The sequence below is a fragment of the Anolis sagrei genome, chromosome 3 (genome assembly GCF_037176765.1).
Source record: "Anolis sagrei isolate rAnoSag1 chromosome 3, rAnoSag1.mat, whole genome shotgun sequence".
In the NCBI taxonomy this organism is placed as follows: Eukaryota; Metazoa; Chordata; class Lepidosauria; order Squamata; family Dactyloidae; genus Anolis; species Anolis sagrei.
Genome location: NC_090023.1, coordinates 101,586,669 through 101,875,026, shown reverse-complemented (window position 1 = coordinate 101,875,026; position 288,358 = coordinate 101,586,669). Strand labels below are relative to the sequence as shown.

The following is a 288,358-nucleotide window of genomic DNA, read 5'->3' as shown; positions in this document are numbered from 1 at the left end:
GTTATTCAGATGCACAGAGTGAGAAATAAACTGCAGTTTGTGTCTTGCTACTGGGCAGTATAACTCAATAACTTGCAGTAAACTGTTTCCACATAAAAGAGAGGCAGTAATTTGCATTCAAGATAATTGTATTCATGTCTCAGGGAATGTAATTAATACGTGGTCTGTCCCAAAAGTAATGAAATTATTGAACCTACATACATGTACAGTTCATCCTCTTCAAAATAAACTCCTTGTGATCAAATACAGAAACTCAAAAACTCCAGGATTGCTGTCAGTCTTCACAGCAGTGGAGGAAGTCTTCATTTGAGATGTTCAAAGATCTTGTTGAAACTGCCTGGATGTTTCAGCTGTCCCCAAAATGATGTCCTTTGAAGTGGGTTTTGAGCTTGGGGAAAGAAACTGTATGGAGCCAAGTCAGAGCTATACAGTGGGTGAGGAAGCATCCAAAACAGCCTTCACATGATAAGCCACATTGTTCCCAGTTCTTGAGGTTGAAGGACACTGTACCTCCACACACTTTGCTAATGTACTAAGTGCTACAAAAGTGAAGGCAAATGAGGTAAAACTCCTCCACCACCTGCCTCAATCCCCACTTTTCTTTCCTGACCCTTCCGTACTGTGGAAAACAAACAAACAAACAAACAAAACAAAACAAACATACAAAAAAATTCTCATTATTTTTGGGACAGACCACCTATGCTACCCTAGTTTGATTTGGATGGTTCAAATAATATGAAACAATCATGCTAACATGACCTAGGGATATGATGGAGAGATTTGGAGAACTTAATTTTAAAATGTTCTATCATCATCATCATCATCATCATCATCATCATCATCATCATGCTGGTTGCTTCTGGATCTGGAGACGTCTCCAGCTCATCCCCTGTTTGAGTATCAGCCAGCACATCGACTTAAATCCAGACATAGTTTTCTATGATTTACAGAGACACTCGCTGGAACACCTCAGCAAGCGAGAGTCCAAAAGTGGCAGGCTCAAACCCAGAACCTCAACCAATGACTGATACCAAATGAAAAACTCCCCCCTGGGCACACAGAGGACTGGGCAACTTGGAAGGTGCAGAACAGACTGCGCTCTGGCACCACAAGATGCAGAGCCAACCTTCAGAAATGGGGCTACAAAGTGGAATCCTCGACATGCGAGTGTGGAGATGAGCAAACCACTGACCACCTGCTGCAATGCAACCTGAGCCCAGCCACATGCACAATGGAGGACCTTCTTGCAGCAACTCCAGAAGCACTCCAAGTGGCCAGATACTGGTCAAAGGACATTTAATCAACTACCAAACTCACACATTTTGTATTTTCTCTGTTTGTTTGCTTTGTTCTGTTAGAAATGTAATATAATTGACTGGCTGCCCTGACACGAGAAATAAAATCATCATCATCACCATCATCATTTTTGTCTTTCCTTTTTCCAGTTCAATTCTAAAAGGACTTACAACAATTACACAATGGTTAAAACTTCACAAAATATATCAAATTAAACAATAAAACATTAAGAATTATGTTATTAAACACACATGCACATATTCTAGCACAACAGGTAGCAAGATCCAGCACTTCATATTGATATGACTGCCCTTTTATAGGACCTCATCCAATGAGGAGGGAAAATGAGGGGAATTGTCTTCTTAACATAGCCCTTCATATACGGGGGGATCTGTTTCCAGCTCACATTAAAATAAGTGCCATATAGCTATTTCTCCAAATCTAAATCAACAATTTCTACACACTTTAAAAACAGTTTAAAGATGGAGTTCCACAGGGAACCATTGGAAGGAGTTTTGCATCATATAATGGACTCCATGGGTTTCCATCTTCCAACTATTTTTAAGGTGTGTAAAAATGGAGGGGGGGGGGTTACGACAATGACCACGAGACCAACACTGTGGCAGATGAGGTCCACAGTCATCATTGTCTAAACAAAAAGGTTTTCCTTTTGGTACATCCATGCTATAGAATTCATACAGTTTGGCACACTTTGAGTGCCATGGCTCTATGCTATGGAATGCTGGGAGTGGGAGTTTGGGAAGGCACCAGCACTCTTTCTCAGAGAAGGCTAAAGACCTTGTAAAACTACAAATCCCTTGATTCCATAGCATTAAGTCATGGCAGATAATGTAGTGTCAAAGTGGATTAATTCTACAGTGTAGATGCACCCTGGGACGGGAAGAGGAAACAGAAGGTTTGTGAAAAGTAGAGAGGGTGCAGGTCTAGCATCTCTGGCAAAGAGTGTCAGAGTTGGGGACAGCTATGGAGAAAGTCCCCTCACATGTTCCCACCAGATATCCCCGTGGAGGTGGTGGGACAGAGGGAAAGTCCACCCCATCAAATCTCAAAGTAAAGGTAGGTTTGTATAATTTCTATGTGGGAAAAAATGTAGCACCAGAACATGTGTCCAGAGAACAGAGCAAGTCAGGCTGGTTCTCCCTTTTGATTAAAAAAACCCTTCGATCTGTTTATCATCCCAAATACTCAATAACACAGAACTTGGAAAGTTAATTTTTGGACTACTACTTTCAAAATTAAGAAATCTGTCTCTCTCATGAGAACTGAATGTGACATAGCTTTCTTAGTCTGTATCTACATTGCCATATAATCCATTTTCTGAATCCAGATTTTCTGCTTTGAACAGGATTATCTGAGTCTACAACTAATATCATCCAGTTCAAAGCAGATAATCTAGATTCAGAAACTGGATTATATGAAAGCATAGATGGGGCCTCAGCGATTGTCATACAGATGTTCCATGTGCACATTTCTAAATATATTTTTCTTGAGCGCTATATGAGGAGAGAATGAGTCTGAGAGAATACCTTTTCCACCCACACATTCTTGTCAAAGCATGGCATTCCTTCTCCTGGGACATTGTGTTATATTCTTTTCACTTGGTCTGCTCATGTTTGTAACTAAGGTAATGCTGGTGTCAGGTTTGAGTAGGCACAGTGAAGATATCCACCCCTTTGCTCCCAAGGAAATGACTTTGTGTACATCTACAATGAAGACTTGGTGCAGCTTGATACCATTTTAACTGCCATGGAATAATGGGTGTTGTAGTGGGTTGAGGTCCCAGCCTTCTTTGACTGAGAATGCTAAAGACCAGCTGCCATAATTGCATAGCATTGAGCCATCACAGTTAAAGTAGTGTCGAATTGCATTAATTCTATTGTATAAACGCACACTTAGTTGCTCCACCATAGTCTCTTGGTAGAAATGCCAGTACCTATTATTGTTCCCTGTGTCTGCTACTAGTCATTCTTGGCTCCCAGGTCAGTTTCCATGGTAGAGTCACTCTTGAGAATCAATTGCTCATTGTAGTCCGATTGCCAATGGGCAGTTTGCATGGTATACTTCCCATAATGTAATGTCTTCCTGGCCAGTACCAGGGTGATGAAGATGGAGGCTGCCCTATGCTAAATGGAGCTGAGAGGGATCCCAGTTTCCCAAGTATGCACCATGCTAGGTCAACTTCTTCAATGTGAACAGGTACTAGTGCTTTTAGATAAGGAATGGAAACTATGTGGTCCTTTTGTCTACAGTTCCTATCTGCCTATACCATTGGATATGCTGTTTATGAATGTTAGGAGTTGTAGTCCAATGTCTAGAGGTCTGCCGTCTCTTCCTCATCTTTAGGTGCATCAGGCCATTAAATGCCCAATTAGTGTTCAAAATGATGAGAACCATGCAAAATCTGATGGACCATGTTGGGTCATAGGGGCCACTGCAGATACTTGGAAATAAAACTAGCTCAAAAAATCATTTCAAGAGTTTGAAGGGAAAAGATGGAATCCTATCACCTATAAAACACCCACCTCTCAGCTGACATGCCCATTAGCCATATTTGCTGGATAGTTCTGGAAATTGTAGTCTAATAAAATTAATTTTCTTAAGCTCTTCTGATGTCACAAAAATATTATGTCTTCTTGTATATAATAGAAGCTGCTCCCCTGCCCCTGAATATGGCTTTTATAAATTAGAGATTTCTTTATGTTTCAGTGGCAGAATGTAAGCACTTGAATCAAGGGACTTGGCCAAGATTTGCTTGAAGTATGGCCTTGGCAGAAATCACTAAGAGGAGGCTCTTAAAAGGTAAAACAGGATTTTATTCATCCTTGGAGACACTAGTCAGTCCTGGCTTATATCACTTTCTATTTTTAACACAGCTTCATTAGAGTATACTGCACTATGTTGGATTAATGTTGTTGCATATTCTAATTCTGGCTGCAGAAGGCAGAGTGGAATCGTATAAATAAAAAAGTGAAACAGTGGTAGGCTCAAGACTAATTCAGATGTTAATTATACATATAATTCTAATGTTGAGTGCCTGAATATGCATTTTGGTATGCTAAATTCTCAAGGGCTGTTTGCAGATGTTTTCTCAAAACATGCAATTTTCATTGCTGAACAAAAGAATGTGAACTTCAAAAGAAGATAACATTAAATGCAGAGATGTCAATTCCCTGTATATTTTATTTGCTACATCTATTTCCATGCTGCAATATTATGAAATTGCTAAATATGTTTCAGTTCATTCCATTAGTGCCTTATTTTGAATTCTAGCTTGATCCAACCAATTTAAATAATGTTCCCTTGATACGAATGGGAAGAGTTAGCATTCTGTCAAATCAATGAACCTGAAATATGCCACAATTAGCCTGGAAAGTATCCTTATTTTTACTTATCTGTTTCATTTACAGATTGTATATTTGATTATATGAGCTCAAGAACAAAGTCTCAAGGCAGCTAATATCCTTTAAAAAACCAAACACAACCAAGAAGAATAAATACTACTTCCCCCATCTTTCTATTATGGGAAAAGCTTTTGCGAACTGGACAAATTTTGCCAGCTGCCCCACCAAGGGCAATGAATGTGTATGGCCAATATTTTTCTGGATGGAATTCTGTAGCCTTGATTCCACTACTGAGAAGGGATTTTCTTTTTGGTGGTCCAACTCCTTGGCAAATGGCATAGGCACCTAAAGGAGGACATTAAAATTGATCTTGAGCAGATAAATTTACAATATATACCACCCAACATTTCACAGATGAAACCAGGACACATATAGCCAAGTAATATCAGAGTGTGTATGTGCTTTGATTAGAGCTGCCCTTTTTATCCACGTTGGATCATATAATTTTCTCTGCATGCGCATAAATAGGCAATGTTGTTTGCATTTCTGCTGGGTTTTTTTTATAGTCACTCATTTTGTCAAATCTATGAGTAACATTAGCACAAAAGTCATTTCTAAGGATTCAATTTAACACCTCACCACACTAGGGGTTTTGGGGTCTTTGCTCCTCTTTGGGGATGGGACCTGCAAAGTGCCATCATATGATGCTGGCTGTGGCCCTGCTCCATTGATTGCCAACAACAAAAGATAAGGTGTCTTTTGGTTCTTTCCCCCTGTCTGATGGGGAAAGGGCAACATAGCAAAGCCCATCTGATGGGGGCAGGGACATGGTGCCAATGTGCCTTGTCCCGATGCCTTCATGTAACAATGCCCCCATGTGCACTGTTCTGCCACCAGGCTATCTTAACTTCTTGGAATGTGAACTGACTGTGCAGGGAACAGATTGGAGACTATATAGTTGATTCAAACAAGAATTGATTTACTGACAAAAAAATTAGACTTTCTCTCCTCCTGAGTCTTACTACAAAGTCTTTTTGAGGAGAGGTAAAGTCTTTGAGAGATAGAGACAGTTCTAGCCAAACTGAGGCTCTTGAATCTTTATTTCTTCTTATTGTCTCTTTCTTGTATAGTGTTCAACTATCTCTAAGATGGTCCCAAAATTTAACTCCGACTGGACTTGAATGCAGCTCCAACTGTACACGAATACAGCTTCAACTGGACATGCTATTTTGTAGGGCTCTTGGCCTTCCTCTCTCTTCACCTTCCAGTTACTAAAAGTGTGACTCTTCCAAAAACCAGAAGTGCCTAGCTTGAGGCTCCACCCCTAAGGGGAGTCTTAAAGGGGCAGGACAAGGGAAGCTTCAAATGCAAAGAGGCTTTCTAAACTGACCCCCCTCAGAAACTGTACATAAAATATTAATCCCTCTAACTAAAAAGGGCTTAACTAAGGGTAAATAGTGGGGTTCATGGGGCATGACATGCTCCTTCCATTTTGCTAGCAATTGCTGGTGAAACAGAACTAAATGGAGTGGGGGGGGGGGTCTCCTTCAGGAGGAAGTCCATGGGAATGATACTATGAATTACTGTACTGGGTGATACTAACCCTAGTAGTACTACAAGTTTGGGGACTCGGGTGAACAATTTTCATTATGTTCAGAATGATAGTGGGCCATCTCTTTAAACAGGAGGGGTAGGGAATAGTTTCAATGTTAATGTTAAGAACTGTCCTGAAGAGGCATAAATGGCCATAGCTTGGATTTTCTTTGTGAAATAGCATCTAACTCAACATCAAGGTGCACTGTTTCCTGGTAACACGTTGTATTGAATGACAGTAGAAAGCCCAAAAATGCAAGAGCCTTTGTAGAGCAGTTAGTTTCTTGTCAAAATCTAAAAGGGCATGTTGATTTCTTCATATTATATAAAGACAGATCCTGTCAGTTTGGGACCTAGGCAACAGTTAGGGATGGACCAAGGCATTTTGCTCCCTGAAGGAAAGGACAAGATGCCTCTCCTAAAGCCAGTGTAGTCTAATGGTTAGAGTATTGCATTAGGACCTCAGAGATCTGGTCACAATTAGTCAATAGTGAAAAGTGATGGCTGATCTTGGCCCAATGCGATTAAACTCATTGTTTAATAACAGAGTTTTTGTGAGAATAAAATATAATGACAGTCATGTATGCCACCTTTAACTTCATTGAATAAAAGGTGGGCTATAAATGTAACCAGTCATTAAGTAAACATACTGTATCGAAGCACACAAGACTGCATATCCTCTAATATTATAGAGTTTAAAAAGGGGGCACATGTGACCAAAGGTTCTCAAAGTGCGGCCAAGATGGCAAAAGTTATTACAGATTGAGTTTCCCTTATCTGAAATGCTTAGGACCCTAACAATTTTGGATATATATATTTTTTGGAATATCCCTATTTGTATCTACATAAAAATTAGATATATTGGAAATGGGACCCATGTATAATACAACATTCATTTATGCTTAGGACCCAACATTTCGCATTGTGCCTTATCCCCACTGAAATCCTGACCCAGGTGTAGATCTTTATCTAGAATACATTGGCACTACTTTCTGATGGTCTGATACAGGTGTCACTGAATTTTACGAATCGGTTTATTAATATTGATGTGTGATTTATTCAAGCAGGCTCCTTACTCAACTAAATCTAAATCCCCAGAGTCAAATGAATATGTTTCATGTGTAAATGGTGTAAGATGTAGGTGTACATTGAAGGCAATTAAAAGTAACTTTGCAGCTTACTCAGATCATCTACAATCTTGGAAACATAATTTATAGGAAGTCAAAACATTTTGCTTCTTAGAATCTTTTAGGCCATGCAGATAAAATTGTTGCTATTTCTGTCTTCCACAGACAGATATCCTTCCAACGCTTTTAAAAGACACCTCTCCCCAATGCCAATTAATTTCCTTGTGATTTAGCTGGCAGAAGAAGAGCAGGCTTTGCAGCTGAAAATTACACATCTTCTGCCCTGGATTTATGGAAATGGAAAAAGATCCGTTAATAGTAGATGTGGTAATGTCTCTGCCTGGCTCATGCAGTGCATTCAGAAATAAGGCATATTGTTAAGCCTGGTGTGTTTTTCTATGCCAACAATTATGAGCTGCTGATACATTTGCTTTATGAGGTTTGCCTGGATGAGAGAATGAAACCAAAAGCACTGAATGCTACAAATCATCAAAGGCAACAGTTCAAAAGTAGTGCTCGGTATAGCTTCAGATTTAATGTTACTCCAGCCCAATGTGTCATCCAATTATAGATTAGGTTGCTGTCTCTGAATCAGCCTGGATCCTTGTATCTGAAGATTTCCAAGGAAGATGGAACAATTTGGTTGATTATTTTCTTGCATTTCTTTTGGCTGCCCTAGGCTAAATCCATACCGCACAACTGGAGTACCTTGATGCCATGTTAATTGCCATGACTCCTTCCTAGGGAAGCCTGGAATTTGTAGTTAGTATTATCGATCCTGGAGCATGCTGCCTGATAATTTTAACCAACATGTTGAGGCCTGATGTTGGGACTTTCTTCATGCAAAGCATGGGGAAACTGTATATCTTGATTAGCTTAAAAACTAAGATAAACATTTAATTGTTGCACTCAAAATAAAAATGAAAATTGCTAGAACAAGAACAAACTAGCTGCTAAGGGGAATGTATATTTCCTTTGATTAATGTATTACCCATTCCACAATGGGATTTCCTCAAAAATCTATGGCTCAGCAATTGGATTTGCAAATTCAGCTCTTTGTATTCCATCGGCCAATTAACAAAGCATTCATAATGAAAGATAATATTTATTTTTATTTAATTAGAACATTTATACCCCGTCCTTAACCTCTGAAGAGGGACTCAGGACAGCTTCCAACAGGCAACAGGCAACTATTCGATGCTGACACAATATAATAACATAACATAAAATACAATTAGCATATATTAAAACAGTTTTAAATATACATTAAAACAGTTTGCCAGTTCAAATCGTCATGCAAATCAATCCATTGCAGTCCACTAAAACCTTATCTTCACCAGTAAATCGGTCTATTTTGCAAATGCTTGATCCCACAGCCAGGATTTGAGTTACTTCTGGAAGGTCAGGAGGGATGGGGTAAGCCTAATCTCATTAGGAAGGGAGTTCCACAGCCGAGGGGCCACCACAGAGAAGGCCCTGTCTCTCGTCCCCACCAACGAGACTGCGGTTTAATTGATAATAGGTGAGACAAAAGCACATGCTATGTCAAACAGATCTCATTTGCCACTTGAGGGAGCACATCTTCTACATATGTACTAAACTGTTGTCTACTTTGACCTTCAATGTGCAGAAGAGACCCTCTCTATCTATTACTGTGTAAATCTAAAAGACCAAGTATGAATGTATGAGACATGCATTTGTAAAGATAGTTTCTATAGAGGTACTAATACCAAAAGACTGGGATTGAAAGCGACTTTTTGCCAAGTAGACAATGTGAAATATTGTTTGCATGGTGTGTGAAATGTTTTTTGGGATACAAGTGCTGGTTTGACCCAGTGACCCTGATGTTTTCAGATAGGGACAGATGGATCAGGCTGGATCAGATCCTCCTCTATATCACCATCTAGAAGAAGCTCATTGGCAATCCTTGTTGCCTCCTTGCTGATGGCATTGCTTCTTTTGATCACATGGCTGAACACTTGGTGGGATCACACCAGAAGCAATGTCACTAGCAAGGCTCTGCTAAGGAGCTGCTTGTAGCCAGTGAAACAGCACTGGCAATGGACCCAATGTGCTATTGGCCCATCCATCTGTCTGGACTTGAAAATAGTTCTGCGGCCCAGTCATCTAGATTCTTTTGATAGGTACAGATGCAGCCTAAATCTACTTTTTCAAATGCATACAAATATTCCAGGCTATCCAGTTTTCAACAGTCAGTGGTAACAATGCAGCCCCTGTAATTTTGTTTTACAATGTTTGTTTCTGTCATTGAAGACTTGGAAAGTTGACTACCCCTGATTTGTGCGAGAAAACAACACATACCTGTCATGGCTGACCTGATACTAATGATTTATTTATCCCCATTATTGTTCCCTAACTGTACATTGGGAGTGCTTTTTAAAACTTTTGATTAAGACTGTTTTATTGGTCAGCTTTACAGTTTTGTGTGAAAAGTTTGGATGCCTGGTAATCACACAGAAAGTTGGATTCCTGTGTGAGCTTTATAGAGTGCAGTAGATAATGGATTTAGCTTGTGGAACAACCATTTTGTGACCAACTTTCATTGCTAGACATGTTTATTCTAGGAAAAAAATAAAAGAGATCCCACTAGCTTAAAGTCTACCCTGAGACCAAATTACTAATCTTGCTTCATTCACCACATAGATATTCTCCCTGTAAAGGTATTATTAAAACCGATGAGTATTTCACCAAATACTCTTACGTAACCTCTTTATTCTAGTTATTAATGATCATTTCATTTTAATATTGTAATTACTTCCATGGCAACCAATTATACTGTGTCTCATGGGTAGAAGATTATGAACACTAGTGGGAAATAAGCAGGAAGAGCAGTGAATTTTTAAAAGAAAAGATATCCAATTTTCATTAAAATGGCTAGAGTAATAGAATAGAAGATAGGGATGTAAGTGAGCAGGGAAGTGAACTGTTTCCAATGAGATTATTTTTTCAGAGATTTTCTTAGAAACTTGAAGTTCATATGTTTGTTTATGATGAACCAAATGTGATAGGTTTGCCATCGATTGGTTCTCTACTAGTAGCTTGGTTTCTGTGGTTGCAAATTGCTCAGGAGGCTAAGTTGCAGTGATCTGTGTTTGGTTTAGTGTGCTCAATGGTTTCAAAAGATAACTGCAATTATCAAATTAAATGCTTTGTGAAGTCACCTTAGGAGCACCACTTTGAAGTTTAATTACACATTTAAATTCTGTGATTAAATAAGGGTGCAACATGAGCAGCCAGGCTAGTGGTGTCTCTGGACAAAATGGTTAGGGAAGATGCGATGCTCTGAATGTGCACAGAAAACATTATTCAATTTATTAGATTAAAGTAAGGCAAAGTATAGTTATATATGCAATGTGTTGGTTCTCAGAAGCTGTGAGATTTCAGGACTTCTGTAGATACCAAAATTTGTGGTTGGTCATAGCCCTTATTGTAAAATGGTGGCAACATGAACACAGATACTTCAGCTTCTTCTGGAAATCCCCATGTGCATGAACTTACATGAGCTTCTGGTCATGTTATTTGTTTCTCTCGCAAGCACACAGCCATCCACAATTGCAGATTCCCTGGCTGCAGCAAGATTATTTTCCCAAATATTTTCCATTTTTCCCCAATCTGCAGGTAGTTGAATCCATAGATCCACAGTCCATGAATATATTTTAAGGTAAGGATCTGTTGTGAGGGGAGTGAATGGTGATTGGCTGAATGGCTGAGAAAAGGCTGTAGTTTGGAAAGTGAGGGTTGAATCTGCCAAAATTATGAATTAGTGGGATGGAGGAGTTTGAGAGGTTATTAACATGAGTCAAGGCCAGAGATAGAGATTCGTTAGAGTCAAAGTTAGCTAGAATATGAGTGAAAAAAGAAAGTGAGAGATGTGGATTAGGGTTAGTGATGCTCAACATTGATATGCATTACATTCATAATTTGAATGCTATGTTCAATTTATTTTTAATAAATTACAGCTTTTTGCCTTTGAAAGTGTTACAGAAGGGTTACTGGAAAGCTTAAGTTCAGACCCATAATGCATGGTGGCAACAGTTAATCAAGGGTGATAGTATCTCTAATAGGAATATAAGATGAACAAAATCTAACACAGGAACCATGAGGGCATCTAAGGGCCCTTTCGGGTAGGCTAAATTCCAAAAGCCATTTCAAATCCCAGTTTCTCTTGGGATTTAGACCAAACAGCAGCCTCAAACACCAGAATTTTGGTGGAGTGTTGTCCAGATATCTGCCTGTCCTGATCTGAGATCAGCATGGGTAGGCAGGGGCACTGCCAGCCTCCCCCTCCCTGCCCTCCATTTCCCCCTCCACTTACCAGAGTAATGCTCCAATTGGGACCTGAAGTCTTTATCCACCCCTCTCATAAGAGCTGACAGAGGGCTCTGGGGAGGGGAGGGGGATTCCTTCTTCAAGGCTTTCTGTTGGCTATTCCAAGGAGAAGAGAGGGGGGAAAGGCTCCAGGTTTCAGTCGGAGCCTTCCTCGTGTATGTTGAGGGGGAAATGGCAGGGAGTGGGAAGCTGGCAGTGCCACACCACTTCTCCAGGCAGCCTGAGAAGGAGGGATTGTTGTGGTAATGGACACTGGGATCACGGAAGGTAATTCCAGGAGTCGGTTTCTACAGACCCCATACCTCAAAAAATCCAGACCTTCATGTAAGGTAGAGATCTTTAGGGCCCGTCACACAGGCCAAAAAACCATGATAGGTAACGAGTATACCTGAGATGTCCAAACGATGCCTAAGGTAAACTCAGTTTAATCCAAACTAAACTGGTTTTTCTCAGTTTACTTCAGATTAATTGAACACCTCAACAGATCTGTGCCTTACTAAAAGGTCTGGGTCTGTTTCTCTTTCAATAAAAAAGCCCTTGGGGTGTAAATGGTAGTGTTTCTTCTTTACCACTCCAAAAAAGCAGGCGGAAGAATCTCAAGGTCACAGTGCTGTCTTGGAAAATGTATGCATTTTATTTCCTGTTTATATTTAAATTTCAGTGGCATTTTATATTCAACTATGCTTAATGTAGCATGCTCCGTGACAATAGCAGAGATTGTCCCTTGTAACATCACCAGGAAATCCTGTGATGTTACAGAATCTTGGCCTCTGGGTTTGGCCCTAAAATCTCAGGGCCTGAAGCAGTCCTCAGTTTTACAGAAAATGTGCCTATCTGGGTGGGAGTAACAATTGGGTAAGGTGTGTGTGTGGGGGGGGGGGGGGAGGTTCTACTATTTATAGGTAGCCACATAACCAATGGCTGATCTGCAACAGAGCTAATCTGTATTTTTCTCTACTCTTTGCTCTTAAATCAAGAATGCACAAAGTGTGGTCTTGGGTCACAACCAGACCTCCAAGATATCTGGATCCTTTTCTTCACCAAAGAAGAGGTGAGAAGAATGGCTTGCCCTGGAAGAGTCAAGGGATCCATTCCTACTACACAAATCTAGTACTATATTTTGACTACCATGGCAACATTCCAAGGAACCACGGGCTTTGTAGTTTAGTGATTTACTAGAATTCTATGAGAGAGTCAGTGTGTCATAGTGGTTAAGCAATAGACTAGAACACTGGAGACAAGGGCTGAAATCTGTTCTTGGCCACAGAAACTTACTAGGTTACCTGAGACAAGCCTAGTGATGGGAAGGCCTAGGAAAAATTGGGGGGAAAGCAAGTCACACTCTTTCATAGAATCACAGAATCCTAGAGTTAGCAGGGGCCACAAGGGCCATCCAGCCCAACCTCCTGCCATGAAGGAAGGCCAATATCTAACTTCAGCTTAAAAACCTCCAAAGTAGGAGACCACCATGCTCTATGGCAGCATGTTCCACTGCCAAACAGCTGTTACCATCAGAAATGTCTTCCTCGTGTTCAAATTGAGTCTTTGTCCCTGAAATTTGAATCCATTGCTCCATATTCTAGTCTCCAAAGCAGCAGAAAACAAACTTGCCTCCCCATCAATGTGACATCCTTTCAAATATTTAAACATGGACATCATGTCCCCTCTCAGCTTCCTTTTCTCCAAGCTAAACATACCCAGTTCCCTAAGCCATTTCTCAAAGGGAATGGCTTCCAAAGATTTGATCATTTTGGCTGCCCTTCTCTGGACACATTCTGGCTTGTCAATATCCTTCCAGAATTGTGGTGCCCAGAACTGGACACAGTATTCAAAGTTAGGTATTACCAAAGTTGGCTTGAAAACAGTCTCAAAAGTAATTAAAGCCAAATCCAAGAAAATAGGTTTTCTCATTAATTATTTCTTTATTTTAAAAACACAACACAAGAAGTTTTCAGTGGGTGTTGGTTTGTACATGCATGCAGTATTTTATATTCATCCAACTCTTTCTCCAATGAACTTAAGTTGGAATACAGAGGCTTAATTCTCATTTTCTTTATGAAAACTCTGTGAGTTAGGTTGAATTGAGAGACAGTGGTTGCCCTGTGAAATGAATAGTTGGAATTTGAGTCTCTGGACAGCATTGCTGTTACAGACTAGGCTGATTTGGTTGCCAACCTTGAGGCTTAGAAATAACCTATAGAGTATGAAATGTGAGGGTCAAGACACAATGGAGAAAGCTACACAGATACATATATTAGAATGTAAGCAGTTTTGAAAGTCCAGAGACAGAGTCATTCCGGGCAGCGTATCAGTCAAGTGTTTTAAAAAAATGAGTGTCTGCCAGACATGACTGAGAATAAAAACATGGCAGGTACCATGATGGGTGATGCAATTGACTAGCTGGTGTAATCAGACTAGATGACAGCAAAACTCAAGATTTAACTAGGGACAGTTCGTTTATATTAATCTAATTGGGAAGAGAGGATTGCTGACAGAAATGTCCACTTACCTCATTGAATCAGATAGAACAGCTAATAGGCTGGGTGGAAGCTACAGAGAGAATAAAAAGAGTGAATCGGAGATTAGACTGGTTCTGCCAGACACTACCATATGAAGAGAAGGTCACTACATTGCCTTCAAGCTGTTACTGTTCATGATAAACTGCTAAATGATCCAGATATGCTGATGTTGGTAACAAAATACATTTTCCACCACAGTGAAAGGGACAAGTGATTATGATATATGGGCTAAGATGAATATCTAACAGCTGACTTGTATAATGAATGTCTTACCTGTAATACAGTGCAATGGAATGTAAGTGCCCAAACAGTCATTTGTCTGTGTTTCTCCCTAAAGGGAATGTGCAAGTTTGTGTGTGGGCGGGATTGTATCTAATAAATAGCTAAAGAGCCTCCTCATAAATATTGTTCAAATAAGAATGCTTAAATAAAACGCTGATTTTAAATCTGCACATCTGGTTTTAACCACCATCATGAATCGGAGGCCCAGGAGGTGAGAAGGCAACACAGATAACCTCCCACCAGGCCCGTAGGCAGGAGGATTTTATTTCGGGGGTGGGGGGGGGGGGCGAGTTTTGTTTTGGGGGGGGGGCTGAGTCTGAATGAAAGAGGGTCTACCCTAGCAAACCTTTTGTATCGTTACCCCAATACCCCCATGCATATGGGATATATTAAGTATAGTGATCAGATCATGATATGAATAAACATAGCAGTTTAAATAATGCACCAGTAAGGCCTTCTCACGGACCACCATCAGAATTTCGGGGGGGGGGGGGGGCTGAAGCCCCCCAAGCCCCCCCCCCCAGCTACATGCCTGCCTCCCACGGAAGCAGAATAGCTGACTAATGACAAAAGACTCTCAATCCCTTATAGATGCCTGTTTCACTGCTATGCCATGCTACCCTCCAACATTTCACATGTGAAAACTCAGACATGTGTATGTAAGGGGCATCAGAATGGCCAAAGGCATTGATGAAGAACAGACAGCTAGAAGAGGCTGCAGCAAATTGCTTTTGGCCAAGTCTATAGGGAAGAGCAAGATTTCATCTTCCTATTGGTCTTTCCTCCCTGAATGACTTGACTGCAAACTAATTTTACACTTTGAATTTAATTTGCAGCAGTTGAAGTAAGCTGATGACAAAGGGAGAAAGTGGGAAGAGAAGAGAAGAGAGAGTGAGATATTTTAAAATAACAAAAGGTTAATTGGGGCCGTCCCTGTCTAATTGGCGCTATGTTGAACCTCTGATACTGTCTTGTTATTGCCTTAGTATTTTAGTTCTGTCATATTTTAGAATCTGTTTCAAGGCAAAATACATTGTCTGGTTACTGGCCCAAAGTTGCCTTTGTTGCTTCTAATACTTACTTTTGTTTGTTATTATTTTTTAAAACACATCTGGGGTTCTTTTGGATAGGAAAATAATATCCAATTGTTCCTCCAGGGGACCAAGGTCAATAAGAATTTCAGCAACCATGAAAAAGAATTGTGATGTAAGATGTGATACAGTGATCCCCAGGTACAGAGGCCAAGGCACACATCACCAGTTTCTGTCCCAGACTGGAAGCAGAAAGGGTTGTAAAAATGGAAAACCCAGTTAGTTGGATCACCTTCTGAGATATTTACTTCCAGGCTATTGTATTTTGACAAGAATTGTTTTAGGTGATATGAACAACACAGAGAAATGTCTTGGGAAGCCTTGGCTTCCTTGAATCATTAACTCTCATCTAGAGTGGTCAGCATTTTATTTATTTATTTATTTATTTATTTATTTATTTATTTATACTGTATACTCATAGCCCAGAGCATCAAAGGCAACCTGTGAACCTTAACAATGGCAATCCTTTAAAATTCAATCAAAGCTACTTAAACTTCAGGGCTTGGATACAGGCTTAGAAGTACTTTATAGCAGAACTGGGTGGACACCATTGTGCCCTTTCACACCTCTTAATCATAGTGTTTTGATTCTATTTTGAAAGCTGTGATAAAATTGTAGGATTGGCAGCTTAGGGAGGGACATTTACAATTCTCAGCCTGATTGCTTCAGTGCAAATCTCAGGATCCCACGGGATAAACGGGATACACTAATTGGGTAGTATGAAAGGGGCCATGGTCCTAGTGGAGAAGTGAGCTGTAGAAGCGTGTTACCTACAGAGCCAGAATCCTCAGAGGTAACAGGATTTGAAACCCTAGAATGAGGAATCATGATACTTAAGTAAGTAGAAAAGCCACTTTCCAGTCCATGAAAATAATACATGAAAAAAGTGCCACACACTTGGTTTGAGGCTACTAGGTGAAGAGTTTGGCTACAAGAAAGGATGTCTTGGGAATAGTGGGCCTTCCTCTTAGGGACACTGGCTGTAGAAGTGCCTATTGCTGAAATCTGAGCCAATTGCAGGGTACTAGGCAATAGATACGTCAGCCCTAAAAGAGCAACATTTCTGGAAACAACACCATCCTGGCCAGTTTATATAGGTTAATAGATAGCAGTTAATTTCAGTTATTTGGTATACCAGAGGAAACTTATCTGGGATGGATTCAGATTCAGTCATTCTCAAATTAAGCCCATGGAAATAACTTAGGTTAAATATTGGGTCTTATTGATTTTTCTAATATTGGATCTACACAGCCTTAAATTCCAGGATTTGATCCCAGATTATCTGCTTTGTATTGTATGAGTCTCCACTGCCAGATAATCTGGGATCAGATCCTGGGATATAGGGCCATGTAGATCCAGCCTAAGAGCACATCTACTATGTTGGAATTCATGCAGTTTGACGCCACTTTAAGTAGAATCATGGAAGTTGTAGTTTGGAGAAGGATCCACACCACTTGACAGAAAAGGCCAAAGGCCTTGTAAAACTACAACTCTCATGATTACATAGCATTGATCCATAACAATCAAAATGGTGCCAAACTGCCTTAATTTTATAATGTAGATGCATCCTAAGTCAACTGTATGATATGCCCATAGATGGGGTGATACATCTGTTGGCTTTCTGTAGATCTATGGCTGTGTTTTTATCCTCCTACCCATGATTTATTAGTGTCATAACAATCCATATGCTTTTAATCTCGCCAGTGCATAGCAGCAGCTGCAGAGCCATTTCATACTAATCAGTTTATTCCTCACAATTAAGGAAGCATCCCACTCTGAGTGCCAAGTTCATTGACCTGGTGCTGCTAAATGTATTTTCCCACCAGGCCATGTATAGTCCTTTGAAACTCCTTTAAACCTGGCCCTGTATTTAATCCCAGGCTTAAAGACCAATTAGTGTGTGTGTGGGTGTATGAACATGCAGGTATGGTCTGGTTACAGCAACTAGATGGGAAACTGCATAAAATTCATCGGCACTCATTCTACTTTGGATCATGACCAAAGTTTATAATATCTCTGTAGCCTTGCTTTGTTTACATGTAGGTGAACTGGCCTCTTGGATATCCAATAAGTAGTTTGGTGGCTTCATTCCAGGCCACTAGCTTTCTTTTCTGCAGTTCCAGGTTGGTTCAGGAAGCAATTAGAGTTAATCCTATTAGACATGCTACATGGAAGATTTGGGAATGAACAAGGAGATTTCTTGATGTCCTGTTCCAAATTATCTGTTTCCCTTGCAGCTTAGAATATTACTTATCTACTTTTAAACCTTAATACAATTTCCATGTATTTATTGAGACATATTTTTCAAGGCAATTCAACTTTTATTGACACAGATTTTCAATTTAAAAAGAAAGAATGTTGAAATAAAAACAGCAGTCATATTATGGTGAACTTGCCAAAGGAGAAGTAGCATGTATTGTATTTTCAAAAGGACTGTGTTTTGTAACATCCCTTTTCCTTTGAATATTCTCTCCACCACTCACATATATTAATCATAAGGTGACCTAGTGCAGTAAAGGGCAGAGCTCCTCTCCTTGAATTAGGAGGAAGAGAGAGTCTCTAGAGGTATCGTTTTTGTTACGTCTGTAGGTTCATAATTGCACACAGCACATTATGACCAAATTCCACTATGTAAGCTCATTACTTTTAGGTCACTGCTAAATACATGCTTTATGGCCACATTTAGACTAATAAATGCTCTATGTTCTTCCTGTCATTTAATATTCATGTTAGTTGAGTGTGTTTTAATCAGATATATGGATAAATTTGAAACCAAATGTGAAAATGCTGTATATACTCAAGCATAAGCCGACCCGACTATAAGCCAAGGCACCTAATTTTACCACAAAAAAACCTGGAAAAATATATTGAATTGAGTATAAGCTGAGGGTAGGAAATGCAGCAGCAACTGGTAAATTCCAAAATGAAAATAGATACTAGGCTTGGTTGATCCAAAAAAAAAAAAAAAAAGAGAGAGAGAGAGAGAGAGAGAGGCTCAAAACTTGTTTCGGATGTAGAGGGTGCTGGTGGTTCAATTCTAAAGTCACTTCCAGATTTTTTTTAAAAAATCAAAACTTTCCAATACTTCTGAAGCTTCTGAATTGATTTGTTAATGCGGACAAGCATGCACAGTAGGAAAAAGACAGCACTGGCACTGGGGAAATGTCAGGGGATTCTTCCTTCCTCATTTTTAGACCAATCCTGATGAAACTTGCTACAGTGGTAGAACACATGTACCACTGTTGGCTCACGATATTTCATAACTGTGGACTTCTCCATGGATTTTTGGTGAATTTTCAAAGTTTTTATAAAAAACATTTTTAATAATAAAAATCAGGTCCTGGTTTGAAAGTGTTATTTCCTGTTTCATTGGGTGGTCTTTACTATGAAAGTAGTTGTCGTTTGTGTGGCACAAACTATGTTAAATTGGTGGAGAACAGTAATAATAGTACAGACCCCATCAAGGGACATCTAGACTGACCCCCTTCTTCTGGGCAGAAAGGCACCACCCAAACTCTCCTGACATCCATTTTCTTCCTCTACTGAGTTGGAGGGGACCCTCAAGACATGTCCATTCATTTATTCCTTTTTCCAGATGCAAACAATCATTTATTTTATTTTATTAGTTTATTTTATATTTAGATGAAGACTGCTACAGACAGCTATTTTTGGGCCCTTCAACCATTTTGGCTAATGAGCAGGGGAGCATTGTGGGAAATGTAGTTTAACAGCAGGGCCTTTTGCAATCTCTACCATTGGGAGCCTGTCCTTCACAAACTACTATAGTTAAAGATGGCTGTGATTACCCATGCCCACCACTTCCCTCCTTGCATCACCCGTGGCATGGAAGGCATGACATTTTAAAAATTCCCTTGCCTTTACCAAAGTTGTTTAATAGTTGTGAAAATTAAAATAACCTTGGGAGACATCCGAACATTATAGGAAATTTCCAGAAAAAATGTAAGTGGTTCAAATTTGCATTCCCTCACCCCCACCTTTCTTGCATAGTTCAAACTGCATCAGATGTCCAAATTTGTATGTTTTATTCTAAATTTCAGTCTCTTCCAAACGAACCTATCCAACCCTAAAATTACATTAATTGAAGCATCAGTAAGTTAAATGTTTTTGAATATTTGCATAAAACTGTAATTTAAGATAAGACTGCGCAACTCTGATTAAACCATTATTCTAAATATGCTTATGTATCCTTCCAATAAGATTAATAATAATAATAATAATAATAATAATAATAATAATATAGTAAAATAATACATTTAATAAAAATAATAATATCGTAAAATAATAAATCTAATAACAACAACAACAACAACAACAACAACAACAGAGTAAAATAATAAATAACTTTGACTTGAGTATAAGCCGAGGGGGACTTTTTCAGTCTTAGAAAGGGCTGAAAAACTCAGCTTATACTCGAGTATATATAGTATCCATATATTGTGACTGGATAAGTTTGACATAAATACAGAATTACTTGATTTTGAGTACAATCATATGCACAGTTTCCTGGGAATTGATGCTAATGAATCCAATGGATCTTCTGAACAGACCTGCTGGATTTACATTGTTGTTTTATTAAGTTTGCAATATTACTCACTAAGCATAATCAGCCAGTAACCCATGGCCTCTTTTAATATCTGTTAAAGGAATAGCTGAGCCTATCTGGCTCAATCATGGCCCAAGGAAATGCTGTGAAGGTGGGCTGTGAGGGAAGCGAATAAAGCAGAAACAGAGGATTGCGTTTTTTAGAGTGAGATAGAGTTTGAAATTGACAGAGACAGAGAACAGCTGGAACAGAGACAGGAGACAGTGAGAGGAATGAATGACTATAGTTTTACAGCGCTGCGATCAATTGATTCGTTTTTTGTCTGTTTTTACCACTGTCTCAATCTCTCCTTATTGTGACGGAGGCTGGTCACGCTGACCAAATCTTTGTGCTATATTTTCAAAACAAAGAACTGCATCCGATATTGGCTTCTGTGGCCTTAATTCGCTTGGATAATGCTTTTCTTACAAGTAAGACCCCTCCAGCAGCTGAATTTTATGATATAAAGAAAAGGGAACTGAATAATGTGGTGATGTTCATGTTCTGCTTTTGGTCTTTCTAAAGGCAATTGTGTGATCAGAATTAATCCAGCTAGATTTTTTTTACATTCTTGTGTCATTTCGTTGAACAGGGAAGCTGAAATGACAGATGTGAATGATGCTGCATTCCATGTCCTCTCACAGGTGTAATGGATGTCACAACTTCTCAAGGATTTTTTTCAAGGACTTTTGCCACCTTCCATGGTTTTGTGAGGGGCTTTGTCTACTGGGGCCGAGAGAAAAGGAAAAGTTCTAGTACAAGCTTCTCAGTACAAGTTATTAGGTAGATACGTCATGACAAGTGATTGGGTGTAAGTAGTAATTTTCTTCTAGGGAAGTGGAATGTTTTCTGATATAGATTCTATGTAAAATATTGGTTCAATTTGAAGTGTTTGCCATTAGGATGAGGAAAAACTTACAGATTTGTGACATTTATCTGCAAGCCATTATGGGGGAAGTTGGCTCTATCATGAGGCAGAGTGAAGCGATTGCCTCAGGCTAATAACCTACATTGCAGCTTTTTAGGGCCCATCCAGACAGTGCCTTTATTCTTCCACAGCAAGCAGGAAGGCGGCTAGACACTGTTCCTTGTAAATGTGAAAGCAATTGCTACAAAAGGCAAAAACCGTGAGATTTCCAGGTGCGGGAATATCGTGGTTTTGAGCTGAATATCCGCATCTTTGAATTTCGGAATGTCCCTGCAATTGGAAATCATGGGATTTTTAAAAATCTAGGACCTCATCACACTAGAGAATGAATAACCTTTAAATCTGGTTTCTGTCTCCTGTAAAATTCTGGGCTTTGTAGTTTAAGGAGGAGCCTTTAACAGTCTTACTAAACTACAAACTCCAGAATTCTGCAGCAGGCAGAAACTGGATTTCAAGTGGATTCATTCTCTAGTGTGATGAGGTCCCCAGGTCTGTTCCCCCTCGATGGACTGTCACCTTGTCGTGGTGAGGGGGCTTGCACATCCTGATGAACCTGTAGGCACAACAACTGGAGTCGTGCACTCCCAGGAGTGGCCGCGGGGGAGGTTCCAGACCAAGCACAGTCCGAAGACCCAAAGACCTCAACGGCAGAGCAGGCGGAGGATAACATGGCACATGTTACAACGACTGTGAAGGCGGAAGAAGGCTGCAACAGACTGAGAAGCCGTGGTCATTGTGTTAAACTACATCACCAGTGGAACCTCGCTCTGTGAAGACTGTGTGTTGATCAGTTGTGCACTGACCTCCACACATTAAAAAAACTCACGCACAGGCGTCTTCCAAAGAAAATAAAAACCAACCAGGTCTGTTCCTGGGTTTTAGATGTTTGTTGCTGATTGGTTCGTTTCTAAAAAGAAGGTGACAGTTGAGTAGAATGCAAAAACCTTGTTTGTGTGTCAGAAACTTTATGAAACGTCTGCAGGGCACAGTTTTTCTGGCTAGACAATGAATGGAACTTTTGCAGTGACCACATCTTGAGGTTTTTAAAAGAACCACTAAAGTTTATGGTGGAAGCCCTGTGCTGGCCATCTTGGGAGCCTGTAAATCTCACAACAAAGCATCAAATCTGGACAATGGAGGCAGGAATCTCAGGACCAACAGGTCCCTGTGTGGACCTCTTCTGAAGTCCTGGGATTTTTTTGCTCCTGTTTCAAACCCATTATTTAGTGCTGTCTGGAAGCATCCATAAAGTAAACCTAAGTCCATGGAATTAGCTGAGCAGGGTTGCAATGCTATCCTTATTATGAATGAGAGCATGGCATAATTGCTTATGTGTATGTGTATTGTTTCATTGCACAATGAGCACTGTGTAGTCTCCATCAAATGATGATGAAGCTACATTTCTGCAATCTGAGTGGTAAACTGAAGGCTATGACAAATAGTTATGTACTGTTAAGAAAGGGCTTGTCAACAATGAATAAAAATGTACTTATCTTATAGGCACTCTGATCCTGACACACAACATCCACAATGAGTTGTTTGCAATGTGTTTCTTTGGGCCTAATCCACTAAAAAAACCCTCTTCTACCATGAGGTTTTAGAAAATATCCAGACTTTTACATGATTGGCTGGCCCTTTAGTGGCATCACTTTGCTGTGGAGGTAGAGGCAGAACTAGTTGGTGGGAGGTGCACATTGCCACCAAGACGTGGTCATTTCCTAGATTTTAAAACATCACATATCCGTCTATTAGAATTGATCACCTACACTTACTAGAAAATACATTAATTCACATGCACAACACAGCTGAAAATAACATAAAGGACTAGAAATGTGAACTACCCCCTAAGATGCTCTGTGTGTCTGGTTATGGTAATTTCACCACAACATATATGACATTATGGAGTCCCTGGTGGCGTGGTGGGTTAACCCACTGAGCTACTGAATTTGCTGATTGAAAGGTCGCCGGTTCGAATCTGGAGAGCGGCGTGAGCTCCCACTGTTAGCCCTGCTTCTGCCAACCTAGCAGTTCAAAAACATGCAAATTTGAGATCAATAGGTACTGCTCTGGCAGGAAGGTAACAGCGCTCCATGCAGTCATGCCGGCCACATGACCTTGAAGGTGTCTACAGACAACACTGGCTCTTTGGTTTAGAAATAGAGATGAGCACCAACCCCTAGAGTCAGGCACAACTGGACTTAATGTCAGGGGAAAACCTTTACCTTTATGTATATACGACATTAACAGGGCCACTGCCATGAGGCCTTCCCTGCTTCACTCTAAGCAAGCTTTCTGGCTCTGGGTAAAGTGGAAGTATTGAAGTAAGAAGGCATTCTGATATTGTGTACTTCACTTCAGGCAGCCAAATAGTTTGGGCTGGCTCAGAGTACTCTCCTACCTAGATTATGTCAAAGCAATAAAAATCCAGTAGGGAGGGATCTCTATTTCCTGACTAACTAGCATCTTCTAGAGTATGTCCTGCAGCGGTGCTAGCAAAGCCCATCTGGAGTTCAGCTTAGATCTTTGGAATAAGTCAGTACCATGGTCAGCTCATGGTAAACAGTTGTCAAAGTATAGGGTACTAGACATTTTGCTTTAGGATGTGCTCTCCTGCATTCTGTTCCTAGTGTTAGCTACCAATTTTGTTTCATATTGCTGTATGGCTTTTCTTAACAGTAACAGCTTAGTCTTTGAGTGATCAGATGATGAAGTGACAGATACTCTCATTGCCTCTGTTGATTATAAACTCCTGCCACACCAACCTTGTGACCCCAGTTCCATTATTCCTCTGTACTTCCAATACTATCCTCAGACACTACTTGCCTGCTCAGTACTTGCCTTATATTCAGATCACCTGTCATGAGATTATTGCTTTATGTGGTTATTTTGCAGCTAAACTCTGAATCCTGCTCAGTTATAGTGTGGTTTTAGCAGAACTCCCAGGTAGGGAGGAGACCTCAGATGAGAGAGTGCCAGTCTCCATGAAAGGGTGATTCTAGTCACATATTCCATCCAGGTCATAAAGCCCTAAAATAAAGAGAACATCTTTTCTATGGTTTTATTTGGCTTCCAAATACTAACGACTGATTTGCCCCCTTGCTTCATCTGCTTTCAGTTGTATGTTTTTTTATTTCAAGTAAATCACCAATCACAAAACAAGGGAAGAGAGGGAAAGGAGAATGAATGTAAAAAAGAAGAAGTATAGTGAAGTAAAATTGTTATTGATTGATTTCTATAGTATGCTGAGCTGCACCAATGATCATGAATAAATGCCTTGATTTCACAGATAGCTGAAGAAAGCAGTGTTAAATTGCTTGGGAAGTTTTCTCTTTTTGTAAATGAAAATGAGGTCTCTATTCACAAGCAGCCAATATTAGAGAATCTCAAATTCAAGTATTGATACTAGCCATTGTTTTTGGATTTGCCATTTGACCAGATTCTTTACTTTTAACCTCTCAATTGAGTAAGTAAAGGCTTCATCTCTTCTTCCACACACATTTGTCTCTGTTGTATCCCCCTCCTCTTTCTCCCCCAGCTGACTCCAGAGGTGCAACACAGCTGGAAGAGAAAGCCAGTGAAGGGGCTGAGAGTGTTGCCCAGGGGATGCCTGTGGGAGGCTTCACTCATGTCCCCACATGGGAAGCTGGGGCTGACAGATGGGAGCTCACCCATCTCGTGGATTCGAACCACCGACCTTCAGATCCTCAGATCAGCAGTTCAGCTGGGACAAGGCTTTGACCCATTGCGCCACTGTGGTTCCTCTGCAACTGTTAAGCAACTTATACACAGATACAAAGAGAACTACTATATGTTTAACCTGTAGATGGAACATAGCATATCTCACATAGGATTAGACTTGGAGGGTGAAGACTGCAGTCATGAAATCAGAAAACTAGGACTTGGAAGAGCAGCTTTTTTCTGTCAGGAGCAACTTGAGAACCTGCAAGTCACTTCTGGTGTGATAGAATTGGCCATCTGCAAGGACATTGTTCAGGGGATGCCCAGATGTTTTGATGTTTTACCATCCTTGTGGGAGGTTTCTCTCGTGTCCCTGCATGAAATGACAGAGGGAACTAATCCACGCTCTTCCTGGATTCGAACACAAACAAAGTTTAAAAACGTGGCATTATACTAAATGTCCTTTGACCAGTAGCTGGCCACTTTGTCTCTGGTGTTGCTTTAAAAAGGTTGTGCAGGTGGCAGAGCTCAGGCTGCATTGTAATTGGTGGTCTACGGTTTGCTCTTCTCCACACACATGTTGTGGATTCCACTTTGTGGTCCCATTTCTTAAGGTTGGCTCTGCATCTCGTGGTGCCAACAACAAAGAGGTAATAATATAATAGGAAGACCACATTACAAATGAATAGACTTAATTAAGGAAGCTATGGCCCCGAGTCTGCAAAACCTGAGCAGGGCTATGTATTGTCGAAGGCTTTCATGGCTGGAATCACTGGGTTGTTGTAGGTTTTTTCAGGCTGTATGGCCATGGTCTAGAGGCATTCTCTCCTGACGTTTCACCTGCATCTATGGCAAGTATTCTCAGAGGTAGTGAGGGCTGTTGATGATAGATTGACTTGGAGGTCTCCCACCATAACTCAAAGTTGACTTGACAGCCATTAACAGAAATAACATAAATAATAATATATCAGTTTCAGGAAGATGAGATGGAGGGAGCACCTGGAGTCATGTTATCAGGATAGTCACTGTGCAGGCCAAATGTTGATCTAGAGAACTCTCTCATCTGAATCAGTAGATCAAAACATGTGGTGTTCTAACTCTGGCAAAGGGAAATTTGTCCCACTTACAGGATTATAATTGTGCAAGGAGGAATGCTTCAAAAGGGTTAATGAGAAACAGAAATGAGGTTGACATTAGAATGAACTTCTTATTGGACAATAAAGACAGCTTCACCTTTCTGCAGGGCAAAATAAATGAATCTGAGGAAATGTCAGTCAAATGCAGTTTACAATACAGTCAGAAATGGTAATATTTCATTTTACCGGTAGATGGCAGGAGCTGTCTCTAGTTTAAGTAGATCTCACACACAATGACGGTTCATTATCATTAAAGTAACAGCAAAGTGTTCTTCACAGTTGTCACTCTGATATTATGCGTGTATGATAGAAGTGGCAGGATCTAACTGAAAGTTCAGAGGAACCAGAGCAGTAAACATTGATTGAAACCAAGCCTGTTAGTCTGATAGTAAGACTGCCACATCAGCAGATATGTGCTGAGAAAGGCTCATAACAAGTGCTACACTAGTGCCATATCATAAAATAGGGATTTCTAGCGATGTGTGAGAATTTAACTCCATTGAGGATGTTTTTTTAATTTAAAAAAGAGGGATTTATCTAAAATACTTCTTGGACCTAGCATGGATATGGACACAGTGTTCAGCTACAAATCCATTTATTTGCAAAAGAAACAAACAAAAATGACCCGTAATGCATTCACAACATGTAGTCTACATTTCTGAAATGTTCAGAAACATGCTTAGTTAATAAAATCTCTTCCATTAAAACACCAAAATATGTCGGTTTGTATGGGTTTCTTGACTATAAACAGTCCTGCATGGAATTTGTATAAAATGGACTTGGTGGAGTGCAAAGGAAGATGTTCCCAGAAGCAGACTGGACTGATGTCCTAAGGATGGCCAGCTGCTGATCTACCTGGCAGTGAAATTTGATTCATCAGGCAACTTTGCTGTCTCAAAACAGCAAGTCCACAACAAGACTCTAACTTCAACTTGTAAGGATGGTGTTATTCTTTGCACAGACAATGATAGCTCGAGTATCCCTCAGTACTGCCTCCTTCTTTGAGGTGGAAACATCATCATCTGTCTTACCTGTCATACTAGTACAAGTACAAAACTTTATTATGATCACTGACCAGTAATAACGGGGCACAAGCACACTGGGAAGGGAAGGACAACTCCCCAGTGAAGGAGTTATTTAAAAGTAGATTAGAAGACAGTTTAAAATCATATTTTAAAACACAGGTTATTGTAACAGGTATGGAATCGAAGGGGGGGGGGAGAGTTTGATAGGAGGGGTCAAAAACAGTGGGGGGGGGAGGCACTAAAGGGGAAGGGAGGGGCACATTGCAAGTCTAGTAGCATTTCAGTCAGTAGCGTCTTGCTTATCTAACCTTTACTTATCCAATATTCTGTATTATCCATTTCAGTCTGCCTCCTGCCTGGATCCACAGCTATTTCAATACATTGCAATGTTTTGGTGCTAAATTCATAAATACAGTAATTACTACATAACGTTACCATGTATTCAACTGCTTTTTCAGTCAATTTGTTATCAAACATGATGTTTTGTTGCTTAATTTGTAAAATCATAATGTAATTTGACATTTAATAGGCTTTTCCTTAATCCTTCCTTATTATACAACATTTTTGCTTACCCAATATTCTGCTGGCCCATTTATTTTGGATAAGCAAGACTCTACTATATTACCGCATTTGAAGGTGTTCTTGTGCAAAATGCTTTGCAGGATCATGTTGTCTTACTACACTATAGTCGGACCCTTCCATCTTATTCCTTGCATTCATCAACATTCACTCCAACCAGGCAAAATCGAGCAAAGAAACAAGCCTCTTGTTTATTTTTCCATTTCAGTTTTCACACCCCCCCTCCCCCCGCAAAGGTTTTGGTGCTAAGCATACTTGGCACCAACCTCTTTTTGAAAAAAACCTGGAAAAATATTTTAAAAGTGATATAAAATATACAAAAGTCTATTTTTCCATTTTTAAGTCGGTCTCTACTCTCATGGAGAGCATTCCAAGTACCTGGAAATAAAAATGTTGAGCATTTTCATTTATTATATCCTGTACCATATACAACTATTTCAGGATGAGGATGTAGGCAATAAAAAAAGCATTAGGCAACTGAAAACCATTAAAACATCGATTTACAACAGTTTACAACAAGTCATAGCAGTTTAAAACATTTTTAAAGAGTGTGTACAGTATATTTGAAACCAAACTTCCATAGCTAATCAGGCTACAATTCCTGGGTCATAACAGAATTGGAACACTTTAAAACAATTTAACAAACAAAAGAAAAGCCACAAATGCCTAACACAGCACTAAACCCAGACTCTCTTTACTGGCCACATTTCCTGAAATTCCCATGCAAGGCTGCCATGATGCAATAGCCACCCACAGGCATTCTGAGAAATATGGGAAGTCATGAAGAATTGGCGATGAACAAATCAGAAACAAGGGAGCAAAATGAAAGGTTACAGGAATAGCAAACTCATTTTCTTGGGAAGTGATTTCTTTCTATTCTGCCTCCTTTCTTACAAAATTGGAGGGAGATGGATGACTAAACACACTGGTAGAGCTTTATCTGAAGTATTCCCCTGAGCACAAAAAATCAAAACAACAAAAAACTATGCTAGATGATCCATTATGGATCCAGTAAAAACCAAAGGATACGACTCCCCCACCCAACCTAAAATAAAGTTTATCTGGAACTTGATTTAGCTGGCATCAAACTCACCTTCTGCTCCTAAAAGCCCAGAGAGTTTATTGGACTGTATAGGAAACTACGCACAGGCAAAATGGTGTCGTTTTCCCATATCAGACCGATCAGTGAATCCATGTAAAATCAAACGAACATTTTTTATTCAGATTCATCAGACTTTCAGAACAGCTTATCCTTACAACTGCAGCACCTTGGAGAGCAATAGTCAAATTTGTGCCCATCTCTCCACCTTCAATTTCCTTGTGAAATAATAAAAAGAGAGAATGTCCTGCCTTTAAAAAAATACATAAAAGTAGGTCTGTTCCTTAGAAACTTGCAAGTAACTTTCAAGTGCAAAAATAGAAATGGCCTTATCTTCTTGGTGGGCTTTTACAAAGGCCCCTTTCCTGATAGAATAGCATATTCTGAGCAATTGACTGACGCTTAATGATAGCTCTGGGAGCCAGTCCTCGTAACACCAGCCTTGTAACTTGTTCCAGGGAGCTAGCCCCTTGGAAATCACAAATTCCCAAATCTTATGGTTTTGGCCCCAAAATCATGAGGCCTAGCATAGTCCTGACTTAGTATCCCAAGAATGAGAAGAATTGGAAGAGTCAAATCCGATCTGTCTTTCAGGACTAATTCTGAATTATGATTAGGTGTGGGGTTTGTCTTAGGGGAACCCACTCTACCTGATTTTTCAGACACTCCGAAGCTCATTTTGAGTGACTAGAAGTGGCATAACTGAGGGTGATTACAGTCACATTTTGGGGCTATTTGGGAGAGCAGTGTTTCAAGAGAGGATATAGTATTTTGAGGCATCCCAGGTCTGTTCCCCCCAGCAAGAACCTTATTTCAGGAGTGTGTGAAGGAGCCTAGGAGAGCCAGAGAAGGTCCCAAGGATCTTACTGGAAACTTATGTGGCCCATGATTGTCACTTGTTCTCAAGGTGAATAATATCCCCAAGGACAATTGACATTGCTTTTGCTAAAACTTTCTCAAGCACTTTCCCCTTAAAGTGGATGTTTGCAAGTTATAAGCAGGACCCAGAATACCTTTTTTTCCAAGAGGCCAACATCTGTAGAATAAATGGGTCTTTATTTCCCATTCAGGATAAGGTTATCATATTAATTTGCCTAATAGGAGGAATGCAAATTTTGAGAAAATGTTGCTGTTATATCGGGGGTCACTCCAATGTGATCAATAAGAAACCAGCATTCCAGAGCTGATGCTGTTTCTTACAAGCATGCATGCCATTCAACCTCTCATACCTTGACTTCCAGCTAAATGTATCAACTGACAAATATTGCCATGGAAGACACTTGAGGGGATATGGCCATTCTGACTGTGGGGACTGATAGCTGTTTAATATACACCAGCCATGGTTGCATGCTGTGCTTATGGCAATTGTGAACTCCGGCATGCTCGTCACTTCTCTAACAGCAGTGTTAATACTGAAGACTAAGGACTTGGAAGCACAGGAACCATGCATGCTGTGCTTTCAACTTTGCTTCAAGGGCACTTAAATGTGGAAGAGAAACAAGTACTTACTGTAAAGGTTGTTACTAACATGTATAGGTTACGTAGGAGGTAGCTCTGTGTGCATCTCCTGGTGGGGAGTGGATGCCAACTGACTGAGAGGTGATCCAGATACTGTTCTCAGAAAGCAGTTCTTGCAGGTGGTAAATCCATTGATCTATTCAGAGCCAAGGAAAATGCAGCCCCATGCTGTCCCTCAAGATGTTGCTTGCAGCCCTCAATCCATGGACCATTCCTTTTCTGGCCAAAACCAGGATGCATTACTTTTCTTAGTGTAGACATATTGGATATTTATATTAGGTTGAATGCAGCAAGGTTAGTGTTTGTGACAGAGAAATCAAAATTACTGTGGATGCTCTTATAAGTAAAATCAAACAAGAACATATATTTTTATCATCTCTGGAAATGCATTTTATGATAGGAAAAAAGATACAGAAAAAATATCATGACATATACTTGGTTAGAAGAACTACTTTGAACTAGCTTTCATGTGTAGGTGTATGTTAATAGGCATTACTAGGTTTGAATCCCCGTGGATGCTTCTTCCCAGGCAAAGGGAACAACAAGACTAACTAATCCCTTAAAGAAGAGGGAAGAGACCTCCACAGTTGAGCAGGGAAGAAAAAGCTTAAGCAGATAGACCAAAGGTACAGAAAGGTGAAATAAAGGGCAGGTATGCTCTAGATTTCCCTCTCTCACTAATCATTTTATACAAGTGTTGATGCCTCTTTGCTTCCAACATTTGGAACGCTCGCTCCGGGAGCAGCAATTAGTCTCTGAAACAGATTCCAGGTCTCCCCTCACACTGTTTTACATCAAAACTAACCACTTTCCAAAAACCAGAAATGTACTTCAGTCACCTTGAGGTTTGTTTTATCCCCCCCCCCCCCTGGTTTTGTCATAGCTGAGTATTCTGCACCTTTATTTCATTTGCCTTTTTTTTGAAGATCACGTTGATAGTGCACCTCATTGTTTCTCACACACACACTTCATAAATCACATTGCAAATATTTGGAATGAATTAGAAGGGCAGAAAATGTGTTGAAGCAAAATGTTGCCACAATGAAAGTCACAGTATTTCAAAAATACCATTGGTTATTGTGGTTATGTGCCTGATAGTGATTTTTGAGTTATGGTGACTCTAAAGAAGGCTTGGGCAAACTTGGGTCCTTCAGGTGTTTTGGACTTCCAACTCCCACAATTCCTTGCAACCTCAGGCCCCTTTATTTTCCCCCTAAGTCGCTTGACCAAAAATCCACTTCCGATTTTGTAAAACACCTTGCTTAAACATTCATAGAGAGATCCTGCCAATATGAGTATTACACTAGTATGTCCTTCACAGAAAGTTGGATTGAGAGGATTGCAGTCCTAAAGTCATCCTAAGTCATTCAGCAACCTGCAATTTTTCAATATTTTCGAGGTCATAGTTGAAAACTGCCTCATTCAGCTATTCAGGTTTCTGCTTCTGAGGGTTTCGTTGATTTTTGCTGTTATCAGCTGCATGTATATGTCAGAAAGAGGGAGGAATAGATCCCCTCCCCACCATGGTCATTTTGCTTACTTGGACAGTTTTACAGAGACACTTATGAAATTGTCCCTGAAAAAAAATCTAGTAACCTTGCTCTATTAATGCAGTTAAAGGATTACAAATGTACACCGATATGAGCAAGCTGCAGAATTCATTTTTCAAAATGCATTTTCAGATGGTGCAGATAACAGCTCTTTCCTACTTTCGAAACATTGAGATTTTATGAGTATATACTTACTCCCAGAACGTGTAAAAGCCACCTTTTTTGGGGCCACACCTTCCAGAACTCCCAACCAGCTTAGGATGTACTGACTGGGGAATTCTGGGAGTTGTAATCCATTGGAGAACATGTGGGTAGATGCTCCAATATCAACTCTCTGGTGCAGTGTTTCTCAACCTGCCTAATGCCACGACCCCTTAATACAGTTCCTCATGTCGTGGTGACCCACAACCATAATTTTTGTTGCTACTTCATAACTGTAATTTTATTACTGTTATGAATTGTAATGTAAATATTTGATATGCAGGATGTATTTTCATTCATTGGACCAAATTCGGCAGAAACACACAATATGCCCAAATTTGAATACTGGTGGGGTTGGGGGGGGGATTGATTTTGTCATTTTGGAGTTGTAGTTGCTGGGCTTTATAATTAACCTATAATCAAAGAGCATTCTGAACTCCACCAATGATGGAATTGAACCAGCCTTGGCACACACGATCAACAGAAAATACTGGAAGGGTTTGGTGGTCATTGACCTTGTGTTTTGGAGCTGTAGTTCAACTACATCCAGAAATCACTGTGGACTAAAACAATGATAGATCTGGACCAAACTTGGCATGAATACTCAATATGCCCAAATGTGAACACTGGTGGAGTTTGGGGAAAATAGACCTTGTCATTTGGGAGTTGTCAATGCTGAGATTTGTAGTTCATCTGCAATCAAAGAGCATCCTGAACCCCACCAAGGATAGAACTGGGCCAAACCTTCTATGCTGAACCACCATGTCTTGAAGGGACTTGCTGGCATGAATCTCCCTCCGTCCTCCCATGCTCTCCCTTGCCCACACATGCTGCCATGATCTGAGCACGCCTGCTCTCCTCTCCTCTCCCCTCCCCACTTAGAGTATAGCCTTCCCCTTGGCTGAGAGGCCAGCTGAGAAGCTGGCCAATCACAGAGGAAGAGGGCTTTTGATGGGAGGATTTGCAGTCTGTTTCCAAAAAGGAAGAGAAGGACAGGCCTTCTCTGACAAAGGGGTTCCTAATATATGTTTTCTGATGGTCTTTGGTGACCCTTCTGAAACCACTCTGAAATGCTGCACTAGTGGCTTCTTCAAAGCCCATTGTTTGGGATAACAATTGGCATTGTAAATATATATATATATCTACAAAGTGAGGTGGGTTCATGATCATGATGCTAAAATATGTGGTGGTGAGAGAGACCTTGTGCAAGTTATTAAGAGCTAACCTATCAAGTGGTCCATTTAGATAACTGGCAGGAATTCTCCAAGGTCTTCTGTGGCTTTTTTAAAAACAGGTAATGTCTCAGACTGAACCAAAGACAGTACGCTTGCAAAGCTGTGTCCTATTAATATGTGACTGCTTTTCTATAGAGACTGCTCAATGAAACAAGTGCTTTCTGGATTGCAGTCTCTGGAGTCACCAGGTTCTTCACAGATACGCCTGGGACTACTGAATGTTTCAGAGACTTTTAAAAGGCAAAGACATGGAGGGAGGGAAGGTCTCTGCAAGGAGATATGCGTGTCTTAAGAAATGCAGCGAAGCCTTATTATATTATCCGGCTAATAGAAGTACCAACACCACTGGGATTAGAACCCCCTTAGCTCCCCATATATTAATCTCTCTTTCCCTGTTATTTCTCTTCTCCTTCCACCACTCCTTTTCTCCTTTGTTTTTTTCCCCTTGCCATTCCCAGTGCATTTGCACTCTCTTGTATTCTCTTTCTCTCTCTTTCCCCAGTCCTGGGCCCTGCGGAGGAGAGCAGCACAAAGCTGTCAAGAGGCCCTGGAGAGAACAGAATAATTCAATCCTGCTTCTTCTCTCTAGGGGCAATTAGAAATGACTAATATCTAAATATGATAATGCAGGTTACAAACAGATTGTAAATGGTTGACTAAACTCTTTTTTTAACTAAGGATACTAAAGTTTCCTTAGTCTCCATGCCTAACTAGCTATGTTTAACAATTTGGTATCTGTGCTTTGGGTTCAACCACTGAGCTGCTGAACTTGCTGACCAAAAGGTTGGTGGTTCAAATCCGGGAGTGGGGTGAGCTCCTGCTGTTAGCCCCAGCTTCTGCCAAACTCACAGTTTGAAAACATGCAAATGTGAGTAAATCAAAAGGTACTGCTTCTGTGGGACGGTAATGGTGCTCCATGCAGTCATGCTACACACAATGGCAGCTCTTTGGATGAGCACCAGCCCCGGACATGACTAGAATTAATGTCAGGGGAAACCTTTACCTTTTTATCTGTGCTTTAGGCAGACCCACATATCTTTTTATTATCATTAAAAAAACTTGTGTACCAGTGGAATACATTCAGGAAACGTCAGACAGCTCTGGATTTAAAAATGACTACTAAGAAAGTCAATTATCAGTTAGAAGATGAGATGGTTCTGATAGCAAAACTGTTTTTTTCTCCTGACAGTTGCTGAAAAAAGCTTTTATTTGGTGTGAATAACATTCCTTGAGGGGTTTGTATTGTATTTCCTGAACAGCAATCGAGAGCTGTTCGTTCAAAGAGTCCTGGCATGTGTGTGAGTGTATGAAACACTTTAATAAAATGAGAAGAGGGACAATAAAATGTGAGATGTTAAGGCAGGATATGTCAAGCAACAAATAGAATTTTTTAATAAAATTCTTCTCCAAATGAGATGATGCTGTTTGTACTAGTAACCTTTCGCTTTTCCCAAAGCATTTTTTATTACAAAACCTCCCAGTCCCCAGCTTTCTTGCTGCAACATTAAATGGTATGAAGCATTTGGCTGCCCTGGGCTTTGGCCAAGAAAATCCGTGACGACAGAAGCAGGCAGCCTCTTGAGGACACAGCGAACGCTGGCATCCAATTGCCTGCCTGCCAGCCGTATCAAGAGCTGCCACCGAGATCACATTCCCTTTTTAATTATGAGCATCAGTGTGAAAACTCTTTGGGGACTTCTTCTGAATCTGATTACATCTCGAAATGAACCATAGCACCGAGGGGATCGTAGCGCTGGCTTCTGCATTCCTTTCACTTGTCTCCTAGATTCTCGCCATTATTACAAAAACGATGAGCTAATATCGAATAAAATGGTTTCCCCCAAAGCTTAAGTGGGTAGCTAAACATCCCCCTGGGCAGCAATAGAGTTGGATAATACCAACAGAGCCAGAAGTCAAAAGCTCCAAAAGTATAGCAAAATGATCCTTATTTTAAAAAATACTAGCAGTGAACTAAGCAAATACCTCAGGGGTGGAAAGGCAGTCTGTCACCATGATATAGAGGACAGAGTTCAGCAGAGTTGGCTGTTCCTTCTGATATATGAGGAAGCATACTGGTGTTTTATGAGTTAATAATTCTTTCCCAAGTGGGTAAATAATGAGGTTGAAGCATTAATCCACCCTGCACACACAACACAACAGAACTGAGTTAATGTTACATTATAATAAGCCAAAACACATATTAGGCATGCTTCTTCCTATGTTACTTGGTGTACTGCATGTGTTTCCAGACTTCTCCCAAGCATTATTAAATATATTACAAAAATGACACACATCACTCTTGAGGTAAGGTGCTGCTATATATTACAAGTTATTATTGCTTTTGGCCTAAATCTTATTGTATATTCAGACTAGAATAGAGCTATTGAATCAATTGGGTTTACCTATAAGTGGAGTCCTCATCCAACAATTGAGGGGCTGCTCTATCTATCTATCTATCTATCTATCTATCTATTTAACATATTTATACCCCACCCGTCTCAACCCCATAGGGTACTCAAGGCGGCTTATGTATAAAGGCAGCAATTCGATGCCATAAAAACACATAATAAAAGCATATATATTAAAACAATCATTAAAACATATAAAACCTTAAAATAACTTATTTAAAATCATGCAATCCAATATCATAGTCTGTGGCCATTCCAATTTGTCATTGCACTATTCCATATTTTCTTCTTCTGCTGATAGATTACTCGCTGAATGCTTGGTCACACATCCACATCTTTAGCTTTTCCCTAAAGGTCAGGAGGGAGGGGGATGATCTAATTTCATTCGGGAGGAAGTTCCATAGCCAAGGGGCCACCACTGAAAAGGCCCTGTCTCTTGTCCCCGCCAACCACACTGCGAAGGAGGCAGAACTGAGAGCAGAGCCTTAACCTCCTAGCTGGCTCATAGAGGGAGATATGTTCGGACAGGTAAATGGGATCGGAACCATTTAGGGCTTTTAGGCTAAAGCCAGCATTTTGAATGTGCTTGGTAGCAGACAGGCAGCCAGTACTAGTTAGGACTGAACAGCAGGGCACCAACCTTTGTATTAAACATGGCTATATCTGTATTTTTAAAGAAAAAGACACTTGGATTGTGTAACAAATAACAACAACACTTTCTGTTCCTGTGAGAATCGGATTTTGAAAAATGTGGGCTGTTGTGGAAACAAGGACTGGTGAGAAAGCTTCAATGGAGACACCTTTTCCCCATTCTCACTCTTCCAAGAGTGAATTTCCCTTCCAAGGGGCAGATTCTCCTTACTTCCTGTTGTCTCAACCCCTTAAATCCTTGTGCTGGCAGGACAGGTTGGAGGTTCTAATTTGGAGAGAGCCTAGATGTCAGCTCCAGCTTACCATGCAGGGACATGAGAGAAGCCTCTCACAAGGATGGTAAAACATCAAAACATCCGGGCGTCCCCTGGACAATGTCCTTGCAGACGGTCAATTCCCTCACACCAGAAGCGACTTGCAGTTTCTGAAGTCACTCCTGACATGAAAAAAAATGCCATTTGTAACTGTGAGCCAGTTGTAACTTGAATGTTTGTAACTTGGGCACTGCCTGTATTAGTTTTAACTGCTTGTAGTTTTATGGGACATGAGTGCTGCAAACCCCAGGATATCAGAGGATTGAATTCTGGCAATTAAAGTGGGAAAACTGTGCAGCGTTTAGGATTTATGAGAATGAAACTCCTGAAATAAACTCTTGTCTAATTCAGTGAAAATCTATATACAGTATATTGTGGTGTGAGGTGGGAATCTCTTTCCATCCATGTAGATGTGTGGAGACCTTGGATTTATCCTTCTCCTTAGTTCACATTCAGCACTGGGGTACTGGATAAACATCTGACACCGCAAAAATGCCATCCCTTTGCTTTCCTGGCACCACAACATGGATGTCACAATTTCCCCCTCTTTCTCTCAGTCAGAAATATGTAACATTAGTATTGGGAGGACTCAACAATATGAGAAGGTTTGGGAGACAAATCTTTTTTTTTTTTTAGTGGGTTGCTGTAAGTTTTCCGGGCTGTATGGCTATGTTCCAGAAGCATTCTCTCGTGACATTTTGCCTTCATCTATGGTAGGCATCCTCAGAGGCTGTGAGTTTTAAAAATATTCTACTAGCTATGACCAAAAAGAGGTCGCATAAGAATATTTCCAGGATGATTCACTTTTTCTTTGTCTTCAAAACAAACACTAGCTTAATGCTAAACCCAAACTGCCTTTGCTTGCAAGTCTTTCCTCTCTATTTTCAGGCCCATCTTTAATTATTTTCAACCAGCAAGAGACAATGTCCCCAATTTATCTATTTGCAGCTGTTAAAAAAAGGGAAAAGGCAAGAAAAAAACCCTCTGAATTATTCCTACAAACAGAACAAGCCACAAAAGATGCTCCTGCTGGGGCTTTAAATGAAAGCTCTCTCCTCGTTGCTGGAGGCAGTCATCTCTCCCGCCACTTTGCAAGGCTTGTGTAACCTCAAAGCTCTGACTCACTGCGTTTGTCCTCAGAGGAGTTGATTACGAACTGCCAGCAGGCTGCCTGTTAAGGTTTGTAACAAGGAGGCCAGGACCTCGCAAAGACATCCTCCTCCACAGCTGGGGAGTGAGCTCCCTTCTCTGTTTGCTTCACTTTCGCTGTCCCTCTCTGCCTCTGTTTTTCCAGTACTACTAAATGAGTATCTGGTTATCACAAGAGCACTGCACTCTTGAGTTAAGCACTTGAGCACTGGCTGCATGTTGACATAACAATGACTCTCTTAGGTGAGAGAGAGAGAAATAAACTCTTGATTCTTATCTGCAGGGAAGGTGTAGAATTTCACAGCTCCCAAACAAATAATAGAATCATGGACAAGACCACTGAGGCCATCTGGTCCAACCCCTTGCCTTGCGGGAACACACAATCAAAGCACTCCTGACAGATGGCCATCCAGCCTTTGCTTAAAATTTGCAAAGGAAATTCCACCACACTTGGAGGTTTGTCTTCCAGCTATCTCAGACCCTTTCTACACTGCCCTATATCTCAGGATCTGATCCTAGATTATCTCCTTTGAACTGAATTATATGAATCTATACTGCCAGTCTGAGTCTATACATACTCAGTCTGTACTGAGCCCCCAGTACTGCAGTGGGTTAAGCCACTGAGCTGCTGAACTTGCTGACTGAAAGGTCGCAGGTTCAAATCCGGAGAGTGGCGTGAGCTCCCGCTGTTAGCCCCAGTTTCTGGCAACCTAACAGTTCAAAAATATTCAAATATGAGTAGATCATAGGTACTGCTCTGGTGGAAAGGTAACAGCGCTCCATGCAGTCATGCTGGCCACATGACCTAGGAGGTGTCTATGGACAACGCCGGCTCTTCAGCTTAGAAATGGAGATGAGCACCAACCCCCAGAGTCGGACACAACTGGACTTAATGTCAGGGGAAAATCTTTGCCTACCTGTACCTATACTGCCAGATAATCTGGAATATAGGATAGTGTAGATCCAATGTCAGGTCCCTTCTACACTGCCATATAATCCAGAATATCAAAGCAGATAATCCACATTATCTGTTTTGAGCTGGATTGTAAGAGGGCCCTTTCACACAGCGATATAACCCAGGATATCAAGGCAGATAATCAACTTATCTGCTTTGACCTGAGCTATCTGTGTCCACACTGCCATATATTCCAGTTTACCAACCTCCCATAAAGATCTTACTTTCTCTCCAACTCCTTATGTAACTGTTGCAGCCTTCCAGACACTGACATTTGCTTGTAGGTACAGAGTGGAGATGATGGTGTAGGAAAAGAGCTAGATACACAGCAATGAAGTTATCCAGTGTACCATTTTTGGACCCCCAAAGGATGCTTTTACTGGACATCCTGCTGTGACTACATAACTGGGCAGAGGTTTACAATACATCTTGGTCAAAGTTTCTGAACATGTACAAACTGGGACAGGGCCTAGGGCAAAACCTAACTGAACGTCTTTCCCATGGGAAAGTTCATGGTGGTGGTAGGGGTGGGTGGAATGCCTTCTAGAAAATCAGAAGAAGATAACATTTGGGAGGTTGGGATGGCAACAGAGTGAAGTTCAGCTGTGACAAGGTTTCATTAGTGTCTGTTGCAATGTGGCCTGCTGCCTCAACTCTGCTTGCCCATGTTTCATTTTGGGGGGACATTTTGAATTAAAATTGCCAATACCAAAACCATAGTGTTGCAAATTTGGAAAACAGATGGCCTAATATGCTTGGGACATTACTGCAGAAAGATGTGGCATCATTACAAGGACACTGAATGTACACAGAATGGAAATAGCTTCCCATAGTCATTGGAAGCCTCATTTTGAAAGCATAAAGTAGTTTTGCTGCTGGTGGGTACTTTGCTTGGAAAACCAAACAAAGGAAATGAAAGAGGTCCCTGATACTTGGCATATCTGTAGCAATTTCATTGTGTAATTTAAATGTCTTGAGTAGTTTTTCTACTGCAATAACATTCACAACACAGGATGTTATTGGGGCAGTGAAATCATATGAGTGTTATGCAGTTTCTGTGGATAGAATCATAGAATCCTCGAGTTGGAAGAGACTCGTGGGCAATCCAGCCCAATCCCCTTGTCAAGAAGCAGGAAAATCGCATTCAAAGGATGTCCCTGAAGTTACACTTACCCCATATAAAATAAGGATTTCTCCTTAACCTTTCATTTGGAAGAAGCTTTTGACAAGTGTGTGTGTGTTTGAAGGAGGGAGAAAGTTTGGTTAGCATCTAGTACAGGTTGACTCAGAAATTATATCCATGGTTTCCCCCCCTAATTTCTTCTGACAATATATGTTTTCTAGGTCACCCAGGTGATTTTGCCAGATGTTACCACAGAGTTGCCCAGGAGAACTTAGCAAATCCTAGAAAGGATAGCTCTTAAGGAATTTTCTAGGTTCTGAAGGGCGGCTCATTGGTAATTTCTGACTTGTCTGGGCTCAGAGAGGAAGGTCAAGGTTTGTGTGCTCCATCTGTGAGCACATCCTTGTTTTCTCTCCCCTCTGAGCTTGGATCAGCCTCATTTTCATTATCTGAGTTGCCACCTTAAGGCCCTTCCACACAGCCCTATATCCCAGAATATCAAGGCAGAAAAACCCACAATATCTGCTTTGAACTGGGTTATCTGAGTCCACACTCAGATAATATGGGATTTTCTGTCTTGATATTCTGAGATATAGGGCTGTGTGGAAGGGCCCTTTGTTACTGGTAAGGAAAAGCAACAGTCCCTCCTGAGACTTGACAGCTTCCACTGGAGTAAAAAAGATGGGAGAATTGTGTGGGGAGACTTACCCTCAGATGTTGGATCTTGGTCATTGAATGTAAAATGACCAAATGTAAGAAAATCACTTGCTGGTACCTTTTGACTTCATTTACTGCCACTCCATCCCAGCAAGTGCAGAGATATCAGCAGTTACATTTCATGCATTTCACAAAGGGCCTTCCCACACAAATAATCTTGCTTTGAACTGGGTTATCTGAGTTCACACTGCCATATAACCCAGTTCAAAGCAGATAATGTGGGGTTTTATTTACCTATGTGGAAGGGGCCAAGAGGAGCTAGAGTTCACAAAAGTTTATGCCAAGTTAAACTTGTTAAGTCTTTTCAGGTGCCACAAGACTCTTGTTATTTTTGCTGCACAGAAGATTGTAGGATGATGTTGTTTCCTCAGATTAAGGATCCACAATTAGAAATAGGAAGCATGGTGTGGAAATGCTTATTGTAAGGTCAGTGTTTATGTGGCAGTAGAAAAATGCACTGTGAACAAGGAACATAACTTTATGAAGCTTGTTAGCAGTTATGTTGCTTGTATGTCAAAAATATTTAAATTAAGTTAATTGTCAAGACACATATGGCTGAATTTTAAAGCTGGCTTGAATGTGACAAAATTGGGTAGCAGAGAATTCTTACAGCTGCTTATTTCTGCTCTTCTTAAAAGCACAATGACCCAGAAAGGAAGGAAGGAAGGAAGGAAGGAAGGAAGGAAGGAAGGAAGGAAGGAAGGAGGGAGGGAGGGAAGGAAGGAAGGAAGGAAGGAAGGAAGGAAGGAAGGAAGGAAGGAAGGAAGGAAGGAAGGAAGGAGGGACCCACTTAAAATTACTTCTCTAAAGAAAGAAATAAGTTTATATAATTTTGGAGATTTATTATAATGGAACATTTCTTGCATTTTTTTTTTTTGGTCCTTTAGTGGCTGAGTTCCAGGGCTTTACAGCACTTTTTAATCTCTAGAATTCCTACAAGAGAATCTCCATTAACTCAAATAAAACTTGCAATCAAGCACAATGTACATGAGGCAACCCTCTTTTGTGCCTTTGTTGCAGTGATTACTGGTGAACTTTTACATCAAAGAAGCACAGCCCAAAATCAAAGATGAATTCCTGTTTCTTCCACTGTTGTTCTGCAGGATTTCATTTAATGAATGCAAAAGGTTACATCTACAATAGAAAATATCTTCCTGTCATCCTTTCTATAGAAAATTGTGAGGGTGCAGTTGGAGAATCTTCAGTTGTGATGTGTACTTGAAAGTAAAATTATTTTAAATCTGTAATTGGATAGAAACATAGAATAATAAAATGACTTGGAAAGGGCAGAAAGGGCTTTTCTAATCCTACCACGGACCATGCAGGAATAGACCATTACAGCAATCCTGGAAGATGACCACCACGCTTCTGTTGCAAGACCTCCAAAGAAGGAAAATCCATTGCCCTCTGAGATAGTCTATTCCTCTGCTGAATAAAGGTGGGCAACTGTTTATCATAGTCACTCACTATGACCATCATGTAACCAATTGGTTTGTGAAATCATGTCTACTTTCCTATCAATTGACAGAGATTTTTTTCTTTTAATTCATCACTCTCAGCTACAATGAACACATGGAATCAATTCATCCATGGTTAGTCAATACTTATATAAGACCTATTGATTCAATGGGTCTACTGTGGTTGGGGCTAACAGTAGGATTTAAGATAATTTCAGATACAGATTTGAGACAAAAGGGTTATCTGACTTTTACTCCCAAGAAATGAAAGTTTGAACAAGAGTGGTGATTCCCTCATTTGGGTGCTGATTCAGAAAATTGTATTGGATCATCCACATCAGCTCTAGATGACTAAATATGGTTTTCTGTTGGCAAGCAGATGGTGACTACTGGATGGCATATGTTCTATGTCAGAAACTAGAACTGATGTGGTCTATCCAATGCAGTTTTCCATATCAGCACCCCAAATAACCAAACCAAATCTAAAATTGACCAAAAATGATTTGTAACCCTTTAGGTACTAATGTTGGAGAGTGGTCCCTGGTCAAAGTGCTCCCTGGTCAATTGGTCCCTGGTTAAAAAAAGATTGTGAACTACTGTGATAATGGGTGGTTCACTGGCATGTAGATGACCACTGTGAGAAAAGAATGTCTCACTGGTTGTCCACAAGGGGTTTTCTTTTGTTCTCTCGATTGTTGTTCCCAGAGATTGTTAGTTTTGAGAGTAAGTAATTGCCAGTTGGCATGCATTTCACCTAAAAATACATCTCTTGGTGATATAGACCTAAATGTGAGATGTGTTTCCATGGAGGAGAGTATTTTTCCTTCCTATCCAGATAATGGAACAAATCAAAATAACATTATATATCTTAATAATTAAAGGAAGAGCATGGTGTTGCAGTTTAAGCATTGGATTGCAGTTCTGGTGACCAGGGATTGAATCATTGCTTGGGCATAGAAACCCATCTAGTCATCTTGGGCCAATCACACTTTCTCAGTCTCAGAAGAAGGCAAGCACAAACCCCCTCTGAACAAATCTTTAAAAAAATTCATGATAAGTTTGCCTCAGGATTGTCATAAGTTGTAAATCATTTGAAGGCACAATGCCACAACCGTAACAATTTCTTGCTCCATTTGACATGATCTAGCCAAAGCTTAGTTCATGTCCAAATGCTTTCATGAAAAGCAGTGAGCTTGGCTCTGTCATAAACTGGTTGAACAAAGCTGCGCTATTTTTGTGTGTGTGCTGCTTTGGTTTTTTGTCTAGATGGGCAGAATTTTTCAAAAGTTTATGACAAGGAAGAAGAGAGAGCAGGAAGAAGAGAGCCAGCAATGATGCCCTTGTTCTGCAAATGAAAACTTTAGAGAGAACCTTGCAGAACATGAACTGCTGAGTAATATTTTACCTAAGAAAATTGTCTTTGTGGAAGCCAGATCTGAGATCTTTCAAGACAGGACATGACATTTCTGTATTCGATACATCCCAGAGATATTACACTTGATTGCTATTTCTGAGCCTGGTTAAACTGGATGGGAAATTCTTGTATTCCTCAGCATGAATAAGTGGCAGATGAAAAAGATCTATTGGATCTGACAGCTCCTGCTGTGCTCAGTTTTGGCTACTGGCATTGACCCTGAGACATCTCAGCTGAAATATCTCTGTTGAAGTAAATGAATTAGGAACCTATGCAATTTTTCTTTTCTTTTCTTGTCATGAATATAAACAATAGGGAAATGACACAAATGTCTATGAACCAGGCAAACCAATATCATAAGCTGGCTGCCCTTTAGAACATTATCAATTAATTATGACACTAATCTGTAATGTCTAGTTCTCATTCTTCAAAATGCTGCCATTTCTGAAACAATGTCCTAATAGGTCTAGGCCACTGAGAAACAACAGCCTCATGCTCTTTCTGTTGGGACGGGGAGACTAGAAAATGATTGGAAACAAAGACCTTATCTTCCATTGTATAAATTATTTGATATTGTTTTAAATTATTTGATGCTTTAATACAATGGTTTGTTTGACATTCAAAAATGTTTTCTTATTAGGTTTTAGTCTGCATACTTGTTTTAATTTATGTCAGGTGCCACTTTGGGTTCTATTCAGGAGAGCATTGGGATATGCATTAAATTAAATATACTTGTATATAATTAACCTCATGTATATGTTGATGTTAGATTTATGGATTTTGATATGACTCAGCTCCATCTCAAAATCCATATCAGGTCCAGGGTCATTCCACAGATGGGGAAAGCACCAGTCCTTTGAGAAGAAGCATTGAAGAGCTATCATGGTCTATTTTCCTGCCCAGGTATTGAAAAAGGCCAGAAGCATCATTGTGGTGGAGAGAAGAGAGGGCTCTACTTCTTTTAGATTCTCCAAAGACAGACTAAGCTCTTGTATTTCACCACTCTACTCAGAGAGAATAAATGGCCCCCTTTCTTGATAAGAGTTAATGAACAGTATTTAATTGACCTATGGATAAGATGACCCATTTTTGGCTGATTTTTCAACTAATATTTCTACATTTATACATGAGTATAAAAATTAAATAAAATTAAATCCGAAAGCAGATGAAAGACCCTCCCTCCATCCCAGCTGCCATTGTCCTGGCCTTGGACTTAATCCCCTTCCGCACTGTCATCCCTTTTTTCCTTTTGTATCATATCTTAGTTACATTGCAAACTGAGGGTAGAGAACTATTTTGTTGTTCTTTTACTTGCAAAGCAAGGGACCATGTACAGTGATTACACTATATACATTGATGATAATGTTGATTGTAAATACATTAAAAGGGATAAATGTTTATATAATATAAGCTCAAATCCTTATCTCAACTTCTTTGAGAATGTCAGCCTGTTTGACCTGTTTCTGTTCATGGCATCTTGTTAGTTAGTTCTTGGGCATCCTGGACTATTGCTTATTCTTCTCCTACCTCCCCTTTGAGCCTTAGGACATTAAATTTAGTCTCGGATCTTGTTACTTAGAGTCTCTTTCTTTGTGGCCTTCTCAGAAGCCTTGCTCTTATATTGAGGTAAGAAAATGCATTTTGTGGTTAGTGCCAAATGTCTCTCCAGAGAGATGACAAAAATGTGTATGACACAAACGGTTTGTGGGGCCGAGAGTCAAAGCAGTTTGTGCTGCAGATGAACTATTTGCATTCTCAATATACCAAGAAAGAAGAGAGTACTTTGTGAATCCTGCTGGTTTGTCCACACAGCTGAATAAAGTCCTACATTTTCTGGTTTGATCTGGAATGTATGGCAGTGCGAACTCAGATCATAGAATCACAAAGTTGAAAGAGATCTCATGGGCCATCCAGTCCAACCCCAGGGCCCTTCCACACAGCCCTATATCCTAGAATATCAAGGCAAGAAATCCTACATTATCTGAGTGTGGACTCAGATAACCCAGTTCAAAGCAGATATTGTGGGATTGTTGTCGACCATTTTAGAATGGCTGTGGATTAGGCCCAAGCCATTGTGGGTAGCCTGATGAGAAAAGAGAAGCCAATATTCCAGAATAAATCTCACCAAATTGAAGAGAAAACCACCGAGATGTTTATTTCATTCCAGTTGGAAAGGATGACGATTGCAGTAATTCTGCCAAACAAATCGACATGTCTGCTAGGCAGGTAAATACAGAATATATAGATTTCAGATTCAAAAGTTTCCATGCCCACCCCCTGAGCCAGCTTCGTTGTGATTGTCTGTGATGTCGGCAAGCCAGCAGGAGAACCAATGGTGGCCTGAGCCCTGCTTTGGCCTCTCAGCCAATGGGGTAGAAGGGAGGCAGGCATCAAGAAAACAATGAAGAAATGTCCAGTTGACTGGTTTAAATGACTAATGTTTGCAAAATGGCTCCGTGATTGCATAAGCCCTCAAGCTGACCAGGGTTTATTGTTAAGACCCTTAGAATCATCATCTGTAGTCTGGCCCAAATGGTCAGGTCCTTTGTTTTATCATCCGGAGATATGGGGTGCGTTGATGAACTTTGGAAGTGGTTTCGGCCAGCAGGGCTGACATAATGGAAGAAGCTGTAGTGAAGTCCTAATTCCTCGCAGACAGGAAAACATGTTTTGTGTTGGTGGATTAAGATGCCCAGAGGTCTTATCTCCAGATGGAGTAGCCTTGTGTCCTCCGAGATCTGGCTGATAAGAACCATTTGTTTTATTGTCCATGCAAATGGGTGTGGTGAAACCTTTTTTTAGGGGATTAGTAGCTCAGGAAGCATGAGGGACTTCCTGAGCCAGGTGAGTTGCTGGATTTTGAAAACAGTGGCTTTTCCTTCATATTTCATAAATACAGACATACACACATATAATGGGAAAAGGGAACATACAAGGAAATCATAAGGGATAAACCATGCAAGGTCAAGGGAGCCCTGTCAGCCCTCCCTCCCTCCACAGGCCACCAAAGGTTCATATAGATCAGTGAAATATCATAAAAGTTCATAAGGGTTTGGTATAGAGTCCATAAGAGTTCCAAAGTCCATGAAAAGTTGATTAAAGTTTTCTAAAAGTTCATAGAAAAGTCCATAAAGTGTGGATTACAGGGGCATTGCCATGTTGGGGTCACCTCCGCTATCAGGATTTTCTGCCTTGATCTTCTGGGATATAGGGCTGTGTGGGTACATGAGTCCCTTCTACGTTGTCCTATATCCCAGGATCTGATCCCAAATTAACTGCCTCGAACTGGTTTATATGAGTCTCCACTGCCAGATAATCTGGGATAAGCAGACAATCTAGGCTGCAGAAGGGGCCTAAGTGTGAACCCTATATTTGTGCTGGGGGCGTGGATATATTGCTGAATTTACCTTGGAAATATGGAACCTTGAACAATAGCAAACTCTGTTGAAATGAACAACAAATATATTATCTAGGAATTTGCTCTTCTATTTGCTTTTATACTGTAGAATTAATGAAGTTCAACATCTCTTTGTCATGGCTCAATGCTATGGAATCTACACTGTAGAGTCAACTGCATTGATTTTGCAGTGTAGATGTACCTTGAATGTGTCCTCAGGAGGGAAGACTGTGACTGTTTTTAATTGCTTAATCCATGAGAGGCAAAATGTTCATTTACCATAATCCAGTTATATTGCTTTGAATGAGACTTTCTGAGTAAACAAACTTACACTCACAATTCTACACATAATCCTTTATTTTATGGGTTATATTGGGGGGACTTAAAAATTTCAGTATGGGCATTACTGTAGTTAGGATTGATGAGACTTTAATTGGAATTCTCACTCAACCTAACCTGCCTCAAAGGGTTGTTGTGAATAAAATAGAAGGGAAAACTATATGTGAAGCCTTGAGGCTTCCTGAAGAGATAAAACGTAACACATTTAGCAGTGATTTTGAAGGACTGTTGTTGCTAAATGCTCTCCAAATACTTTCTGCAGTTGTGCTGGATACTCCTACACACACTGTTTTTCCAAAGATAGATTGAGTTGCTGATTGATTTTGATTTTTCTGGTTTGTTGGTGGAAAGAACTGGTGTGCTTGAAATTTCTTGGCTCATGTGTGGACATCTCAAAAAAGTACAGCAGGGGGAGCCAGTTGACCGTTCTGAAAGATTGTTTTGAGCCAAAATACAGCAAGTGGTTGTTTCATTCCTGCTTTTGATTTTGATGCATGTGCATTACTTGAATCTCTCTGTCTCACCATCCCTCCCATAATGGGCACTCTTGAGTGTTGTTCAAGTTTATTGAAATGTAGAGTCTACCCCCTGTGCTAAGTTGAAAAGCTGCAAAGAGACTTGTCACTCATGTTGGTGTTAACAGTGTATCACCAACTCTGAACCTCAGGGTTTTGCACAGCCGGATTTAATAAGCTCTGTGCACAATATGTCCGCAATCTTTCTTTAGAAGCAAAAAAGTTGTAACAAACACTGTCACCCATCTACTTGAGGTCATGATTGTTGGAGTGCATCCTGCAAAGGCAGATGGCTGGAATTTAGTACATTGTTGGCCCCAAACTGATGACTAGCAAAGTTTCCTTCACCATCTGCTTGGAGGCTTCCAGATGGAGGGATGATCAAGATAGCAGATAAAAGGCCCCTCTTCCGCTGGATTTCTGCAATAAGAAAAAAAGATTAAAGAAGCAATGGGTGGGATATAAGAGATTACCAAATAAAAGACTGCAAGTAGTGATTGTGATTAGTTGAACTGCAACATCAATGAATGATGTGACTGACGTGGGTGGCCTCACCCATTGGGAATTGTTCTTCATTCCTTGTGATCTTAAGATGCCTCTGTGGGCATCCTGTCTAGTCTCCAGAAGTACTTGTCCAGTCTCCAGCAGTACTATCATTGTTCATCTACATTCAGATAAATGAACTGAAGGAAATCTGAGGCCATTTCTCAAACCTTTTAAAGCTGAGAGCTGAATTCAGTTTCAGAAAAGTCTTGGAAAGGACTAAAAGCAAAAGAGTGAGGCCAAAAATATAAGTAAGTGAGTCTGTAGAGAGATTTTTCAACTTTTTAGAATGGAGTAGAACCCACACTGAAATTAAGAAATCCAAAGGGCTGTAGATATGAGGAGAAACCCAGAGAAAAAGTTTGACCATAAAACCTGAGGTTTCAAATGGTTCAGAGTCAGCAGGCCTGCCTGATTTTACTCTTCCTTTCTCTGCACCCTTCTCCCAAATATTCATCCTCTGCTGAATTATACAGACTGTTGGAGAAAGAGTTTCAGATGGTTACAGGGCAAAACAAGAAAAGTGGAAGCTTTCCTTTCAGCTGTTCCTTGTGCTGGCTGGACTGAAGACCAACAGATCAGAGGTTCGTATCTGGGGAGAGTGTGGCTGAGCTTCCTCTGTCAGCTCCAGCTCCCCATGCAGGGACATGAGAGAAGCCTTCCACAAAACACATGGGCATCCCATGAGCAATGTCCTTACAGACGGCCAATTCTCTCATACCAGAAGTGACTTGTAGTTTCCCAAGTTGCTCCTGACACGCCAAAAAAAAAAATCTGTTCTTTTCCTTCTTACCCTAGAATCCACATCTCCAGATCCTTAGCTTAAAATAGTGGGTTTTCATTCCCCACCCTACCCTATATGAGTGCAAGTGTTTTCTGTTTCAGATATATTGTTGATGTTGCTGCCATTGTCTGGAAGAAAACTATCACTGCAACAGGAGTCTATCTAATATCGGCAAAATATTGTTAAGGTATCGGAGATCTGCAAAAAATGACGCTTTTGCAGATCAGCAGGTTTTATTATTATATTGCTAATTTGTAATTTCCCCTTGAAAAGTGTTTCACTTTTTTTTCCATTTTTTGGGGCAGGGAAAGGCACAGGGAGTATTTTAAGATTGATTTCTTATATTCCTTTTTTGTTTTCTGGAATTCTGGTATTTACAGTACATGGACAGAGAAAAGAAAACCCAGAAATATATGCAAGAAGCCATCACCAGCAAACAAAACAAAACAAATAAATGATATTAATATATTGAGTGGAGGGGAAAATATATTTATTAATGAAAAGGTGCCTATAACATCTCCTAACGATGTTACTCAAAGTGGAGGATTGTGAGCCATTGGTTGCTGAACTGTGGTGAATTTCCTGAAAACAAAGTGAACACAGAAAAAAAATGACAGAACAAATATAGTGCCAGTCAATGGTACATTGGGCTAAAAATGCCAGCCTGCCGTATCAGGTAGCTTGAGAACATATTCTCAAAAATGAATGTATGAACTCATATTCACTGCTGTTGTTCCCTTACCCTTTGTTTATAGGGCGGTTTTTCTGGTCTTTCTAATAAAAACTGACCTTACACATACCCATAGTTTATTTCATGCAAGAAATCATCCAAGCAAATGACCTTAGGCCTCCTTAGAAAGACTAAGAACTTCAGTTGAATGTAGAAGTGAGTGCACCACATTGGACACAATTTTTTTTAATGAAGTGTCTGAGATTACATGCAACGTTGAACTCAGTTGCAGAGATCATGCATCAGTCAGGTGGAATGTAATCCAGAATGCAATGTAGAATGGCAGCTGTCAAGCCTTGAGAGGGTTACTGGTGGGGGAGGGAAGAGGAGAAGGAATTTATATGAAGCAGCAGCAACTAGTCTCAGCTTGGAGGCAAGAAGAAAAAAAGTGGGCTCACATATGGACTACACCCTTCTTTTCCACCCTCGTTTGAGTCTACACCAGTTTAGGTTCTTTTCCCGAATTGCTCCCCGTCTCACCTTAGGGCTTGATCTCTAATGATCGAGGGAGAACGTTTTGGATCAAGAAGAGTGGGTTAGAGAAGAAGCCTCTGGAGCCCAGCTAAAAAGAGACACATGTGCATGTAAGCCCGAGTTATGTGCATATATGTCATTAACATGATGCTCAATGGGACTTCTGAGAAAATGTGAACAAGAATGTACTATAGATTTCAGCAAGAAAGTAGACCAGTCATTAAAGTTATCCTCTTATAATGTGGGGTGTTTGAAAATGCCTTTAATGTCCCTGCTGCTAGCAAAAGACTTAAATAAAAATGTGGAGGCTGGGGATAGGATCTTGGATTCCATGCTTTCAGAATACATGGATGTCAATAAAGTGTTCCATGGTTGGGGTGGGGGAAGGGGCTGGGATTAGGTGTTGGAACAACATTTAGTCCTCCCTGGGCTGAATTTGGCTTCTGACTTCCACCAATGGCCATATAACTTTTCTCTTGACAAAACAATTTGGTTTGCCAGGACATCACCCCATTCTACAAGGTTGAGATATCACTCTTGAGACTGAATTGCTGGAAGTAAGAAATTCAAGCTAAATTATATTGCTTGTCTTGATTCTGTCCTTTGATTCAGCCCACAACTCAAAAGCATAGCACAGGAACGGCTCCTTGGGCAGAAAGTATCCACCATTGCATCATGATGTCATTACACTTTGGTTGCCATCAAAGATATGAGAAATTAGCTTCTTAACAGACTATTTTGATGTTTACAGTATCACCTTATTCACCCATTAAGTATCAATTTTTTCACTTATACATATACCAGAAGTGTTTATGGGCCCCTCTAGTCATTTCCAGTACAATTTTATGGTATGTGTCCAGCCCAATTGTAGTCAAAATATAGGGTTTGCTGTCATCCACAGTTTCAAGAATTCATGGGGAGATTTTGAACATATCCTCAATGGATATACAAGTTGTACGATTCTGATTATTGATTTTAGTGGTTTAATGGTTTAATTTTTTTAAAGTGATAAAATTGCATAGTTTTATTGGGTTATTGTAGATTTTTCCGACTGTATGGCCATGTTCTAGAAGCATTCTCTCCTGATGTTTCACCTGCATTTATGGCAGGCATCCTCAGAGGTTGTGAGGTTTGAGGATGCTTGCCACAGATGCAGGCAAAACATCAGGAGAGAATGCGTCTAGAACATGGCCATACAGCCCAAAAAACCTACAACAACCCAGTGATTCCGGCCATGAAAGCTTTCAACGACACACAGTTTTATTAACTTTTCTTTATGGACATGGTTTGACATTCTGAACACTACTTTTTAAATCAAAGGTTCAAGTAAAAATTCAATACAATGCCATGTAATAAAATAACTTTTGTAAAAGCCATATTTACCAATCAAACTCAAACGGACAGGTCTTGAGTTGTTTCTCTCCCACATGGAATAACTAGATTGAGCATCCTGCTGTGAAGAGATTACATATGTTTTGTAAATTCTACCTGGAATTTAATGTTACTGGAATATGAGGACCTGAATGGGATAGGCTGAACATTGCTGGTTGGAGGGCAGAACCGAGGGCAGCCAACTGAATCCATGCAACATGAAGAAACAAACAACACACTGGAGCTTGAGCCAAATGCATTAAAAAGCTACACCATCTTCCACCTCAAAAGCTGGCAATTTTTCATTTACATTGCTAAATAAGTAATGAGCTTCAGTCTCCACTGTCTTGTTGCTGGTGTACACCAATGTAATGTAGGCTTAAAGTCCTGCCAAGTGAAAATAACACAATTTGTCAACCATTTTACAGAGGTGTAAACAAGTATATGAGACAGAGGCCAGCAGGGAAACCTACTGGGAACCCATGTGGAGGAGAGAAAAAAGTCTACAGCAGGTATCAGTATTTCTATTTCTCCATGGATGTTATACATTGCTTTTCTTTTCTTAAAGGAAAATGCACCAGAGATTAAAGTGAGTATATATCAACAAATAGCATTTATAATCTTACAGAGAGTTGAGTGCTAATAATGACCATGAAGATGATAATAATGATAGACAGCTTTGAATTGTAGTAACCTGGTTAATAAAACTAAGATCATATCTGTAGCATTAGTAGATAATGACTTAACTATCATGACTCCATCATGGGCTTTGTAGTTCACTAAAGCGCTTAGAATTGTCACATGAAGGTTTTTGTCTTCTTTTGAGTGTGCTGCCACATTGGAACTTTCTAGCAGAGAATTCTTTAGGATATAGCAGGCATGGACAAACTTATTCACATTGGGGCCACACTGCATTTTAAAATTAGACAGATGGGCTGGGCTGGGAGGGAGGTGGCACGTGTTGGGCTGGGGGAGTTGAATAGTGGCGGTTGATGGGGGGATTCATGTGTTTGACCCAATTTGAATGGCTCAAGGCTATTGAATCCTGGGAGTTGTAGTTTTTCAAGGTCTTTAGCCTTCCCTACCAAAGAGTACCGGTGTCTGACATGCTGCTGTCCAGATTTCATTGAAGAGTTCTAGGCAGCCATGTGTGACTGGAAGGACCCTCCTCTCAGCAGACAGATGTGGCAGCTCACCGTGTCCTCTTGCCAAGAGGCGGGTGTGACATGGAGCTGCCTAGAGCTCTGGGTCCAGAGGAAGGAGCCCATGTCTGAGATACAGTAGAAATTACAATTACATTTTTTTTTTCAAGTCAGGAACCACTTGAGAAACTGCAAGATAATTGCCAGGGGATGCCCAGATGTTTTTGATGTTTTACCATCCTTGTGGGAGGCCTTTCTCATGTCCTCGTATGGGGAGCTGGAGCTGATAGAGGGAGCTCATCCTCGCTCTCCCCGGATTCGAATTTCTGACTTGTCAGTCCTCAGTTACAATTCAATTGTAATCGTCATCCAATTACAATTAGATGAAATTATTGAAAATGTTTTAGACCCTTTTAGAGACATATGCACATATATGTTCGCCTTATAGATTCATTGAATTACAGCCTTGAAGTCGAACATGGATTTGGGAGGCCCTGGCAAAGCAGAGACCGGCCAGACCCAAAAAGAGGATCTAGGATACCTGGTGAGACAGCAAGCACACAAAAGAATTTTCCTTATTTTTTTCCCAAAAAAAGTCTCACCAAGTTGAAGGAAAGCCACCGAGATGTTTATTTCATTCAAGCTGGAACGGATGACGACAGCAATCATTTGCCCAGGAGGAGCCGACATAACTCGCTAGGCAAAATAACACAATATTTATAGGAATACAGAGCTGTCAAATTCAAATTTCCTGTGACCCACCCCCCGAGCCGGCTCCATTCTGATTGGCTAGAGTTTCAGTTGGCCAGGAGGCACAGTCCAGGGAGGCTGCACTCTGTCCAATCAGAAAGCCAGCCCCCTTCAGTCGCTCAACCAATGAGGAAGCAGGAGGCGGGCAGGGTGGGAAACAATGAATGAAATGGGTATATGATGGGATAGCTTTAGGCTCTCAAGCTGGGTCAGAGTTATTGCTCTGTCCATTGAAATAACATCTTTATATAGCCTTGAGAAGCCGGATCCTTTTGTTCTTCCTTGCTGCAATATAGAGTTCTTTGTTGGAGCAGATATTTGGTTTCGGATCAGGATGTGACACAGTGGGGAGGCAGTGACAAAATCCTGGTTCCTTGCAGATAGGGAAATGCCCTTTATGTTGGGTGATCCAGTATGTCCATAGACTCTATTGTTCTGGATGGCCTGGCTATCAGCCCTCCGAGGTCCAGATAGATAGAGTCATTTATCTATTGTCCATGCAAATGGATCTGGTGGAGTCTTTTGTTAGGGAATTACTGGCTCAGGAAGTTTGGAAACTCCTAGAGCCTTGAATTGCTAGTTCATGAAAAGGTTGCTTTCCTTCATATTTTCTTAGGGAATGGGGAATGGTGCAGGGGAACACACATGGAATTCATAGGAAGGAAAGGGGAATCATGCAGGGTCAGGGGGTCTTATATTAGCCCTTCCCAAAGTCCATTGATGTTCATAAAAGTTTGTAAAGTTCATGAAAAAGTCATCAAAAAGTTCATGGGAGGTTGTGGGAGTTTTGTAAACAGTCCATGGAAGTTCCTAAAAGTTTTTAAAGTTAATGAAAGCTTATAAAAGTTCTCAAAAAAGTTCATAAAAGTTGAAGAAAGTTCATAAAAGTTCATAAGAATTCCCAAAAGTTCATGGAAAGCATATGGGAATTCATGAAAGCACTGGGTGGTTGGGGTGCATTCCTAAAAGAAGAGGAAAACTGTAGATCCAATTCATGAAGGGCTGGAGTGTCCTGCCAGAGGTTGGGGTCCCCCGTGGTCACCCCGGGGGACCCCAACCTCTGGCAGGCCACTCCAGCCCTTACAGTGGGGGGGGGGGAGTGCTCTTCTGATCCAGGGATGCTCTTACAGAGTCCTGCTTCCATGGTGGGGTGATGTCCATAATGTGAGGACACAACCGTTGCTGTTGCATGGGGGCCATGGAAAGAGACATTCTGGTCCCCACATGAGGTTCTACCTGATGAGGTGGGTTTCTGGGGCGCAGGGGTCGGTTTAGCAGAAAGTGAGATAGCAGTTAGTTTTAAATTAGTCCCAGGAAAAGATTGCCACTGGTTTGGAGTCGATCGGTTGACCTACGGATACGGGAGCCCGATGGGTTTCCATATCCACGGTTCAAAGGAACGCAGTTTTGGCCTCCCCAGGACTCTGTAAGAGCATCCTGGAAAAGCCAGCAGTGATCTACGGCTTGAAAAAGGAAAGGTTCATTTGAGTCAGTAAAGGGACACAATGTATCACTATGAAGAGGAAAAGTTAGAAGAAAAGGCACTTTTTTATTAGGGGTTGTTACATTGAAGCAGGGAGGTTTTGCAGGGAGGGAAGAAAAGTCTCTGTATTGGAGCTGCTGCTGGAGCCACAGTCCCTTCATGCCTTTTAAAGATCCATGCTCTCAGGAACTGCGGAACTCCCTACTGTGTGGTCAGATCAGCTTGAAGGCAGGGGCCTGCGAGTTTGCCCTCAGCCTTGGAAATGATTGCAAGGGCCATCCAGTCCAGCCTCATTCTACTATGCAGGGACAGACAATCAAAGCAACTCTAAAGGATGTCCATCCAGCTTCTTTTAAAACCCCACAGAAAAGGAGACTCCACCACACTTCCGTTTCCATGCTTTATGTCTGTGGTGTCCTTTTCTAGGTGCTGCAACTATTGGTATGCCCTTTCCCTGTTTGTAGAAGCCTCCAACCCATTGAACAGCCTCTGAATCCCCTTGCACAACTATTTCCTGGGTCATGAGGAGTGGGCAGGATCACAGAAATGTCTTCCTGTAAACAGATGCAAAATGATGACATCCACTCTGAGATGTGCCAGCAGTTTCAGCATTTCTGTAATCATTTTGTCTGACTATTGTTAAATTGTGTTCAGAATATTTAAAGTCCTTTTGAAACTATGACTTGAAATTAGAACTTCCTAGAATTGAGCAATGGCTAAAACAAGTGAAAAATATTCAGAACCAAACAGTTGGAGACTGTTGATGTCTGTACGTTACACTGGCTGAATATTATAGAATGCTGAGGAGAGGGATTTTGGCATCAATATGCTGCCTGTGAGCTTTCCACAAGGGTGACTTGTCCCACTTGGAACACTTCATATGTGTTGGGCAAGAACATATCCATCTCAACATGACTCACTATGGCATGGCATGAAAATGACAGGGAATTTTGGGTTCAGGGCAGAATCCCGAGGCACTACACTAGTCACTTCTCACTAGAATGAAGAGAGACCATTGGAAAAAATCTGTGAGTGTGTCAATCAGTTCGCGGTCAGGCCCTTAATTGGTTCAATTCATTCCTCCGGAATATATGGACCAAGTCTCCGAAAGTTCCCCCCTCCTATGGTTTTGCACCTCAAGGTGCAATTCTCCCCCCTCTTCTTTTCAACATCTACATTAGACCCCTTACCAGTTTGGCTCGGAGATTTGGCCTGGACTGATATCAATATGCGGACGACACCCAACTCCTGTTGCGCTTGGAGCCTGGACTAACATCAATACCTGACAATTTCACCTTATGCCTGGAGGCTTTGTCAAACTGGCTACGTGCTAGCAGACTGAAGGTAAATCCAGCGAAGATTGAGATCCTGTGGCATGGCCGCCCAATAGGTCTGACTCATCCGTTACCTACCTTTGATGGTGCTGTTCTATCTCCATTGCCTACCGTTAAGAGCCTAGGTGTCGTTTTAGATTTGCAGCTGACGATGGAGGCTCAGGTCACTGCTGCCAGCAAATAGGCCTTTTCCATCTACGACAAGTGAGGCAACTGGCACCTTACCTGTCGGATGAGGCTCTGGCAACAGTCATCCATGCCACAGTCACATCTAGGCTGGACTATTGTAACGCCTTGTATGTCGGCCTTCCTATTTCTACAACCCAAAAGCTCCGTATTGTCCAGAATGCTGCAGCCAGGTTACTCACAAAAACGCCCATGAAATGCCATATAACACCAGTGCTGCGGCATCTACACTGGCTCCCAATTGAGTATTGTGGTTTGTATAAGATGCTGGTCCTGACCTTTAAAACTTTATATGGCCAGGGTCCATTGTATCTTAGAGACCGTCTCTCCTTCTACCATCATCGGAGGTCGCCACGACCATCCCAACGCAATTTGCTCTATATGCCGGGTCCTAGGGAAGTGCACTTGGAAAGCACCAGATGCCGGGCCTTTTCTATTTCTGCCCCTGCCTTATGGAATTCCTTGCCTCCCTATTTGAGAGCCATGCGTGACTTAAGGCATTTTATCCTAGCACTTAAGACCTGGCTTTTTACTAGAGCATTTGACCCATGTTAATTTTAATATTTGTATGTATGTGTTTTATCCTGTATAATTTCTGCTATGTAAATCGCCTGGAGCATCTCGGATGGAGGGCGATTAACAAGTAATTAAAGATGATGATGATGATGATGATGATGATGATGATGATGATGATGAAAGTTAACAGACTTCCTGATGGATGATTGACCTTTCCTTTTTTGTGTGTATATATGTCAAGCATCCTCAAACTGCACCATCCAGCTGTTTGGGCCTTCAACTCCCAGAATTCCTGACAATTGAACAAGCTTGTTAGAGCTTCTGGCAATTGGAGACCTAAACAGCTGAAGGGCTGCAATCTGAGGATGCCTGATATATGTTTTTAAATCATCAATTGACCTATGGCAACCCCATTAATTTCATTGAATTTTCTCAGGCAAGGAATACCCAGAGGTGGTTTTGCTAGTTCATCCCTCCCTCTTAGGAGATCTTGTAGCCACTTCCACCTCCTTGGGCCTTCAACATTGACAATATATGCAGTTCATAGCTGACTCAAGGCCATAGTGATGACAAAATACACACTGTCAATGCACGCTGCATTTAAAGCACACATTTAAAGGTATATCGCACATTTAAGAAGTACCAAAGAAGTCGAAGTTCTGTCAAAAAATGTGCTGCGGCAGATGCCAGTATATCCTAGAACACATTGTAGACACCGCCCTCAAATAGATAGTAGGAATTAGCTTTGGGAGCAGCTATGAACAAGATAGTGATTTATTGGTTTATTGCTTTACTCCTAGGGCAGTTCCATACAGCCCTTTAACCCGGGAGCAATCGTATTTTAAAAATGCACATCATTTTTGGCACATCATTGCTTCAAGCCAGAAGAACTTGGGAGAAGGGGATGGGGGCTGCCTTACGTTATATTTGCTGTATAACCAATCCCAAGAGGGTGTGATCACTTCTATTCTATTGACAAGATTTTTCCCTGTTGGCTAGGATCAGATCTAAGACAGTAAATCTTTTCTTTGTTTCCACTATGGTGAATGAGGAATTCATTGAACTTTAGCAAATTTTTACTTCCAACAACGGTGGTTGATATTACTGCTGTATCACTTTTTGAAGATTTGGCCATTTATTCTAAGAAGGCATCATCAAAGTTTTCAGTATATAGTTGTAGACTCAACAAAGGTCTTTGGTATGTAGTAGACTCTAAACTGATGTCACTGTTGTTTCCATCAACTTTCAGCAATTCCTACTAAACGATGTTACCTTCCTATGTTTAAGAGCTCAGTTCATCTTATTTGCTTCCAATGCTCTTTGCCTCCATTTAGAGACATCTAAGATAAGTGGTCATTTTTTCAGCTAATTCTTTGTCTTTTTTCTGCCCATTGATGGTTCTTTTATTATCTTCCCAATTCCTTTTGTATAATTTAGGATATTTTCTGTAGGGGCAAATGTCTTCATGCCCTCTAGAGTACTCTTCTTCCTCAACTTAACTTAAATCCACGATCTGTGGAGCCAGTTGCTTACTTCCACTATCCTTTCCTCTCTTCCTGGATCATGTCCTTCAACAGGAAGAAGTATTGAAAGAACAGACTATGCCCCAGTCCTTCAGCTTTTTAGTGAGAACTTCATAGCCCTTTGCAATACACTTTCCATGATTTAGTCAACATTCTCTGTTTTTTCACTCCCTGATAACCACAGCATTAACACATCAGGTGATCTCTTCATCTTTCACGTGTAATCTAAAGTGTATCATCATGTGCCTATTTCTAATGTCACCATCACATAGATTTAATATTAATTTCCTGTCAGTTTTTGCAGTTGGAGCATATATTTCTTGCTAATGGCATAACCATAAAGAGACAAAATGAAAACTCAGCACCATTGAAGTCAGTGGGAGTTTTGCTACTGATTTTGTTTAAGCCCGGGCTTTACAATCAAGCAGTCTATCATGCTGTCTAAAGGAGATGTACCACATGGGAGGACAAAAATATCAGGAATTCTGAAGTCATTGGTGATGATGGGGAAGCTCTTGCAGTCATAAAATGATTAATATAATTGGATAATAAGAATTTTCTTAATAAGAATGAGATGACAGGCTTGATTTTCAGCCATCAGCAGAAATTGATGTTCAGGTTGTCATGATTTCTTTGAATCTGTGTATATCTTGAATAGAATGTTAACTCGTTTGTATCATTGCAGGGTGGACCTTGGAAAGGTATTTAATAAGATAATAATTCCCCGTTACTCCACATAATATTTACAAAAGCATTTCTTGCCAATTTCCTTTTGCTTACATTACCTAATCAGTTCTTGATCAGCTTATCAACATAAACACAATGCCAGAAATCCTGATCAAAAGTACATGCATCCACATTGGACAACACCTTTATTAGGAAAAACTGTGAAAGACTGGCAAAGTTTCAAGTTATTCAGGATTCATAGTTAAGCTGGGTTGTACAACAAGCAATATCTGGAAGAAGATATAGAAAAACCCAGAGGCATTAGATTAGTGTTTGTGGGTTTGTTTTTTTGTCATATCAGGAGCGACTTGAGAAACTGCAAGTCGCTTCTGGTGTGAGAGAATTGGCCGTCTGCAAGGACGTTGCCCAGGGGACGCCCGGATGATTTGATGCTTTTATTATCCTTGTGGGAGGCTTCTCTGTAGGTCTTCAGTCCTGCCGGCACAGGGGTTTAATCCACTGCATCACCGGGGGCTCCAGGAACAATAGTAAATAGCCATTTGTGAAAATAGGCTGCAACTGAGATCTATTTCTTGCCTTGGGTGAAGCGCCTCAATTTTAAGACTGGATCTAAACTAAAGCATATTAATCGTGCTGGCCTCATAGGTTAGGACCGCCCTGAAGCATCAGACATATCCTTTAACTGAAATGGATAGCGACATTGGCATTCTTCTAAGGAATGTGGTTGCAAGATAACAGGGATGTAAAATAAGGCAAAGCAGGCTGGAGACACAGCTCATTTCTAATTTAATGATTTATCTTCATAGCAGCATGTTGTTAAAAAGGGAAACAACCAGAGTTCTGGAGCCTAGCTTTACAGCTTACTGCAGTGGAAGAGTCATAGGAGTCCTTGGCGCTTAACCAAGCCCTTGAGCATCTGGGCCCACATGGCTTGTCAGAGCACATTCTGCAACTGTTCTGTTGAATGTAGCATCCTTCAAGACATCAGTAGGAATTTTGCCATCACTTTTCATAGCACTAAGATCTCACCCAAGGGGATGTAGTAAAAGTTGCTTCCTTACTAAACAAAGCCATCTTAAATGAAACAGAAGCACTGAGAATAGTTTTATTCCACAAGAGCTGCTCTTTTCAGATCTCACTATCAAATGAATGCAGCTTTACTTCCTAGACATTCACCTACAACTGTAACCTCCTCTGTGTCTAGAAAACACTGAACTGGGCTGCTTTGAATTTTCTGGGCTGAAAATGGCTAAACTGTCTTCAGATCCTGACTGACAGCATTATACAGTCTAGGTACAGGTTGAGTTTTCCTTTTTTGTAATTCTTGTGATTGGAACTTTTTTGGATTTGGGTGTGGGTTTTTTTGGATTTTGAAATATCTGCATTTCTACATGCATATATAATGAGATATCTTGGATATGAGACCCAAACACAAAATGTGTGTTTTATATACACTTTCTACACATAGTTAGAAGGTAATTTGTTCCTGAGTTTGTGTGCATTGAAACACCAGAAAGCAAGGGTGTTACTGTCTCAGCTAGTCCATGTGGACAATTTTGCATTTTGGAGAACTTCCCATTTCAGAATTCCTGATAAGTGGTGATAATTCCCTCACTTGTCGAACTCTCTACCCAGTGACATTAGATTGGCCCCCCTCCCTCTTATCCTTTAAAATGAAACTCAAAACCTGGTTATGGGTCCAAGCATTCGAACAGTAGAGGCAGCAATTTAGAATAAGACCCAGTTTGTGTGAATGACAATGGACTGATCTGGACTATGATTTCAAACCTGCATGATTTAAACAATGCTTTAGTAATTTTAAAGCATTAATGAATTGTTTTAATTGTTTTTATCATTGATTACTGTTGTTGGCATTGAATGAATGCCTGCTGTGAATCTGCCCCGAGTCCCCCTCTGGGAGTGAGAAGAACAGGATGCAAATATGCGGAATACATAAATAAATAAATAAGGGATGCTCAACCTGTAGCAGCATTTCTGAATCACAAATCCTGAAGCTCTTGAAGTTTCTTTGAAATCAAAATAATGCACCACTCAGTTTTTGTACTAAACCAGCTACTATTTATTAGACAATCCACTTTAATACCTCTTCTCATAGGAGCTCCCAGTGGCACAGTGGGTTAAACCCCTGTGCCAGCAGGACTGAAGACCGACAGGTCACAGGTTTGAATCCGGGGAGAGGCGGATGAGCTCCCTCTATCAACTCCAGCTCCTCATGCAAGAAACAAGTAAGCATCCTTTCATGAGAGTGCCTGCATTATTGGAATATGGCTGGTACAATTTTTCTCAGTTGAGTTCACTTGATTTCCTGGTGCATCACCTGCCCATATTGCCTAGCAGTGTATTCTATGGGCTCCCTCAGGAATCTGTCTACTCTCCTGTGTTATTTAACATCTATATGAAGTCTGCTGAGTGAGGACATTGGGGAATTTGGAGCGAGGTGCCATCAGTATGCCACTGACATTCAATTCTGTTTCTAATTTACATCTCAATTAGATGAAGCAATGGAAGTGCTAAGCTGGTGTCAAAGAACAGCAATTGACTGGGAAAGTGCCAATCAACTGAATCTCAGTCACAAAAAGATAAGAGTTGGTATTGGAAGTGGCAACATTGTATCTTTCTGTTGATAAAATGGCCCCATTGTCTCTTGGTTCACATCTAAAATGAGCTCAATTTCTTATCCATCGTGATTCTGTCAACTGTAGCATGCAAAAAAAAAATCCCTAGTTTCTGTGGGCTGCACTAGACTGCCCAACAACCAAGATAACCTTTGGTGAATCTCCTCCAGTTACTTCTGAGTCTTACTAGATTATTTGGGAAGGGGGAGGGGGCGAGGAGCTGAGTGCAACAATTTCCTCTGTTTCTTTCTTGGAATATGGAAAATGTTCAGTGACTTAAAAATAGGCAAATGCTCCTTCAATAGTCCCAAACAACATAACACATTTGCAGTATAGATCTTCATTTATTTATTGTTTTCTCTTGATATATAAGCTGCTATGGTTGTAATTAAAATATGAGGTCGCATCTGGAAAATATCTGCATGATTTCCATTGCAGTGTAACATACGTAGTTTTACAAAATGAAGGTTTGATTCTGTAGGGTTCCTTAATTACTTTTTGCCACACGTATATTCCTTTCCCCCGCACTAAAAATCTAAGGAGGACTGCACATATTTTTAAAGTTAATATGGTGGGCCCCAACTCATACGAACTGTGAACCAATGGTTATCACATCAAGCTTTGGGTTGAAATACAACCTCTGTGACCTGGTAATTGAATAAAGAACTCCAAAGAGGCAAATAAAAATAAAGATAAAGATTTTGTATAAAATGAGATGAAAAATAAAATAAATATAGATATGTATCTTTTATCTGTATATAAAGCTCTTGTTTTCAACATATTGTGCTTAAAGTTTCTTTTAAAATAAAACTATGTACCTTGAGTTCCATCTTCTGGAATGCAAAAGCCTATACTCCTGTGCAAACAAAACATACAAGCTCGGATACCCTCATCATAAAAAAGTTGACTCAAGAGATTCATTTGTTAAGCAGCATTCCGCAGACTTTTTCCTTTGCTCCTGAAAGCAGGCTAGGTTCTGCTCTGAGTCTCTGAAGGTGTGAGAACTGCAGGTATATGGAGTTGTACTGTCTTGTTTTACATTCTGTAAACTGCTGGGTAACCATGGCTGATCATTTCCAGTGTCATTAAACAATGGTGTCGACGTGATCCAGGTCAACAAGCTGAAGTCTGATTGGCCCAATCTTGAGCTCCACTGGATTGTTTCATCTACTAAAGTTGGTTCAAGCTCTGAAGTGTCTTTGGAAAAACCCATTGTTGTTTTCTCTTGCTTATCAGCCACTGAAAGATCCCCATTCTCCTCATATAAGTGAGCACCAAGAGGAGGGGCAGGAATATTTAAATCTATTTTAGGTTCTGACTTTGGCAGTGGTGGAGATAGTTCATTTCCATGTTGAGATACATCTGTAAGAGAGTTTTGGTTGCAGGCTTTTTGAGAGTTGTTAGCAATGCAACATGAGCTTTGTGGAGAATAATGAGCAGAAGGGTATTTATGAGGATCAGTCTCCTTTTTGGTGTTCCATCTGTGTACAAGCTGATTGAGAGTGTCTGGGGGCATCCTTGACAACTGGCGCCCAAGCTGAAGCTGGGTTGGGAATAGTGTCCCTTGAAGAGTTCTGTATAGAAATCTGATAAGGAAAGGAATAAAGGATAGATAAGGCAATGTACTGTAATAATAATGGTGCCAATTTCTTTTAAAACATGAATAGTATATTAGGGTTAATTTGTTAGACTACCATCGGAGGAAATGTTGCATGTTTCTGGGATGTGGAGACAATGGCTGAAATCTACTGATAGTGCTGGTTACAACACCAGCACTGGGTATACTCTAGTTGCACCGAAACTATTGAATTAAACCTCCGGACCTACCTCCCCTTCCCTGAAGCATCCACAGTATCTCTTAATAACAACAAACACCACTGCTACCCCACCAAGAAAGAATAGTGCAGATTCAATGTATTTTTAAAATGGTTAACTGAGCAGAAAATTGGATTGTTCTTCTATTATAAATATTAAATAGAACATCAATATTGTTGATTAATGAATTTCAAATTTTCACAGATCAGATTTAGGAAGCTTATGTCTAACTGTTTGCATTTACATCCCAATTCATCAGGATCTTGACTGTATGGAGATTGGATGTACAGACATGACCTCTAACCCTCCCTAGTTTCCATACTACATGAGTGGCTGCCTAGGGCTATGAAAATATATATGTAGAATTTTTATTGTTACCTAAGTTCATAGCTTTTCAGTTTTTCAAAGAAAATCTGCCAACAAATGTGTTTTCTTCTGATTTGATACTCATTTCATATATTTGTTATGGCCAATAGCTAAAGAATAAAACCATTGATACATTTGAGACTGTCCGCTTGATGATATCGCTTGATTATCACAGCATATGTATACGCCTACAGTTTAACTAAATATTTCCAAGAACTATTAGAAAGGAATGAAAGTTGTAAAGTCTATAATACTTTACCTGGGAAGCAAAGCCACAGGGGGTGTTATGAGACAAGTCAGGTAAAACATAGGCTCTCCCATCAGCTTTTCCATGATCCAGTATGGATTGGATGGAGGATAACATATTGGGCACGATGCATTGTAAAGGAGAGCCACAATGAAGAATAAAACAATACTGAAGACACATGATGACAAATGAAGCCACGTCTGAAAGAAACATACTTAGCATGAATGTAGAATACTGATATCTACAAAGAATGCAAGAAACATGGACTAGGTTTTTATCAGAGTTTGGAAAAGGTCACTGTTGAGATTATAATCCGGCAAAGTGCTATATTCATCTTTCCACCAATGTGAGGAAGTGTTTGCTGTACAGATGGGAGAAATGTAAGGATACAAAATCTAGATTAGATGTAAAGGGCTTTTCTAGCTCCCGCTGAAGGGATTCTTCAGTCAGACCAAAACCCACTGAATGAATAAAATACCAAATCCATCAAACATTCCCCAGGTGAGGAAACTCCTGCTAACACATTACTAAAGCAAGTGTGGGAAATAAAATATTATTATCTGAACAAATAGTTATTCAGGTCTGTTATGAGTATGCCACTTGGGCTAGTGCCACCAGCACCTATTAGATAGCATCTGTGTAATCAACTGCAGAAAGATTTGCCAATATTGTTCAGCTCAATTCTAAATGGGTTTAATAATTATGGATATCTTTGGAGAACGGTTGGAAAATAAATATTCCTCCCCCTGAGTTCTAAACTGATGACACCATTATTATTTTAAACTTTAATCTACTGCAATGTGCATTAAATAACAACGAAGTTTCTGGGTTGAAAGTTGTATCCTCCCCATACACTGAAAATATAATATAGGCCAGGAGGATAGCAAGCTGAGGAAGTATCAAAAACCTTTTCAAAGACTACAGTCTGATTAGGTTGGGGATTTCACTAGTGCTTGGTCAGACAAGATCAGCATTATTATTTCCTCAATATTTATCTTAAAAATCCCCTCTAGGTATATATGTTTTCCTCTGTCTGAGCATTTTTTAGGACTTGAACAGACTCACATTACAGACACACAGAATGCATGGGAAGAACACTGTTTTACATTGTGAACTGTATAACCCCTAATCCACCAGATGCTAAGAGCTAGATTAATTTGTGTTCTGTGCTGGTTAATTATGAAGTTTGACAGGATCTCTACATAAATCTTTCATTCATTTGCTAGCATGATTTTGAATTCTGACCTCTACTTCTTTTGTCCTTTCCTTTCCTTTTTCCCTTGGACTAAAATGTCTCTGATGGCTCTGCAATCAACTTGTCCAGCATCAGTGCATTTCCACAAACCATACATTGAAATAGGCTGTCCTGAGCAGCAAAACTGATCACATCCCCTAACATTATGTGGTTTACTTAATCTATGGCTAAATAAAGGAATAGCAAAGACAAGTAACACCCCATGAGAAAAGGAGCTTACACGTGGAAAGGCTGCAATTTTCCATTAAATTCAGTTGTTGTATTGTCGAAATTCAGTTGTTCATCTCATTTATAGGAAAAACCACTAAAATGGGATTTATGATATTGAGGGGATGTTGGAGATGTAGTGAAAGTTTCTTTCTCGTCACCTCTTGTCTTGGGGAAGAAGCAATTTGCATAAAAAAGCTCCAAAAGTGAGATAATATTTTATAGGTATTGGTGGATAATCCACATGAGCCATTAATCTGTTTTAAGTTATCTTCTTAGCCCTGAGGTGAGCAGCATCACAGACAGAGGCTCTGGTCATCATTTTACCCCCTATATGAAAGTGGCCTCTGCTATAAACTGAAGAACTCCAGATTAAATGCCCTTCCATGAATTATAAATCACCTTTAGTGAAGTGCAAATATTGGGAATCTCCTTAAATTAAGGAAAGTTGTGTCCTTCTCGCCTATATTTATTAGCATTTGATTGGACAATTTAAGAGCCAGCTGGTTAGCTGGAGAAGAGTGCCTCCCTCCTCCTTTTTCTTTGATGTTGAAAGAGCAACTCATCTCATTTGAGTATCAGAGAAGGGCAAGGCCAGTTAGCTTCGAGTTAAAAAGGAGATAAATTAGTTGCAACAAGTGAATAATTTAAAACATCTGCTGCCAGAAAGTAAAACTTTATTATCTATGTAAGAACAAGCAATATTAACAGCAACTAATTTATGTTCATTTTTTAAGAAAGGATGTAAATAACTCCTTGTAGTATTGCTTCTGCTGCCCCAAAATGTTACAGCTACAGGTCCTGGAAATGGTATTAAAATTTAAAAAACAACTTTTTCAAAAAGTAGAATCAAGCAGGATCTTAAAAATATAATATCTGAAGCAAAAACCCCTTTGACAGCTGTAAAACAAACTACAGAAAACAAGAACAAGATTTAGCAAACCAGATTGATTAAGGACAGGCTGTGTCCTATACAACATCACAGGGAAGATGTTGAAGCTCTTCAGTTTATCAAAAGAAATAGACAAACCCTGTAAAAGAAGGAAATTTGCATAGAGGAAGCCTGTGTGGATCATTTGATACTACATTTTAATGGGAGAAGCATGTTAAAATTAAATGAACATATAAAGTGTTTATCTTAAAGCTGGCTTGACTTATAAGAAAAACACTAAAACCGGACTGGGATAAACAACTGAAGAATTCTGGAACAATTAAAGTAAACCAATGACTTTTTTTGTGGAGGGAGGTGGCTTGATGAAATAAGTAGAAAAAAAATGTTTGAATACAATACGATCAAGCTAGATTAAAAGTCAAAATGGCAGAATAATTTCAGATAGATATGATTAATTTAAATTAAGGAGTAAAAGTGGTGAGATATTAAGGTAATAATCTAAAGATGAATGATCTGAATTCCAGTCAAATGGACAAATTGTTAATACGCATGTTACTTATAGTTGTGTATTAATTTTAAATATAGAGGTTTATATTTAGCAGATGCTGAAATGCAATTAATGAGAACAAGAGGTATATTCAATAGTTTCATAGTTGCCTTTGCTTGAGGAAGGGAAAAGTCTGTTGTGTTTTGAACTTTTTCATCTTCTTCCTTTCGTGATTTTATTCTATGTTGGTAGAGATTGTAGAGATGGAAGAATGAGGGGTTAGGACATTGGGGGGTGGTGGTCTTGTTTTACTTTTTTCTGTTAGTTGAAAAGTGGAGAAGTGGACTGATCTGCATATTTTTGTTGCAGTGTGGGTGCCATCTCATATGATCTGGTCTAGTTGCCTAGTACAGTAATTTGTATAGTAATATTGGATGGAAGTTTCCAGGATCCATAATCTAGACCCTACCCAGCCATAAAAATGAATTTCCTTCAGCCTGACCTACCATACAGGATAGTTGTGATGATAAGTTAGGAAGACGACGGCCTCATTATCTCTGAGGATGCTTGCCATATATGCAGGCGAAACGTCAGGAGAGAATGCCTCTAGAACATGGCCATATAGCCCGAAAAAACCTACAACAACCCAGACACACATGTCTCAATCCTACTTTTAGTCGCATTCAAGAGTTGATTTAATGCGACTAGTCTTGTTGAAACTCATCAACAGGATTTTAGCAGCATTCCACCTTTAACTCACTACATGACCATAAGTTAAAAATAATGTTTACACACAGAAATCTCTCAGAAACTAAAATTTTAATTTTGTCTGGTGGCACAGGGGTAAATCAAGTAAGGGAAGGGACGAAATAAAATGAGTGCACATGCATGAAGAAAACACTCCATCCCATGGGATTAAAGAAAGTTATTTTTGCAAAGTCAGTATTTTTAGTTAACTATTTTGGAAGTAAAGTTGAGTAAGAAATAGGTTATGTGATATATTTCTCAAAGCTGGCACACCTGATGGAACCATCTCATACAGCTGAACAGACAGAACTTATAGGTATAATGATGGGAACAGAAACTATATGTAATGAAACTGGGAGGGCAAAAGTGAATCCTGGAATGCAAGCCAACTGGTGGATAAGCCAGCCTAGTGGGGCTTAAAATGAAGTCAACTTCTTATGTGTTATTTCTGAGTTTCACAGAAATACGTTCAAGGTCATGATGAAATCCACAGCTGCATCAGGAAGCTGATATCTTCTTTTTCTGATAAGTGCTGAAAGTATTTGCAAATTGTGTGTTTGACTAAACAGAATGATTGCAATTCAAAGATACTGGGCCAACTTCTACACCATGTTTATGTAAGCAACTTACCCATGTTTTGGTTTCAATGGCCAAATGCAGTATAATGGTGAAGAGAGCTATGGTGGTGATAGGGGTTCCCCATGAAAATATATCCACATCTGAATCATAATATATCTGAAAACAGTAAATGAAAATTAAGAAAATTAGTCTTTTGGAACATCAAACTCTCAAATTTATTATTAATATTATATTTATTTATACCCCTCTTTATCTCCCCAAAGGGGAGTCAAAGCAGCTTGACATAAAGCATTAGTATACAGTTTAAAATATACAAATATGCAATTAGTATACAGTTTAAAATATACAAATATGCAATCAAATATGCAACAGAATTAAAAATAATCAGCACTAAAAAAATCATAGTTAAGAACCATCAAAACATATTCAAAGTTAAATTTATGAGATTATCCAATACACTACCTATGTTTTTTAAATAAAATACCCTGGTGGATGAGAACATAATTTTGGTGCCACAGTACAATTTAGAAAAGTTACATTTGGGGCTATAGTTCCTACAACCTCCTAACCAACAAGGCTTGTGGTCAAATTGGCTAGTTTATTCTTGTAGTTTCCAAATTCTATGCAACAATATTCTCCACCAGTATAAGTCTGACAGGGACTGAGATTTCAGTCCCTATTTGTTCCAAAAGTTTCCCAGAATGATGTTCCTGACCACCTGCAGCCATACTGTTGCCACTTTTAAACTTTGTACTAGCTTCAGAGACCCATGTGGTATCTGGTGGTTTGACCAGGACTCTGGAAAACTGGAACATCTGAATGCATGTCCTAACATCAATATTTCTGCTTGGATACCCTTCCAGATATACATTAAACTAAATTGTTAGTCCACTGCCATTTGACCCTCGTTAATGTGACATTGATCAGCTCTGTTCTTTGTCTTTTCTTTTTTGTTTTAGTACCATAAAACCAAGAAACATATCTACAAAAGTATAGTCTTGCCTATGCAATATTTACCAGGTCTGGTAAACCCTTTCTTCCTGATTAGAGAACAAAAGAAGAGTGTGTTAATTCTGAACCTAAAACTTACAAAGTAAGGGATGAAGAAGCAAGCCAGGCTTTGGTATAGAGCATCAATCATGTTCATCCAAAACATATGTGGTTGGTATTCCTGCAATAGAGAACCAGATATCAAGAATGTAGGTTTTGATGAACCATTTCAGAATACAATTCTATAAAAAGATGCAGAGTAACTTGTGGGGATTTTAGATTCAATGGTCTCTGAGCACAGGGTAAAATATGGGGGCTTGAGGCTTGTAAAGCTGATCTAACAAGTAAGCTTTGATAATGATCAAATTCTTCCCTAGTTCATGAAGTTGAATCCCAGTCTGGAAAAAAAAACAACTCTTATTTTACTCCACTGTATCAAATCATTCCAATGTGGTCCACCACTGTCCTCCAACCCCCTCTTTCCTAATTCACCAAAATGTATCTACACATATACTCATAAGCACTTCACAGACCCAGACCCTTCTCTTTTATATCTCCACAAAGAGCAAACGGGTCCAATGTATTTTTCAACTCTCCCCCTCTCTTCCAGCTAGGGTCATTCCTTTTGACACAAGTAAAGATATGGAGTTCTGGGAGAGCTCAAAGTAAGGTAACATGAGTAGGGAGGCATTTGGGAAGACTAGAGGAGTGGGTAGATGGTCGGGAGTGGGTGTCAGAGGGGTCACCAAAGATCATCAGAAAACACAGTATTTTCTGTTGGTTCTGTGTGGGAAGTTTGGCCTAATTCTATCCTTGGTGGGGTTCAGAATGCTCTTTGTAGGTGAATTATAAATCCCAGCAACTACAACTCCCAACTGTCAAGGGCTATTTTCCCCAAACTCCATCAGTGTTCACATTTGGGCATATTGAGCATTCATGCTAAGTTTGGTCTAGATCCATCATTATTTGAGCCCACAGTGCTCTCTGGATGTAGGTGAACTACAACTCCAAAACATAAGGTCAATGCTCACCAAACCCTACCAGCATTTTCTGTTGGACATAGGAGATCTGTGTGCTAAGTTTCATTCAATTCCATCATTGGTGGAGTTTAGAATGCTCTTTGATTGTAGGTTAACTATAAATCCCAGCAACAAAAACTCCCAAATCACAAAATCAATTCCCTCCCAACCTTAGCAGTATTCACATTTGGGCATATCGGATATTTGTGCCAAATTCAGTCCAGTGAATGAAAATATATACTGCATATCAGATACTTACATTACAATTCATAACAGTAGCAAAATTACAGTTATGAAGTAGCAACAAAAATAATTTTGTGGTTGGCGGTCACCACAACACGAGAAACTGTATTAAGGGGTTGTGGTATTAGGAAGGTTGAGAAACACTGTGCTAGTCAATCAGTTTCAAACCTACATGCAGGACGAGAAAAGACACAGTAAAGCTGATTTTTTACCTCCATGTTCTGGCCACTTGTGTAGAGCTGGGGCACAGCAATTAATACACTAGCAGGTACATCTTTATCGAGCACTCCAACAACCAGTTGGGGAAGAGAGGAGAATAGCAAATTAAAGAAGATTAGGTACCATTGATCAATCATGGATGACCCAGAAAATCCGCAGTAAAACTGGTACCAGAAAAGAAGGGCGACAAACATCTTTGAAAAAGAAATAAAAGAGCAACATGTTAACAACAGGCAGCAGTAAGATCTACAAGCACCACTTTATTCTGTAAGACATCTCCCTTTTCAGACACATTATTACTTTTTTGCTGTGCTTGAAAAGTTACTTTTAAGAAGAATGAATACCACGACATGCTGAAACCATCTATAACTGAACAGAATGGGGTCCCAAAATATCAATTCCCCATTGCTCCATTATGGATGGCTCTGCTTCATGACATTCATTCTTCTTAAAAGTAACTGGTTTCCAGAAAATAGGCACAAATTCAGTTCTGTGGCTTTCTCTGAACAAAAGGATTCAATTGTACAAGGTGTTACTTATACAAAGGGAGAGAAAGGAAACTATATGCCTTCCCCAGCCCATTTGTAACATGATTTATCTGCAGGTGGGTGCCTCAGGGATTTAAATGGAGAAGGGCACAGCAGCAAGGCAGAAAATGATATATATTGATGAGTACAGAATGGCTGCATTTGTAGCAAAATACCAGAAGCTGAAACATTTCCCATTTCCATCCTGACCAGCCACATATGAGCATTGAGCAATAGAAGTTAATTCACAGGTAAGGAACTATATAGCAACACTCTCTGAAAAAGGAGGTCTTAAGCTGACACCCACTCCACACCGAACTGACCTGGCAAAATTGGATCACCAAGTCATAAAGTCACCTCAGGCACTGGAAATCAAAATTGTAAATTCAGAAAAATTGAGACAACATTTCCTATTGAACCTTTGTAGCAATAACAAAGGCTGCTTGCAATCTATCCCATGCACATATATTAAGGAATAAACGACAGTGAACACCCACAGGACCTTCCTAAATACAGATTGGGATTACCTTCTTCATAAATACAGTAAGTGCCATTTTAGTCTCCTTCAAAAAGGAGTTCCAGAATCTAAGGTCAGCCACCAAGAAGGCCTCCTCTTATGTTCTCATCAAGAGTGCCTATGATTGTACTGGGAAAATACTCTCTCCTAATGATTGCAGAGCCTGGGCAGGGAGATATTATCCTCCAGATAGAAGCCTGGAAATGTGCTGTGTGATTCTACCTCTGTAGTATGAGGAACGTCCAAAAAGTAAGTTTCCCTGTGCTAGGATAAACCAAACCATGGATCGTACTGAGTGCTATCACATGACACAGGTCATGGCCCCATCCCACTGATGGCTGAAGTGGTGAAGAAGTGTCACAAGATGCTTCTTCACCAACCACAGTAATTGAATTGAGTTTTTGAACAGCTGTTTTGGCCTTTTCCCCCAACTGTGCACGTTGCTACAGTTTCCCCTATCTCATGGAGACAGGGTGTCAACACACCTTGCCCCAATGTACCATTTGATGGGAGAAGGAGGGAGGGGGCACGGGTCACCACGAGGCACCCCACATACCTTCCATTTCGATTACCAGTGAAACTGACCAAAAGAGAAGGGAGGGGAATCAATATGATGAGATCCCTTGTCATCAGTGCAAAAGCTGCAGACACCTAGGTGAGTTTTGAGGTTTGGGAAGAACTGGAAGTCACTAGGGGCTAGGTTGGGAGAGTACAGAGGATGCCCAAATATTTTTCATCTAAACTTCTGCAGGAGGTCCTGCGTCTGATGTGAAGTGTGAGGTCTTACATTCTCATGCAACAACAGAACCTTTCGAGTCAACATCCCTTCCTTTTGTTATTTATCACCATACAAAGCTTTCCCAAGAACTCATAATATCTGGTTGCATTGATCGTGGTCCCATGTTCAAGGTAACTGACAAGGATAACATCCTAGGCCTCCCAGAAAACAGTGACCATCAGTTTTGCTGTGACTTTCGCTTTCTTTGGTGCACCCTCCCCCTTTTGGTTACCAAACCATACTCTGACATTTGGTTTTTGGATTGCTATGGTGAAATGGCAAAGTGGTATACACAAGGTATACAAAAATTGTTACCACATTTTCAGGAATGCCTGGAGAAACTTGGAGACTTTGTTGAGAAATGAAGGAACATTGTAGAGTGAAAATAAATGTTGTTTGTAATTTTTCAATCATTGTTGAAAATGTTTTGTAGCATAGGGAAACATACTTTTTGGATACCCCTTGTATATATTGTCTTGTATGCCACGTCTCACAACATATGATTTCAACATGTTTGCTAAATCATTGGTAATTACTGGACACTTCTGCAAAAACAATTCAGTGAGTACATCTACTAGAAAGTCCTATGTTTCCATTTTCGCGATGTTGCTCACATGCACACAAGCAATATTTAGACTTGTTTTGTCATATTATAGTACCACACTCATCTAACTGTTCTCCCTAGAGTAATTCTATTCGCTCCTGAAACACTACTGCAGTGGAAGTGGTCTGAACATTTCTGCCCCAGGAATTCTTAAGAAAGAAAATCTGCAATTCAAACTAGAATGCCTCTTTGAAAGATCAACGAGGGTCTTCAGAACAAATCAATTTATAAGGCTTTATGTTTAATTTAAAGATAGCCTCTGAGCAAAATAAATCAGAAATAGCTGAATGGGACAGAGGTGTGTTCTTCCAGTCCAAATTTATCCAGACTAAAATAGTGTATGCTTCCTGGCAATTCAATTGTATTGTTTTTATTCAGCTGAAGAGCAGACTAATATGGTGCTCACAGTATTTTGGCAGTCAAAATGGAAGAGTATCAGCACTTTTTAATCACCTCGGATATTGTTACAGACATTTTCCTGCAAAAGTATGTCCTATCACGCATTTATGAGAATACAGAAGTGAGTGAAAAAATCTTGTATTTGGATTGATTCATGGATTATTTTCTTCATAAAATTTAATCAAAATTTACATACATATTCCTCATTACATCCCTCATTTTGCCTCCTGGATGGCTCTTGGGATCTCTCATCCTCCTCCCCTCTCCTGGTTCAATTCCATGCAGTTCCAAACTGGCCTCATTTACAAGTTGGGAATTGTGCAAGGCTGGCAGGTTCACCAGCTTTAGCCTGACAGAAGGGTGTGGTTTCCAAATGGCCTTATTCATGTTGACTGCCTCTCTGAAGTACTACACCTGTGCTGTTGTTGAGCATATTACATTTGAGGCAAATCCATTTTTTGTAATGGATTTTGTAAAATTGTAATGGATTTTGTAAAATTGATGTGTGTATTACATTTGCTGGTGCATTACACTAGAGTAAATATGGGTAATTAATAACCAACCAAATTTAAATGCTAGAAAATAATAAGCTTCAGAAATATACAGTCATATCAATAATAAGGAAAAAGTGAAAACAATTAAATAAAACCCATATTTAAGACCAATATACTTTTTTAAAAATGCTGTCTGCCTGATCATGTGGCTGTCCTGATGCATTTTTAGGCTTTGGTATCTAAACCTGGAATATATAATAACTTATCCCAGGTTGATCTCCCTCGTGTATGTCACAGGATTGACTCTATTCTATGCCATCATTTTGTTTTGTTTTTTAATATAATAATTGAACTGACAGTATTAAAATTACAATAAGAACTACAAATATTAGAAAGAAAAAAAAAGATAAAAACTAAAACACTTTAAAATAAAATTTAAAGAATACAATAGAAAAAGGACAAAAGAGAAAAGAAAAAGAGAAAAATGTGACTTTTCATGTCTCTCTTACCCAAGATTCTACATAAATGCCTCATTTGATAACTTATCGAATTTACACATACTGATTCTTCAGCACATGATTCCTGACACAGAGCAGGGTCTACATTTTCATTAATACCATATGCATTTCCACAAGTGCTGCATTTTTTAAAAAAGCTGTTAAAATAAGCAATGTGAAAGTACAGCAGATTGGTATAAAACTGAACTTCTGAAATGAGGGGTTCTGAAATGTAGAATGATTCATTATCAAAATCAAAGTGAAAATCACTTCTGGGCAGAATAAATAAGTAAAAGGGATTCATCAATACAATTTAAATACAACAACAACATACTAACCGCATTTTTGTAGAAGAAATACAGGACCATGTTGGCAAGCCGAGAGTAGCACCAATGACCATGTACAAGCAAAAGTTTCTCCAAATGCCGGAACTTTGGTATTGCAAAGTCACTTGCCATCACAGCCTTCAAACCAATAAAATTAGCAATTATTTCTTGCTCAAAATTTATTTTAATTACAGAAATTGCACACATTTTAATGGAATCACATATATTACATAGATATATAATACTGGATAGGTCCCATTGAGTTTATAAAGAGAAAGAATACCACTAACACTGCCTACCAATACGATTCACAAAGTAAAGTTTTATTCTTCCCTGTCATTACCTGGTACCTCATCATTAGATGATATCAATTGGTGACTTGTGTCTGTCTGCACTGCAAAATACTACAGCTGATGTCAAAAGTTAAAGATATCAAATGATGAGCAATCCTGGACAATTATTTTCAGATGCTTTCCGTCTATTTCAGTAGAAACTCTGGGTGAATAGGAAGAGATGATACCCAGGTTTTAAAAGCAGTTTAGTGTAAGTTCTTTGTGATCTGCACTATAGTGTTTTGATTTATACATGAGTGTTTAATGATCTCTGGGGACATGTGTGCACTTACCTGAGTAATCCAGTTTAAACCATGGCCAACTGAGCTGAGGGTGCATCAATTGCTGCATCATCACTAAACAGGCCCCTGCCAGAGGTTTCCTATCAGTCACGTTGGTCACATAACTAGGTGACCAGGTGTGACACAATGGGTTAAACCCATTGTATCCAAAATGCAGCACTTTTCAGGATTTTATAATGCTGTTCAAAACCCAAAAGCGAAAGTGTTGGAAATATACATTTTTTTGGAGGGCACTATGCAAAACTGCATTCTATTATAAAAAAATAACTCACTTGCAAAAACTGGGTACAAAATGCCTCTACTGGGGAAAAGCTGTACAAAAATGCCAATACATTTTTATGCAGGCTTTAACTGTATCCACAAATTTCTTGTTTCCATGTTTTGCTTGCCAATGCTAGCAAAAATGAACTCAGAGTTGCGAAGCTACAAAGTGGGGAAGGAGAAAAAAAAATGACTCTCTTGACGATGGCATCTGACATTCCAGCAATGATCTCTGTACACCTCTGACCATTGTCTCCCACTAAAGAAGCAACAGTCACTGAGCAATTAGCCAGCAATCTTTCTCACCAAAAGAAGGCACGGACGAGTGGCTAGCCAAAACAATGCATTTAATTTCCTGTATATAAACATTAGTAGGCTGCCCATCACAATTTCTGTTTCTCTAGCCCAAGCAATTTTTCTATAATGGGATGGAAAGGAAACAGGTTTACTTCTGCATTTCCACAAAATTACTTGAGTGCATTTTCCCCCAATGGGTCTATTTTTGATCAGAGTGAAAGGAGGAGAAAACTATTTGAATGCAAACTGACAGATTCAATTTTCTTCCTCATTTTATGGAAGCAACAGTGTGTAGCATGAACCACTCCTTAATTCCCATTCATAAAGGAATCCTTATAAAAGGCAAGATGCTTTTTGGTGGTGAAGTCAATATTTAGTGGGACATTGAAAAGGATAACTTCCATTCATCATTTATAGGATTCTGTCATTTGCAGCATCGAGGCATGAAGAAGTTCTCTCGTGATAGTTGAAGGAGAGGGTCATCCAAGATAAATTGTCCATGAGCTCTTGCTTCCAAGTGTGAATAATTAATGGATGGACAATAATAATGTAAAATAAATTAACCAAGTGTATTTAAGAGCAGACAGATGAATCCATGTTTACATGACCAAAATAAACTGGACTGACTGCTAAGGTGCCATGGGGACTCCTCATGATGCACAGCTGGATTCATAGCAGAACCATAGCAGACCTCAATCCATGTCTACAGAACAGAGACTTTTTTGGAACCTCCAGAAGTGATCTCAGATTTTTGAAGGTGTGGACAACTAAACTGGGCTGGATCCAGACCGATCCACTGTCCACATATCCAACAGCCCCACTTGCCAACAACGAGCCGTTTTTGAAAGGCCTGCTGGTGATGCTGCAGTTCTGATGATATCATTTCTGGTGCTGAGCCATTTCACCAGAAAAGCAATGTCATAAGCAAGTCTCTGGGAATGAGCTGCTTGTTGGTAGTGATGCAGTGGTGGCAGCCCCAACGTACTCTCATTGGAGCAGCTCCAGAGCCTTTACACCGTATTTATCCAGTAGCGTAGATGTGCCCTGAGTGCACAGTATTTTTTGTGTATACATCAGAAAGTAAATTATGAATATGACAAACACTTTTGCAAGTGTACCAATTAAATTAAGGAAACCAGGTTTTTTTAGGAAGCTGAAATCATTCATTGTTCTTAGAAGTATGTATGCTCTTAATATAGTTTGGTTTGTCACAATAGAATAGGGCACTAAGGTCAAGGTTCTCACTTTTGACACTTTTGTTTTATTGTTCTATGCCATTTTATGACCTTGAGACTGAACCAGGGAAAGGTTACTACTTATACACAACAGCATTCTCAAACCTTCTTAAAAATCATTTCCAAAAGCCTTTCTGGAAATGAAGCCTTAACCTGCTGCTTAAATTGTATCAGAGAAAGAGCCATCTGAGCTTTCCTAAGAAGGGAGGAGATCCAAAGTACATGAACAGCCACAGAGAAGTCCTTCTCCTGGATTTCCATCAGCTATGCCTGTGAAGGCAGTGGGATAGAAAGCAGTCTCTTCCTTGAAGTCCTTAGAGCTCAGGCAGATGTTCATGGGAAGATAAGGTCCTTCAAATATTACTCCACACTGGTAATTTTAGTATGCCTGTAAACCATCACAGGCTGGAGCACATCTGAACTTGGGCGTTAAGACACAGTAGAAAGATGCTACTAGTAATCTTTCAAATTATAGCTGCTTGGATATACTCTTATTAGCACACTCAGAAAAAAATATTCCAAGCTCAGAAACAATACTTTTTGTCCTTTGTTAGACAAGATCAGCAGCTTGGAAGAAGAAGTCAGACATAGCAAAACACCTGATGAACCAACCTGGACACAGCATATTATCTGAGAACACAGAAATCTCTCCTTTGCTGTGGACCGACCACCATCTGATCAGGTTTAGACTCGTTGCAACTTCTAACCTATCCCCAGGTTTCAGCGGTGACCAGGGGAGCATTTGCACAGCTTAGGCTCGTGCGCCAGCTGCGCCCGTACCTTGGGAAGTCTGACTTGGCCACGGTGGTACACGCTCTGGTCACATCCCGCCTTGACTACTGCAACGCTCTCTACGTGGGGCTGCCCTTGAAGACGGCCCGGAAGCTTCAGCTAGTCCAGTGCGCGGCAGCCATGTTGCTAACAGGAGCAGGACGCAGGGAGCATACAACGCCCTTGTTGTTCCAGCTCCACTGGCTGCCGATTTGCTACCGGGCCCAATTTAAGGTGCTGGTGCTATCCTACAAAGCCCTAAACGGTTCCGGCCCAAAGTACCTTGCGGACCGCATCTCGGCCTATGAGCCCACGAGGACCTTGAGATCATCTGGGGAGGCCCTTCTCTCGATCCCGCCTGCCTCACAGGCACGTCTGGCGGGGACGAGAGATAGGGCCTTCTCGGTGGTGGCCCCCCGGCTATGGAACTCCCTCCCTGCTGACATCAGACAGGCGCCCTCCCTTATGGCCTTTCGTAAGGGCCTGAAGACATGGCTTTTCGAGATGGCATTCAACTGAGTGCTATGTTACTGGAAATGACAACTGGAATGGATTACGACTACGAGATTGATTATGATTCCACGATAAGACGGAGCAGATTATTTTAGTGTAATTAGATGTTGTGTATTAGTGATATGTTAGTTTTGTTGTCTTGGCTCATTGTAAATTGTCTTTTATGTGTTGTACACCGCCACGAGTCGCCCTAGGGCTGAGAGCGGCGGTTAATAAATGCAGAAAATAAATAAATAAATGCAGAAATAACCTCCGCAGGGGTGGTGGACCCATTAAGATGGTCCGCCCCAGGAGGCTTATGGATCCAGAAGGACTCCTGATGGCTCTTGGGGATGTTTCCGCTGCCTTGGATGGTGATTCTGTCGATGCCCTGGTCGCTCACTGGAATAGGGAGCTGACTAGGGCAATAGACACGATTGCTCCGGAGCGGCCTCTCTTAAGTCGCCAAGCGAAACCTGCCCCTTGGTTCAACGAGGAGTTGGTGGAACTAAAGCGAACCAAGAGATGGCTAGAGAGCGTGTGGAGGAAAAAGCCCAGCGAGCCAAACTGAACACGTCTACGCCTTTACCTAAGGGCATATGGCGCGGCAATAGAGGCCGCACAAAATGCTTTCTACTCGGCCAATATTGTGTCCGCAAGGAACCGTCCGGCAGAGCTGTTCCGAGTAGTCAGAGGGTTGTTGAATCCCACCTCGAGTGGGTCCCCTGACGACTCGGCAGCGCACTGTGAAGCATTTGCTCAGTTCTTTGCGGACAAAGTCACTTTGATCCGCGCGGGCTTTGACACCACATTAACTGCAGTCTCTGAGGATGTAACTCAAGCATCTGCTTGTCCAGTTTTGTTGGATTCGTTTCAATCTGTTCAACTCGACAAGGTCATCAGGGTTCTGGGAGAGGCAAGACCTACCACATGCATCCTAGACCCCTGCCCTTCCTGGCTGGTAAAAGAAGCCAGAGGGGGTTTGGCAGAGTGGGTAAAGGTGGTGGTTAATGCCTCCCTTTGGGAAGGCAAGATTCCAGCCAGCTTAAAACAAGCTGTCATCAAACCGCTGTTGAAAAAACCATCACTAGACCCCACTCAATTCGTCAACTTTTGGCCAGTCTCCAATCTCCCCTACTTGGGCAAAGTCGTGCAACGTGTGGTGGCCTCGCAACTCCAGGAATTCCTGGTGGACACGGACTATCTAGATCTGTCACTGTCTGGCTTTAGGCCGGGACATGGTACTGAGACAGCCTTGGTCGCCTTAGTAGATCTGCGCCGGGAACTGTTGGTTCTGCTGGACCTCTCTTCGGCCTTCAATACCGTCGACCACGGTATCCTTCTGGGACGCCTTGCGGGAATGGGTTTTGGGGGTACTGCCTTGCAGTGGCTCCGGTCCTTTCTCGAGGGTCGCTCCCAGAAGGTGTCACTAGGGGACTCCTGCTCGACTCCTCGGCCATTGCACTGTGGAGTCCCGCAGGGCTCAATACTGTCCCCTATGTTGTTTAACATATACATGAAGCTGTTGGGAGAGATCATCCGGAGTTTTGGGGTGCGATGTCATCTGTACGCAGATGATGTCCAACTCTATCACTCATTTCCACCTACCACTAAGGAGGCTGTTCAGGTCATGAACCAGTGCTTGGCCGCTGTCTCGGACTGGATGAGGGACAACAGATTGAAACTAAATCCAGACAAGACAGAGGTACTCTTGGTCAGTCGTAAGACCGAACAGGGTACAGGGTTACAGCCTGTGCTGGACGGGGTCACACTCCACCTGAAAGCTCAGGTACGCAGTCTGGGAGTTCTCCTGGATTCATCGCTGAGCCTGGAACCCCAGGTCTCAGTGGTGGCCAGGGGAGCATTCGCACAATTAAAACTTGTGCGCCAGCTGCGTCCGTACCTTGGGAGGGCTGACTTGGCCACGGTAGTACACGCTTTGGTTACATCCCACTTAGACTACTGCAACGCTCTCTACGTGGGGTTGCCTTTGAAGACTGCCCGGAAGCTGCAGCAAGTCCAACGCACGGCAGCCAGATTATTAATGGGGGCTGGGTACAGGGAGCACACCATTACGCTGTTACGCCAGCTCCACTGGCTGCCAATTAGCTTCCGAGCACAATTCAAAGTGCTGGTGTTGACCTATAAAGCCCTAAACGACTCCGACCCTGTTTACCTCTCCGAACGTATTCTCCCCTATGAACCGTCAAGATTATTAAGATCATCTGGAGAGGCCCTGCTCTCGGTCCCACCGGCCTCGCAAGCGCGCCTGGTGGGGACGAGGGACAGGGTCTTCTCGGTGGTGGCCCCGTGACTCTGGAACTCTCTCCCTCTGGAGGCCAGAAACGCCCCATCCATCCTAACATTTAGGAAACGGGTGAAGAAGTGGCTGTGGAGTCAGGCCTTCGATGAATGAGACAACACGATAGGATCCTGGATGGAAGTTGATGATATGATATTTTAATGAGTGTATATGTTTTTTATGGCTGGAAACCGGGCTGAGTCCCTCAATGAGGTTGAGAAGCTTAGTATAGAAAACTGTGAAATAAATAAATAATAAATAAATAAATGCTGGGCTACTCTAACAACTGCCATGTCAGACTAAACAGAGAAGCCTTTGAAATCCACAAGCATGTTATTTTTCTATATTTAGTGCAGGTTAAACTTCACTTATCTGGAATTTTGAAATCCAAAATAGGAAATTGTCCATCTGAGTGGCTAAGATAACTTTGTTTTTTGATGGTTTTGATTTGTTCATATATAAAATTATTTAAAAAATAATTCATAAAATTATCTTCAGATTATTCACATAAGATGTAAATAAAATATAATTTTGTATTTTGACGCAGGTCCCATATATTAACTATTCATTGTATATGTGTATATGAATACAAGTATTCCAAATCCCCCCCTCCCCAAATCCGAAACCAAAACACATGTGATCCCAAGCATTTGGATAGGGATCTCCAAACCTTTTAATAACTGGGTATATTGCTTTACTTTTATTTATTTATTTATTTATTTATTTGATGCACTTATTAACCGCCATTCTCAGCCCTTATGGGCGACTCATGGCGGTGTACAGTACACATAAAAAGACAGTTACAAGGCCAGTATCAACAACATATAACTATACGACAAATACAAACTACATAAAAATCCGCTTCGTCTCTTAGTAGAATCATAGCCAGTCTCATCTTCCTTATACCATTCCAGTTCTCATTACCGTAATGTTGTTGCTTAGCACTTAATTAAATGCCCTCTCGAACAGCCAGGTCTTAAGGCTTTTTCGAAAGGACATGAGGGAGGGCGCCTGTCTGATGTGTGCTGGGAGAGTGTTCCACAGCCGGGTGGCCACCACCGAGAAGGCCCTATCTCTCGTCCCCGCCAGGCGTGCCTGTGAGGCAGGCGGGATCGAGAGAAGGGCCTCCCCAGATGATCTCAAGGTCCTCGTGGGCTCGTAGGCCAAGATGCGGTCAGAAAGGTATTTTGGGCCGGAACCGTTTAGGGCTTTGTAGGCCAAGACCAGCACCTTGAATTGGGTCCGGTAGCAAATCGGCAGCCAGTGGAGCTGGGACAACAAGGGCGTTGTGTGCTCCCTGCTACCCGCTCCAGTTAGTAACATGGCTGCCGCCCGCTGAACCAGCTGAAGCTTCCGGGCCGTCTTCAAGGGCAGCCCCACGTAGAGAGCGTTGCAGTAATCCAGGCGGGATGTGACAAGAGTGTGTACCACCGTGGCCAAGTCAGACTTCCCGAGATACGGGCGCAGCTGGCGCACGAGCCTAAGCTGTGCAAATGCTCCCCTGGTCACCGCTGAAACCTGGGGATCCAGGCTCAATGATGAGTCCAGGGTCACACCCAAGCTGCGAACCTGCGCCTTCAAGGGGAGTGCGACCCCATCCAGCACAGGCTGTAACCCTATATCCCGTTCGGCCTTGCGACTGACCAGGAGTACCTCTGTCTTGTCTGGATTTAGTTTCAGTTTGTTCGCCCTCATCCAGACCATAACAGCGGCCAGGCACCGGTTCAGGACCTCGACAGCCTCCTTAGTAGCAGGTGGGAAGGAGTGACAGAGTTGGACATCATCTGCGTACAGATGACACCGCACCCCGAAACTCCGGATGATCTCACCCAGCGGCATCATGTAGATGTTAAACAGCATGGGGGACAGTATGGAACCCTGTGGCACCCCACAAGTCAATGGTTGTGGTGCGGAACAGGAGTCCCCCAATGACACCTTCTGGGTGCGACCCTCCAGAAATGACCGGAGCCACTGCAAAGCAATGCCCCCAAGACCCATTTCCGCAAGGCGCCCCAGAAGGATACCGTGGTCGACGGTATCGAAGGCCGCTGAGAGGTCCAGGAGCACCAACAGGGACACACTCCCCCTGTCTAGCTCCCGGCGCAGATCATCCACTAAGGCGACCAAGACCGTCTCGGTACCATGCCCCGGTCTGAAACCAGACTGTGCCGGATCCAGATAATCCGTGTCTCTCAAGAATACCTGGAGTTGTGAGGCCACCACGCTTTCCATGACTTTGCCCAAGAAGGGGAGATTGGAAACAGGCCGAAAGTTGTCCAATTTAGTGGGGTCCAGTGATGGCTTCTTCAACAGCGGCTTTATAATAGCCTGTTTTAGGCTCGCTGGAATCTTGCCTTCCCGAAGGGAGGCGTTCACCACCACTGTTACCCACTCGGCCAATCCCCCTCTGGCCTCTCTCAGAAGCCAGGATGGGCAGGGGTCTAGGATGGACGTGGTGGGCCTCATTCCTCCAAGTATCTTGTCCACATCCTCGGGTTTCACAAACTGAAAAGAATCCAACAAAGTAGGACAAGCAGGTGCTCTCGTTAAATCCACAGAGTCTGCATCTAACGCGGCGTCCAGCCCAGAACGGATCAAGGCGACTTTGTCTGCGAAGAACCGAGCAAATGCTTCACAGCACGCGACCGAATTGTCAGGGCTCCCACCTGCAGAGGCGGGAGTTAAAAGACCTCTGACAATCCGAAACAGCTCCGCCGGACGGTTCTTTGCAGACGCAATAGTGGCCGCAAAGAAGGTTTTCTTTGCGGTCTTTATTGCCACGGCATATGCCCTAAGAAAGGACACAAACCGTGCTCGGTTTGACTCGCTCGGTTCCGAACGCCACACGCTCTCTAGTTCCCTCTTCCTTCGCTTCATAGCTGCCAGCTCCTCAGTAAACCAAGGGGCTGGTTTAGCTCGGCTACTTGAGAGGGGACGTTCCGGAGCAATCATGTCAATAGCCCTGGTCATCTCCCCATTCCAGAGAGCCACCAAAGCTTCGACATGGTCACCTACCGAGGTGGCGGGGAAATCCCCAAGAGCCGTCAGGAAGCCATTCGGATCCATCAGTCTCCTGGGGCGGACCATCTTAATGGGTCCTCCACCTTTGCAGAGGTTAGGGGGCGCAGTGAGCCTAAATCTGATCAGGAAGTGGTCGGTCCATGGCAACGGAGAGATGGACAACTCCTCCACACCGCCACCCTGTTCTCATCCCTGGCAGAAAACCAAATCCAATGTGTGTCCAGCACAGTGGGTGGGGCCAGATATTTGTTGGGACAGCCCCATGGTTTCCATGGCAGACATGAAGTCCTGAGCCGCGCCTGTGAGGGTCGTCTCGGCATGGACGTTGAAGTCTCCCAGCACAAGAAGCCGTTGAGACTTCAATGCCAGGCTCGAGACCACCCCCGCTAGCTCAGGTAGGGAGACTGTAGTGCAGCGAGGTGGACGGTACACTACTAGGATCCCTATACTGTCCCGGTCACCCACCCTCAGGTAGACGCTTTCAAAATTTGCGGTCTGCGGGATGGGGCACCTGGTCAGATGGATGGAATCCCTGTAGACCACTGCGACCCCGCCTCCCCGCCCTCCGGATCTAGGTTGGTGCTGCACGGAGAAACCTGGAGGACAAAGCTGGGTCAGATTTACTCCTCCAGCTTCATCCAACCAGGTCTCCGTGATGCACGCCAGATCTGCCCTTTCGTCCAGGATTAAGTCCTGGATCCAGGTCGTTTTTCCGTTGACAGATCTGGCGTTCAACAGCACCACCTTCAGACCGGAGGGTCCGCTCACCTGGTTACACCAATTTACCTTAGGAGACCGATTTGGAATTTTGATTATAGATAAATGTTCCGAATTTGGCCGAATTTGAGGTCTCCTTTTCCCGCATCTCCTCCTTCCCACCACGACCTCTATGGGGGCCCCTCGGCTAGTGGAACACCTCTCCTCCTCCATGCCGCTATTCCTGGCTAGGGTCTTAATCACACTTTCACCAGCTGTTTGGGGTGTTGGCCAATTGTGCTGGCCTTCTTCATCCCCCCTCCTCCCCTCATTGTTTCCCACAGGCTCCAGCCCACTACCTCCCCTGCCCCTTCCACCAGTTAATAGTAACAGAGACAGTAAGCATAGGAGGGTGGAGGACCACATGGATAGAAATAACACTTCGGTAGATGAAGGATACCGGAGGCAAGCGTTTGCCGCGAAATAGGATGGTCCTTGAATACTAGAGTCTTAAAGTGCAGAGTGCAAAGAAAATTCCGCGGCTACCGAGTAGTTCTTAAGGTGCAAGGTTTTTAAAGTGCAACAAGATATTAAAGTGCAACAGCCTCAACAGAAAAATATTTAGCCCTCTATACTACTGAAGTGCGGCAGGAGGAGTTGGGAGGGATAAAGTGCAACAGTTGTTAAAGTGCAACAGTTGGCTACGCAACAGGCGCCACTAAGCGCTATATTATGGTCTTATTACGACATTAGCAGCAGAGGTAGGACGGACTATACCGTGCAGTGTTCGCAAAATGTACACAATGGTCAAGAGACTGGCAGTTAGTAAAGTGCTATGACTCAGATGTAAATAGATGACGTTGATGTAAATAAGCGGATGGACCTCCGGAGGTAATAAATAGGTGGCGACTCAGTGATGGCGGCTGATGACAATCCTGTAGCAGCAGTTGTGTCAAAAGTTCCAGCCAGTCAGGAGATGGACTAGTAGCCCTGTCGATGTTCTTTGATGACAGATCGCAGCTGGAATGGAAGATGTTCAGGCTCTGCCGGTTCTCTCAGGTAGCCAGTTCTCTCAGGCAGCAAAAACTCCAGTTAGGCCGCTTCTAGGGCCTCAGACAGATGTAAAAATATGGAGGTGGTGTTACTTAGAGGCACAGAGGTGACGTCATCCAAAGGTGTCGTCGTCCAGGATGTGCTGCGGAGCCCAGCTGGTCACTTCCAGGACCTCCGCCGAGGATGGAAGCGCGGAGGTAGCGCCCCTTAGAGGCGTGGAGGGGAAGTCGCCCCGCCGGGTGTGCGTGGAGACCAACCAGGCCGCCCCTAGAGCCCCCAGCGGGAGCGGGAAAGGAGTGGAAGAGCCGGGCGCACAGGCAGCCCCAGCCGAGCGCGGAAGGATCGCGACTGAGGCCGCGCGGATGAATCCCACGTGGCCACCGCAGCGCCGCCGGGGAGCATGCCGGGCAGAAGATGGAGCTGTTATATAGATGTCACACCTGTCTTGCTTGCCTCACACAAGGTGTCTCAACAGATGCAGTCAGAGCTGAAAGGAGGTTAGGCCTCTTTCAATTTTTGTAGCAGTATATTTTATTAAAAGAAAAATAATGTTTGGCAGTGGTTGGACTGGATGGCCCTTGTCTCTTCCAAACCTATGTATCTACTCAATTCTATTTTAAAAATAAAAACTATCTCTTATTTAAATGTGTATATAGAACATGTCAAATCTGACCATAGCTGTGAGAAATCCAGAAAAGCTCCACTAAACAATTTTTACAGAGCCTGCCTGGTCAACCTTAAGGCAGCTTGCAAGAACATTTGAAATTTTCAGCAGCTGTCAAGGAGCAATTTCTTGCAGCAAACAGGGAAAGAAAAATGCAAACAGACGTATGGAAAACATACAAACCCAGCTCTATCCTGGGGTTGCTTTTCAGCAAGCATATGTTACCTGCATGCCTTCTGGACCTGAGATCCCCACACCGACATCAGCAACTTGGATCATACTGACATCATTTGCTCCGTCACCTAGTAACAACCAGAGAAGATGTTGTTTACTAACAGTTGAGGAAGAGATTACTAATGACAAAGGGAATGTAGAAGAAGAGACAAAGGGATGGAGATATTAAGCTTTGTCAAACAATCGCGTCAAAGCCTAATGTTTACTTAGATGAGATTATATTCCACTCTATTATTATTTGAGGACAATTTTGGTTAGCATACATCTATCCATCAAAATAAGTATAAAACACACATTCTTCGCAGCAAATTTGACATCCATGAGTGTGAATTCTTGGAAACACCTCTCTTGTTAGTATTAATATTTCACTAGGAATATTAAAAAGGGACTAAAACCAGGAAAGTGTTTTTATCTAAATATATACCATGTGATAAGAAATGTGGCACTGCATATGAAATCCTGAAATCGCAGCTTGTATTTTAAAGAGAGAACAGATTTCTAGGCCTCTTTACTTTCTTCAGTTTTACATGAGCTAGTTTAATACCTTGATCCTGCTGCACTGCAAAACAACCTATTTTGTTACTATTGAGTTACTATTAAAGAGAAAGATAGGTGTCTCCTTCCAGCCAATAATGGTTTACTCTTTGCAGTCGGAAGATATGAATCTAATTGTTAAGACAGAGCAATCTGCAACAACTAAAGTAGTACTGCAATTTATCTTTTAATAAACTGTCAAATCATCCGATTTGTCTTTTTCCCATTGTTCTAAAACACTGCAGATAACCTTATAACATTATGTTTCAAAATAATACAGGTTTGCTACAAATCTTTGCTTCTTTATCTATTTACAATAGTCGTATACCTAAGAGTATTTTTCCACAGATAGAAATGCTGAAGGGAAACACATGGAGAAACCACTTCCCTTGTCTGTTTCCTCTTTAAAATCAAAGCAATTAGGTGTGAGAGAAAGACTAACATGGATTTCTCACACAATTCTTATTCTCACTAGATTAGACTAAAGAGTTGGAAAAGCTGTGGGTGTTATGAGACTCTTAATTCCCACCAGCCCCTAATTTTACCAACACTTTTCTGAGATACTTTCAGCATTGCTTTACTGTGGAAAAGTGGCATACAAACAGAATGGATGATGGTTGACATTCAGGGCCTCAAAATATGAGGGGTTTTTTTTTCCTGTCCTCCAAAACTTTCTACTATTTATAAAATTCAAGCACTTGAATTCAAGAGTGTGCCTAAGGCTTCCTTGAATTAGACCAATTCATCTAACAGAAGTGTGATTGATGTAAACAAGCATTTCTGTTGAAACTAAATAAATAAAAATTGGAACAAGTCTTCCACAGCATCACATTAAAAGGTCCATGGCATGTGGGTGCGTGCATGTGTATCAAACTCTGCAACCTCTGCATAATTCAAATTTAATCCCTTTTCAATAGTAAATACTTTGTTTCACAAAAATATATTTCAATTTTACTTTTCTATTTTACTTATTTTTCTCATTTCTTTCGTCAACCCTATTTTTTTTCATATCCACCCTATTTTAAAATTGTTTAAGCATGTGACCATGTTGCAAACAACATTCCTTTTAAAAAAGCTTTTAAAGGAAAAAAACAAAATGGAAGAATAGCTCTATACACACATATACATACATGCACACACAAGTAATGCTGAAAAGAACTTGCAGACTTAAATGGAAGAGCAATGATTCTGTCTGAACAAAAGAAGACACTTTGCTTTTGTACTCATGCAAATCCATTTTGTTAATGGAAAGTACTTGCCTATTGCCAAGGTCATTGTTTTGAGTTTTCCCCTGACCAGTTTCACAACCATTCCTTTTTGAATTGGGGTAGATCGGCAGCACAGTACAGAACGACACCTCCTGGCCAACAAAAGGAATTTGTCTTCTAGGCCTTTATCAAGAGCATAAGCTAGCGTTCTTCCATCAATGACTAAGCCCAGCCTTGGATGTGCCAAAGACGATGTTAGGTAGACTGGAGTCAACTTTGTGGTCTGTTTCTCTGAAGATTTTTCTGAGGTTTCATTCAAAAATTTAGATTCTAAGCAGTGCAGGTGCTGTTCCAATAATGTGGCACACATTTCCTAGAACAGAACACAATAATAATTAGGAAAGAAAGGTATGCCATACCAGGAGCAAGACTATCTAGTGAATTGCATCTCCTTGTTTAAGCGTGCCCGGGCTCTTCGGTTAGCTGAGGAGGTGTTTGATATGGGCATTGAATGTTTGCCTTTGTTTGTTGGTAACTCTGAGTCCCCAAGGAGAGATAGGGTGGGATATAAATAAAGTTGTTGCTGTTGCTGTTGTTGTTGTAAATCCAACTTCAAAAGCTTACTCTGTTCAGATGACATATCGCCCCATTAAAATTGGCAAAAGTTCACAAAAATTGTGGTAATAATTTCAGGAAATGCAAAAAGTAGAAAGGCACATTTTCCCATACATGGTGGACATGCAAAGATCTAAAGCTGTCTGGCTTGCAGTGAAAGAAGTACTGCAAACTGTATTAAAAAACTTAAATCAGAGATATTTTTCTAGGTTTAGCTAATGGAAGTATAGGCTAAAAGATACATTCCCCCGTCCCCCAAATGCAGTAATAGCTGCTTGCATTATTTATGCACAAAACTGAAAATTAGAAAAGATTCCTTTAGTGGATGTTTGGCTAGGTTGATTCAATTGACAGAGATTGATAAACTCTCTTGTATATCTAAAGGCACATCTACACAGAACTTTCAGAACAATTGGATACTATTTTTATTGTATCGGAAAAATCAAAGAAGTATCGAGTCTTAATGGGTTTTGACAATTAAAATAAACTCCTTTTTATATTTCTGCTTTATTTTGGAAAGTTAATAACAGAAACCAAAGTAAATAGTAAAAGATGGTTTCTAGTCTGTATTGCATTTTAGTCTATCTTTGGCACAATAGCAACAAATAAATAAAAACTATTTCAAACAGTAATCAAATGAAGGCAAGTGGAATGTTTTTTAATTCCAAATCAGTTCAAAAATCTGGACCTTTTTCAAAAAAATAAAATAAAAGGCACCAGTTGGGTCCATAAAGTGAACCACACTTGGTGGCACAGGCTTGGGGAAACACCACCAGTCTCAACTGCCTAATGTTTGAAAGAAGAGGCAGCCAAAGAAAAGCATTTGATGAACATGTTATTTGATCCAGAAACTAGAGTTTATGGACTCCTTTATTTTAACAATGCATTAAGATATGGATGTCTGTAAAAGTGGAAAAATTCCATACTCTTCATCTGTGAAGTAAAATATGTTTTTATCCTTAAATCACAGGTCTTTCACAGCTGCCCCTGCTGTCAATTATTTTGTACTTGAGAAGGGAAGGGATCCTTTTTAGTGACAATGTTGCAAGGCTTCCAAGGGTTCAATTCACACAGTGAATTTCCCTTTAACGTGGTGAGAGCTGAACCTTCAAGAATGTTTTTGAGGCAAGGGAACTGTGAACAACTCAATATGTCATGAGCTTCACACTACTGTGACATAGAAAAGTCAACTTTTTGGACCACAGAAACTTTTCCAGGTTTAGCTTTTAACATTTGTCAAAATTGCAAGAATCAATTCCTACTTGTCTTTCTTTGCACCAGTGTGTATTGAATCACAGATCAAGATTGCCATGATATGAAGGTTGAAAAAATAAGTATTGCATATATACAGTTGTTCTGGTGAAGATGTAACCCATGAAAATATAGACTACAAGAAATCTGCTAGTCCTTAATGTGTCACCAGATTCTCCAGCATTTTGCAACAACTAAACATAATTGTTCCTTTACTGACTTTCTTTTATACTTTATTACACCTACGGCAGTTAAACGAAACATTTTATGTGCTTCCTGTGACAACTGAATGGCAATCATGCTTAGCTAGTCATAATATTCAGGGCCCATGGAAGTATCCACACAGAAAAAAAGATGAGCTTTAAAAAAGAAATAAATTAATAAAAAGACAATGGTATTCAATTTTCAGCAGAACTTCAATAAGCAAGATTATCCATTTTATAGCAGGAAATATATTATCCAAACAACCCTATTTAACCTGAGCTGCAAATCAGATACATCATATGACTTAACACAGAGTTCAAACCCTTCTAGACTTTATCTTCCATTAGTCCTAGCCAGCATCATCAATGGTAAGAGATGATATGAGGTGAGATCCAATATGAATTGGAAGACCACACATGCTCCATCTTGGTCTGACATGTGTAAGACCATGCCTTCTCATTTCCTTGTTAATCCTATAGTATTAACAAGAAGTAAGGGTTTTTATTAAAACACCGCAGTTTCCACAAATGTATTATAGACTGTGCTTGGTTTAATAGTTCACAGAGATTGCAGGCATGTTCCAGACTGCAACAGGACTTTGTAGCTTGCTAACTCTCAAGAACCTTGCAAGCAGCAATACATAGTAGGCAAGCTGTGTATAGTTTGAGATCTACCAGTTTTACAAGCCTCATACTGTGTGACAATGTAATCATACCGATGAATCAGCATTCAAGGTAATGATTTCTTCATCATGATCCAGCAGCTTGCAAGCATAAGCAATGTTAATAGCTGTTTCTTGCTTATCTCCAGTTAGAACCCAGATCTGCAGCCCAGCCCGGCGAAGATTTGCAATGGTTTCTGGGACCCCATCCTGTAAACGGTCTTCAATGCCAGTTGCACCTATCACATAAGAAAAGAAGATGGAACCAGGATTCAAAGGAGTGAATCATAAGTTGTAGTTAAGAGAAAGAAATAACCAAACTGACATCTTAGATTTAGGGCAAGTTTACTCTGTTGACCAATAACATTCCAGTGAATCATGGGATTTTCGGTTTCTTTCTTAGTTTCAAATGCCTGCATTTCACATCATGCAGCTGTGACAGTTAAATTAGAATAGCTGTGCAGTATAAACAGGCCCCAAGTTAAAAAGTTGAGGAAACAAGGAAAAATAGAAATCAGCAAAGTTTGGCTGCTTTAAGCTTGGAGTGTACACCTGAATTGTTGTGAATCATATCTTATCTGACTACCTCTGGATAAAGAAAAGGACTTCTTGGGGGCAATGCTGATATTACCTTTGCCTATATACCTAAAACTTAGTAACTTGTAATATATGAATATTATTCACCTTTGTGCCTAAGCTGAGTGTACAAACCATAGCTGGTGACTCTGATGTCAGTGAAGTGGTGAAGTTGCTCTAGTTTTTAGTTCAAATTTTAAAAGCATCATTCAAAGTACTGAATCTATTTTGGGATAGGTTTCAGAAACACGGATAGCTCGTTTCTAGTTTGTATCAAACTCTGGAGCACACTCATTGTCTCTTGTATATTAGAACCGCCAGCTGTCACTGTGTCTGAAATTACCAGAGCTTGGAAGATATATTTTTGGGGCTGCAATTCTTACAACTATCCATGTTGTAGTATAAAACATTCCAAGCTCTGGGAAAGACCAGCTTTAATGCAATTGTCAGATAAACATTCCAGAATCCAAAGTGACCATTCCTACATTTGTACAAATGTGCATCACAGTCATCTCCCTCCCTCTTTTCCCCTGCCCTCTCAATTTCTTTCTCTTCACAGCATGCAATCAAAACAAAAAAGTCCGGTGGAAATGTACTTTTGGAAGCAGACGCTTTGTGTCAGTTTTGTTGCTGCTGATGGAAGTTGGCAGCGGAAACCCTTTTTTCTCAGTGGTTTCTTTTCTTCCGCTCTGCAGTTTGTGAGCATTGATTGGTCTATGAGCTTACATTTTCCCATTTCTGAGAAGGCTTCTCAGGGCTTAATTGGCAGAGCAGATGGTTTAGTTTTGACAGGGCGCCTGCTTTCATTTATCCAGTAGGATTTAATTCATTAAGGTTTACACCTACATCCAAAGTCATTAGTGATATAACAGAACAAAACTATCTTTTAAATTGATACAAAGACTTCAGTGATAGAAGAACTTCATGAAGTCCAAGTACTAGAGTTAATGACCAAGCACTCAAATCATGCAACATGGGAATATAGACACATATTATATTATATTCTTATCATTACTTGTGAATTTTGTGAATTTTAGTACATTCTTCCAAAAGGAGCTTATCAATTTTGCATTTATCCGCACTGCTCAAAGGCAAAAGATCCAGCTCTTCCCAACATGGGTTGGGACATGCTACACTCACTGGTTATATGGATATTAAAAATGAGGAGCCCCTCTCTTTCAGAAAAACCTCAATTCAGCACAAACACAATGAATGAAAAAAAAAAGAATCCAGACTTTGAATAATTTAGCACTAAAAGCTCTAGGATCTTGAACAAGGGTCCTCAAATGTTTTAAGCAGAGGGCCAGTTCGTGATCCTCCAGACTGTTGGGGAGCCAGACTATAGTTTGGAAAAAAAACTGAATTCCTATGCACATGGCATATATCTTATTTGTAGTGCAAAACAAAATATAGAACAACAACATATTTAAAATAAAGAACAATTTTAACCGACATAACCTTACTAGTATTTCATGGGAAGTGTGGGCCCGTTTTTGGTTGATGAGATCATCTAGTTAATTAGGATTGTTGTTTTTGTGTGCCTTCAAGTCATTTCAGACTTAGGGAGGGGGGGCAGATAAATGACATTGGAAGGCCACATCCGGCCCATGGGCCTTAGTTTGGGGACCCCTGATCTAGAAGTATACTAAATCAGTTTTTTATTCAGTTTCCTTACTTCCTCCAATCAAATTATGAAGAAGTTTGAAAATAAAATTGAAAAATGAATTCATGTCCCCATTTCTATTCCTATTTTCAAGTCACATTCTCAATTGTTATGCATAGCATTTTCACCTATTTATGTTCTAACCTAGCAGTTTGAAAACATACAAATGTGAGTAGATCAATAGGCACCACTCTGGTGGTAAGGTTACGGCGCTCCATGCAGTCATGCCAGCCACATGACCTTGGAGGTGTCTACAAACAATACTGGCTCATTGGCTTAGAAATGGAGATGAGCACCCCCCCCCCCAGAGTCGGACACAACTGGACTCAATGTCAAGGGGAAACCTTTACCTTTACTTATGTTCTGAGTTTACCTAATAGATGTAGATCTGTCTCTATACGAGTGGCTGACTGAAACAGCAGCTCCTCTCGGTTGTCAATGGAAGATTCTGCTTCAATGTGACTTTTTAACCAGCAAGAATATTGCTCCTTGCTCAGCACCTGTTGGAAAAAGAATGTAAGAATAAGAAGACAGAAAATATATGCTACAGGCCAGCACAGAGTTTCTCAATAACAAAATGGTAGAGTTTACTATTGATTGCTGGAAATATAAATATACCCAGGTTGTGGCCAAAGGATTTTATTATTTAAAAGCCTGCAAAACCCAAAAGATGACCCTTGAAAATAATTTATCAGGAGATTGTAAGTGCTTACTTTTTTTGCAATGCACAAAGTCCTCAGTCCATCAGCAGCATAAAGATTAAGAAAATGTTGAGTTTTGCTTTGGATTTTCTTTTGATGCTTGCCCCTGGGTTCATCTGGATTTCATAAAAGAAACATGAGACTCTTAAAATGAAAAATACCAGTAATTTGGCGGCCTTAAAACAAACAATCCTTTCCCCTCATTATTACAGTTGGAAAATAAACCTTAAGAACACTGATTTTGAGCAATGCTAGCAGAATCCTGTACAGAAGGCAATTATTGGGTGTAATCCGCTGCATTTCATTTCCCTTTTAAATGTTCTGCAAACTGTAACATTTACAATTGTTTACTATTCAGTTGCTTGCCTGGATGTACTTGGGAGTTCCAGCTTTACATAATAAAAGGGACATGTTGAATATCTCAGTGTATTTGGCATATTTTGGGCTGCTCAAATGCAGTTTGCTATAGAAAGCTGAAATGGATAACTTAATTTGTGTCTGTCATCCAGTAGCAACCATTGCTAGTGTTTAATGACTGTTTTCATGGAATCTTACTATTTATGATGAATAGAATCTTCTTATTTTTCTATGTATTGTATTTCACAGATTTATTAGATTTAATTTAATTATCTACTTGGAACTTCTGTAAAAAACATAGAGATAAAACATTTTATTTAAAATGAGGGCTAATGACTTAGTTTTAGTACATAAAAAGGAGATCTGTTTCCTAGAATATCCATGTTTAGGGAAGAAACCATACTCAGTTCTGAAATGGTGAATGCAAAATATATCTCTCCTATCTATCTTCATAATTACCTTCAATTATAAACATCTTGCCATAATGCACTTCCTTGTAATAATAACCTAGAATGCAACATGCATTCAAATATCGTTTTTAACTTACGCTGTACAGACCGCATTATCAGAACAATAAAGTTCACTTTTTGCTGTAGAAAGGCATCTGAGTCTTAATTCTGCGGCTCTCTTCTGGCTTATGCTTATGAAGATTTAATTTTAAAAGTTCAAGCCTTGCATTTTTCTACATTCATTAAACTAATATTGCACAATCAGATTCTGTTTTTCTCCAGCTTTTCCCAATAATATTGAAGTAATTATGATAATATATTTATGCTGAAACCAACATTAACCATAAATTGGAAGACTACATTTCATGGATCTGCAAGTCGTAAGTATGTCAAAGAAAACAATCCAATTTGACTAGAAAACCTGAAATGCAGTACTTGTTTCAGCTCTGCATTTTATTAGCAAGGCAATATAAAAGAAAAATCTATAAAGTACCACATTTTTATTGATTTAACAGATCTTTCCTTCTTAAGTGCTTGCCAAGAATCTCTGCAAATGGGAGGGAGAAGCTCTAGGTATGAGCAGCTCATCAAATCGCACAAAGGTGGCCTTCAAAGCCAACTGATTGAAATAAGCAGTTTTAAACATTTCTCTTCTGATTCACAGCATGATCATGTATCTTTGAGAAGCTCCTCCATTAAAAATATGAACTTCCTGCTCACAGTTGGACATGTATCGCCATTCATTACCCCTTCCTCTGAAATCTCCACTAACTTTAATTGCCTGATTTCTATCTCACATTTTTCAAAGCCAGATTGATTTGGCTTCATATTTTAAGACCATCCAAAAGTCTTTTTGAGTTTTAGCAAAGTTATGACCTATAACTGTCATTAGAGACAAGGACTTGGAATCAAGAGCAACAAATCTGATGGTCACATTATTTCTCATATATTTATTAGTTTCCTTTATAATCCACATTTCTTCCCATGAGCTCAAAGTGGTACACATAGCTTTCCCCCTCTATGCTTTATCCCAGGCATGGGCAAACTTTGTGAGAGCTGAAGTCCAAAACACCGGGAGGGCTGAAGTTTGCCCATGCCCACTTTATCCTCAGAACAGTCTTGTGGTGCAAATCAGTGTGAGAAAGGCACACAAAGTGACTGATCCAAGATTATGCAAGGAATCATACCTCACTGCCCAGCATGGCTGAGTGGGGACTTGAACCTTCAACTCAAAAATAACAATTCAACATTGCAACAATGAGCAGCGGGCAGTTGTGTGATGGCTCTTTTCATCTTTCTTATTCCAGTGTGAGTGTTATGGAAAGCCTTGTACAAAATGCAGATATGGCCAGGAATTAGAGAGGAATTTCCTGCTTTTTTGTCAGTTTCACTCCCAACATCCCCATTCATTCCTCCTTCATATTTCCATGCCAGGCAGTGAAACATGGAGTAAGATTCTAAGCATGTTCTCCTGCTATAGGGATTTTTTTTTGTGATCAACATGGAAATTTCAGGAGTAGAAAATGGGGTGACATCAGGGTCAGGAGAATCATGGGAATCTTCATTCCCTTTCTGTGCTTAACTTCCACACTCATTAGCAGTCAACACAGCAATTAGTATGTCCAGAAACTGAACTTTTGCAACCTGAGGTCCTTTCACACTCAGGGGCGGCTCAACCCATTACGCAAAGTAAGCATTTGCAGTATAGTTGATTTTGCCCAGGGGCGCTCTTGAGGCGCTCTTGGAGGGAAATAGACCTTGACATATGCGAGTTGTAGTTACTGGGATGTATAGTTCACCTACAATCAAAGAGCATTCTGAACTCCGCCAATGATGGAATTGAACCGAATATGGCACACAGAATTCCCACGTCGAACTGAAAAAATATATCAGTGACTAGCTGTGCCCTGCCACGCTTTTCTGTGGCCTATAGTAAGAATTTTCGAAGTAGAGGTAGATATCTGGACTACCTATTCCTTCCCCCTTTTTCTTCCCCTTCCCTTCTCTCTCCTTTCTTCCTTCCCTATCTGTGGAAGGGTTGACTTTGGGTGCATCTACACTGTAGTTTTAATAAAGGAGGATGAAGCTGGTGCGGGGAGGAGAAAAAGGAAGGAAAGAAAGGAAGGGGAGGGAGGGAAGGAGAAAAAGGGAGGGGGAGGAAGGAAGGAGGGTAGGAGGGGGTTGGACCGGATGGCCTTTAGGGCTCCCTTTCAACTGGTTGGCCATCCGTTATGAGGGCTTTGATCGTGTCTTCCTTTACTGCCAAATGAAGTTGGGCTGGATGGTCTTTAGGGCTCCTTTCCAAGCAGTGTAAGTTTCGTGTGTCCCTATTACCCCCATCATGGCACCTTCCTCCTTCCCTTGTGCTGTGGGAGTGTGTGTGTGTGGGAGATAATCAGAGTGTGTGCACAGAGTGTGTCCCACCTCCCTCTTTTTTCCTTCCCCCCCTCTCTCCTCCCCCTCCTCCTTCTCCTCAGCCTTTGCCCTTTGAGCCCTTGCCTTAGTGTTCCTTAAGGGCCGCAGCAGCTTTGGAACTTTCATTCTGTGTCCTCAGCATGTGGGTGAGGGGAGGGGGCAGGGGAGGTGTGTTGTCGTCTTCCTTTTTTGAATTTAAAGGTGTTTTTGTGGGGTTTTTTCAGTGATGGTCACTCCTTGGATTGTGAGGACTTTTATTGCCAAATTTGGGGTCATTTGGCCCTGTAGTTTTTTTTGTTTTTAAGCCACTCATTGTGTACAGAGCGTTTTTATATATATAGATTGGTTGGGGGGGGAGGTGCCAAAATACTGTTTGCTTACCGTTGAAAATTACCTAGATCCGCCTCTGTTCACACTACACAAATATAGCACTATAATCCCACTTTAATTGCAATGTCTGAATCCTATAGCATTCTGGGGTTTGTCATCTGTTGAGTTTTCTTGTTGGCTATTCTAAACATCCTTATCTGAACTCAAAACAAGAAAGGTTTATAGGCTGTATCAGGTTGATCCAACCACAAGGGACGAGTAAAAAAAATCCCACCAAATCACAACTCACAGCTAGGTTTCATTCAAAGTAATAGGGCATGATAGTTCAAGCGAACTCTTATAGCATTCAGAGGAAGTCAATATTCATTGGTATCACTATACAGAAGGGATCCAGGGATTTCTGTATTTACTCTAAGACCAAGCAAATAGCCACCGATTTAGACAATAAAAAGGAGATGCAGCAAAACGTGCTTATTTTGCCACATTATGAAAAAACACATTGATAACATGTAATTCTGGAAGTGAACACCTAGAAATTAACACCTGGAGAGATGTAAGGACTCACAGCAATGAGACCTTACTTAGATTTGCCCAAGTTTTTTAAAAAACTAGAATAAGATTACTGGTCTTGCATGGATCAAAAGAAGAAGACACAACTTCTCATTCTTTTCAGTTTACAGATCAGTAGTGTAGCTGAGATATCCAGCCACAGTTTCCAATACACTTTATCATGGGAAATAAATTGAGTGCATGTTATACCTGAAGAACAGGGCAGAAGAAGATCCATGATTGCTGAATCGGCTCCTTTAGTATAAACATTTATTTCGTCAGTGAGGGGATGCCTGACAACCACAGACATTCTCTTCCGGACTGAGTCAAAGCCCAGGATGTGTAAGAGTTCAAAGTTTAATCTCCCCAGGTGAGGTAGCTCTATTGATACCTGGTCAGGCAGTCGGCCGACCAGAGCGCAATCGTATGCCCTGGCAGCATAAACAAGGGCAGCTTCATCTGGACTTTCTGCCTCATAACGCAGTTCACTTTCTCCCGGCCCACTCCCATTCCCCAGGGTCTCTTTAGATTGCTGACAACTGTAACTATTGTTATTCATCCTGGAAGAGTTTGCAAACTTTTCTTCTAGTTTCAAGAAAGTGCTGTCTGTAGAGGCTGATGAAATTACACTGGATGCAGCACGCTGTGTTGATTTGCTGGTTGCCAGGCTTGAGGAGCTGCTGTTGTTAGATCCAGAGGTCAGGCGACTGGGAGTGAGTCTCCGAATGAAGTCCTCAATGGTCTTTACTGGAGACTTCAGTTCAAATCTGTATCTAATCTTGAAAAATAAAGACCAGCAACAACAAAGAAATGAAGTAGCTGAGATACTGGATATACTGTATATCTTATTGAAAGCACAAATTAATAAAATTAGGAGCAAAGAAAGGCGCCCTGCACCTGCCCAATTGCTCACTCCTGTTTAGAGGATAAAACACCAGCATCTGCAGGCTCATATATTGATATAAGATTAGTCAGCACTTTAAAAGATGGCTGTTATAGTACCCTTTCAGATTTTCCTTCTCCATCTGTGTGGCCTTCATATGTGCTGGCTGACAATTCCCAAGTATAATCTCTAGTTTGGCCTATGTTTACATTGGCTTGGAACCAAAATGCTCTTTTCTTAGCAAAAGGCCACTCCTGTAATGGCCTTAAAAGGTGTGCTTTCTACTTATTAGTGGAACATTAAATTAGACAAGTGATCTCAACTCTGAAGACAAACTTACAGTTCCATTACATCTTTTTCAAGAATTGGTATAAACTATTTTCAAGAATTTTTAATGCGCTAGTGGTGTATATAATATGCCTGGTGCCTTATTCACCATGTTTCTCATACAGTATGACCCTCATATGCACAGGACCAGTACCCTAGGTTTCACCTACCTGCAACTGACAAGGTTGTCCAAGAAATCTATGGTATGATTGTGCTGAACATTACCATCAAATTTATTTATTCATTTATTTACACCCCTGGGGTAGCTCAAAGCGGTTTACACATAACAAAGTATAAAATCAATGGGATAATTCATCATAAGATACAACAAAAAGACATTTAAAACATGAAATATAAACATTAAAACAATTAATAAAAACATTTCAATGTTTTTAAAGCTATTTGTAAGCTGCCTTCAGCCCCCCGCTTTTCTGGGTAGAGAAAAGTGGGGTATAAATAAGGCAAACAAACAAATAAATAATAAAATCACAAATAAAATCTTGTGATCCAAGTATGTAGACCAGGCCATTCCAAATGTCCTAGCTAATTCATAGGTCTTCCAAGATAACACTATGGTAAGTTCTGCCAGATGTTGGTCATTTCACTAGAATTCACTATTATCTATGTTTTGTTTTTACAGCAAATTCACAAACATATCCCTCCATGGACATGGAAGTTATACTACAATGTAATGCAATCTCTGTTATGCTTTGGTATTGCCTTTGAAAAACAGCTACACAAGAGTTCTTGGAAGAACTTCAATATATTTTTCCTTCCATTCTATTTGTGTGTTTTTAAAACCTTGCAGTGAGTGAAGTAGAGATGACCAGGTCTTAAATATATTTCTTAAAACATAAGGCAGATCTCAAGAGGAAAAAGATACAAATGAGAAAAAAATAACCCAACCCTCTGTTTTACGTTTTAATTGATGGTGACAATTTTCTGTGAGAGAGCTATGTCACCTCGTGAATACCTTTGAACTGGCCTTCAGCGATAGAACAATAAAAATGAGACAGACTCCTTATTGGTATTAGGCATGTGTGTGGTAGGTAGCAAACAGGAAATAAGGTTTCAATTCTGTTGAGATTATATCTAAAAAAAGCACCATTATTAGATTTGTTAGTGGTCACTCCCAATCTGAGGAACTTCCTGCCATGAAAGGCTGCTTCTGTTCCCCGCTTTTCATTCTGGTGGTTCTTAGCCTCATACTGAGTTTCGTTTCTAATCCACTACTATTAATAATTTTTGAACTGATTTGTCTTTTAACTGTTTATAAAGTTGCTATTTCTCATCAGTATATGCTCTATTTATTTCATTATTTAGCCAGTTTGAGTTCCAGTATGAGAGACAAAAGTGTGATGGAAATCAAACAAATAAGCATTTCATATTTATTTGCACCACTGAATGTAATGCACACCTCAGTTTTGAAGGTATGCATTATCAAAATAAATAAATAAAGGATTTACTATCAATTTACTGTCCTTATGAACCATCCAGGAATTTAAATTCTTCTGGAGAGGCCCTGCACTCAGTCCCGACTTTTTCACAGGTTCAGTTGGCAGGGACGAGAGATAGGGCCTTTTCAGTGGTAGCCCCTCGGTTGTGGAACACCTTCCCCAGATATTAGATCTGCTCCCACTCTCCTAACATTCCAAAAAAAGTCAAAACCTGGTTTTGTGAGCAGGCTTTCTCAAATGCAATATAGTAAATAATTACTTGACCTCGGAACGGCTGGACAATTGCAATTGGATAAAGATTCTGGAAATTAGAAACGGAGGATTTTTTTTATGTTTTATTGATTTTATTGTTTATGGAATTTTATGGATGTTTATGTGATTTTAACTGTTTATATTATTGTGGCATCTAATTGTGCCGGTTTTGTAAACCGCCCTGAGTCGCCCTCGGGCTGAGAAGGGCAGTATAGAAATATAGTAAATAAATAAATAGTAATGTGAAGCAGTGGTGCCTACAAAAAGGCTGGTGGGAAGCACAATCCCTCTATCTGGCCTTCCCACCACCCTTTTTGTGGCCACCATCAGCTTCACGCCAGCCTTTTTATGGTCACCACTGCCTCTCTCTGCTTTGTCCCCAGCTGGGATCTCTTGCCCAACAGTGCAGACAGGTTTAGGAGTGCAATGCCAACATGCTATCAAATCTAATGCATGCCTCACTTTTAGCTATGTAATTTAGCAAAAAAAGGTGAGCATTAAACTAATGTAAATAAGGTAGATACTTTTCATATTTGGGAAGGGAAGGATCCTAACCAAGGAAAAACAATGATTTAGATTAAATTTGGCGAAGAATATTTTAATGATACAGTCTGTTCAGGAAACAGATTGCCTTGGAATTTAATGGAGCTGATTCATTAGCAGTTTTAAAACAGCTATTGGATAGTCACCTATCAATCATATGGTGTATTGCCTGAATCAATTACAGATTAGAATAGATGACCAACTGAATGATTGCATTATTCTAAACAAGCAGGTTTTCATTAAATATAATGAGATCAATACTAATTGGAAAGAAGCTCCAGAGAGCGTGTAGGCCAAACACAATAAAATGCTTGGGAAAACATGCATACTCAGAATTAGAATTAAACTACTAAACTCATTGTTTTGAATACTTAAGCAAAACAGATACAAATCATACTGCAGTAAACTATTACCAAAACAACTCAAATACAAGATTAACTTTTTTTAAGTCAGTATTTTACCTAACCTACCTTCTGACGTGGCTGATTTGGAGATGTCACTACCACTGTATTACAGATAGTTAAAGCTATGAAAAAGTCAAAGATGTCTGAAAGTTCAGGGGAGAGCTGGGATAATGGCTGGTCATAGCTCTTCATAATCTCGAGGTAGCTGGCACATTCATTTACTTTTTGCAGCAAATTTGGATCAGGTGTGATATCTTTTTCCTAGAATTGAAAGACAGGCAAAGTGAATCATGTGCAGGTTGGTGCATTCCTACAGTCCCTTTCACACTCTCCTTCTTTAGCTTATTCTGCAGATGTGCTCTATCAAGCATATATTTAATAATCCCATCTGCGTTTTCGAGTTTATTCGCTTTGTTTCACTACAGAGAACATGACAACCCAAGTCTTGTGCTTGCACATAACATTTTGTAGTAGGCAGGAGAAGTGAGATTATCCCTCACTGCCTGGCAAACACTTTTAAGCAAGGTAATGATGACCACTCCTACACATCTTGGGATGATTAATGCTGAAACAAACACACTCAACAACATTGGAACATGTCAAGTGCTATGCTTAGAGAAGTATTTGGCCACATACATATATAGATTGTACATTCAAATTCTCCAAAACAAGCTGCAGTACTCATGCATTCAGAAACTTGTTTAGGTGGAGTTGCTCTTTAGAGACTCTTGACTGAAAAAATAGTATTCGTATTGTATCATGGCTCTGTATTTGATGGTAATGATTGTGTAGCTGTAAGGTAGCAAGCAATAATAAGACATATTCTATCCGTCTTGCTTGTATTATGTTTATTTCACTTTTAATCCTTTCAATCTTTCTAAATATGTTTGAAGGCCCACACAGCTGGGGGGGGGGGGGCAGAGTTTGAGGATGTCTTCTGTATTATATCCAGCATTATAATTTGTAATTGAGCTCTGAGAAATTTAACACTTAGTGACCTAGAGAAGCAAAACATATGTTGTGCATACACATATTTTCCCCCAAATTAGAGAAGCAAATAGAAAAGCACAAACTGAGAAAAATATTGACTGCAGAACCTCAGCTGTTTTGAGGGAAAAAGCAGGTATAAATAAACATCATCATCATCCTCTGTTGGTTCCCCCCCCCCTCTTCATTCATCTACAGTACTCTAATACTGCATTATGACGGGCACTGTCCATCTCTGTACCAGTCTTCACCCATCAGAGCTTCTGTTGAATTTTTCTTCCTGTCCTTCCTATGTCTAGCTGAAACCCTTGCACAAGAATCCCTCTCATTTTACCTGCAGATCCCCCACTGCCCAGAAAAAACAAACATTTGAAGTATACATAGCTAGCTGTTCCCCAACATACTATGGTATTGGCTACTCACATGGCTGATAGCATCCTCTTTTGCACTAACCCAAAGGTAAGAAAACAAGGAAGATTATTTGAGCTCCAAGTGGGCTACTGTACATGACTCATGGACTATATCAGAGGTTATGTTCTCAGAACTCTAGAATTATAAGCATGATCAGATCTGGCTAAATTACAACATAGATTCAACGGAAAGATAACAGTGTTAAAGGGCAGTACTTCAAATACTTACCATCGGGCTGCTGAAAGCTGTGTGCTTTGAGAGAATGCTTGCCCTTTTGGCCTCCACTCTGCTCCCTGTACGCCTATGAGATTTTGTGCTCTGGTTCCTATGGATGACTTTAATGCTCTGATGACTGCTAACACTGCCCCGCTGGGACAAAGTCCCTGCCTTAGGTGCCATTTCTTCATCTTCAGAATCAGCTTCTTGGTACATAGCTATACGTTTTGCTGTTGATAAAAAGGGGTTGTAAATATGTGTGAGAAAAGCAAAAAGTGGCTCTTTTTGCTCTGAATGCTGAAAATGTTAGAAGTAATTAGATAAAATTGCTACAAACTTTTTTTGGAGACCCAGAATACTAATTTAGATATGTTGCTGGAAATTGTGGAATTATTTGATATTATTGTCTGTAACGTTATCTGTTCTTGCTTGTCATCTCTTTCTTACTATATTTTGTGCATTTTGTACATTTTGTACAGGTATTTGTCATGGTCCTTGGCAAGTACAGTAAGCATATACACTGCAACTGTAACTGAGAAATGAAAACTAGAATGTAAAAACAGGAGACTGAGAGTACTGAACTGTTTAAAGTAGGCTGGATAACACTGCTAACACAAGTAACAGCTTGATTCTCAGCATCATTTCAGAGTCCCAGGAGGTTGTATATAAACCTTTGTGATGTGTCTAACTATATTTTGTCATCACCCAGCAGCAGAACATGATGGGATATATAGTACAACAGACTTGGAAGGGAGAGGATACAGGGGATGGGGCAGGTTTTTAGTGGGAGTTAGGAGATGGAGAATTAGGATATTATTTTTATATTGTTTTCTTTATTTTATTCTAATGTCTATGTTTTTAAATGTTTTATAAGTTGGATTTAAGTTGCATTTTAAATTTTTAACTAAAAATCAAGCTCAAAAAAAAAGGAAAGGAAAAGGGAAGGCACAACATCAGAGAGGATTCCTTTTTACCTCTTTTGTGAAATGGGCTCACATCCCTCTAACTTGCCAAGGCAACAGCACTGGCATTTGATTAAGTTGGAACAGGAAAGTAATTTGACTGAGACGCCTGTCTGTTATCTCTAGATTACTTACTCCACAGTCATTTAACTGCCAGCAAAGGAAATATGCAGATTAAGTTATTTGATCATCACAGTTCATAGCTTTCAGGCAACTGCTCTGTTTCACTAAGCATCCAATGCAAAAAAAAGCACATAATAATGCATAAATTGGCATCAGCCAAAAGGGTAAAGTATTGAAACTTTAAACTCAAACAGTTCATATTGTGATTCTTAGAATAAATGCAGAGTACATGGAAGGTGAATTAATTGTGTGAGCTGAACTTAATATACTGAAGCCATTATTATAATCACTATTCCTATTCATACTTAGGGAAGAAGATTTTTTGGACTGTAGCCCCCAGAATCCTTCACAACAGTTTGGCGATTGGGAGACTTTGGGACTTATCATTCACAAAAAGTAATTTCCCAAAGCTCTATTCTCACTACAGATTTTACCCTTTTGAAAATAGAATGTAAGGCTAGGAGAAGATGGTTCCCCTGGTAATTCATAATGAAGAGAGGAACATAATATAGGAGCAGAGCATATGCTTTACTCCATACGGCCTTTGATTTAATCTCCAGTTAAAAAGCTATGAAGCTGCAAGACAGACCATTGAAAGACCCCAGAAAATGGATGAGTTAGCAGCCAGCATATTGGGCTCTATGGACCAATGACTTCGTGCTGAGTTAATAAAGTGCTCAGTAAAAAGCAGCTTCTTTAATGCATTATAATCCAGTAATATTCCACATTAACCTGTGGACTTTGGCTCTGACAATCAAGCTGGTGCTGAGCCATCATTTGTCACTGGCCACCTTGAAAACACACAAAGCCACCATGACTTTGGTTCAAGATACAGTTGAACCATTCAAGATCCAAACTCACCAATGCTGAATGACCACTGTACCACCAGCAGGGAACTGTTGGGAAATCAATCACATCAGCCAAAGAGGTCTGACTATATTAATAGTAGTGTAAGGGTAGGTTGTCTAAGAGCTTGGTGTGGTTTTCTTAAGGTCACAATCCAAGCCTTAGGAGTTGATGCAGATTCTGTTCCCCTCCGCAACAAATACCTTGACAGCTGTAAGTGAACATACACTGGCATATTTGATCCAACACTTCTGCCTGTGGTCCTACCTACCATTGGGATGTTACTTCTCCAAAATGTAATTCAGACCTTGGGTTTGAAAATTTGCCATAACAGATCTGATACTAGTTCCTAACCCACACAATGTTTTCCAGGTTAGATGTTCTTGGTGACTTGAGAACAAAAACACTATCAAAACACTATCAACAGCCAATTATAGATCATTCTCCACCAGACAGTAACCAGATCTGACCAGTCTCCTCTAAATCCCTATCCCTGAATTATTTCCCATGACATTTTTTTTATATAGTACTAACTGGAGTTTGAGCATTAGCCCATAACACAGATGAGTCTTAATTGAACATCAACTTTTAATGACTAATACAGCCAAAATAATTAGTTATTTAATTCAGGACATGGCTTTCCTCATTTTCTGGCTCAATGTGACAAGGCTATTACATTCTGAAATTGCTCATAAAATCCACTGGAGCCCATTAGAAAATTCCCTTTGCAGTTCAACCACTCCCTAAAGTGAGCTATATTATCTGCAACACAGTCTAGAAAAGACCATGAAAAGAAAAGACTAAAGAAGTCTGAAAAGATGATTAAAAATAAACAAACAAAAGACAAAAAACCCCACAAAGAATGGCTTGAAACTTTGCCAAGCTTTTTCTACTCAGGATATTAAATTAAGATTAGCAATGAAAGAGGAAAGGGTAGGTCAGAGTGCAATAAATACTACATTCCAAATAGCTGTGGATAATTTTTTTAAGCCATACCCCACAAAGGCTCATAGAAAAGCTCATTAAAGATGAAAATAGCTTACGTCTGGTAGTTATCTATTTATGGATGATCATACTAAGTGGCTGGAGCAATAAAAGGAACCTTCTTAGCAAGGCATTTGGGTCGTCAATTCTATAAGCAACCATGTAACTGCAAGGGATTCCACACAGCATTTGTACTGGTTTCATTTTGAGTCTATCAGAGGCTTATATTTGTCAGCTAAAAGGATGTTAGTGTCTTTGTTTGTAATATGATGTGATTCATGTTGTTTGTGGAAATGCTATGACAACTACACATTTTCTTCATTGATAAGGGGATATCAAAACACATCAGGTGGACATGCTGTGTTGGAGGTGGTTCAATACTATGGAAACATGAGACTTTAGTTTTTTTTGTTTTTGTTTTTATTAAGATTTTCATCTTGTAACAAAGGTGTGCATAGAAAGGAAATAAAATATTGGTGTGGGTAGGGTTGATGGGAATGGATATGGAGTGGGGCTGGGGGGTGGGAGGAGGAATGGGGCTAGGAGGGGGAAGAGGTCGTGGAAAAAAGGGGGTAAGAAAAGATAAAGTAAAGATAGAAAAAGATAATTAAATAAAGAAAAGGGGTTTGGAGACAGATGGTCAATGTCTCACTCGTTGACTTCCTTCGTGTCTTCCAGATGGGAGTTCCTTTTCCTTCTCTCATTCTCCTCTTCTTTGTCATTCTCTCTTCTGCTTATTTGTCTGTATTATTATTCATATGTTTAGTGTAATTTATCACTTTAGTCCAATCAGTTTCTTTTATCGGGGTTCCTTTACTTTTAGTAATCAGATATGTCAGTCTATCCATATTTTTGATATCTAACACTTTCTCAATCCAATCTTTTATTTCAGGAATTTCTTCTTTCTTCCATAATTTCGCGTAGCAAATTCTTGCCGCTGTAGTCAGTAAGAAGAGCAATTTATCTGAGTTTCTTTCTATTTTTGGATCCAGTATTCCTAGCAGGAATGTTTCCGGTTTAAATTGTATTTTCACATTTAATATTTCCTGTATTATCTTGTGGATTTTTTTCCAGTATCTTCTTGCCTTTGGGCATTCCCACCACATATGAAAGTAGGAGCCCTCCACTCGCCCACACTTCCAACATTTAGGATTTACATTTTTATGTGAATTGTTTATTTTTTTTGGGGTCAAATACCATCTATGAGCTACTTTTAACCAATTTTCTTTTAAATCAATTGCGTAAGTATATTTAATTTTTATTCTCCAAATCTTTTCCCAGTCTTCTTTTTTAATTGATCTGCCGAGGTTTTCATTCCATCTTTTCATGTATTTTTTCTCCCCATCCTTTTCTAATTTCCATTCAAGTAATTTCTTGTACAGCTTTGTTATTATCTTTCTGTTCGAATTTAATATCTTGTCCCAAAAGGTATCTAGTTCTTGAAACCCATGTCTTTGATCCTTCTTATAGCATTCCGTTATTTGCTTATATTGGAACCACGATATATTTTTGTTTATCTGGTTCATTTCTTGTTGAGTCTTCATCACTCTTTCTCCAGCCTCTTTTTTTAAAAGGTCTTTATACTTCGGCCAATTATTCCATCCCATTTCTCTTCTTTGGGTCGCCTCTAGAGGAGAGAGCCATAATGGAGTTTTTTCACATATTTTGTTTCTATATTTTTGCCAGGTTTTCATGATTGTTGATCTGACCAGATGGTTTCCGAATTTTCTTTCTTTTTTGGGATCCCCATACCATAAGTAATGGTGCCAACCTGTTCTCAACTCAATTCCTTCCAGTGTGAGTAATTTTTTCTTCTTCAGTTCCACCCAATCCTTGGTCCACATCAGTGCGCTGGCTTCGAAATAGGATATTAAATCCGGGACTGCGAAGCCACCTCTTTTTGTATCTTCAATCATATTTTTAAAGTTTATTCTTGCTTTTTTTCCTTGCCAAATAAATTTCATTATCTGTTTATTCCATTCTTTTAGTAAGCTTTGGTTCCTAATTATTGGCAAATTCTGGAAGAGGAAAATAATTTTGGGCAGTATTTTCATTTTAATACAGGCAATTCTCCCTAATAGGGATAAATTTAGATTTTTCCAGCTCTCCATTTCTTTTTTCATTTTCTTCCATCCTTCTATATAATTATTCTGTAATAATTGTATATTTTTGGCCGTTATTATTATTCCTAGATATTTCAATTTGGTCACGATCTGGATATTCCAATTCTTGCCTAGTCTCTCCTTTTCCTTCTGTGTGATGTTCTTCGTTAAAGCTTTTGTTTTTTCCAGATTTAATTTAAAGCCTGCTACCTCACCAAAATCATTTATTGTTTGTATCCATTTTCCCAGATTTTTTTCAGGTTCTTCTATTACGCAGACAACATCATCGGCATACGCCCTTACTTTGAATTCCAGACCTTGAATTTTTGCACCCTCTAATTCTTTATCATCTCTAATTTTTTCGAGTAGGATTTCTATGGTCAGGATGAATATCAGGGGGGAAAGGGGACAGCCTTGTCTCGTCCCTTTCTCTATTTCAATTTTTTCGGTTTCTTGTCCATTGATCCAAATTTTGGCCTCCTGTTTCTCATAAATTGCGTTTATCATATTTTGAAAATAATATCCGATGTCCATTTCTCTCATTAGCGCTTTGAAAAATTCCCAATTTACCCTATCAAAAGCTTTTTCAGCGTCTAGTGCTAATAGCATTACTTTTCTTTGGCTATTAATGTCGTAGTATTCAATTAGATCTATTAGCGTCCTAACATTTTCCTTTTGCTGTCTATTTGGGAGAAAACCCGATTGTTCTTCCTTGATTCGTTTTGATAGTAATTTTTTTAATCTCTCTGCAATTATAGAACTGAATATTTTATAGTCTAGGTTTAGAAGTGATATAGGTCTGTAATTTTTTAAGTTTTCGGGATCTGAGTTTTCTTTGTGTATGACCGTTATGTTTGCCTGTCTCCACGAATTCGGAATAGTTTTAGTTTCTCTAATTGTGTTCATAATTTTTTTTAAATATGGTATTAGTTCTTCTTGGAAGGTCTTATAATAAATCGCGGAGAAGCCATCCGGACCCGGGGCCTTATCTGTTTTCAGGTTTTTGATTGCTCCTTTTATTTCTGCATCTGAGAACTCTTTATTCAGCTCTTCCCTCTCCTCTTCTGAGATTCTTCCAATATTTCTATTTCCTAGATATTCTGTGATTTTTTCGTTGTCTATCTCCTCTTTCTTATATAGATTTTTATAATATTCCATGAATTGCCTTTTTATATCCTCTTCATTTGTATATGTTTTTTCTTTATCTTTCAATTTTGTCACAAATGTGGCTTCTCTTTTCCATCTTAGCTTCTTCGCAAGCCACTTCCCCGGCTTGTTTGCGTTCATAAAATGGTTTTGCTTTAGATACTTTAACTCCTTTGCTCTCTCCTCTAATTCTAGATTCTCTCTTTGTTTGTGTAATATTTTTAATTTATCAATGCTCCTGTTTGATTGGGGGTCTTTTTTTAGGTTTTCCTCTTCTTGTTTAATTTCTTCCAGAATTGCATCCCATTTTTGTCTTCTTATTTTGTTCTTTCTCGCTTTTTGTTGAATGAAATTGCCTCGCATTACGGCTTTGCTAGTCTCCCAAATTGTATAAAGGTGCACGTCTTCCTTGTCATTTATCTCAAAGAATTCTTTTAATTTTTTCCTATTGTTTTCTATATCATCTTCTTTTTTCAATAAGTTTTCGTCTAGTCTCCATCTTCTAGATGTTTCGGATAGTTGTAATTTCATCACTAATGGGCAATGGTCCGAATCATTTCTTGGTAGTATATTTATCTCTTTGACGTTCATTGTTAGGGAGTTTGTTACCCATATCATGTCTATTCTTGACCAACTTTTGTAGCGGTCCGAATAGCATGTGTAGTCTATTTCCTTTTCATGTTTTAATCTCCAGATGTCTTTTAATCTATATTCAATGATCCAATTTAGCATAGATTTTGGTAGATTCCCACTATTTGATATTCTTTTTCCTTTCTGATTTAGTTTTTTGCTTCTATCCAATTTACTATTTACTACCCCATTAAAATCTCCTAGGATTATTAATTGATCAAATGGTTGGGAATCTATTTGTCTTTTTATTCTATCTGAGAAGATTGTTTTAGAGCTGTTTGGGGCGTAAATATTGCATATTAGTATTTTTTTTCCTTGAGCTGTGATGGTGACCCCTACAAATCTTCCCTCCTCATCCTTAAATGCCAGGGTTGCCGGTATGTTTGTGTCTATATAGGTCACGACCCCTCTTTTTTTTTCGCTTGCTGATGCATAGAAGGCTCTTCCTAATCTTTTATTGTTGAGATGCGCTACGTGTTTTTGTGTTATGTGAGTTTCTTGTAGGGCAATAACATGATACTTTTGTTTTATTAGTCTGTTAAATATTTTATTTCTCTTATTCGGCGAATCAATCGCATTAATATTATTTGTATAAATTTTCAGTTCTCCATACATTCTTCTTTTTGCGTCTCCTCCTCTTGCTCTTCTTCCTCCTCCTCTGATTCTCTGTATCCTTCGTTCTCCTCTTCCGATCTCTCTCCTTCTTCTCCGTTTGTCTCCTCCGTCTTTCTTGATCTTTCGTCTCTTATAATTTCGTTCGCTGGTATCCTTATTGATCTGTCTGGTGACTCTTTTTGTCTTACTTGTCCATCTTGCCTTTCAGGGGTGTATCTGCCAGTCTGTTTTTTCCTTTCTTTCTCTCTTTCATATTTATCTCTTCTTTTTCCTCCCTCTCTTTTTATTTTGTCATAGAAGTCCTTTGCACATTCTTCATTTAATATCCAATAGCGTTGTTCTCTGTAGGTTACCATGAGGCCGTCTCCTTTCTCCCAACGGAATCTTAAACCTTGCTTCTTTAACTCTTCAGTAAGAAAGTTATATTTCCTTCTTTTGTTCAGTGTTGCTTTCGGGTATTCCCTTAAAATCGCCACTTTCTTTCCTTTGTAGAACACATTCTTGTTGCTATTTATTTTTAGTACTTCGTCTCGAACCGTTTTTTTCGTAAAATTCACAATTACATCTCTGGCCGTTTTATTTTTTTTTGCATATATAGTATTTACCCGGTATATTCTGTCTGTATGGTTTATTACTTCTTGATCCGTCCAGTTGAGCATTTCTCATAGAATTTCCGTTACTTTTTCTTGTATATTCTCTTTGGCCTCTTCTGCTATATTTCGTAGTCTGAGTTGATATTCTAAGGTCCTTGCTTCTATAGCTTCCTGTCTTTCTTCCATTCGATGACTTTTTAAGTCAAAGGTTTTTATTTTCACTGATATTTCCTCTTGTTCTTTCTTTAACTCTTGCTTTTCCTTCTTAAGATCCTTTAGTTCTCTTTGTATAGAGGCAATGTTGCCTTTCATCGCCCCCAGTTCTTCCTTCAGACTCGCCATTTGTTCTTGTGCTATACTTTGATATGCGTCCTGTTTTTCCTGCATTTTATCTTGTTTTTCTTGTATTGTTTGCATTTCTGCCAGTATTTTTTTCATCATCTCTTTCATACTCATCTCTTTTTGGGGTGCTTCTTCGGTCAGTGAGTTTTTCCTAGGTATTCCTTTCATTTCCTTCTGAGTTTCTCCTTTTCCCTTTGGTGTGGTCATCTCGCCTTTCGTTACTAGTCTTGTTTGTCTTCCTTTGTGTTGATCTTTCCTTTATTTATTTGTTGGTCTCTGTGGAGGCAACTGAGAGCATATAAGTAGGTAATTGATAAGGGGGGTAAGAGCACTTTGAGTTTTTGAGTTGCTACTGTCTGCTGTCCCAGTTGGTCTTTTCTTTCACTCTGCCACTCTTCCCCTTTGTCTCTCTATCACTCTCTCACCCTGAGTTTTATAAATATATCTATATTTTCTAGAGATGTTTATGCATTCCAACTCAGGAAGGGTTGATTATCAGTTATTTCTATTTATAGTTATTAGTTATTTCTTACCCTTTCTCCTCTGCTCTCCTGTTCCGTCCTTTCTGGCTCTCTCCGTTTGCTGTTATTTATCTTCTTATCGTTATCAGAGTACTCCTTTTCTCTCCTTTTCTCCGTTGGGATGCTCACCGTAGCGACAATTCAGTTCTTAGTTCACCCTCTGTCTTGTTTTGTCCTTAGCCTCTTCTTCTCTCGCGTTATTTCCCAGCTTTCAGTGGCTTTCCGGCTTTATTTCTTTTTGTTTTCCCTTCTTCCGTTAAGCTTCCGCCACACCTCCTTCCCTTCTCGTTGTTTTTATCTCGCGTTATCTCCTCTTTCTCGACGCCTCCTGTTTCAGTCTTCTCGCGAGCCTTCCCCCGGGATTTGCGTGGTGGCGTTGCATGTTACGTCGTGACGTCCTTTCTTTCCGTTTCTTGGCGCACCGCCCGCGTGCTTTGCCTCTGCTTGCCTCTATTTATCTTCCTCAGCCTTATCAGTCCTTGTGCAGGAGAGCGTTCTCAAGGTCAGTTTGCACTCTTATCTTAACCCTTGCTTGTCCTGGTGCAAGAAGGCAGTGTGGTTTCTCCCCTCCACTTCCTTAATTTTTTATCTTCTTTCGTTCTCTTTTCTCTTCTATATTGAATAGTCTTTTCTTATACCCGTCCCTTTAATTTCTCTGACTCTAACTGGTTCCTTTTCGTATTATTTCGTGCCTGCTCTCCTTTTCTTCTGCCTCCCATCCACCGCTCTCGTGGCTTCTTTCTCCTCTCCTCTCCTCTCCAGGCTCTCCAGGCTCTTCACTGCTATCCGTAGTAAATTCCTTACTATCCTTTAATATCCCTTAATGTATTCTCAGTTCCCTTGGTATTCAATATTATCTTCTTTTTCTCTTTCTTTTCTTCCGGTGTGCCGCAATGGCGAGGAGAAGGACTCTTTAGGCTCGGAAGAGAAGAGTCAGCTCTGTAAGCGGCTGGGTAGAGCAATAGCTCCCTTTTCCCCACGGAACGAAGTGGGGGAAACTGCGTAACCGCAAGGGGATCGGCCGACGACCCCAAAGAGGCTCTCCCCTCAAGGGGGAGCTTCCAAAGGGTCCGGCAAACAGATCCCCGAGGTAAGGCGGGCTGCTACAGTAGCGCACAGGGCATGGCGTCCCTGTATATCCTCAGGCGTGCACATTTCTTTTGAAGAAAAAGAAAAGAAAAGAAAGAAAGAAAACAGCGACTGATGCTGTAAGAATCGATCGGAAAGTGGGGAAAGAAATCTCTTCCAGAACAGATGAAAGAACGACAGAAGAGTGACAGAAGGTAAGAACTAAGGAGAAAATCGGAGAGAAAGTAAGGGGGAAAAGAAACATGAGACTTTAGTTTGGTGGGGCACCACTACTCTTTAGCAGAGAAAGGTAAAGATCTTGTAAAACTACAACTCTAGTGATTTCACAGCATTGGCCCATAGCAGATAAAGTAGGATCGACTCGCATTAATTCTACAGTGTAAATTTCCAGTAGCATTACCAAAATTAAAATAGTGCTTCCATACTGTATGGCAGAAGGTTGACATTAAGAGTGTGATTTGTTGACAGCTTTGGTACTTCGGTTGTACATTTGTTTCTGAATAGAATGGGTACAATCTGCTTTTAGCCAATGTAAGCCTTTCCCCAGAGTGTGTTTAAAAGGATAATAACCATGTTATAGGATTTGACTGTGTGTCATTTAGGTCAGACAGGAGTGGACAGACTTCAAACTTAGGGAAATCTATCCACCAGATGCAAAAGATTTCCACTGACACAGCTAAAGAATTTTGAGTCTGCAGATATAGTTTCAATGCCACAAATGAACTCTTTTCACACAAAAGTCTAAAATGGGTAACACTATTTTTTTTACTTCAGTGAAACAAATTGAGGTAAGGTGCTTGTCTGTTGGTATGACTTTGTAGTTACTTTTGAAAAGAATGTGGGACTCATTAATCCTTGTCAGACCATTCAGTAGAACTGAATATATAACCTGTCCATCCCTGGCTCAAGAAGCTTCAGGAAAGACTGAACTAGAATCTTTAATAGATTTTAACAAGTGCACACTTAATCTACATAGGCTTAGTCAAAATTTATAATCACATCAACTTTGGGAATTGGGTTACAATGAGAAACAGGTGATTGGCTCAAAATTGCCCAGTTAGATTTGTGTCTGACGGGGAATTCACCCAGTTCCACTCAATCCTACTAGTCCTTTATTCCAACCCCTATGCCATATTGGTCTCTAAAGTATGGTTCCTGCTTCTATGGGGTCATTCACTTCTACTCATAACTACATCTTCTATCAACACCAGACCTATTCAGGACCTTTTCTCAGGCAAAGATGGGCACAGCAAACATGCCACAGCTAACTCCATCCCTTTTGTCATGCCACTGTTACTGGTTCCTATAAATTCTATACACTGGATTACAATAATCCACCACCAGGAAACTGCTGTATTCAAGTAGGATCCCTGCACAATTTAGAAACTCAATTTTGCAGATCATGACAGGAATATGTACAGGCTCCCTGATATGGAAGTCTTCCTCTCAATGGTGGGGGATCAAGGTTATCTGACATCCTTACTATTAAATAGGGTATGATTGAGACATGTTACCACAGGAAGATTACAAGTAGGATGGGCGAAACTGGGCTGATAGTTATCATGTCACCATAGATAATGTGTCCATCCTGTTGCAATCTAGTTTTTCTTTTAGCAGTTCATATTATCCACAGAATTCTTTTCCAGCACAACATTTGAAATGAGTTGATTTTCTTCTTGTCCAGCTTTTAAAAGCATACAAACTTGGAAATATGATATGATGGACAACTCTAGTATTCAATTATATCTCTCAACACATGAGGATCTTGTCTAATTCCTTCAGTGCCGTCCTTCCAAATCATAGTCTACTACTGATTTACTGACTGAAATCTTCACTCTAGTAAATAATTGAACCAAGATATGGGAAATCTTGAATAATTTTAATGTCTTTATTGTCTACTTTAAAGTTATGGATATAGAACCATGGCTATAAAGATCTTTTTTTTTTTAAACCCAAACAACCTTGCACATAAACTTGGTCAGGACCACCAAGCAACTTGTTTTCATCTAATATTACCTTCCATGAGATTTTTTATTTAAAAAACCCCTCTGTTGATACCAATAATACTTTAGTTTTTCTCAACACTTATCAATGGCAATAAATGAAACAAACTTTAAACAAAGGTTTGAAACCTTATAAACACTGTATAATTTAACTAATCCAAAACTAGTGTAATTAATGTTATTGGAAGTGATTTCTCATATGTTTGAAACAGCCCATTGGTATGCAAAGTATGTAAATTCAATTCCACAATAAGAAATGAATCATGTGTATTTAAAAACTGAATTTTGTCTTCAGCTGAAAAGAATTCACTTGGCCCAAAATCCATTTTATTTATTTGCAAGAAGAGAATGCAAAGCAGGGATCATCATAAAGAATGATGGCTGTGCCTTCTATGCAGTTCATTTTCTGGCAAAAACAAAATCCAGACTTCTTCTTAAGAAAAGTATTCAATATTTAATATTTTTTGGATGTGGCAAAACTGACAATATTCTTTTAATAGTTTTCTTTTAAAAAACAACATGTGAACTTTGTGTGGAACCAGTTGTCCCCCAGAAGTATTAGGGGACTATTAGGGGATTCCCTGGAACGCTTAATTCAAAGATGATAATCTGAAATGACCTTAAGAAATCAAACAGCCAGGCCAGGAACAATGAAATTAATTTTGACTGGGAGAAATGTAAAGTATGTGGCAAATTGGCAGTGGGATGCACATGTGACCCACCACCTTCGGCTGCAATGTCCATAAAGCTCTATGGTTCTAACAACTTCTGCTGTCTAACCTATTTATGTTTGGATCACCTAGTCCTAGGAACTTAAATGGTAGATATAGACTTATCACAAATAAGAACAAAGTGAGAGAGGTCTTTGAATTCACCCTTTGTTTGCTTGAGACATAAAATCTCCTTGAACCTTAGACAAATACTGAAGAACATTTAGAAAGTTAATAGGTCACCCAATCTGTACTATACCTTTATTCACCACTGTACTGCACTGGGGACATTATGTTCTTTCCACCTATTCCTCTAAACTCCCAAAAAAGTTTTTCTATGAACCTTAAATTCCACAAGATGCTATGGTGGGATGGTTGCCAGTGTCAACACTTCTGCTCCTCGACTTTTGATGTTTTTGGACTTTCCCCAAACAGAAGTCTCTTTCTTAAGAGAAATAAATGTGCTTGTAGGAACTACTGGTGAACTCCTCTCCATAGAAAGCTATTGCATAAATAGCATATAAATGTATATGTCTGCATAGACTGGTATGTGTGTTTCGAAATTCAGTACCTTAGATCCTAAAATAAGTCAGTTTTGGAAGTTCTCAGAAAGAAAGCGTCCTGTGCTTTCTTCATGCAGCAGCTATGTACCCAAATCTTTTCAGGCCATGGAGGGGGTATAAGGTATGAAGAGCTGTTGGGGTAAATTGAATTCTGATTCCACACATAAGGGCATTCGTGGCAGGAGAATTTCTTATCCTTCTTGTTGCAGCCCCTATGATTCATCCCATGTTTTTTTCAGAGAAGTTGCAAGTGAGAGAGATGGCATTCAGATTGTGGGTGCAGGGGAAAAATGGGTAAGAGGGATTATTTTTGTTAATTCATTTAGTTTAGGACCCTAGCCAATGAGTGTCCCGTGAAACAGGAATCTCACTTCAGTCTGCCTGATTAGCATGCAATGAAGCCTGAGAGGACTGGGATCACCTGTACCAAGATGTTTTTAACAGGGCATTAAGATTGTTCATTATGAATTCCAGTTACTTAACCATTTTGCTTCATTTAAAATTTGGCTGCTTATCTGCCAACATGTTGAAACATACTCTACACTGATATTTCCAAATGCCCTGAATCACTGGCCCCTCACACAGCCAGCTGCTAAGAGTCGTTGCCAGTTCTCTCACACCACAGGACTCGTGCTTGCATGCTTTGTTTAAAAGGGATTAAAATGTACTTTGAACATCTGTGAAACATATAGAATATTATTAATATTATGCTGATTATTTCCTTCTAGTGTTGGTCTAGCCACAACTCTGGAAATCCTGGCAAATTAGGCCCCTTCTGGTGATAGTGGGGGAAGCAGTTAGGGAAAGGGGGATGCATGGTTCACAAAGGAACTATAAATGGAACTATAAACGGATGAGCCCAACGTCAATAAGTGGGCTGGGTAAATAATAAGTGAACAATAGCAAGTGGGCCCTACAGTTGGATTGCAGCTCTATTAGACATGTCCAATGGTTAAAGAAGATGGGAGTTGCTGCAGTACAGAGATTTAGCTTGGATCAACTATGGTTATCCAGACAGATATGCCAATATCAGCCTATTATTTATTTCTGCCCATCATTGTCCAGGACATGGTTTCCAAGATCTCAGCCCTTCTACAGCCCTGCCACAGAGATCCTACAGCCTACAGAACTTGCTACTTTTTACATGCAGGATGTGCTCTACCACTGAACCATGGTACATAAATCATTATAAGCCAACCAGTGATCGCTGTTAGTCCTTCTAGCTGATTTTGTGGAAGTGACTTCAGACTAGAGTCTGAACTTTGTTGTCGGAATGTTCTTTATTATTAGAATGCCCTAGTGCCACTAGAGTCATAAAGCAATAGATAACATTTCTCACAATCATACTACATGGATGAGTAATTTCAAGTTGTTCATGTATCCCAAACCATAAACTTAGCTTTCAAAGTGAGATTCATGTTATATCCATTAAATTAAATAGAGAAATATTATACCTACCATTAGCATCATGGGAATATTCTATGCCAGAAACAGTGCATCTCCGGAAAACCATTTTATTTTCAGTAAGAGTCCCAGTCTTGTCTGAAAATATGTACTGAATCTGTCCTAAATCTTCAGTGATATTGAGAGCTCGGCACTGTAGCTGAAGGTCTGTTTCTTCATCATATAAATCCTTATCTTGATGAATAAAGAATACTTGGCATATTTTAACAATTTCAATGGAGACATACAAAGAAATGGGAATGAGAACCTGAAATGCACAAAGACACAAGTTTCATTAAAAGAGAAACACACAAGGTGTCATGAAAATCTGTATGACTGAATCAACTTAGGAGGAAAATTGCAATGTTGTACTGTACCTTTTTAGAATTTTAGACAGTCTGATTTAAGGCCAACACTGTAAAATCATAAGAATGCCAGCAAAAGTTTACTGAGACAGATTAGGAAAGCCTATGGAGTTGTAGAGTTGATATCCGTAATTAGACCATATGGTAGTATTATCAAAGCTTGGAAAGAAGAAAACGTTTTCAGGATAATAAGATGAGCTTGAAAGCAACTAGGAAAAGAAGAAGGAAAGGGGAGTGGAAGGGGGAACAGAAAGCACAGTCAGAACGGTGCCAGCATAGAAGATTTTGCAAGGGGAAAAATAGTATTTTATCTTTATGTACTACAATATTCCAAAGTAGCTCCCTGTCAAAAGTTGAGGCAAAAGAAGACTGTGCAGAAAACATGTTTTCTCAACAGAAGTTTTAGTATAAATGAACTATTTTTTTTGCATGTGTTTTTTAAATCTATTTTCATGGATTTTCTAAATCTATGTTGAAAACATTACCTGCAGTGGAGTATTTCCCCCCCCCCCCTTCAGAATGCATTTTATTTCCCACTGCAGATAATTAGCAGTCATATACTGCTTGTGGAGGGGGATCAAACCTGCAAGTGAGCTACAAAGCACATTCCAATTACATGAAGGGAGACTGCTGCTGCGGAATGTATTAATCATTCTTTCATGGGTGAGAGTTTCTCCAACTCGGGACAAGGAGAAGGAGGAAAGTAATAGTTGGTAAAACATCTAGACTCCCTCCCATCTTTTCTATCATCATAGAGTCATAAATCCTGACCAATTCTGTTGGCAAAAAGAACTTGCATCCTCCTCAGATGTTACTTTGCTTTCTGAATATTCAGAAGAAAGAAGTCCAGGGATTTGTGGAGCCTCTCCGCTTCTGGCAGTCAATACAATTGACCACGCCAACTGAAAGTCTGTGGGAGTTGTTGTGTCATAGGTAGCATAGTTTGATTGCCAAAGGGCTGTTACATATTTAGCTGCAAATAAAAGTAAATGCCAAGTGTATGAGTAAAGTTCTTTTAGAAAGGACAACAGGAGGAATCTGGGTGTGGTGTGGCTTGACCAGGGAGCTAGCCAGGCAGCTAGCTAGCCATGCACCTGATCTTGGGATGATCTGGATCTGTCTGTACATACAGCAGTGGTTCCCAACCTTTTTTTGACCAAGGACCACTTGACCAGGGACCACTTGACCAGGGATCACTTGATCATGGACTACTTTACAGCATTAGTACCAAAAGGGTTACAAATCAGTTTTTGGTCAACTTTAGATTCGGTTTGGTTATTTGGGGTGCTGATTCAGAAAATTGCATTGGATAGATCACATCAGCTCTAGTTTCTGATACAGAACACATGTCATCCAGTAGTCACCATCTGCTTACCCACAGAAAACCATATTTAATAAGCCTCAGCACTATAAGAGGGTTTTGCGAGACTAGTTGCTCTCATTGCAATGGTGTAGTAATGATGAGGCCATGGACTATATTGTAGTTCTTGAGGACCACTGGTCTTCCACAGACCACTGGTTGGGAACCGCTAATCTACAGTATCACTGTAGTGTTAGGACTCTAAAGGGAGTGAAGAAGTGCTATCTTAAATATTTTTGCCTGTAATCCATACTTCATGGGCAAGGGGTCATCAGGAGCAGATTTTCTTGAATGAAAACACAGTCTTTAAAATGGAAATTGCATCATATGCAAGTATTTTTCAGTATATCATTAAGTTTTAAAATAAAACACCAACGTATTTTATGTGATATGGGGACTCTGACAAGCTAAACTGTTCTGTTCAGGTCCACCAAGGCTAGGGAAAGGGAACACTCAGTTTTTGACTATACTTTTTTTGACTTAAGGAACATAAAAGATACACAACCCAGATATGTTCCTAGGTTTTAAAAAATACTGCTCCCCAGAGCATCTGGCTGTAGTATCCAAGATCATGTATTTATTGCCACTGCAAGGGATCTTTCTCATGGATGTTGAGTGACTACTGAGATTTTTGGTACTGCTTTAGATTTTGTTGTTCTTATTGCCTATTGTTTAGGAGACTCTCAACGGGAACTGTGCTTTGATGTGACTTTTGTTGTCAACTGTTTTAAGCGTTGTAGAATTAAATGTTTTAAGATCAACTATATTTATATACTTGTGATATCTAAGATCCCTTTGGAAACTTAGAGGGCCCAAAATGTTGTGGCCAGATTGCTAACTGCAGCAGATTACAGGAAACATACAGCTCCATTATGGAAACAACTTCAGTGGTTATCATTTTTTTCCAATTGAAAGTGATGTTTATGTCTGATGAACAGGATATATCTTGGGCCCAACCTATCTAAAATTCCTTATTTTTCTATAATGAGACATCCCAAATGTTAAGATTAAGAGCTTTCTCTCCGTACTGTCATCATCACAGTCCTGACTTGTAAAAACATGGAAGAAAAAGACTTCTCAATGGCTGCTCCCAGATTGCGGAATTACCTCCTACAAGATATTAATTTGGCACCCTCTCTGCTCCCTTTCTGGCAGCAGGCAAAATCTTTTTATTTATGTGATCTTTTGATTCTTAAAACATAAGGCAGAAGGATGCTTTGTATGCAGGGTAGCTTGCTTTTATCTTTGATCATTTAAGTTATGTTTCAAACGTGCTTACACTGTTTTTAACAATGTGCTTTCTAACAAAATTCTTTATTTAATTGCTTTTTGAACTTTTGTAAAATAAGATTATAGCATGAATTTGTTTTAAATTATTGTAAGTTAGTATGAGTTCCATGTTAGGAGAAAGAAGGAGAATTAAGTAATTCAATAAGAAAAGTGGTTGACCCTCAGGCAATATCTTTTTTTATAGTGGAATTCTATGCAGATCTCTTGAAAATAAAGTCCTCAAATGCAATGGGACTGACTTCTAAGTGAGAGTACATTTAATTGCAGCCTTCTCTGGTCAGATGGACTAAAAAAATATTTTTTAGCACAGGGTAAATGTAAATGTGTTTGTAAAGGCAACTGTAAGCTATCTCAGTAACATGCTGCCGAGTTACCTGAAAAACTATAATCATTGTCAAAAATAAATACACTGCAGCTTCAACTGGAGACCAGTATTTTCCATTGCGACCTGGGACATCAAAGACAGGCTTTCGTTTGTCATCATATTGCCAGACCCAGATTCCGTGACCTGCAAAACAGGTGGGAGCAGGTGGGAGAAATAGAAATACAAATTAAACATCAAGTGGTAAAGTCAACATGATTCACTTACATGCTTTTCCCCTCAGAGATAATATTATGGTGCCCTTTCTTGGACTTTTGTGCTATTACTGAGAAGCATTTCTGTTTTTTAAAAAAGGTTTTCTGAACATGAGAAATAAAAGCATACTGCTTTAAAGATGATCAGAAATGAGGAAATTGGGTGCAACACATGTATTTGTTTTAAACTTTACAGGTTGTTTTCCTCTCTCCAAACTGGTAAAGTCTGCAAATTCAGGGCAGTTGCTGTGATGGTAAGAAAAATGGACTTGGACCAATGTGATGTGTTTTCCAGTCCCTATGGAGCTAATGAAACTCAATGGTTGACTTTGAGTTAATTACATTATTTATGCCTGATCTACCTCACAACATTGTTGTGAGGGTAAAGATGAGAGGAGAAAAGCCATGCATACCTCCTTTGTAACATTGATTAAAACCTTGGGAAGTCTGACTTGGCCACGGTGGTCCACGCTTTGGTTACATCCTGTTTAGATTACTGAAAACGCTCTCTATGTGGGGCTGCCTCTGAAGACTGCCCGGAAGCTGCAGCTAGTCCAACGCTCGGCAGCCAGATTTCTAACAGGTGCTGGGTACAGGGAGCATACAACCCCTCTGTTACGCCAGCTCCACTGGCTGCCGATTAGCTTCCGAGCACAATTCAAAGTGCTGGTTTTGACCTACAAAGCCCTAAACGACTCTGGCCCTGTTTACCTGTCCGAACGGATTCTCCCCTACGAACCATCAAGGTCTTTAAGATCTTCCGGGGGTGCCCTGCTCTCGATCCCACCACTGTCACAATCGCGGTTGGTGGGGATGAGAGACAGGGCCTTCTCGATGGTGGCTCCCTGGCTTTGGAACTCCCTCCCACAGGAGATTAGAACTGCTCCCTCCCTCCTGACGTTCAGGAAGCTAACAAAGACTTGGCCATGGAATGCGGCCTTTGATAACTGAGTCAACTTTGGTCCACATGGAAGGAGAATGAATAACTGTGAATTATGACCAAGAATGCTTTGACGATGTGGCTATATAAGTGTGATAATGACGATGTTGTATTGTGTTTAACAGCTGCTACTTATGTCATCATCCACTCCCTGGCATTTGTTAATCTGGTTGCTAATTACATATGTGGGTCAGAGGGAATGGAATAGCTCAGGGGGACCCGAATATAACATAATAGGAACGGGAAATGATTGGAAGGCAAAGCCATGGCAAATTGGAGCTGTAATATGTCAAACAGTCTACAATGATCCTTGGGTTGTTATTATGGATGTTGAATGCGTCATGGAGGAGGGAGAGGCTTCCGTTAACCGAGGAGCCCCCATAGAAGTCGTGGTGGGGAAGGGGAGATACGGGAAACGGAGACCTTTAATCCGGCCTAGGGAACGTAGAACAACATTAGTAATCCCAAATCGGTCTCCTGATACGGTAAGTTGGTGTAACCGGGTTGGCGGTCCCTCGGGATTGAAAGTGGTGCTGTTGAACGCCAGATCTGTCAATGGTAAAACAACTTTCATCCAAGATTTAATCCTGGATGAACGGGCAGATCTGGCGTGCATCACAGAGACCTGGCTGGACGAAGCGGGAGGTGTAAATTTGACCCAGCTTTGTCCACCCGGGTTCTCTGTGCAGCACCAACCAAGATCCGGAGGGTGGGAAGGCGGGGTTGCAGTAGTCTACAGAGATTCCATTCTTCTGACCAGGACCCCCATCCCGCAGTCAACAAATTTTGAATGCGTCCACCTGAGGGTGGGTGACCGGGACAGATTAGGGATTCTGCTAGTGTACCGTCCACCTCGCTGCACTACAGTCTCCCTACCTGAGCTAGCGGGGGTGGTCTCGGACCTGGCACTGGAGTCCCAACGGCTGCTTGTGCTGGGGGACTTCAATGTCCACGCCGAGGCTGCCCTAACGGGAGCGGCTCAGAACTTCATGTCTACCATGGCGACCATGGGGCTGTCCCAACAAGTATCTGGCCCCACCCACAGTGCTGGACATACATTGGACTTGGTTTTCTGTCAGGGATGGGAGGAAGGCGGCGGTGTTGAGGAGTTATCCATCTCTCCGTTGCCATGGACCGACCACCACCTGGTCAGCTTTAGACTTACTGCACCCCCTAACCTCTGCAGAGGTGGAGGACCTATTAAATTGGTCCGCCCCAGGAGGCTTATGGATCCGGAGGGATTCCTGATGGCTCTTGGGGAATTCCCCGCCACCTCGGTTGGTGATCCTGTTGATGCCCTGGTCGCTCTCTGGAATGGGGAGATGACTAGGGCAATAGACACGATCGCTCCAGAACGTCCCCTCTCAAGTAGCCGAACTAAACCAGCCCCTTGGTTTACTGAGGAGCTGGCAGCGTTGAAGCGAAAGAAGAGGGAACTAGAGGGCATGTGGCGTTCGGATCCGAGCGAGCCAAATCGAACACGGTTTGTGTCCTTTTTAAGGTCATATGCCGCGGCAATAAGAGCCGCAAAGAAAACTTTCTTTGCGGCCACTATTGCGTCTGCAAAAAACCGTCCGGCTGAACTGTTCCGAGTTGTCAGAGGCCTGTTAAAACCCACCATTCAGGATGGGTGCCCTGATGACTCGGCAGCTCGCTGTGAAGCCTTTGCTCAGTTCTTTGCAGACAAAGTCGCTTTGATCCGCTCTGGACTGGATACCATATTAACGGCAGTCTCTGAGGATGTAACACGAGCATCTGCTTGTCCAATTTTGATGGATTCATTTCAATTAGTTCAAACCGAGGATGTGGACAAGGTGCTTGGAGGAATGAGAGCTACCACATGCATCCTAGACCCCTGCCCATCCTGGCTTCTAAAGGAGGCCAGAGGGGGATTGGCCGAGTGGGTTAAGGTGGTGGTTAATGCCTCCCTTCGGGAAGGCATATTTCTAGCCAGCTTAAAGCAAGCTGTGATAAAACCGCTGTTGAAGAAACCATCACTGGACCCCACTCAATTCGTCAACTATTGGCCTGTTTCCAATCTCCCCTTTTTGGGCAAAGTCATGGAACGTGTGGTGGCCTCACAACTCCAGGCATTCTTGGTAGACACGGATTATCTGGATCCGGCACAGTCTGGCTTTAGGCCGGGGCATGGTACCGAGACAGCCTTGGTCGCCTTAGTGGATGATGTCCGTCGGGAGCTCGACAGGGGGAGTGTGTCCCTGTTGGTGCTACTCGACCTCTCAGCGGCCTTCGATACCGTCGACCACGGTATCCTTCTGGGACGCCTCGTGGGAATGGGTCTCGGAGGTACTGCTTTGCAGTGGCTCCGGTCATTCCTCGAGGGTCGGTCTCAGAAGGTGTTACTGGGGGACTCCTGTTCTACCCCACAACCTTTGTTTTGCGGGGTTCCTCAGGGTTCAATACTGTCCCCCATGTTGTTTAACATCTACATGAAGCCGCTGGGCGAGATCATCCGGAGTTTCGGAGTGCGATGTCATCTGTACGCAGATGATGTCCAACTCTGTCACTCCTTCCCACCTGCTACTAAGGAGGCTGTCGAGGTCCTGAACCGGTGCTTGGTCGCTGTGACGGTCTGGATGGGGGAGAACAAATTGAAATTGAATCCAGACAAGACAGAGGTACTCCTGGTCAGTCGCAGGGCCGAACAGGGTATAGGGTTACAGCCTGTGTTAGACGGGGTCGCACTCCCCCTGAAGACACAGGTTCGCAGTTTGGGTGTGATCCTGGACTCATCGCTGAGCCTGGATCCCCAGGTTTCGGCGGTGACCAGGGGAGCATTCGCACAGTTAAGACTCGTGCGCCAACTGCGACCGTACCTTGGGAAGTCTGACTTGGCCACGGTAGTCCACGCTCTGGTTACATCCCGCCTTGATTACTGCAACGCTCTCTACGTGGGGTTGCCTTTGAAGACGGCTCGGAAGCTCCAACTAGTCCAACGGGCGGCAGCCATGGTACTAACAGGAGCATGTACCAGCTCCACTGGCTGCCGATTAGCTACCGGGCCCAATTCAAAGTGCTGGCATTGGTCTTTAAAGCCCTAAACGGTTCTGGCCCAACATATCTATCCGAACGTATCTCGGCCTATCAGCCCACCAGGACCCTAAGATCTTCTGGAGAGGCCCTTCTCTCCATCCCGCCTGCTTCACAGGTGCGGCTGGCGGGAACGAGAGACAGGGCCTTTTCTGTGGCGGCCCCGCGGCTTTGGAATGCCCTCCCTATAGAGATAAGATCAGCCTCCTCGCTGATAGTATTTCGGAAAAAACTCAAGACATGGATGTTTGAGCAAGCATTCGGCTAATCCGATGCGATGAAATCTCTGATCAAGGACTGGCAATCACAGACAACGAAATTGGATTATGATTTTAATTTAAGAGATGCATTGGTCTGTATTGGTGGCCCAATACTGTGTATTGTATATGTATGTGTTTTATATTTTTAATTGGAATATTGTTGTTTTTAAATGTTGTAAACCGCAATGAGTCGCCGTTTTAGGCTGAGATATTAGCGGTATACAAGTGTACTAAATAAATAAATAAATATTGTAATATGTCTTTAATTGTGTAATGGTGATGCATTGTGTGGTTTGTATTTTTGTATATGAACACATGTTGTGAACCGGATCTGAATCCCTCTTGTAGGTGAGAAGATCGGTATAGAAAACGTTTAAATAAATAAATAAATAAATAAAAAGCTGGCATACAAATATAACAATCAAATAAACAAGGTTAATATAAACAATATGAAGTTATTCCTTATAAAGAAAAGTCCATCTATAGAAGTAACTCCTCTAATAACTTAAAGGCCGAGCACAACACTTTTTGTGAAACAAGGAGCCCTGTCTCCAAATGCACAGCTACTTGCGTATATTGGAGCCACCCTATACCCTGATCGACCTTGCGACTGACCAGGAGGATCTCTGTCTTGCCTTGATTAAGCTTCAGCTTGTTAGCCCTCATCCAGACCATCACAGCGGCCAGACACTGGTCCAGGATCTGGGGGCTTCCTTGGAATTAGATGGAAAGGAGTAGTAGAGTTGAATGTCATCTGCATAGAGAAGGCACTGAACTCCAAAACTCTGAATATGTACACTCCTTCAAATGCCACCTTAATGGCTGAGAGTGTTGTATATATATTTTAAATATAGTAAGAAAATTATGCTTCTCTTAACTTACATCTCATCTAGCAGATTTAGTTCTAAAATATAAAGTGAATTACACTGACTGTGCTTGTTGTTAGAAGTAAATCACCAACATTGTCTGTAATTTTTAAGTTATTAAAAATGGATGGCATATTTTCTAAGTTTTTAACTTTTTAGATCTCTTTAACTCTGTTTAATATGTTGCAATTTTTGAAATGTTTAGGTAATTGTGTTGAGGCACAACATTGTGCCATTGTAAGCTGCCCTGAGCCCCCCTGTCGTGGTAGAGAAGGGCAGGGTACAAGTATGGCAAATAAATAAATGAATGTCCTTGATTTCCATAGTTTCTACTGCATAACTTTAGGGAAACTCACCAAGAGCTGAAAACAAACACATTGTGAAAAGTATGAGGACACACCAAAGGACGTCGACATTCATTTGTCTTTCCAGCTTACTGCGCTTGTAACGTGGTCCACTGTTATTCAACAAAGCTTTTGTCTCATGTCCTGCCAAAGAAATTGCATCACATTATCTAACTGAACTAGGGGAGATAAAAAGAAATGCAGTGTAAAATTACAAAGGAAAGTATTTCTTACCTGCATAGATTACTATTCCTGAGACCTCTTCTGTATTTCTAATGGTACATCCACGTAACAAAAGATTTTCTTTATACAGCGCCATTTTTTCCCCACTTTTATGCACACTGCAGAAGTAAAGGCACAACAAATTATTTATAAATAGCTGTTATTAACTATGGAGGAGGACACATTTAAATTCTGAAAGACATCTAAGAATGACAGAAAGATTGGACTTGGCATCATTATAGTGGGTGTACAAACAAATAACAATAATTCTCTCTCTTCTTCACAGAAGCGCTTCAGTAGTTCTTCATAATTTCACATGGATTTTTTCCCTTCCACCTTGATGAATATGAAATGGGAAGAACATTTAGTAATTTCTAAAATCTTGCCGTTAAGCTTCTGAATGTGAGGAAATTATTGCTTTTTAATAATGCACACTGTAACTCATTCTGAAGTGTTTTCGGTCCCCTTGCCTTCATTGTTATGATTTATTTAGGAACTCGGAGAGATAAACAGATAGAAAGGCATATAGATAGCTAAAATAAATGAAAAGCTCTTAGTAAGTGAAATAATGTCCTCTTATATTAACTGCCGACTATCAGTTATCCTTGCTTACTGTGTCAGCAGAAACATGAGGAACTTGTATTTGTGAGAGGACATGGCTGCCAAGGTATTTTGAGCCTTGAGAAACAAAACATATACATACATGATAGATAAAGCAGAAAGACGACCGGTAATAGGTTTTCCTGCACTTTTCCCCAAAGAGTTGTGAAGTTGTCAGTAGTGTAACAGTTCTGCATGTTTGCATCAGTCAAGCCAGAGGTGTTCCACTTTAAATCATGCAGTCCTAGTTCCCACAAGGCCAAAACAGCACCAGAGAGATGAGCAGGCTTGATGAAAACTCCGGTTTGCAAGAAACAACTAACCAACCTTTAGGTGCCCTGTCCATTTCCCAACCCAAACAGCCAAATGACAACAGAACAATGAACACTGACTGACTGTTGAAGGATGGGAACATAAAACCACAGTGCAACTGGGAAAAGAATAAAATATCTTGTAAGAGAGCATGAATTTATATTTGACAGGATCTAGAATAGGTGGGTAACAAAAAGCTCTCTGGTGCTGCAGAGACGAACTCATTTTTTTTAGCAGCCACAGATAACAAACTAATCGTGCAATGTTGTTGACCACAGCTACTTTCTAAGAATCACTGTACTTTTCTGCTTTTTATTCCTGTTTCCACCGCGGCGCAAATTATCACAAGTATTTGTGGGGCCCAATAAAGCAAGATAAAAGTGATATCTAGGGGTGCATTTACAACCTAAGTGTGAGTTGCCGTTGACCATAGCTACTTTCTAAGGATCCCAGTATTTTTGATTTTCTTATTTGTGCTTGCACCCCCAAATTATCTTAAGTATTTGTGGGGCCTGATAAAGCAAGATAAAAAGTTAGTTCAAGGAGTGCATCTGCACTGTAGAATTAATGCAGTTTGACACGGCTTTAACTAACATGGCTCAATGCTATGGAACCCTGGGATGTGTAGTTTAGTTGGGCACTAGCACTATCTCAGAGAAGGCCTTGTAGAACTACAACTGCCATGATCCTATAGTACTGAGCCATGGTAGTTAATCTTACAGTGTAGGTGCAACTAAGGAGCCGTTCCGTGGTTGCATATGGGTTAGCTCTTCTATTAATTTGTCAGATACAGACATTTTATAGGGTCCAATAATAGCATAATAATAAATGAAGGTTCAAAAACTCTAATTTTTGATCAGAGCAAAGGTAAGAACAGACTGTGGCTCAAACTGTTTCTCAGGGAAATCTAGTCATATCTTTGCTTCAAATCTTATGGTAGTTTAGAGAACCTTTGAAAGAGGCTGCTGGCTATGACCCTTTTGTCCTGAACGCCTGACTGACATCATTTGGAGTTTTCCCCTATGCTTCTTTTTGTCAACACAGAGATGATAGATACTATAGCACTGCACTGATGTTAACTGTTCTTTGCCAGATTGGTTAAATGTGCAAGAAAAAATACATTAAAATGAAGAACTGATGGAAGTCATTTTGAAACTATTTATACATTAAACATTTCTGTTCGAAAATTGCCAGTAGTTATGCCTTTACATATATTTAACTGGGCCATTTTCAGGGGAACATATTTCTCAAGAGAACTGAATTCTTGCAACAAAGCAAACTGTGAATGTCTGAAAAGATAAATAAGGTGGGCTATTTGCTGTTCTGTCAGAAATACAATGATATTATTAAAGTATGCATTTCTACATATGTTTTTAGAATATGTTCAAAACATTACCAAAGTTATTCAATGTCAAACAGCAAGTATATGTCTCTAGATAACTTAAGTGTGAATGCTGTATAAACATTCCCTCACAAACAAGTTTTTTTCAGTTAATAATATTGCTTTCTATGCAGCTCAAATGAGTCCAGAAGAGATGATAAAATCCAAAGAAGATTTAAATCATACATTGGCACTAACATGTTGTCTTTAAAGAATCACAGTGACATAATTTGGATTTTTAGACTATAACTCCCAGATTCTAGAAAGAGGTACAATGATTATTTGCTAGCTAAAAAACAAAAGTACAATTATTATTTGATAACTATAAGGTGTTTGTGGAAGGATTGCAGACCTGGAGATGTGTCCACCAGATGCAAAAGCTGTGGACAGTCACAGACCTATACCTAGGAGTTGTTAGAAAGCGAGTGGGAAGCAATTTTAAATCATGATAAAGGTACCACCAATGGCAATGGATAATGTAGTTTTGAAATCCTGGTAGAAAAATATAAATTGATGGACATTTTATTCCTATACAAGACCCACTGCAACAATTAGATGTACATGGGTGTTGACTCACTATTGTAAAACACAGCCAATTAAAAAGAATGCCCTTGATATCTTCATTTTTAGGCCTGTTCCTGGGGTAATTTGGGGCACTGATACAAAAAAAAATTGCTTTGGATAGACCACATCAGCTGTAGTTACTTCAATACAGTTATCATGAATTTTACGGGTGAGCAGATGAAGATTGATATATGGTGTATGCTCTGTATCTCAAAAGCTGAGCTTATAGGGGGATACTGGTGCCATTTTTGGAATCAGCAAGTCAAATATACCCACAAACAGGGTGAACATTTGAGGCACCAAAATATGTGTAACTGTTTCAGTAGGTCATTATTGGATTCAGAGTGACATTTTTAGAAATGCTCTCCTTTACTCATGCTGTCCCACCTACGCAGCAAGAAGTAAGGGATTTCAGTATATGGCTAAAACAATGGTTGAAGGGATTAAGAATTTGCTAATCCATATTAGTGTGGCATCTTTGTTAAGATAACCAAAACGGTTATAAGAAACGTGCAAATTGAAAGATACCAAGATGTTTGAGATATCAGGTAGCAATGAAAATCACAAGGGGTCTGGGCTGAAATTTTAAAAATACATTGAATTGAAATGCTAGTCACTCAATTAAATGTTTGGGTGCGGTTTAGGACAGCAAAATGGAAGAATTTCCTCACACAACATGTCATTATGGAATCTGTTTCCTCAAGATGTGGCAATACCCCTATGTAGGATAGAGTCAGTTGGGGAGAGAGTAAGTTGGGGAGAGAGGAAAGAGAGCAGCCTGGTTGCTTTCAAGCCCTTTTATGGGATTACTGGAGGCTTCGAGTTGATAGCTTTGGGAACAAGATGATGGACAAGATGGAACCCTGATATAATCCAGCATAACAGCTCTTGTGTTTTCATTAACACAACGACTTTAATATTCTCATATGAGCAAAATACAGTAGCTGGAGATTTAGCCCAAGGTCTGAAAAAGAATTCCTTCATTCTACCGACTGATGTCATTGACCTAGAAGAAGCAGGCCTGTGTTGAGCTGTAACAGCCTTTCCATGTACATTTTTGTTTTAACATATCTTCCTAAAATGGTTTGGCTTTGTTTCATAATTTATTGACTTCACTGTATTTCTTGTTCAATTTATCTAGTGGTTTTGGGTTTAGTTTCCTCTGTATGCTATTCTTCTGAAATACTTTCACATCAAGGTTTTCACAGATCTTGACTTCATTCTGTCCCGAGCCACTGCTAAGTATAGAAGCATTAGACAAACAGATTCATACTATAAGTCATATGAATTCATTAGTACATTTGCTTTTTGCCAATAGTGGTGTTTGGGAAGTATGACTTTTGCCTTGCCAACAGCCAAAGGATTTGGCTGGAGGCAAGCAATTGAAGCCCCCATGAGAGACCAGTTAATACTGTGCTGACTGGTGGCCCTTACAAGTTACAAGGTTTGGGAGCATCTTGAGATTTTTTTTCCCTTGGGGCTGGACTGGGGGGTTCTCGCTTTCTCTTATAGAGTTTTGGGGCTTGAGAGGGAGTGCCCCTGGAATGGCCTACCAGTAATGACCATCCGGGCCAGCAGGCCAGTTAGTAAACTGTCCCTGGGGTCAGGTGTTCGCCCAGAGGTAGATGAGGAGGAAGTCATTGGGTGAAACCTGCTCCTACATCATGTCCTATTTCTTTGTAGGTACCTCCAGATTAGTTTCCACTGCTTTTGACTGCAGTTTAAATAGGTCAATAAATGGCCCTTTGTTCCATATTTTGTTGTCTGGTCTCTTATTTCATGGTGGTACTTCAAGTGAATTTTGTTCCAAACTGACCTGATATACAGCTCTCAGACTAATTTATGGAGTAAACGATAATTACTCTACAGATCACACACACACATATATAGTAAGGTAATGATCAGTTCCAAAATATATTTGATGCATGTAAAATACATGTGTCATTTATTGTTTATGATTCTTTTTTTAAAATTATATCCTATGCTTTAAAATATAACAAAGCAGTGTAGAATGCAAAATAGAGTAAATACAGTAGCTGAGACTAAGTAACCATGAGTTTGCTTAATCTCAGTGGGGAGAGCATCACAACAGAATTAGGACATCCTTTGTATAACAACTAAACACTTGGCCACAGTATATACCTGTATCTACTGAAGCCAAATGGAACATTGAATCTAATGCACACCTCAATTTTCAAAACCTCCAAAATATTTACCATATTACACAAATCAAATGCACACCCTAATTTTGGGAAGTCAATTTACTTAAAAAAAACCCTCACTATTGTCATCATTTTCAATCTATGATGACCCTATGAGTGAGGCCCTACAAGCCCCTACTATTAACAGTCTTGCTCAGATCTTGCAAACTTCAGGTCATGGCTTTCTAGACTGAGTTAATCCATCTGGAATGTGGCCTTCTCCTTACTACTTTCAGCTTTACTAAACTTTACAGTTGCCTCCACTGAGTCATGTCTTATGATATGTGCACCAAACTCTTGGCTTTATAAATAAATGTTTCAGAAACCTGTAGAGCAACATTTCATGAATAGATGGAATTTTCTGGATTTACTCACATGAAGCCTCGAAACCTACTTAGGTCATTATTTGGTTCTTCACATTCAATGATGCTAGTAAACTTCAGTGGGTCAAATTCAGAGTCCTGGAATGAAGAAAATAATAGAGTGAAACCACTAGCAGAACACTTGACAGGAATTAATTTGACTAATGGTGCCATCTACAAATGGTAAGTGTTTTTGTTCTGTAACCAACCTAACATACTGTTCTTACTTGTCACAATTGCGAGTCTAGGTAATAGCCACTGACTTCAAAAGTTATTTTTTAAAAAGATATGAAATGGCTCCTTATGGAAGTTTTTTGGGCATAAATGGCAATATTAGGAACCTGAAAAAGCATTTTCCTCTATAATCCCTAATTTAATCTAGAAGTATTCAGAATGCTACTGCACATGGTTAGCATGTCCTGCGTGACTGTAGTGGCTGGGGACTCCCATGCAATGGCCCTCCCATATTTTAGTCCAAACTTTAAAAGAACCTTCACATGCTACTGAATTAATTTTAGGGTTGGGTTACAGTGACTTCAATAGTAACTTTATTTTATTTATATGCGGCCTTCCTCCCAGATCAGGACCTAAGGTGTCTTGCGAAAACAATAAGTTAAAAAAGTATGCCCTACCCAATGTAAAAACAATAAAAACCGTATCATACATTTTAAAAACAATTAAACACATACAAAAGTGAATATATATATAAAACATGCCTAATAAAACCCACCCCTGCTGATACAGGAAAAGTTTGCTTACACAAAAATGTCTTCACCTGTCAGCAAAAGGAAAACAGGCAGGAGTCAGACTAGCCCTCCATGGAAGGGAATTCCAGAAGGTGGGGGCAGTCACTGAGAAGGTTCTCTCTCAAGCCCTCACCAAGTGAGCCTGGAATGGTGGTAGTTCAGATTAAAACCTGGGTCACATTTACTACCCAGATCACACTGAAGCTACCAGCTGAACTGTGTCAAAGAACCAAGCCCTCCAGTCACTTCATGTACTTCCAGAAGGGATATACTTCCATTTTCTTCATCACCACCTTCCTTGCAGCTTTGAAAACACTTTCTTCACCAAGGAAAAACACACTAGGGGACAGATTGAGTGCTGGGCTAGGACTGATGACCAGGGTTGAAATTCCTGCTCAGTTGTGGAAATCAATTGGGAAAATCACGTTCTTTATATTAAAGAACGTGATTAATAATATTAATACCCAAACCTGATAAAGACTTAACAGACCCAGGGTCATATAGGCCCATATCATTAATTAATCAGGATGCGAAGATACTGTCCGCGATATTAGCCAACAGAATGAATAAATGTATGTATAAGTACATAAAAGAAGATCAGTGTGGGTTTGTAAAAGGAAGACAAATGACAAATTTGATAGGGAGAGTACTAAATAAAATTCATTGGGCTAAAAAGGGGAAGGGAAAAGCAGGGATATTATCATTAGATATTTTTAAAGCATTCGATTGTGTGGAATGGGAGACATTAAGGGAAATAATGAATAAATTTGGAATGGGAAATAGAATAAAAGGAGTACTAAAACAATTTTACTCAAGGAACTCAGCAGTGGTAACTATAAATGATGGAGTGACAAACGAAATAAAAGTGACTAGAGGAACCAGACAAGGGTGCCCTTTGTCTCCGATACTATTTGCTATGGTGATAGAATTGTTTGCTAATAACATAAGGAACGATAAAAATTTAGAAGGGTTAGGAAAAAAGGAGAAACAGAAGGTGAGCTTATTCACTGACGATACATTGTTATTTATAGAAAACATAGTGGAGAAAATGGACAGAATAAAAGAACATCTGGAGATATTTGGGAAAGCAACGGGTTTACAAATTAATTGGAACAAGTCAGAAATGATGCTATTTAATTATACAAGAGAAGAAGAAAAAGATTTTATAGAACAGAGAAAAATGGGAATAAGAATTAAGAATAAATTAAAATACTTGGGAGTAATAATAACTAAGGATTTAAAAGAGATAGAGGAAGTAAATGTAGTAACTTTAAGAAAAGAAGTTCAGAAAAAGTTAATAGAGTACGAAGGTATACACTTATCCTGGTTTGGAAGAATAGCATTAGTAAAAATGAAAATACTTCCAAAAATAAATTCTACATTTAGGATGCTACCACTTCAAATTACAGAAGAAGAACTAACTAGATGGCAACAAATGATTAATAAGTACTGTAATGGAAGTAAAAGGAACAGACTAAATAAACAGTTATGGTATAGATCGCAAAAGGAGGGTGGAGTAGCGCTACCTAATATAAAAAAATATTATGAAACAAGTAGATTAAGTTTGGTTATAGAAGGAATGGTAAAAAAAGAGGGAATAGATTGGCTTAGTAATGATTCAGGAAAAGTGGAAGATGAAATTTGGAATATATTTTTTAAACAGTTTACTAGAAAAGAAATGAGGGAAATTAGAAACCCAATGCTGAGTAACATACTGAAAGTATGGAATAAATATAAGGGGAGGTTAATAAAGGAAGGATCAATTTTAACCCCAATAGTGATGGAAAAGAAATTCCCAATTTTTTTAAAAAAAGCAATGGATAAAAAGGCAAGGGAAATAAATTTAGATAGGATAGGGGATTGGATGAAGGTGGAAATGAAGAGGGAAATGATGTTGGAAGAGTTTAAAGAAATAAAATTGTCATGGTTTCATTGTATACAATTAGAACAATGGTTAATGAACTGGAAAAAAAATAGAAATGGAAGCCAACTCAATCAATTCGAACAAATAATACAGAAGGGAAGGGCTGTAGAAGAACATGAAAACTTGAGAGGTATAATTAGCAAAATCTATAAGATACTAATTGAAATGAAGGATGAAAAAATAAAAAAGTATACCCTTAAGGAGATTTGGGAAGAGGATTTAGGGATAAAAATAAGTGAAATAGAGTGGCGACAACTATGGGGACAAAGACAATTAAAAAATTTATCGATACGAGTTAAAGAAAATTATTACAAGTTAATATGGAAGTGGTACTTAACACCGGTAAGAATAGCATATATGAATAAAAATAACTCAGTAAATTGTTGGAGAGGGTGTCAAGAACCAGGAACATATATACACATGTGGTGGCAATGTAAATATGTAAATAATTTTTGGGAGAAAGTATTTAGAGAAATAGAAATTATAATGAATATGAAAATAGATAAAAGTCCTTGTATAGCCTTACTATCATTATATAACAATAAGCAATTGAAAAAGGAGGATAAAGAAGCGATAACAAACTTATTAACTATAGCAAGACTGCTTATAGCAAGGAATTGGAAAAAAGAAATGAATATACAAATAGAGGAGTGGTATAAAGAAGCATGGAAAATAGCAACAAATGATAAATTGACATGTATATTAAAGGTTAAAAAAGGTATACGGAAACAAAGTGATTTTGATGCTGTATGGGGAAGATTTGTGGTAAATGGATTAAAAAATAAGGAAGGAAAATTACCGTCACAAGAAGAAATGAAATTTTGGACAGATGAAATGTAAGAATGGTGGCTTGAGACGGGTGGAGGGGAGCACTGTGGTGGGGGGGGGGGGAAGGAAAAAAAGAGAAAAGGAGGGGAATTGTCAAAGCAAAACAATAAAACATGTTAAAGAGGTTGATGTACAAAATGCAATAGTATGTAATAAATGTGATAAATCAATAAAAAAATTATTAAAAAAAAAGAAAATCACGTTCTTTTAACCTCAGAGGAAGGCAACTGCAAGCCATTTCTGGACAAATCTTGCCAAGAAAATCTAGTGTTTGTCTTAGGGTTGCCATAGGTTGGAAATGACTTGAAGACACACATCAACAAAAAACCAAGAACATACAGCACTGATCCCCTATATCCTTGGGGACTGTGTTCCAATACACACATGCCATCAATACATAAAACAATGAATAATAGAAAGACTAATATTTTGACTATACCTGAGCTAGACATATACCACAGAATCACATTGGAGTACCTAAAGAGTCCCATAAATGCTTTTGGGTGGATATGTTTTGAAGCATGGGTAAGTGAAACCATCAGTATTGAATCCATTGATAAGGGAGTTGCACTGTACTATCTTAAAAAATGGAAATATCTATTACTGCTGTACTGTAGGTTCCTGCCATAAAGGCATGTTAAAAAAATGAGTTTGTTTTGCCCAGGCAAGCTGCAAATACTGCTTTTCTCCCAATCATTAGTAGGTTTTCAGTGTTTCGAGTTCAAGCAAAGCCAGACTGCAGTCTGGGAGAACACAGATCAATACATTCTCAATTAGTACAATGTTAATACAAGCCTCCTGAAAATATAATCAGGGTCTCCTTAATTGCTTCATGCTGGCTCAGATAAATTAATCCTGTACAGTAAATTAGGCACATACAGTAGGATGCTTCTTTCCTAATTAACATTTAAAATTCTTCTTGATTCCCTAACTAATTAGGCTCAAGCTGGTACTTGTACCGCCTGCTTGTATGGAACATTTACCCACTATTATAAGGAGTTATCATTGGACTTCCACAGTTGAGCAAATATCTTTTTTGTTTAGACATGGAAATTTAAATACTACATTTGTTCAGCTACTATCATGCTAATTAAAAACCTTTTCTGAAATATCAGGTTTGGGGAGAAGGATGTTGCATGGAAAATTAGCCATTGGTTTTCCATTCGTTGCACACGGCTTTCACACTGATCCTGAAAGTGGCACATTTACACTGAGAAAAACTGCATTCCCCCAAACCTGAAAGCATTAACATTTGTATGTGGGGAACCGTGATACTTCCCACAGATGGGACATTCTTTGCTATTCTATAGATTGGCAATTCAGTTGCCTTTTGCATCAATGAACTTTGCATATTTCCTTACCCATCATTTCATCTTTCTGCCTTCTGATATTATCCAATTAAATAGAGTTTTCTCTCAAGGCATGTAACTTTCCATGTGATTCTTTGCAAGAGATGTTGCAAATTTCACCCTATATAGCCTGTGTATTTCTATGTATAAATGCAAATCCTGATACTGTGCTCGCGAAGAAAGCTATAGTACTCTAGTGTGTCACCCAACATTACTAAATGAGCTTTTGCTGATGTAAAGACAGTTATATTTTCTATTTACATTTGCTTCTCTAATGAGCAATCTGTTGCTAAGGCTGAACCCAAATCCAGGTAACATGTCGTTGCTGGCATGCCATCCCACAACAAGCTCCACCTGGCACTTCCTTTATTTTCTTTTTGCATCAAGCACATTTTTTTTATTCTCACCAATTTTTAAATCCTCTATACAATTATGTAGCTCTATTCAATTATGTAGCTCTATTCTTTTATAGAAAAAAATTAACTCTGTGGTTGTTTTACCTCTTAGAAGGGTTGTGTTGTGCCTCAGAATAGATTCACCTTGCTTTCTCTGACAAAACCAGCCAATCTTGAGAGGTAGGAAGTTTATTGAAGCAATCAAGTAAAAGCAGTATAAATTCAGTGGTTACAAGGTAAAAAGTTCAATATAATCCTTTGGAGTTTGAGCAGGAGACATGGAGCAAAGCAGGAAGCCAACACCAGGAAGTAGCTTAAGGTTACATGAAGCCGGCCGTTTCTAAATCCCTAGCCCCCGAGCTGGAGCTACTGCAAGCCATATTGCAACGTTGAAACTAACACAGGAGAAATCTCCAGGCAGATTACTTATACGTTACACTTCAAAACAGCAAACATCAAACAAGCCTTAACGAGCAGTTTTCCCACAGATGAGGTCAACACTTCTCTGCCAGCCGCGAACTCCTTCGCAACACCTGGCCTGGGCGGCCTTGCCGCCCCGCAACTGTCTGACCTTGCTTCCCAGCAACTGCCTTATCAACCACATTCCGATCTTGTGAAAGCATTGAAGACACAGGCCTGTCTCTAAATTGCCTGTCTCTAAATTCATGGGAAGAAAACTGAGAGCCCACATCCGCACTACCATTCCCATCAAGCTCCTCACTCCCATTCCCATCAAGTTGGTGCTGAACCACAACACTATCCCCCCCCCAGGGCCCCCCCTTGGGCCCCCCACCGGCCCGGGCTTGGCCGGGTAGGCCCGATGAAACCGGGACACCAGGAGAGGAGCATGAACATCCCGAGCATCCACCCAACAGCGCTCTTCAGGCCCATAGCCCACCCAGTCCACCAAGTACTGTAATTTGCGGTGATGACGGCGAGAGTCCAAAATGTCCGCTACTTCAAACTCCTCCTCGCCATCGCGTAGAATCGGGGGGGGGGGGGGGGCGGAGGAGCCCCGCCAGCATCCGGCCGGACGTCCGTGGTGGGTTGTAGCAAGGATCGATGGAAAACTGGATGAATCCGCATACCGTGCGGGAGTTTTAGTTTAAAGGTCACAGGGTTCAACTGTTCTACCACTGGGTACGGTCCCACAAAACGGGCGTCCAGCTTTCGAGAGGGGCGTTGGATAGGCAGATGTTTAGTGGACAGCCAAACACGATCTCCCACTTGAATCGGTGGACCCGGTTGACGATGGGTATCAGCCATCCGTTTGTAATCCTCTTTTGCCTGCTCAAGCTGAGCCTTTAAGATCTCTTGAATCGCTGCGAGCTCCTGCAGCCAAGTGGTCGCAGCAGGGACCTCCCCAGGCCCAATCACGGAAGGAAAGAACCGGGGGTGGTATCCATAGTTAGCAAAGAACGGGGCTTCTTTAGTCGATCCGTGAGTAGCATTGTTGTAGGCAAACTCGGCTACAGCAAGAAGCGATGACCAATTGTCCTGTTGATAGTTTACAAAACATCTCAAATACTGTTCAAGGGTGGCGTTGGTCTTCTCGGTCTGGCCATCAGACTGTGGATGATGTGCTGACGACATCCGACTCTCGATGCCTAACTGTCGCTGTATCTCCTTCCAGAAGTGTGAGGTAAATTGAGCCCCACGGTCGGTCACCAAACTCTTTGGAAGTCCATGAAGACGGAAAATGTGACTTAGGAATAAATCGGCAGTTTCTTTGGCAGTAGGCACTCCCCCATAGGGAATGAAGTGTCCCATCTTGGTAAAAAGATCCACCACCACCAGAATGGTAGTGAAACCTTGGGATTCCGGTAAATCCGTGATGAAATCGGCCGACACAATTTCCCAGGGCCGACTCGGAGTAGGCAAAGGTTGTAGCAAACCAGCCGGTTTGCCAGTAGGATTCTTGGCGCGGTGACACACAGGACAGCCATTGACATATTTCTCGACCTCTCGCCGGATCTTGGGCCACCAGAAATCCCTCAGTATTAGCTGCATTGTTTTAAAAATCCCAAAATGTCCCGCCGGCTTGGTATCATGGCATAGTTTTAAGATCTCCTCCCGCTCGGGACCGAGCGGCACATAGACCTGTGAACGATGACACAACATCCCATCTATTTCTTGAAATGGGAACTTTAATCCAGCCTCCAGTTGTTCTTGCACCCACAAGTCCTCTTGCTGCCGCGCCCGGATTCTTTCAGCCAGAGTCGAAGGGGGCCTTGTTGTGCTGGTGAGTGCAAAGTTTTCTGGCCGCAAAATGCAGGACTCTGAGGAGTCTTCTTGGCCCCGAGTATATTCCGGCTTGCGCGACAGAGCATCCGCTTGTTTGTTTTGGGCCGCCGGCACATAGAAAATTCGGAAATTGAATCTCTCAAAAAACAACGCCCAACGCTGCTGTCGTTGGTTTAACTTCCGGGACGTACGGAGATATTCCAGATTGCGGTGATCTGTATGAACTTCCACTGGTTGGGGAGCTCCCTCTAGCCAATGTCTCCAAGTCTCAAACGCCGACTTGATGGCTAGGAGTTCCTTTTCCCAAATGGTGTAGTTCCGTTCTGGGGCAGTCAACTGTCGAGAGAAGTATGCACAGGGCTGGAGATGATCCCCCGCAGGTTGTAGCAACACTGCCCCGACCGCCACATCCGACGCGTCGGCCTGCACCACAAACAGCTTAGTAGGATCAGGATGTTGTAGGATAGGCTGGGAAGTGAAAAGTTCCTTGAGCCGCTGAAATCCTCTTTCAGCCGCCTCAGTCCAAAGGAACGGCCGTTTACCTCTCAGGCACTGGGTAATGGGGTCCGCCCAGCGGGCAAAGTCTGGGATGAATTTACGATAATAATTGGCGAACCCCATGAATCTTTGAATGTCCTTTTTGCTCCCAGGGGATTTCCATTCCAACACCGCGGAGACTTTAGTAGGGTCCATAGAGATTCCCTCCGCCGAAATGCGGTGTCCCAGGAAGTCTACTTCCTCTAAGTCGAAAGCGCACTTCTCCAGCTTCGCATATAGTCCATGATCCCTCAGGCGCTGAAGCACCGCACGCACCTGTTGAGTGTGGTCACGGGGATTCGTCGAGTAGATCAGGAAGTCGTCCAGGTAAATAACTAGAAAACGGTCTAAAAAATCGCGAAAGACGTCGTTGACGAAGTGCTGGAACGTGGCTGGAGCGTTGCATAGACCGAAACCCATAACTCTGTATTCAAAGCTCCCGAAACGGGTCTGAAAAGCTGTCTTCCACTCGTCCCCTTCCCGGATACGCACCAAATTATAAGCCCCCCTAAGGTCCAGTTTGGTGAAAATCCGAGCTCCTCGCAACCGGTTGAGTAACTCCGGGATGAGGGGAAGCGGATAACGGTTCTTGATCGTGATGTTGTTCAATGCCCGATAGTCATTACAGAGTCTCAGCTCCCCTGACTTCTTCTTGACGAACAAAACTGGGGAGCCGGCCGGCGACTGCGAGGGACGAATGAACCCCTTGCGTAGGTTGGTATCCAAAAACTCCCGGAGAGCTGCCAGCTCCGGTTCCGAGAGAGAATACAACCGCCCACGCGGAATCGGGGCGCCCGGAATCAAGTCAATAGCGCAGTCGTACGGACGGTGGGGAGGAAGTCTCTCCGCCTCCTTTTCGCTGAAAACGTCCCAGAAATCTTGGTATTTGGCGGGCAGCTGGCCCGTAGCCTGTGCGGCAACCTCTGCGAGCCGACACTTCCGCTCCCCGCCGCAATGGTCTTTGCAAAAGGCCGAAGTGAACCGTAACTGTTTCTGGGACCACCAAATGGTCGGGTTGTGCTTGGCCAGCCATGGAATTCCCAACACCACAGCGTGTGGAAGGTCCGTGACCAAAAAGGAGACCTCTTCCACATGGTCCCCGACCTTCATCTGCACAGGCGCCGTATAGCGAGCCACCGGCCCGGCTTTCAGCGAGCGCCCATCAAAGTTTTGTACATCCCGGGGAGGCCGGAGGTCTAAGCATTGTAATCCAAGGTATTCCACAAACCGACTGTCCATGAAATTGTTAGTGGCCCCACAGTCGACCAAGGCATGCACCGCCGTGGGAGTCTCTTGAGCTATACAAAACGAAACCAAGAGAAAGAACAACACCCCAGTCGCGGGCTCTGGAAACGGGATGGAGACCGAGTCAGCGAGCCCAGCTAAACTCGGTCGTTGCCTTCCCCCGCCGGCTGTTCGGCCCATTGCTCACCCGAACTCTGGGCCGGGGGCGCCACGGCCTCCGCTGAACCAGAGGCCCCCGCCAGGCGAGGGCTTGTCTTCTTCTTTACTGGGCACTCCCGAGAAAAATGTCCACTGCCCCCACAATACCAACACAGGTTCAGCCGTTGTCTCCGCGCCTTTTCCGCCGCATCGATTTTGGGGCGCATGGAACCCAACTGCATGGGCTCCTCTGCGTCAGGCACATGAGCTGGCGGCGGTCCCAGGCGACGTGGTACCCCTGCATCGGCCCCCCCTTCGACCAACTGGCCAAGAGCCGGCAAGGATATGGCGTTGGGTAGTCATAGTCCCATCAACCCGGATACACAGGGACATCAACTCTTCCAAATCGGCTGGAACAGCGGAACGGGCCACCTCCAACTGCATCTCCTGGGTGAGCCCCGCCTTGAAAGCACTCATGTAGGCGGCATCATTCCAGGCAAGCTCCCGCTGCAAAACACGAAATTCTGAAATGTATTCGGCCAAATGCCCTTCTTTCTGCTTGAGAGCTCGCAACTTACGATCCGCCATCTCCCGGTGCACTTGGCCTCCCCATACTTTGTGCAGTTCATCCATAAAAGCCTTGGCGGTGTTGCACACAGGGGAAGCAGCCTCACGTAACGCGGTGGCCCAGGAGAGGGCCGGGCCCTCCAACAGACTGTAGGCAAAGCCCACCTTGGCGGCTTCATCCGGGAACTCCGCTGCCCGCACTGTGAGATAGGCATCACACTGCCCCAGGAAGTCCTTGACCCGTTGGCTGTCTCCAGAGAACTTGTTAGGCAATGCCATGGGAGTCCTTAGCGGCTGGACCGGAGGGTTGGCTGCTGCTTGCCCTTGCATCGTTGCTATCTGCTGCTGAAGGGTCACCAGCTGTTGTTGCATCGCCTGAGCTTCAGCGGGATTCATAGTGGCTGGGAGAAGCAAGGACTTTGTTGGGGTTAGTTTCAAACTGTTGTGCCTCAGAATAGATTCACCTTGCTTTCTCTGACAAAACCAGCCAATCTTGAGAGGTAGGAAGTTTATTGAAGCAATCAAGTAAAAGCAGTATAAATTCAGTGGTTACAAGGTAAAAAGTTCAATATAATCCTTTGGAGTTTGAGCAGGAGACATGGAGCAAAGCAGGAAGCCAACACCAGGAAGTAGCTTAAGGTTACATGAAGCCGGCCGTTTCTAAATCCCTAGCCCCCGAGCTGGAGCTACTGCAAGCCATATTGCAACGTTGAAACTAACACAGGAGAAATCTCCAGGCAGATTACTTATACGTTACACTTCAAAACAGCAAACATCAAACAAGCCTTAACGAGCAGTTTTCCCACAGATGAGGTCAACACTTCTCTGCCAGCCGCGAACTCCTTCGCAACACCTGGCCTGGGCGGCCTTGCCGCCCCGCAACTGTCTGACCTTGCTTCCCAGCAACTGCCTTATCAACCACATTCCGATCTTGTGAAAGCATTGAAGACACAGACCTGTCTCTAAATTGCCTGTCTCTAAATTCATGGGAAGAAAACTGAGAGCCCACATCTGCACTACCATTCCCATCAAGCTCCTCACTCCCATTCCCATCAAGTTGGTGCTGAACCACAACAGGTTGATCTGTGTTTTCAGTCTCTTCATTTTAATTCATTCTTATGTTGCACTCATTTTGTATTGGTTTTACATGGATTTTTTGATTCTATGTTACGGTATTTTGCCTGGAGAGATATTTGTAATAAGATAGCTAATGCATTTTAGAACTAAATAAATAAAGTTATGAATTTATAAATTAAAAATCATCACTAAACACATGAAGATTTTTTTTGTCTCAGCAGTCCTGGGTATAATCTAAAATCTATCTTGCACCTGGTACAGTTGGAAAGAAATAATTCTGCTACATCAGTGTGTAGACTTAGAGCAGCATTTCTCAACCTGGGGGTCGGGACTCTGAGGGGGGGGGTCATGAGGGGGTGTCAGAGGGGACACCAAAGACCATCAGAAAACACAGTATTTTTTGCTAGCCATGTGGCTTCTGTGTGGGAAGTTTGGTCCAATTCTATCATCAGTGGGGTTCAGAATGCTCTTTGATTGTAGGCAAATTATAAATCCCAGTGACTACAACTCTCAAATGTCAAGGTCTATTTTCCCCAAACTGCACCGGTGTTCACATTTTGGCATATTGATTATTTGTGCCACGTTTGGTCCAGATCCATTAGTGTCTGAGTCCACAGTGCTTTCTGGATGTAGGTGAACTACAACTCCAAAACTCAAGGTCAATGTCCACCAAATCCTTCCAGTATTTTCTGTTGGTCGTGAGAGTTCTGTGTGCCAAGTTTGGTTCAAGTCCATCATTGGTGGAGTTCATAATGCTCTTTGATTGTAGGTGAACTATCAATCCCAGTAACTACAACTCCCAAATGACAAAATCAGTACAACCCCCCCCCCCCCCAACCTCACCAGTATTCAAATTTGGGCATATCAGGAATTTGTGCCAAATTTGGTCCAGTGAAAGAAAATACATCCTGCATATCAGGTATTTACATTATCATAAGAGTAGCAAAACTGCAGTTATGAAGTAGCAACAAACATAATTTTATGGTTGGGGAGTCACCACAACATGAGGAACTGTGTTAAGGTGTTGCAGCATTAGAAAGGTTGAGAAACACTGTCTTAGAGTCTAAACACCTAGTCAGCCCTCCGCTCTTCACAATGTTGCGTATTTTTAGCAGATCCTAATAAAACTAGTCCCTAATTGTAGGTTTTCAATGCTTTCTTTTATGAACCCACTCAGCTTACTTTGTTTCATAGCATTGTGTGGCTGTAGAAGCCCTTTAAATGTGTAAGAATGCATGGACAAAAAGAAATAATTTATTTTCAAATATGAAAAAAGCCCAGGACTGTGTTGTTGAAATATGACTGCAGGCTGGAGAACTGTAAACCTTATTGGATAAAAAACCTTGCAATTCTTGAATTGATTTGGAAGGAGCTGCAGTGGAGATGCAAGCAGAAGGAATAGTTTTGATCTGGGTTTTATCAATGCTCTCTCTGCTATTGAACCTGCCATTTCTTTGTGGAATGTAGTCATGCAGATGCTGCAGAGATTTATTAAATACAATTTCTTGGATAAACATTGATCGAGGAGACCACTTTCTTCCTCCTCACATCCCTGCATCATTTTCAGAACCAACAAATTTGTCTTTGTAGCCAATATGCAATAATTTGCGAACTGTAAACTGCACGTGACTGTGTACTACTGGATACATTGTGCTCCTTGCTGAGAGGGGGAAATGTTTTTTTAAAGCTTACAATTTATACACAATGTTATTACTCTTTTGCAGAATCTGTGTATATGCCTGTGCATTTGCGGACATAAGATATACATCTTGAGTGCACACAGACACAGCGGGACTGAATAATAACACTGTACAATTAATAATGTAAATTTCTCTGGTTGCTTCCCTGTTGAGTATTTGTCCCTTGCTCTCCACCCAACCTATGCTTGCACTAATGCTGTGCAAGAGCTGGTCTGATTTGTAAACATCATATAATGGTGACTTCATCCTTAATCTGCAACAGATGTACAAGTCCAGATGTGCAAGAAAAGCAACATGAGACAGTAGATACCTGAGCCTAGTGTCCATAGCAGACAGCTCAAACTCAACAGATAAAGAACATTTATTTATTTATTATTCAAACCTATATGTCGCCACTCCCCTAGGGAAATTTTTTTCACCAAAGAAACTGCAGTGTATTGGTTTGTGACAAGGAAGAGGTGGGGAAGTGGGCATTGACTACAACAGTAGTTCCCAACCTTTTTTTGACCAGGGCCCAACTGACCAGGGCCCACTTTGACTGGGAACCACTTTGACCGGGAACCAGCCTCCAACATTAGTACCAAAAGGGGCAGGGCTGGTTAGCTCTGTGGAAAGAAGCAGAAATAAAATAAAATAAAGAGGAAGGAGGTTAGTGGCCCAGATTTTTGTTCTTGCAGCCCACTGTTGGGCCACGGCCCGCAGGTTGAGAACCACTGGACTACAAGGACTCTGTTTTGTCTCCAGCATATTTTTAACTGCTCATGACTTGCTCAGAATAAGAATGATAGTGTCACATATTGTGACACTATTTTTGAACACATACAATATTTTCAAAAAATTCCAGCCACTCTTGCAGGAACCTTGCTATTCTGATTTTATAAGTGGTAATGGAAGTGAGACTTGCCCAAACCCCAAGGGAAAATATGTGCCTTGGAAGGATTTGAACCCAGTTCAGCAGGGTTAAAGTCTAACAGTCTATCGTTTAACCTTTATTGGCTCCCCATGGCATCCAACATTTATATAAAACAGATGGAAGATACCATCCAGAGTTTTTGAGTTATGTCGCCATTATGCTGATGACAGTCAGTGCTATCTCCCTTTTCCATCTAACTCCAAAGAAGCTGCTTTGGTGCTAAACAAGTATATGTTTTTACAAATAGACTGTATGAAAGCAAAATCCAGAGAAAACAAAGCTGTGCATGCTCTGTTGGAAGGCAGATCAGGGAACAGAGATTCAACCTGTGCTGGATGGGGCTGCACTTCCTATGAAGTATCAAGTTTGCAGCTTGGGTGGACTGCTGAACGGGATGCCCAGGTTTCAGCAACAACCAGGATTGTCATTATAAAATGAAAATTAGATTTCTAGCTGTGCCCACTCCTTGAATTCTGGCCATAGTAACATATGCCTTGATCCTGATTACGCTCCACATGGGGCTGCCTTTGAAAAGTGTTCAAAAACTTCAGTGACTTCAAAATGTTGCCAGGGTGTTGACTTGGTTACAGGAAATATAACCCCTCCCCCAATCCTGGCTGAAGCAGCTTCATTGGCTACACTTCTGGGCAAAATTCAAAATGCTGGTTATGACCTTTAAACCCAAATATGTCTTGGTTTTCATCATTTGAAATCACCGTCTGTTTTAAGATCATCAGGGAAAGCCTTTCTCCCATTTCCACAACCATCACAGTGACAATTGGTGAAGATACAGGGAAGAGGCTTTTCAGTGGTTGCTCCCAGGTGGTAAAATTCCCTCCCATGGGAGGTTCAACTGGCTCCCCTCTCTCTTTTCCTTTTGCTAGCACTCTTAAAATTTTCAAATTCAGGCAAGCTTTTAGCTGAAAATCTATATAACGGAAAGGTTTTGTGGTGGGCCGGTTTCTTTTATTTGATCAGCATTTTTATATTATTCCAATCCTGTTTTTAATCATGCTGTTAATTATTTTAAAACTTTTACTTAAATAATGTTTTAATTGTATCTTGTTTTTTAGATGCTGTAGCAGGCACCCAGCGGCCTGCATAAGGACAAAGATGATACATAAACTGGATGAATGAATGTACGAATAGGATTAGAATCATAGAATCATAGAGTTGGAAGAGACCTCAAGTTCAACCCCCTGACGAGAAACAGGAAAATTGCATTCAAAGCACCCCCGACAGGTGGCCATCCAGTCTCTGCTTAAAACCCTCCAAAGAAGGAGCCTCTACCAACCACATTCTGAACCCTCGTGTTCAGGTGGAATCTTCCTTTCGTGTAGTTTGAAGCCATTGTTCCACATCCTAGTCTCCAGGGCTCCCTCCTCCCTAAGACCTCCCCTCAGATATTTATAAATGGTCATCATGTCTTCTCTCAGCCTTCTCTTCTGCAGGCCACACATGCCTGGGTCTTTAAGCCAGTTCTCATATGGCTTGTTCTCCAAATGCTTGATTCTTTTAGCCACTCTCATCTGGACACATTTACTTGCCCTCCTCTGGACACAATTAAATACTGGTACCCTTTGTAGAAAATACATGCAAGTAGGTTCCAGTCAAGCATTAAACAAAATATTTAGACACTTAGAATTGTTCAGGAATGGGATTAATTTGCCTGGGTAAGTGCTGGGCTCTCATTTACTGGAGATATTAAAACACGATAATTCCCAGGGACAGGGTAGTTGCATCTTGGAACTGCTAATTCTGCAATGATAAGGGGATAGAGTAGCTGCTGTCTAAGGTACCTTTCCAACGGGTATGAATCTATTGAGGTTTTTATTTCTGTTAGATGGCAACACAAGACAGCATCTGAGTTAGAAATAGCAGCAGCTGCAGCTTTATCTCATCTTTTCATTCAGCACTTTTTCAAAAGGAAAAATGTAACATCTTAATTCCCTTGACAAATTTTTAGGTAGAAATCCTAGAGACAGCAGAGAGTCCTCCCGCTGAAGGCCAAGTTAATCAAACAAAAGCTCCCCATGCCTGCTGAACTCAGCAAACAGAGACTGATCCCAGTGCTTGGTAGATATATTAGGTTCTGCATCACTTGTAAGTTTATGAACACATATCCTTTCTCCCAGGAAGACATGCCAACAAAGGGCAAATCTCCTGCATATATTGGCTTGCTGTTCAGAAAGGAAGTCTTTCTGACTTAAGAAAAGATGTCAAGGTCTGAGGAAAGTAATTTCACTAGGTTCATTTATCAGCACTGCAAAATGTACTTAAAATAAAATAAAATCCATCTGTGGCAGAATTGTAATGTGTTGACTCATTTGGGATTGAAAAGGAGTGTTCCCCTTCAGTTCTGTTGATTATGACTTGGTGATCTTTGTTTTAAAAGACATTAGCCAGAAATGAATAAAAAATTTGAGGAATGAATAAATCCACTTGCAGTAGCAATCTGAGGAAGGAAAGGAAATCAGTCCTGTTCCTCTTGAACCCCTGAAATTTGATTTCCACCTCCATTGTGAAATGGAAGTGTGGCTGCAAGCTGTTCAGATACAGGCGCTGACAGTTTTGGCAGGAGAATTTTTATTCATCAGTGTGAGTGAGCAAATACATTAACCAGGACCTTGTTGTGACTGCTTTGCTAGCGCAATTGCAGGCTTCACACTGATCAAAGCCATGCCATTCTTTACGTTTGTCATCCTACTTCAGCAAGCAGGACTCCTGCTGTGTCAATGTTCTGGTGAACTAAAAACGTTCAATTTCTTATAAAAAAGGTGTTGTTAACGCATTACAGATGGATAGACTCAATCAAGGAAGACCTGAACCTGCAAGACCTGAGCAGGGCTGTTGTTTGGGTGACTGGGAGAGCTGTCATTCATAAATCGAAGTCAACTTGATGGCAGCTGATAACAAAAATAGGAATGTAATTGAAAACCAGTCTTTTTTTTTTTTTTTTTTTTACAGAAGGGGGATGATTCCAAACACATAATACTTATTGTGAACATATCTCTAGTTCTGCAATGATTTAGTGTCTCTCAGGCTTTATTCCCATTTCTCATTTGTCCCCTTGTCATCTCCCTTCCTTGTTCCCACATTGTTCAAGCGGAGTTGTAATAGCTAATAGTGAGAAAGTTGGGAAATAATTCCACAGAGCTTGGAAAGGTTACTTCCTGTATGACAACTCTTACATTCCCCACTGCTAACATAGCCAATAGTTTTAACCCAAGAAAACAATTTTCCAAGCTCTGGAACTTCAGTGGTTTATGATCCTTACAAATCCCAGCCAGTCTTCTTGGAGAAAAAATGTTGATTTTTCCTGATCAGGAATTCTTCTCCCAGTTAATGCTATAGGTAAGTACTACATAAATAGAACACACTATCATTTCAGAAAGATAGCAAGGCTTACTGCAGGGAAGAAAAATTTACAGATCTACTGGTTTAATCTGAGGGTTCCCCATGTGGAAGTTCAGGAATGACTTTTACCCAAGGCTGTACAAACTGACAGGAGAAGATACTGTCCTGTACAGCAAAACTCCTATAACTTACATCTGTAGTTGTTTTTATGGGGTTATTTCCTAAATGATGCTTCTCACTCCTGGACTACTCAAAGCTGGACACTCTGCATTCTTTTCATAGCAGAAGAGTGACAAGTTGTAGTTTTACATGGTCTTTGGGCTCCTCTGCCAAAGACAGCTAGTTCTTCATTAAATCCCAGGATTCCATAGCATTCAGTCAGGGCAATCAGAGCATTAAAATGCATTCATTCTACAGAGTAGAGGTACAATTAGTTGAGAATCAACTACACTAAAGAGTTGGAGGGGGTTTAGACAAATGCACAATGTCTGTAGGAGTCTTCATATTTCAGGATGTCTGAATGATAATGAACAAGAAAAGTATCCTTCCCTTGTAAAGAAGCACAATTCATTACCCTCTCCCCTCCTCCAGTGTTGAGCCCTCTCAATTAAAAAACATTTCTGGCATATGAGACCATTTCTGAAAATGCTGCCTTTGGATCAGGTAGGCAGAAGTCACTGTTGGAGAGCAGCCAGCATTCCACTCCTGGGCACGGTGCTCCAGCAGGTGGTTGCTGGGCAACTCCAGCATTTCTTGGATGGGATTGATAGGCTGCTGGGAAACCTCACCTAGGTTAATGGATCTGCAAATCTGCCATATGGAATGCCTCCATCATTGTTAGTCTGTTCATGACTGTGTGATATGAGCCAGGACGATCATGCCAAGACTTTGTCCTCGAAATCCCACTTACAATTTTTCTCTCTTCAAAATCAGAGGTGGGCAAAGTGCATCCCTTGGGACCAGGGAAAAACATTTTGTGCCCATGAAGCCCCTACAGCATCACAATCCAACAATTCTTTTCTTTAAAAATAATTATGAGTTTTGGACAATTTTAACCACCAAACTAGGCAGAAACTCCCCAAACATCTGAGAACATTCAACTCCCAACTGCAAACATCCAAGAACATTGTACTATCTCCAAATGCCTCCTTTTTCATGTGCAGCCCTTTTAAAAATGGTGGCATGAAATGTCATCATTTTGAAAGAGAGTGCTAAAGAAAACTGAGTTATATGGTATGCTTTGGAAGGATGTGATACAAAGGAAGGTCTGGGGGGGGGGGGAGCTGACACTTGCCCCCTCTGCTCAAAATAGAAAAGAAAACAAATGAGTGGATACTTGTGGGAAAGGATGGTTGTATGACCAACTTGATTGAGGACAGTTTTCTATATGATGAGATGTCAGTGGATGGGGCTAAACTCCCACATAATCTTTTGTTTGAAGTTTTCCTCTATTAGGTCCAGTTCTAATTTAAGAGTAAATAACCATAAGAAGCACATGGACAGGGTGGTATTCAGATCAGTTTGTCCCAGGCTTATTTCTGTTTATACAAGAGCTAGGGAATATGTGGCTTTACAAAAATGCTCTTGGGCTGCAACTCATATAAGTTCCAGAACAACCAATGGTGAAAGATGATGGAGGTGCAGCGTACCAATATATGGAAGTCCATATACCTCCCATTCTGCTTTGCATTACTATAATTCTTTCTAAATTTTAATGTAGCTCAGAAGTGAAAATACATGTAAATAAAAAATGGCATGGAAATCTTAGTGATGCATTTCTTTTTTTCTGGCAACACACAAGTGACCATCCTGGCTCCTATATTACAAATGTGGGCCATTTTGTTCAATGTAAGAACTTCAGTGTTCCTTGGTATCATGATATCCTCCTCCTAAACATTGCTCAACTATCCTTGTACTCAGATTCTCAACAATTTTTTTAATAATAACCCAGCTTTCTTTACTGGAAGACAGAGAAGAAAGGCCAGGAAAGGAGGATCAATGTGTTTTCAGTATTACAGTGCAGGCTGTCTGGCCACCACACCCTCTGTAATTGCCTATGGAACATTTTATGTGAGCTGGAAATATTTTGTCAGCCGCACTGTGAAGAGTGTAAGGCTGCTCTATTCCCTGTTTGCAGTAGTCAGGTTTCATAAGAATGATTTATAGTGTTTTGAAAACTTTAGCCTATACTGGGAGAAAATATTTGCATCCCCACTTCTCTGCAGTATATAAAAATAAAGATATCCCCCCCCCTTTCCCCCCCTCAAAAACTGAATTGTACTATCATGCCTGCACACTACTGTGCCATTGATTTCCCTGGAATTTAATGATCTGTAAGAATATGGTTTGCTTCTGGAGACTCTTGTAGAAAGAAAGAGTTGTTAACCAGGGGAGCCTTTCGAAACGATGAGCCATCTCTAGAATATATTTCGACAAATTCAATTTAGGAGAGGTTGCTAACAGAAAAGTGCACTAAAATTTGAAAGGCTGGTTTGTGACTGCTCTCTCCACAACATGGCCATGGGGGAACGGAAACCCATTGCTTGAACATTTTCTTCACACCTGTCAGCATGCCTAGAATTTGCTGCAATCAGAAATGTCCCAGTGTGTTAGGAAAGTATAAAGACAAAAAAAGCACTGATAGGAAGATTCCTTCATCTTCCACCCTCCTGGGCAGATACAGGAGAGGAGGGAGGGGAGGGAGAGGGAGACGCAGTCCTATCTAGGGATAAAATTGGGTTTTGGTGAGTATTTCTTCTGAGCTAAGGAGAAGCAGTAGCAGTTATCTGAATTGTGTTAGCTAAGCTGAGTCAGTGTTGTCAAACTTGTGGCCCTCCAGGTGTTTTGGACTTCAGCTCCCAGAATTTCTTACCATTGGACAAGCTGACTAGGGTTTCTGGTAGTTGGAGTCCCAAACATCTGGAGGGCCACGAGTTTGACACTTCTGCCCTAAGTGAAGCATTGGATAGATTCCAGTTCACAAAAGCTTAGGCATAATATAAGTCCTTAATGTATTAGAGTTCATTGTATGGTAGTGCATCACATACCTCTACACAGCTGTAATCCCCAAAATGGTAGACAACACCTACTCACTCTCTCCATGTGCACAATGGTCATGGTGATGATCATTAGAGGAGGGATGCCTGTTACAAGACCTCATAATTCTTGAAAATCTTTGGGAGGCTCAACTTTGGCTTGCATATACCATTGACAAGTATCAGAGCCTTCACATGTCTTCACTGTCACAGGTGCCAACAATGCAAGTTACCTAACTGTCTACACTTAGTACAGGAAAAACTTCCATGCTCTGTCATTCAACTTCCTCCAATTTGGGGGAAAACTATGCATGAATACAAGAGCACTACAGTATTTTGCTTTTGTTGGTAGCAGGTTCACAGTCTACCTTGTCCAAACAACTCTCATTTGAACATTCCCTGCCTTGTACTTTATAAATATCCCTTCCACATTCCTTAGCACTCTGTTATTCATTAGAAGCTATTCTCAAATTCCCTAAGCTTTCAACTGTTTATGTTATTTTACAGACCACCCTCAACCTTACCTGCCAACTTTAGACTCTGGTCTACTGACTTTCTTTCAGTGGAGAGGAAAACTTGTATTTGAGTAAAGCCTGAGACAAATTCTGATTTAGGGTTATGTTAAATCAGGAATGAGAGAATATGTGGCTCTGCAGATTTTTCTCAACTTCAGCTCCTATCAGTTCTTACTTGTCCAACCAGGGATGAGAGATGATGGATGTAATTTTTTGCTGATATAATGAGGTTTGTTAAGATTAATGGCAGTCAAGATTAATGGAAGTTTGTATTCAGACAACAAAGATATGTGATGTTACTTTAAAATTGTATGAAGCTTTAAGTCTTTCACAGGTGCAGTGGAAAAATATGGACATGGAGGACACAAAACTATTTTAAGCCCTTTCAATAGAATTATCTGTCTTGAAAACAAGGCAAAGACTTCCCACGTGCCCTATTTTAAACAGATATTGTATATGATGGAGGAGTTGCCGTGTTTTAGGGTTACAAAAATGGTGAGTTAGCACATGTTACTCATCCTGGCATTCAACTACAGTTTTGTATTATGTGTGAATTAGCTCAGTATTTGAAAGTAAAGTGGGCAGTGCAATTCCTTTAAAATAGGTGTAGGCCCTCCAGATGTTGCTGGACTTCCACTTCCACCCCCCATAGCTAGAATGGGTAGAAAATCTGTAGTTTCCTGCCATCTAAAGAGATGCATTTCCCACATCTTTGCTTTAAACCAAAGTTTTCTCAAACCTTTTTCAGCCGTAGAGCCCTTTTTGAAGAAAAAGTTTCTCACTTGAGCCCAATAAATGTTTATATCACACTATCTATCTATCTATCTACCTATATTGTGTGTGTGTGTGTGTGTGTGTGTCAGGCATGATCCTGGTCAGTGGCAGATGGATGGAGAGTGTTTGTGTGAAGTAATTCACACAGTGCAAAGGCAGACAGACAGACAGACAGAAAGAAAGAAATAACAATACAATATTTAAAATGAAGAGCAATTTTAAACAACATAAACTTAACAGCATTTCAGTGGAAGACCCCAGGGGCCATCCAGTCCAACCCCCTTCAGTCATGCAGGAAAAACGAAATCAATACACCCCCATTTATCAGTAAATTTTAATCTGCATTTTAATTGTTTATATTTCTTATATGTATTTTAATAGTTTTATCTTGCTGTTTTAACCATGTTGTAAAGGTTTCCCCTTGACATTAAATCTAGTTGTGTCCGATTTTGTGTGGTGGTGCTCCTCTCCATTTCTAAGGAGAAGAGCCAGTGTTGTCCGTAGACACCTCCAAGGTCACGTGGCTAGCATGACTGCATGGAGTGCCATTACCTTCTCGTAGAAGTGGTACCTATTGATCTACTCACATTTGCATGTTTTCGAACTGCTAGGTTGGCAGAAGCTGGAATGAATAGCGGGAGATCACCCCGTCCACAGATTCGAACCACTGACCTTTCGATCAGCAAGTTCTGCAGCTCAGTGGTTTAACCTGCTGCGCAACCATGGCCCCATGTTGTACCCCACCTCAAAGTGCAAGCAGAGGTGGATAATAAATAAATAAATAAATAAATATCTGTAATGTGTGAGACCAGAACCGTTTTGGATTTTATTTTGAAATATCTGCATTTGCATTATGTATCACATACATAATGAGATAAGTTTAAGTTTAAACATGACATTCATTTATGTTTCATATACACTTTATACACATAGACTGATATATAGCATTTAGCAATTGCAATAATGTTGTGCAGAAAATGAAGTTTGTGCACATCAAGCCATCAAAAAGCAAAGGTATCACTATCTCAGCCACCCAAACAGATCGGTGTGGATTTTGGAGAATTTTCAGATTTTGGAATTCCAGCTCAGGGATAGTCATTTATAGTGTAGAACTTACAGAATTCAGTCATATAGTGCCAGAGAAATCTGCATTCAAACTTCCAAAAACTCATTAAGATTTTTGGTATCAAGCAAATCATTCACTTCCTATATAACCTACTGACAAGATTGCTGGAAAGTTATAAGATGGAAGGATGAATAATTTATAGGACTCTAAGCATTTTGGGTGAAGTTTTGGAGTAATATAATGAATAATCATGCCTTCAATGGAGCATCTTCTTAATATGCAAGGACACAATAAAGATAGGTGAGGCCTCAGAAATTGGTCATGAAAACAGTCCGTAGGTAAAGAATACTAAGGTGCACATATGGTAACATATGATCTGCTTACCAGAATTTTATATTCAAGCTTTCTGGACATTTTGTTCTATTTCATTTGGTGAGAATTCAGAAAAATCAGGAACAGTTACGTAAAGTTCCATGTAAATTAAAGTTATATTAGCAGTCTGAGTCATTCTGCACACATCACTGAATGAGATCCATCACGGAGAAACAAAACAGTATTTAAAAGAAGTAAGGAACCATAAGGTGGGAAATGTTCATGCATTTAAACCTGAAGTCCATTCTTTCATAACATAAATTTTTAAAGGAATATTTTATGCGAAGATTTTAAACAGAAAAGCCTTCTTTAGAATTGCCAGACTTTCAGTAAATCACACCTTGTTTTTTATGCAATACCAGGTTGTCAGATTTGTTTAAAACCATATTCCAAAGGCATACTTTTAATCTTGTCTGTATCGCTTGAATAAAACCACACACCCTCACACACTCCTACTGTCCCAGTTTTGCAGAGACAATCCCAATAAATGCAGTATCATTCCATTTTTGCCAATGCTTTTAAAATATCCTATTTTCTCTCTCCTCCTCGAACTTTCTCTTTAGCTCATTTCAATAGCTGGAAACTGAGTTCAAAGTGAAATAATAGTTTGCACTAAATTTAGCAGGGAGGACTGGAGAAAAGGGGAAGGAATCTTGCCCTTTCCAGCAAGTTCAGACATAAGGAAATTGCTACCGTATATATTCGAGTATAAGCCGACCCAAATATAAGTCGAGGCGCCTAATTTTACCACAAAAAAAAAAAACAACTGAGAAAACTTATTGACTCGAGTATAAGCCTAGGATGGTAAATTCAAAATAAAAAAGACACAAATTACATTAATTGAGGCATACAGCTTCTCCTCTCCTCTGGGCGCAGCAACCCAGCTGGGTTACTTTGCTAAAAGGAGAGGCCACACGCATTCCTCTCCTTTCCTCTTGGCACAGAGATCCAACTGGGTTGCTGTGCCAAAAGGAGAGGAGGAATGTAGGTGGTAGAAACTCTGCAAAGGGATTCTTTCTGCCCCATGCCTTCCCGCCAGGACCCTCACTTAAGCATAAGCCGAGGGGGTCTTTTTCAGCATAAAAAATGTGTTGAATAACTAGGCTTAAAGGATGCCTTGCTGTTGCACCCTTTCTCCTTAATAACCTTTACCATCTTGAACACTTTGATGTTGCTTGGCCATGTGTGTCTCAGTTTTCATCTGTGAGATATTGGGGAGCGGGGTGTCTAAACACAAGCAGAAAGGCACTTCTGTTTATGCAAGGGGAAGGAAGGCTTCTGATTTCTGAAGTCTATTGGAACAGTTTTTAAAAGTCTTTAAATATCCAGCCATTATTGTCTGGTGATTCCCCCTATCCACGTCATTTCATATATATATATATAATTCCTGTATCTGAAGAACATGGGTTTATTTTAATAAGAACTGTGGCTGAAGCTATGCACGTCATTGCTCTCACAGAAGAAGGCTCTTAAGAGCATCTCTTGTCCATGTCTCATTGGGAATTCTACATAATTATGAGATACATTCCCTTTTGAACCAGATGGAGACAAACCAACTATCCTATGTCAGTTTTCAAAACCTTTTGCAAATAGTGGTATTAGAGAGCTATTTTAAACATGCCTAAAGATCTGGTCTTTTCTCAGAGGGCTGATTTGAACACATAATTTGGTTGAATTCAATGCCTCTCTTCCTGCCTTGGTAGTGGAGAATAAAGAGGAAGCACTTTGTTGCTTCTGTTGGCAGCCAGAACTTCACAGAACTATTGGGACACTTTATACCAGGCATGGGCAAATTTCAGCCCTCCAGGTATTTTGGACTTCAACTCCCACAATTTCTAACAACTGGTAGGATATGTGGAAGGCCAACTGTATGGCACTTGTATGAAACGGAAGCACATCCAATTTCTTCTGCTCTGGAGGATGGAGTATGAACCACTAAATTGAAATTGTAAATTCCTGATGGTAAGAACCGTTCAATAGTGGAACAGACAACCTCAGAGGATAAAGGAGTCTCATCCACTGGAGCTTTTAAACAAAGGTTGAATGTCCACATCTCAGGGGTATTTTAACAGCGGATACCTGCTCTGATTGGGGGCTTGACTGTATGGCCCTTGTGATCCCTTCCATGCTTGAGCTTAGATTCTAAACTCAGTTATATCCTTTTTAATGTGAAAGCCTGATGGCAGGGTTCTTTCATTTCCTCCCAATTAATTTGTGGTGCTGTGGAGTCATAAAGTGTCTGAAAAGCAGGATGGTAAGATAGCAAGTAAAAAAAGAAAGACTAAATGTTAAACCTAAAGTATTACAGCCCCTGCATGTATGAGGACTTCTCCACATCAGAAACAAGTGATATTCTCTCACAGTGCATCAGAGACTCTGGTTGAGCACTTATTTGCCAGCTGCATAGTGTAAAATTACATTAGCAAAGCTGCAAAGGGGTTATACTGGATCATACCATTGCTTAGAATTTGGCAGACACTTGCAGGGACATATGCAGTTGTTGACAGCTTGCCTGAACAAGGGATTGCTTTTGCATAATGTTCTGAGCAATACGGCTGCTTCTTCAGTGGTATTTACACCAGCATAAAGCACTAACTGGATTCTGACCCATGCAAATACATTTGGAGGCCGTTACATAGTTTTTTAAAAAAAAAACCCAAACAGGTTTTTCAATTAGGTTATTTTAATCAGATTCCTCCCCTCCCTGCTTCATTTTTAGTGCTTGTATTCTTTTTATTTAAGTGTCAAAATATTTTAAATTCCATGAGCTGGGGTATTTTTCAGACAAAAAACTGAACTGTTTCTAAATTGAACTGTTTCTTCTACTGCCCTCTATGGATTCAACTACCAGGATTGTGGCGCAGCTGGCTGAGTGTCAGCTGCATTAAGATCACTGACCAAAAGGTCATGAGTTCGAAGCCAGCCCGGGTTGGAGTGGATTTCCAACCAATTGTGTGTAGCCTGTTGTCGACCTTTGCAACCCGAAAGACAGTTGCATCTGTCAAGTAGGAAAATAAGGTACCACCTTACAGTGTGGGGAGGCTAAATTAACTGATTTATGAGGCCATAAAGAAGACTCCAGCAAAGCATTCCAGCGGGGAAGCATGCGGGGAATGCGGAAGTGCTTCATCGGTGTCGCAGATGGACGCGAAAAGCGACAGCTCCCCTGGCGACCAGAAAAAGTTAAATAGCCTCTGTGTATATCTGTATATGTTTGTATGTCAAAAATTTGCATTGAATGTTTGCCATATATGTGTACACTGTAATCCGCCCTGAGTCCTCTGTGGGGTGAGAAGGCCGGAATATAAATATGTAAATAAATAAATAAATAAATAAATGCCTACAACTTGAAAATATTCCAAAATCTTGAATGTGCCATTTCATACAAAGGATACTATTTTACTATGGCCTACTATACCCTGAAATAAAGTGTATAGATGTTATAAGAAAAAGCTGCTTTTTGGGGGTGGGGGGTGGGGTGGGGGTGCATAGAAAGCTGTATAAAGTTATTATTGTTATTGTTATTATTATTTAAAGGGTGTTTTAAAATTAAAACATGCAGATGATAAAGAGTAAATTTTCCCCTCCCCAGTCTCAGTTTTGATCTAGAACAAGGATAACAATATTTACTTTTCAGAATATTTTTCAGTGCGCTAAAGGTCGTTGTGTAAACTTTCAGATACATTGCAAACTTATGGCAAAAACTGATTTGATTTCAAAATACCAGTTTTTTTAAATTGCCATTACACACATACATCTCCTCCTACTCCCACCAAACCTCTTCATTTGATTAATCTCCTTCTTGTAAATCTAGAGGACAATGTTGTGCACAACATTATACATTCAACTGTGATTTGTCATATCCCGGAAAACTGGCAGTAGAGTTTAAAAAATCAAAACTATGCATGGATGCCATCGCTAACTCTTTGGGTGGTTGAATGTTAATGTGGGAGAAGTAATTACAGACATGACTGTACAAATTAGCTATATTTTTGGCAGAGAAGCTAGATTTATTAGCATGCCAGCCATGGACTGTAACAATTGTATCCCCAGGATGAAACAACATGCCCAAGGTCTGGCAAAAAATAAGAAAGTATGCACATATTACTGAAGTGAAACCATATTTTCTAATAGTTTTCTTTTTTTCAGTTTTCATTTCCATTCTCTGTATTCACCTGCCCTTGTTTAAAAATGAAGAAACGTCTGTTTAGAACAACAGTTGCCCCACTGCAAACAACCAAAGTGGGGGATGATTTTTAAACTGGGTAGACTGTCTCTGAGCTTTATTTCTGTTCCAGAGTGTTACTGCCCAGCCAATCAGGTTCACCATTTGGCAAGAACGTTGGCTTGCTCTCAAGAGGATACATGGGAGTAGACACAGTAGGTAAACTCAAGCTGTGGCTGCTACTATATCCATTTACACAACCAAAATTAGGTTTTTTTAAAAAGAAAATCTGAGTATTTACAAGAGTATTCTATGGTATGCTTCTGCTGGAGGTTAGTACTACTTAAACTGGTGGTTCCAACCCAGGGACAGCTCAACCCATTATGCAAAGTAAGCATTTGCAGTATAATTAATTTTGCCCAGGGGCGCTCTTGAGGCGCTCTTGGGGGAAAATAGACCTTGACATATGCGTGTTGTAGTTACTGGGATGTATAGCTCACCTAAAATCAAAGAGCATTCTGAACTCCATCAATGATGGAATTGAACCAAATATGGCACACAGAACTCCCACAACAAACAGAAAATATATATCAGTGATTGGTTGGCGGGGGGGGGGGGGCAAAATACTGTTTGCTTACCGTTGAAAATTACCTAGGGCTGCCTCTGTTCCAACCCTAATGAGGTCCCCTTAGCTCAATGTTGCAGCTATGAAAAACTGGCAACAGTAAAAGGTTTCTATTTACACAATTCTGTTAGCAACAACATGAATTATTTATAGTTGACTCTGCAGAAAATGCTTCAGCTGTACTCCACAAAAAGGAAAATCAGCTTCTATAGCAAGCTTTGTAAATGCTGGTTTATTATCAGCAAATGTTTGTTTTTATACCTATTTTATATACCTAAACATGTCATGGATGGAAAAAGTTTAAGAGCCCTGATCTAGGGAACTGCCATTCAGCAGGGACCAAAAGCAAATAATCAACACCCTTAATGAAGGGTGGTGGAGACAGAGGCTCCTACCTAATAGCATTATGAAGGAAATATGAAGCCCCACAATCTAGTAAAGAGGGCTGAAATTAAGGTCGCTAGACTTAGCTAACTGGTAATATCTTCCAGTAAGGACATAGGGATTTTGTATCCTTTGACTATCATGCAGTGCTATTGACCTTTATACCTCCAGTGAATCAGTTAAAAATTGTAATTGTTTATTGCCTTATTTCACTTAATCTGAGGCACCATCAAATATAAAGCCCCCTTCAATTTAGAAAAAAAACACCTCCATATATTTATAATACTTTTAGAATACATTGTTTCTGTTTCAAATGAGCTTTGTAGTAATCTTTCCTGTGGAGTGAGGAGGGAGTGCGAAGAAATCCGTAAGTCATCTTGTCTGTGTGAGTCCATTTTCCTAACTCTATGGGCTTGTTGGGGAGGCAGGGGAAGCAGGGAACTGCGCTTAGTTCAGCCACACAGGTAACCAACCATATGACTGAGAACAAAATGGTGGGGACTGGCAGAGTAGTTTGGGCTTGGGCCCTCCTCCTTCTCTATTGGAGATAAGCTATGAATGGAAGGCCCCTTCCGCACTGCCCTTATTTCCCAGGATCTGATCCCAGATTTACTGCTTATCCCAGATTTTACGGCAGTGGAGATGCATATAATCCAGTTTAAAGTAGATAATCTGGGATCAGATTGTGGGATATAGGACACTGTAGAAGGGGCTTTAGGTGCTATTAATTGGAAGAAAGACCCCATTTTTGGAGCTCCTAAAATGGAAAAGTGCTCCTTAGAGTAACTGAAATACAGTATTTATAAAAGCACAATCAATGCACAAGAATAAAAAAGTACAATTCTCCGCATGCAGGTTCACAAAAACAAAATAAAATAACAGGGAGTTGGACAAAAAGAAGCATCTTTGCACCATCAGGAAAAAATGAAAGAAAAACCCCCAAATAATCCCACAGTAATTAACCTAGAAATGTGAAGAAACAGCAGTCAGACAACACACAAAGAAGGAACAGTAAGAGATACAATTTCTTAAAGTGAGTCAAAGAAAAAGGTCAGTAGAAAATTGGAAGGGAGAGAGCTCCATACCTAAGGAGGCAGAAGTGAGGAAGCACTGGGATGAAAGGTATGACATGGAGAATTTTTGTCACTGAAGAGAGTAATTGGTAGCAGTCAACGAACAGGAGAAAGATTGGTTCTGGAGAATCTAACAAAGATCTTCAAGAATCAACAAAGTGTAAAGGCTCTCTAAGACTCCACTTACACTTAATGAGATTTCAGGTCTAAAAAGAGGAATACAGGACTCCTGCCCTTTCACATGTCATTTGTACTTGGATAACAAATACATGGCACTGTATCTAAGAAACAAGTCAGTTTCACCTTCCCTATATTGTATTGTCTCCTATACGTTATCTACAGTAACAGAATGGTAGTAATAGTAGTAGCAGCAGCAACCCTAATGGTAATAACAAATAGTTCAGCAGAGATTATAATGCAATTCTTCTATTGTGCACAATACTAGTGTTATATAGTGGAAAAAAGTGGAAACAAAAGGCATGACATTCAGTGCTGGCTCTGATTTGAGGGTAGGTTTTTTAAGCATTTGAATATATAAATTCTGAAGGACCTTTAATACATTAATAGAATATATAATCTGGAACTGCCAATAATAATAATAATAGTAATTATTATTATTATTATTAAATCAGGAGGCAGAAGGCTTCTGCAAGTGAAACAAATGGTAGAAGAAGTGAAACACGCACTGGCAGATTACATGAAAGGCAGTCAAGAACCAACATTGAGGGAAGTCAATAGTAGTAAACTGCTTAAAGTGCAAAAGACTAAGAGGGAATACCATAAAAACACAATCCAGAGCAGAAGAGAAAACTGGCAAAAGAAGGCTCTCCAAGGACAGTTCCTGGGAAAAATTGTGAGCCAAATTGACCAAGAAAAAACATGGCTGTGGCTCACAAATGGAACTCTGAAAAAGGAGACAGAGGGCCTGATTCTGGTAGCCCAGGAACAAGCGATTAAAACCAATGCCATCAAAGCCAGAATTGAAAAGTCGACAACAGATCCCAAATGTAGATTCTGCAAGGAAGCAGATGAAACAATAGATCACATCCTGAGCTGCTGCAAGAAGATCGCGCAGATAAGACTACAAGCAGAGACACAACACTGTTGCTCAGATGATTCATTGGAACTTGTGCCACAAATACCATCTGCCTGCGACAAAGAACTGGTGGGATCACAAGCCGGAAAAATTACAGAGAATGAACACGTCAAACTCCCCTGGGACTTCCAGATTCAGACAGACAGAGTTTTGGAGTATAATACTCCTGACCTCACAATCGTGTTAAAAAACAAAGTATGGATCGTTGATGTCGCAATCCCAGGTGACAGCAGGATTGAAGAGAAACAACTGGAAAAGCTGACACAATATGAGGATTTAAAAATCGAACTGCAAAGACTCTGGCACAAACCAGTAAAGGTGGTCCCAGTGGTGATCGGCACACTGGGTGCAGTATCTAAAGACCTTGGCCTGCACTTAAACACAATCGGCGCTGACAAAATTACCATCTGCCAGTTGCAGAAGGCCACCTTACTGGGATCTGCACACATTATTCACTGATACATCACACAGTCCTAGACACTTGGGAAGTGTCCAACATGTGATCCAGTTCAACAGCCAGCAGAATATCTGTTGTGGACTCATCTTGTTGTGTTAATAATAATAATAATAATAATAATAATAATAATAATAATTTATTTATACCCCACCTTACTTAGGCGATCCCTTAGAGGAGGATTGTCTTCCAGGGTTCTTGTGGGTCCGTATGTGGCTGTGGAGCCCTATTCTTGCTCTGCATCTTCTTCTGCAGTGAGGGCATTGGTTTCCAGGTGGAAGGTGGTCCCGGTCGGGGTTGGCTTGACGCGCCTTCCTCTTGGCACGCTTCTTCCTTCTGCCCTCCATTCATGCCTCTTCAAATTCTGCAGCACTGCTGGTCACAGCTGACCTCCAGCTGGAGTGGTCAAGGGCCAGGGCTTCCCAGTTCTCAGTGTCTATGCCAGAGTTTTTAAGATTGGCTTTGAGCCCATCTTTAAATCTCTTTTCCTGTCCACCAACATTCTGTTTTCCGTTCTTCAGTTCAGAGTAGAGCAACTGCTTTGGGAGATGGTGGTCGGGCATCCGGACAACGTGGTCGGGCCAGCGGAGTTGATGGCGGAGGACCAACGCTTCAATGCTGGTGGTCTTTGCTTCTTCCAGCACGCTGACGTTTGTCCGCCTGTCTTCCCAAGAGATTTGCAGGATTTTCCGGAGGCAGCACTGATGGAATCATTCTAGGAGTTGTATGTGACATCTGTAGACAGTCCACGTCTCACAGGCATATAGCAGGGTTGGGAGGACAATAGCTTTATAGACAAGCACCTTGGTATCCCTATGGATGTCCCGGTCCTCAAACAGTCTCTGCCTCATTCGGAAAAATGCTGCGCTCGCAGAGCTCAGGTGGTGTTGTATTTCGGTGTCGATGTTGACTTTGGTGGAGAGGTGGCTGCCAAGGTAGCGGAAATGATCAACATTTTCTAATGTTACACCATTAAGCTGTATCGCTGGCATTGGAGAGGGGTTGGCTGGTGTCTGCTGGAACAGCACCTTGGTTTTTTCGATGTTCAGTGACAGACCGAGCTTCTCGTATGCTTCTGCGAAGATGTTTAGAGTGGCTTGTAGATCTTCTTCTGAATGCGCACAGACGATGTTGTCATCAGCATACTGGAGTTCTATAACAGATGTTGTTGTGACCTTGGTTTTGGCTTTCAGTCTGCTGAGGTTGAATAGCTTGCCATCTGTCCGATAGATGATTTCCACTCCGGTGGGAAGCTTCCCATCAACAAGGTGAAGTATCATAGCAATGAAGATGGAGAATAAAGTTCGGGCAAAAACACATCCCTATTTGACACCAAATTCCACCTTAAATGGGTCACTGTGGGAGCCATTGCTGTCCAAAACAGTTGCCATCATGTCATCATGGAGGAGCCGCAGAATGTTTACATATTTGTCAGGGCACCCGATTTTTTGGAGGATGGTCCAGAGAGCGCTGCGATTCACTGTGTCGAATGCCTTTGCAAGGTCGACCAATGCCATGTACAGAGGTTGATTTGTTGTGTTGTGGTGCTGATCATCTGGTATAAATGCTTCAGTGTTTGTAATATGTAAAATATTTTGGGATAGAAAATTCCTATTCAGAAGAAATATATTGGTGGTGGTGGTGGTGAGGACTTCATACTAGTACCAAACATGAGCTCTGTATTAGGCTGATGTGGTTGCTACCTAACTTTGCCTCATTCTTCAGGGATACAAATAGAAAGGGAAACTTCAAGATGGCCAACTAAATGAATGGATTCCTTTATCTACCAACAACAACAGCAACAATAATCTATCCTACACGTCTCCTTCTTAACATACTTACATCATCACTATTTAACCCCTCCCCCTAAATTGTTGGCAATAAGCCATTAGTTTTTATCTTTAATAATTTTAACTTGAAATAATTTCTTTAGTCTGCATTTGCCAGAAACTACTACATGACTAGCCACTGTTTTATTGATGAGTGCATCTGGTATTGGTACAGATAGTATTTACTACACACTGCTTTAAATGCCTAATTAATTAATTCCCCATTTCTCTAACCACATTATTTATTTGTTGTTGTTCATTCATTCAATCATCTCTGACTCTTCGTGACCTCATGGACCAGCCCACGCCAGAGCTCCCTGTCGGCCGTCACCCCCCCACCCAGCTCCTTCAAGGTCAGTCCAGTCACTTCAAGGATGCCATCCATCCATCTTGCCCTTGGTCGGCCCCTCTTCCTTTTACCTTCCACCTTTCTCAGCATAATTGTCTTCTCTAGGCTTTGCTGTCTCCTCATGATGTGGCCAAAGTACTTCAACTTTGTCTCTAGTATCCTTCCCTCCAATGAGCAGCTGGGCTTTATTTCCTGGAGGATGGACTGGTTGGATCTTCTCACAGTCCAAGGCACTCTCAGAATTTTCCTCCAGCACCACAGTTCAAAAGCATCTATCTTCCTTCGCTCAGCCTTCCCTAAGGTCCAGCTCTCACATCCATAGGTTACTACAGGGAATACCATTGCTTTGACTATGCGGATCTTTGTTGCCAGGGTGATGGCTTTACTCTTTACTATTTTATCGAGATTGGACATTGCTCTCCTCCCAAGAAGTAAACGTCTTCTGATTTCCTGGCCACAGTCTGCATCTTCATTATTTATTAACATCAAATAATTTAAAAATCTTTCATCCCAATCTCTGATTCAAAGTTAAAATCAAATCTCATCAAATTAATTGGATTATTATGTACCAAACTTATTCTATCTCCTGATTAAAAATGAATCTTTATAACTGTTCTGGCAAAAGTCAATGTTACTTTTCAAATTATGGGAATTTTAGTCCAAAGAGACACAAAATTGAAACTCTGATCAGATGACAAGAGATCTTAGCCATGTCATGAATATTACTGGATCAACTGGTAAACTATGCTTTATCTCTAGATACGATCTATTGTTCTAGTAAGCCAGTTGAAGTTTGGCAAGACTGAAAACTGATAAATCATCCTCTTTCTTCCTCCTACACCTAGGATTAGCAGAGACTTAGTTTTGATGGCCCCCTGGCATAAAAGCACCTTTCCAGAATAGGAAAACTCTAATAACAAGTCCCAGAAGCACTTTATTAGAATTAAGATTGCCGCACACTGCACACTGCACTTACCCTATAATCCTTATATATCACCTGTCACATCAGCACTTTTAATTCTGTACCCATTACTCTGGCCCGGCCCAGTTTTACTGTGTCTTGGTGTATTGTTTATTGTTTGTTGTTTAATATTGCTTTAATTGTTTTTAATCTGCTTTAGGTTTTGTATTGTTATGTTGTGTTTTGAGGCCTTGGCCTTTGTAAGCCACATCGAGTCATTCGGGAGATGCTAGCGGGGTACAAATAAAGATAATAATAATAATAATAATAATAATAATAATAATAATAATAGTCTTTTTTTGTAAAAAAATATTCATGGCTTGGAAATGTTACTATTTGGACTATATCTCCCAAAATCCCCTGGTCACCATGGCCAGTCGAGGAGTTATATTAAAACAAAAACAACACAGATGTTTCCAAACTCTATAACTTATTTATGAATCCAGCTTAATCTCCTTGAGCTCAAAGTAACGGAGAAGGTTCTTTCCACTTCTTTCAGTGTATCATCACAACAAATCTATGAAGCAGGTTTGGGTGAGATGGCCCAAATGCATCAAAAGGAGGCTCTGAACTTGCATCTCTGCTGTTTCAAAATATTGATTGAGTTCTGGCCTTTTGATACTGCATCCTCCCCACTTGACTTAGTGATTCAGCTCTTCAGAAACCAAATTGTTCTTCCACACTATAAAATCAAGGCAGTTTGTGATCCTCCCAATGCTGTTGAACTCCCCCTTACATGTGAATAAGACTGGGTTTAAATAAGTATGCAGATTATTGTACTGCACATCCTGTTTTTCTATAAAGAGATGGAAGATGAGTGGAGATGTAAAAGCCAATTTGCACCTCTGCATTGCCCAAAAATTGCACTGGCATGTCACCATTGCTAAAAAGGTATCTCACAAGCCCAGAATAGATCTAGGATAATTTTTTTAAAATTGCAAAATGCTGTGGTGCCTCCTAGATAGTGTTTATAGGCATTTTAGAAACAAAAGCAATTTTTGATTTCTTTTGGTGGAATGCAGCTCTACTGAGGAATCTGGTGCACCCTTCTATGCTCCTGCAACCTCCTACCTCCCCAATACTATAAGCTCAGTGATAGCCATCATGGGGATTATGAATCTGAAGTGTTTGTTTTTCTACAAGAGGCCAATGCTATTTTACTCACATTGATTCTGGGTGTGTGGATGGTATACCTTCAACAAACACAGACTTCTGACTTAATCAAATGTTTTGCCTCTTCCCTCCCCCCACTCCAGTTATGGCCGGGAGAGGAAAGTTGTGGGGTGATTCAAGTCATCCCACACCCACCTCCTCCTTCCTCTGTAATGGAAGGAAAGGGGTCAGAGCAATCACTATGTAGTGATCCCCTCATCAGACAGGGAGAAGAATAAAAACTGTGCTAAAAAGAAAGAAAATAGTGCAAGGCTTACATATATCATGGGCACCGCTCATTATGACCAAATTTCTGCAGGACCACACCTCCCATTTTCGTGATGCCAAGGCTTTACAAAAGGGGCATAGCCATAAAATAAGGTTGAAAAGTGGAGCCCAGGGTTGTTTTCCCTAACCCCCCCCCCATGAGGTCCTTCATATTTTTCAAACACACCTATTAAGACACATTAACGTACCAGCTCCAAAAATCCTCGCACAACTTGTCTCTGTTTCAAGTTGGTTTCCCCATCCAGATTAGCCGTCTCTATGTGACACAGGCCATCAGGGTCACTCGAAGAAAGCAGCAATATATCAGCAGGAATGATTTCATTGCAACGCAGCTGGATGAAGTCTCCAACTTTCACTTCTTTCCAGTATCTTGTGATGTATTTTCTTTCAATCCTAGGAAAAAAATGTTAACATGAAATAGATCAGAAATATTTTCCAATAAACATTCCTGAGACTGATTCTTACAAAATGTTGCAGGACAGGCCACCATCTGTGCTGCGGTGCAATTACGGTAGTCAAGTCTATGACACCAGATGGTTCCTGGAAATTTCAAATCTCAAGGAATGAAGTTGTCAAGAACAGAAGGCTCACAATTCAGTTTCATGAGAATGGAGAGTGGCTACTTAGGCTACGTCTAAAATTCTGTAATGGTATTAAAAACAAATTTTGTGGGGAACAAGGACACCTAGTTGTCCACAATGAGACAGAACAGATAAAAAGTGGATGGAGTGAATGTACAGATAGAGGAATAAGAGAGAAGGGGCAGGAAATAAGAAACAGAAACCATAGGCAAGGGCTGGGGATGATGGGTCAGGGAACCTAGAATGAAAATATTTAGGGCCAGGACTGCTATAATAGTGCAGTATGATGTGGAGGATGCAGGCTTTCACAACTGATTTATGTGCACATATTTCTGTGAAAGTACATAGGAGAGAATGATTTATGAAAAAGATGCCAGGGACCAAGAAATATATTTTCAGCAAACTGCATTTATGACTTCTCTTTGTAATAAGAACTGGGGGAAATATGTTCAGAATCCTTATATATTCTCAGTTTCAAACAAAAGTGTGGAATATGCTGAGCCAGAGGATTCAGTATCCAAGGAACTGAACTTATTTCTAAACAGAAAGAGCCCAGAAAGAGCCCAAGCGTTGTGGCCATATAGCAGCAATATGGACAATGTAGCCCACCAGATGATAAGACTTAAAACTCCCATCATTTTTTCTCCAATAGCTATGCGAGAGTTAACATTTGCATACTGACGCTCATTACTAATTTTCATGTCTGCAGAGTTCCTATCTGCTTTGCTATTTTATCCCACTTCTCTTGCATAAAGTGCTCCACAACCATTTTATATTTTTTATATCTTGTGTTTAGTTAATTAAATAATCAATTAATGTATACATTATTACATGAACAAATATTTGTGAATATATTGTGATATATTATCTGCTAAACTTTGTGGGGAACATGGAAATGGTTGTTGTCTTGCCAATTTAAATACAATAGGCCCTCCACATTTAAAGGTATCATTTTTGTGGATTTGATTATTTGCAGAGTAGATTAATATGTTCCCTCTAGAAATTTTAGGACCCTTATCATGACTCTAAGGTCAACATCTGAAAATGAGTTACACTGGAGGACCTAGATTCCTAGAGAAAACTCTATACTTTTATCGATTTGCTAGTATGCTTCTATGGTCAAAATACAGCAGATGTTAACCACAGAGTTCTATTGAAGGATCTAGAAATGCCTAGAGGGATTTCTCTTGGAATAAAAAATAAGGTTTGTTTTTTTAAAAATGTGTTTTTTCCTTCTCTTGTGGAGGTCCTGTATCCCTAGCCCAAGTGCATGTGGAAGAATGACTGTACTCTGCTTGAGAGATGCAGTACTATCACACAGACTGACAGACTATGCTGCCTTGGATAACTAGGACTTGGATTTCAATAATATCTGGAGAACAAGGCAATTTCTCACCTCCTCTGAAGTAACTCATGGATGTATACGAGACAGCTTCCCCCAATCTGATACCTTTCAGATATTACAGTATAGTTCCTGGGATGATGGAGGTTGTAGTGGAACATATCTGGAACAATCCATATTACTCAAACTTCTTAATAAGACCCTCCTGAACACACCAGAAACTATGAGAGATCTAGATACATGAGATTTCAAATTATAATGGGATTAAGTTTAATTTGCTTCCAGACAGGAGAACAATTTTGTAAAAACTGGCAAACGTCATAATTTTATTTCCATAATGCATATGAATAAATCTAATCAAATTTTGCTGGGGAAGGAGTATGCTCACTTGGTGACAGAATCCTGAATTCATTTCAACACAAATTAAATACTCAATATATTATGAGAGTATAGTAAGGATATAAAGCATCTAACTTTAAAAAATCAAGGGCTGCAATCTTACACAAACTTGTTTAGTAATATGTTCTACATGACTCAACAGACTTAAGATACGTTATCTGCTGAGATTTGGATCCCCCATTGGCACAAAAATGCATTAATATTCAATTATATTATGTACAACGGCATAATAAAACTCTGTCCCTTATATATAATGGCAAATCAAAAATTGCTTTTTGGAAGTATGTTTGAATATTTTTAAGCTGTGGATGGCTGGATTCAGAATCTGTGGGAAAAGAGCTGATTGCACAATGAAGTTGGTCTTTAGAAGACTGCAGTAGTGAAGTTAGGATTACAGAAATAATTCACTATATTTTTTTCCCTCAGAAGTGACGCTACCAACATGAAAATACTTAATTAAGAAATTTTATCATTTGAATTCAGACTCCCTATCTTCATCACAGTACAAGTATTAAATAATGTATCATTGGCAGGGTGTGTATTAACTCTAGTTTGTGAATGGTCACTCTAACTATTTTTCACACTTCTGAAGTTTGAACTCAGCTCCTTGCATTTCATTCTCCTCTAATGTTTACATTTATCTCCTCCGTGAGAGTATGTTTACATCCCTGTCAGCTCAAGATCACATTCCATACATCTGATGAAGCATGCTTTGGTTGATAAAATCTTATGGCACGATACATTTGTCAGTCTTTGTCAGTGTAAAGAACAGAACAGTTTCCCTCAACTTGCTGCCCTCCAGATGTGCCTAATCACAACACCCATAATCTCTAGACAGCATGCTGACTTGGAATGACGGAAATGGAGTTAAATATGTTGGAAGGGAATGAAATAGATGACTGGATCCCAAGACCTTCCATCTCTCAGCAGTACCAGTGTCTGAGAAGAGCCATCCAGTCAGTTAACAAAGATGAATGCCAGTATCATATAATTATCCAGGACAGGAGTCATGATGGAGTCTAGCCAGAGGTGCAACTCTTGCTACTTGTTTAGCTTGTGGTAAATCCAGACAGACAGACTCAAAAACATTTAGAAAGATGTGGGTACAAAAAAACAACTATGGGCATTTTCAGCCACATAACAAGCAAAATTGCAGCTAACATCCTTGTGAAATACCTAAGAGACTTTCCTAAGAAGTTGGCTATCTATCTATCTATCTATCTATCTATCTATCTGTCTCAGTACAAAACAGCAGCATTCCTACTCTTTCCGTAACAAGTATGAATTAATATTATTCCTTATAAGGAGAAAATGAGAAGCGCTCAGAATGCGAAATGGAAATCTTGCAGCCAAAAATATACTATCAAAAACGCACTTGAGTATAAATCACAAAGCCAGAGTCACTGTGAGTATTCTGCTAAAAATGCAGACGCAGAGCTAGTATGGGAAAATGATATTCTTAGGTCTTTTAAGTTCTCTTCACATCTGTTAAGTAATTCATAGTCTCTGCACAGTGTTCACACTTTTTGTATTTTAACAGTGTTCAAGTATCATCACATGTCAATTCTTTTCCAGAACTTTGGATGATGATGTCACTCTTTCTCTCTTAATTGAAACAGAGACCAGAAATTACCGTTAGGTTTGCATTTTTGTTAGTGCACCAGTTTATGGTACTATTTGCTGAACGTAGGACTTGAGTGGAATAAGGAGAAATGTGGGCCACACTTGTTATCTTGGATTTAAGGATCTCTTTCATGACTTCCTTATCAGAGGAAAAAGACAACACCCAAGGGAGAGATTTTCAAAGAAGAGAAATCTTCTTGATAAAAATGAAAAGGATATAAAATGTGTGCTTGTATATGTGGAAGGGGAGCTACATCAGAGGGAAGGAATAGTGCAGGAAACGACAGACACTTAGGTATAGCTTGACTAGGATGTTAATGGACATGAGACATGTTTGCTTTATAGGATTTTCAGAATCAGAGGTAATTTGCTTCTGAATGCCAATTAATTAGAAAAACAACAGCTGGTAGAAGCAGTTCTCCTCAAAAGTATAAGGATATTGGGTACTAATGGTCCTGCCTGTGGGCTTCCCATAGATATGTGGTTGACTATGATGGAAATAGAATGCAGGACAACAGATAAAGCTAACCAGAAAAAGTGTTATTTGGGCTTCAGGTTTTCAATCTGGGTTTCCAAGTCTCCTGAATAAATCAGGCTGTGTGACATAGGAAAGAAAATGCGGGGTTGGATGACATTATGTGCTGGTTTAACATAATTTGTTTTTTTTCCCCTCACCTTGTGAAGCAAAAAGGACAGCCTTTCCTTTAGAAAACAATGGTTTACGTGAAATATTGGCAACACTCACATACACTGTGGGAGTTGAAGGGAGGAGAGAATAGAATCATGTGAGATATTAGCACTTATCTATACATATATCCCCTATTCTCTGAGGTCATCACACTACTGGTATCTCTATTGCTTTCCAAACCATGGATTTTGCATCCACAGGTTCAACCATCAGAAGCTTGAAAATACTCTTCCATAATAATAATAATAATAATAATAATAATAATAATAATAATAAAACCATTATTTTTCTCATTTTCTAGGGGTGTGCAAGATTTCATTTTTGCATACCAAATTAAAATGATTTGGCAGATTCAGTTGCCAAATTCATGAAAACAAGTCTAGCACGGGACAGCCATTACAGATCACAGCAGTCTGATCTTTTTGGCTAATGGGGGTTAATAATGGGGACCAATGGGACTTTGGATGGGCCAAAGAAAAGTCTCTCTTACATTAACTAGGAGATCTGGAATAAAGTAAGCACTGCTGTCAATGGAAGCTTAGTAGCATTTTAATTGGGATGAGGACAGGGGAGAAAAAGATTAGATTTCTGTTCCTTGGCTCTTGTTCATCCCAATGGAGTGTGTGTGTGTGTGTGTGTGTGTGTGTGGTGCCTCTTATTAACTATTCTAAAAACACAAACATAATTCCTAACCTAGCATCCATTTACCACACAGCATCACATTTAAATCAACCTTTACTCTTCAAAGTACAGTTCCAGGACCACCCACGATAAGTGAAATACCGCGAAGTAGGGATGCTTCCTCCCCCTTCTCTCTCACTTCACCTTCTCTTTTCTCTCCTCCTTCCCCTCCCTTCCTACCTCCCTCGGGCACCCATGCCACCCGCCACTGGAGGAGACCTGAAGTGCGGCAGCTCCTGCAGAAGCAGCATGAGCCAAGCGAGAGGGACAAGAGGAGGAAAAGCAGTGGAGGAAGGAATTTCCTCCATCGCTTTCTCTTCTCTTGCCCTCTTGCTTGGCTCGTGCTGCTTCTGTCTCAGTGGCAGCCCAGTGCAGCCTGGCCAGTTCTTTGCTCCAGACGTTTTTGCCCCCACCAGGCTTAGGGGCAGTGGCTCCGGTAGATCCCTCCATTTCCTCCCCAGCCCCAGCATCATCTTCTTCCTCCTCCCCCTCTTATTTCTCCCACTGCCTCAGGAGGAAAAGTGGTGGAGGGAGGAAGGCAAGGAGGGATGGAAGGCAAGGAGGAGGAGGGCCGCGCGGTGAAAGTGTCCCTCTTGCCAGGGGAGGGAGGCATGGGTGCCTGAGGGAGGAAGGAAGGGAGGGGAAAGGAAAGAGAGGACGTGAAGTGAGAGAGAGAGAGAGAGAGAGAGAGAGGGAAGGATGGAAGGTGAGGAGGAGGAGGGCCATGCAGGGAAAAATGTGAAACAGTGAGTCTGCAGTAAGCAAACCGCGAAGGATCGAGGGAACATTGTATGCTCTTTATTTATCATTTGTGGAAGTCATTAGCTTTGCTTTCCCTGTGCTTTTCTCTTTATCCACACTGAACACTTAAGAAGCTATTCCTACACACAAAAAAGCAAAGGGCTACAGAGAAAAAAAAGAATATTCTAGACATTACTTTCTGTCCTGGATGAGTGACCCAACTGTTTCTGTTGTGAGGCTATTTCTACCAGCTTGCTTCATATGTTGGGAAGGGAAGATTTCCTCATGGATGTACACATTCCTCAGATCTAAGACATTTTCAAGACCACTTTCTAAATTCATATTTCTCAGATTTTCTCTGTAGATTTGAGCTTAAAAAGGACTTTCTTTAAAAACAATAAATGATGAGCTTCCGATCTTAGGCTTTGAACAGTTTTTCTGATCAGTTTTAAGCTTTGCTTATCTCACCATTTCATGGATGGATGGATGGATGGAGGGGAAAAGATCTGAATATCTTATCTTAGCAATTTCCACAACAATCTATTTGGTTCTTTGGGAATGCATTCAATAGAACAGTGGAGGCACACACTCAGCAGGTCTCAAATGGCACGTAGCACACTCTGGTAACTTTCAGAATCAAAGCAGAAGTTAGTTCCTGAACCCCACCCCAACTGCTGTCTGTTTGGTGGCTTTGGAAGGAACATTACCTTTGTTTCAAAAGATGTCAAATGCTTTGTTCTGCTACCCAAGGGAGATAAATAGTGGCACTAGAGGCAGCCTTCAGAAATGAAAGATGCAGCCAGAAAAGCAACTGCTAAAGAATAAAAAAAAAGAAAAGAAAAAAAGGGGGGGGGAGATGTGTACTACAGATAACAACAATAAAGGTCATATTGGAAACAGTTTGAAGCTTAAACTTAAATCAGATCATATCAACTAATGTGGGAAAGGCCTATGAAACAGCTATGTAATAAAGGCTGCAATCATAAACTCATTCATTTGGAAGTATGCTCCATGCAAATAAACTGGACTTATTTCTAAGTTTATGACCAAGATCTACTAGATTCTATTGTTTCAGTCAAGACTGGTCATTCCCCCCATAGCCCTCTCTACACCTGAGAAACTAACATCAGAGGATTGGGAAACCTCTTTGGGATACCCTAGATACTTCAGTGCAACTTGGGAGTATGCTGGGACTGAAAGTCAAATAATGTAATGTCATTCGGTCATATCTGCAGCTTGACTGTCACCCTTTTGAGATAGTATTCCCTAAAAACAGTACTTACTGTGCTCACAAATGTTATTGTCTCCAACATGAAATAGTGCCTTGATGAATCAAAACATCCTACCAGAAAATATCAACTTTAACAAAATTTTCACACATTATTTTCACACTTAATGAATCTATCATTTTATCCTTTCCTAATTCAACTTCTAAAATTGCCTGCACTTGAAAACAGCAAACATTGGTGCAACCGAGATTCTTTAAATCTCTGCTTTTAATGTTACAGTGCACATGTAAGGATTGCATTATTCATCTATAGGCTGTAGGTGATCAGAGCCATCCAAAATAATGCATGAGTAATATTTTTCAAAACTACTATGATAAAACCCTGGATACAAAAATAGTTTTAGAGTCCAAGCTTGTGGTGAGAGCAGGCCAGGGTGAGGTGGAGAGGAGGAAAGCACTGCTTAGGTCAAATAGAAGGACTGAGACTTGTTCAGCCCTGCATTTGTTGTTGTTAACTGCTGTCAAGGCAACTTTAATTTAGGGCTACCCTATGAATGAGGTCCCTTCTATACTGCCATATAAAATCAAGATTATCTGCTTTGAAGTGGATTATATGCCAGTGTAGACTCATATAATCCAGTTCAAATCTGACAGTCTGGATTATCTGATGTGATAATCCAGATTATATGGCTTTGTAGAAGGGTTCTGAGAGACCTCCAATCCCCTACTCTCAACAGCCCTGCTCCAGTCTTGTAAACTAGGACTGTTTTTGATTGGTTCTATCCATCTATAATATGGTCTTCCTCCTTCCTTACTGCCTTCTAAATTACCGAGAATTCCTGACTTTCCTAGGCCCCTTCTACACTGTCATATAATTGGGATTATCAAAGCAGATAATCTAGATATTATATGGCAGTGTAGAACAAAGTATGGCAGACTGTTTAGTGATTTTAGTTTCTAGGGAGACTTTAGGATTGATTTGCTCTATGACCCATTTATTTGTCTTTTTAGCAGTTTGTGGTGTCATAGAACTCTTCTCCAGGATCACATTTCAAATGAATTGATTTTACTCCAACCAGGAATCTATACTATTTACAATATGCTAAGTGAATTACCTCAGATCACCATAAACTGTAAGAAGCTTCAAATGAATTTTCACTAATAAAGTCTAACTCTATCCCATATCAGAAAATGACTTGCAAAATGAAATGTTTATTAAATGACCGAATTCACTACTTAAGACCAAAGTTATGGAGCCTTTTTCTTGCATCACTATGAAAATGAGAGTACCTTTAAAGAAGTCCCTTTCCATTGTTTGGAAAGATTTTGGTATTTTAACAGTTGGAAAGGATAATAATTAATACATTATTAATTTGCATTTAAGCTATCCAGTGAATAAATTGTGAGTAGGAACAATAAGGCTTAAACACATTGTCAAACGCCTTTTGAGTTTTTGAAACTGCTAATTTTTCCTTTTGTAAAGCCAGCTGTCTTCAAGTTGCTCTGTAGATTCTCATCCAGGAAAATTGTGTGACTCAGTTTGTTAGAATTTTAAAGTAAAGCTTTTGCTGTCTTTCTGATTATTTTTCAGGGTATTAATACAATTTACAAAACCAACTATCTTGCCTTGGATGAAATATCACAATTGCTTGCTCTCACAAAAATGTCTGGAAGAATTTTTTTGTCTGCCAAGAAACTCAAAAAGCTAAAAGAATCGCCCTTGAAAAAGGAAAATATGTAGTGTACTGCAAAAGATATAAATATATTTTCTGAAAATAAAACACTTTTCACCCAAAGCAATGTCTAGCATTTTTTGTAGCAGAACACATTAAAATAATCTTGGTGTTATCCTTGAACATATCTTTTTTCTTTAGAGAAACACTTGTAAAATCCTCCCTCACACCCTACTTTTCAGGTGCCAGCCAATGGTAAGGATATGTTGCTTAGACATTTACAAGGAACACTTGAATAGTCACACTTACAGCTCTTTTCCAGCAAAATAATGTGTGGTTGATTTCAGACCACCTAATGATAACATCTTTCTAGCTTTCTGGTGATGTAAGTCTTGTTTAATCAGAAGAAACATTTCCATAGTGAGTCACAGATCTATTGATAATTATAGTCAGATCAAACATATTTTTAGAGTATGGGTAGGTTCTTAATCACAGTACTCAGTTTAACTTAGGTAGTTAAACTTCAAATTGAAGGGACTAGCACAACTCAGGTCACAAAAACTCCCTTATCAGACAATACTATGTTTGTATACTCAAAAGACTACCCATATTCAATGAGGACTATTCTTTCTAAGCATGAATGCACATGGCATTGTCATTGTTGTGTAGTGATTAGTGTATTGTGGGATTAGAACATGGAAGCCAATCTCTAGTTCTGACTCGACCATTAAACTCGATGATTGAGACCGGCACTATCTCCACTGTGTGTGTGTGTGTGTGTGTGTGTGTGTGAGTGAGTGAGAGAGAGAGAGAGAGAGAGATGGTGGAGAGGAGTGTGAGAGAAAGAGAGCTACCTGAAAGGGTTGTTGTCAGAATAAATTAAGGAGAACAAGAACCATACATGCCACCATAAGCTCATTGGAGGAAAAGTTGGATATCAGTGTACAATGGGGAATCAGCGGCCACTGGAGATTGGGTGCAGAATCTCCATGGCTACCAACATATGTGGATCTCAAGTCCTATTATATACAATAGGGTAGTAGTCTTCAAACTGAGGCCTGCAGCCCTCCAAGATCATTTACCTGACCCCCACCCTAAACTTTAGACTTAGAGTCACACTAAGTCTGAAATTACAACAACAATCCTGATAAACTTGACTAACTCATCAGCCAAAAGCAGGCTCACACTTCCCATTTTAAATATTGTATTGTTCTTTCATGTTTTTTGCATTACAAGTAAGATATGCTGAATGCACATAGAATTTTGTTTATTTTTTAAACTATAGTATGCTTCCCACAACAGCCTGAGGGACCGTGAACTGGCCCTCTGCTTAAAAAGCTTGAAGACACCTGGTATAATACACCTATAATGGTATCCCATATATAGAATCACAAGTTCACGGTGGCTTTTGGGATTTTTTAATATTTTCAATATGTGGATGGTTGAATTTTGCATACATTATCCATGAATACAAAGGGATGAAAGCAACTAAAAAGTAAAGTAAGTCAATATAATTTGCAAACGTGGTCCCACATGTATATAGCATAAATCTGTTCTAGGGCTATAGTATATCATATATAATTTTCCTCCTTCTGTCCTTTTTGTGATGCATGGTTAGTACAGCAAAGAGTAGGGATGCCTATGCAAGCATACATCATAACAATGCATATTCTCCATGCAGAACTCATTCCTAAATCCCACTGCATGTAAAATTGACACAATGGGACAGAATGATCACTAGTCCTTAACCCCTTTGATCCACTTGTCCATCCCACTCTTGGCAATTCCAGTGTTTCTGTTGAGATCTGTTCTAAGCAGCTTCTTTTTCTATTTAAATCCAGCTGTACTGTGGGTCCTTGGTATCTGTTGGGGTTTGTTTATATACGATATTATAAAGTGATGCCCCTTATATAAAATAGTAAAAAAGTTTTGTGTTGGGAATTCTTAAAACACTTTCAAGCTGTGGATTGTTGGATTCATGCTTGCAGAATCTGTGGATACTCCTTTTTCAGGTGCTTTACACAAGCAAATAATTTTGAAACATATTTTGCAGTTGAAGTTTTAAAAAGTAAGAGAAGGGTTTTCCCTGAAGGGTGTCTCTTCAATGTTTCACTCAACCCTGTGTACACCCACTGAATCAACTCATTCAATGTTGATGATAGCCCCAATTTCTTCAATGGGCCTACTGCAGTTGAGAGTATAAGCAAAGATTTAGCCATGGTCACACTATTTCTGTGATACTGTCTCGCATAAGCAACAATGAAGCAGATTAAAGACAGCTATATGGACAAACAGACAGGTAACTACAATAGCATGGTCATATCCCTGCTCTTTTCTAGAAGCTTGGGTTATGCATTTAAGACTTAAATTTTACAACCTTCTGGAAGTATGACTACCCACTCCTAAGAAGACATGAAAGAATTGCCACCTAAATATTTTTCCCTGTAAATATACAGTAACAGTGACTTTAAAAAATGTATGTGTGATTCCTCTCCTCCAAATTTAACTGCTGCCCTAGGGCTCTGGTGCCCATTCTTAACTTTATGGATCACCACTTGCCCAGAAATCACACAAATACTAATGTGCAGGAAAGTAAATAGTTTCAAGCTAAATTCTAGCACCAAGAACAGTTGAAAGTCTAAAGCTATTTTTCACACTAAAATGTTACTTGGGGGGAGGGGGGGAGGGGTTGGTGAAAAAAAAGACAAGTATTTATTATAAGGTGGAACTACACATCACCTCAGCAAATGCAGGCACTCAAAATCAGCTATGCTAAGATAATGTGAACACCAGGGTGGAGGGAGGGAATTTGTAGGGAAAAATCTGTGAGTAAGAGAAGAAAGTACAGGACTTAATCCTTCCTGCGAATGCTTCTCTGCAAAATGACCTACAGAAGCTGTTTCTCCCCTCCAGCAGGGTTACCTTTGGCTTTAGAGCTAATTGAGGACAAATCAGCATTAAAAACTGCTAGGACACTAACTGGAAGGTAGAGAAGAAAAGGATGAATGGTTAGTATGGCTTTGTGTATATGCCTTTGAGTTGGCAATGTATGACAATCTGTGGTGGCCATAAGGAGAAATAAAATAATCATAATTTAAAATGAAAATAATGAGCAGTAAAGCTTACCTGTCCGTTCTTGAGGTTGGGAAGCAAAGAGTTTGGTGGAAGAGAAATTTAACAGATGACTTAGAACACTTTCGGGCTGGCTCTATCTTAAGTCAATATTTGAAGAAGCCAAGGCTAAAGGAAACTTGGCTCATGAGTTAAATCTATTGATCCGAAAACTAACATCTAAAGGTCACGTAGTAGTAGCGCCACCTCCTGTCTGGTTGATGTAAATAGCAGGTAATTTTACACACCTTTTTAAAAGATCAACTAAGGGAAATAATGTATTGTAATCATGGAAGAATTACTGGGGAGGCTGCTTTTGAATAAGTTTTATGTTAAAGATACATATATGAAGACATATGTATAAAGAGATATATATGAAGTTATGATTCATTCTAAAGATTATGTAATTGTCTGGGAGCGTGGCTGATCAGCTGACAGAGGGGAGCAGTGGAAATTATAATGTCCTGCCAACAAATGTTCTTGGCTGCGGTTCCTCGAGGACAAATTGATATTGATTAGATTGTTAAATGTCAAGACCCATATGCGCATGTGTAAACCTGTGAATTTATGCTATAAATGCTGGAGCAAATCTGACTTCCAACTTGTGTCAAGATATTGTTTTCTGGACACGCTATCGAGCTCGATAGAATTAAAAAGCCTGGAATCAGTTGCCGTCTCCTTTCTCTTCCTTCCTGATTGTACTCTAACTGATCTCGGGTAACGAATCTTCCGCAACAAATCTAATGAATTTCAAAGGGTCTTCTTAGGCAAAGAATACTCAAAAGTGATTTGCCATTGCCCTTCTATGAAATAAAGCCTACAACACCTGGTATTCCTTGGGGGTCTCCCATCCAACCTGCCAAGATCAGATGGGATCTAGTGCCATGAAGGGATGTAGAGTGTATCCATTCTTTATCCTATACATATTGCAAATGTCTCTTTCCTTGACATTAGTACACAATGTTTTCCCAGTGTCACAATTCTTCCCATCAGCTGGTGTTAAATACACAACATGAAAAAAAAATACTTATTGGAGTATATCCTGACAAGGCTAAGCCTGACAGGAGGTGCAGGTCAACCACATCAGGAGCACCACAAATTCCAACACCTGATCTATATGCTTCGACTTTATCGGGTGAACCAAAAAAGTTGCAGAATAGAAGGGGAAATGATCACTTCTATATGAAATGTGCCAAGACTTAAAATCAGTCTACACATAGCTATTAAGCTGGCTGGCATTTTTAAAAAAGGGCCTTTTCTGTGGCAGTTAGATCTAGGTAGCATGTACTACCTCCCAAGAGATGCTTGAGTGACCTCCTCTCATTTTTAAATCAGCCAGAAAGAACAAGTTTGCTTTTAAAATAAATGGATATCCCTTTTCTTTTTTATAATGTTATTGTTATTTTCCTGTTGCTATTTTAGTTGCTGTAGTTTTGATTTCATTTTAACCTTGGAGAATGCTCTGAAATTTAATGTCAAAAAGCAGTGTAACAATATTTTTTTCTTTGCAAGTTCCAGTGTAGTTGCAGTTTTTAGCAGTCTATCAGCTGTCTTTGATCTTGGCTATCTGTAAAGACTCCCTGTTATCTGGGCAACAACCTGGCACAGCTCTTGCAAAGCCCTCCTGCCTACTGCTTGCTCTCCTGTCTATTGGTTTATTTCTTTTGCCAAGGGCTTAAGTCAGAAAAACTATCAGAAAGTAGGGAGTTCATGCCTTCCCTACAACAAATAATTCTGACTCCAGGTCAAAAATGCTTGTCTTGATATGCCAGAACAATTATTAACTGTTATTTTGAACCCTGAAATGTTCCTTCTCTAGGCCACAATTCTGGTAAATCCTCCCTGCTTCCAAATTGGTTTTTAAAAACAAATTTTCCAAGCTCTGCTACTTTCCCAAGCTCTGTTACTTTCTACAAATTTTCCCTTTCCCTCTATTGTAGTTTTGCAAGTAGGCAGTTAGTAGTAGCTGCAAAAACCAAGGGTTTAGCAGAGGGCAAATCAATTGTCCTACCAAGGAATCATAAATGCAAAACCCACAAATCACTAAAGTAATTAAGCATCAGTGATGTTATACTTCTTCCCTTTTGATCAGATAAAGATCTCAAGGTGGATGACGCCCAACTCTACTACTCCTTTCCACCTAATTCCAAGGAAGCCACTCGGGTGCTGGATGAGTGTCTGACCACTGTGACGGTCTGGATGAGGATGAACAAGCTGAAGATCAATCCCAACAAGACGGAGGTCCTCCTGGTCAATTGTAGGCCGGATCGGGATATTGGGTGGCAACCTGTGCTTGACAGGGTTGCACTCCCCCTGAAATCACAGGTCCGCAGCTTGGGTGTCCTGGATTCAGCACTGATGCTTGAAGCTCAGGCGTTGGTGGTGGCTGGGAGGGCCTTTGCACAATTAAAGTTCATGCGCCAGCTGTGACCATACCTCGTGAAGTCGGATTTGGCCACGGTGGTCCATGCCTTAGTTACCTCTAGATTGGACTATTGCAATGCCCTCTATGTGGGAATGCCCTTGAAGACAGCCTGGAAATTCTAATTGGTCCAATGGGAGGCAGCCAGATTTCTAACTGGTACGAATTACAGAGAGCAGTCAACCCTCCTGTTTAAGGAGCTCCACTGGTTGCCGTTTAATTTCCGGGCCCAATTCAAGGTGCAGGTTTTGACCTACAAAGCCCTGAATGGTTTGGGACCCACCTACCTTCACAACTGCATTTCCATTTACGAACCCACACGATCTCTTCAATCTTCCGGAGAGGCTCTTCTCTCGCTCCCGCCTACAACACAAGTGCGACTTGCGGGGACGAGAGAGAGAGCCTTCTCTGTGGTGGCCCTTCGACTCTAGAACTCATTTCCCAAAGACATTAGGCAAGCCCCAACGCTGGCAATCTTCAGGAGGAGTCTGAAAACTTGGTTATTCCAATGTGCCTTCAGTAATTGAATGTAAAGTACTCCCTGACCAAAAACTTTGCACTAAATGACCTCAGTAGCACTTTATTTATGGTTCGTGCAATTAAATCCTTCCTCATCCTCGGATCCCCCATCCCGATGTTTGACATTGTCCTATCCCCCAGTGTTTTACATTTTTATCCTGAATTTGGCCCTGCCCAACGAAATCTTTTGTGCTTTAATGTCTGATTTTACATTGTTGTGTTGCTATTATATTGTTTGCATTTATGTATTTTATTTTTTGGTTTTATTATGTTCTTGTGTTATATTGTTGAGTATTGTACTGATGGGTGTGGCCTTATGTAAGCCGCACCGAGTCTCCTTCGGGAGATGGAGTGGGGTATAAATAAAGTTGTTTATTGTTGTTGTTATTATTATTATTATTATTATTATTATTACAGTGCTCAACAGTCAAACTAAAAGTCAAGATACTTGGTTGGAAGCTGCCTTGAGTCACCTTCAGATTGGAGAAAGGCAGGGTGGAAATATTGTAAATAAATAAATAAAACAAATACTTTCCCATGTCTCTGCTGTACCCTATTTTATAACTGCCTCTTTGTGTCACATTATTTTCATCCTTTCAAAATGTATTTATTTATTTCTAAATAAATGTTGTAACACCACCCAAGCCGCCTCAGCTTTTTGTTCTTACTAAGTCCACTCCTACAACTTACCTTTTGTTATAGTGGCAAGGCTTACTATGATTTGTAGTCTACTAAAATCTGGAAGACAGCATGATTCTTGCCTGTGTACAAGGCATACCAAGTGAAAGAGTGGATGAAGCATGCTTTAGATCATGGTGTGGAATGTGAGGCATTCTAGATGTTATCAGCCCCAGACACAACAACCAATGATAAAGAATATTGGGAATCACAGTTTAAGGGACACACTTGCCCAACCCTGCTTTGGGCAAAAAACTCATTTGCTCCTTACCCACAGAGAAGTCCTTGTTTCTACTACAGACTTAAGAAAGCCACAAAACATTTTTTGTTCTGGTTTTCAATTTCATTTCCATAAATGGAGTGTCTCCTTGTTTCACAAGTTTAATGGCTCAGAAGTAGCAGGTGTACAAATGCAATTGGTCATTTTGCCATCGACACAGCACCATAAAATGTTCCATGACATTACCCAGCCTTTCTTTTAATACTATGCTTAATTTTAAACCATGGATACATTTTCCAATTGATTCATCCATTCATCTTGAAGGCATGAACTTCTGATTCCTACCTAAATATCCATAATTTGCTCTCTTTTCCTTTGTCTATAGAAAATTTTGTGTACAACCAAGAGGTTCAATATTTCATTTTTTAAAAATTCTAGAATCTCTCGGGTATGCCCAGAATCCCTCAGCTCCAATATAATATTCCCATGCAAAATAACACTCCCAGTAGTTAATTATGAAGTTCTGACTTTTTTTAGTCCAGTGCAGTGCAATACTGGAAGTTGACCCTGAGTACTGACGGAGTAAGAGGAAAACTTACAAACAAAAGAAGACATAATTTCCTTCTCAAGTTTCTTAAGGGACACTTCAATGCTCCCTATATGAGCTTGACCATGATCTGAGATCTGAACAGGAAGGTTTCTTGTTTTGTAAGGTCTTTAGCCCCTCTGCCAAAGAGTGTGGTGCCTTTACAATCTACAACACCCAGAATCCCATAGTATTTATCCATGACAGTTAATTTGTTGTCATACTGCATTCATTTCACTAGCTCTCAGCAAAAACAAAAAGATTGTGGAAAACAATTTCGTAGGCTGTCCACTTTCACAGAAGTGAAGGGTTCAGAATCCCTGTGAAAATGGAAAACTATTTTTAAAAAGTGATCTCTTATTTTAGCCTGAAATAATACTTCTTTAGGTTATCAAGGAAGTTGACCTAAAGATTAATAGAAATGATATTAATTAAATCCACAAATAATTAATTCGGCAGATATTAAAACTTCAAATATGGATAACTGACTATACTGTGCTAACAGTGTTAAATCTGCAGCAAAAATACCTACGCTCTTAACAAGCGTGATTAGATGACAAGCATGTGGTTATTGATGCTCAGGCCCTGTTCCTGCCAATCCATCTCCAGACATGCCGCAAAACCCATGCTTGGTGTCATTAATGCAAATATGTTGCTGTTTCAGTTGAGAATGAGGAAGTGGTCTTTATAGTCCTGAAGTACAAAAGTTGAAGACCTGTTAACTGGAATGTCAGTAAAAACACAAAGCAAACTCCATTTCCAAAACAAGTGTCCACACTTTCAACTGATCTTCTGATTCAGCTGTCAAGTTGGACCACTGTTCTGGCATGTTAAGAATTCATTTAAATTATTCTTGATTAAACAAAATGTTTAAATAATATCCTAAAATTTGAGAACATCAATCTCATGTGCAGGCGCATACACATTTTCCTTTAACATTTTTCATCACACCTTTATCTTTCCTCTGTGGAAAGGCTGCTCTTGTTTTGAAAAGTTTCTCAGAGTTCATATGTGTCAGTTTTAAGGCACTGTCAAAACTTTTTGTCCTGAGCAGTGTTTTCCATTAAAGGGCAAGGGCTGAAATAAAGTTAACAGTGGAAAAACTGATACTGAAGGGAAATACCGCTGTCAGTTATATCCCAAAATACTTAGTCTGACCACAAAATGCAACATTTTCTTATTTTCAATAGGAATGGCCCAAAAGAAAAAAAGTGGTCTTTTTTTCATTCTTTTCCTTCACGTGTGTACATAATAATGTAAGCATACATAATTATAATACCATCATCCAAACACTGAACATTCAGTTTTAGATTTAGAATTGATCCCAGGCAGTTAACAGTTACTGCTGCCTTGAGTCAACGGTTATTTTATAATTAGGTCCAGATTCCCAGTTTTACAGACTCTATAGCTCCTTTCTTGCATCTCCAAATAGAAGAAAGTTCACAGCACTATCTGCCAAATTGGACCTTTTCTACCTGAAGCCATGAGAAATGAATTTTATTTTACTTTACTTTATTATACCTCACCCAGAATCCACTGTCTTAAAAGCACGATGCAATAAAATGCCTAATATAAAAGTTAAAACAGAAGGAAACTGAACTTCTGTTTTAAAACAACACAAGTTAGAAACAGCATTTTAAAAAGATGCCTGGACAATAATAAAATAAAAAAAATTAAACACACAAATGTTGAATGCTCCATCACACTAAAACGAACCTTCCTTAAATTCAAAGGGATTTGCTACCCAGGGCAAAGATGAAAGGGAGGGGGCCAAGTAGAGCTCTTAGGGCAGTGGTTTTCAACCTGTGGGTCCCCAAATCTTTTAGCCTTCAACTCCCAGAAATCCTAACAGTTGGTAAACTGACTGGGATTTCTGGGGGTTGTAGGCCAAAACACCTGGGGACCCACAGGCTGAAAACCCCTGTTTTAGGGAATGTAGTTGTACTTGGAGCAGCCCTTGAGAAGACTCACTCTCATGTCTTCACCAGATATACATGGGGTGGTGGTGAGACCTACAACTACCATGATTCCATAGTACTGAACCAAGTTGTATCAAACTGTGTTGATTCTATACATCCGTGTGCAAAAGCCACAACATATTTTTCTTTTCCTTTCTTTAGGAAATCTGCACCAAAGATTATGTTGCATTGTTGAGCATGTGTGTAGGTGGTAGTGGTGGTATAATCTCAGGAAGAAAAAGAATAAAATTGTGTATGTGTCAAAAGACAACCCTGTATATTCACACCTGAAGTCAGCATCTGAAGTCACATTCTCTGCCCCAATCCTGCTCCAGTGCCTTTGACAGAAATTAAGCAAATGACATTTTTCCACACATGGAAAAAGGGTGACAGAAAATATTTCACTTGCTCAGTATCCTTCCTTCAAGACAGGAGTACAACTAGGGGAAAGTAGCAGCTTAGTTGATATTATTGATAATGCAGGCTGGACTGGTTTCATTATTGGTTTGGCCTGCCTTCTCATGGATGCGGCATCACTTCCTGCTGAAAAACACATGACCTGCAGGAGAAGATGCCTTGTATGAAGTCACTCACTTCATCAGTATCCAGATCTCCAAGATTGATGACCGTAATTCATTATGCCATCTTCAATTTAGGTGATATAATGGAGATAAGAATCCAGTGTGTTTATGGATCTAATCATCTATCCTTAGTAAAGTGAGTGTATGTGTGTGTATGGAAGGGGGGGGGGAACCCCAATGATATAAAAACAGGCAGTACAAAAGCCTCTTCATTGCAAAGAAAGAGATCCATCAGATTTATACAAATGTTAGCTATGCCTCTCAATGCTAAGCACACCAGTTTGGAACTTCTCTGAAAATAAAGTAGAGGTCATTTGTCAACAGGTATTCTTTGAAGCTTAAGCCATGTCAGCACTGGCTGGTTATCAGAATCAGACAGAATTTTATTATTTTGCTTAACTAAACCTTTTACCTGGCTTCCTCAGAAGATTATTGGCTATTAGCCACAATTGCTACATATCAGTTCTAGTACAGGTTGACTATCTTTATCTGTAATGCTTCAGACCACAAGTATTTTGTATGTTTTCAGATTTTGTAATACCTTTATTTGCATATACTATACTGTACATGCATAATAAAATGTCTAGGAGATGGGATCCAAGTCTAAACCAAAATTAATATATTATTCATATCCACCTTATGTGTAATACCCTGAAGGTGACTTTAAATTAAATTGTTAATATTTTCTTTCTTTATACAAAAGCAAAGGCATCACTATATCAATCACCCATATGGACGATTTTGGAATATTTTGGATTTTGGAATTCTGGAAAAATAGTATTCAATAGATGGAAAGAATAATGAAAAATCTTTTTAAATGGTTGAAAAACAAGTTTCTTGATTGATAGGAAACCCTACTGAGAAGACACCTGGATTGGCAAGAATTTTTGCAGTTTGGAACTAATTCTGCACAAAATGTGTGCTTGTCTTTTCTGTGCAGAAAAATGCTGTTTTCTGCACACATATGCACACACAAAACTACATGCACAGAATAAGTCTCAAATTCAGATTAGACTTTTTAAAGACTCCAGTTTCTAGCAGTTTTCAACACCTTTCTCATAGTTAGAAAAAAACATTACTAACATTATTTTCCTGCTTCCTTCAATAATGAATATGGGAAGGAATGTCATGCTTATGATACCAGCAATAAGCCTCTATATACTTGCAGGAAGATCCAAGCAGCAGATTGTTGCTGCACTCGTGTCCTGCTTGTAGGCTTCTTATTGACATCTATTTGGATGTTTTTGGAACCTGAATGATAGACTACACTACTGCTACTCAAAATTGTAGTTTATGGATCCGTACTAGTCCACAAGCCATTACTTGCCATCTGTAATGAATTTTCAAGAAAGAAGGTAGCAGTTGTAGCTAATAGGCATAAATATAGCACTAAGCCCTTAGTCCATTTTTTTAAAAAAAATAACACTCTCCTGCATCAGACAGCACCAACAATGAACTACAGTCCCAAAGAGAGAAATGTTACTTTTATATCAAAATGTCTCTTGTCCCAAGGGATGGTTGTTTGCCTCCCCTTTCATTTGATGAGGCATTTTTCCTCTCTCTCCTCAGTGGTCTCACTAACACTTTGTTCCCTTTCAAACATCCATTCCATATTCCATCTCCTACAACTTTTCCATATTGTTCACCTTGTATAACAGGCATGAAAGAGAATAGTTTCTGGCTCCCTGGAGTATTTGAGAATGTTATCTGCTTAGTTGTATTCAAACATATTTATACACTGAAGGCCTAGTAGCAGGCCCTAGTGTCAGGAAACTGTGCTAAAAAAAGACTCTTCTCTTTGCAAGGAATCAGCCCACATCAATCAGATTGAACTCTCACCTCCTAGAAATTCGAATAAAGATTTAAAGGTATTTCCAGAATCCACTTATAGAAAAGTATTGGTTATTTTGTTTTGGTTTTTTCAGTATCAGTTTCAGCAAAAAGATTCCAAAAGGAGTCTTTCTGTACTAATTATGTTTGCTTGGTCACCATGAATAAAAAGAAGGTTCAGAGTCACTAGTCTCAAACAGGTGGCTAGTGCAAACATTCAATTGCTCCAATTCCGCCTAGGTTGAATTCCATCCATTCCATTAAAAATGAAAAACATCCTGTTTCCAACCCACAGCATGCAGCAGTAGCCTCATATTTCGCTTTTACGGAAGATAAATTAAAAAGTGAAACATTTCAAATTTGTTATTTTGTTTTTCTTCTTCTTGAGGGTTATTCCATACAGAATTTAAAAACAAGATGTTAGATGTGGAGCTGCTAAGGGAGACCTCTATTGTGGAGAACTGCCTGAGGGAACTGCAGTAGTATGTGTGAACTCAACAGGGAATGCTGACTCTTCAGAGCTTCCGTCTGAGAACAGTGACCTTTTGGCAGTCAAGTTGTGTTTCAAATGCCTCACCATGCCTTTGGACTGATCTGTTAGTAGGATAAATGAGTTTAATGAGTACTTTTATTTTTTATGAAGCTCACAGTGCCTAGTACATTCAAGGATGAGTAGCTTTTACAGTTTCCTCCCTTGGATTTATGTAGGGTTTTTTCCCTTTTAGTTTTAAGAAACAACAAGAAAAAAATGCTTTCACCATAGACAAGGCAAGAATGGGATATGTGACTGTACATATCAGAAAGCTATTAAATAAATCATCTTCCCTCCAAGTTTTCAACTTGAAATCTTTCTTGGCAGTTTTATTCTCCTCTCCCTCTTGTCCATTTCCTTTCTGAAAGGAAGCTTGTAGAGTGATAAAAGCCTTCCTTGCTTTGAAGCCACCTCTGACACCTTACTACAAACCTAAAATTGGGTTCATCCACTACATAAGATTGGGTTCATATATAAAGCAATAACAACCATAGTAGATGACCAAACTACATGACATAGTCCCCGATATAAACCTTGCAAAGATATCTGTATGTATCCCAGAGAAAATGATATAGATATGCTCAGAAAGTTACTGTGGGCTCTTGCTACCTAGCCTGCTTTCTATTTGCATGCATTGCAAATAGAGCACCAACTGGAGAACCACAGTTTTGGTGGCTAAGATGGTGACAGAGAGCCTATGTCAAGAGTGCAAGCCAGTGAGCGGCTCATCCTAGATAAATGAACCAAAATGGGAAAAAATTGCAAAATGCTAGCACCCCTTTCTATCCAGCTAGCCTTGAACAGGAACTTACAAGACATCTACGAAACTTCTTTTTATCAAGTTTTCATCTTCTCTTTTCAAAAAGTCTCAAGCCCAAACAACATTCAGAATTCAGTAGCAATATTTTAGTTATTTCTTTATTTACCACATTTATATCCCACCCTTCTCAAACCTGAAAGGGACTCAGGGTGGTCTTATAAAGGCAACAGTTCAATGCCATACTGTATATTAATACATCAGTAAATAAACAAAAATGTTAAAACCAAACCCATTAAAAACAGGAATAAAACATCAATTAAAATCACATGATCCAATAATCAAACACCCAGGTACTGAATTTAGAATTACCTTCTTCTTAATAATAATAAACAATAATAAACTTTATTTATACCCTGTCACGATCTCCCCGAGGGGGACTCTTGGTGGCTAACATGAAGCCAAGCCCAAAGATGCAATACAGCAAAATAAAATACCAAATACAGAACATAAAAATAAAATGCATACAGTAGGAAAATAAAATAACTGAAGCAAAATAACATAATGGAAAGTCAAAACACACGGGCAGGCCAAATGCACAAGATAAAATGATAAAAGCCTTGATGAGGTAGGTGTAGAAAAAGTGTATTTGTGAGGAAGGAGCCCAAAAAGGACTAACAGTGGCGTAAAGCCTTCAGTTTAGAAAGGGGAAAAGTGCAACATAAGGACAAACACTGTAGATGGAATAGACAGGAATGGGATGAATGGTCACTCTTCAAAGGAACATCGGAAGAGCCAAGTTTTCAGATCTTTCTTAAAGGTTGCTAGAGTGGGGACTTGCCTAATCTCACCGGGTATGAGAGGTACACATGAATATACACAAATCAGTTACCTCACATGGTTTAACTTCCTTAATATCAATTAGGTATAAGCACAGTCACAATTGACTTGGGTGGATTAGAGCCAATGTTTTTTATTTGTTCAAAGTCTTTAGTCCCTATAGATATGGGGTAAAATGTGAGAGTATTTTTCAGTCAAATTGATCTACCAGAAAAAAAAGTCTGATTTTGGTTTGCAAGCAGAAGGTAAGTGAGAATGAGTGCTGTGAATGATGGAGTACAAGAAGGAAGAAAGGGAAGAGGTAGGGATAAGAGGCTGGGAGGGTGGATGGTGCAAACTGCATAATAATAATTATTAAGAGCATTTCTATCCCATCCTTCTTGCCTCCGAAAAGGGACTCAGGACGGCTACCAGCAGGCACCATTTGGTGCCAAACAATATACAACATAAAATACATTTAATCTACATTAAAAACAGTTATAAATACATTAAAACAACATGCCATTTCTTGTCATCCTCCAAATCAATCCATAGCTGTCAGTTCAAACAGTCCATTAAAACCATCTTCAGTCCATTGCCGTCAACTAAAAACAATCCGTTAAAACCATCTATCATGTGAACGCTTGATCCCATAACCAGGGTTTGAGCTTTTTCCAGAAGGTCATGAGGGAGGGGGCAGATCTAATCTCGTTAGGGAGGGCATTCCAAAGCTGAAGGGCCACCAACGAGAAGGCCCTGTCTCTCATTCCCACCAAACGAGATGCAAGAAGAAAGAGGGACTCATTGCAACGACATGAGTTGAGGCAAGGCAAGGAGTAGGAGGGATAGGAATGTTAGCACTGCAAGCAGCAGAGACAAGAAGCAAGGAAGAAGTGCACTGCAAGGACATAAAGTAAGATGAAGGAGGAAACAGCAAGGAAGGAAGAATGAGAAATTCAGACATAGTGTGGAAGAAGCAAGGGAGAGAAGCGTTCTGAGGGTGCAAGGTGAGAGATGGAAGAAGAGAGAAGAGTGAGTGATGTGTACAACAGAGTACAAGAAGGAAAGGGTCTGTAAGTCAGTTTTACTAAGGCCTGTTAGTAATGACCCAAGGTCACACAGTAAATTCAACCAGACAGTTGAATCTGGGTCCCCTTGTTCTCAGTATAGTACTCCAAACATCACTGTGTACAGATTCTCTCATATCAGTCATAACTGTAAAAACTGTAAAAATGTTGTGGATTGAGATGTAATGGGAGAAAAATGCAATAATTGGGCTGAATTTGTATAGTGTGCAAGTGAGTTGTCTGATTTGAGGTGTAAATATGGCAACCCTAGGATTGCTGGACTTGTATATAAAACTAAAGAAAAAGTAGTCTACAACAATTAGAAACAAACTTGAAATGATATCTAATAGACAAATTTTGCATGTAGCACTAAGTATGCGCTAGGGGAATGTGTTGTCTGGTAGAACAGATGCCTACCCAACCCATCCCCCAACAGCCTATCCATGTCCCCCAAATCTGTTCTAAGAGACGGGAGGCCATCTGGAAAAGATACCTATAGCTTTATATGTAAAGAGCATTTTTAGGATTCTATGCTTTTCAATTATCGTTTAATTCTATCCAGTGGTTCCCAAACTCCAGTCCTTCAGGTGCTTTGGACTATCAACCCCCAGAAACCTCAGCTGGCTTGGCCAATGAACAGGGATGCTGAAAACTTAAGTCCAAAAGTCTGGAAGATCAGAGTTTGGGAAACATGGCATATACAAGTTAATACTAAATGTTTTGTATTATTTTAGCTAGTGTGATTTAATATTTTAAAATCTTAAGAAAAATATTGCAAGACCAATTTTGGGGGGAAGGCTGGTTGATTGATCTAGGGCACAGCCGAGGTTCATGGCATGATGGCAGGAAAGGAAAATGTTGGGGCTCAGGTAGAAGTCTATTAGCATGGTAACAGATGTAGCCAAATGTGATAAACACAATGGTCTGAATTGGAGACACCACCCTGAAAACTAGATAGAGTTCCTGTACCTTTAAGGGTTAGATAGAAGAGGAAATTTCAGCAGGTATTGCTTACTGAAACTAAGCAACAAGCAACACCTGCTGAAATTGTCTATAAAACCATGACTGATATAGGAACATTTTTCAGTTTTCACTCTGGCAACCATATTTAGAAAACATCTTTAACATCAGAAACTTTACATGACTCTAACATGTAAATTTAAATTTTCATTGGTCTTTAAACATTTTTCACAAGAGAATATGCATTCATTTGAAGATGATTGGTGATATTATCTACAGACATTATTTTGAAGAGTTTGTGACTTCAAGGTCTCTGTTCATTTCTGGGAACCTTGTGAATTTTATAAGGTTTTCTTAGGCAAGAAAGACTCAGTGGTGATTATGCTAGTGTTTCTTCTAAAATATAGACTATAGTACCTGGTAGGCTTGTGCATTTTGGCTGAAACTCGATCTGTTCTGGTAGATCCCCATATCCATTTTCATACGCCCCCCAAAAACGGGCATGCAGGTAGATGGCCGTTTTCAGTCCACAGCCAAAAAATTCGGCTAGATCCAACCCATTGGCAGCAATGGGGAACTTTCGAGGCTCCCCTTTCCATTCCTAGTATCTTTTCTTTTCTTTTTCCTTTCAAGGAAGCACCCTTCCTGGGATCCTTTCCTTTCTTTCATTCAAGGGAGCCTGGGTTTCACTAACGGGGTTAAGAAAGCATCCTTTTCTTTTTTTTCCGTCAAAGGAGTCTGGTTTTTAGCAACAGGATTAAGAAAGCACCCTTTCTGGGACCCTTTCCTTTTCTCCTTTCAAGGGAGCCTGGGTTTCAGCAATAGGGTTAAGAAAGCACACTTCCTGGCATCCTTTCCTTTTTTTTCCCTTCAAGGGAGCCTGGGTTTCAGCAATGGGGTTAAGGAAGCAGACCCAGCTTGCATAAGACATGTCATAGCATTCTTCTATTCTGATTGGCCCAACAGGCAGGGCTCACAGGGAAATCCAGTTTGAGCAGGCTGCCGTATGATGCCAAATAGAGGAGGAGGAGCTGTGATTGGCTGCCATATGATCACGTAACAGATGAAAAAGCCTGATGGCTGGGCCCTTGCTGTTATAGCCATACAACCAAGCCAAACAAGGCAGATTGGTCAAAGGAAACCGACCACTCTGAATCCATGCTCAAGCCTAGTACCTGGTATTCAATGGGAAGCTCCCAAGAACTACCATATCAAGTACTGACTGATTAGCCTCTAAGATCAGCCATGATCTAATGTCTTTATGGTATTTAGGCCTACCACTGATTTAAAGGTATCGCAAGTTAAGTGAGTACCAGACTATTTCATAAAATTCCACAAGATCTCCATTAAACAGTGCCTAATAAATATGAAAGGGCTCAAGGTAGCTATGTACAAAAGAAGGAAGTACACACAAATCAGATCAGCCATTTCACACTGTGTTCTGCAACTAATAAATTATAACAAAGTTATATTTGTTTATATATTTCAGTACATAGAATCAACTGTAGATTGCATTGATCTTGCACAATCATCTGGAGGAAACATTGTTAAAAATGAATAACTTTGGCACAACAAAGAATCTTTGCTTTGTTTCCACCCAAAGAGTTGCCTTCTAAGTACACTGAGAATTGTTGTTAGATTAGTAAACATTCATTGCCAACAACATCAAAGCTACCCAACCCATTAGTAATGAACTCTGCCACTCAAAAAACAAAATAATATTTTTTACTCATAAAAAGGTAGGAGAAAATATTTTCTTGGTTAAGTACTAGAGTGCTTTGTATAGGGTTGTTTTTCATTAAAACATTTGTTTTTGTTTTTGGAAAAGGAAACATGCCCAGGATTCAAGGGTAATCAGCAATGAATTCTTTCTTCTGGATGATGAAAGTCAGAGCAGCAGAACTTGTGATCCACCAAACCCAGAACAGCCTACCAGCCATAAATGTGAGAGGCTTCAAATGAATGACAAATGTACAGTCATCCGTCTGTAGCCATGGATTCTGCATCCATGGATTCAACCATCCACAGCATGAAAATACACCCTCCTCCCCAAAGCACCTAAAAAGCAAATTTTGATTTTGCCATTTTATTTCAGGGACACCAATTTATGATGTTACTGTATATAATGGAACTTCACTATCCAAAGACTGGGGACCTTGAAGCTATACCCTGATGGAGACTAAGGGCCCACTTTGCTGTCAACTTGGAAAAGGTTTTCTTTTCCAACTGACTCCAATCAGCTTGGAAGAAGATCTTGTGTCAAGTACAGGGTTTTTTAAACCAGGTACAAGCTTCCCCCAAACCTAATACCATCAAGATTTCGTCTTTGGAGGCTTTTAAACAGAGGCTGGATGGCCATCTATCAGGAATACTTTGTGCTTTCTGTGCATGGCAGGAGGTTGGACTAGATGGCCATGTGGTCTCTTCCAACTATATGATTCTATTATTCTAAGATGTGTTGGCCTGGAGCTTATACCACCCCTAGCCAGCATTAAACCTATTTATTTGTTTGTTTTATACTCCATCATTTTCCCAAGATGGGACTTGTAGGCTATGGCCATGTTACTTCATAGGATTCATAGACTAACACATGTGAATAGTGCCAATTGTAAGGCAGCTGGCTAAAATAAACAGAAAGACTATTTGTTCTTGTGAGAAGGAGACAACTGAACAGTGAAAACCTCATAACACTACATGCCGTAGAGCATGTCACTATGAATAAAACATGCATTGAGTCTAAGGGCCCTTCCACACAGCCATATAACCCAGAATATCTAGGCAGAATAACCCACAATGTCTGCTTTGAATTGGGTTATATGAGTCCACACTGCCATATATCCCAGTTCAAAACAGATAATGTGGGATTTTATTCAGCTGTGTGGAAGGGGCCTAAGATAAACTATAAATAAAAAAGTTCTTTTCAACTCATGGAAAGATTGGAATGAGGATAAGAACTGGGTAACAGAAAACAAGTTTATCTATTTTTTGTTCTAAGTTCAGCTCTTCTTCTCATCCCCGCCTCTTAAATGTTTATCTAACAGAAAGGCTTTTAGGACATTCTGAACATTCTTGAAAGCATGTTTTATTGCAGACACCTTTGTATATTTGTTGTGGGATAGTCTTCCTTGTTGATTTGTTGGTGGTGTTTTGAAGCCTCCTATAGGTTCAGGCCTTTTGGACTAAAAAGCCTGGTGTTAATCATTCCAAATATGGAAACAGAACATGATCAAATCTGGGAATGATGGACACTGATAACAACCATTTCCACATTTTCCCTTTCTGTGCCATAGATAGATAAAGGATCTGTTTTACAGGAGAACTGTTCTACAGAGGATACCCAACCCTGGTACTGGAATTCTGCAAACTACAATTAAGCTGTATGAGGTCTTCAAAGGGTTCCAGTTTTGGTCTCTTTCCAAAAGATATGGAAGAAGGTTTTTTTTTAGTTCGCAGTGCAGAAAAAAAGGAGTCCACCCCACTGATAAAGAAATGCTCCCTATTTCCCAAACTATTATAAGAAACTGTTTTATTATCCCTCATAAAACATCACAACAGAGAATGAAAGTCCTGATCACTATAGTTCAGATATATGTCTTTTTTACCCAGGAGAATAAGGCCATTTCCACAGCACAATGCTGTGACACATGCCCCTCTAAATAGCAGCAGCAGCAAGGAAAATTGTACTTCATTTGGCCACAGTGATAACTTTACAGAGACCTGACAATCTGCTTATGGAGTATTTGGATGACATCTCATTATATATTACATATGTGTTGTATTTTGCTTTCCCTCTTACATAAATTTCAAATCTGTCTCAAAAGGAACAGTAACTATGTTACTAAATCTTCCCTTTAGTTACATTTCTAAAATAAGCACTGAATGCTATTATGTGTTATGCTGTGGGTACAACATGCGCTCAGTATCCAAAACATAACAAGAGAAATCACTTGAACCATGTTATTTTCCTCCACCGACATTTAGTGAGGTTATACCTCAAACTGTAAAAAAAACCCCTAAAAGTTACAGTTATAGCACAGCTATAAGGAGTAATCTTATAAAACTACAATTTAAGGTAATGCAGTTATATTGGGAAGACAACTTATTAGTATTTGTTATTTGTAACTAGTTCCTTACAAACTCGAGATGTACTATACCACCCCAATCTAGGCAACTATTTACTAGGGTAGCCAAATGGCTATTTTCTGTAGTGCCAGAGTATCAAACTGGCTTGTCAATGACTAACTATAATGCAATACTTGTCTTTCTATGAACCTAAGAGCCTGGCATATTTTCCTCAGACATCACATGTTTCAAGCTCAAGCCCAGAGGTTTAACTAGGCCCCACACCTGAGCAGCTGAAGCCCCACAACAGAGCCCCTAAATCAGGGATCCTCAAACTATGGCCCGTGGGCCACTTCCGGCCCGCCAAGGACACTTATCCGGCCTGTGGAGGAGGATCGCCCTCCCCATAGTGCCCCTCCCTTGGCTGGCTCACGCTATTCGTCAGGCCAGATGAGCAGCATGAGCCAGCCAAGGGCAGCTCCTCTGCGTGGCCTACTCACGTGTAAACCACCTCGCCAGGTGCTTTACGCGTGAGTAGGCCGCGCGGTGCTGCTCCTCCCTTGGCTGGCTCACGCTATCCATGCTTTACACGGGAGTAGTCCGCGCGGTGCTGCTCCTCCCTTGGCTGGCTCACGCTATCCATGAAGCCCGATGGGCAGCATGAGCCAGCCAAGGGAGGCTGCTCCGCGTGGCCTACTCGCGCAAAAAGCACCTCGCGAGGTGCTTTATGTGCGAGTAGGCCGCGCGGTGCTGCTCCTCCCTTGGCAGGCTCACGCTGCCCATTGGGCCCAATGGGCAGCGGGAGCCAGCCAAGGGAGGTTGCCCCGGCGCTCCATGCAGTCATGCCGGCCACATGACCTTGGAGGTGTCTACGGACAACGCCGGCTCTTCGACTTAGAAATACAGATGAGTCAGAGTCAGACACGATTGGACTTCATGTCAGAGGAAAACCTTTAACTAGGAAAATTGTGGAAGATCCAGGGTGGGAGAAAGAACTCTGGTCCGTTGGAGGTAGGTATGAATGTTTCAATTGGCCATCTTGATTACCATTTCATAGCCTGACAGTTTTTAGGAAGAATCCTTTGTTGAGAGGTGATTAGCTGGCCCTGATTGTTTCTTGTCTGAAGTTCCTCTGTGTTTGAGTGTTGTTCTTTATTTACAGTTATAATTTTAGAGTTTTTCTAATACTGGTAGCCAGATTTTGTTCAGACTAGAAATAGGAAGATTTCCTATTCTCTGCTTCTGGAATTACTGTCTAAAGAGGGCTAGAATGAACCCCCTCTGAGGGCCCTTCCACACAGCAAAATAAGATATGTGCAATGTGCATAGGAATTTTTTAATTGATCTTTTTTTTTAAAAAACTATAGTCCGGCCCTCCAACTGTCTGAGGGACAGTGAACTGGCCCTCGGTTTAAAAAGTTTGAGGACCCCTGCCCTAGATGCTCTTGCACTGGACTTCCATCTGGGGACCCACAGATTGAGAACCACTGGTCTCCAGATATACTGCAAACAAAGTCAGTGAAGAGGAATGTTGAAAATTGCAATCCAACAACATCTGGAAGTCTGTACTTTGCCAAGCTCTACCTTGGCAACACTTGATAGATGCCAGAAGGGATATTTTTGTGTGGTTGTTTTTATACTGTTGAAATGATTTTATGAATGTTGTCATATTTTAACTATGTTGAACCTCGGGCTTGCCCCCAGGTAAGCCACCCCTTCAGGTAGATGGAGTTGGAGGTGGGCTACAAAAATAAAGTTGTTGTTATTGTGCATTAAACTAAGAATCTAACATTGTGCTCTGTGGTCTTGTCTCTGCGGAGCCATGACCTGGGGTACAGACCAGTGGTTCTCAACCTGTCCACAGATGTTTTGGCCTTCAATTCGTAGAAACCCCAACAGCTGGCAAACTGGCTGGGAGTTCTGGGAGTTATAGGCCAAAACACCTGGGGACCCACAGGTTGAGAATCACTGGTATAGACTAAAGCTATAACTTTTGTGTGCTTAAATGTTTGCATACTGCAGTGCTGGCATATGGAGAAGGGTTCTTCCCGATGAAATCTTGGTTCATCTACAAATGAAAATGTTTGTATTGTGTGAGTTGCCTGCCACAGGTACAAAATGAAATAGTATATCACAGATACAGGCATACTATTAGTAAAACAAGAGCTGCTTGTGCTGTCGTGCCTAGGGGCTATTATTCTCAATAAAGGAGGGATGGACGTGGCATCTTTCCCCCAAGGGATTGTTTCTTGCCCTCCTATAGGAAACTGGAACTCCCAAAAAACCCAAAACACTGTAAATGGCTCAAGATAAGTTTTATTTATCACAAAGTCATTTCTTCAAAGCAGTGAGCTAGAAAACTTTAGAGGGGTGAAGGAAAACATATGTTACAGTCTCAATTAGTCCTGGGTCCAAGCGGTTTGAAGCTGAGAAGCCTCACCAAGTTTCCTCTTTTCTCAATGGCTGTGAATGCCGGAGCAAACCACAACCCCAGTTCAGATGGCCTATGTTTTGAAGATTCAGGATCTTCCTTTGGTGCCAAAAGAACCGGCTTGAAGGCGCCTGGGTCTCCTCAATAATTGTCCAGGACGATCTGGACATAAAGCATGAGTCCCAGGGGTAAAAAACCTCAGAACTGGTGCTAAGAGGTAACTTAAATCAGGGTCCTTTAGAATCAAGTCTTTTACTCATATTCATCTGGTACGAACTCTGATGGCAGAATGAAAGGAAAAAGGAAGTTCTCCCCTCTTGCAGGAAGAGGTGGAGCCAAACAGTACTGATTGACAGCTACAAGCAACCAATCCATACAACTATACATAAGCAGTGTAAAAAGGGGCAGGATTAAGCATGATACAAAAGTTTAAGTCTTACAACTAACAGTTCTATACATAGGTGGCGCCACTCGCGCCATCACACTGCTCCAAACAGCAAGTAGTCATGAACACTGGAAAGGCTAAAAGGAGGTCAAAATAGGCATCTTTGGTTGTTTTTCTCATGAATCTACCATTTCCCTTGCCACAAAGAGGGAAATATTATTGTCCTTTGTACAAATTAGGGACACCAAGGTCTGCAGAAACTTTTTCCAGATCAAACTAGTAATCTGGCCTCGGTTTATGACTCAACCATGTGCTTTGACTACCCAGGGGGGGGGGGGGAGGTGTCATTTTTGAAGGCTGCAAGACTATGCAATTACCTTTGGATAAGCCCTACTGAACTCAATAGGACTTCCTTTCAAGTAAACCTAAAATTGGTGTACAGTTGATCAAAAAAGTATGAGCTAACCATATAAAGTTAAACATCAGCTGAAATTATGTACTTTCCTTTACATAGTGTGAAAGTGAGTGGGGCCTTCAGTGATCTAGGTGAACTTTTAGATCAGGCATGGGGAACCTTCGGCCCTCCAGGTGTGGTGGACTTCAACTCCCACAATTCCTTGAGGCCAAGGTAAGCCTTTGGGGCGAATGCCGAGCCTCAAGGAATTGTGGGAGTTGAAGTCCACCACACCTGGAGGGCCGAAGGTTCCTGACCCCTGTTTTAGATCTTTATTTTTCAGACAGAAATGAAATAAAAGGACTATGGGATAAAGTGGTTGTGAAAAATATGTGCTCCCAACCACATCTGGAAGAGAGTAAAACTAAGTCCTATAAACGCTTTCCTGAGTTTAATATATTTAAATATATGATGCCATATTCCTGAGTAAACATACAGGGGATTATACTGTAAGCCTCTTTGAATATAGGGGATTTACTTTTAGGCCCTGTAGCACTGGTTTATTCATAATGTACTTCACAATTACAATGATAATAAAAGAATTATCATGGGCGATTTCAACTATCCGATATTTGCTGGAAAACAAACTCGGTCAAGAGTACAAAGTCCAACAAATTCCTCGCTTGCCTTGCAGACAATTTCATGGTCCAGAAGGTAGAAGAGGCAACAAGGGGATTGGCTACTCTTGATCTCATCCTAACAAATGTGGAGGACCTGATCGATGTGGTTGAAGTGGTAGGATCCTTAGGGGCAAGTGACCATGTGCTCCTGCAATTTGAGGTACAAAGAAAGGTCAAAACTAAGACAAGTCAAACCCGCATTTTGGACTTTAGGAGAGCTGATTTCCAAAAAATGAAGGAAACACTGAGCAGCATTCCATGGACACAGATACTAAAAGACAAGGGAGTTACGGATGGATGGGAGTTTCTCAAGAGTGAAATACTCAAGGCATAGTTGCAAACCGTGCCAACAAAAAGAAAAAATAGGACAAGTGCAAAGAAGCCAGAATGGATGTCCAAAGAACTTCTAACTGTGCTGAGATACAAAAGAGACATGCACAAGAACTGGAAAAAGGGAGAAATCACCAAAGAAGAATTCAAACAAATAGCCAACACCTGTAGGGAAAAGGTCCGCAAGGCTAAAGCACAAAACGAGCTCAGGCTCGCCAGGGACATTAAAAACAATAAAAAGGGCTTCTTTTCTTATGTCAGTAGAAAAAGGAAAAACAAGGAGGCGATAGGGCCTCTTCGAGGAGAAGATGGGGCAATGCTGACAGGGGATAGGGAAAAGGCAGAACTACTAAATACCTTCTTTGCCTCGGTCTTCTCACAAAAAGAAAGTCATCTTCAACCTCAGCAAGACGGAGTGGATGAGGGATTTGAGGACATCCAACTCCAAATTGGGAAACATGTCGTACAGGAATACCTGGCCGCTCTAAATGAGTTCAAGTCCCCAGGGCCAGATCAACTACACCCAAGAGTATTGAAGGAACTAGCGGAAGTCATTTCGGAACCATTGGCAACCATCTTTGAGAGTTCTTGGAGAACAGGAGAAGTTCCAGCAGACTGGAGGAGGGCCAATGTGGTCCCAATCTTCAAGAAGGGAAAAAAGGATGACCCAAACAACTACCGTCCGGTCAGCCTCACGTCAATACCAGGCAAGATTCTGGAAAAGATTGTTAAGGAAGTGGTCTGCAAACACTTAGAAACAAATGCGGTCATTGCTAATAGTCAACATGGATTTATCAAAAACAAGTCATGCCAGACTAATCTGATCTCTTTTTTCGATAGAGCTACATGCTTGGTAGATGCGGGGAATGCTGTGGATGTAGCGTACCTGGATTTCAGTAAGGCCTTCGACAAGGTCCCCCATGACCTCCTGGCAAGGAAACGAGTCCAATGTGGGCTAGGCAAAACTACGGTGAGGTGGATCTGTAATTGGTTAAATGGATGAACCCAGAGGGTGCTCACCAATGCTTCCTCTTCATCCTAGAAAGAAGTGACGAGCGGAGTGCCTCAGGGTTCCGTCCTGGGCCCGGTCCTGTTCAACATCTTTATTAATGACTTAGATGAAGGGTTAGAAGGCAGGATCATCAAGTTTGCAGACGACACCAAATTGGGAGGGATAGCCAATACTCCAGAGGACAGGAGCAGGATTCAAAACGATCTTGACAGATTAGAGAGATGGGCCAAAACTAACAAAATGAAGTTCAACAGTGACAAATGCAAGATACTCCACTTTGGCAGGAAAAACGAAATGCAAAGATACAAAATGGGGGATGCCTGGCTCGAGAGCAGTATGTGTGAAAAAGATCTTGGAGTCCTCGTGGACAACAAGTTAAACATGAGCCAACAATGTGATGTGGCGGCAAAAAAAGCCAATGGGATTTTGGCCTGCATCAATAGGAGCATAGTGTCTAGATCTAGGGAAGTAATGCTACCCCTCTATTCTGTTTTGGTTAGACCACATCTGGAATATTGTGTCCAGTTCTGGGCACCACAATTCAAGAGAGATATTGACAAGCTGGAGAGCGACTAAAATGATAAAAGGTCTGGAGAACAAGCCCGATGAGGAGCGGCTTAAGGAGCTGGGCATGTTTAGCCTGAAGAAGAGAAGGCTGAGAGGGGATATGATAGCCATGTATAAATATGTGAGAGGAAGCCACAGGGAGGAGGGAGCAAGCTTGTTTTCTGCTTCCCTGGAGACTAGGACGCAGAACAACGGCTTCAAACTACAAGAGAGGAGATTCCATCTGAACATGAGGAAGAACTTCCTGACTGTGAGAGCTGTTCAGCAGTGGAACTCTCTGCCCCGGAGTGTGGTGGAGGCTCCTTCTTTGGAAGCTTTTAAACAGAGGCTGGATGGCCATCTGTCAGGGGTGATTTGAATGCAATATTCCTGCTTCTTGGCAGGGGGTTGGACTGATGGCCCATGAGGTCTCTTCCAACTCTTTGATTCTATGATTCTATGAATCAAATTGACCGCTGAATAAAAAAGTTAAAATATTGTAAAACAGTACAGCAAAAATACACACTGATCAATACACTGTACAACGGAGAAAAAGTTGCGGGCCTGAAAATAGTTGTTCTTTTATCATTTTGGGGTGCTGAAAACGAAAATGGCATTTAAAAATGTATATTGGCTCTAGTTTTTATGATATAAGCAATCACGTGATCATGTATGGTTGAAAAAATGCATGTTGCGACTTACACTATGGAAGGTTCTAGAATACTCTAGAAAGTTTGATGACGCAGTATTAGTGGCATGTGCAAAAGTCAGAAAGCCCTATATAAGGCCAGACTTTTGAACGGTGAGGGTCAGTCAGCTGAAGACTGAGACAGTATTGTTAAACATCGTTTTACATTGTTCTTTTTACTGTAGTTATGCCTCGCACGTGTGTAAATAAAGAACTATGGAAAAAAGATATCAAGGTAGATGGACTCCGTCAGTGCTGTCAGACTACTGCTGGAGCATTGTAAGAGACAATCCTTTCCTTGAATACAAAAGAAAAGTCAAGAGAAGCAAACAGGATATAAACTCAAGTCACGATTAAAGCGACATTTAAACTTTCAGACTTTTCAACTGCATTAGGCCTACTAATATAGTTTCTTGCTGCACAAACATAAACAATAGACTAATTAAATAAATATTTCTCATGTATAAACTATTGGCAATATAATTTGACTAAAATTTAGCAAATATTCACAGTTTATATACATGCAGTAAGGTTAGGCGCATTATCATAATATTAATGAATTACCTATTGTGGAGAAAATTGAAATAGCTGTTGCATAAAAACCAGAGCCCATTAACACATTTAATTATTATATTTGAATTCAGCATGTTAAATTTATTAAGAAACGGCACATTTCGTTTCCGCAACTGAGAAAAACTGAAAATTTGTAGAACAGTGTAATCAACTACAACACCCATCTATTTCTTCTGGGAATTGAACAATGTAGTCAATCAAAGTGCTTGGGTAAATTGAAGGAGTATTTGTAATTCAAAGTAAGTAACAGGAACTGGAAGGACAGATCATAAATGAGGTACCATCACTTTCTTCTTGTGTGAGAACATACAGAGAATTGTCTTTTATGATGATCTCCACTTTTGGGAAGGTTCTTCAGAAACTACAGTCCAATGGTCAGCATTTTGAACGTTGCTTGAAAACATAAAGAAAGCCAATAAAGCTGTCTCCGCACAAGCAATCTGATGGCCAGGCAAGAGAGTGTACATACTTCAGGTGACCACTACCAGCTATTGGATTCTAAGTCAATCAAGGTAGTCTTCAAAGGCAGCCTGTAACAGCCTAATCTGATAATTGCCTATATTTCCCCTTTCTAGCTAGAAAAGCAATAGTCCTTCCCTTCTTCAGAGTAGTACAAAGGATTGTATTTGTTAATCCTCCCCCCCCCCCCCAGAACTCAGATGGCAATTGTATTTATGATCAACATGATGTCAATTAGGCCTTGATAAACTATTGGAACAAATATACTCACCAGCCTTTATAAAACGATTGTGGCTCTGAAGGAGACTTGTAAAATATGACTGAGTATGACTCCCTATGTTTGTGTGATATTTATGTTACAGTCTTACTCAGTTGCTAGAATGTCATGATATCTAGAAGCGTCTTAAATGAGAAAACACCATCTGAACAGACGTATGATTACAGAAGCTGTTCTCAGATATGTACTAAAAGCATACATACTACAGACTATAGTATACTCTGCTTTTTTAAATTATATGTATAATCTGATTTACTTTCGTTAAACAATTTAGTTTTATTTGATCCCCTTTAATTAATACACTTTCAGGTTTACATTAACATCTGGAAGAAACACCAATTATGCAGTAATTTAAACTGCAGGCTAGAAATGGGATTTTTTTTTCATAGAACTATTAAAAGCAATCTAGAATATATCTCCCAAATCCCCTAAACTCTCCACCATTCTAATTTGCACAATCCAAGGCAAGAAATGTCTCTGATTTCTACATTACTTCTGCAATAGGCTCACATTAGGGTGTTTGTTTGTTTTTTTTTTGTAAACTGCCAAAGTAAAAAGTTCCATAACCATAGAACTAAAAATAATAACTACACATTGAAATGTTAATGTACTAAGTCTGGTAAAATCTAGCACTCTCAATGTTATTGATCTCTGAAAAAGATACCAATTTATCTGAAAGTCCACAGATATTATTTAGAAGCAGGCAGATAATTTTTTACCAGGTATTTTGTTCTGATAGTGATGCAAATGTGTTTCCTTGAAAACACTCTTAATAAAACAGACTCAGTTGATACAGGCTGCAGTCAAAGAAAAAATAGAAAGCTGGGGCAATAAGGACATATAATGTGTTCGTGTTCATTTCTAAGAAAGACTGCCTAGGATTGGAGCTGCCACTCAAAACAGCTAGAAAGCGTCAACTCTTGCATATCCTCCAGAAATAATATTTTTCCTTAACTGGGTTCCACAACTGAAGGCACTGTTCTTGTAATATACTTAAAACACAGTCCCCTGCTCTCCTTGCAACTGACTGGGCAGATTCAAAGCTAGTATGCATGGTTTGAGCAGTAAACAGAACCTATACCAACAAGTGAATGGCTAAAATTTGTAGGGCTGCAGATTTTTAAAAAGGAAAGAAATACTCAGTTCTTGTGGGTTTTTTCGGGCTATATGGCCATGTTCTAGAGGCATTCTCTCCTGACGTTTCGCCTGCATCTATGGCAAGCATCCTCAGAGGTAGTGAGATCTGTTGGAACTAGGAAAAAAGGGTTTATATATCTGTGGAATGACAAGGGTGGAACAAAGGACTCTTGTCTGCTGGAGCTAGGTGTGAATGTTTCAGCTGACCACCTTGATTAGCATTTGATGGCCTGGCAGTGCCTGGGGCAATCTTTTGTTGAGAGGTGATTAGATATCCCAGATTGTTTCCTCTCTGTTGTTTAGCTGTTGTAATTTTAGAGTTTTTTTTATTACTGATAGCTAGATTTTGTTCATTTTCATGGTTTCCTCCTTTCTGTTGAAATTGTCCACATGCTTATGGATTTCGATGGCTTCTCTTTGTTGTCTGACATGGTGGTTGTGAGAATGGTCCAGCATTTCTGTGTTCTCAGATAAAATGCTGTGTCCAGGTTGGTTCATGGCTGACTTCTCTGGTTGAAGTAGTCTGCAGTGCTTCTCATGTTCCTTGATTCGTGTTTGGGTGCTGCGTTTGGTGGTCCCTATGTAGACTTGTCCACAGCTGCATGGTACACGGTAGACTCCTGCAGAGGTAAGAGGATCCCTCTTGTCCTTTGCTGAATGTAGCATTTGTTGGATTTTCTTGGTGGGTCTATAGATAGTTTGTATGTTGTGTTTCCTCATCAGCTTCCCTATGTGGTCAGTGGTTCCCTTGATGTATGGCAAGAACACTTTTCCTCTGGGTGGATCTTTGTCTTGAATCTTGTGGCTTGTTCTCGGTCTTGCAGCTCTTCTGATGTCTGAGGTGGAGTATCCATTGCCCTGTAGAGCACAGTTTAAGTGGTTCAGTTTATCTTGAAGGAGGTGGGGTTTGCAGATTCTTTTTGCACGGTCTGCCAAGGCTTTAATGGTGCTTCTTTTTTTTACTTGGCTGATGGTTGGAGTTTTTATGTAGATATCTGTCTGTGTGTGGGAGCTTTCTGTAAATGGTGTGACCCGATTGTTGATCTGGTTTACTGATGACTAGGACATCTAGAAAAGGCAGTCTTCCTTCATTTTCTTTTTCCATGGTGAATTGGATGTTTGGGTGGATGCTGTTAAGATGATCCAGGAACCTCTTTAGTTCTTCTTCTCCATGGCTCCAAATGGTGAAAGTGTCATCCACATATCTGAACCATATAGTGGGCTTTTTTGTTGTTATATAGCAGAGACCCTTTCATTACAGTGCTATTTTTATTCTTGCACATGTTGCTGGGGAGCCTTGAAGACATTAAACAACATGGTTTGAAACCCTGCTCAGGCATGGAAACCCACTGGGTGACCTTGGGAAAGTCATACTCTCTCAATCTCAGCAGTAGTCAAGGTCAGCCCTCCTTTGAACAAATCTTATGAAGAGAATCCTGTGGCCTTAGGGTCAGCATAAGTCAGAAATGACTCAAAAGCAAGAACATGTTGCCAGACTATGATACCCAGCCGTCGTAACTATCTTAGTAAACTGTGAGAAATGCTGGGAACTGTATAGAGTCTTTTTATATGGGAAAACTTATTGTTTCCCAATAGGCAGGTTGTCTACTTGGTAAGCCAGTATTTGCCAAGAAGTGAGGAGAATTTACTACTCCTTTGCTTCCTGATTATGTTAAAGTAGATGCATGGTGAAATCTTTTTTACCCGTGTGGCAGGGGGTTACAAACATTTGGCTTCTCTGCTGGTTATATTGGCACTGTAATTAGTTTGCACCTGACTGTTAGTTTGCACCAGATTGTTACATGTAGAGTAACAATCTGATATGGACTTCTGAACAGGAAATTAATTGGGCCTGACGGGACTTCTAATGTCTTCACCTTTTCACTCTTTGGAAACTTTTCCAGCGTCTTTGTAATTTGCAGTTTAGGATCAGCTGCTTAGGTATGCAATAAACCAAGCACTGCTCTGACATCTTCTCATTTAAATGAAATCTGTGGGTTTTGTTCTGACCACTACAGAACTAATTTTTCAGACCTTTATTTCATAGGGTTGTGGAAATCTCCTGGAGAAGCTTAGAAACAGAATTTGGAAGAGAAATACAACTAAAAGAAAAGACATATGTATTTGAAAAGATATGACACAAACAGAAAGTTTAACAACTGGGTATAAGAAAGCCAGGACTTAGCTTGGCCTCAACAAAGCACGGGGGAAATTTAATTATATGAGAAGCCAGTGATGATAACAAACACTCAAGAAATAACAAGGCCAGGTGGAAAAATAATAGACCAGAGACTTCTGAAACTAAGCAAATCTCTCAAAAATCAAAATCAGTATCCAAAACCTGCCATAATCTTTATCTCTGGATGTTTCAACTAATTTTAGGTGTTTTAAATCAATAATCCCTGTGATGGAAGTCCTATTGACTTTTGTTATGTTTTTAAAACATACACTTTTAGTTTTTATAAATATAACTTCAGACAGCTTTCTGTCCTATACTGACTTACCCAGGAAAAGGATCCAATGAAATCAACTGGACTTATTTCTGAGAAACTTGTCAAAAATTGTGTGGTTAGCATTTTATCAAAGCCTATTATCATGATTTAGGATATGACAACATGCAGGGAGTCTCTTAGTGGACTGCTTCCACGAACACATGCTGCTTTATAGTAAGCAATGCATGGATTTAAAATTTGGGTTTGTTCTGTTTCCATGATTACTGTGGCATTCCCCTTGTCTGCTGGGTGAATGATAATATCTGAATCTGAGCTGAGGTCTTTGATTGCTTGTCTTTCTTTACATGTTATGTTGCTGGGGGGAAGTTTTGCCTTTCTCAGGATCTTGCTGTTTCCCCTCTTACTTCTTCCACTTCTTCCTTGGGGAGGAAGAAGTGGAAGAAGCAAGAGTACTCCATCTTTCTATTCATATAATTCATTGTCCTACTGGAATGGTGAAACAGAGCGGTGATGTCTTCTGGGAAGTTCTGGTTGATTAGTGCAATGGTGTCTGCTACTGGGACCATGGTAAATAGAGACACCACATCAAATCTGATCAATTTGTTTTTCTACAGGCCCACTAAGAAAATCTAACAAATGCTACATTCAGCAAAGGACAAGAGGGATCCTCTCACTTCTGCAGGAGTCTACTGTATACCATGCAGCTGTGGACAAGTCTACATAGGGACCACCAAACGCAGCAATGCCCAATCATGAATCAAGGAACATGAAAGACACTGCAGACTACTTCAACCACGGAAGTCAGCCAATGAACCAACCTGGACACAGCATATTATTTGAGAACACAGAAATGCTGGGCCACTCTAACAACTACCATGCCAGACAACACAGAGAAGCCGTTGAAATCCACAAGTATGTGGACAATTTCATCAGAAAGGAAGACACAATGAAAATGAACAAAATCTGGCTACCAGTAATAAAAAGCTTTAAAATCATAACAGTAAATAAAGAACAACACTGGAGAAGAAGCAACCAGATACAGCTAATCACCTCTCAATAAAGGATTCCCCCAGGCAGTAAGACCCATTAAATACTAATCAAGGTGGCCAATTGAAACACACCTAGCTCCAACAGACAAGAGTTCTTTCTCCCACCCTGAACATTCCACAGATATATAAACCCAATTTATCTAGTTTCCAACAGACCTCACAACCTCTGAGTATGCCTGCCATAGATGCAGGTGAAATGTCAGGAGATAATGCTTCTGGAATATGGCCATACAGTTTGAAAAACTTGCAACAACCCATTCTATCTGTACTGTACAACAGATGTCTCTTTGTACCAAAGTTTATACTGCAAAAAGAATCCCTATGGATTCTCCTCCCCGTAGAAATGCCATAGTACACAAAGCTTTGTAATGCAAAACTTTAAAATTCTACACATTACAGGACTTAAGAGAGTGTGAAGAAGATTACCAAGGCTCTTGTAAAGATGAAACTGTTTTTTATTGAGGGAACAAGGGAATAAACTATCAAGGAAATTAATTTTACTGCTAAGGCAATGATGGAGACCACCAAGAACAAACTGACCTGGACAAAGAGAAGGAACTGGGCCAATAAGTCCATATGTGTTTGCGCATGCCTCCTCAAATAAGTTGATAAAGCAGCATTTAAAAAATCATTTAAAATGGTAGATGCTGAAATGTAATTTTGCCACCTGAATGGTCCAACTACAAGACCAAAATCCAGCAAGACTCAAGAATGGTGGGTCACAAGTTAGGTAACCCTTCTCAACACCAAAGTCTGATGTTTCACAAGCAGAATAGAATAGAAAGTATTTTGCAGTTTTTAGATTATATATATATATATATATATATATATGTTAGGTAACTTATAATATGTTGCCAAACATTGTCATTTTGTTTTCCTCACATAATACTTGCACCACAGTTGATGGGTGTGACGACTATGCAAGGGGCAGCCCTCCATAGCTCAAGGGGAGAGGTGATCAGGCAGGCGAATTCACCTACCTGATCCCCTCTCCCCTCTCCCCTCTGAACTATGGAGGCTTGTTTTGCCAAGGCTGTCCTCCCTAGCTCTGAGGGGAGAGAGCTAAGAGGCCTCACTTGGCTAGCTACCAAAAAGACGTTCCAGAGTTTTCACTCTCTCACATGCACCAGTGAGTGAGAGCTAAGGGGCCTTGCTCAGCTAGAACCAACTAAGGGAGCAGCTCCTGTCCAGCCTTTTTCCTCGCATAATAGTCTCACCCCCTTTTTTTGAAGGACGAAGTGTGACTACTATGCAATTAAATATGGTAACTTCAGGTAGATAACAATTTTATCACAAAATATATATAACCAGCAAAAAGCATAAAGCATAAACAACTTTTAGAATACTTGACCCCTTCCTGATCATGGTCTTGAGACCCTTTGCATATACTTTATTGAGGGGATTTCCCCCTTGAGAATACAGTCATCCTTCCACATTTATAGTTTTAACTTTTGTGGATTTGATTATTCAGAAATTTTATTAAACATGCTCTCTCTCTAGGAAACTCCCTAGCTTGGAGAAGAGAGGCAATTAGGCAGGAGGACCTAGAGATATCTAGAGAGAACACTTTCTTCCAGTGTGACTCTGTGTTCAGTTTCTAATGAAAGTAGACTATAGTGGCATGCTAAAAGATTTAGGTATTCCTAGAAAGGTGTTCTCCCAGGTTAAAAAAACAGCAATCTCTTTATTTGCAGTTTTTCACTTCTATGGGGGCCCAGTGCCTTTAACCTCAGACAATATGGAGGGTTCACTGAACTTTGTATTTTGACAATGTTATAACTCGCAACAAGTTTTCTTTGCATCTCATGAATAGAAGGAAGTTACTACGCCTCCTTTGCACCTAGAAATTGCTATAGAAGGAAATCCCTTAAATTGCTTCCATTCATTTGGAGATTTGCAGTAGGTAAGAGAGAAGGGCTGAAGCATTACAGAATATATTCTTTTATCATGTCCAAGGCTAGTAATGGGCTGGAAATTAGAAGAGTCTGAGGGAATGAAGGAGTTAAACCACAGTGCTAAAAATAAAACCTCTCTTTTTCCCTCCAGGACTGAAGAAGCCAGTTCTTCCCCACCCCACCTTCACCTCAGCCTTTTAAAGATGTAGCCAGGAGGAATATAAGTTGGTAAAAATGACAAGGTGAGCAATGAAGCTGCTGAAGTAATACTGGAAGGGAAAGAAAAATAGACCATGCATGCAAAAGAGTCTTATGAAACATGGCAACCTTATGAACCACAAAATCCGACTGAATGCCTGATGAAAATGCTGTGCTGTAATTATATTAATGCCGTTGCGGGCCAGATTGGATTTTGTACAATTCATTTTGGTTTCCAAACATTTATCATCTGATGTGCACATTTAGGTTAAAATTCTTACACTCCAAGGGTGCCTCTAGTTAGATTATAAATCACATTTGTAGAATATGCTTATGTAAAATGTGGTCTCTGAATTTATTTTTTTAAACACCTGGGTAAACTAACTATTCCCCCTAGCACTCTCGAAGTCACTCATGCTTTTACTCACCAAAGTAAGTTCCCTGCTGCTTACACCTGCTTAAAGGAAGCTTTCATACTGAATAAAACCCCTGAAAGGCAAACCCAATCATGCTAGTAGGTAGAAAAACATCCCTGACTTTGTGCCTTATTTTAAATTCCAGTAAAAGTAAAGAAAACAAAAAAGAGATGAGTGGCTGTCACTTCTATTTCCCAAGATTCTTTTTTAGTACATGATGTTGAGCTTGCTAGGGGATTTATGAACAAAAGACTTCTGCAGCAAATAGACCCAAGCCACAAAGTCTCACCAGATGTTGTCATGGGAGGAGGAAAATCTATCCTAACAAAGAAGCATAGCTCTGGAATTGTGAATCCTAGATACCTGAAATTCTGCACAAGTACTAAAGGGACCCCAAAACAACATATGTGTGCAATTGCTGCTCCCCCATAGAGCTCCAAGATTCTCAAAAATAAGAAGAAAGTAGTCTGTTCCCTGAGCTGGAGAGGGATCCAGGGGAAAGCAGAATCATGACACTATTGCAGTAAGAGAAAGAAGCGAGGAAAAGAATGGTACAAGAGATGCCGGAGAGAACAGAAACTGCACAACAAAATAATAAAACAGGAAAACAGGAAAAAATATCTGTGAGAAGGGGGAAAGCATCATCTGAGAAGCTATGGGGGTGGGGGCGGGGGCAGGGTTAGGTGTGTGGGAGAAACACAGTGCTAGGATAGTAGAGGTGGCATGAAAAAGTAAGAAACTAAATACACCTGCTCCTCGTAGAACCCAAGAGCTGAAAGGGTTTGACAGATTATTCAGTCCAACCTCCTACTTGATAGTGAAAATATAGTCTCTGATTCAAAACTTTCAGTGAGGAAGAGCTCACAATCTATTGCTTCTATTCTGAACCATAAAGGTGTTTCTTCCAGTGGCCAACCATATTTTTTTGCCAACAATATAAGACTGTACTTCTGACCTCTGAGCAAGTATTAACTGTCTTCTCTGTAATAGCTCTTCCATTATTTCAGGAGTGGGCAAAAGTTGTCTATGATCCCCAATAGTCACAGGAGACATGGCAGAAAAGCCCTCCATATTGCTACTCCAGCACTATTTAAGTAGAGTATGTTTGAGGACAACTATTTTTGACTCCTGGGGACCACAAACATGGCCCTGTGTGCTCACTTTGCCCACTGTAGCATTATATGAGCAGTGCTATCATTTCCCACATGCTGCCCTAAACCAATAATCTCTTTTACAAGCTAAATATTTCCATATCCTTCATTCAAGGTTCACACATGATTTGATTTCTGCACTACCAAATCTCTTTTTTGTCCTTCTCTGAACCTGGTCCAAATTGTTTACATTCATCTGACTAGTTACAATAATAGGAAGTTATTACTTCCTGGCAACTTGAAATAATAGTTCTATTAAAATCACATTATCTTTTTTTGTAGCCACCTCACAGTACTCACTCATGTTCACCTTATGAGAGATTACAATCTTGAAAACCTTTTCGCAAGTACTACTGCAATGCCAAGTATTCACCAACCATTGCTTATGCGTGGGGGAAGAAAGGTACCCACGTTTGAAGAGGGACCATTGTTCTTGAAGAAGAACTCTGCATTTGTCTCTCTTTAATTTCACTTTATTTTGGTGTTGTTTTACATTTGAAAATGAAGAATCACTAAGTTTCCCTTTAATAATCCACAAGATGAGAAGCTGAGAAGGGAAAGAGAGACACACAATTTCAGCACTTTGTTTACATCAAACTACAGAAAGTCTGTCTTCTCAAGCCATACTTCTTGCCAGATCATTTGGTGTATATCTTACACATGATAAAGCAATATTTTTTTCTCCCAAACTGTGTTATTTAATTAATTAACTAATGCATATCCTACCTTCCTTCTGACACAGGTGTACCCCAGTTCCATGTCTCATATCTTTAGTTAAATACTTGATATTTGAAGGGGTTTGGTTGCAGGACACAAAAATCTGTGGCTTCTCCAGTCCCATTATATACAATGGTGTAGTAAAGTGATGTCCCTTATATAAAATGTCAAAATTCAGATTTGCTTTCTAGATTTAATTTTTTTTAAAGCCATGGATGGTTGAATCCATGGATGTAGAATCGTGGACATGGAGGGTTTACTCACAATAAAACAACTAGTCTTAAACAACTTTAAATCTCCAATGCAAAATGTTTAATACCCAAAAGAAAGAAATACTACCATTAGTTATGGAGACAGTTTCACAGAAGAGTAATTTAACAGTGTGTCATAGTTTTATCCTTACAGTATTCTTAAATGATTTATGCTGTTTTAAATTATTGATGATTTTAATATACCTTATTTAATTGTGTTTTAACTATTCCAGCATTAGGTCTTTTAGCTGTGCTGTTTTAACTTCATTGTCAGCTGTACTGGGCCTCAAGTTAGAAGAGAGATGGGATATAAACAAAATAAAATTAAGATTAAAATATGTATCTTTATTAGATAGAAGCAACCAATAGCCAGTACCATGCAGGGCTCTTTAGAATTCTTGATGATTAGTCAGTACAAAATGGAAATGTGTTGTTGACATCAAGTCCATATGATACTTTCCCAAATATACAGTGTGCTGTCACAGTTTGTAAAGGTTTTATTATTTTATCTCAGCTTTTATCACTCTTATTTAAATATAGAAATATTTAACACTGTTTTAACTTTCATACTTAACACTGTCTCCTAACTCTGCTTTTAGAAATTGTGTTTATATGCCTAACGTATGCTTTAATTACCTTTTACTGTCTGTTTTAATGCTGTTCATTGCCCGAAATAAAATTTTCATTCAGTGTGTTGTCAGTAAACTTAAGGGGTGGGTGGGTGGGATTTGATTGGAGAACAGTGAATTTCCCACCACACTGTGTATGAATAGAATCCCCCCCCCCCCACCCCCAGATTTGAACTCATTTGCCTGCCTTGGTTTAGACGAAGAAGGCTGGATTTTTTTTCAGCCTTTGAAATATTTATACAAATGTTTCTGTCATTATACAATCTAAAGGGAGCTGATGAAATTATTAGCCAGAATGCACAATTATGGTTACATGATTATTATTATATTTGTCCTTATTTTCACTTGCTATGTCTGACTATTTCCCTTCCAATTCTGCTCTTCTAACTACATCTGTGATAGTTCTGCTTGGATGCTTTGTCAGTGTGTCATACTCAAAATGTCTAAGGGCATATCTACACTGTAGAATTAATGCAGTCTCACTCCACTTCAATTGCCATCGCTCAATGCAATGGAATCCTGAGAATTGTAGTTTGGTAAACCACCAGCCCTCTTTGCCCATGGAAACCAGCCGAGCAGCTTTGGGAAAGTCATTTTCTTTCAGCCTCAGATGAAGCCAAAGGCAGACCCTTCACTGAACAAATCATGTCTAGAAAACCCTTTAATAAGTTTTTCCTTAAACTTGTCATGTCAAAAATTACTTGAAGGTTCGCAGCAAGAACAAGTTGGTGTAGATTCAGTCAATGAAAGCTTATGCTACAAAACTTCTTTTAGTTGGTCTCAGAGGCTCTACAATATTTATGAACAATATGTTTTAATGACCCCAAAATTAAAAGTGCTGCATATTTATTCTGTGCTTAGTTTGCTTCCACTTTCCTTTCCTCCAGTATTCTTCCTCTAGGTGAAATTTTAGGCTGTACACTGCTTAGGACACAGACATACACTCTTGCATAATGTAAAGCCACTATAGATCTCAATACTTTCCATGATATGCAACTCACAAGAAAAAAATCAAAAAAAAATCAGATGGAGTCATTTTATTGGGAGTTTGTCTTTTTGGACAGCAACCCACAGAACCCCAGAATCTATTGTGCATGCTGGCTGGGGATTTGGGGAAATTGTTGTTAGAAAAATGAATGGTTTCCCATTGTCATGTTATGCATTACAGCTGAATAATCACCGGATAGCTGTAAAAACAAACAAACAAGGGATAGCCTAAGGAACAACAGAAATGGCATGTTATAGCTCCTCAGATGCCTCTAGACTAATGGAACCATGGGAGTTTGAGATTACAATTCAAACAGGGAGCCACAACACACTAATCGTTTACTCCAAGTTTGAATCCTACAAATTTATCTGATACCAGAAGAAAAATCTCAATGCTAGTTTAGCTTGACAAAACTCTCAGGTGCAACTGGATTGTGTTTCAGAGTACTAAACATTAATTTTTAATCTCTAATGAGTTTCAATTCCTACTCTAAAGTGTTGTAGTTGCTGCTTTTAACTGCTATTCATTGTGGATGGAGTGATTATTTTACGTACATGTTGTGAATTAGCCTAGGTATTTCTCTAAATGAAAAGGAAACTCTTGATTGTACTTAATTTTATGCATTTGAAACAACTAGTTTGAACATAAATGTTTTTGAATTGCATAATTTGCAATAATCAGATGAAATTGATACAGAATATTGTTGCAAGAAGGTTTCTTCCTTCAGAACCAAGCAGAGGCAGAGATCTTCCTCTGGCTAAGCTGCTTCTAGTCCCTTCCCCTGAGAACTTACTGACTTTACTCTCACACTCCTGGGCATCATCCTGCCATGACATGTTTTAACTCAATGCCAAAATGAATCCAATGTTGGTAGCAACTGAGCCTTTAAGAAAATATCATTCAATAACTGAGAGTGAATGTGATGTTGTGATTTGAGTTCTCAGACTTATATAGAGAGTTGTATGTAACAGCTAGTTATCACAGTGTCACTGTCCTTGCCTCCAGAAGAGAAGGTCCAGTCCTACATCCCCTTGCAGTGTATTGCTGTCATAGGGATACAGACAAGGTACCATGGAATACAGTGGTTCTCAACCTGTGGGTCCACAGGTATTTTGGCCTACAATTCCCAGAAATCCCAGGCAGTTTACTAGCTATTAGGATTTCTGGGAGTCAAAAGTCAAAACATCTGAGAACCCACAGGTTGAGAACCACTGATCTAATAGATGTCGCTACTCAGGCAAGAAACAGTAAGGAAAAGTCTTCCTTCAAGTACTGAGATATTAAGCCATTTAGGGATTGAAATGTTATTACCATCACTTTGGAATCATACTGGCAACTGATGAATTCTTTTAAGATGGTTTCGATATAATGTAATCAATACAGCTACATTTTGCAGTAGCTGCAGCTACTGAACTATCTTCAAGGGGTGTTCCATAGAGTGCATTGCAATAGTGTAACTGGGAATTCACCAGCTGCTAAGGTATCTCTATCCAGAAATAGCAGCCAGTCGACCAGCCAAAAGAGGTACTAGGTGAAACTACTTGTTATCCCTATTTATTCCCATTTTTCAGAATTTTGTGGCTGATATTAATGGTCTTTTTATCTGCACGTACAGTATAGCTCAGAGCCCAGAGCCCCACAGTCTTCCAAAATGCCATGTTTATTAGCTAGCCAAGCAGCAGCATGCAATGGTTTCATCAATGCAGGGCAGAGATCCACATCTCATTCATTTGGAGGCCCTCAGATGCTGAAAATTACATTTTGAAGTGAAGACTTTCCCTTTAAAAAGAAGGCCTTAAGGGGAAAGGCCACTACGCCCTAGTCTAAAATTCCTTCAGTCTCCCAATGGTAATGTTTAAGCACTGTGTAAGAGTGGTGTAAAACCAATTATGTGACAAGAATAGTTAGAATGCTAATAGAATACTTAGATTTTTTTCTTTTAAGAGCAAAGCACACTGAGTCATCCTTTAAAAAAAGCTATTACCTTCATGTGTACCAATGAAACCATAGCAATATTATGTTGCAATAATATCTGTTTACCAAATGTGAACCTCTTCAAGGCAGTGAAGATCTTTCCATAAAAGAATCTTATCCTCAATTGAAATAGGATCTATGCTATTAGGTAACCATAACAAAAATACATCCAAATGAACTAATTCTATCATTATTGCAGCACTCCAAGACAGTGAGAGTTTATGGAAATAGCTGGGATATGAGACAAGGTCTATTTGGTACATCTCACAGTCTCATCCATGAGCAGTATTACTGTAAAGGAAGTTGGCCAAGCAGTAAAACAGTGTTCTCAAAGTTTCCCCAGGGGAACACTGTTCTTTCCCATCTATAGCTGCTATTATTAAAATGTCCACATTATGACAACTATTTATTTACATTACTTTCAAAGTGCCATGTAAAATATTCTGCAGTCTTGATCTGCTTGGACTTTATCCTAAAGACATTTAAATTAATCAGACCTGCTGCCAGCATCTAACCATGCTAAGAAGCCACCTCAGACCCAAGACATGCCAAATGGCCCTTCCACTACAACGTTTTCCAAGAACCATGCCAATTGCAGACTCAGAAGCCTTCTTCAGAAAAGATCTTAGATCTCAGAAAAAAAGCAACAACAGGCAGACACTGTGTGGACCGCTGAAGAACTAATATCCCAAGATATCCTTGATTCGAGTCTGTAATCTTTACATTAAAGCTGGAAGCCACAGACTGAGAGACTGAGAAACTTTTGAGGATTCAGTGAGGATTTTAATCCTGTCCAAGGTTTTACACCTTGTCATCTACGCTGGTATTATATACTGATACAGCTCCCAGTTACAGCTATATAAAGTTATAGCTCTCAGAATTCAGCATTCTAGCTACATTAAAAAAAGGAATTTTTCAAAGCTGTCCACTTCCTGTCCACTTCTGAAGAACTTAAAACAACAACAACCAGGAAACAGAAGTGCACATGCAAAACTCACAATCCATAAAAGTCACAATAGCATCTGACACACTAAGTAAATTATATTATTTCTCTTTATGCATCTGAAGGAATGGACAATAGCAAGGGATAATAATTCACTTTTTAAAAAGAGACACAGGGGTACTTTGTGCTAATGTACAAAAATACGTATTTTTGAAAAATAGAAGTACACTTTGTTCACTACTGGATTTTCTTCTCTGTTTCCATCTCTGGTATTTTTGCTAGCCAATAAAAATCCAGTGTCTCACAAGGGCAGAGAAAATGGTCCCTGGGCTCAATGAACTTGCCTATGCTCACACCTGGATGCATAACCTTTACTGAAAATTGAGGACATATTATACATACTATACAATTAAACTGCCACTTCCACGCTCCACCTTTCTGCTTAGGCAGAAAAAATACATAATCGAGAGCCTAATTATTTGGGGCAGTTTTACCTGTGCTTGACAGTTATGTGGATTTCAGTTCCCATCAGTCACAGTCAATACAGCTAACAGTCAGGAATTTTGTTCATTGCAATGCTGTCTATGACAGGGTTAAGATCTTGTAGATATAGTAGGGTAGTAGCGTAGTAACCCCCATCAATCATAGCCAGTGTATTTAGTGGTGAGGAACGCTTGGAACTAGAATTCAACAGCACCTAGATTGTTAGATGATTCTCACCTCTCTATTAAAAGATTATGTATGGTATATGATACGGAGATGTTTTCCTGTGGTCAATCATATGTAGTTTTTTCCCCATAGTAGCTTTATTATAGTCAAAGTAATGTAGACTGTATAGGTTTATTCACTTATTTACTAGCTTGAGTACCCGGTGATACTGGGTCATTTTTTAAATGTTATTAATGGCCCCATTAAGAAAATGAATAAGGTTGTGAATGAACTACAACTCACATCATGCCAGGTTAACCTTTTCAAAACTCCATCAGTACTTAAAGTTGGCCATGTTGGGCATATGTGGCAAATTTGCTTCACATGCATCGTCAGTGGGGTTCAGTGTGCTTTCTGACTGAATGGTGAACTACAACTTCTACCATGGTCAAGTTAAGTTGTTCATGGGGTTTCTGTGTGTCAAGTTTGGTCCTGGTCTATTGTCAGTGGCGGTCACAGTGTTTCTTGATATAACTCCCAGAAATCAAGGTAAATTCTCCCAAAACTGCTGCAGTATATTCAGTTGGTCATGGGGTTCTGTGTACCAAGCTTCATCAAGGACAATCATCGGTGGGGGTCACAGTGTTCTCTGGATGTAGGTGGACTACAACTCCTATTAATCAAGGTCAATTCCCACCCAATCATGGGGTCATGGGGGTTCTGTGTGCCAAATTTGGTCCAGGTCCATTGATGATGGGGGTCACAGCACTCTGTCTTGATGCAGGGTGAACTACAACTTCCATCATGTTAAATCAGTTCCTCAAACCTCTTCAGTATGTTCAGTTGCTGATCAATTCTGCTCTGTTTGCTGTGTGCTATAGAAAACAGTAGGAATGGGTTATGGGGGAGGCAGTGGGTGGGATCATGCAAATTCCACACCAATGGAGAGAGTAAGAAACATTGAGAAGTCTGTGGTAGAGGAAACACAAACAATCTAGGACGAAATTCTCCCCGTATGAAAGCATTCACTTGGGTGGTGGGCAGTATTGTGTTTGTGGAGGACATTGGCAAGGGTTGACAGTTCATGGTGCCCTCTATAACCTGCAATGTTATTGGAGGGAGGACCTTTGGTGGCTCCTTAGTGGTGGGGCTCATAGTTTTTTTGTGAAAGTGGGAGTCCCAGCCACATACATACTACATACTTCCACTTGTATTATGAAGACAGAAGATGGAGATAGATAGATATAGATTATGTAGTGCCTAACTATTATAGGTACTTCATAAACAATATTGTATCAAATAAATTCCACATCACATTTAAAAATTAAAAAAAGAGATGACCATATAATTGCAGCCTCAATAGAACACAACACTACTTTATCATCAAAGGTCCACAGATTTCCACTTTAGGCTTTGTAGCAAACAATATATCTAGCTGCAGGGAAGCTGTGTAAAGACATATTATTAAAGTTCAAGAGTAAAGATGTATCAAAACACCAACTCCAGAATCCCCCAGCCATAATATTTCCAATTTCTATATATGTTTGTGAAAACAGGATAGTGCAGAAAGGTGATGCCAAAGAAGAATTCTAAGAATACTGTGCAATACTAAAATACAAATAAATGGATTCTAGAGTGAATCATGCCTGAACTCTTACTAAAAGCAAAGATGACTAACCAAGTGCCTCCTCTACTTTGGATATATCATGAGATGATACTACTTATTGTAATAGACAATAATGCTTGGAAAAGCGAAAGTCGCAAAAGAAGGAGGCAATACTACAAGGTAGATTGATTCAATCAATCAATCAATCAATCAATCAATCAAGAAAGCCACAACCCTGAGTTTGTGAAACCTGAACAAGGCAGTTGATGACCGAGTCTCTCTCAGTCATAGAATTGCCATAAATCAAAGTTGACTTAAGATCATATAACAATAATATAAGGGAGACTCAATTACTTTAAAAAATCAGAGTTGCTTAAAAGTGAGGGGCAGAACCAGGCCTTTGAATCCTTTCCTTCCATCACATTCTGAAGATTCCTTCCCTGAAGATCTTAAATCTCAGAAGAGCTCATAAAAAGAGACAGAATATTTCCAATATTCTTTGGGATATTTAAATTGGTGCCTTAAAAACAAGAGTATTAAAAAGCCACAAGAAGATTATTTATTGAAGCATTGAGAGGAACCATAAACCTTTCCTGACACCTCTTTTGATAGTTGTCTACTTCTGTCCAAATCCAGTAAAAACATTATAGTATTACAAAATTAAAGTAAATAATGATTTGTGTTACTGCACAATTCATCAGGAAATGTATTAAATTCTACTAGTGCTGATCTTACTCTGAAGAGCTTATTAGAAAAGCGGGCCAAGCTTTTCACCTTTGGAAAACACATCCTGAGACAAACATTTATACACATTTCCTCATATTTCAGTCTTCCAAAATAAATGCAAGTTACTTGAGAGTTCTGGTTGCGTGGGTTCTGGTTAACTGAGAGTCTACTGTAGCTGAAAAATAGTTAAGAACTAGGTTTCTCAAGAATGTCTGATGTGAAGAATCGTAGACCATCTTTGCAGTTAAGGATTCATTTTATATGAAAAATGCACATTTTGATGCAGAGTATAAAACAGAGCATCTGTTATTAGAATAACTTATCTGAAAGCAATGTTTTCTGTGAAGGAGTCTTGTTTTCTGCAATAAAAAGCCAAAACATACCCACATACATTTTCCTCAGCATAGATCCTAATCTATGAATATTCTTCATGTTGTAGTTCTTAATGTTTGGGGTTTTTTTTACAGTGAGGAGAAAAACAGCAAAATTATTTATTCTTGCATGCAAGAATGACATTTATGAATTTTTACAGCATTAACACACATTTGTATTTGAGATGGAAGAGAACATAAGAACTGTCTTTGCTGTCTATACTTGTGTCCAGAATTCTCTATGAAATACCTATGGGAAACTTCAAATCAGTTGATCCACTACAATCAGAATATCATGCTCAGAGTATTTTATCCTTTAGTAGCATATGTTTCAAATTATCCAAAATAACTCATCACTAACATTTCAACATAGGAGGCTTGGCACCAGCCCACACCACTCTTGGGAAATTGGAGCAAGACTCACTGTTGGGTCTAAGCTGCTGTTTTAATTTTTTATAATGCCCTGGAAACTAAGGAATTATTTCAGGGACAGTGTGTGTGTGCGTTGGGGGGGGGGGGGGGGATAAAACATGCTCTGCATCCTGAAAAGGCTGACATGGCCTCAGTAGGACCCCTTTAAACTAAAACCTGCTCAGTGGGGCTCACCAATGGAGGAGAGGCCACTGCAAAGGTAATTCTGCTCAACATCCTTCAAAGACGGAGCTGGCCTCCAAGCCTAAGAAACTCCAGTTAAGTTACAGCTTCTAAGTAATCTCCAGCTTTCCAACAGCATGGTTGAAAGAAACCACATGTTCGGTTTTGGACAAGCAAGCAAAGTTTAAACTGTAAGCGAATAACAGCTGCTGTCCTTATTCCAGACGCTATTACTGCTGCATTGCATCATCTTTCATAGCACTATCATTGCGATGCTTCTGCCAAGTTTAGTCTGGATGACGTCTGGATAAGCACTGCAGGAACACCTGCATTGTTTAAAAAGGAAAAGGGGGAGGGCTATAGGTTTTATACCAGCTTAAAGGCTCTAATAAATGCATTTCAAATGTTCTGAAGAGTTATCATCAAGCTATCCGGATAACCTCAAACATCCTTTACTGTGGACACTGTTCTTGGCTGTATAACAGACATAGTGTTACTGCAAGCAGTTACTGTGATTATCAGCTTTCCCTGTCTCTCTCTCTCTCTTTTTTTTTTTGAGAAATAATTTGTGCTCAGTATGTAAAGTTTAGTCTATGTATGTAAAGTCTCAGTATGTAAAGTTTTAGTCTCAGTATGTAAAGTTTAGTTTAGACTCACCGCTTTGAGCCACCTGAGGGCTGAGAAAAGCGGTATAGAAATAAAGTAAATAAATAAATAAATAAATAAAGTGATCAACGCATAGGCAAATGAACCTACTGTCATTGCAGAACTGTTGCTCATCTTTCATTGGGAATACAGCAACATCAGAAAGCAATGCTCACAGATCCCATTATTGACAATGTTCTTAATGCTATTTTAGAGCAAAACACCTAGAGGAATATATATATATAGTTTTGTTCTTTGGCATATATAAGTGTCTGACCCATCCAATTTGCTAGGATTAATATTTGAAGAAGCTATGTGTCCTAAAGTACAGGCCTCTACAGCTTATAACCATTCAAGACAAACACAGTCCATCATTCCATGACCTGCCACTTATTTAACAATATGTTTGTTTTGACAGTTCCAAACACCAGCAGGTCAGTTCTCAGTGGGATAGTGGATTGCTTTGAATGGATTGCATCCATCATCTCTCAAAAAGCAAGGAATCTTCACTAGGAGAGAAATGTACTACTTCTTAACATCCTTAAATTTGTCTTCCAGTTTGGGCCACAAACGTCAGATCACGAAAACACCTTAGTGAGCTCAATGAATAAATGACTATGTCAGAGAGTAAGAACAATCACCTTTTTGTTTAATATGATGCTTAATTAAGCTCCAATATTTTAACTTGTTTGCTAAGTAAGGGAGATACAATAGGGAAATAACATGTCATACACTTTCCCTTGGGATGCCCTCAGCTCTCAAACAATGTAGACAGCCATTCAGCCTGTGTAAGCCACAGCACCTTGCCCATTTCCAAAGCCATGAGAATGTTTCAGACCATTCTAACTATAGCTTCTCATTTGTTTTCAGATCCTTCATACCATTTAGAAATTAAATATTAATGTTCACTGAGCTTTAAAAACTTGGGGAAATAGGGAAGCGGTATTTGTCCTGTATTGCTTTAGAGATCTGAAGTGGACCCATTGAGTTTATGTTACACAGGAAAGCAGATTCTAGCTAAATATTATGGGTGTATTTGCACTGTAGAAAGAATCATGAGATTTATAGTTTGGTAAGATACCAGTGCTCTTTGGCAGAGCAGACTGAAGACCTTGTAAAACCACCATTTTCATGATTCTATAGCACTGAGCCATAGCAGTTAAAATGCTGTCGAGCTGCATTAATTCTACAGTACAGATGTACCCTACATGAAGCATCCTAACAGACACTGCTCAGCTATTGAAGGTAGTGGGTTCTTCATCATAAACATTTAAGCAAAAGCTGGATGGCCACCTAACAGAAACATTATGACTGCATCTTGCATCAAGAAACGGTAGGAACTAAATCACCCCAAGTTCCATTCAAGCCCCATTAGTTGACTAATTCTTAGATGTAATTTATTAATTTCAAAGGTTAAATTAGATAGAATTAGATATTCTAACTGTATTAGGTACTACGATATCTCTCCTTTCCGTTCTCTAAAAATAATAAAGGAAGCTGGAAAAAAATCAACGTGCAGTACCAAATGACTAGTCCAAACAACTTGGGAGAACAACCAAGACATTTTGGAAATATCAGAAGTTCAATTAACCAAGATGCTGTTTACACAGGAGGTATTTAAACACAGGGTGATGTAGAGGTCACACAATGTGCTCTGATAACAAGATGTTTCAGATACTTGGATTAAAGTTATTGGGGCTGTGCCATATCTTCAAATAAACTTTGTGTTCTTCTCCTTCATCTCTAGAGACTATATGCCTAACTCACTCCCTCTACTAGGATGGTCAAAATTTTCCATTTAGCAAAAACAAAAAGTCAGGATATTGCTCTTGCTATACATATCCAACTGCAGTAGCTCATACTTTCAAATATTGGAACAACTGAGGAGACACGCAAAACTAATAGCATTACAAAACCTGATCTGGTCATACTGGCTTTCTCAAGGTGAACTTAGACAAAAAGAAGGCTCTATAAACAAAAGGAAAGACCAAGAAATGTCAGGTCAAACCAGAACCAAGCAATTTCCAATCCATCCAACTAATGCATCCAATACATTAGGACTAGAGTAAATTACAGTTCCTCTCACAGAGCAAATCACACCTACCCTTTTCTTTTCAAAACCACACCTACCCTTTTCTGGGTGAAGCTAAGGGTTTTAAGACTTTCCTCTGAAATTTGTTTCCATGTGGGCTGGAGAGATGGACTTGTAAGCAGTGGTTCTATGCACTCGGCTGGCAGGCATGCATCAAACAAACAAGGATGCCAAGCATAATGAAAAATATCCTGACTTTTTGTCAGGTTATTTTGAAAGCTTCGGTCACCACATGGGAAAAGCCCTCTATGCTATATTGCATTTCTGGAAAGATTACTTTTGAATGATTGCTTTAAATTATGTGCACATCTGATACTCAAGTATCTAGGCTTAGGGTGTACACTCCACATACAGACTGGCCTATAGTTCAAATCATTATTCATTATTGGTTCTACTTGTTAAAACTGATGGGATTTGCAATCTCATAACTTCTGGAGACCACATGTTGTCCATTCCTAATTGAGGCCTTCATTTTCCAAAATGCCTGAATCTAGAATCCTATACCAATAATCTACACAGCTTGATAGAAACACAAACCTAGGTATTTCTCTCAACATTCACTGTTTAGGAGCAATCCTAGAAATTGCTGTCACCCTGCTCTCCCTAGAGGCACATCTACATTGTCTACGCTTTAGAATCCAGGTAATGATAGTTTTGACAGCAGCCTCTCTTCACAACTGGTATCTCTGTAAGAGTGGAGCACAGTACAGCAACACAGAGTTGAATATAGCACTATTGTATCTCGGCCAGAAATAAAAATTCAACTACTATTGAAATAAAATGACTAAAGAAATTCTGATGAGTGCAGGCGGCCCACATGCCCTGAACAACCTGATATCATAACATCAGCCACCTGTGTTAAATGTGTTATGTGTTAAATGTTTTGATACGGCCAATAGGCCAATCAATAAAACGTATCTATCTATAACATCAGCCACCTAGTGGTCACAATATGAACAGCACCTGTGGTGTCAACTCCTCTCTTCTTGCCTCATTATTTATGAAGAAATAAAAACGTGAATTGTTTCCGAAAATGGGAGCAAGGTTGTACCTGCATGCAAAAAGCTCTCATAAAACCATAGATGACCCTGCATTTTAAAAAACCCCACTGTTGTACTGAATGAACACCATCTGAAAGATAGTTCATGCTACAATATATAAGTTGGTCTTCAAGGTGATACTAAACTATCTTCCTTCACAGCCCACATTTTTCTTTTGAAAACCAGTGAAAGGGACACTATGTTCTTGTAAATATCCTTCTTGCTGGACACAGGCCATACTTTTAGAAAGTGGGCCCAATAATGGAATTTCATAGGATCATCAAGAAACCAACTAAAGCTTGAGTCGTTTGGGATTGCCTGAAATACGCTAGGTGAGATACATGTTCATCTAGCAAGCTTATGATCATCCAAAGTTTTGAACAGATCTACTTGGCCAAGTAAGTGTATTCATTCAATTATTTCATTTCAATTATTTGTTGTTCATCACCCTTATCTTTTAAAACACAAACAAATAAAAATACATTGTTGCTTATTCTAAGCAGCTCTCATTCTCCAAGCAGGCTTGCTAAAATATTGTTGCATATGTCTTGGACATCACGGGCACCAATTACAATTTGTAACTGCTCAAGCCACACAGTCATAATTTCAAGAATAAAATCATTACATTCTCAATTTCTGCCCATTTTCAAGCCCACCCAATTCTACTGGAAAACATCCACGTGAAACCATGAAATCAATAATGCAACTTACCATGAACTCAAAATTCAGTTTACATTAAAATGCTTACAGATTATTTCTCTCCTTGCATTGTTTGACTTGGGGCCCAAGGAGATGGCCTTTCTCAAGAGAAAAGGCAGGTAAAGTAGGGATTCTCAGCCTGTAAACTGTGGTGGCCATGAGGAGTATACGGAGATGGCCATTGCAAGAGCCACACATTTTGCCACTTTGAGCTGAGACCACCATTTCTAACTGCTATATATGTACCAAAATCATTGACTGACAGGCTAACAACATCCTTTTGCTGCTTCTCACTTCACTGCATCAACAAGATATGATATAACAGGCAAATTCCAAGGAAAAATATTATCTTATTCCACTCAAATGTGTTTCTGACTTCTCTTCCATTTCTTACTACTCTCACATGTTATTTCTGGCCAAAATACAGCACATCCTGTGGTATCTGCTGGCACACCCTATGCAGCCTCTAGATACATAACAACAACCTAGGCCTTTATCTGAATTGCCTTTTAAACAAACCATTTAACTAAATTTGGCACACCCCTTTTTGTTTTAAAAAAGAACTACTGTTCGTTGCTAATTCTTTTTCCATTTATTAGTCAACTTAAATTTTTTTAAAGTACAGAATTGCAATATACAGTAGCTTCTATACATTGCCCCCCTTTGTTCCATGGCCGTTATCATTTAGTAACATTATTTGGACTCATCCAGAGAGTGCTGCTTAGATTTCAGATGCTGAGAGCTATTGCATTCTGTTCTCCCATCCATACAATAAAGTAAAATGTTTTTTATTGGATAGGTGGTTTGCCTTGCCTCTTTTCTGAACTATTCGAGTTATATCTCCAGATGGTTTCTGGGGCAAAGAGCAATGGCATAAATTCCACAATGAAGAATCAGTCAGATTATTGTATTTTTAAAAGTTAATCAACTTTGCAGTTCAGACTCGTTACTTCAACTCAAGATAGGGAATGAGCTACAAGACAGAGAAAGTACTTTTTTCTGCCCACAAACACTTTTTACCACACTTCTCCTCACACACAATATGGGATGGCTATTGGATTGGACTTGAATTCAGGAAATCCAGGATAATATCCTCCCTTGGCCATGAAATTCACTGGAGATCTTGGAAAAATAATTATCTCTCAGCCTAACGAATCTTGTCCCGCAGAGTTAATGTGAAGATACAACTTGAGGTAAGGGAGAGAAAGCATCATTTTGACAGATTAACTTGAGTTCCTTGCCAGAATGGTAGAATAAATATAATAAATATTGCAAAGTGTTTGTTGTTTTAATTGATGAGTCCCCTCATTAATAGTAATTGTTAAACGATTTTAGAATGTTTATTTATGTCATTCTTATAGATGGTTATATTGTGTTTGGTGTCTGTACTGTTTTTAAAATGTTGTGAGCCACTTTGGTCCCATCAGGGAGAAAAACAGGATATAAATAAATAAATAATATAATATAACTTTTTTTTGCATCCTGCCACTATATCCCTGAAAGGACTTGGGGCGGCTTACATGGGGACCAAGACCAGTCAAACAGAGTTAAAATATAACTCAAAAAACACCATACAAACATCATGAAAACATAATTAATCATACAGCGACCAGAAGCCGAGCATAGTGAACATTTCAAAACTCAGGGGTGGGGCAGTGACTTGTGCAATACAACGGCAAGGACAGGGCTGATAGAAAAGTGCAAGAGTCAGATGATAAGTTAGGGCTGGAAGGGCCAAGTCAAATTAGTGCACTACAACTACAGGGCAGGGACAATAGTAAAGTGGAAGAGCTGAAAATTAAGTTATGGCTAGAAAGTCAATTCATCTAGTGAACTGATTAATCAAAGATACATTAAACATCCATGCTTTTAGGTCTTTATGGAGAGTGGACAGGGTGGACACTAATTTAATCTTCCTGGAGAGAGAGTTCCAGAGCCAGGGGGCCACCACCAAGAAGGCCCTCTCCCTCATCTCCACCCACTGCATTTGTGACAGAGGTGGGAGCGAGAGAAGGGTCTCCGCAACAGACCTTAGAGCTCATGCAGGTTTGTAGGGAAAGATGTGATTGTGAACATAGGCTGGACCCGAACCATTTAGGGCTTTGTAGGTAATACCCTGCACCTTGAATTGGGACCAGAAGCTTATCAGTGGCCAGTGGAGCTGTTTTAACAGGGGAATTGTCTGCTCCCTGTAATTTGCCTCCTAATAGCAGCCTAATAAATAATTTGGATAAAATGGAAATGGGGCATTTATTGAAATCAGTCAGATTTTAGAACATTTATTTAGAACATTTATACCCTGTCCTTCTCCACCTCTGAAGAGGGACTCAGGATAAATCAAAACTGGGTTTTCAACACTGGGTTTGGTGTTTTTAGACTGACCTAGACATAATAAAAATGTGTTTTCAAAATGCTCATCTTGCAGTATAGATGAAGCTCAAGCATACCACCAGTGGAAAAGCTGGAAGAAAGCTCTGTGAAATCACAACCCTTTCCTGATCCAAAAAGCTTCATTTAATGTTAAGGTTGAACTGAGCAACACTATTTTCAACTATCCTTTATAATTATCCTGTATAAGAGAAAAACCTGTACCAGTCCATGAAGAGTGAGAAATATGACAGTTTCAATGGCTACCCGTAATCAATAACGGTCCATCAGGCAATATTTCCAATCACTTTTTCAAAACTGGAAAAGACAGTGTGATTTCTTTTTTAAAAAGATACAACCTGGTGAGATGCAGCACAGTGTAGTCATTAGATTGTTGGACTAGCATGTGGATGATTAGAGTTTGAACCCCACTTCACCACGAAACTCACTGGATGATCATGGGCAAATTATACTCTCTCTGTCTCAGAGGAAGATAAAGTCAGCCCACCATATCTATGGGCTCTGCATCCATGAATTCAACCAACCATGACTTGAAAATATTTTTTTTTTAAAAAAAACATCTAAACATTGATTTTGCTGCAGGCCAAACATTATGCTGGTATCTAGTTCTTCCACCATTTCACAGATCTTCAGGTCCACTCCAGCACCATTTGATTTTTTTGGTCAGTTTATACAAGAGACACAATTTTATTATACCAGTGCATATAATGGACCTTAGGTATCCATGGATATGGGTATTCACAAGTGGTCCTGGAAGCAAACTACAGCAGATACCCAGAATCCATGGTCATGGCAAAAAATGTTTCTGGTCAAACCTGGCTAAAAAAACCCCTTGTGATACAGTCATCTTAGGGTTGCCATAAGTCAAAACAACTTGAAAGCACACAACAACAACAACAACAACAACAACAACCACACTATCAAGAGTTAAACATGTTTCCACTAGAATTCCAAAGCCTAATTTAAAATCTCTTCAACCCATCATTTATATGAAATGTTCACTCCATTGTTTCCTGATTTGGATACTGCAAAAACAACCCAATGATGTGTGGTTTTTCAAAACAGGGAAATCTTCAATTAAGCCACACACATAAGGCGAAGTGAAACAGAAAGAGGGAAGAAGGGAGTATCCTGATATTCAGTGCAGTAATGATACAGCAAACCACAGCTGGTTAAAGCAGGAATGTGAAGTCTGCACTAGGTTTGTGTTTTACAATTAAATTTGTTCACATTGCTCGCCTGCACATCATTAAATGGAGAATAATCAGGAGATCTACACACGTATATAGGTCAGATCTTACAGAAGGCAAATGCAGCAAAACATCACTAACTCATACTTTCCTAATCTATACAACCCATAATTGAAAAATTGGAATCTCCATCCTTTTCTGTCTGGTCAGCAAAGATTTAACTGCATATTGCTGTAATGAGGTTTCACATTACCAGGGCAGAATTACTGTACTGCTATAAATATAACCATTTTCAGCAACAAAGTAATCTCAAAGATGTATGAATGAAACAATGCATCTCAGACTCAGAAATAAAGTTAATTTCATGCTGCATGGCACCAGCATGGCAACCCATTTTAAATTGCTCTGTGCAATATGGACTCTGAACCCTGAGCAGGAGACTGTTTTATTATTTTATTATGTACGGATGTTTTTAATTAATTGTTGAATTGTTTGTATTTGTATTGCTTGTGAATTGTTTTGGGCATCTAATTGTGCCCCCACTGTAAGCCGCCCTGAGTCCCCCCCCCCCCCCCGGGGTGAGAAGGGCGGGGTATAAGTAAATGAAATAAATAAATAAAATAAATAAATATATTTGGCAATATGGTAATTGGTTAGATAATGTAAAGTTAAACAAATAGACCTATGGAAATCACATGAAAAGCCCTTGATAGAATTGGGATTGATTTGCTCATTTCTAAAATTTGTAGGGAAAATATTTCAGGAATATGAACAGAGAAGAAAGAAAGGAAATGACTCGGGGCCTGTAACTTAAAAGGGCAATCAAGGACATGGTTTCAGGGGGATGCAATGGCTAATGCCGCAGTTTTACTCAAGCTTATATATCAAGCCCATGGGCATTATACATTCAGAGTAATTCACAGGTTGTCATCCAAGACAATGTAATACAGTACAACCCCCATATTCGTGGTTTTATTTATCAATGCATGACAAAATATATTCTCTCTGTGCATTTTGTAAGACTCTATGCTCTTCTTGGGCTTTGTTTCAAAAGGATCTCGCTCCATGGTTTCATGTATCCACGCGAAGTCTGGGAACATAACCCCACAGATACAGGGTTGTACTGTAGTGCAATTCTTAACACCTGGAAGTACACCTCACTGACAGCAATTGAACTTCCTCAAAGTAATGTGGGATTATAATTGACTACTTATAACAGGTACTGAGGATGTTTCCTTATATTTAGCCAGACTTATGAGCCAACCAGAACAACGGCTGTCAGTTCTGCCTGATAGCAATCTTCTGGGATTTCAAGCCAGATGCTTTCCTAGCCCTAAAAATCCTACTATTCTCCTTGTTGGCTGCTTAACAAAGGTCTAACTAGGCCTCATCTTGCTTAGCTTCTAATGAAATTGGGTGCATGCAGGCGGTATGGAGGACTGACTAGTTCTTTCTGACTACATGCTGTAATGGTCAGCAGAACACTACAGAACTGCTCAAATCATTCAAGAAAATGCTCAGAGAGGGAAATATATTCTTCCTGTATCAAAAAAATATAATGCATTTTATTTTATATAAAATGAACATATACAAAAGAATGTGTTAGGAATGGGAAGGGGTGAAATAAGGACAAATAGAACATACAAGGAAATTAACTGGAGAAGATCCATCGAGGTGGGAAATTATCACTATATGGTTCACCTCTACTTCATAATATTTTACGACAGAGAAAAAGAAGATTGGAAGAGGAGTATAGAAATGTCCACATGCTGCAGAGGATGGTCTGTGGAGGTAATCGGAGGTCAGGATGAGCCTTTGGAATAAATGCAGACAGCCACACAAAAGCCTCAGGCCTGCCCTGCCAAATTTGAAGTAATTTAGCAATACAACATAAAGGGATAAGATAAAACCACTCAATCTAGAATCTGAAATGTACTCAATTGTAAAGTAAAGGTAAAGTGTCCAACTCTGGGGAGTGGTGCTTATCTCCATTTCTAAGGCAAAGAGCCAGCATTGTCCGTAGACACCTCCAAGGTCATGTGGCCAGCATGACTGCATGGAGCACTGTTAACTTCCTGCAGAAGTGGTACCTATTGATTTACTCACATTTGCATGTTTTTGAACTGCTAGGTTGGCAGAAGCTGGCTAACAGCAGGAGCTCACCCCACTCCCTGGATTCGAACCACCAACCTTTTGGTCAGCAAACTCAGTGGTTTAACCCACTGTGCCATAAGGAGGCCCTGCTTAATTGTACCATTTGATATTTGTTTTCATGAAGAGCAGGACATCAAAGATCTTCCCCAAAACAGCTAATAAAAATAATTTTGTTTCATTTCCCAACCAGCAACCTGTGGTAAATGCACACTGCAGATTTAATGCAGTTTGACTTTATTTTATCTCAATACTATGGAATCCAGGGAGCTGTAGGCACTAGTGGTCATTGATAGAAAAGGCTATAGGCCTTGTAAACTACAGCTCCCACAATTCCTTAGCATTGAACCATGACAGGTAGTCGCACCCAACCGCATTAATTGCAGATGCAACCTTGGTTTCTTTTCACTTTTCTTTCAGCTCATTCCCAGTTCCTGCCCTAGTCAGAGCTTGGAAAAGTTACTTTTTCGAGCAACAGCTTCCCACAATTATTGGTTTGGTTACCCAGTGAAGTAATTTTACCAAGCTCTGGCCTTGGCAAGTCCAATACACACTCCTTGGTATGCCCTTCCAACTTTGAGCATCACTGTCCCCACGAGGAGAAGAGCACCTTTGTATCCCTCCCATTACCTGCAGTAGACCAAACACTCCATGTGGTTGATCTCCTGGTCTGAGCGGTATCGACTGTAGTCTTCCCATAAGTCCTTGACAGCTGTGACTGCCAAGATGAAGAGCACAGGAGCCAAGGCCAACTCCGGCTGGAAGGCGTTGACAGCGGGCACAAAGTTGAGCAAGGCGATGAAGACAAAGTAAACATTGGCCAGGCGGTGGAACTGCTCAAAGAGGTTCTTGGGCAGGAAGGACACTGCGGTGTATTTGGTGGTCTTTAGCCTGTTGTTGGCTGGCAGAGCAGAGTTGTCCACTTCGGGCCAAGGGAGCAGCAAGTTTGAATAGACAGTCCTTGTCTTGCATCCTTCTTTCTTCTTTCTCCTCCTCTTCTTGGCCTGCCTTTCCTTCTGCTCCTGGGAAGACTCTCCTCCATCTGGGCCTTCTGTCATGATCTTCTCTGAAGAAAAAAGGCACCCCAAAACCTCAGGCAATCAAAGTTTGATTTTGGCGCACATGGAGAAAGGAGACCACCCACTCTTTGCACTATGTGATCATCTTTTCCAACTTAGTCATCTCTAAGGAAGGCTCTGTGTGTGTGAGAGAGAAGAGCACACACGGACAGAGAGAAAGAAGGAGCCCTCCTCCCACTTTGAAGCTCTGGAAAAGTTTGTTTAGAGTAGAGATGTCTCTTCCCCTCTCGCTTTTTTTTCTTTTCTTTTTGGTCTCCGCGCCTCAGAGTTGGAGAGGCGGGACTTCTTCTTTTCTTTCTCCTCCTCCTCCTCCTCCAAACTTTCTCTGCTTCTTCTTTCTCCTCACAGGCCGGCCATGGGGCGGCTTCTCCCAAACTCCTCACAAAGTCGCCCTTGTTGCGCGCGGACTCGTTCCCGCCCCTCTTCGGGGGCTTCTCCGCTCCAAGGAAAGGAAGAGCAAACCCACGTTGACGGGAAACGCGCCGACACTCCCCTGGCAGGCCGCGGAGGCGCGGGAAACTCCCCCAGAGGCTCCGGAGGGAGGAGAGAGACTTCCCTTCGCCCGCACACACACACACGCACACACACAAGATGGATAGGTATCTGAAATCACGGCGCGCCAGGGAAGGGATGGAGAGGCCTAGGCTGAAGCCCGCGCTTTCCTGCGAGGCCAAGCGCGTGCCAGGCCACCTTCCTGTGGGTCTCGTGCGTGGAAAGAGTGGGAAGCGCTGCGCCTTGCCCCCCACCAGGCTCAAGAAAGGGCTCCTTTCTCCTGCTCGGGAGTCCGAAGGGAGGAAATGGGCGGGTGGCTTTGAGCGCGCTTTTCTCAAAGGCGGCCAGCTTTCTCATTTTCTCTCCACTGTGGAATGAATGCACGGCACAAGGCTATTTGGGAGCCATCGGAGTTGTGGTTTTTAACGAGTTCTTTCGCCCTCTGTCTCACCAAACTACAGCTCCCATGACTCCTCGCTGCTTTCGTTCTACAGCGTAGACGCCTCCCTTGCTCTCTGGCCACCGCAAGGCATGGGGTTGCTGTGAATTTTCCAGGTTGCATGGCCACGTTCCAGTAGCATTCTCTCCTGACGTTTCGTCTACATCTATGGCAGGCATTCTCAGGGGTTGTGAGGTCTGTTGGAAACTAGGCAAGAGAGGTTTATATATCTGTGGAATGTCCAGGGTCGGAGAAAGAACTCTTGTCTGCTGGAGGCAAGTGTGAATGTTGCAATTGGCCACCTTGATTAGCATTAAATGGCCTTTCAGCTTCAAAGCTTGGATAATTACTGCCTTTGTTGGGAGACAGGCATTCTCTATAGCAGGCATTCTCAGGTTGAGGGATCTGTAGTCTTCCCACAAGTCCTGTAATGTAATAGCTTGAAAGTTGAACTGCGACTCCAGAGACCTAGAGGAAAAAAATCCACTAAAATCGGGTTTCTGCCTCCTGCGGAATTCTGGGGTTTGTAGTTTAGTGATGCTGTTAAAGGCTCCTCCCTAAACTCCAAACCCCAGAATTCTGCAGGAGGCAGAAACCGGATTTGAAGTGGATTATTTCTCTAGAGAGATGAGGCCCAGCCGTGATTGACCTCGACCAAGTCACCCTCTCTCAGGCTCGGAGGAACGCCATGGCAAATCTCTTATGAACAACTCTGGCTGAGAAAGCCTTGTGATGGGGTTGTCTTGGGAATAACCATCGCTTAGAAATGACCTGAAGGCACACAATCAAAAATGAACTCGGCTTGTGAATGGGCCCCCGCCTGTCTGACATAACATCATTTCATAGAATCATAGAGTTGGGTCATCCAGTCCAACCCCCTGCCAAGAAGCAGAAATCACATTCAAAGCACTCCCGACAGATGGCCATCCAGCCCCTTTTTTTCAACCCTCGCCGTGGTTGTGTGTGTGTGTGTGTGAGAGAGAGAGAGAGAGGAGGGGAGTGTTTTCTGACGCCCTCGAAAGCGCGCCCTTCCCAGGACGGGGCTCTCCCCCTCGTTCGCCTTTTTAAAAGTTTCGAATTACTGAAAGCCGTGAGGGAAGGAGAAAAAACCGAAACCAGGTCGGAAGAGAGAGATAGGGAGGGACGTTCACTTCTCAGCCCAGCCAAGGCCTGAAACCACAGGCGGGGAGGAAAGGAAGGGGCTCCAAGCCTGGCGCTTCTGCCTTTGCAGCTCAGTTGCATTCAAGTTTACTCCAAAGTAAGTCGCAGCGCCTCCAATGGGAACGTCTTTGCAGGTCAATGGGGCATCTCTCTATCCCAGCAATGCTTGGACAGAATGCTTGCATCACTTGGGGCCTGCTCACAGGGCATATTTCTAGAACTAGGGGGTGCATCTCCACTCCAGAATTAATTCACTTTCACTGGTATGGCGTATGGCTGTAGAATCCCAGGATTTGTAGTTTGGTAAAGCACCAACCCTCTTTGGCAGACAAAGCTAAAGACCTCCTGAAACTACAGCTCCCATGATTCCACATAAAAACCATGGCAGATAAAGTGATGTCAATTTGTATGTTTTTTACAATGGAGATGCAACCCATGACAAAAATTGCCATATTTTCTAGCCTTCCTCATCCGTTAGCAGTGTCATTTGGTGAGGTACCAGCACTCCGGTGCTGCCCCTGGTGGCACAATGGGTTAAACTACTGAGCTGCTGAACTTGCTGACTGAAAAGTTGGCAGTTCAAATCTGGGGAACGGGGTGAGCTCCTGCTGCTAGGCCCACGTTCTGCAAACCTAGCAGTTCGAAAACATGCAAATATGAGGAGATCAATAGGTACCACTTCTGCAAGAAGGTAGCGGCACTCCATTCAGTCATGCTGGCCACATGATCTTGGAGGTGTCTATTGCATGGACTCCTGGGGTTGCAAGGCATTTAAAGTTCCCAGCTGAAGCTCCTCAGTACCTCTCCAAATCCTAGAATCCCATGGGACTGAACCATTGCAAAGTGGAATCATGGCATTATCAGTGGGCAGTAAGAGCCATGTAATGTAACAGCTTGAAAGCTGGACTGCGACTCTGGAAACCAGGCTTCAAATTCCTCCTCAACCATGATTGACCTCGAGCAAGTCACACTCTCTCAGCCTTGGAGGAACGCTGTGTCAAATCTCTTATGAACTAATCTTGCTGAGAAAACCTTGTGACAGGGTTCTCTTGGGCATAGCCATCACTTGGAAATGACTTGAAGGCACACAATAAAAATGAATGCCCCCCCCCAAACATTAACATAACACTATTTCTGTATTTTATACATTTGGATACACAGCAGTTATGACATTCATGTAATTAACAGTTTGCCCTGCATAGCCATGGTTCCATATTGATAAATGTGTATACACAGAAATTGTATTCATGTACCTGTAACTAATATGGTCAGTCCTCTGTATCTGGACTAGGTTCAAATATCCATGGCTTCAAAATGTTTAGGGAAAGAAAAAAAAAAAGCAAATCTCCATTTTACAGTGTGCTGAGCATAATCCTGGTGTGAAGGCATTCCCTGGGCCCTTCCACACAGCCCTATGTCCCAGAATATCAAGGCAGAAAATCACACAATATCTGCTTTGAACTGGGTTATCTAAGTTCACACTCAGATAATGTGGGATTTCCTGCCTTTATTATATTCTAGGATATAGGGCTGGGTGGAAGCCCCCCCCCCCCCCCCTATTGTGGCTTTCCATCATTTCAGAGATCCCCATGCTCTCTCCAGAACGTTTTTGAGGTGCTCACCACTTTATAGAATAGATGTCATTCTATATCATAGGTGGTCCTGGAATTAAACCTGGAATTAAATGAGGACCCACTGGAACCTATTTGATTTGGATTAAATATGGAAGGAAATGTGTGTTAGACATGATACATGAACAGATATCCTGAAATATTTTGCTGCCTGAAGTGTAGTAATAGATAGAATGAAAGTACGTGGTATCCAAAGTCAGGGAAGGGATTCTGGCACGTGTGGCTAGAAGCCTCAGCACCACTCTCCATACCCAGAAGTACCATATATCCTCATGTTTACATCTAGAGATTTTAGTCAAAAATAGTAACCCCAAACTTGGGTCAACTTATCCTCAGGTCATACCTTAACTCTTAGCAGGAAAGTAATCATTCCCTTTTTTATTTATGTATTTATTATTTACTGCATTTATATACTGCTTTTCTCACCCCTGAGGGGGACTCAAAGTGGTTTCCAACATAATAATAGCAAAAGGCAAAAATGGCAAAAGTGCTTAGTTTTTCCCAGGAGAACCTAAAAGAAATATTGATCCTTTTTATGCTATTTCTTGTAGTGCCACTTCTGGCCTTTTTGAATGTCTAGGCAGCAAAATAGCAGCTGTGGTGAATGACCCTCAACTTATTCAGAGATCATATCAAAATTCAAAATTCTGGCCCTAAAACCTGCCCTTGACTTACTGATGAGGCTGACTTATACATGAGTGTGTACAAGAAACACAGTAATAACAGATCAAAAAACTCTTTACTGCCATCTCAAAACAGCTGCCCGAGGTAGCCACAACCTATTATGTAATTGTAATGATCAGTCCTACATGATGTCAGTGCAAAATAGCATTATCGGTATTTGTGGGATGGGTACCAGCATGTCTTTGCATAAATATATAATCACACAAATAGAGCACTTAACATACAGATGTTGAAAAATACATTAGCACATTAAGGGGCATCCCACACGCATGCCAAAGAGATTAATTGTGTAATGTTTTGCAAACTGCAACTGCTAATCCACTACAAGGTTCAGATCACATACAAAATGAAAGGTCAACATTTTATGGAGAGTTATTCTTTAAAGCACAATGAATTGGCACCCACTTCCCTTCTGTCTCCTTGTCCTAAGCCACAACTGGGAACATGGGAAGTACCAGCACAGCTCAAAATCCAACAGCTGAAGCTTCTTTGTGCCAAGGGGAAAGATTTACAATGGCATTACTGCTTGCCATGTTGCCATCAATTGCACAAATGTCTTGCTAGAAGATTAACAATGCAAAAGCGGTAAAACTACAGAGAAACATTGTTATTGGGGGGGGGGGGGGGGGAATGAGAAAGAAGCGAGGCATATCTGGGGTGCATCTACACTGTAGAAATAATGCTGTTTGACACCACTTTACCTTCTATGGCTCAGTGCTATAGAATCCTCAGGGTTGGACTTTTATAAGGTCTTTAGTCTTTTCTGCCAAAGAGTTCTGATGCCTCACCAAGCTATAATTTCCATGATTCCAGGAGGTGGTGTCAAACTGCATTAATTCTACAGTGTAGATGCACCCACGGAGAGGGAATACAAGCTAGCTGAGATGGCTGAGGCATTCTTCAGCATTTAGCAATAGCAATAGAACAGGTCAGTTTGGTGGAGTGAGGGCCCTTCCACACAGCCCTACATCCCAGAATATCAAGGCAGAAAATCCCACAATATCTGCTTTGAACTGGGTTATCAGAATGGCCTTCCACACAGCAGAATATCAAGGCAGAAAATTCCACATTATCTGAGTGTGGGCTCAGATGACTAATGGCCCTTCCACACAGCCATATAACCCAGAATATCTAGGCAGCAAATCCAACAATATCTGCTTTGAACTGGGTTATCTGAGTCCACACTGCCATATATCCCAGTTTAAAGCAGAAAATGTGGGACTTTATTCAGCTGTGTGGAAGGGGCCCCAGTTCAAAGCAGAAATTGTGGGATTTTCTGCCTTGATATTCTGGGATCTAGGGCTGTGTGGAAGGGCTCTGAGTGAAATAGTTGTGAAAGGTGGGGGTGGGAAAAGGTAATGCAGAGTTATTCTTTAAATACCATGAAGGTTAGTCGTATTTCAAGTAGCAATTATCACAGATTATCTAGACATGACTCACTAGAAACTACAATGTTTGGCAAGATAGAAAGCAGTAGAGCTAGAGGAAGATCACATTCCTGGTGGATAATTCCAATCAAGATAGTTATGTCTCTAAATTTAAAATATCTAAGCAGGGATGTTGATACCTGAATGACTGGAAGTGTCTCATTTATATATAGTGCACCACAAATCAAGGCTAAATTGATGACGGTTAACAACGACATATAAAGATACCTATTTAAAGTGACTGTCATTATAGTGCTTGGTTAAGTAGTCAGTTCATAAATCTGTCCTCTTTTGCTTTCCAAAATGTAGCAATCCTAATTTTCTAGCATTGTTACACCCATTCATTAAACCAGGGTGACAGTCATGTGGCCTAGATGTTGGAAGGAGCAGTGGGAAAACTTATAAATGGAATCTAATGATATTGAATCCCGCCTTGCCCAATAAAGGCTTCAACAGAAACAACTGCAGGTGCTTGTTTCTTTTTTGGAAAGTGGTATTGATAAACCATAACTCTGGTGAGCACTGAACAATGGCAGTTAAAGTGATGTCAAACTGCATTAATTCTACAGTGTAGATGCACCCAGGGACTCAGCTTCTGGCTGTTGTACTGGAGATTACTCATGGAACAGTTTTTAACCATTAGTTACCTTCTTCCTGAGTGAAAAGGGAATACCCCTGTCAACTTTAATGTTTAATGCCTGGTTAGTGGGAATTGGGGGAGTCAGTCGAGGAGTTTCTGCATAGCTATGTAACTATGGTAGCTAAACCTTTAGTGTATTCCAGCTATAAATTCCAATTTTGATTAATAATTTCTGTATCGGGATCCCAATATGGATGATTACTTGGGGGGGGGGTATATTTTAATATGTCTTCTGAAAATATAGAAAGAAAATGCTTCATTCCCATCCTTTCAACATCTCTAGATTCTGGATATACTTTGAGCTAATACTGGTATGCCAAATGCCAGCAATTCAGCAGCCTCCTTTGGGCATGGTATGATCATGATAAAGGACTCTCAAACACTGCCTTCATGTTGCTCCACACTCCTGCTATCAGTCTCAATTGGACCTTATGCACCTAGGAGTCCTTCCATAGGATGTTGACCTGATGGCTTATTCACGAGCTCCGAGTTCTACTCTATGGAAGTAACATCTTACCCAATTGTATTGTTGGTTTTTAATCCTAGTCTAAAGGTTAAATGCCATGTTATCAACTGTTGGGAAATCCAAAGGTTTTTCTATAGGGCTTTGAAGATTTTGGGTGAGAAAGCATGAGAGATTTATGGTGTTTTTGGAATATCTGTTGTGCTCACAAATGTACAAGGAGAGCTAATCCTTTGGTAGACAGCAAATCCACTGATATTGTGTAAGTCCTTTTTCAAGCTGAGCTAAGTGGCTGGAAACTCGCAGCTGTTTTCCATGCTCTAATCATCCACTTTGTAAATACTGTTCCTCCCTTTCTTTTCTCCCAACCCACAACTAGATTGGAGTAATTTTGTTTCAATCTCCGATAAAGAATCTCATTTCCCAACTATCAAAAACATAAGCAGTCACTACATTCTATTGATGAAACTGCAATTAGTGAACAGTCTTCTTTACATAGGATGATGGTCGATCAGTGGTTCTATCAATGTATTGGCTTTAGTTTCAGAGTCTAGACAGTTTTTTCTAGATTGAATGATTGTTAGGGCCCAGGCATGTAGCCGGGGGGGGGGGGGGGGGCTCGGGGGGCTTCAGCCCCCCCCCCCCCCCGAAATTTTCATGGTGGTTCACAAAAAGGCCTTATTGGTGCATTATTTAAACTGTTATGTCTATTCATATCATTATCTGATCACCATACTCAATATATCCCATATGCATGGGGGTATTGGGGTAATGATACAAAAGGTTTGCTAGGCTAGACCCTCTTTCACTCAGACTCAGCCCCCCCCCCCGAAACTCAGCCCCCCCGAAACCCCCCCTGAAAAAAATTCAGCCCCCCCCGAAACGAAATCCTGGCTACGGACCTGTTAGGGCCTTTACCAATAACTGTTTAGAATGCAATTACATTAGTTACATTGTAGCTCAGCACTGTTTCTCCTCAACATGGGCTAATTTCAGTTTGCAAGATTTGATTATTATTTTATAAGGCAAACATGGTCCTTTGTAGCATTTGTCTACATGGAAATTATCCCTCTGTACAGTTTCCTTGGTCCAATGTTTATTGCTTCTTTTTACAGAAATACAGCTTTAAAAACTAAGTTGAAATAAAAATGACATCTGCGGTTTGGACATAAACAATTTACTGTTTTTGTACTTTAAAAAGGAACAATGACAAGGAAGGCCCATCATGGTTCTTCCACAGAAGTGCATTAAGCCAGAAAAACTCTGTAGATTTCACAAACTGGTAAAGGTTTCTTCTTGACATTAAGTCTAGTCATGTCTGACTCTGGGGGTGGTGCTCATCTCCATTTCTAAGCAGAAAAGCCAGCATTGTCCATAGACACCACCAAGGTCATGTGGCCAGCATGACTGCAGGCAGTGCTGTTACCTTCCTGCCGGAGTGGTACCTATTGATCTATTCACATTTGCATGTTTTCAGACTGCTAGATTGGCAGAAGCTGGGGATAAAAGCAGTAGCTCACCCCACTCCTTGGATTCGAACCACTGACTTTTCAGTTAGCAAGTTCAGCAGCTCAGTGGTTTAACCCGCTGCACTACTGGGGCTCTATATAAATTTTGTCTCAAATATAGATCAGGGAAATGAAGTGGTCAAGGGATTTTTTGTTTTTTAAAATAATGAAATTGTACCATGTTTTACAAAATTTTGAAGTAATTTCATAACTTTGTTACCTTGGTGTTGCTAATGGAATTGAAATGTTATTTTTCTTTTATTGCACTTTGTTTTGACATGGCCAAGAAGGGGAATGGCTAGATCAGGGGTCCTCAAACTTTTTAAACAGAGGGCCAGGTCACAGTCCCTCAAACTGTTGGAGGGCCAGATTATAATTTGAAAAAAAAACAAACATGAATGAATTCCTATGCACACTGCACATATCTTATTGGTAGAGCAAAAAACACTTTAAACAATTTAATAATTAAAATGAAGAACAATTTTAACAAATATAAACTTTTTAGTATTTCAATGGGAAGTGTGGGCCTGTTTTTGGCTGATGAGATAGGATTGTTGTTGTTGTGTGCTTTAAGTCATTTTAGACTTAGGTTGACTGTGAGCGAGGGCCAGGTAAATGACCTTGGAGGGCCGTATCCAGTCCCCAGGCCTTAGTTTGGGGATCCCTGGGCTAGACCATGAGTGCATCTTGGTAGAATGTATGCAGTTTGATATCACTTTAACTGCCATGGCTCAGTGCTCTGGAACCCTGGTATATGTAGTTTGGCGAGGCACTAATATTCTTTCACAGAGGGGAGCCTAAAGACTTTATAAAAGTACAACTCCTAGGACCAAGCTATGGCAATTAAAGTGGTGTCAAATTTTATTAATTCTACAGCATAGACACATCCCATCTTAAATGATGAATATTTGAGACAAAATGTGATTTCAATGTCATCATTTTTCTTTTCTTGTATGATTTTTTTAACATTTTTACTTTATGTTCTATTTTACATAAAGTTTCCATTCAAGCTGTAAACTAAGGTCCTTTAGAACATAAAGTATTTGTGCAGGAAGTATTTGTGCATTTTGGCTAGCCAAAAAAGGTTGCCCTCTTTAGTGGGCTTTAGATTTTGTTCTACTTTGCTGCATGGCCAACATGGCTACTCCTGAATATGTTTCATTACCTCGTGGTAGTAATGGGTGAGGTCAAGTGAGCTCATAAGAAAAGAAACAAAGACCTGTAGGAAGTATATCATCTAGTTTAGTCCATAGTTGCTCTCATAGCAACACCCCTTTGGTCAAAGCATTAGTGACTGAAAGAGGGAACTACATAAATGCTGGTGTAAGCAGAGGCGGCCCTAGGTAATTTTCAACAGTAAAAAAAACAGTATTTTGCCCCCCCCCCCCCAACCAATATTGATATATATTTCCTGTTCGTCATGGGAGTTCTATGTGCCATATTTGGTTCAATTCCATCATTGGTGGAGTTCAGAATGCTCTTTGATTTTAGGTGAACTATACATCCCAGTAACTACAACTCGCATATGTCAAGGTCTATTTTCCCCCAAGAGCACCTCAAGAGCGCCCCTGGGCAAAATCAGCTATAGTCAGGCATTCTCATGGTGGTCCACGAGAAGGCCTTACTGGTACATTATTTAAACTGTTATGTTATTCATATGATGCTCAATATATCCCATATGCATGGGGGTATTGGGGTAACAATACGAAAGGTTTGCTAGGGTAGACCCTCTTTCACTCAGACTCAGCCCCCCCTCCCCCTGAATCAAACTCAGCTCCCCCCGAAACAAAATCCTGGCTATGGGCCTGACTATACTGCAAATGCTTACTTTGCATAATGTGTTGGGCCGCCCCTGGGTGTAAGTGAACACAGCTATCCCATAAATGAGGCACATCCATTGGCCATGAACTTCCTGCATACAGCCTTCCTTATCATTAGGCAGAAGGAAACAGCTGCCTCAGATAGCAGATTGGGCATATTATGAAAGAGAAATGCATATTTATTGCCAGGTGTGGAAAGAGAGTCCTTCTCCCTTATAAAATTTTCTATTTCAGGTGCTAAAATAACTTGGCTGTTTTGATATACAGCTTGACTTGGATAGGTGCTATTCTTCTCAGACAGTGAAATGTGTGTGATGTGTCTGTCTGGTTTCACATTGAGCCCTTCAATCCTTCAAGATTTAGGTGTTTACTGTGACAAGAGGTTTTTGGTAGATGGGTTTCTCATATGTCCCCCATACGATTGTTATTATACATGTATGTATGTGTACTAGCTCACTTTAGAGCCCATGTTCCATAGATTTTTTTGTCCTCTGCTTGAGTTGCTTAGTAAAAAGGTCTTAAGCTTCAAGGTAAACAGAGATGATTGATTGTATTAGTTCTCGAATTGATAAGAAGCTCTCTGAGAGCAGGAATTTTCCTCCTGTTTTTGTCTCAGGGGGAAGGAGGAGGGAGCAACTACATCCCATCATGTCAGAGCTTCTAGAAGGCTTACAGCTGTTAAGGCCCATAGCGCCCTATGTGGGAGGGATTTCTTCTGTCTCAGAGCCGTTCCAGACAGGCTTCATATTCCAGGATCTAATCCCAGGTTTTCTGTTTATCCCAGATTATCTGGCAGTGGAGACTCATATAATACAGTTTGATGCAGAAAACCTGGGATCCAATTCTGGGATATATGCTTGTCTGGAAAGGTCCCTTGTCTTGGAAAGGGGAAACACTGGCATCATGTCAAGAGCTTGAAGAAGACCCATCTGGTGCAAAGAAAGCAATATAACATCTAGGACTGCAAACCTGAGGCTTGTATGCATTCGAGGATGTAACAGAGTTTCAGCTGAAGACACATGAGAACACTTTTTCCCTTATATTTTCAGTTTTTGCAACATAGTCTTACTTCAAGGTATCCTTCAAACTATAAGGAACAAGATATGGATAAGACAGGTCCTCCAAATCCATATGAAGGGGTTTTTGTTTTATTTGTAAATGGGGAAAAATGGAAGGACAGCATGATAACTCAGGGACCTGATGTTTTTGTTTACTTGGAAAAATAAACAAAACATGATGACTGAGTGGCAGCATCCATGGCAAATAGCCAAAAGAATACAATCTACCCAGTGCAGAGGCCAAAAGTTGAAGAGACCAGGAATCCTGCACCTTTATGCGACCTTTTTTTTTGTACACAGTGAGAAATGAGAAAACCTGACAGGTTGATGGCAGTGCAATTTTTAAAGGTAGGGTGAAGTGATTAAAGAGCAAGAATGTAGGAAAGGGATGTCTGTGTGCATGCGCCTTCCATTTGCCTGTTGACTTAGGCTGACATCATGAATTTAATAGGGTATTTTTAGGCAAGGAATGATCAGAGGTGATTTTGTGAATTCCTTCTACAGCATCTGGTATTCATTGGTGGACTCCCATCTAAGTTTTAGCCAGGGCCGACCTTGTTTAGCTTTCAAGATCACACAGGCTCTGATGCCTTTAGGTAGGAGGAACAGATACATATATTCAGAAAGGGGGGTAAATAGAATCATTTCATTGGGTCAATTTTTGATGCTTATTAAGTTTAAACTGTTCCTAGAGCTGATGGATTGGTAGCAGAGGTGCCTGCTTGTTGGAATCAGTGGAGATTTTAAAAAACATAGCAAGGATTATGCACATATGAATCTACTCTTTAGTAAAATTGAAAATTAAAGACGGGGAAGTGAAACAAAATGAGACATAGTCCTGCATCTTCCAAGCCAAATGTAAAGTGATTACATCATTCATAATATCCACTGCAGTCTTCCTGAGGTCTCCATGGTGAATGTAAGCATTTTGTATTTGGGTACAGGGGAATAGCCAGATGTTTTTCCTGTCCTGTTCTCCACCAACTATGGGCTGACTGAGGAGGGCTGTCTATGGCCACAGGACCTTGCTGACCAGGGAATAGAAAAGTGGAAGAACAGAATATCCTGGTAAATACTTTAGAACTGATTAGTTGGAGTACTGAACAGGAGCACACCACATGCCGGACATTTTGCAGGATCTTCTGGTAGAAGTTACAGTTCTCCCCTTCTTCATTGTTAAGGTTTAGCCCTATCATGTTCAGTGGGTAAAATCCATTCCTTTTTCTATTAGAAGCCTTAACATTTTAAATCTCACTTGAGGACACACCAAAACTATACTCCTCTGATCGTTTTCTCTCTCTCCATAGGATGACTATCATGTCTGGATTAGGACAATATAATGCAGTTTCTGAGTATGGTATAAAATCAAAACCTTTTTTGTTTAAACCTAAAATGCTAACATTTAAATGCCTCCCCAAAGAGAAATTTACTAGAATCTCAGTTCTGCTTTAGGTAATAAGCACTGCAGGATTGTACATATGGGACAAAGACAGGAAAAGAATAGAGCTGAAGAACGCATACCCTGCAATGTCAGACTTGGTGGAGCTCCATACTAAGCTAATTGAGGTCAGTTTTTATGACAGTGAAAATAACTTGAATAATTTACCCCTTGTTATATGTTCAGTTTAGCATATTTTCAAAGGGAACGAGCCAAGGAATAAGACAAGGGACTCATTTAACTTCCCAGTAAACAGCAGCAAGCATGTGTGTTTTGTGATGACTTGGAGCAGGTTTTTGGTTTGAGTTGTATTTATTAATTCTTTCATTTATATCTTGCCTTTCTTTCAAGGAGCTCAAAGTAGCATTTATGGATTCTGCAAACTCTCACAACTTAAGCCAAGCATTTTTATGAGTTTATTTACTGAAATACAGTGACTGGCCAGGGTCACTCTATATCAGTTTCCTGGTGTATTAGGTATGTCAATTTACATCTCCCCAGTTCTAGCCTGGGACTAAAATCCTGTTACTAAATCCCAATGCAAGCAGTACAGTCCTTAAAAACACTGAAAAATCTTGTTTAATGCTAATTTCCTTGAATACATTTATCAAATGACATTCTGGGAACAGGCTTGAGACTATCAATGGATGAGAAATTCTTTCACTTCACATTTCTCTTGGTCCAGAAATCTCTGTTATTTCTAACAGGATCAGGGCAAAGAAAATTACACATGGAAAAATGCATAGATGAGAAAACTATGCCAACATGAATAAAACAGAATGGAGAAGTTAATGGAAAGACACATAGCAAAATGTGAACATTCAATAAACACTAACAAGAATGTGTTTATTTTGATAAAATGCTCATGGAAATGCACACTGCTTTTACTCTGTGGAGAAATGTAGATCAGAGTCATAATGAGCATGGCTCTGGAAACTTTAGTCAGCACTCCTTGATGTCAAAACAGACAGGAGTTGCTTTCTCACTCTCTTTTCTTTTCTCTAAGTGGGGTGGACTTTGGAGAAAAGGTAGGTCTCTCAGAATTAGGTTGGCTTGAGAGGCTTGGCTAGCTGAATGTGGCCTCGGGGGCAAAGGTTCCACTATACACTCTGTGAGTTCTGACAGTCATTCCACCAACAGTCCAGAGGAGGATCTAAACTCTCTAGAATGGAAGTTGTTTCCAGATACTGCTTTCTTTGTGTTGGATGAATTGTGAGATTGTGATATCAGAAACTTTGCCCTTGGCAACATGCAATCCCAACTGTTGAAGGCCTATTCCTTTATCATGCCATTTGCAAAAATTAAGAGACATATCTGGGTTGCTGTAAGTTTTCCAGGCTGTATGGACATGTTCCAGAAGCATTCTCTCCTGACGTTTCACCCACATCTATGGCAGGCATCCTCAGAGGTTGTGAGGTCTGCTGGAAAGTAGCCAAGTGAGGTTTGTATATCTGTGGAATGTCCAGGGTAGGAGAAAGAACTGTTGTCTGCTAGAGGCAAGTATGAATGTTACAATTGGCCACCTTGATTAGTACTGAATGGCCTTGCAGCTTCAAAGCCTGGCTGCTTCTTGCCTGGGGAAATCCTTTGTTGGGAGATGTTAGGTGGCCCTGATTGATTCTTGTCTGGAATTCCCCTGTTTTTCAAGTGTTGGTTTTTATTTACTGTCCTTATTTTAAAGTTTTTTTTTAATACTGGTAGCCAGATTTTGTTCATTTTCTTCCAGAATGCTTCTGGGACATGGCCATACAGCTCAGAAAACTCACAGCAACTCAATGATTCCAGCCATGAAAGCCTTCAACAACACATTTACCTAATCATTTACCTAATCTAAACCACAGACACTAACATATACATCAAGCTATTGGGGTGAATGCAGAGAACAGCAGTGCTACCTTTCTCTTCTATAAAACCTTTGAAGAGTATCTATGTGAGAAAAAAAAAAACAGCAAAATCCTTCTCCCATAGACCTCTGGCTTTACACAGAACCAACTGCTTTAGTATCAAAGAGGTTGTGTTTGCAGAGGTGTAAAACTAGTTGCCCTCCAGATGTTTGGGCCTCCAACCCCCAGGAGCCCTAGCCAGCTTTTCCAATGACCAGGAATACTGGCAGCAGAAGTCCAAAACACCCAGAGGTCCACACATTTGATACCACTGTGTTAGAGAAAAAAACTTGAATTTCTGTCTTCATTGTCTTTTCTGTCTTCATTGGGGCAAGATTTAGTTCCTGTGACATAGTTCTTTGCTCTCTCAGACATTCTCCTTTAACCATATGGTTGGGCAAAAGGAGGGCTTTGTGACTTATTATGGGGTGATGTTGCAAATTAGTGCAGAGAGTAGAATATTGATGTTCCCTCCCCTCACTTTCTGGCCAGGGCCAACTGAACTCCCAGGTGCCTTTGTAGCATTGCATGGCATTTGGTTGTGGGAGGAAAACTAACCAACCACTGGTTTAAACTTATTGGCTGGCTGGGCTTAGCTGGAGTACCCAGATGTTGCTTTCATTGCAGCCAGGTATTAGGATATAGCTAAAGAAAGCTACTCAATTTCCAGTACTTGCTGCCTGCGCATCTTTCTATCCCCCCCCCCCCCTGCAGTTATCGTTTGGGAATGTGATTAAGGCTTTTACTGGTGGGCTATTTCTCTTTGTGAAAGCTTATAGGTGCAGTTTGCATATGTCTTGATTCCAGGAGCTGTATATTCATTGTATCCTGGACATTAGTTAGGGAATTCCCTCCAGGGGACTCAAGCAGACTAGGGTAGAACAGGTTTTTCCTGGTGTGGGGCTGAAGCCATTCCCAGCACCCTCTGGTGACAGAGAGATCATATAGGATGGGAGCTTCCTGTATGGTTACTCTCCTGTCACCTCTAGGGACTCCAGCAGCAGGCCAGAGGGTTGGTCTATATTCTAATCCAGATCCATGCTGGTGGCAGCCTTTTTTTTTTTTTTTAAAAAAAAAAGCTGTTACCAATAAAACTGTGGCCTATCTTTACCTCTGTTCAGCCGGTATTGCACCAACTGATATCCTCCGGGAAGTAGCAGCCAATAACAAAAGGACCAAGGCAGTGACATCTCTGGCCTATCCTCTGTTTGGATATTAGCCAGCACACCAATGACTTTAATCAAGAAATAGTTTTCTAAGATCTACAGAGATACTCACAGGAACATCTCAGCAAGTGAGAGTCCAAAAGTGGCAGGCCAAAACCTAGAATCTCAACCCATGGCTGATACTAAATGAGAGACTCCCTCCTGGCACACAGAAGACTGGGTGACTTGGAAGGTACTGAACAGACTGCGCTCTGGCACTATGAAATGAAGAGCCAATCTTAAGAAATGGGACCACAAAGTGGAGCCCACAACATGAGAGTTCAGAAAACAGCAAACCACAGACCACCTGCTACAGTGCAGTCTGAGCTCTGCCACATGCACAATGGAGGATCTTCTTATAGCTACACCAGAGGCAATCCAAGTGGCCAGCTACTGGTCAAAGGACATTTAATATAATGCCAAATTTTAAAACTTTGGGTTTTTTTAATTACATTACAACTGTACCCTTGGTTCGCTCCAGATAGGATAAATAAATAACCCTTTACCTCAACTAAATGTGTGTAGTGTGTGTTTATTGAGGAGCATATTTGCATCTGGGCTCACAATAGCCACTGCTCCTGAGCAGCTGAGATAAAGAACAGCTGCAACCTAATTTCTTATCTTTCACTCAAGTTAAGTATATGCCAATGTACGCATGAAAAGGTTATGAGTAAATTATTTTATGTTCATGATAAAATTGCCACCTTCCCATAGGCGTTATTTATGGAGGATATGGAGCCAATTTTTTCCAGTTTGGTGCATGGCAGAGGCTTGTAGTCTTTCAATGTGTATGAAGGCCCCAACACTTGTTGCCCACTTGCTTTATGCTTTTAAAACTGTAATAAAGTCATTTATATCAAACTCATGGGTTTTTTTTCCCCCTGTAGTACTATATGTCTTCTGGGACTACAGATTATCTTTTCCATTTTTCATTTAGAGGCCTCTAATACAGCTCAACTACCATACTTACTGTTATATATCACAGCACTGTTTGTTTCAGCACAAAAGGAACTGTCCACTTAACCATGTTAATTTATAGTCACATTCCCTGGAGCTACTGGCAGTACTGACTAGAAATTTATCAGGGTAAATTAGCTTTTGCTGACTTTTTGAATTCATTGGAAATAAAAATTATTCCATGAGCATTTTGCATTAAAATTCTAGTGTGTTTTCTGCCCTAAAGTTATATAAAGGAACCTTTCTCCATGCTTTTAAGATTCACTTTGTAAAGCCTTCAGATGTTTGAATCTCTGTGAAGAAGGGGGCAGGAAGTGTCAGAAACTATCACTTCCTAGGTTTTTTAAAACTGATATTCATAATATCTGAAATAGCAATTCAAGGGGAATGAGTGAACGGAGAAGAAACAGACCTGATTCTAAGTTCTAAAGCTACTTTGGATCCCATGTTGGGACAATGCAAATCAAATATAAATAAATAATTTATTTAGTATACATGCATATCTTTTAAATGCACAAAATTATTGAATTTATTTACATAATGCGCAAGACAGGCAGCATAGCATCATGGTCTCAAAGCTGGACTAGAACATAGGGACACCTGAGTCAACCATAGAAACCTTGGGAAAGTCACACACTCCCAGCTTCAGGAAGGCAAATGCAAATTCCCTTTGAACAAATCTTGCTAAGAAAATGGGTCACCATAAATCAAAAACTACTTGAAGCCTATACTGGGAGAATATGGTTTAGTTCAAGATGTAAGAGATGCTGCAAACTGAAGCCATAATGATGGTGAGTGTACAACTGCTGTCTCTCTGTCTTTTCCAGTGATCAGACTATGTCTGGAGGGGGAGGAAAGAAACTAAGTGTATAAATATGTGAGGGGAAGTCATAGAGAGGAGGGAGCAAGCCTGTTTTCTGCTGCCCTAGAGACTAGGCTGCAGAACAATGGCTTCAAACTACAGGAAAAGAGAATCCATCTGAACATTAGGAAGAACTTCCTGACTATGCAACAGTGGAACTCTCTGCTCGGGAGTGTGGTATAGGCTCCTTCTTTGGAGGCTTTTAAGCAGAGGGCTGGATGGCCACTTGTCAGGGGTGCTTTGAATATGATTTTCCTGCTTCTTGGCAGGGGTTGGACTGGATGCCCCATGAGGTCTTTTTCAACACTAATTCTATAATTCTACATGGCTTTAATGGATTGGTTATTTTGCCTTGATCTACCCTATCCTTCCCACCTACCTTGTACATGCCACATCGTATCTTCCAATAGCCCTTGGCTATCTGGGTTTTCTAGAGTGGCTGATTGTTCAGTAGAAACAACGATGCACCCTGAGCTGTATTCGTGCTCCCCAAACACTCCAGTCTTTTAATGTCTGCAAGGAAGACATGACAGCTAAAAATGTAAGGAGAGGTAAGCATCCAGTGACATTCCCTTTCCCATTTTCTGGATCTTGCATTATAAAAATAATAACTTTTAAACTCTCCCTGGGGTTCTTCTGCTAAAACAGCAGGCTCCTGTGCTTAGAAAAATGAAGTTTCACATCCTTATCAATCTCTGATACCAAATGAGGCAGAAGATGCCAGATTGGGAAAGGGAGGGAAGGGGAATATGAGTTTTTATGTTGTGTAGTGTGAATGGGAAGTTGGGTTTTTGGAGCATTGGTATCTACTAGTTTCCACTGAGGTGCTGAACTTGCTTACTGAAAGGTCGCAGCTCTAGATAGAGTTTAAACTAGGAAAAGAGAGGGGAAATCTTTGGAAGCTTCCTGCATTTCAGTTGTCTTCAGTGCAGAAACCCTTTTACATTTCTAGAGAGTTTATTAAAAATTAAAAACACAAAAAGGAGATGTTTGCGGACAAGGGAAGAGAAGAGAGGCAGGGATGAGGAAATAGAAGAGGGATAAATGGGAGAAGTAATTGTTTTTCCTTTTCCATGTAAGTGTCTCATCACAATTATCTCATCATATATGTATATGTGTCTTCAAGTCACCCATCAACTACAGCAGTTTTTCAGGGGTGGTTTTGCCTTTTATGTTCCTCCAGAATTTAACATACAGCAATTGGTGTTTGTTGATGATCTTTCATCCAAACACAAACCAAAGTCAGGTGGGATCTGGTGCTATTATGACATTTAGGCCACACTAGTGCTGCCCCTTCAATACCTAAAAAAATTATTTGCATAGGGAGGAGACATTAAAAGATGTGAACCATACTAGGACAAATCACTATTCAGGCAGACTTGCAATAAGAATGCACTGGACACACCCAGGCTTTCCTGGCCCTTGACCTTTTTAGCTGAAGTGAACTTTGCAATGTGTGAGATTGTCAACATCATCCAATGGATTGGCTAGATGTGGTAGGAAACAGATCAAGGGGTGTGCCAAGAGAAAATGGAAAGAAAATGAGAAATCCTGCTGGGGAAGACCAGGATGCGGAAACTTGACAGAAACAAGGTAAATGAGGGAGGGCTGCCAGGAAAGAAAGCTAGGGATAAAGGAGAAGCTTACTATTATCAGAAAAAAAAATCCCTTAAGCCAGAGAATATAGAAACAGTGCTATGTATGAGGTCAGTCACACTCAGAGGAACCTACATCATAGGGGGCACTTCCCTTTTTAAACAGCTGTCATAGGATGGCTGGCAGGAGATCCAGGTTTTTGAAAACATTTATCAAAAACTAGGACTTGAAGGTAAAGGAGTAGAACCATAAAAAGAGTGTTGTCGAACATGGCACCTCAACTTGTGGGATTTATAGTTTCCTCAAGGACAGGAAGGTGAAATGAGATTGAGTCCTTCCCTTAAGATGAGCTTCTCTTCAACTGGCACTAGATCAACAGCAGCCCAAACCCTTTCCAATGACTGCTCCTCAAAAGATATAATACCCTTTGATTCGGACCCAGAAAAGTGTGCTGATTTGAACCAGCACATATCTCCAACCTCTTCAAAACAGTTCATTTCTCATTTCCCACACCCTCACACCCTCAGTTCCCTGAATAAATTGTATCTTTTTGCCCCAAATATGGACTAAGCTTCCTGTGAACCCCTTTCCACCCAGGGCTAGATGATTGGTGGCCTCAGAACTGTCCAGCTCACCTGGAAGGGGAACCCTGGTCATGTCATCAAGCCTTACTCTAATTGTAGCCCAAGGCAGCTAAAGCCCACTTCTTAACGAATCACAAAAGGAGGTAGAGCCAGCCAACCTTGGCTCTCAGGGCTGGGGTGGGAGATCTTGAGCTCAGACAATGTTAATGCATGAGATTTCTACTGTATAAGAATGGTTTCATGTCCCATAATCCTTACACTTGTACATTTTGGGCATCCATTGCTGTACATGCATCCCTTCTGCAATTGAATAAAGCTTCTGTCATTTGCCTTCTACTGGTGAGTCTGATCTTCTGGAAACATTGGGTTACTGGGCTTGCCAGACGCGGATCCTCAGAATCGGTTTCCACTGCCTATAGAACCAGTAACCAAAGTCTATAGGATTAAGATTCTGATTTCAAGAGTAATAGCCTTGATGTTATCCACCATCCTTGAGTGCCTAAACATCAGACTAATCCTTTGGGGTGCATCTACACTGTAGAATGAATGCATTTTGACACCAGTTTAACTGCCATGGCTCAAAACTATGAAATCCTGGAACCTGTAGTTTGGTGAAGCACCATCACTCTTTGGCAGAGAAGGCTAAAAACCTTGTAAAACTGTAAATCCCATTGAGTTATGGCAATTGAGATGGTGTCAAACTGCATTTCTTGTAGAGTGTAGACAGGGCTGTAGCCAGAAATCTTTTTGGGGGAGGGTTGAAATTTTTTTTGGGGGGGGGGTTGAAAATTTCGGGGGGGGGGGAGAGTTGAAACCTGCCTCCTAGCTCACGCTGAAGCAAAGAGCACAGCAGGGGGCAGAGCAGCCTTCAATAGCCTGCAGCTCTGCCCCTGTCAACCACCTCCACCAAGTCTGGCCTCCTTAATGAGAGCATTCAACCCCCCCCCCACCCCAAACTTGGTTGCTTCGCTACATCGACTATTGCTGCAAGTAATGACAGTGTGAATAAATTGTCAATATTTGCCTGAGATAGTGCTTGGAGTTCTGGAGGGACTCTTAATTTTTTACGTCTCAGACTTAGCATGGGGATTTGGTTAACCAGTTAAAATTCATGAGTAAACCAGGTTTATTTTTTTTAACCTGAAAAATTTCGGGGGGGGGGGGTTGAACCCCTAACCCCCCCCCCCTCGCTACAGGCCTGAGTGTAGATGAACCCTTGATCACAATCTTCGCCATTCGAATGAGATTTATATTCAACATGTTTCTAAATGCAGTATAGCAATGCTTTCTAAATTTGCATCTAGACATGCAATTTAGCACCTGCAATTTCATGTATTTACTTACTGTTGAAGACAAATACAAATTAAAGCAAATCCCTACTGAACTGCATTCTGGTAAGCCTTTGTACTTGTTCAACTGTGCTGTGCCAAGGCTATGGGCTCTTATAATGAGCAGTCTTCAGCCAGCCTTGACACAACTGGTCTTGGCAGGATGACTCCTGCTGAGCTTCCTGGTGGGTGAAGGTGGTGTGATCTGTTGCTGACTCTCCATACAGCTTGTGCAATTACCACTGCAAAGACATCTCCAATTCTGCCAAGAGTGCACGGCACCCTCTGTCTGCTATACCCAACAGATACACTTGCTCAGGGCTCAGTGCCCTTGTTTTTCACAGTTAATCCAAAATCATTGGATTCTCTGATACACGTTATCACTTAAAGCCATGTTGATCTGCTAGATTGGCATTGGTCTGGGATTTAGCATGACGCAGAGGTTGGAGCATCCTGATATTTGCAGTCTAAACACAGTAGCTATTTCCTTTTAATTGTAGAATCACCATGGCTACATTAAACATCAGGTGTCTCTTGCTATATTTTCAGTTTTAACTGACTACATGTAAAGCACATATTACGGTATCCTTTTTCTATTTTGTGCCATCGTTTCTCACTGTATAGGTTGAGACCAAAAATTCTAGCTGCAGGAGGGAAAAAAAACCCCAAACAAATAAGGCAGCATTTAAATATTCTTAAAAATAATAATTAAAAACTTTATTTGTGTCCCCGCTATGTCCTTGAGGGGACTCAGGGCAAATTCCAGCATAACAATGACAAAAATTCAATGCCTACATAAAACACACAATACTAACTAACATAAAATCCCAGAAAACCCACACATATGAAAGTAACATTAAAGCCTAACATCAAATTAAGACCTAACATCAGTAAATTAAACCTGACCTCAATAAATTAACTACCCATAATCAGACAAAATTTTATAACATAAATCTAAACAAAGCATCCACATTAGTATACAGCAGCCAGCAAGGGTTCACAAAACAGTGTCAGTTGGTTATGTAGTCAAATGTGGTCATTGGGCTGGTGTGGACCCGGAAAGATCAAATACAAATAGTTCTCAACTAGAGGCCTGGCAGTGATCTCTCAACCATCTATTCCTCCTCCTCTCCATATGCTAGTGAGCAGAAGTAGGAGAGGAGGGAGGGGGGCCAGCTTTATTTCTTTAGGGAGGGAGTTCTTCCTCACTACAACCCAAAATGATGTGAAACACTGTAATTTATGGATTTGGTTTCTACTCTGAAATCATTTTGCTGCATATTGCAGTTTCTCCAGGGCTGAGATATATTCACCTTACTGACAGAATGACTTCCATCCACGGCACAGGGTCAGGACTCCTCTCTACGCAACCTGCAATAGCTGCCACAGAAGGCTGGCAGGGCAGACCGTTCCACAGGAGATTGGTGGTGGTGACAGGGAGGCTTCAGTGGACAGGAGAGAATGATCCATTGAACTAAGACAGATTGGTCATGAAACAAAGATATTTTTTTTCTGCAAGTGTGCTAGTCATTAAGTATGAAAAGGTGTCTTGTGACTTTTTTTTTTTAAAAAAATGTCTTTCACAAGCTTCAACTAGGATACCATTTTTAATTTAATTTGCAAAACCATATGCTGTTCAAGTGATGCTTAAGACAAATTGACAATACAGATTACTGCATCAATCATGGAGATGTCATTTGTTCAAGTGCAATTTGTGGTTGGGTTTCTTTTTTTTTTCTTTGGTGACATGATTGTTGACAATCCATCTCTAATATTAAGCTCTTCCGTAATTTTCCCAGAGATCTGCTGATGCAGTGACTCAAAGCAGCTTGAAACGTTTTATCATGCATTGCCTCTCTCCCTCCCTTGATTAATTTTGGTCCCTTATAATATCCATTGCCTGTGGAGAACTGATATCTCTTTCAGCCCTTGGGTATTCATTTAAGTCAATGAGTGTCAAAGGCAACATTGGTAAAACACTAGTAATTTAAACCTTGATACATCACAAATGTTTCAACCCACAGCAGCAATATTGGATTTGGTCTTAGTGATGTTTCCTTTTAATTAATTGTACATAACCTTCCCCTCCGTAATGATTTGTCTTACATCAAAGTAAGTGGTCCAAAAAGAAGGGAGAGAGGGCCTGCTGTAGCAGGCTAATTTGATCTGTACAGAATGGTATTCATTTCCACATTCCTTCTAATGGTACAGATGTAAATCCTTTTTTCAGTCCTCCAGGGTGATTGCATCTTTGAACCTTCTGTATCAAATGGTAAGAAATTAAACTAAAAGTTATCTTCATTCCAGGTTACCTTAATGAAGAGAGCTGTCCAAATGCTCCCAGAAGTTAGAAAGCATTTCAACTTGACATATATACCTGTAGGCAGGGTTGGTTCAAGATATTTTGTTGCCTGAAATTGAGAGTCTACCACTCATTGAAGTCAAGGCACATAGTACCCAAAGTCAGCCCTCCATGCCCTCAATGGAGGAAACATTTCCAGAAGGACCAGATGGTACTGAGCAGCAGACCACCTCTGAAAAACTGTTTTCTTTTAGAAAGAGGGTTCTGGAATCTGCTTCTGAAAATTAAGGGAGCCCAGTTTCTGATCTAGAAGAAGCAAGACTTCCTCCAAACTCAAAAGCAAAGCTCTGGAGTTTCCATCTGCAAGAAGTAGGATGATTCTGCACCATTGCAGGGGCCTTATAGAGAAGAGAATTGTTTCTGGGGACATCTCATACTGAAGTGAGTGGGGCTCAGGCATGAAGCTGTAAAAGCTTCCATTTCAGCCTGTGAGAGCTGCTGGAAACAATATATATGTTGTTTTGGATCTTGTCAATGGTCCTTAGATTGTTTGGCACTTTGGACTGACTGACCGCATAAGTGCCTGGACTTGGACTGTGTTTAATATTAATCTTTGGTTACTCTCTCCTGCTTCACTCTTCAACTGCAATTTAGTGGTTTGAGCACTGGACCTCTCCTGGACTCTGGCTCTGGATTATCCTTATCCAAATTTTCTACTCTGGTAAGTCCCTGAGGCAGTGTAACCTATTGCAAAATATAGCAATTATCTGTGAAGATGGTGGGCTTTGCATAGCTCCTTGATTTGGCTTGGATATGCTTGGTGTAGCCATGCCCATCTTAGTTTTTTTTCCTTTTGAGATTATGCAGTGGGCAATGTTATGTTTGGCACATGGAAAAGAAAATCCCACAGCTATAATTCCCATTTTCTAGCCATAAAAATCCGGGGAGAGCATGGATGAGCTCCCTCTATCAGCTCCAGCTCCTCATGCAGGGACATGAGAGAAACCTCCTTCAAGGATGATAAAAAACATCAAATCATCTGGGCGTCCCCTGGGCAACGTCCTTGCAGACGGCCAATTCTGTCACACCAGAAGTGACTTGCAGTTTCTCAAGTCACTCCTGACATGAGAAAAAAGCCATAAAAATATAATAAAAAGTAAGAAGTTAAAATTTTGTTGTTCTTTCCTGACATTCAAATTTTTCTTTGTGGCGTGGTTGACTCTTTAAATTGGGAGACTTGTGGGAATAGAGTCTAACAAAGCCCACATAGTTCTTCTATTCTTCTCAGCCTATTTCTCAACCTGACACAAACTTTTGTTTCAGTAGATTGTCACAGAGTGCAATATACTCCATATGAAGTCGGGACATAAAATCTGTTGCATTTTTGTTCCTTCCCATGATGATATTCTCCTGCTTCCAGGCTTACTTTCAACTATCCGCTACAAAATAATACCAAAATAGAAACAATTTTGAAGGCAGCTTGTTACATGGTTGAACATTTACCACAGATACATATTTGTTAACAAAGTTTTTAACAGCTATGACTCCTGTCTCTTGTGCATTCTAGGGATCCAATTCTCATAAGAATCCCCTCCAAACATCACAGGAAGAGCAGAGGTTTAATATTTTCTCCCCAGTAATAGTTTAAGCTGTAAGCATCCCTCTTCATGGGATTAGAAAGTTGAGAAAAACATTTTCCTTCAGGGATGAAGGACATCATTAGTAGATGCAGCTCAGAAAAAAAGGAGGGGTGCATTGGACCTCTCTTCCCTGTGGTGTCATTATCAATAAAAATAAAAACTGTACTCTTCCAAAAGCAGCGGAAAACCTAGTTGCTAGTGGTACCTTTAACATCTATGCTTCTAATCTCAAGGCACAAGCAGCTAGTTATGGTTGTTATTTGTTATCAAGTTGGCTTGAGGAAATCAAGCATGAACTCTTAGAAGCCAAGATGACTAAATTGAGACTGCAGCTTCATGTTATTCAAGCTTTCTAATTGCAACATTCACACTTGCTTCAACAGACAAGGGTTTTTTCTCCCGCCCTGGGTATTTCACACACATACACACACCACTTGACTCGCCTCCAACAGAACTCTGAAGATGCCAGTCACAGATAAGGTGAAATATCAGGGGAGAATGCTACTGGAACATGGCCATACAGCCTGAAAAACTCACAGCAACCCCGAGACTGCCATACTTTGGACATATCGAGAGGGCAGGAAGACTGCATTACTGATGGTTAGATCTAATTAAAAAAGCCATGGCACTGACTCTGGAAGAACTGAGCAGGGTTGGTGAGGATAGGGTGAAATGGAGGTCTCTCATTCATAGGTCATAAGTTGTAGTTGATGATGACACTTGACCATGCTTCTAGCTTGTATAGCTGTGTTTTCACTAGAGTGCCCTTTATGGTAGAATGTTGTATGTGTTTCCATAATATACATTTTTGGAAGGCAAAAGATTACTAAATTTTTAAATTGTGCTGCATGTATTACTGCAGTCAGCTGTCAAAATGGCAGTTACAAGAAATAGTCTGAATTTTAAGTGTGATTCAGCTTCAAGAAATATGTATAATGTGAAAGTTTTCCTCAAGCATTGTTTTACTCAAAATGAAGGAAATGTGAAGAATGTGAACCTTAGAAATAGTAGGGAAGTGTGTCTTTTGTTTGTGAAACTGTTCAATTTACAGCTGTTAATACATGGGTGGCAAGGGAGGCGTAGAATAATTGTGTTATATAATCATTGAGTTGGAAGAGACCTTGTGGGCCATCCAGTCCAACCCCCTGCCAAGAAGCAGGAAAATCACATTCGAAGAACTCTTGACAGATAGCCATCCAGCTTCTGTTAAAAGTCTCAAAAGAAGGAGCCATTTTTGATAGATTGATTAGACATACACATGAAGACCTCTGCCGATACTGAGATGGAAAGTTAACATGTCCTGAAAAAACTTTGAATCAGGTTTTTGAGTCATGCCAACACTGGCATTGGCTTCATTAGTTAATATCAAAAGGCTGTCTTTGCTTCTACCTGCTTGAATGATTTGCAGCCCCTTCACATATGAATTACTGTTGGCATTTTTTTTCTTTATCACTTTGTTTTGGGCTTCATGTGAGTCAAGGCCACTACATGCTGAATTGCCCAGAAGTAGTCTTCCACTACCTTGTACCTTCAAAATGTGTGAGACTAGCCAACTGGAGTCATAGGGTGCACCTACATGGTATAATTAGTAGGCTTGGGCAATCCAGTTTGTTAATTTCGTTATTCGTTATTAATTCGTATTTAAATTAGCTTACGATCCAATATTGAGCCATGCAGGAATAGTGTGAGGAGTAATTAAGAATCGAAACAATTTTTCCAATTTTCGTAATTATTTTGTAATTATTTTGTAATTATTTTCGTATGTCTGATGCAAGTTTTACAATCTCACATTTACCCCACTTCCGGTCCCTTTGCTCTGCTGCTTCCTTCCTCTTTCCTCATGCTTCTTCTTGCCTCACTCTGGGCTGCACTGGGCTACCTTCCTTCCTTCCTTCCTTCCAGCTGGCAAATCCCACATTCCCCCCTCCCTCCTCTTTCTCCTGGCATCCTTCTTGCCCAAAATTTCTCATTACTTTATTTTTCATACCCTCACTCTATGCCACAGGAATGCGTTGCCAGGTACAGCTAGTATATAATATAATATAATATATTATAATATAAAATACAATTATATTATATTATATTATTATATTATTATAATACTATTATATTATAGTATTGTATATTATATTATATTAATATATTATATATTATATTACTATATTATATTACTATATTATTATTATATTATATTATAATTGTATATTATAATATAATATAATATAATATAATATAATATAATATAATATATTATAATATAATATATTATATTATAATATGCAGGAATATTGTCAGGAGTAATTAAGAATCGAAACAATTTTTCGATTCTTACAATTTTTCGATATAATACAGTTGTTGTTTGTTTTATCACACCAACAGTCAACAACAGAGGGAGAGGGAAGCTTCAGAAGTTCCCCCTGTCCCATTTGGAGGTTTTTTTAGCATATTGCACAATCACGTCTTCCATTAATGAATCAATTCGTAATTTTACGAAATTTTGTATATTTCGAAATTTTTAAATGGAAAATTTTGGAATTCTTAAAAAAAACGAAACGCAAGGGCCCCCTAAAAACAAAACGAGTTTAGAACCAAATTTTTCCGTGGTTACCCAAGCCTAATAATTAGGCAGTTTGATACTGCTTTAACCACCATTGCTCAATGCTATTGAATGCTGAGTTGTAGTTTTACAAATTCTTTAGCCTTCTCTGACAAAGACTTTTGGTGACTCATTAAGTAGACTCCAGGATTCCATAGCATTGGGCCATGACAGTGAAATAGGTGAAAAACTGAATTGAATCTACAATGTAGATGCCTCTTAGTCTAACACATCAGGAGGTTACAAGGTCAGGGGAGATAGTTCTTGATAATCAGACAAAATTCCCAGTGGACTGACCATTTTTTCCATAAGCCATAAACACTGATTTATGGTGACTTGTATTTGGATTGTGTGTACAGTTCCATAAGCTAAGAAAGAACTGCTCTTCAGAATGAGTTTCCCCACTAGCCTTTTGTATTCACATAACCTTAGTAACAAAGGTTACTCAAAATGATATCCTCGGGTGGACTGCCTTGTTGTATGTATAAGAAAATGAAGCCACTTGAATGGTTTGTACATGATGGAAAAACTTAGTAGCTGCAATCTGGCACAATTGCAGTGGCAATCTGGTGCATACACACACACACACACACAAACATGCTGATATGATTATTTATCATACACAGCATTTAAAATGATGGCTTGAATCCAATAATAACTCTTTGCTTTAAGCCTTTATAACCAGTTGCACATAATGGCTTACATGATAGTAATAGAGAATCCTTTTTGGGTTTCCACCTGAACTTTAAAGGAGTTATTATTATTATTATTATTATTATTATTGACTATATTTCTATCCTGCTCTTCTCACCCCGAGAGGGACTCAAAGCAGCTTACAAATAAGGCAAGATTCAATGCCGCATTATAAAATGCAAATAAACAAACAACATATTACTGATAAAACTAATGAAACATATAATACAATTAATACAAATGTAAAAGCATTTTAATTGCTAGATTTTAGTTTATTGGGTTGAACTTGTTGCCCGGGGGCGGGGGGGGGGGGGAGGAGGAGAGCTCTGCATGCTGTATAGGTGTCTTAAAACTCAGATTACAACCCAAAGCAGATTCAACCCTCCACTGGCATGGAAGCCATCGGCCTTCTGCTTGCTTAATTTGACTTAGCCAATTGCTACCAATCCCCACTGAAGCTCTCTTTGCTGTTTAGTTTCAGTTTCTCCACAGGTAAGAATAAAGTATTTGGGGAAGACAGAGGAGGAGACCATTCAAAATGGGATGCTTTGACATAAGTGAATAGAAGTATTTCCTGCCAAGGCAAAACCACTGACTGATAAAATCTGGTGAAAGTAGGATGTTTGACGCTATAAAGCAGAAATAGCAACAGATAGGACAGGATGTGGGTTCTGCTGTTGTTTGCAAGATTGGTGGAAGATGGACTAGTTTATAAAAGACTGATTGACAGAAACAGGCAAATCTTTGTTGGATTGTGGGGGGGGGGGGGGAGAGAGAGAGAGGGAGGGAGAGAAAATGTGAGTGACAGAAAATCTGTAAGCCTCCAGGCAGAAATATTAGAAGACATTAAAAGACTAATCAATAGAAGATGTTGTTCCAAGTCATTTCCAATTCATGGTGACCCTAAGGCAAATCTGTTATGAGGTTTTCTTGGCAAAATTTGTTTGGGTGGTCTGCCTTTGGTTTTCTCTGAGGTTGAGAAAGCAATGACTTTACCCAGTGGTTTTCATGGCTAAATGGACATTCAAACCTGGTTCTCCAGAGTCATAATCTAGCAATGAAACCACTACACTACACCAGTTCTCAATAGAAGACTGATGAATAAAGGAAGAGGGAGCAAGCTTGTTTTCTGCTGCCCTGGAAACTAAGACATGGAACTTGGACTCAAATTGCAGGAAAAATGATTTCACCTAAAACTTTAGTAGGAACTTCCTGATGGTAAAAGCTATTTGGCAGTGCAATATGCTTCCTTGGAGCATGGTGGACTCTTCCAGAGGTTTTTAAGCAGAGGCTGGATGGCCATCTGCCTGGGGTGCTTTGATTCTATGTTATTTCATGGTAGGGATTTAGAATGGATGGCCCTTGTGGTGTCTTCCAACTCTATGTTTTTATGATTATGTGTGTGAGGAAATCCAGCAAAGTTTCTGCAGAGTTCAAGGTGGAGAAGATGCAAATGAAGCCCTCAGTAAAATCTCATTTAGGCTACACCTACACCTGCTGAAATCATCTGGAATACTATGTTCTGGAACTGCCCTGAATACAGCATGGGAGCATCCTGGAGCCCTTTATAATTCCACATGGCTAACTGGACAGACAGCATATTGGAGTTACCACTGCTACTGCTGTTTCACTAGCTCCCTGGCAAAGCTTTGCTGGTGACATTGATTCTGGTGCACTTACTGTTATATATATATATAAAAAAATCAGACTTCTCAAATTATGAATTATATAAATATATTAATTATAAGATATGGCTCCATTGGGACATACAGCAAGCACACACCTTGTCCTAGTGTAAACCCATTTAATGGATTATACTTGGCATGTACACACCTGGACCCCAGGAAACAACCCTTCACATCTCCATAATGGACTGATATGAGGGGAACATAACTTGTATCAGAAGCCTTGAGTCCTCTTCCTGTTTTTATTGATATGATCAGGGCCATCTGTGGGAATGATTCGTTTCCCATGCCCCAAGCCAGCCACATCCTTACAACACACATTGAAATGGTCACCATCTTCTAGCACCTCTTGTATAGTTTGGACTAACCCCATTGTGTCCACAGAGCCAATCAATTAAGCACATCATAAGCCTATTGCCACATTGCATTCCTTTCCAATCATGCCCCTCTTGGGGGAAGATTAACAAACAGACTGATATTCACATGCTCCAATGACACCATGAAGAACCAACCAGCAATGATGTCAGATGGAGTCCTCAGCCACTCAGGACACAGATCATAGCTGGACAGTTTTTGAACCAATCAAGAGCTGGTGCGGGTTTCTTGAATAGCTGTCAAAATAAAAATGCTTTGTGTTCACAATTGTGACATACTTTAGAATGCTTTATTTGCTGACATATTTCTGACCATTGAAAATAAACCTCTGATTTTGCCTTCTACCTGTCTGTGTCTGGGTCAGTCTTCTCGGAAGGTATCATGCTGGGTCTCTGAACCTGTGGTTCTTACAGAAATTTGCAACATTACAGTAGGGCACCTAGCCATGTAAACTGCACATGTGACATTGCCAGTAAAGTTCTAAGGGGTAGCTATTTCTAGCTGATGACCAGGATCCAGCCGGATCCAATTGTGTACATTTTAAAACTACTGTGGTTCCCATTGTGCCAGATTGTGGTTCTCCTCATGCCACATTAGGAGCTGGAAGCTGGGCTTCTGCCACAAAATCAGTTGTACACCCTATAAATGACTTGTGGTAGTTGCAAGATGAGTCCAATTTATTTGGGCCGTGTAGACATGACCTGGATTATAGAGGATAAATCAATAGGGGCAGCAGCTAGATGATCTCATTGTGTCCCCTCTTCTACTGAGGCACAGAGTTGGGACAATTTACAACATGCATTTGAATTGCTTGATCGAATATATTAAAGAAATAATATGATAAAAGAAGAGCATGTTATAGAAAGTACTTTCCATATAGATAATGATCCAAATTTGCAATGCAATCCCAATATTTCAAATATGTTCTATCTCCCAGTAGATTTAGATGGCAATGGAATTTTAAGCCACACTACTTCAAGATAAAAAAATGTTTTATAAAAGGCCAAAGCCCTCAAGAGAAAATACCACAATTACTTGAGTATAAACAATCGACTGACCAATCACAATATGCAAATTAATGGATGTTTTAAGAGCTTCTACAATAGATCCCAGAGGAGGGTATTTCTATCTCATCTTTATAAACTCATCCTAAGAGGTGAAGATAGCTGTCAAGTTTGAAATGAATTTACTGTAGGTTTTCAAATAACAGATGAACCAGCATCAGTGAGGCTTAAGAAGCTGACAGATTTGATCAAGTGAATTCTTATGGTAATACAAAATTCTGTCTTCAAGTCTGATATCATTATACATACACTAAGCAGAGCATTTTCCATGCATTGGAAATATATCCCACTCTGTTTCCACAAATCTTATTTAGATAAGTCATTGTCAGAGTTTACATTCAAAATGCATTGAATTAGTAAAGTTACTTGTAAGAGGGAAAAAACGTGAAATAACTTTTCATATATTTTTGTTGCTTTTTTCTCAGTATATTACACATCGACATGCCCCGGGTTTGTGTTGCTCCTAGAGTTTATGAAAAGGTACTCAGAACCTGGCAACAATATATTTGAGTCAGAACCAATCTAAGCCAGGGCTTTTTAGATGACATCAACTACCTAGATCAGTCACAGTCTGGTTTCAGGCCTGGTCACAGCACTGAGACAGCCTTGGTCGCCTTGGTGGATGACCTCCGTAGAGAGCTGGAGTGTGACTCTGTTGGTTCTCTTGGACATCTCAGCGGCTTTCAATACCATCGATCATGGTATCCTTCTGGGTTGACTCTCTGGGATGGGTCTCAGGGGCACGGTTTTGTCGTGAAGCTGGGAGATGCCTGCTCAGACCCCTGGCCTTTGACCTGTGGGGTCCCGCAAGGCTCTATTCTGTCTCCCATGCTTTTTAACATCTACATGAAACCGTTGGGAGAGGTCATACGGAGTTTTGGAGTTAGGTGCTACCTCTATGCAGATGACACACAACTCTATTACTAATTTCCACCTAATTCCAAGGAGGCCTCTCGGGTGCTGGATGGGTGCCTGGCCGCTGTGTCTATCTGGATGAGGAAGAACAAGCTGAAGATCAATCCCAACAAGACAGAGGTCCTCCTGGTCGATCGCAAACCGGATCGGGGTATAGGGTGGCAACCTGTGTTGGACGGGGTTACACTCCCCCTGAAGCTACAGGTCCACAGTTTGGGAGTCCTATTGGATTCATCGCTTACGCTTGAGGCTCAGGCGTCAGCAGTGTCCGGGAGGGCTTTTGCACAATTGAGACTTGTGCGCCAACTGCGACCGTACCTCGCAAAGGCTGATCTGGCTGGGATGGTCCATACCTTGGTCACCTCTAGATTGGACTACTGTAATGTGCTCTACGTGGGGCTGCCCTTGAAAACGGCTCGGAAATTCCAACTGGTCCAACGGGCAGCGGCCAGGATGTTAACTGGTGCTCCTTACAGAGAGAGGTCAACCCTCCTGTTTAAGGAGCTCCACTGGCTGCCGTTTATTTTCCAAGCCCAATTTAAGGTGCAGGTGCTTACCTACAAAGCCCTGAACGGTTTGGGACCACCCTACCTGCATGACCGTATCACTGTCTACGAACCCACACGCTCACTCCGGTCATCTGGAGAGGCCCTGCTCATGATTCCGCCTGCGTCGCAGGCGCGTTTGGTGGGGATGCAAGACAGGGCCTTTTCTGTGGTGGCCACCCGACTCTGGAACACCCTCTCAAAAGATCTTAGACAGGCCCCTACATCGGCAGTCTTTAGAAAGAACTTGAAGACCTGGCTGTTCCGATGTGCCTTTCCAGAATAGGAAACTCCAATAACAAGTCCCAGAAGCACTTTATTAGAATTAAGGTTGCTGCACACTGCACACTGCACTTACCTTATAATCCTTACATATCACCTGTCACATCAGCACTTTTAATCCTGTACCCATTACTCTGGCCCGGCCCAGTTTTATAGTGTCTTGAAGTATTGTTTATTGCTTGTTGTTTAATATTACTTTAACTGTTTCTAATTTGCTTTAGGTTTTGTATTGTTGTGTTGTGTTTTGAGGCCTTGGCCTTTGTAAGCTGCATCGAGTCCTTCGGGAGATGCTAGCGGGGTGCAAATAAAGTTAATAATAATAATAATAATAATAATAATAATAATAAAGCCCATTCCTTTTCTAAACCTTTATTTGTGTTTATTGGTGAAATTGTGTCTTCTTGTATTTAATGATTTAGGTCGAATGAGGTTCAAAAGTACTTCTGTACTACTAATTCTAGCTGGACTTGTAATATTTAATTGGATTGTGGAATGTGTATTCCTTGCATCTATAATGCAATGCAGTTAAAAATGTTGGCCATAGTTATAAATACATAACAAGGTATTTTTCCAGATCAGTCTTTGCAAATCTCCTTAAATTGTGGAAATAATGCTATGATTGTATACACAGACCACACTAATCTGATCTCTTTTTTTTGATAGATTTACAAGCTGGGTAGATGCAGGGAACGCCATAGATGTAGCATATCTGGATTTCAGTAAGGCCTTCAACAAGGCCCCCCATGACCTTCTGGCAAACAAACTAGTCAAGTGTGGGCTAGGCAAAACTATGGTTAGTTGGATCTGGAATTGGTTAAGTGAACCAGGGTGCTTTCTCTTCATCCTGGAAAGAAGTGACGAGTGGAGTGCCACAGGGTCCCATCCTGGGCTCGGTCCATCTTTATTAATGACTTAGATGAAGGATTAGAAGGCATGATCATCTAGTTTGCAGACAACACCAAATGAGGGATAACCAATACTCAAGAAAACAGGAGCCGATTCAAAACAAGAGGTGGGCCAAAAGTATCAAAATGAAGTTCAATGGGGCAAATGCAAGATACTCCACTTAGGCAGAAAAAATGAAATGCAAAGATACAGAATGGGGATGCCTGGCTCGATAGCAGTACGTGTGAAAAAGATCTTGGTGTTCTCATGCACAACAAGTTAAACATAAACCAACAATGTGATATTTTGGCCTGAATAAATAGTATGTGTCTAGATCCAGGGAAGTCATGCTACCTCTCAATTCTGCATTGGTTAGACCACATCTGGAATACTGTGTCCAGTTCTGTGCCCTGCAGTTTAAGGGATATGTTGACAAGCTGGAATGTGTTCAGAGAAGGGAGACTAACATGATCAAGGGTCTGGAGAACAAGCCCTCCGAGGAGCAGCTTAAACAGCTGGGCATGTTTAGCCTGCAGAAGAGAAGGCTGAGAGGAGCTATGATAGCCATGTATAAATATGTAAGAGGAAGTCATAGCGAGGAGGGAGCAAGCTTGTTTTCTGCAGCCCTGGAGACTAGGACGCGAAACCATGGCTTCAAATGGCAGGAAAGGAGATTCCACCTGAACATTAGGAAGAACTTCTCGACTGTGAGAGTTGTTCAGCAGTGGAACTCTCTGCCCAGGAGTGTGATGGAGACTTCTTTTTTGGAGGTTTTAAACACAGGCTGGATGGCCATCTGTCAGGGGTGCTTTGGATGCAATTTTCCTGCTTCTTGGCAGTGGGTTGGACTAGATAGCCCACGAGGTCTCTTCCAACTCTATGATTCTATAAATACTAGTTGTAAATGTGTAAGGTTACCTCATGCATACTGATCAACAGGATGCCACTCATTCTTTTATTTTAAAAAATGAATATGATTTAATTTTTATGTCAGCTCAGTGAGAACTCAAATCCATTACCAAGCAAACGTAAGAATGTGGGAGAATTTTATAGGTAGTTTCTAAACTACCATATTTACTCAAATCTAATGGGTAGCTTTTAAGGCTAAATTATATCACCAAAATTAAGGTGTGCACTCAATTTGATGCTGTGTTAATATTGCACATGTAAACCCACTTGTGCCATTGGGCAAGCAATCCCTGCTGGAGATGGAGGAGGGAGCATCAGCGGAGGTCACAAAAAGACTGGTAGGAAGCAGTAGCCATGAAAAGGCTGGTGGAAGGCCTCTGTCAGGTCTGTTGGGAAACTGGCTTCCCACCATCTTCCCACCAGACATCAGAGGGGCACATCAGAGCCCCCCCCCCGAACCGCCCCTGAAAAAAATCTCAGCCCCCCCCCCCCCCCCCCGAATCGAAATCCTGGCTACGGGCCTGCAGCTTCCTATCAGTTTTTTCCTTGGCCACCACCATCTAACATTACATTTAACTGCAAATCCTTTTTTCTAATGTACACCTTCGATAATTAGGTGTGCATTACATTCATTGGCAATACATTCAATGACAATACATGCAAAAAAGGGGAATCAGTGTTTTTTTTTTAAAAAAACAAAACAATAGCTAAGTTTTAAAAATTCACAATAACCAGAGATGGAAGTGCTCCTGTGTGGTTTGAACTATTTGTCTTTTCCTCCCACCTTTCCCTTTAATAAAGCTCATGTACTCAACCCATTGTGCTGATGTCCCCTCAATCAAGTATTTTTGTAAGTTTGTATTCAGAGGTACACTTCCTAGTATAGGGTGAGGTGAACCATATACTTATTTTATTGTAAATGGGGGAAAATCTATCCTCTTCTGCTTCAGATGTTGTCTGTGACTGGTTATCATTTGCCCCTAGTAAAAAGATCTTATCATCATAACTTATGCAAAACATCATTGAATTCTGACAACATCCAATCACCTTCACATCCTATCAAGCATATTTTTATTCTGTGAATTCAAAGTTGCATTTTCAGTTGTCAGGTTGCCAAATTAATTGGATTTGTCTAGAAGCACCATCCTTCATGAGGCATCCTAGATCCAGTGATCACACAAGGACTCTTTTGGGGCAATAGGAAAACACTATAAGTTTATGTTATGCACATTCATTTTTTAAAAAATAAATAAAATAAAGACAGATCATAGTTGAAGAATGTGTCACTATTGATTAAGTTCCTTCATCTCATTTTCCTTGCACCAGATGTAGAGATTCTAAAATTATTAAAATTTACTAGGAAGCAAAATAATTCAGGTGTCAACCCTGAACATGTGCAGGAATAGAGCCAGAGTTAGAATATTACAAAAAGATATCTTTTATTTGACAAAGGAGGCAGAAGGGCTAGAAAACAACACCACAAGATTGTGGTCTGGTCATAACACAACAAAAATTCTTCAGTGTGGTGTCATTTTGTAAGAGGAAGTCAGCAAGTGAAGCACGTAATGGTAAAAAAAGGAGATGCAAAGGTGACATTTCATGTCTGTTGTAGCCAACACAAATGTATCACTTGCAAACAATTATTACTGCTCTTTAATTCTGTCACTGTTTATCTCCTTATAACTTATTATTATTTCCTTAAAGGATTAGCAATGAGTTCTAGCATACAGTAATACTAGTTTGATACTAGTTATAATTTATTTATTTATTTACTCTATTTGTATCCTGCCTTTCTCTACCCTGAAGGGGACTCAAGGCAGCTTTACATATGGCAACTATTCAATGCCTTTGAACAACAAACAGTTAAAATACATTGAGTTAAAATTAAAAATTAAAATTAAATGCACATTAAAAACATATAAAACATTTCAATTACTATTAAAAATCACACCATCCACAATTGTAATCCGGGGACACTCCAAAAGTCATTGCACATTATTGCACATTGCACCATACCTATTATTAAACTATCGTTAATGTCGAATGGCTTGACCCCAGAGCCAGGTCTTCACTTTCCTTCTGAAGGCCAGGGGGGAGGGAGCTGCTCTAATATGACTGCGGAGGGAGTTCCACAGCTGAGGGGCCACCACTGTCATGGATTTTAACTGCTGTGGCTCCATTTTACAGAGCTAAATACCAAGAATAGTTTGCTAAAGAGGTCTAGGACATCGTTCTAGTTTGGTACTTGAGCTCTCTAATTGAGAGTTCAAGCTACCTCACTAGACTATCAATTCCAGGTTATTATAAGATGAAAACAAGACAGATGAAGTGGCATGAAATGGCTGTTACTACATTTACAACAACTAGGATTAGAATGTAGAAAACAGGTTTGAATCCATGTTCAACTGATCCAGCTCACAGTATTTCTGGGATTTTCAGGTTTGTTACCACACTTCAGTAGGCCCACAGGATAATTCTCCTCATGGGTCTTTAACAGATGCTGCCCCCCCCCCCAGATCTCTGATGCTTCTGCTGTCTGAACTGATGTTGGACATTTTAACATGGGAAAGCTACTATGGTGGCACTCACTAACCATGAGTCTGAGCCAAGCATGGACATTGCCACCAAACAGAGTGCCATCACCAGAATAAACTCTACGAGGATGAAGTGAATGACACTAAAGGCAATAAGCAGCTCTGGTGGTGCTGGGTGCCACAGGGGCATTGAACCCAGAAAGAGAATGAATAAAAGACTGAGCGTATTGACAGAATTAGAGTGAGTTCATTTTAATCCTCAAGGACTTCTGCATGTACCTAGTTATGTCACCTTCTGATGTTGTTATTATTATTAATTATTATAATAATATTTATTTATACCCCACTTTATCTCTTTAGAAGGGGACTCAAAGTGGCTTAACATGAAAACATCATCATAACCATTTAAAACATACAAATATTAAAACAGGATTAAATATATAAACAGTATTTAAAAAGTTCCCAATTAAAAACCATTAAAACAAATTCAAAGTGATAAAGCACAACACCCCCTGAATTGATCTTAAACACCTCCATCTTTAAAATGTTGGCCCTGCTGATTATGTAAGACCAAAGCACAATGTTGAATTCCTTGAAGAAAGATGGAATACAAATAATTCATGGCTAATTCTATGGGCGATTGGCAACGTTTGCCTCATAATTCATTTCCATGTTCTTGTCCTCTGTTCTGTACCACTTTATTGCTCTAAATTTATTTTATTGTTGTTTCATGATTTTCCTGCAACTTTATGCCCAGCACCTCTTCCAGTAATAGATTATGTACCATTTCAAAAGAATGCCTCAGAGATTACACACATGATCTATCATTTGTTCCACCTCAGCCTACGCTGCATTGAGCAAGGCCAGCATATTTGGAAAGGTCCATTGTATAATGGATTGGATAGACACAAAGATTACAAATGAGGAAAGGGATGCAGTGAGAAGATCAGCAGTTTTGTGTCCTTCCCTTATTAATATTCCATGACAACCTTTAATCTCAGGTTGGGTTTCCATAAATTCTCACATTTCCCCATTGCTGAGGCTGCTGAAATTTGCAAATCTCAAAGAGAAACCTGAAGCTATATAAAGTTAAGGTTATTTGTTCATGTCTCCTTCCCTGTTTGAAGCGTTCTCATGATTTTAAGCCAGCAGTTTAATAAATTCTGGAGATCTCAGTTTGAACTCAACTTTATAGAAGGAGTTTGTTTGCTGTTTTGTTTCATTTAACAGGGGTGCATTTTAGCTTGGCTGCTTCTGAACAGCAACCAGAAACTTTGAGTGGTTGAAAGCACAGTGTTCAGATTATGACACTCTCAATTGTTTTACTTACTTATTTGGTTTATGCTTTAGCTTTCTTCTAGCAGCTTCCAATGTTAGTTAAAATAGCTCAAACAATATGTGGTACAAATGTTGAAAAAAACCTAAACAAACTATCCAATGAAAACATTAATTTAAAACATAAACATAAACTCATATCACAAGTTAAAGGTCTGCATACCCATTGCACATCCTTCTACTTCATCTAAACAAAGGCTAAAGGCCTGTTTAAGTAAGAAGATATTTCTCCAAGACAAAAAGCAGAGAGCAATTGGTTGAGTCTCCCTGGGAGGGAATTCCATAGCCTAGGAGCAGCCAGCAAGAAGGTTCTTATTTGTGTCCTTGTTATTGAACACGGCACTCCTCAACTCAAAAGATTTATAGTTTTCAAAGGACAGTAAGTCAGAATGAAAAAAGCAGTGTCTTTCCCTTTTATATGAATCTTTGTCACTCCGCAACAGACCAGCAGCAGCCAAACCCTTTCAAAGACCATTTTCCCATTTTATATTTTTTTACTAAAAATTCCTTAATATGTGCTGATTTGTACCAACACATACCTAAGTGAGCCAAGCCTAATACCAGGAGCCTCCCGCAAAGGGCAGCGATGTCCTACCCTGGACAGTCCACAGATATATAAACCTCACTTGCCTAGTTTCCAACAGACCTCACAACCTCAGAGGTTGCCTGCCATAGATGTGGAGAGAATGCTTCTGGAACATGGCCATACAGCCTGGAAAAACTCACAACAACCCAGTGATTCCAGCCATGAAAGCCTTCACCATTACAATATATCTTATTTTCTCTCACTCTGCCTTACTCCATATCCACCACTGCTGATTTTGAGATGCGCATATGTGCAGAAGTTAATAATCAAAAAGAAGAAACATTATGGCACAGCTTTGTCTGTAAAATGTATCCTTTCTAACTTGGTCCAAGTACACTTTACCCCTTTGCCTTTCCTCTTGTATCCCTCACCATCAAATGTTATTTCTGGAATTCCACTATTAAATATAATTTATTTCTAAAGACAAGAGTCACTGGCCCCTTCCTGACCCAGGTCGGAGGTGGCAACCCCCTGGCCCTGTGTGTCAACCAGTCATATCCAGAAACAAAAGGAACTTCGGCATTTCAGCACTCCTGTGAACGTTATTATTATTATTATTATTATTATTATTATTATTATTACCCTGCTTTATCACACCCCCGAAAAAGACCCCCGAAAAAGACTCAAAGAGGCTTAACATGAAATGTAACCAGTATTAAAGCATGACAGTTACAAACCATTAAAACACATTTAAAGTTAAAAACCACAGATCCCTCATAATTGATCTTAAACACCATCTTTAAAAACCTGCCTAAATAAAAAGGACAGCAGGGAGGGGACCATCCTGGTTTCTCTGGGCAGGGAGTTCCAGGGTCGAGGGGGAGATTCTGGCCAGTCTGAAAATGGACTTAGGGATCATCACCCAATGTCTCTGGCATCCTGGACTCTACATTCAGTATACATAACCCTATAATTTCCATGCTTGGACATCCATTGTCCTTCCCAACAAGGAAGGGATCCCCAGCCATGTCATTGGAGCCTGCACCAATCAAAGTGTGAGCTGGCTCAGTCTAATCTCCTGGCCAATCTGGAGTGAGGGGGTGGGTGGCCAGCCTCAGCGCTCAGCCAATCACAGGGGAGGAAGGGAAAATTCAAGCAGAGATAATGTTGATGCATGGATCTTTTACTGTATGAAAATGGTGGCATGTTCCAATATGGTTATGCTTGTACATTTTTGCATCCCTTGCTTGCTATACATTTCATCTGTTCTGCAGGTTGTATATTAATGCCTCTGTTGTTTGCCTTCAACTGATGAGTCATAACTTCTTCTGGGAACTTTAGGACCCTCGGTATCCATGGTCATTAGAATTCTAAATTCCGACTTCATCCTGGCTAGCACGTGTTGTGTTGCTGACCATATTTCTTCACTATTGAGACCTTTCTTGGCTTCTGGTGTGTTTCCCATATAAAACCCCACAAGCCCAGAGTGTTTGAAAGACTGTTTTCAGTTGCCTGTTCAGGATTGTCCCAAGCCATGATGTTTTAAGGCAGAAACCAGCAATCTAGAGACAGCCCCTGATTATGTCATTTAGCATTATATGAAAAGGTAGCCACCATAGTTGCTCACAACATGTCATTCAAGCAAGCAAGCAAGCAAGCAAGCACACACACACACACACACACACACACACACACAGAATGTATTTCCCTGCTTTGAAATAGATAGAAATCTTTTAAAAACCAATTAAAGAGGATGTTCCCAGAACAAGGTGAAATGAGAGATTTATTCCCTCTCATTTATTAAAAAAAGTTGGGGAAAAGTATATTTAATCTGTCCTACTTGCTTGTGATGTATGGTCTATGGATGCTGACTGGAAGGAGAGGCTTGGACCACAATGAGAGGGAAAGAAGGAGAAAGCTAACTAAGTTAACCCTTGGAGAAGTTTGCAATCCGCAGCAACAAAGCAATTAAATGTTGTAATTTTATTTAGAAGCTGCTACTCTACTACCTGAGTAATCTTTCCACTTTCCTAGAAATAAACCTACAAAAACTAGGAATTTGCACTCATGTGTCCTGCCTGGAGATGACCTATGAGAACCAGAGACTCATGACTAAACCTTGAGGTCTGGCAGCTCTAGTTTACTCTCATGTGAACTGGCTGAAGTAATGAGAATATCCATCCAAGGCCTTGCTTTGAGTGAGAGTGAGGAAAAGATCACTAGTGAAATGGTCTCTGTTTTAGTCCTTGATTATGGACCATGCATCACAAACATATTTCTTCCTTCCTAAGATTTATTAGTAATCCAAAAGCAAAGAGCTCTCCAGGCAACATACAATAAAACCACACATAAAATCCAAAATGCACATAAATCAAATCAAGAGCAGCACAATGAAACCATCAGTTAAAGGCAGCAATCAATTCATAGCAGAAGAGGCTAAAATGACAGGCAATACAATGAAACCTAAATATAACACTGAGGTAAAACTTCTTAAAAACCCAGCACGACAGTGGGGGTATACAGAAGTTGGGAAGGTCTGAAATACTGGGAAGTTCTTTGCCCAACTGATAATAGCAGGAGAACAACACCAAGGAGATTATTTAGCTGTGAAGCTAAGGTTGAAAAGACCTGGGCCTGAGCAGATGAACAACATGCAGGTTCTAGGAAAGCATTTGAAGATCACCTTGAATTTCAAATGTTTTCTTAAACAAGAAATACATAGAGTTTAGCCAGTTTATTTTTCTGAAATATAGCCTATAGTGTCCGATACGTATTGGTAGTCTTCCATTCAAGAGTTCTGTCCAGTGCTGACCCTGCTTAGCTTCCACAATCTGACAAGATTTAGTGCTATACAATCAATTCATCTCTAACGAATTGTACAGTGATTTTGCTTAAAAGTAAATCCCAATTTTATGGAAAAGAACGCTAAATAATGATGTCGGAATGGTAGTACAGAGCTGTTATATTGTTCTAACCTCAAAATTTGCCAGGCTTCCATACTTACCTGGGAATCAGATGCATTAAACTGCTTAGAAATGTATTTGCAATTGTTCTTCCAGTCATAGGTTACTTAAACCAAGCCAGCCATAAGCTAAAGAACTAGTTACTTCCATTAAATAAAAAAACATTTTGAGATTCAGACCCCCATTTTAAGAAGTGTTCCATTTTTTCTGGTGCCCCACCCCCACCCCCAATTGGTTTGAGGATATAACTGGCCACACTGGGTAGGACTAATGGGAACACTAGGTCCAAATGTCTGAGGGACAATGCTGTCCCTTGCTTTAGAACAATATATTTTCCTATGTAAAACACAGGGGGAATTGCCCTCTAGTCTTACCCAGCATTGTGAAGTAAACCTGCATGTAATAACATAAATAAAATTATGACAGTTGAGTTATTCTAGTATGAAGCAAAGTTGCAAACATTACAGATGCTTCTGTGTGGCAATTTGGTTCTTCACCTTTATATTTTTTTCATCCTCCAGTTAAGTCAAGTGTATAAAACCAAACATGGTGATGCATCAGTCTTTCCAATGCCACTCACAAGCTCCAGACTGCTTTACAAAATTACAATCCATACACACTTCATTTATAACAAAATTTCAAGGACCTCTGGGTTGGAATCCGACAACCATGTAATAGCACTAGCAGCGCTATTCATCAGACGTAGGAGAGGGAAGATGAAGAATGCATTATCTGGGGAGTTCTAACCACTTCAGAAAAAATGTAATTGTCAGAACTGGAAGCTTGCCAGGACACCAGGGTTAACATCTTTCAAAAAAGAACTGATTTTTGATTCTCAAATTAGTCTAGCTAATTATGCTTCAGTGAAGAATTGTTCTCAAAGCCGCCTGCATCAACACACCAATAGTTTTTTCTCCATTGCCAGGCCCAGTACTTGAACACTTTCTAGAATAAAACAAAATTATAAATCTCTTAAGATATTAAAAATAAAAGTTGAAACACCAGATCAGAAAGCTGATTTACACTCAACTGGGAGTAAGCCAATGATTTTTAGAGTTCAACCGTAAACTGGCAGTCCCAATCTTTGCTGGGAAATAAGCCGGTTCACTGAATTCAGGAGCAATTACTTCTAAGTAAATCAGTAGAAGACTACTGTACATGGATGCTGTGTATTTTCATATAAACCTTTTAGTGTGAATTAATCTATCTTATTCAAAAAAAATTAATGGAAAGGCTCTGGATGATGTCATCTTTCATGTTTAATGACCATCCCCCTTTCTAAGCTGGAAACTAAGCTGGGGTAATAAGAAACACCATAATGTTTATGGACTGGAATAAAGTGCAATATAATCTGACATGATGGCACAAGAATGTGAATGTATATTATTGTTGTTTTAAACTGTGGATTTTATGATGTTTTATATTTACCATCGATGTATTTGGATTGTTGTTTACATGATTTTAATATACTGTAAGCTGCTTTGTGCCCTGTGAGGGAGAAAAGCGGGATATAAATAAAGATGATTTATTATTATTATTATTATTATTATTATTATTATTTCTTCTCACCATTTCTTTATTTATTTACCCTATTTATGCTCCACTTTTCTCTACTCAAGGCAGCTTACAATTAAAATTAATACATATTAAGCATTTAAAACATTTCATTCAATACTCAAATCATGCTGTCCACTACTTCTTATCCCCCTCTCACATTAGACATAATACACAAAAGAGGAAAAGGCAGAATAGCTGTCAATTACCTTTTGATTAGTAGTGTTAGGAATACTTGTTTTGGAAAAAAAGTGTGATTTTCAGCATAATTATCTGGAAATGCCTCTCTGTTTGATTGTGGGAATGTAGAATAGGTGGAAGTGGATGCTCAAGCATCATTGTGGCTGTGAATCCACTTCAGTCTTTGTAAGTTGCTGAATTTATGGGATGATAGGGTTTAGCACCTTTGATAACTTCTCTAAATTTTAAACTAAGGACTTTATCACATGAGGTTGGAAAATTGCAATTCTAGTAGAATAACAGTGTCTGTAACCAGTACTTATGGTATGACATCCTGTCTCTCCCATAATTGCTTTGCATTTAAATGGTTGGTGGTCCACACATTTTTAGCAACAGAAAAAATCCAATATTGCTGTTTGAATGAGTGGGTGTAATTCTCCTCTTTTCCCCTTCCTCCCCTCTTCCCTTTGCTGTTCCTAAGCAGAATGGGATATGCCAGGCATGTAGCCGGGGGGGGGGGGGGCTTGGGGGGCTTCAGCCCCCCTGAAATTCTCATGGTGGTCCGCGAGAAGGCCTTACTGGTACATAATTTAAACTGTTATGTTTATTCATATCATGCTCAATATATCCCATATGCATGGGGGTATTGGGGTAATGATACAAAAGGTTTGCTAGGGCAGACCCTCTTTCACTCAGACTCAGCACCCCTGAACCAAACTCAGCCCCCCCCCCCCCCCCCCTGAAACAAAATCCTGGCTATGAGCCTGGGATATGCTTTACATTGAGAAGAGCGAGCCCTGGGGAAGGGAGAAGGAGGTTGAGTAAGTTTAGATGTGATTTCACTCAATTCCCCCTACACACACCGCTCGGCTCCTTAATCCAGTGCCCCCCCCCCCACACACTTTGAACCCATCATTTTGCACCTTCCTAGAATTGCAAGCTAAATTGCCCCCTCTAACAGAGCAAGTGATAATCAATTAAGAAAAAAAGAAAATAGTTTCTATTGTTCAGAGATTTAAATTTTTTTGGAGTAGAAGGACCATTTAGCAAAGCCTATAGGAAGAGGGGAGCGAGGGGAGATAAGATGCAAAAGAGGAAAAGAGAGGAAAAGCAAAGGACAGGGCAGAATAGCATGACTGCAGACATGTATTACTGTGATTTTTTATTGCTTTTCTGTTTATGAGTTTTATTTTAATTGTTTTATTGTTGTTATTGCTTGTATTGATGTATTGTGGGTTCGGCCTCATGTAAGCCGCACAGAGTCCCTTGGGGAGATGGTAGTGGGGTACAAATAAAGTATTATTATTATTATGTATGATAGTGATTCTTTTCAGACTGTTATGTGGTCAGTATGTTCCAGTTTGCTTCATCAATAAGATTGCTGTGAGACAACAGGCTGATGTGTTAAAGATCCAGAGTAGATTTACCATCCTACTAACATCATAGCTAGCAACTATGTTCTCACAATGTACATTCAGTGGGACATTTCCAGGTGAACACACACTGAATAGTGTGCAGTGTGTCATGAACTTTCTGAAAAATAATGGTCTTAATTAATAAAAGATAATTAGAGCCAAGAACTTGCACAAATTCTGGAATTTAGCAGAAGAAGCATGAGCAACATATTTCACTGCCTTCCCCTTATTGCTTTAAATTCTCTCTGGAGGGATATTGTAAAGCCTTTAATAGAAACCATCACAGATATTTATATTCCTGAAATACATTTATATGTAAACTAGCCTCTTTAATGAACCACCGGTTAGTTAAGTCTAACAAAACAAAAGGAAAGGCATTGCACCTGGTGAGGCCTGTGGTGGAGCAACTGTATAAATATAGGAGCCCAAGGCTCATTAGCTCTTCTAAAATTCAACATCTGCAGTAGAGTTCCCTTACTCTGTATGAATCATTAACCTGAAGCCTTCCATGGATGAAAAATTAAAGTGCAGAGTGCAATCCCATTTTTGAAAAGCTATTTACAGCACAAACCTCTTTCTAGTCTCCAGGGTTGTGTTCATTATTACAAAGTGCTGAAAGGAACATGCTTAACCCATCAGATTATTTGGCACGCAGGCTGAACCCCGGCACACTTGCCAAAAAGAAAAAAAAGAGAAAAAAAGAAATCCCCCCAAACAAATTAACTTAGTAAGGTAGCTCACAGTCCAAAAGAGGCTTTTCTTCTTGTGTTCTCTTTTTTGAAAAAAACATCAAACTCCCTTTGCCAGCGGTTTTTGAATTTTTTTAAAAAATAAGCACACAATAGATCTTCAGCTGTGCTTCTCCAATATCAAACACAAGCTTTAAATAATAGATTTTCCATGCTGTGTGGTAGACAAGCTTTTGCCGAATGTTCATGTAGGCCAACTGTGAGATATGATGAGGCATTCAGGAAGATACCATTAGGGGAAGAACTGTATATCCCGAGACTTCTACTATGTGAAGATGTGGATTTCAATGGCATCATTTCTCTCAGATTATTTTTCTGAGTGATACTATTGACAGATTCAATACTGGATAGATTCTTCAGAATGTCACCTTTTGCCAGATAAAACTTTCCATTGTAGCTCTATATTAGGAGGTAACCAGACTATTTGAAAGACCACATCTCCATATACAATACGAGTGCTGTGTTCAGCAGAGGAGGCCCTCTTCTTGATCCCACCCCCATCTCAAGCATGGCTGATGGGAATGAGAGAGAGGGCTTTCTCCATGATCACTCCCCACCTCTGGAACTCCCTCCCTAAAGAATGGAAAACTTCCTCCTCCCCTCTTATAAGAAGTTGTTAAAAACTCACTTGTGCACTCAAGCATATGGAGAGGAGGAGGAGGATTAGCACTTTATTTAAATTCTGATTCAGCTAATGGAGACTGACCCTTATTCGAGTGGCTTATAGTTAACTGTTTTATATATTTTAAATGTGTTTTAAATTAGAGAAATGTGGCCTGATTATTTATTTTGTAGATTTAAATCCCTCGCCACTAATTTGAATAGTTTTATAAGAATATTCTGATGTTCTCTATATTATTATTTATTTATTATTTATTTATTTACTGTCCTTGTATACCGCCGTTTCTCAGCCTAACTGGCGACTCAACGCGGTTTACAACAGAATATACAGTACACAGTATACAATTAAAACCGTAAAAAACATAATACACAATATTTCACATAAATCACAATCCAATACATCTCCTAACTAAAATCGTGGTCCAATTGCATCATCCATATTACCAATCCGTAGTCGACACATTCATTGCACCGAATTAACCAAATGCCTGCTTGAACATCCAAGTTTTTAGTCTTTTTCGGAATACCATCAGCGAGGAGGCTGATCTTATGTTTTATAGACATTGAATGTTTAAAGATTTTTTTGTTGTACATCGCTATGAGTTCCTTTTGGAACATACTGCAGTACAGAAATAAAGTATTATTAATATTAATATTGCTTAAAATTTGTGCCCAATTTCTATGACCTAGGTTAGAAAAGAAATTTGTGTTTCCCTATGGAAATAAAAATTGTATACTTCCCCAGACTGACTGACAACTGGAAAGAGTGCTTGGAAAATGTGTACAAGTTTTAAAAGTGTGCATTTGAAGAACATATTTTGGGAACAAAATTATATTTTAAAATTGGATACATTATGAGGATGCACAAAAATGCATAGGCACATCTGCACCAGGAGACCTTGGGAGATGTGGGGTGTGGAGAAGCGATTTTCCTCTTACCCCGCCCCCCATCTCCTGGCACGTCATGTCTACGTGACAGGAGGACTGAAGGACCACCTTAATAGCTGCCTGGTAAGTTTTTTTTTTACATTTTTAAACTTTGTTTTGGGGGCTTCAGGGTGGCTGGATGCCAGGATGGCATCTAGACACTAGGCTTGTGCAAAAATTTCAGAAGTTTGTAAGTCATATAAACATTTGTTAAGTCTGTACTTCCAAAGTGAGATCCAAAACATGGGCATCGCCTGCACCTAAAGCTTAAGAATCAAAACTTACCCAATCCTTTTTCGTTTTAATTTTGCAATGATCGGAAGCCTCCCAAAGTCATTTTTATATTCATGGCAAGCAGCCAAAAAGGCTCTCATTCCTATTTAATGGCCTCTCACCATTAGAACAGCAAAAGCAGGAAGATAGCAGAGTTTGAAAGAACAGAACTGTGGGAAATGTAGTTTGGTAAGGGGAGGAGCCCTGTGGCAAAGAATGCAAAAGGCCCTGGGCAAAAGCTGGGACCCTACGCATAGCTGGAACCCTACACTGGTTGCGCAGTGCTCATCAGAATTAATGAAGTGAAGTCCACTTGGACTTTTTCCAGCTGCTGGGGCTGCTTTCTTCAAAGGGCGGAAAGAGTGCTGGTGGTCGGGGAAGGTTTTTACAAGGGTCTAGTGCGAACAGAGCCGCAGGAACCGGAGTCTCTCCCCCACTTCTTGTGCTTTTCCCCGGCCGCTTTCTGACAGTGGAGGAGCTGGGGCTCCGCGAGGGCAGGATATGTGAGCTGTAGACCCCCTCCTCCTCCCTCCCTTGCAGCTGCATCTCTCACTTACTGTGCTGTCTCGTGCATGTCTTCCCATCATGAATTCTGACACACCTGCACAACCAGTGTAGGGTCCCAGCTATCATACTTTTGCCAGGCCCTGCCCTAAACTACGTTTTGCAAAATTGTGCTAGCATTCTTAAACTCACTTTGGTGCAGATTTTTGCACTGTCTGGAGGTACCCTCTGTCACTAAAACAACCAAACCCAGATCTCTCAGGACTGGAGCTCTCCCAGTGGGAACCGCTTGCACATCTGTCTGAGCTAGAGGTAAGGAAATCACAGAAAGTGGGGGGAAAGCATCTGTGAAACATAATTATTTAAATTGGGAGGGAGAGATTTCCCCCCTTAAGGTATGCTGAGTTATTTGACATGCTAATTACTCACCAATACCCAATATGGTTGTATGGAAACATAATCTGCTCTGCCTTATCCCACTTACTTTTGCCTGGAGACAAAATTCCTGTAAGGCAATTGATGAGATGGTAAAAGATATCACACTGCCATACTGTTGATACAGCCTATAGCTCTTATGTGTAATCTGCCACATTAAATTTTTTTCAGTGTAATTATTTTAAAATATTTGGAATCTATATATTCCTTTAAACAAAGTGTTTTCTGCCAAACCAATCATGTTAAGATTTTATTATCTCTTTCCTTGAAAGGAATGGAGATAACAAGGGTGTAGGGAAATATAGGTCTTACAGGTTTGGGACACCATGACTTTTTGATCATCGGGGATAATGATGTCATTTGCTACACTCCACAAACTTCCTTATTTCCTGTGAATTCAGTTGCAAGCTTCTCTAGACTTAGAGAGGAAAATGGATTTTCTTACCAAGCTTATAATGTTATGAGCTATCCCTCTGGTAATGCAAAATACTTTGATAAGACGTGGCCCTCACTGGGTGATTAGGTTCCCTTGCCATAACAAAGCCCTGTTTCTGTGAAGGAGGAAAATCTTCTAGAATAGATCAATGCAGCTGCCTGCGCTTTTCAATTTTTCTTGGAGGCAGGGCTTATGTGGGCGGTCATATAGGACACAAACCTGATCCTACATATATCTTTAAGCTCAAACATTATGGAGCATATATCGTTAAAATATCAGACAAATTGAGAACTGTAATGATCCTTGCTTGTTGTATTTTTTCAAGTCATATAAACTATGGCAATCCCAAGGGAAATCTATCATAGGGTTCCCTAGGCAAGATTTGTATTTGGCTTCCTCTGAGGCTGAGAAAGTGTGACTTGCCCAAGTCCACCCAGTGGGTGGTTCAAATGCTGGGGTCTTAGTGCCCTAGTTCAACACTCAAACCACTACACTACATTGGGTCTAATGATCCTTGCTATGGAGAGACAGCTGTTTAAGTTCTGCCCAGATCTTACTGTAGATATATTAATCAGTATAGATTCCTCAGCCTCAACAGAAAGGTAATCCAAGAACTGATTTAAGAGGACATGTCATTTGTGAATAACACTTTTTAAAGCAACTGTGATTATTTTGAACCAACTTACCTCCACTGGGGAACAGGAGCACAGTTGTCAAGAGATCTTGCATTTTCTACTCACTTGTGCAAATTTGTACAGCCTGGCGAAGGGAAATTGACTCCAGAGAGGTTGACTATTTAAAGGAGAAAAAAACATGCCTGTTAACTAACAGGGCATGATTTATATCAGGACTTAGCTAGTCTGCCTTGGGAACATTTCTATAACACTCTTTTGCTGGAAAAGAAATTCAATAATTCTTCTGCAAATAGTTGGCACCAATTAGATGGCACTTTTTTGCTTTCTGGGACAAAATACAGCTTGCAGGTGCAAATCCTTCTCCATCAGCTTAAGCAACTCCTGCTAACATTATTTTTACAAAGTCTTCCATTTTCACCAGAGACTTAATTAAGGAACAATCCCCATTAGAAATACCTGGTCCAACCATGGGGAAAATATCATTCTTAGGTAATTAGTTCAGATTTCAAATCTTCACCTTGGAAATTTCTTTCTGGATGTCAGCAGGATTGGCTCTTACCTTATATTTTTATAAGCACTTAAAGAAAATGGATACTTTGTTCTTGGATTATTTTAGCTGCACAGTGCTTCTAATTATCCATGTATACCTAGGAAGGAGGTAGGCTCTGGCACAGCCTTGGTAGTCAACACTCCTCATACACTTCAATCCAAGCTTTATTCAGTTTGAACCTCACCTCCCTTGTTCTGTGCCAGGATTTTAGGCATGCAGCTTGATCCTGGCCTTTTGCCTAAGTTAATTTCTTGTCAGGGAGTAGCATGGATAAGTGTGTGTGTGTGTGTGTGTGTGTGTGTGTGTGGAATATGACTTAGGCCTCTGTTTCTTATGCTTCCGCTGATTACACCACACTGTCCTCTACTCCTGAATTAATATAAGAGGCCACTTCAACTTTTACATTGTTTTCTGTTCCCCTGCAAAGATTGACTTCCTGTCAGGTTACAGTAAGTGCTAACCATCTTTGGAGGAGAACTTCTTTCTTGTGGCCAGCATGAGCATTGAAGCAGCAGAAAATTAAAACACCAGATCATTTTGATTAGGAAGAAATAACCTACTCTACTGCCCTGTTCCCAGTTTAAAGCTTTGTAACACTCCTCACAGTATCTAGTAGGTGCTGTTGTTGGTGTGTGCCTTCAGGTCATTTATGACATGGTAACGTTATCATGGGTTTTTGGGCATTATATTGTGTGACTCACCCACTGTCATCCAGTGGCTTTCCATGGCCAAGATGAGAATCAAACCCTGATCTCCAGAGTCCTAATCCAATGCTCAAACCACTACATGATGCAGGTGGTGATGGATTTTCCCAGTGGCATTATATTATTATGAGTGATCCTGGTTGGAGTACCAACATTTTAAAATGGCTATCTCTTGGACAATTATGACCTCTTGGTTGTATGCCATACCTATACCTGCTAGAGTTGAAATCTACTAGAACTGGTTGGCTGATGTGAATCAGCAGAGTTATCTGCATCTTCAAACTCAGAGCCCAGTTTTGGTGACTGTCAGAATGAGCTCTTGCCATTTGGGAATTTACCACTGTATCTCAGTGTGTAAGCCATTCACAGTCCATCCAGAGATCTAGATGAATTATTCCCAGTCCACTGGACGTACACTGCAATATGAAAAAGCCGAAGCAATAGAGCATTTTGAGTAGTAACCAGGCCTGATTCCAGCATGTGTTATCCTTGGGCAACTGCCACACAACCATCTTCAATTAGGACCTACTATTTTCACCTACCAATTCATCACACAGGACTGCTGGAAAATGCCTCTGACACAATTCAAATCCTAATTTACTTATGGGGAGAAAGGAATCATTCAAAAGGAATTCATTACCTGTAACTATTTACTACCAAGCTCTGATTGCCTGTGAAGCAAGATAGGATTATTTATTTATATCTGATAAACAAAGAGGAAGGTGACAGCTCATTTCTGACTAAGTATTTGCAAAGAAAAGAGAGGATAGGCACAAAAGTCAACCTGAAGCGACATAACACAGCCACTACCAACACCGCCCAAAACAGTGATAAAAAAGACAACAAATATTTACTGATAACTTTCCATGCTATTAATCTGTTCCGACCCCCCAACCTCTTTCTAATTTTTTTGTTTTGTGTTTTAAAATAAGAAAATGTACTTTATAAATAACAAATAAGGTATAAATGCACATTCATGTGATACAATTAAAAAGAAAGATCAACTTTAAAATGGTAGAAGCACAAAGTTTGACAAGGAAGCACATTTGAGGCAACATTTAGGGCAACAAAATGTGTGTTGGCCAGTGTACAGCAAGGTAAAACCTGCACATTTACGTGGAACAATAAAAAAGAAAGATCAACTTTAAAATGGTAGAAGTACAAAGTTGTGGCAAGGAAGCACAAAACACAAAGTGAAGAGGCATCATTTTCTTCATACTGTACTCATTCCAGCCTCCCTCCCTCGGTCTCTCTCCTCCTCTCTCTTCATGAAGCCAAACATATCAGGAATTAAAATTACACAAAATCAACTAACCCAAAGTTCCTCAAGGTGGACAAGAGCAAAGCAGAAAGCAGTCTCCCAAAGTGGACAAGAACACAAGGCACAGAAGCTATTTCCTTGAAGCCCTAAAGTCCCACACTCTCTTGCTCGCGCTCCCTTTGGCATTAGTTCTTAACTCAAGATGCTGCTCTTATGTCAAAGCAAAACCTGGACTGAGTAACAGCTGTTAACTCAAAATGCTCTTGCCTTCAGATGCTATTAAGTAGACTATTTAAAAGCTGTTAAACTATTTAAAAGTATGTATTCTTAGAAAATACCTAAGCGTTTGTGGCACTTCACTCCTCTTTCCCAATAAATGCACCATTTGTGGCCACGGAAAGGATGCAGAAGTTAATTCAGTACTCATCTCTTTCTTCTATCCATCACTTTTCCAGTTTTTTGCCTTCCAGAATTAATAAGGTATAGACAATAGGAGACACTGGAAGGGGGTGAGTATATATGCATATCACACACACACACACACACACACACACACTGGCTTTGTTATTTTCTAAACATTTGTGTGAGGAAATATGGATATGTTATATTATACTTGTATGAGCCACATTTAAAAAAAATAAAAAGAAAGGATGTAGAAGTGCATTGAGGGTAGGCGTGAGTGTGAACAAACATAGTAATTTGCTTTCCATTGGTTGGAGGGAGGGGGAAAGGATAAAAAAAGGGCTTTGCCCCAGCTTTCTGTGGCATCTATAGTCACCAGAATGCCAACAGTGATTGATGCCTTCCCACTGTGTTTAATAGTCAGGTCAGGCTCAATGTCTTAGCAATGAGGAATTTCCAACCAAATCGTAAACTTCATTTTTATTTTTATTTTTCAACCTTCTGTTCCTGCTAGATTAAAATGTCTCCAAAGTCCTTGACAAACCCTAAATCACCAGTAGTGAGCTGTGAACATTTTTTTTCCTGCTGAGACTTTACTATTAATATCCTTGCTACCTTATTGGGATGCAGCTGGAAAAAAAAGAGACTTGACTGTATTTTACTGTTATGGTCTGCTTCTTCCTTTGTAACTAAGCAGATTTCGAAGCCTTCTCCAGGAGACGTTCTTCCCCCAGGCTGCATTCTTGTCAATTAACACACTGATTACTGATTTTAAACAGCCTACTGCTCATGAGATCAAAATAATTTTGCAGTAATTCCTTGTATCAGTCAAATATAGCTGGAAATCTGACAGTATTTTGAGGCTTAAACACCACCCAAGAAAGAAGGGGGCCATCAATTAACTGAGGCAGATAAAACTAAACCAAAATAGCTTATTTCATAATTGATTTGACTATTGGAATCACTGGAGTTGTAGTTTGGTGGGGTAGTAGAAGACTTTGGCAGAGAAGGCTAAATATTTGGCAAACATACAATTCCCAGGATCAAATTGCATTAATTCTACAGTGTAGATACACTCTTCAAGATAAAATCTTACTCCTCATTGATGGGAAATTAATTTGAAATCTCGAAGTGAATTTATATGTGTGTGTCTGCACATCCATGTATACATAACACACACTTGTACATATTAAAGATGGATGGATCAACCCAGCTGGGACGAAAGAGTCTTCTCGGTGGTGTCTCCCTGGCTTTGAATGTCCTCCCTAG

General features: G+C 40.3%; 1 protein-coding gene across 1 annotated transcript; it reads right to left on the bottom strand.

The window, feature by feature from the left end:
• Positions 1-62,094: 62,094 nt before the first annotated feature.
• Positions 62,095-234,573, bottom strand: ATP10A (ATPase phospholipid transporting 10A (putative)). Its single transcript, XM_067466820.1, has 21 exons — positions 233,570-234,573; positions 168,344-168,548; positions 133,011-133,096; positions 127,590-127,696; positions 127,368-127,499; positions 121,693-121,826; positions 118,319-118,571; positions 103,644-103,861; positions 102,084-102,278; positions 98,362-98,929; positions 94,064-94,167; positions 93,724-93,850; positions 91,166-91,350; positions 88,432-88,753; positions 86,630-86,706; positions 74,991-75,116; positions 70,830-71,030; positions 69,456-69,536; positions 68,417-68,521; positions 64,211-64,398; positions 62,095-63,356 (listed from the first exon to the last, which is right to left on the bottom strand). Exons 1-21 carry the CDS (start codon positions 233,995-233,997, stop codon positions 62,663-62,665), a joined length of 4,536 nt encoding a protein of 1,511 aa, XP_067322921.1. The 5' UTR covers positions 233,998-234,573; the 3' UTR covers positions 62,095-62,662.
• Positions 234,574-288,358: the final 53,785 nt, after the last annotated feature.

Bases quoted from the DNA above. Each gene is read 5' to 3' on its own strand.
- ATP10A (XM_067466820.1), bottom strand. From the start codon at position 233,997: ATGACAGAAGGCCCAGATGGAGGAGAGTCTTCCCAGGAGCAGAAGGAA. The intron at 94,168-98,361 runs GTATAACATGCA...TATGAAATCCAG, and splicing joins TCTTCTGCCCTGTTCTTCAG to ATGAACCCAGGGGCAAGCAT. The intron at 91,351-93,723 runs GTAAACTCAGAA...CTTATGTGATAG, and splicing joins GACAGATCTACATCTATTAG to GTGCAACTGGCATTGAAGAC.